The 288,358-nt window shown below is 35.0% G+C and overlaps 1 protein-coding gene and 1 non-coding gene across 3 annotated transcripts; both read left to right on the forward strand.

Moving 5' to 3' along the window:
* The first annotated feature begins 69,001 nt into the window (after nucleotides 1-69,001).
* Nucleotides 69,002-207,554, forward strand: Nectin3 (nectin cell adhesion molecule 3). Of its 2 annotated transcripts, XM_077795338.1 has the most exons (9): nucleotides 69,002-69,161; nucleotides 112,400-112,741; nucleotides 117,944-118,240; nucleotides 121,963-122,080; nucleotides 128,648-128,799; nucleotides 145,643-145,781; nucleotides 148,251-148,335; nucleotides 198,665-198,727; nucleotides 199,555-207,554. In XM_077795338.1, exons 1-9 carry the CDS (start codon nucleotides 69,002-69,004, stop codon nucleotides 199,726-199,728), a joined length of 1,530 nt encoding a protein of 509 aa, XP_077651464.1. In that variant the 3' UTR covers nucleotides 199,729-207,554. The 2 variants fall into 2 exon arrangements, with proteins under 2 accessions (XP_077651464.1, XP_026251887.1); XM_026396102.2 differs by lacking the exons at nucleotides 145,643-145,781; nucleotides 148,251-148,335; nucleotides 198,665-198,727; nucleotides 199,555-207,554 and adding an exon at nucleotides 134,907-135,655.
* Nucleotides 207,555-277,085: 69,531 nt separating this feature from the next.
* Trnaa-ugc (transfer RNA alanine (anticodon UGC)) lies at nucleotides 277,086-277,162 on the forward strand. The gene has a single exon. It is a non-coding gene; the product is annotated as a tRNA-Ala (tRNA).
* The last annotated feature ends 11,196 nt before the right edge of the window (nucleotides 277,163-288,358 follow it).

Raw genomic sequence — 288,358 nt, forward strand, 5'->3', positions numbered from 1 at the left:
ATTTCTTCTACTCCCTTCTACTTTCTATTTAGACAGTACCTTGTACTTTTGCCTGATAACCTGGGTTTTTCTTGATTTCTACTGTTCTGTGTAGCAAAATGGCTGCCTTCAGTGTGGCTAAAAATTTATAGTTAAAAGCAAATTATAGTTGGAATTCTAGGAATGCAAAGGACTTTGTTTGGCACTATAATGGAGTATAGGTCACAGAACTCCAAGAGATAATAATAAAGGAGTAAGAGTAGACCAGATAAGGAAGGATTTTAATATTAACATTAAGAGTTTGTCATTTCTTGGGCTGGAGTAGTAGCTCAGTGGTAGAGTGCTTGCCTAGTATGTGTAAGGCACTGGGTTTCATCCTTAACACCACATAAAAATAAATAAGTAAATAAAGATATCATGTCCATCTACAATTAAAAATATTTTTCACAATAAAAAAAGAGTTTGGCATTTCTCATGTAGACTACTAGGAGTCCTTGGAGATTTTAAGGAAAAACTTAAACCATTAGACTCACATTTTAAATGGATCATTCTGACAGAAAGGTGAAGAACAGATAGCATGAAAATGAGACTAGTGATAAAAAGATTAGTTAGGAGCCTATTGCATAATTCCTGGTAATGTAGTTTTGATAAATGTGGAAGTGTGGTAGTAGTTGTGGGCATATAAAGGAAAGTATACCTTCAGGAGAGTGTTTTGTGAACCATTTGGGTGTATGTGGGTGTGTGTGTATGTGTGTGTCTGTGTATGTATGGTATTTTAATAGATCTTGCAAATACTAGGCACTACTTTTATTACAAAGAATTATTATTCTCTTCTATAAGGAATGATTATCCATAAAATGTTACCAAAAAGAAAACTAGAATATTGATGAAGTTATTCACCAATAAGGGAGCTTGACTCTAAAACAGAAAATAATAATACTTTCATTAGATTCTGTGCTCATAATTTTAAAATCAGCACTTTTTAGTGGATACAACTAGAACAAAAATCTGTCACAGAATTTTGAGAGTCATTAAAACAAAGTTTAAAGGGAAAAAGGAAGAGAAAAGAGAGAAAGGGATAATTTTTATTTGTAATCCTATATCACAGTACTACAAGGAAATCATAAGGAAAGTTTCTTAGTCTGAAGTAGAATGAGACTAGATAAATTTTGACAAAAGAACAAAAACCACTATAAATGGCAAATATTCAGAAAAAACTTTTGTTCCTGTTTCTGAATTTTTAAATTATATTTATTTTTCTGATACCAGGGATTGAAACTAGGGGTGCTGAACTACTGAGCCATATCCTCTGTCCCCCCCCCCCTTTTTTTGAGACAGTCTCTCTAAGTTGCTTAGGGCCTCACTAAGTTGCTGAGGCTGGCTTTGAACTTGCAATTCTCTTACCTCAGCCTTCTAAGCTTCTGGGATTACAGGCATAAGCCTCGGAGCCTAGATGTTTCTGAAATTCTTTAAAAAGTTTACTTTTTTAAAAGAGGCTATATATCATTTTATGATTAAAGAATAAAATATTTAAAAACTATACAAAAATAAATAAAAAATTCCATCTAAAAAAGAAAGTAAATAAATAAAAACAATTTACTTTTTAAAAGAAAACATAATAAAATTAATTGTAGGAAGTATCCTAAATGTATACAAGTAAAATTGATGAAACAAATGGCATAATAATCTGGAAGGGTAAAAATGCAAATATTATATTCTATAGTCTTTGGTTATGCAGTCTATGCTATTATGTAAATTCTTGGTATACTATGATAAGCCAAGGATGCATATAGTAAACCCTGAAAAGAACATTAAAAATAAATAAGTCAGGTTGGGGTTGTGGCTCAGTGTGGTGTAGAGCACTTGCCTAGCACACATGAGGCACTGGTTTCAATCCTCAGCACCACACATAATAAATTTTAAAAAGATATTGTGTCTATCTACAACTAAAAATATTTGTAAAAAATAAGATAAAGAAATAAATAAGTCAAATACATGAAGGAGTTAGTAGTGAAAAAGCCAAAAGAAGAGATACCGTGACTAATAAGCACTAAATTAATCCAAGAAAGAAAGGTGGAGACAATGAAAAATAGACAAAGAACAATTGGAGTAATAGAAAATAAAAAGCAAACAACAGACTTCAAACCCAAAATACCAACAGTTATATTTTATATTAAATATAATAGTACTGAACACACAAGCTTAAAATCAGAGGTTGTCAGCTGATTTTAAAAATAAGATATAAATATATTTCTTTTAAAGAAAAGATCCTTGAAATAAGTAGACAAAGATGGTTTAAAGTAAAAGAATGGGGAAATAAGTACCATGAAAATACAATAAGCTGGCATTGACATAAATTAATAACAGAAAAAATAGACTTTGGGAGGACTGCTTTAAATATAGATGGGCATTTCATAATTTAAAAGGAAAGAATTTACCAAAAAGCTATAACATGTAGATACCTAATTACACAGGATCCCTATGCACGAAATGAAAACTGAAAGAGTGAAATAAAAATACAAATTAGAGTTACATATTCTAAAACTTTTCTTACATTATTGATAGAGCAATTCCATGTGGAAAAAAGTATGTGGAATATTTGAACAATAGTATTGATTAACTTAAACCAAATAATTTCATAGAACACTGTATACCACACGGGGAGAAAATGCATTCTTTCCAAATACACATGGACTGTTCACCAAGGTAGGACTCATGCTGGACTCTAACACAATACCTTTCAAAAATTTATAATGATACACAATATATCCTCTTACCACAGTAGAACTAAATTAGAAGAAACTTTTAAGCTATCTTAAATAGATGTGAATGCTTGGAAACTAAGCAACACAAGTCTTAATAGCCCATAAGGCCAAGAAAAAATTATAAGGGCAATTAACTTTTAAAAAAAAATGATCATGAAAACAATATGTGAAAATTTATGGAATGTAGCTAAAACAAGGCTCAAAGGAAATATTTCAGTCTCTAATACTTATATTAGAAATGGATGGTTTAAAATACACTATTTATGCTTCTATCTTATGGATCTAAAGAACAAATTGAATTTAATAGGAGTAGAAGCAAGGAAATAAAAAAATAGAGAGGTGAAATCAATGAAATAAAAATACATGTATTCGACAAAATCAAATTTGGTTATTTGTGAGGATGACTTAAATTGGTAAATCTCTTATTGGACTTTTGAAGAAAAGAGAAAACATATTAGTTACTTATATAAGATTATTATGAATATATTAGATATATATTGAGGGGCAGTTTATGAGGATATTCATGAATTATATATAAATTGAGAAAGTTTAATTCAAAACCTTCTTACAAAGCAAACTTTATACCCAAATGGCTTCATATGTCAATCTAATAAATAAATCATACCAATCCTCTAAAAATTATTTCCAAATATAGACAAGGGGAACATTCTAACTCATTTAATAAGATCATCATTAATCTATTACTAGAACCAGATAAGCATCCTAATGAAAGTATATACCCTTCATGAGCATAGTCTTAAAAGTCTTTAACAAATTTTCAGCAACCTAGTTCAGCAACATAAGAAAGAGATAGTATATTGTCAGCAGTTTGGATTTATCCCAAGAATGCAAAGTTGGTGTAACATTTGAAAACCAGTTAATCCATCACATTGACAGAAATAAAGAAAATGATAAAATAGATGAAAAGACAAGCATTTAAGAAAATCTGAGTCATTCCTAATTTTGGGAAAATCTCTTAGAAAATTTGGGAATGAAGGAAATTTTCTCAATATAATAAAGAAAGTCCATTAAGGAACTATGTATTTTGGTGGGGTTAGGGGTATCAGGGATTGAAGTCAGAGCCACTCAACCACTGAGCCACATCTCCAGTCCTAGTTTGTATTTTATTTAAATACTGATTTGCTTAGCACCTGACTTTTGCTGTGGCTGGCTTTGAACTCTTGATTCTCCTGCCTCAGCCTCTCAAATCACTGGGATTAGAGGTGTGCGCCACTGCATCTGGCAGGAACTATATATTTAATAGAGAAAAACTTATTTTCATGTAAGGATCAGAAACAGTTCTTTGTTTTCCAATATTAACACTTCTGTTCAACATTGTAATTTGCAATAAGAAAAATAAAAGTATAAATATTTGAAATGATTTGTAAGACTATCTATTTTGCAGATGATATAACAGAAATCCTACAGAATCTAACAATAAACTACTAGAACTGTTAGTTATGTTAGATGGGATATAGAATAGAAAGTAATGCACACATTTAATTTGAATTACTATATATTCACAATGAAGAATTCAAAACATTTTTAAAGTCAATGTGTACAGTAGGATACAACAGCATAAAATATTTAGGGACAAATTTAACTAAATACATTGTATGTAAAATATTATATATATAACACATTATCTGATCTTATGAAGTAAATAAGGCCAGGGAAACAAGACAGTGTGGTTTTCAAGAACCATAAAAGATGTGAGATTTTTGCCACTTACAAACTAACAAGGTAAGCTTTCACAGCTAAATGGATGCCAGCAGAAGACATAATGCTTCTGGGTCAGAGATGAGGGTTTTTTCATTCAAGGAAATAGGTATAGCCTTATGTCAACATTAGTGCCAAATCCAACAAAATGACAGCAAAAAAGTCAGGTGATACCCATATGCATATTGGAGTGCATCATAGGAGAGAAACCCTGAAATTAGGGAACCCAGATCTTTTTTAATAGGCAGTAAGCCTCCCTGATCTTTACCTAGAAGGAAGGCATTATATTCGTTATCTTCATTATACTAGGCTGTAAATAAATTTGGCTTTATTGTGGAAAAAACACTTTATCTTCTAAAGCTATTTACTATATAAAAATACTTGAATAGATATTTCAGAACAAAAGCCATCAGTGCCTCTGTTCTTAAGACAAGTAGAAATACAAGACAGCCATGGAGATTTTTCTTCTAATAGTGGTTTTGCATGAAGATGAGTAAATAGATATATAATACAATATTGCATTTAAAAATAGACACATTTGATCATTCATTTTTTTGTAAAAAATAAAAGTCAAAACAGGTGGAAAAATATTTTAAACAAATGACCCAAAATCATTTGAAATCTACATGAAAAGAAATGGACCTGATTCCCTCCTTCACACAGTGTTTTACAATTAACTAGAGGTGTTGCTAAATGTAAAAGCTACATTTCTAATTAAATATGCAAGAGACTCTTCACGATTATGAAGGAAGAAAAATTTTCTTAGGGTGTAGAAAGCACTAACTATGGATGAAAAGTTTATAAATAGAGTCCATATATGCTCATCAAAAAAAAAAACTGCTGTTTTTTTTAAGAAGAATAATTTGGACACATTGAAAACATATTTGTGACACATATGATAAAAGACTTGTATGAACAGAAAAGCTGGAATGCATGTACACATTCTATATACATAGAATGGGAACTTTTGGAGTAGCTACATTAGAAGGTCAAGAAGCAAGCAAGAAGAGATCAAAGCATAAGTGAAATGTCACCAGGTGTGGAGTAGATCGAAAACAAAATGAAGAAGTGGATGATAAACTGAGAGACAAGAAGTTATTGGACTAGAAGCTATAATGCTTTCTAAAACCAAGAATAGGTTTTAGAAAGCAAAGAATGCAAAGGAGACAAGAAAGAGCATTGCTTGGAATTTAACATTTCAAATGTTGTGCAGAACTGGTAGTGAGATGAATCCAATTTTACTGATTCCAAAGCACAATACTGCCCTGACAATGGGCTAGTAAAAAAAGAGTAAAGGAAAAATGACATTGGGATATTTAATGGTTGATGTCTGGTGCTGAAGAGGAAAAGAAGCCAGGGAACCAGTGCCAAAGCTATGTATAATTATGGAATCATCGGGAATCCCCACTGTCGGTTAGTGGCCACATGTGAGTGAGGCTAACAAATGTCCAATGGCATAATGGACATTTATTGTATACTATCCATAGTTACATATTTTTATGTTCAGTTTTCAGAACACCTCTATGATATTATTACCTAATCCTCATGTCACAGATGATTACATTGGAGTTCATAGAAGTTAACTAATTTCCCAGATTATATAGTTTATTAAGGGCAGGGCTAGATTAAAAACTATATCTATTTGACTCAAAAGTTGATTTACTTTATACTAACCACCAGATGCCTTGGGTAAAAAAAAAAAAAAAGAGAGAAGGAATGTGAATGAAGAGTGCTGACTGAGAAGAGGTTAGGGGTCAGAAATGTGGACAATCCACTTGTAACCCATGGAGACTAGAACAGGACCATAAGTACCCACCACTTGAAAACACTGAGAGAATTTTAAAGAAACCTGTTACCTCTAGAGAAGGATTTCTCTTAACCAAGTTGATAGATTGTTCTACAAAAATTATGCATGTATTAGGAAGGTTTTTGTGATCCTTAAGGTCTACATTATACCAGTCAAGAACCTGTTATTCTAAACCTAAACTAAAATTGTTAAATAATTATGTCTTTAATTATATAGATATTTCTGACTCTTTGTTTTGGAGCTCACAGTTCTTAAATTCTCACAGTTACAACATCTTTGGATGTAGAAGCACCTTTCCCTATTCTAAATATATATCATACATTCATATGTTACAAAAATATAGATGAACTCTAGATAGGACAGAGGGGTGGGAGGGAAAGGGAAGGGCAGGGGATTAGCAATGATGGTGGAAAGTGATAGACATCATTTATCCAAAGTACATGTATAAAGACATGAATTGGTATGGACATACTTTATACAAACAGAAATATGAAAAATTGTGCTCTATATGTGTAATAAGAATTGTAACGCATTCCACTGTCGTGTATTTAAAAAATAAAATCAATTCAATATTTTTTAAAAAGAAGCTTGAAACAGGACAAATATAAAGGTCTTTCGAAACACTAAATAGTAACATTTAAAAAAATAAATAAATAAATCATGGAAAAAACATAGTCTGCATGATTTCAATTTTTTAAAAAAGTAATGGAAATGCTTTTAATTGATTGTATTAGTTACATATATTTCAAAACTGGTCAAATTGCATACTTCAAATATGTGCAACTTTATCTTCAACTTTATCTCAATAAAGCTATGGGGAAAATATTTTATAGATATATAGTTTATATTGGTGTATAGTCATGAAAACAAAAGACCATCCTGGCCCTAAGGTGGACATGAGACAGGCTAAGGATATAATCTCATCAGTGTCTCCTTAGTGAAAGCTGATATCTGAAAGTAGTACAGGAGGAAGGACCCATGGGCTTTCCTTTCTTTTACCTTACTAATTTTACCCTAAAACATTGACAGATCATTATATTCTTGCATCAAAGCTCCAATATAGGTAGTAATTGACTTTATTTTTAGAACCATCATTACCTACAAACAAATATAATTATTAATTTGCTTATTTTAATCCCACTTCCATGTCCTCCATAATATGAGGAAAATTGATTTCAGATTAAGGTAATATTTTTACTTATCATAGAAAAGGATAATGTTACAATTTATACTAAGTTGTACATTGCTTTAAACTCATTACGTAAGTAGGAAACAGTTGTTTGAGGTGGTTGTTTTTTTAAAAAACATCTCCAGGCTTTCAGTGTAATCTTTGAATTCCAAGTTTGAGCCAATAATCAACATATTTTTATTGAAATTCTGCAGAAAAGTATTAGTAAATATTTATTGTTCTCTGTTTCTATCTCTCTGTTTCTCTGTCTCTCTTTCTCTTTCTCTCTTTCCCTCCCTCCTTCCTTCCCTCCCTCCCTCCCTCCCTCCCTCCCTTTTTCCCTCCCTTCCTTCGTCTTTCCCTCCCTCTCTCCCTCTCTCAAATGTGTTATATTTAAATTGGAAGTTGAAATTTTGGGCAACTCATATCGTGAAATGATGAAAATTACATTGTAATCCACATATTTGAGTTTGTGTTTCCTAATTGCACTGTTATGTTTACATGCAAATATCGATGCCCTTCTAAGAGGAAGGCATTACAAGTAAATTTCACCTTGACAAATGAATTGTTGCTTCAATTATTCTCTGGCCTCTTATGAATATTTATACAAAGTATAGAATTGTTTGAAAAATGCACTGGAGTATCTTGGGAAATATTGTTTTTAAAAATAACATTTAACGTTGTCTGTCTTCTTAGAAGTTTTATAAAGCCAAATTGCCTGTACATGTTTTCTGGCATGTAATATTTGAAAAAAATAATCTCATTGGAAATGATAAATGAATTTTCCTATAATTTACACTAAGAGCCATTAGTCTGGTGTAGTAGCATGAATGCAAGGATACAAAATTAAACAACAACCTCATCAATGGGTGGAAGGAGGCACAGGACTCCCCAAATAAGGTTTTTTTCTTCTCATAGAAAGAATAAATATCCACTCACAAACTTTGATTTAGAATAATAGAATTCTAGTTTGTTATAGGACTGAAAACAACAAAAAAAGGTAAGTACAATATGATAATATCTTAATACTTCCTGCTCTATCCCTCTGTTTCATTAGTTACTCTCTTTGGAGAGCCCTCACTGCTTTATGGTTGCCAATTTTGGAGTTACTAAAAATCTCAAACAAAAACACTTACGTTGTTTTATTTTGCTTTGTTTTGTTTCAGATCAAAAACCTTGATCCAGCTGTGAGACAGGAAAGATGGAAAAGATGCACCATCAGATGCATGTTTTCTCAACCCTCCAGCAGCCAATCTATAAACTCCCATTTGAATTTTGGTGTTGCTATCATTTTTCAGATCATCAGTCTTCATATTTCTCCAGTAATGGGTTGGGCTTAGTGTGAGGCCTGGCAGTGCCAGAGAACTTTTCCCAGTGTCTCTGCATCAATCCTTACAGGCTGTTGCCTCTGAGGCTTGTCTTTTCAAGTGTTTGCCCCCTCCCTCAGCGAGTAGACTTTTATTTATTGGTGCTGGGCTTATTCTAGGGACTGGGATAGTTCTTGATTCTCCTGATACAGCCTTCTTATGCACCTGGGACATGGGAACAGGGCCTTCTCAGCATTCCTACCTTTATTTGCACTACAACTAAATCTCCCTTTGTTTCTGGCTCATCTGGTCTCCTGCCCTGACCCAATATTTTGTGTGAGCATCCTGTGTAAGCCCATGGAGAAAAGTTTGCAAATGACTTTGAACTACCTTTATAAGTGGAACTCCCAGTTATTCTAAATTGCTCTGCTACCCCCATACTTAGTCTTTAAGAATTTATTGAAATGTTAGCTGATTTTTTTCTTACCTGCTTCCTTTGAAGTCTCCTCTTTCTCTCATACTCTACTAAAGATGCAACAGTTCCCAGGTCCTGTCACTGCTTAATGGGGACCTGTCACTTAGTTCTCTGAGTCAACAAAAGGAGCAGCAGCGTCTTCAAAGGGCTCTGATTAAAACACATTTTCCCAGATAGACAAGAGTACTATGGTAGGGACTTGCCTTTCCGGTGTCTCTCCTTTGCATGTCTGGAGAGTTTTTTTTAAATCAATTCATTCATTTAACAAATATGTATTGAATATTTGCCACATTTTATATACTGCTCTGGAATGTTACAATCCGAACAGATGAGGACTCTTACCTACAGTGTGGAATTTTCATTCTATTAATAGGAAACATATTAAACAATATATGTGATAAGTAATGAATAACATAGTATGAGAAAAGTTGTAAGTACTTCTGAAAACAAAAACAAGGACAGTCAGAAGTCATAGAGGTAGGGTTGGGGTTGTGGCTCAGTGGTAGAGCGCTTACCTAGCACATGTGAGGCCCTGGGTTCAATCCTCAGCACCACTTAAAAATAAATAAAATAAAGGTATTGTGTCCAACTACAACTAAAAAATAAATATTTTTTAAAAACATTTTAAAAAAAGAAGTCATGGAGGTAGCAATTTTAAATTGTAATTAGGTTAACTAATGTAGACTTCAGTGCAAATGTGACAAGCAACGACTTGGACTTGGAGGAGGCAAGGGAAAGAATGTTATGGGCAAAGGGATCATACCTCAAGTGGGAATGTGTTCTGTGTATTTACCAGAAGGAGAAGAGTAATATAAGTGAATAGAGAGAAGTAAGGGACACAGTGTTAGACTCAGAAAAGTACGAGTAGCAATGTCTTATTTATACATTTTGTTTCCAATCCCTATGCTAAATCTCCCTTCTAGGGTGAATGATCCCCTTCATTTTGCATCTGCCTTTTTTAAAAAAGAAGAAACTTAAAATGTTTATGCTGGGAGTCACCAGACAGAAATTGATTTGAGAAAACATAGTTAAGACCCAGATTTGTAATACAGCAGTTAATAGAATTATTGTTACCAAATACTTGACAGGAGGCCACAATCTAAAAGCCTTTGAATAAAGGTAGGTCAGTAAATTTTGGTGCCAACTATGTAGAAATACATTAAGAACATAAAAAATACAGAAGTACAGATTATTAATAAGCAAAAGGACAAGAAAATTCAGTCTTATGAGTCATAAGATATAATTTTCTGTTATCAACATAGTTTATTTGTATATTATGTAATTTGATAGACCACAAATTTGACATACTGTTATCCTCTGTTTTCAAAGACAGGAAACAAATTCCCCTATAATGTAATTGAAAATATAAATAAGATTAGGGAATTCTCTAGTAGACCACCTTTGGACTTCAAATGCACAATTGACTTTCCTGAGTCTTGAGCTTCCCAATCCACACTAGGTTTTTAAGGTGAGAGGGTGGGGGTACAGGTTAGAAGTAGAATGCTTTATTAGCAAGCTTGAGACCCTGATTTCAATCTCCAGCACTGTGAAAAAATGTTTAAATGTATATTTTTATTACAGATATTTATATATTTTATTATAATATATTACATAGCTATTAACAGGTGACAACTTTACTGGGAAACAATTGTCAACACATTATCAGTTCACTTAACTGGACTCTACCTAGTTTTTAGATTTATTAGCACTCAGAAAGCTCTCTACAAAGTACACTGGCAGAGTCTCTCCACATTCTGAACCCCTGATGCTTCTTTAGGATGCTTCTCTCAAATTCACCTAAGCACTACTGTTTTGTCAAAGGAATTTATGTTTTCCCTAAACTTAACTCATTTTAGTTTTGTTCATTATTGTTATTAATAAATTAAAAATTAGTAATACATCACAATTTATGTTATATATTATAATTATACAATACATAACAAATAACAATTGTATAATATGATCAGATGAAAAGTAATTAATAACACTTATATATGAACATTTTTTGTTTATGTTTAGCATTAATTATATATGAACATTTTTTCATATATTTTTAACCATTCTTATTTCTTCTTCTGTGAAGCACATGTTTAGTTCCCTGGCTCATTTGTTGATTGGGTGGCTTGTCTGGGGGTTTTTGTTTGTTTGTTTGTTTGTTTGAGTTTTTGTATAACCTGGAGATTAATGGTCTATCTGAGGTGCAGGTAGGTAGTAAACATTTTTTCCCATTCTGTATGCTCTCTGTTCACATTCTTGATTGTTTCCTTAGCAGTGAAGAAGTTTTTCAGTTTGATACTATCTCATTTATTGATTCTTGGTTGTACTTCTTGCACTTAAAGAGTCTTGTTGAGGAAATCTCTTCCTAAACCAACACGATACAGGGTTAGGCCTACTTTTTCTTCTAGTAAGCACAGTTATCCCACTCTTCAGTCTATACCCATAGGATTTAAAATCATCATACTCTAGTGACACAGCCACATCAATATTTATAGCAGCTCAATTTACAATAACCAAGCTATGGAACCAACTTATGTGACCTTCAGTGGATGAAATGAATGGATAGAGAAAATATGGTATATGTACACAATGGAATATTACTCAGCCATAAGGAAGAATAAAATTATGGCATTTGCCAGTAAATTGTTGGAACCAGAGAATATCATACAAAGTGAAATAAGCCACTCCTAAAATAAAACCAAAAGCCAAATGTTCTCTCTGATGTGTGGATACTAACTCACAACAAAAGAGAATGGGAAGGGGAAGAATAGAAGTCTGTTGGATTAGACAAAGGGAAACAAAGGGAAAGGAGGGAAAAGAAATAGGAAAGACAATAGAATTAATTGGACATAACTTGTATACATGACTAGGGTAACTTGGCATTAATACAACCACAAGAATAGGATCCTAATTAGACTAACTTATCCTTTGTGTATGTATAATATGTCAAAATACAATTCTACTATTATGTAAAACTAAAAAGAACAAATAAATTTTTTTAAAAAACTTCTGTTCAACATTAAAGTATTGGTGACTGAAGGTACATAAAGCAAATAAAACATATGAAATAGCATTAACCATTTTTAAAGATTTCTGCCTTAAACAACTTTTTAAAAAAATAATCTAACTTTATAACTTACACCAGGCTTTGAATATACATCTCAAAAACCTTAAAACAATATGGTCACATTTCCAGTCTAATTATGAGGAAAACATCAGACAAATACAAATCAAGAAAAATTATACAAAACAGCAAGCTCCTACTCTTCAAAAGTATCAAGGTCATAAAAGATTATTGGAAAAGATTAAGAAAGAATTACGTATATCTGCATAAGATTTGTGACTTCCTAGTAAAGGTACTGGAGCTCAAAAACTTTTTCCCAATACTCAAGAGTACTAAAATTTGTGACAATAGATTGGAATAGCACAAACAGAGGCCCATAGACAAAACAAAGCAAATTGTCATTGGTTGCAATGACAATTCTAATGCTTAGCAAGTAAATAACAAAAATAGTTATGAGGGTAGAAAAAGCAAAGACCAAGCAATATGACTGAAGTGAGTACTTTGGTTCTGCATGGGTGAGGCAGGCCAGGCCTATGCTCAATCAGTCTTATATGGTCTGTCTTGTATCTTCCTAAAGTAACTATGTGCTTATATCTAAAGAGAACATTGGAACCTCAGGATTACCTTACCATACAACATTATTGTCCTAAGAAATCACTGAGGACAGTATTGAGGAGAAAGTTCACTTTTGAAATCTTGAAAAAAATCACTGGACTACGATTGCACTAGCTGATGCTAAATCTTCTGGTGCTTAAAGTCCATTTGAAGTCTAGTCTTCTTGGATACGTTAAAAGAAGAACTTATACAAAGATATCTATTACAGCACAATAAAGAAAACTTCAAGGACTGAGGTTGTGGCTCAGTGGTAGAGCACTTGCCTAGCATGTGTGAGGCCCTGGGTTCGATCCTCAGCACCACATATGAATAAAGTTAAAAATCCATTGGCAACTAAAAAAAAAAGAAAACAAAACAAAACTTCATTTAGGATACCTTTAGGTATAGATACCACTACAATGATGCCTTACAATGGGGGAGACAGATAGGTTCAATTCTGAACACAGCATGGGCAAGTAGGAATATATACCTATATAGTCAAGGTACAAGGTGGAGTCAGGGAAAGTAACTAAGAGGAAACATCAGGGTACAAAGGATTCTACCACATGGATCTAATAGACTGTATCTGAAGACAGGTTTGGGTTCTAAAATAACACTTGGGGGATGGTAGAAGGTAAGGAACCAAATCCGATACCAGGAATGATAAAGTATAGAGGGTGTGGAATTTCTTACTAAACTGATTTACAGATTTTTGCAAAAACTGGGTTTTATAAGGAAGTACACAAATAGGCCTAGGAGAAGATTCAGAAGCCTGAGTAAAGTTTGGCTAAGTAGAAAATCTTAGTCAAACACCGGCCACCCTCATTGACTACTAGACTTTACTCAGACTTTGGTTACAGTTAGCAGCAGCATGGTATTAGAAGAATTAGTGACTTTTGAAAGAGTAACCAATGTATGCTGGCATTTGTAAAGTCCTCCAGCTCAAGGAATTAAAATTACCATGTTTAATAAACAAATATATAAGATGCCCAATTAAATTTGAATTTTAGATAATTTTAGTTAAGGGTACCCCAAATGGCACATGGAATGACAGACATATTAAAAATTATTTATTGTTTGCCTGAAATTCACATTTAAGTAGGTGTCCTCTAACTTTTCTGTCAACCCTATCAAGTGATGAATCCAAATCCCTACTTTACCAGAATAAGCACATATTATTGTTTAGTTTTATAACTTAAAATGTTACTAGTTGTTGTTTGTTTTTGTATGTGTGCCTGGAATTGAACCAAGAACCTTGCACATACTAGGCAGGTATCTATCACAGAGCTACTTTTCCATTATAAAATCTTACAAAAGAAAATAGAAAACATTTGAGTTAGACCCAGTGACAATTCTAATGCTTAGCAAGTAAATCTACAAAGAGGAAAAAATATGAGAGAAGGCAGGTGAGCTAAGACTCTCTTCTAGAAAGAGATACCCTTTTTCCCTTGAGCTAGGAGTTTCTACATATTGGATTTTTTTTTCATTGTTTGTTTTTTGTTTTGTTTTGTTGTCTGTAGTACTGGGAATTTTATCCAGGGGTACACTGAGCTATATCCCCAACCCTTTTAAAATATGTTTTGAAACGAGGTCTTATTCAATTACTGAGGAGAGTCTTGCTAAGTTGTTAAGGTTGACCTCAAATTTGTTATCTTCCTGCGTTAGCCTCCCAAGTTGCTAGTATTACAGGCATGTATCACCACACTCAGCTATATGCTGGTTTTAAAGAAAAACTTTTAATCGTAAGAGTTATTTTAGGCATTGTTTAATTATAAAAACTATAAAAGTAATAGAATTAATAATAAGGAACAAAACAGGACTGATCCTTACAATTCAAAAGGAAGGTTCAGTGAGTGTTAAGAACAAGGATTGTTCAGAAAGAAAGGAAATAAGCTAAGCTTTTAGAAGTAATTCAGGTAAGAAAACAAGAGAAATCAGATAGGTCACTGACGTCAAGGCAAGCAAATCTGGAATCCAGAAAAGCATGTCAAAATCAATGTGTCTGATACTAGAACAGAGAAGAATTTCATAAGCAATGACTTCTTAATATTTTCTGCCAGAGGTGAACAAACTCAGGCTTCCCTGGGATCACAAGTATCTGCAGGGACATTATCATCTTTAACTTTGTGTTCCTAATGTCAAAGCTTTGGCATGTCATATAAATCATTCAAACTGTTTAGCAAGATTTGATATTTCAACTAGAGCACTAACATAGGATATGGATTTAATATGCTTTCTTCAGTAAGAAAGGATACTAATCCATTTTACAGCCATAATTTCCTTTAGTAAGTATTTAACAAATGCTTTTTTTGATATGATTGGAATTTAATGAATAATAATAGAAGGGCCAGAAAGAGACTTAAAAGGGAAAATTGACTGCCACCCATATAGACCAACGTGACAGAAACAGTCAGCTGAGCAAATATTTGACTCACTGTACTTGTCTCTATTTGTCCTTGCTCCAGAAGATTTTAAAAAGGTTTATTTGGGTAAATGTGTTTTTACTTGGTGGTCTAGCAAGGCACAAACATAATGACAATGAGTTATATCTTTCTAATTGTGTGGTATTTTCTTCAGCAAAGGCTTATTTTCTTCTGGAATGGGTAAATCAAATTAAGCAATTACTAAGTCTTCACCTTGCATTCCATATTTAAATATATCCTTCATACTTGTTCCTTAGTACATATTTCCTACATAATATTCAAAAAACTTTAAATCTACATTCAGATTATTAAAATTAATCCACACAAGTATTTCTGAGAGTCTACTATATGTTAAGATTTTCTTAGTGTTAAAAAAAAATAACTTTTTTTCCCCTTGAGGGGACCAAACAATCCCTTTGCTAGGCAACAGTTTAAGGATTTCATGAGCATTATTAATAAGAGCAAAACTGTAAGCAATCCAAAAGTTCATCAATAATACATTAAATAAATAGATTTTAGGTATATTCATGCAATGAAACATTTTATCAATGAAAGTGATGAATTCAACCTGTCTTCAGCAACATGAATGAATCTCAAACTCATCTGGCTGAAATCACAAATTTATACAGTATGACTCAATTTATGTAAAGTTTAAATTTTGGGAAGACTAAAAATATAATAATGTTTAAAGATAGATAATTCGGTGATAAAATTACAAAGAAAACAAGAAGAATCAAAATTTAAGGTAGAGTTTACCTCGGGGGAGAGAATAAAAGGGGGATGCATTTGGCAAGTTGCCTCCAACTGCTGATCATGTCCTATTTCATAGCTTTAGGTGATGGGTAAAGATATATTTATTTTATTATTTAGGCTATATAGAAAAGATATATATAGATTTATATACTTTTATATGCATATTTCAAAATAAATTTAAAGAGGTTTGAAAAGTAATTGGAGGAAAACTACTGGGGGATATTATTTTATTTCTATTTAACTATTTAACAAATATCAAATCTATTAAAAATTTTAATTAACCACTAAGAAAGAAATTTATCTAGGTTTGTAAATATTGAGACATTGGAGTATAAATAAATTAGATGATCACTATTTGTAGGGGGAATGGGGAGAAACGGGGAGTATCCATAAAGAAAATCTGTCCAATATCTTTGACTTTAGGTAATCACAACATGTTAAATTTAAAAAACTGTGTTTCCATTTAGGATAAATTTAAAATAAAATGAATTAAATGACATTGCACAACACATGACTAAAGTATCTATTATCACAAAGTAATCAACTGAATGTCAAAAAAATTAGGACACCAAACCAACTGGATGAATCTGACCCCATTACAAAGATGGTGAGACTTTGTTACAGACCTAGTCTGTATTAAAAGTATAATACTTGAGATTTTTTAAAAATTTAATTAGAGCAGTTAATTCATATACCAGGTCTGTGCATGGGTGGTGAGAAGTAGAAAAATGATTTTTAAAGAGATTTACCAAGGAAACACTAATGGAACTGGGATTACTTGAACAGAAAATTAATACACAATTGATGACTAGCCTCAGACCCTAAAGTATTTATATAGTAGAAGCTTGAGCAGATGTTTCCTGGTCTGGAGAGGAATGAAAAGGGGTCATTGTATTTAATTTGAAATAGGATGGATAGATAGATAGATTGCTTGATATATAGACATTCATACTAATGTAGGGAAATTTTTTACAAATACATACGAAAACTATCCAGAAGGATATGGAACAAAAGCTGACAGGAATTTAATTCTTAGGAATGGCATCAGGAGAATGTGAAACTTGGATTATGCATATTTTACTTTTTGTACAGTATTGTATTATTTTATATAATTTACACTGAAATTTTTCATTTTTTACTTTCTAACTTAAATTATTAATAAAGACAAATTGTATTGGGAAACATGGGTTAAATTGCATCATGGCTCTGATACTTACTCTGTTATTCCTGTTATCCTTTATCCATGATACTGAAATAAAGAACTTTAAATCATAAGCATTATCATAGTCAAGCGTTGTTCAGCTGCAAGAAATAGAAATTCACTTGAGCTAGCTTACAAAAAGATCTTTTAGAAGAGAGGATGTGCAGTAACTGGAAAGCAAGTCAATAGAAATCCTCCAGCCAAAATGTCTTTCCCCTGCTCCTTTGTTTTCATTGGCATAAATCTTCCTTTTTTTCTATGTGCAAATAATTTTTATTTTTCTGTGCACAGAAGATCATATCTGTATTAGTCCATTTTGTGTTGCTATAACAAAATTTCTAAGACTGTGTACTTTGTAAAGTAAAGAGGTTTACTGGGCTCACAGTTCTAGCAGCTGGGAAGTTCAAACAGCATGACACCAATGTCCTAATATGGACCATCTGGCTACATTGTAGCAAAGAAGCATAAAGGGCTGTGTGCAGAAGGGTCCAAGTTGAGGAGGCATTATTCTTAACAACCTGCTCTCCATAAAACTAAGTCACTCTATAAGACCAGCATTAGTTCCTTTCAACTGTGGTACCCCCATACCTAATTACCTTGCACTAGGAGGTTCTACCACATGAATATAGCCACACTAGGGACCAATCTTCCATATGAACCTTTAGGGGATACACTCAATTCATATACAAATCCCCATAGCATTGTCCTTCATTTTTGAATATGCATTATTTTCCAAAACTAGGTCCTATAGTTAACTACATAAAATGTTTGAATTACTATTCAAATCCCAATTTATCCCCTAATGTCAGTCATCTTCACTGGAGTATTAAATTCATTAGTCCATTTTTCCAGTTCACAGGGATTGGAGGAAAAAGATTTCTGAGAATGAGAAATGGACAAATTCTCTTAGATATGGAATGTGGAGACAGGAAGGGAAGAATATTTTGTATCCTCTACAAAAGGGTCCTAAGTTACCATAATGCTCCACTAAGGTCTGACTTTTAGAAATATGCTGTCTGCACCATGTGTTTCGAAGTTTAATATCAAATACATTTATAATACCTATGTTAGCTTTTGTCACTGTGACAAAATATCTGAGAAAAACAATTCAAATGAAGAAATATTCATTTTTTTCTCATGGTTCCAGAGTTTTTAGTCCGTGGTTGTCTAGTGCTGTTGCCTTGGGTCTAAGATGCAGCAGAATACGTGGAGGAAGTCTGCTCAGTTCATGACACCCAGAAAGCAGGTGGTAGGGGCAAGATATAGTCCACAAGGGCATTTCACCAAAGACCTACTTCCTTCAACTACATCCTCCACCTCCCAGTAGTCCATTAACTGTGAATTCATCAAATGGATTAATCCACTGATGATGTTAGAACCATCATGATCCAATCATTTCCCAAAAACCCCACTTCTGAACACAGCAGCGTTAGGGACCAAATCTTCAACACATGATCCTTTGAGGGACTTTCCAGAGTCAAACTATGACAAGTTATATGTGATTTTTAAAAGTAATATAACATTTGAATTTTTATCTATTTTATCCATGGAAACTTTTGTCCATATTATTCCAAAAAATAGTAGGGCCAGGGTTGTGACTTAGTGGTAGAGTGCTTGCCTAGCATGCATGAGGCACTAGGTTTGATCCCCAGCACCACAAAAAAAAAAAAATAAACAAATAAAATAAAGGTATGTTTTTCAAAAAAAAGATATACTTAAAATTATATGAGTTTCTATGTAAATAGAAAATATCTCTTCAAATTGAGAAACCCGGGATAAAGCTTATTAGCATAAAATACCTATGGCCATCAAGAAAGATGAAAATAACAAAAGTCATCCTAGGACTATAAAGGAAGATGGCAAGTTATTAACTCTAGATAACCCTGATGTATCATGTCTAAGGACGTTTTGCCAGTTTCCTGTAGGCAGGGGGAAAATGTGGTATTTTAGTGTTTGGGGTGGTCAGAGATAGGCTGAGAGCAAGAAGCAAAGCATTAGGTGAATCCACTCAGATAATGTATGATAAAATAAGCAATAGACATAATTTTCTAACAAAATCCAAAATTGCAATATTATGTCTAGAAAAGTAAATGCAAATAGGCCAAATTAATGGACAAACCTGTTGAGAGGATAATATCTTTTTTATTGCCATGACAATGGAAGTAAATTTTCAGCTTTTTGTTTCTCATTTTCACTTCGGCAGTACCTTCCATAGCTTTCTACCCGGATACTTAATTAAACAAAACATAGCTGAGATGTGAGGTATTTATTTACAACAGGATTCTATCCATTATGAATTTTATCTGAATAGCTTGGCATTGCATATCTGATCATAAAACCTTTTTTTAAGCTACAGGCGATATTTAAAATTACATTGTAGATTAAGGATTCTTTTGAAGTAATATAGGTTGAAAACTTGAGTCAAGAGTTCCAGAAATTGATGCAGTATGAGTAAAGTATTATCCTGACAATGAGTATAATCCAAACTCGAAGATTTTTGATATATTTTAATATTATCTATAGTTCTCTTGAGTTAAGCAATTTAATTTGTTAAGGCCTGTAAACAAGTCTGGATGGCGCCTGGCATTTTGCCAGAGGGAGTGGTTTGTGAAGTAACGCCAGCGAACCATTAAGTGTGGAGATTCCTTATTGGTTGACTGCTGTATCAAGTTTATGTTAATTAAGATAAGCAGTGTGGAATGTATAAATACCTCTGTTGTCCTACAATAAACGGCTCCCACTCCTGCTGTATCAATCTACACAAGTTGCTTGTCACCCCCCGGTTATTTTGCTGCAGCCCGACTGCGGCATTAATTGGTATTAGGAGATGGAGGTCATGGGCTAATAGCTTTTTAAATATATTCATGCTCTTCAATGGCTTGGACTTCAAGCTATATATAGGCCTCAAATCTTGAAAACAGGTGCTGTAGGTTAGCCCTAGTAATATTTAGTAAGGCACAGCAGAGAGCTCAGATTATTAAAAAATGCACTATCTTTTTGCACTTGGATGACAGATAATATCTTACCAATAAAATATCACAACATAAATTGAAATGATTTGTGGGGTAACCACTTGCCATAATTTAAAGTAGTCATTTGCCACTCTCACACCAGCTGTATAAATGACACCTGGAAACTTGTTGGTGATACAAATTTTTAGGCTCCACCTCAAACCTACTGAATTAGAAACTGGGAGTGGGGCCCAGCAATTTTAACAAGCCTTCCAGAGGCTCAGCTGCACACCAAAATTTGAGAATCAACTCTTTAAACCATTCTAACCTGACGACCTTGATTGGAACAGGAGAAAAATGTAGGTCATTGATAATATGAATTCCTCATCAAAACACCTGCAAATGTATTTTTATGTCTTGATGGATTAATCATTCAGCCTGGAATATGAAGATTAACTAAAATAATTGCAATTCAGCAAGCTTTAAGCATTACATTATTTTAGATAAAAGAAAGCAAGTTTCCATTTTTCAGGTGAAAAGTATTACAATAGTATTACAGTAATTTTTGCTATTCTAATTATGGCATTCTCTCTAATCATAGCACTGCAAAAAATGATACTCTGGTAATGACTGAGAATGCTTGTTTAATGAGGTTGTCTAATTCAAGAACTTAAATTGAAATTTCAGAGCAGGTTTCTCCTGTTATAAGAATTTTATACAGTAGACCCCCCTCATCTGTCTTTTTCCCTTCCATGGTTTCAGTTACCTATAGTCAATCAAAGTCTGAAAATATTAAATAAAAAATTCCATAAATAAACAATGAATAAATTTTTAATCCTATACTATTCTGAATAGTGTGAAGAGATCTCATGCCCTCCAGCCCAAGATGTGAATCACCCAGTTGTCTAGTATATCCATGCTGTATTCACTGCCTGCTTGTTAGTCTCTTAATAGCTAGTCACTTGTCAGATCACCGTGGCAGAATGATAGTTCTTGTGTCCAGATAACACTGTTACATGCCTATACCATTCAGTTCACTTTGTTTCATCACATAGGCATTGTATCCTCTCACATCAGCAGAAGAGTGAGATATTTTGAGAAAGATCATGTTCACATGACCTTTACTGCAGTATATTGCCATAATTGTTCTATTTTGTTATCAGTCATTATTGTTAATCTCTGCCTAATTTATAAACTAATTCTTATCATAGGTATATATTTATAGAAAAAAGCATAGTATATAGTTCCATGTAGCCACTGAGGTTCTTGAATGTATCCCCTGGGGATAAGAGGAGACTAGTATAATAAGTAGTCTATGTTTGAAGACAGCCTCTATTCATAACTCATTTTTCTCATCTTCCTATTTTTTCCAGGAGTGAAACTTCTGTGGACCTAAAAAACTGTTATAAATGAATTGATTACTATCTGTTTTATGACTTAATTCCTCTGCTGTTGTTTTTCTTATATTTCTCAGATCCCCCTTGTTGGTCCATAAGCGTTCTCAGAGGCTAATATTGTCCAGGGCTTATGAAGCCAATTATGGATCAGAAACCAATTTGAGTTACAGAGGACATTAACAAAAGTTTTACAAGACTTTCCATATATTTGTGTTCAGATAGCTGTTCAGGCCTAATCAAACTTTCTGCAGACAAATGACCATTTTAAAAATAGCCTCCTTAAATTATATTATTTTGAAGGAGGGTTTTAAATGCACTGTCACTTACAAAGTAAATAAATTACTACTTTGATTAGAAAGGAGAAAGACATTGCAAGCCAAGGCAGCAAGACATATTCCTACTAAAATAAATCTGTGTATGCTATGTAAAAAAATTAGTGCTCTTTGTGATATTGGGATATATTACCAAGTACATATATTTATGTTCTGCCCTATTTTCTGGTACAAAGCTCTTGGGATCACTGAATTGGTGTCTTTCTGAATACTAATGAGATGACTGATGGCTGGAGTTTCTCAGCCTCTGGATGGTGGCTGGTTGCCAGGGGAACCAATCTTGTGAATAGAGGATTGGAACTTTCATCCTCAACCCCAGCCTCTGGGGAAGAGAAAGAAACTGAGGATTGAGTCGATTGGCTAATGATCTAATCAATCATACCTACATAATGAAGCCCCACAAAAACCCAAGTGGACAGGTTTGAAGAACTTCACAGTTGAGAACAACATGTGGAAGTACAAAGAAGGTGTTGTGCTCAGACTGGGTGTGGAAGCTCCTCACCTCTGTCCCTACACCTTACCCTATGAACGTTTCCCATCTGGCTGTTCCTGAATTGTAGTCTTTTAAAATAAAGAGGTAAAAGTAAAAAAAAAAAAAAAAGAAAAAAAAGAAAGAAAAAGAAAGAAAGAAAAAAGAAAAATGTTGCATTCTGTGAGCCATTCCAGTTACTTGATGGGACCTGAAAAAGGGTGGAAAGAACCTCCCATTGGTGGCCAAATGGGAAGTTATCGGTAACCTGGGGACCTACTATTCTAGACTGGCTTCTGAAGTTGGGGAAGTACTACTTACTTGAACCATTCTCTTGTAAAGTCTGAGTTAATTCATTTGAATTGAAGAACGTACAGCTAGTGTCCGAGAATTGTTTGATGTAAGACAAACCCCTACACATTTGGTGACAAGAGTGAAATACTGGGGCTCAGGTTGTGGCTCAGTTGTAGAGAACCTGCCTCACACATGTGAGGCACTGGGTTGGATCCTCAGCACCACATAAAAATAAATAAATAAATAAATAAATAAAGGTAATTTTTCCATCTACAATTAGAAATTGACTCTTTCTTAAAATATTTTTCTAAGTGTTGTGAATGAGAATAACAGGAGAAGGTAAAAAATGAGATCATTTTTCTCTATTTGTTGTTCATTTACAAATACTGTTCCTTTTTAGGTTTACAAATAGAAAAAGAAATTTTCTTTTTAAAGACCTCTTCTTCAGTGTGTATTCTTAATCTTTCTAACTTTTGACTAACAAGCATAAAAATGTAACTTTTAAGAAAAGTTATTGAATTAATATTAACAGGCAAAAAATTGTTCCTCTGTATGAATTGCATTATGAGTATAATTTAGATATCACATATCCTAAGAGTTTACCCTTAACCCACCCAGAGAGACAGCCAAAACGTACTCAAGTATATGAAGCCATTCATTCAGTACTAAATAAATATTTCTCAAATGCTGGGGGTTAGATTGTTCTCGAACATCATAGTTTGCAGTAATAGTAGGATATAATGCTATTATTACAATACTTAGCCAAAGATCCAGAAACACAAAATTTATCCCAGTAGTCACTCTTCACTATAGCCAGGGTGAAATATTCATGCATTTAGTCAACACATTTATTGAGCACATGATATTTGCCAGCTTTGGGGATATAGGAATGAACAAAACAAATTGCACTACTGCTTTCATAGGACTGACATTCTACTGACATTTGAAGTGACAAAACAAACAAATATAACAAATATTTAACAGATGACAAAAAGTGTTGAGATGAAAAATAAAGTTGATTAAGGGGTTAGAAAAAGAATGTGATTCAGTGGATATGCTTTTAAAAATATGAGATGGTTTGTTAGGGGAGCAGAAAATGAAGTGAGAGAAGCAGCTTTATGAACAGAGGGGTTGGTTGATTGTGGTGGGTGAGCAAGGAGACATGAAAGAAGATGAACTTGTCAGTAGCCAGGAGCTAGATCACCAAAGCTGCTGTGTAACAGGTTTATCCTTTGGGCTTCATGCTGAGGGACAAAGAAAACACTGAAGTGTGTAGAGCAGAAGCATGATATAGATTTTCAAATGACCACTCTAGCTGCTGTATTAGTGGCAATGCTGGAAGAAAGGACATAAGTTAGGAAACCATTATAATAGCCTAGAAGAAGGTGATACTGATTCAGATTAAGTGGTAGAAGTAGCTGGCAGAAACTAGCAAGATTTTTCATATATTTAAAGATATGTTATCAAGAGGGTCTACTTGTACATTAGATGTAGGATGTGAAAGAAGGGGAGGAATCAAGAGGGGTTGAGATTTTAAAACTTGAGCATGGGAAGAATGAAATTCAGCAGAAAATGTACTTAACAGAAACAAGATACTTTTAAAATTTTGATTCTAATTTGTTGTATATGACAGCAGAATGCATTAAAATTCATATTATGCATATAGAGCACAAGTTTTCACATCTCTGTTTGTATACAAAGTATATTCACACAATTTGTGTCTTCATACATATACTTAGGGTAATGATGTCCATCTCATTCCACCCTGTTTTCTACCACCATGCACCTCTCTTCCTCTCCCACCCTTCTGTCCTATCTAGAGTTCATCTAACCTTCCCATGCTTCCCCTCCCAACCCCACTATGAATCAGCCTCCTTATATCAGAGAAAATATTTGGCATTTGGATTTTGGGGATTGGTTAACTTCACTTAGCATTATATTCTCCAACTCCATCCACTTACCTGCAAATTTCATTATTTTATTCTCTTTTATTGCTGAGAAATATTTCATTGCGTATATATACCATTTTCTTTATCAATTTATCTACTGAAGGGCATCTAGGTTGGTCCCACAGTTTAGCTATTGTGAATTATGCTGCAATAAACATTGATGTGGCATGTCCCTGTAGCATGCTGTTATAAAGTCCTTTGGGTGTAGACCAAGGAGTGGGACAGCTGGGTCAAAAGGTGGTTCCATTCCCGGTTTTCCAAGGAATCACCATACTGCTTTCCATATTACCTTCACTAATTTGCAGTCCCACCAGCAATGTAAGAGTGTGCCTTTTTCCCCACATCCCCACCAACACTTATTGTTGTTTGTCTTCATAATAGCTGTGATTCTGACTGGAGTAAGATGAAATCTTAGAGTAGTTTTGATTTGCATTTTTCTAATTGCTAGAGATGTTGAACATTTTTTCATATATTTGTTGATCAATTGTATATCACCTTCTGAGAAGTATCTGTTCATTTCCTTGGCCCATTTTTTGATTAGGTTATTTCTTTTCTTTTTGTTTGTTTGTTTTGGTGTTTAGCTTTTTGAGTTCTTTGTATACCCTAGAGATTAGTGCTCTATCTGATGTGGAAGTGGTAAAAATTTGCTCCCAAGCTGTAGGCTCTCTGTTTACCTTGCTGATTTTTTTTTTTTTTTTTGCCAAGAAGAAGATTGTTAGTTTGAAACCATACCATTTATTAATTCTTGTTTTTAATTCTTGTGCTATAGGAGTCTTACTAAGAAAGTAGGGGGTCTAATCTGATATGATAGAGGTTTGGGCCTACTTTTTCTTCTATTAGACGCAGGGTCTCCTTAATTCCTAGGTCCTTGATCCACTTTGAGTTGAGTTTTTTTGCATGGTAAGAGAGTGGGGTTTAATTTAATTTTGCTGCACATGGTTTTCCAGTTTTCCTAGCACCATTTGTTGAAGAGGCTATCTTTTCTCCAATGTATGTTTTTGATAGCTTTGTCTAATATGAAATAACTGTAAATATATGGGTTAGTCTCTGTGTTCTCTATTCTGTACCATTGGCCCACCAGTCAATTTTGGTGCCAATACTATGCTGGTTTTGTTACTATTTCTCTATAGAATAGTTTAAGGTGTGGTATAATGATGTCACTTGCTTCACTCTTCTTGCTAAGGATTGCTTTAGCTATTCTGGGTCTCTTATTTTTCCAGATGAATTTCATGACTGCTTTTTCTATTTCTATGAGGAATGGCATTGGGTTTTTGATTGGAATTGCATTAAATTTGTATAATGCTTTTGGTAGTATGGTCATTTCCACAATATTAATTCTACCTATCAAAAAACAAGAGAGATCACTCCATCTTCTAAGGTCATGTTTAATTCCTTTCTTTAGTTCTAGCATTCTGTAGTTTTCGTTGTAGAGGTCTTTCACCTTTTTTGTTAGGTTGATTCCTAAGGTTTTATTTTGTTGTTGTTTTTGGTTTTGGTTTTTTGAGGCTATTGTAAATGAGATTTTCTTGTTTCCTCTCAGAGGATTTGTCACTGATATACAGAAATACCTTTGATTTATGGGTGTTGAATTTATATCCTGCTACACTGCTGAATTCATTTACTAGTTCTAGAAGTTTTCTGGTGGAATTTTTTCAGTTTTCTAGGTATACAATCACATCTTTGTCAAAATGGGCTAATTGGAGTTCTTCTTTTCCTATCTGTATCCCTTTAATTTGTTTTTTTCTGTCTAATTCCTCTGGCTAGTGTTTTAAGAACTATGTTAAATAGAAGTGGTGAAAGAGGGCTTCTCTGTCTTGTTCCAGTTTTTAGAGGGAATGCTTTCAATTTTTCTCCATTTAGAATGATGTTGGCCTGGGGTTTAGCATAGATAGTTTTTATAATGTTGAGATATGTTCCTGTTATGCCTAGTTTTTCTAGTGTTTTGAATATGAAGAGGTGCTGTATTTTGTTGAATGCTTTCTCTGCATCTGTTGAGATGATCATATGGTTTTATTATAGTCTATTGATGTGACGAATTACACTTATCGCTTTCTGTTTTTTGAACAAAACTTGCATCCCTAGGATGATTCCCACTTGATCATGGTGCACTATCTTTTTGATATGTTTTTGTATTCGATTTGCAAGAATTTTATTGAGAATTTTTGCATCTATTTAATTAGAGATATTGGCCTGAATTTTTATTTCTTTGATGTGTCTTTGCCTGGTTTTGGAATCAGAGTGATATTAGCCTCATAGAATGAGTTTGGAAGTGCTGCCTCATTTTCTATTTCCTGAAATACATGGAAGAGTATTGGTATTAGTTCTTCTTTAAAGGTCTTGCAGAACTCAGCTGTGTATCCATTCACAGGCTTTTTTTCACAGTCCTAGGCTTTTCTTGGTTGGTAGTCTTCTGATGGTGTCTTCTATTTTGTCACTTGAAATTAATCTGTTTATATTGTGTATATCATTGTGATTCAATTTCAGCAAATCATATGACTCTAGAAATTTGTCAATGTCTTCAGTATTTTCTATTTTATTGGAGTACAAATTTCAAAATAATTTCTAGCTATCTTCTTTATTTCTCTAGTGTCTGTTGTGATATTTTCTTTTTCACCACATATGTTAGTGACTTGAGTCTTCTCTCTCCTTCTCTTTGTTAGCATGGCTAAGGATCTGTTCATTTTATTTATTTTTTCAAAGAACCAACATTTTGTTCTGTCAACTTTTAAATTGTTTCATTTGTTTCAATTTCATTGATTTAAGCTCTAATTTTAATTATTTCCTGTCTTCTACTGATTTTGGTGTTGATTTGTTCTTCTTTTTCTAGGACTTTGAGATGTAATGTTAAGTCATTTATTTGTTGACTTTGTTGACTTTGTCTTCTTTTAAGAAATGAACTCCATACAATGAACTTTCCTCTTAGTACTGCCTTCATAGTGTCTCAGAGATTTCAATATGTTTTATCTGTGTTCTCATTCACCTTTAAGAATTTTTAAAACTCCTCCTTGATGGGTTTTTGCAACCATTTGTTCATTCAATAGCATATTATTTAGACTCCAGATGTTGGAGTAGCTTTTATTTTTTTTTACTTTATCATTAATTTCTAATTTTATTCCATTATGATCTGATAGAATGCAGGTTATTTTCTCTACTTTTTTTAGATTTTCTAAGAGTTGCTTTGTGGCATAATAATGGTCTATTTTAGAGAAGAATCCATGTGCTGCTGAGAAGAAAGTGTATTCATTTTTTGAAGGATAAAATATTCTATATATGTCAGTTAAGTCTAAGTTAGTTATTAATTGTATTATTGAGTTCTATAGTTTCTTTATTCAGCTTTAGTTTGGACGATATATCCAGTGGTGAAAGACATGTATTAAAGTCACCCAGAATTATTATGTTGTGGTCTATTTGACTCTTGAACTTGAGAAGAGTTTGTTTGATGAACATAGATGCTTCATTGTTTGTGGCATATAAAGTTATTATTGTTATGTCTTGTTGATGAATAGTCCCCTTAAGCAGTATGAAATATTCTTCTTTATCCCTTTTTATTAACTTTGGCTTAAAATCTACTTTATTTGATATGAGGTTGGAAACCCCTGCTCACTTCCTTAGTCCATGTGAGTGCTATGTTATTCCCAACCTTCACCTTTAGTCTGTAGATGTCTTTTCTTATTATAAGAGTCTCTTGGAGGAGGTATATTGTTGGGTCTTTTTTTAAATCCAATATGCTAGTCTGTCTTTTGATTGGTGAGGTTAGGCCATTAATATTCATGATTATTACTGAGACATGATATGTATTCTCACACATTTTTATTTATTTTTGGTATTTAACTTCACTGGGTTCTCCTTTGATTAGATTTTCCTTTAGTGTAGTATCTCCCTTTGCTGATTTTCATTGTTTATTTTCAATTCCTCTCCATGTAATATTTTGCTGAGGATGTTCTGTAGTGCAGCTTTCAAGTTGTAAATTCTTTTAACTGTTGTTTATCATGGAAAGTTTTTATTTCATCATCAAATCTAAAGTGTAATTTTGCTGGATATAATATTTTTGGTTGTCATACATTTTCTTCCAGAGCTTGACATATTTTTTTTCAGGATCTTCTAGTTTTCAGGGTCTGGGTTGAAAAATCTGCATGTAACCTAATTGGTTATATGTAATTTGATTCCTTTCTCTCATGGCTTTTAATATTCTCTCCTTATTATGTTAGGCCTTTACATTATAATGTGCTTTGGTGTGGATCTGTTGTGATTTTGTACATTTGTCATTCTTTAAGCCTCTTGAATTTTGTTTTCCAATTCATTCTTCATTTTTGAAAAATTTTCTGATATCATTTTATTGAATAGATTGCTCATTCCTTTGGTTTGGAACTCTATGCCTTCCTCTATCCCAATAACTCTTAAATTTGGTCTTTTTATGCTATCCCACATTCCTTGAATGTTCTGCTCATGTTTTTTTACCATTTTCACTGTGTGGTCTACATTCTTTTCTAGATTATATATTTTTTCTTCATTGTCTGAGGTCCTGTATTCCAATGGCCTAATCTGTTGGTGATACTTTCAGTTGAACTTTTACTTTGGTTTATTGTTTATTTCATTACAAAGATTTCTGGGGTTTTTTAGAACATCTATCTCCCTACTGAAGAAATCTTTTGCTTCCTGTATTTGTTTATGTAGCTCTTTGTCAAAATGATCATTTGCTGCCTATATTTGCTCTCTTATAATATCCTTTAATTCACAGAACATTTTAATTATGTATATCCTGAACTCCTTCTCTGCAATTTCTTCTGTTGTGCTGGCCATGGATTCTAATAATGTACTATCTTGATTTGTTTGGGACACTTTCTTCCCTTGTCTTTTCATATTGCTTGTGTCTTCCCTTCTAGCACTATGAATCTGAGACATTACTGTTTCTACTCTATAGGCTTATAGTGCCCATGTAGGGTTCCAGTACCTCTCCTTTGAGGTGAAGGACAGTGTTAATAGATCCCAATATAAACAATATACTCCCTAAAAACAAATGTTTGCTATTAAGATGTTTACAGTTTGGTCACAATGTACAGAAATGGTGAATTCGATTATCATCTACAATATACTCAGTAGGTTTGTGAAAGGGTTTCAGTTTCTGATGGTGAACAAAGAACCAGGGGTGAGGAATAGGACGATATGCTGAGGAGGTAGGAGGTGAGGATATAAAGTTATTATATCTTAGGAAGTGTGAAAGAGAAATCTAAAGAGGAAGATTAGTTGCAGGATAAGGGAGAGGAAGTAATTTTGTGTAGACAAGTAAGAGGGAAGACAGTAGAGTACATAAAACAAACACACATGTATATTAAGAAAATTTAAAAATGTTAAAATAGTAGAAATTAATGGGAAAAAAGAAAACAAACAAAATAAGAATATACAACACAACTCTAATATACTATTCAGACATCCCAGTCCTCAAAATCCTAATTCATGCAAAGTACTTGGTTTCACATAAGTAGGGGATGTGAGGGCAGGAGAATAGAGAGAGAAAAAAAAAATCTTGAAGGAAGAAACAAGGATTGTTTTGGTTAGATATCAGTATCTAACTGCTTCCCTCCTCATCCAAAAGTTGGGGTCATCTGTTATTAGGTGGTATCTCTGCCCTCAGGATGGTGAAAGTAACCAGGGTGTCAATGTACCCAAGTAGCAGCTGGTGGGGAAAGTGGGTGTGGGGCAGTTAATAACTGGATACCTGGCTAGCGAGAGTTCCAAACTGTCCAAACTGAGAGTTGCCCCACTGAAGATACTGATGAAGGTGCCCCAAGATGGAGGCACCCACTTTCAGTGATGGGAAGTCAGGTCAGGTGGGGGGAGCCAGGCGATGATGATGGATGATTAGTTCATAGATGAGCTCTGTGGCATGTGGCATGCAGTGTGTGTCTGTTGGCTGACTTCAGAGCCTGTGTGAAGTTCCTGGGTGCAGGCAGGATACTGCACATAGGGAACTGGCTTCACTGCTGCAGAACCCCAAGATGGCAGTTACCAGGCGAACTCCACTTTGGTAGCTGGGGGTCCACACGGGAGTGGCGGTCTGAGTTCCTGCGCATGGGAAGGTATCAGGTATCCTGTGTAGGAGTGGTTCTGTGATTTCTGCTCAAGTGGGTAGCTGAAAGTTCTGAGTGCGGGTGCTGATGCTGATGGTCCCACTTGGATACCTGGTAGTCCTTGTGTGGGAGAGAAGTTGAGAGACCTACTCTGATGCTGAGGCCTGGAGCCCTGCACGGGCAAGATGACAGTAATTATTGTGCTGAAGCAGGAATATCACTCACAGAGAAACAAGTCACAGAGTCCCAGGTCACAGAGCAACACAAAATGCTGCCTCCCTCTGGCCCTCCATCTTGGATCAACAGAAGATACTTTTGGGGGGAGAGTTTGATTTTAGAAATTTTTTGTCACATCAGTTGAAAGAGAACTTAGCAGAAGAAGGAAACAACTGGCAAGCCAGACAATGCCCAGGAGTGGGAGTTATTCCTATCAAAGCAGCTTATCCAGGCAGGATATCTGTGGGAGGCAGAGACAGATGTCATGGGGCATCTTCATGTGGCCGAGTAGACAACAGAACCCTCAACATTGGACATCCTCAAATGCAAGTCAGAGTTAAAGGTTAAAAAAAATGGAGATAAAATAAATGGAAGACATCATTTAATAATAGCTTATAAAATTTAGGAATAATAAATTATGAATGATAAGAGGCTTCTCATATCATATCTAGGAATACAATTTCTGAACATTTCAGAAATAACTTTGGGAATGTATGCAGGAGGCTGGAGATTCTACAGTAACAAGTGTGGAAAGAGCAGTGAAAAAAATACTTCATCTAAGTGGGGTGTGGCTCATCTAGAATTTCTTAAATATTTCATTGGTTTCAGAGAGTTTGTAAATGAGATAGGAAATTACTTCCACAATTGCCATTTTTCACTAGTGGAATGTTTTGGAATTATTTTTCTATATTGTGATATGGTGATATGGAAAAATAAGACCTCTCCAGTTGCAAAAAAATAGCATGTAGAATGTCTAAAACCTTTATTTCCATATGGTTTTATCAATTAAATGGTAAATACCATCAATATATATTTAAATAATACTAGGAAAAAAATTTATTTCTATGTGATTTTACTCATTTTAATGTTTCTTTACATGCTTTTTGTTTTCTTTTAGAATCAGATGTATAAAGACAGTCTACCATTTGAAATAGGTATGGTCTAAGATATGTTACATCCTGTGTTTACAGTATACATAGCGCATGCTGCAAATAGTATTTTAAATCACTACAAATATGGTGAAAGAGAGATAAAAGGATTTTCATATCATATTTAGGAATATAAACACTCTTCTCTGAATATATTGCATCAACTGTTAGTAAGAAGTGATGATTATTTACATAATAGAAAAGATGCATTTTAGCTTCTGGGATGCACACAGCTATTTTTCTCAATTATTCATGCCATTTCACCCATCATACTAAGAACTACCTCAGAGATAAGAAACAATGACCATTTTCTTCCAGGAACAAAGTGAGAATTGTTTTGTTTCATGATGTGATTTTTCTTTTACAGTACTGAAAGCCTTGTTGATGTGAATGAGTTATTTATTAAAATCTTCACACTGAAGATAGAGTTAAAAGAAAAAAGAGCCACCTTTATAGAGCTACTTTCATATGGCAAAGGAGCACTGAAGAGAAATTATGATCCAAATATTCAGGAGCAATTTTAAGATAATAACCAGGGAAGTCACACAGGGAAGACTGAGCTTACATGTTAATTCATTCTGGTAAAAAAAAAAAAAGTGAACCCTATGAATTAGATGGGAGAGTGCATGACATATTATAAAGTCTTGTTCTTAAAAACAATCATATGACAATTAGGGACAACTGTATATTAGAAACAACTGCTTATGTATTCATCCTGGATGATATGCTGGTGAACTTGTCATTGAGAAAAGGAGTAGAAAGAATTATTTTTACAAAATCTATAATTAACCCAAGGGACTTTGCACTGAATTTACAGCTCAGCAAGGATTTTAGATGGATTTAAAAGGTAGGCAAATGTAACTACTGCATTTTCATGAATAACTCTCAAGAGCTACAACTGACATGAAATGAGAATCTCAGTTTTCCTCCTTTCCAAGTACTAGCACTACTTCCAGAATGTAGGGAGAATTTCAATGAGATCAAGGTAGCAGATTCCTCAAATGAAACTTGGAGTATCATTTCCATTATAGTAGGCAGTTATCAGTTTTGCTCATCTCTGACACTCTGCACAGTATATAGTCCATAGTAGAAGCTTGACAAATATATTCAACACATTATTGAGCCTATCTGGGAAAATCATACATGATGCCATGACTTCTAGTGCAGGATGTATAACAATCTAGATCTCCAATATATGGGAATGAGCCAAAATATCATATTATCTGGAAGTGTTGAAGTAAATCTCTCCAGTACCAGTTAAAGAACTTCCTACGATTTCATTTAAAAGGTAAAATTAATTATGAGAATGGGTATGTAGAGTTAACTCTTTGAAACTGTAGCATGAACTGTTGTCCCACCTATATTCCCCTGGGTTTTCATAATTGTAATCCATCTAGTCTGTAGCCACCTGCATTTTTTTCTTTTTGCTAGAAGCTTTGTCTGTCTGGCAAAACCAGGGCAGACTTCATGGACCCAGAATTCGGCCCTGTTCTGAGAAGGGACTACCCTATGCTTGGGGTTGAATCCTCTGTGGTTTCTGTATTAAAACCTTAACGTTTATCTTTGAGTTTATATTCTGTAAGTGAAGTCCAATGGAACAATAGAATATGCACAGGAGACTTAGAGCCCCCACTTATACACACTTCCTCTAATCCAGTGACTTCTGCTACCCTGTCCATAAATTTGGATAAGAGTTAAGGTCAAGCTTATGAACCCAGCATACTTCATGTGCCCACCTGTAGGAAAGGATGGAGCAGTGACCAATCAACTGTGAACAGAGACAGAAAAAACTTGCATGTGAGTATTTCCATACCAGAGTGAGTATGACATTAAACTGCAAACTCAAACACGTGCAAGTGAGGAAATGGGGTGGGAGTGGAAGACAGAAGAAAAATGTAAAATTCTTTTTCTAAAAAGGATCTCAACATTCTCATCTTGTCTTTACTAAGCTCCACCAAGCTGTCCCTGGGTAGAATTCTCTCTACCCATAGGCATGGTAGAGCAGCAGTACCAGAAAATGAATCCCCTCTCTTATCACCATGCCCTTAACTATTGACTAATTTTTGAAATTGATGAAAATTCTAATGCATATACATGGTCTACACTGTCTCTAGAGTTCTCCAACAAGATTATGCTCCATTATCCCCAGGGGTAACTTGATTAATAATGCACTCTGTCATGTATGCTTTTCTCCCTGATTTCCTTACTTTCCTACTGAAATGACCTCCCCAACAAGCCCATTGGACTTTAATCCTGATATCAGGATCTGTGTCTGGAGAAACTCAAAGCAGCATAGATTCACCAGGCAACATTTGAAGGCATTATTTATTTTTGGATACAAGGTCTTGCTATGTTGCCCAGGATGGTCTTAAAGTTTTGGACACAGGCCATCCTCCTGCCTCAGCCTCCCAAATGCTGTAACTACAGGCATGTGCCACCCTTGCCAGGCTTTCAAAGGTATTTCCAGTATCCTTGATCGATTAAAAAATAAACACCTCCAGTATACCAAGGTTCTTTCCTCCAGATGCTTCTCTTTCCTTCAAAGTCCTAGGGTTTGTATTTTTGTATACTTTGTAATATCTAGGATGCATGGCTGAGCATAATTTCCTCCATTTATTTTCTCTTTCTTTGATCTGAAGAAAGAGTGTTCCAGTAGAGATCCTCCCTGCTCTCTAATGCTATTAATCTTCTAGCTCTCTTTGAAAGAGAAATGTTGTTCTAAACCTATTACCCTAAAAGCATGCAGTAGATAATAATAATAGATAATTTCTATGGATTTCCAAATTCTTGTATGGTAGTATTTTTGGTAAATATGATCCTCAAATTATGCAATGCATTTTTTGTCCTTTCTGGAAAACAAATATGTTCAAATGAATCTTAAAATGTGACTTCAACATTTTTTTCCAAATTTGAATAAGAAATTGGAAATGGTAGATAGATGATAAAAGCTACGTGTGTATGAGATTCTTTTAAAGACCAAAATATGTTTTGTACTTAAATTTTTCTGTTATGGCATTTTTTAGAATTTTTTTTTGTACCATGAAATTTGATTTAAAAAAAAAATGTTATGGCCTCGAAAACTGCTTCTTACTGCTGATGTGACAGCAAGAGAGAGGTAAGAAGGTGCTCTCGGTACCTTATTCAAACTTCTCATTTGGGGAATTGCCTTAGAGAGAAAAAAAAGAGATGGTCAAAATTAGAAATTAATTTCCACCTGCTTCCTTTTCCCTCCAATGACTAATAGCCTCTTGGATAAAACTAGCTTCAATCCCTGGTTTAAAAAAAAACAAAACTTCAAATTCCTCCATTGCCATATTTTACACCTAATAAATGTGGGATGAATGAAACCAAGCTAAGGCTTAGAAAAGTCATAGATCATTGCCTAATATAAGCACCTGATGCAAACATCAGCTGCTCTGGATATAACACTGACTACTAGGGATCTTAAGTACCACCTAACTGTTCCACTAGTTTCCCTGGTTCTTCAGGACTAACTATCCCCTATACTTATCCCCCTGCTCTATCCCACTCCTTTTTCTTGATCAATAGTTTATTCATTCATTCCTTCATTTGGACACTCCTTGAACAAAAACTGATAACCTATTTGATCTACAATTCAAGTTCAAATGTGGTCTGTGAAATGGTGGAATCAACATCACCGAGGAGCTTGTTAGAAATACAAATTCACGGTCCTTAGTGCATTCCAACTGAATCAGAATCTCTGAGGTATGACCAAGAAATCCTTATTGTAACTAGCTGTTCAGGTGATTTCTGTGCATCTAAAGTTTGAGAAGCATGGATGTCATTCTGGGTCTGGGTCTGGGTCTGGGTCTGAACTAGAGTCCATGAATTTGTATTTTATCAATCCAGAGATCACACTTTGAGAACCACTGATCTTAGGAGATTAATTATTATTCCAGCTACTTAACAAAAACCTGAATACAAATCTCCACAGATTATTATTCAGCTTTAAATTCTGCTTATCCAGTTTTATTGTGAAAGTGTCACCAACTCAAAGCTTTTTTAAACGTTGTAGCAATTTGAGACGTTGGCCATTGTTCCCTGTTGGTATTATCCCTCTTATTTTCTTCACTTTTGTTTCACATGCTTTATCTGAAAGTCTCATGGCATATTGAATTGGGTACAGATTAGGTGCCAAGGATTTAACTACAAATTAACCATATAACCTGTGTAATTTTGAACAAGTCATTTAACATTTCTGAAACTCATTTCCTTGTCTGTGCAATATAAATGAGGTGAATAGGAGGAGATGATGCATCTGAAAGAAGCTAGCAACAGGGTTTGACATACAGTAGATGCTCAACAAATTCCATTTAAATTTCTATATCACAACATTCTTCTCTTTTGTTAATATTGTCAGATACCAGGCAAAGACATGAGATATGCTCAAATCATTTAAATTATTAATATTGTGTTCATTTCAGAGTACATTTTTGTCACATTAAAAATTTGATCTAACTTTATTGCCTGTATTTTATTTCTTCTTAATTATGGTGACCTCTAGGAAGTATTAAATGCTAATTTCCTTTGATTTAAAAAAATCTAACTTTTTAAAAAGCAGACTATAATAGAATGTCACAATGGTAGTTCTAATGTCCACTTTTCTGTGTTTTCTTGTCATTTGATGTCAAGCAGAAGTCATAACTAAATGTACCTTAACATTTCCCATTAGAAAAATAGGTTCAACATTGACTAAGTCTTCCATCCAAGTGGCCAGAAATCACTTTAGAAGTGTTAGCTAACAAAATCTTAAAATAATGCCACCAGAAAGGTAAGAATTAGAACACATGGAATAAAACAATGTAGGTCAGTTTAAAAAATTAGGGCTGAAGAGATTACAGTGCAACCAGTCTGCTCATTTACATCATTTTATTTACTTATGTAGAACTTCAACTTTGAATAGAGGGTTTTTTAAATCATTATTATGTAAAAGTAATATGTGCATATGCTTCAAAAAAACAAATAATACTGAAAGAATTATAATGAATATTAATTATGCCTTACCCTGCATTTCTTCAACCCTAGATCCTCTTCTTCAGTGTCAACCTATTTTTAACTACAGACTTCTGTATTTATAATATGTTTATATTGCTACTTTTGAGTTGCCAACATTAGATGCTATTCATGTTCTTCTCTGATAAATGAGGCTTGAACTCTCATAAAGCCACCACTGTAAGTCCCCCATTCCTTGAAAGATATATATATCTTGTGTGTATAATTTTTTTAGTTTAATAACCTAAACTTGTTTTGTGAATATCTGTGGTATGTATATTTACTGCAGGTCAAGTAGTTTGGACTATCAGTCAAATAGTTATACTATAGTTATATTTCCTTTCTTACACAGATTTTTGGTTTTGTTACTGAAATTCATAATATTGATATTTTATTTTTTTCAGTTTTGCATTATAAACATTCTTAATTTATTTTGCTGAAATGCATCCTATTAAGTGTTTATTCAGGGGAGTCACTCTCTTGCATCCCAACTACAATGTCTCCACTTCAGCTAGCTTCATCTGGAGCCATCACTCTCCAGGCCTGCTGCCTAGCTGTCCTGGGCCTTCGAGGGACTACTGTTCATCTGGGTTGCAGCTACTATTTCCTGGGCTTCTTGTCTTCTCTTCTCTGATTTTACTCCCCTGTATTGCTGGAGGCGAATTTTCTGACTCTTTGATGATTGCAGATATTTTTTCTCTCTCTATTCTCATACTTGATTGTTTGTGTAAGTATAGAATTCTAGTAAAATGACATTTTTCACCAGAATCCTGAAGGGATTTCATTATTGCCTTCTAAGGACAATAGACCATTTGTGAGTATACTTGAGGGTAAGAGATTAAACAGATTGGTTTGACATCCCCATATACTGTATACACATCTTAAGAATTCTTAGAAAGCATGAAAAATTATAGATTTCATAGAAACAAGAATTTGGCTTAAGGTCAGACTGGGCACATAATTGTCAAGACCCACTGTAAAATAAAACTGTGGAATTTTTTGTTAATAAATTATCAAGAATCCTAAAATGTTGACAGTAGAGCATTTAACCAAGCAGAAGGGTCTTTTAAATGCAGGGCTCTATGTAACTGCACAGGGCTTATGACTGTTTAAGATCTGTATCTACAGAATATATATTTAAATTTCAGTCCTCACATAATGCCTGAGGCTTATAGTTCCATTTCTAAAGAAAGAATAATGATATCTGCTCTTCTGACTATCTAGGGTTGTGGTGACTTTTCTATAACATGATAATATATGTGGGAACACTATATAAATCATAGTTTAAAGAAGAGTGACTGTATATAAAATATTTTCCTCTATCCCAAATAAAAAACCATTAGGTGAATGTATGCTTCATTGTATCTTCTTTATGAATGGATTTCATAGCTTCCAATATATATTTATTAAAATATATATCCAATATATATTTTAGAATTACCTCTGTGCTATTGTTTTGTATAGGAGAAGCTGTCACTCATTGTCGATCATCACATCATAAAGTGAAACTCCAAAATAATGGACTTTTCATTGAAGTGTTATACTAATTTCATCTTACAAATATCATTTTAGTCAACACTTAAATCTGCCTTACATTATAAAACTTGAGTGATAACTGAGTATGATTTACCGTTATTGTGTGTGTTTTAAAATTATTGGCATCTATCAGTTTCAAGTAATATGCATCCATAAGTGGTATGCAGATTCTGTTTCAATAGTCAAGTCCTGGATTACTTAGTAACTAACTGAACTATTAGTAAGTAACTAATCTTTCAAGTCTCATAGGTTTTTGTGAGAATGAGACTAAATTATGTAAGATTTTAGAAACAGATATTCAGCAAATGATTACTATCTTATAAAGAAAATAGAAATAATAATTATTTTTAAAATGACTAAGCATGCAAGTTTTTTCATAATAAAATTATATCAAAGATAGTTCAATTCACAAATGCTAATATATAGTTTCATGAGCAGAAATAAGTACTCAGCTTCATGATATAGCATCACAGTATCTTTAGATCAGGGGTCTAAATTATGACACATCGCTTGTTTTTGTACAGTTTGCAAGCTGGGAATAATTTATACACTTTTAAATGATCTAAAAATATTTTTGACATGTAAAAATTTTATAAAATTCAAAGTTCAGTGTCTGTAAATTGTTTTATCATAACACAATCACACTCATTTATACATTGCCTATGGCTACTTTTATAAAACAACAGCATCTAATTAGTTGCATTGGAGACCTTATGGCCTGCAAAGTTAAAATATTTACTCTTTGCATGTTAACAGAAAAGTTTGCTAATAAGATACAGAGAGTAAATTTTCCCATGCCATAACCACCACCCTCAGTCCTGATTTCTTGCTACATAGCCTCAATGCAAAAAGATCATTCTAGTACCCTCACATTATTGTCTGTATGTCTGGAAATGGGTCACTCTAAGTGCCTAGTGTTCCATCTGTCAATCCATCCTGACTCCTGAGTTTCTGGTTCTTTATCTTCTGATATCTCTAGTGGCTCTGACATCAGCATTTTGTCTTAACCACAACTCACCCTTAATTCTAACACTATATCATCTCCTGCTTATCAGAGAGAAGAGGCTACTAGATTGTATTAAGATGTAAAACCCTGCTCCAGCAAGTTAGTCCTACAGGACTGTCCATGGTTTTTTGGAAGAAAACTTATGGGAAATGCAGTGCATTTCTCCACAGGGTTTATTTTTACACACCCACTACTGATATTGAGCATCTTCTACATACCTAATACTGTACTATGTAAGAGGGAGGGCTTTAGGAGGTAGGCAGAAAGATGGATTAAGGAAGAGGTACGGACAAAGGAGAATGATAGGATAAATAATTAAGAAGACAAACCAGATTAGTGTTAGGCACAAAGTGATATAAATTTAAAAAATAAAAGAATGGGTTATGGAGAATAATTAACAGAGACTTGACTGAGAAGATTGGAACTGAGTTCACTAGACCTAACTGTCAACATTTAAAAATTGTGACATTTCTCAAAGAAATCTAAATTTCCTTTCTCTTGAATTATTAAAAGATTTGGCTGACGTCACTGTGTCCACACTCCTACATGGCAGTCATCTGAGGAAGCCAAATTTTAGTAATGTCCTTTTCAGTAAGAGAAGTATTTTTCGATTGGTTATAAGATTCACCCAGTTGGTGTCACTCTACCTTGCCTGCTTGGTCTATGCAGGGACTTAAATTTTCAACTTCAGTTCTCAGATGAGTAAATGAGTTAATATTAGAGTGATGCAGTTGCAAGATGGAGAAAAATGAAGAAAAAGAAAAAGCACCAGGGAAAGAAAGAGAATGAGGAATTACTACATTCCAGCTGGAAAGGACCTGAAAGATCACCTGACTTCACATCCCCATTTCATAGAAACTGAATCCCTGAGTGGTAGAGGCCTGAATTTGAAGTCTCACATATGGTTGATATCGAGGTTAAGATCAGCACTAGATTTGGGGGGTCTTAGTCTAATATAATTAATATTAAATTCATTGTTTTGAGATTACAACATGCAAGCAAGGGTAAAACCGGTTAGATTTAATAACACTCATTTAAGCAGCCATTGCCCCATCGTGCTCTCAGCATATAAAGTAGGTGCTGCTCTGCCTGGTGGCCAGGTTGTGACAAGGACAGAACCAGACACTTGGAGAGAGAAATTTTCTAGGAAAAAGATAAAAATTTTGAGTTTTAAAGATGATTTAAAATGAAACGTAATTAACAATGTGTAGTGGACAGTGGAAAATCTTTGCAAGTAGGCAATTTTATATGACATATGTTTATTGCTGCTGTAAACTAATGTCAGTTTGTTTAGTCAAAGTAGTCTCTTAGAACAGTTATAACAAAAAGAATTGTCATTACATATTTGTCAAAAACCCATTGATTGTATAGCAGAAATCATAGACCCTAATATAAAGTATAAACTTGGATTATTAATAATGAGTTGATATTAGCTCATCTGTTGTAAATACTGTACCAATGCAAGATGTTAATAATAGGGGAGATTTGGGGAAGAATGGAAACTCTGCACTTTCTGCATAGTTTTTCTGAAAACGTAAGATTACTAAAAAAAATCAAAGTCTATTAGTTATTTTTTATAAATTATATTGGTGGGACAATCCACTCACAAACTATTGTGAGGTTATGAAATCATAATGACAATTTTCTCTCTAAATGGAGCTCCACTGGAAATACGTGCTTAAAAAGGCAAAAAATAAATAGATACTAACATGGATTTGGAATGAATATTACTTTTGTTTTTCAAAAAAAAATGGGAATATTTTAAAAATTAATTATAATTCAGTAAAAATAAAAATATAATCAAAGTAAATGGGCTGAAACTGATATATCTAGCTTTTTAGCATTTTTTCCACTGAAATTTGACCTGTTAGTCATGGGAATTATCAGGGGGATAGAGTTTTGTATCTGACAGAGGTTTTGCACTAAAAAATGAATTATAACATGCACTCTAATTCTATAGTAAATTATGGCTGAATCATATATGTATAGGCTTTTCTAAAATGAGCTTTATCGTCACCAACCCAAATATCTCGATTCCCTGGGAAATAGACACTGATTTCTTAAGCTATACTGATTATATGTTGGTCCACTTAGGTCATCATGGTCAGAGTAATTAAATCCAACCAGGTTTAACAATCTGGCATGACATTAAACAAGGAGACTGTTTTGTTTTGTTCTCTGCTGACATGTTTGTTCTCCACTGACACTCCCAAAGTTTCTCCTTTTCTTCCTTCATCTTTATTAAGCTTTTGAAACAAAGTTACTGCAGAACCGCAAAGAAGTAAATGAACACATTTGTAGACACAGGTTTTGTTGTGCCATGAATTTAGAATATTGGATTTTTAGAACATCAAGAATTAGATTTAATTATCTTTTTCCTGAAGGTCTCAACTAGAAAGGTTGTGTTCACCTTCCCTCCCCTCTTTCAGAACAATGGTTGTAATCCAAACTGCATTTTAAATGAAGAGACTGAGGCTCAAATAGTTTGGTTGATTTTCTCAGTCTCCTTAATAACATGTCCTAGACTTTAATTCATTTATCTTACCCTGTACAGCATCCTTTTTTTCACATCAGATTAATAGATTGATTCAGTTCTGTACACCTGTGGCCTTCATCAATGAAAAGGAAACATTTTAAAATGGGACTATCTCTACAGCCCTTTACAGATTATATGTTTCTATTACCTGTTAGTGATATGTGCAGGTATGCAGGCATGAATGTGGGGAGAAGAGGTGGGAATATTTGGCTTCAGTTCTTCTTTCCACTTCCCCTTCAGTATAAAGTAAACAAGGAAACGGTGCATATTTGATCCAGCATGACTTTGGAAATTAGTCTGTGGATAGTGCAAAAGTGACTTCTGGAGTCATCCTAGATAGCACTGTGGGCATCATGAGGCTATTGGGAGATCTTGTGCTTTGTAGGTAAACTTATCTAGACTTTTCACCTTCTACTAACTATTTCTCAGTTAATAAAGTACACACATGGTAGAAATACTGTGGTAAAATTCAACTTACACAGGTTGTAAATAGCTGTTAGAACCATCATTCCTACTTCATGAGACTTCTCTTTGTACAAATGAAATGACTTTTTATGGCTACTTTACCTTTCTTGGTTAGAATGATAAGATCTCATCATCCTTTCTTCCTTATCAGGTCTGGAGAAGTTTTGGGAAGCCTGGTAGATTCCTTTGTACTCGAGTCAACCCTATGACTTATATTCCTCATCATATGAGGAAGAGTCCTTTGCAATATGCTTCTTTCTAATTTTGAGAAAAACAAACTGCCAGTAGCTGAATTGCATCCTGTGACCAATAGGCAACTCCTGGCTTCTCTTTCTACTTCTTTGTGTACATCTTTGAATTGTGGATATCAGTGACACAGTAGGTCACTATGGGCTGTTTTGCTTTGTAAAGAGTCCTTTGAGTACACATACTTTCCTACTTATTCCCTGAGCCAAAGAATATGGCAGAAATTCTTATAAGCAAAATTATGCCTCAAATATCAAGTATTATAATATTTGTGTAACGTAACAGGAAATTCAGTATGCTATGGAACAAATAAAGTTGGAGGTGCAGTCCTCGGGACTATATAGAAACCATGCTTTACATGGGACCCCATTAATGACTAACACTTCCATAACTGTTTTCTTTACAAATATAGAAGAGTAACCCAGAGCTGTGGTTCATATCATTAGAAATCAAATTTGAAAAAGTATTACTAATTCTATTTACTCCAAAAATGATCAAAACACATCCAAAAGCACATGCACCTTAAGAGGAAAAAAGATATTGCTTCAAATATACTGTGTGTGTATGTGTGCATTTCAAGATAATAAATATGACTCTCGGGACAGGATACTTGGGAGCTACAAAAAAAAATCATTAGTTTTATAATTAGCAGCATTGCCTTTCTTTGGGGAACATTTTGTATGAGGTAGAATGCTCCCCTGTTTTCACCAGCTCAAACAAAGGGAGCCAAACAGAGACTGAGAGCCAAGCTTGTCTGATCTGCCTGAGTTCCACCTGAGGGCAGGGAGTGCAGCATGAGCCAGGATTCACTCCCCAGCTGCCTCCTGGATGTCTCTCACTGGTTTGCCTTATTTGCCTTTTCCCTCCTGAACTTTTGCATAAATAGCTAAAAAAGTGTCTGTAATCTTCCCACAAACACTGAACAACAACTAAACTGGATTTTCAAGAACTGCCTGACCCCAGTCCTCTGGACCAGGTTTTCAAGTTTAGGATCTGAAACTTGAAAACAAAATAAAATAAAATAAATCTCAGGACAAGAATGCCTTTTAAATCACTCCTTTCCTCTCTCTTTCTCTTTGTTTACCTGTCTTTTAATGGAAGGTGGGGGAATGTGAGTGAATAGGGAATTTATTCATTAAAAGAATTATCTGTTCTTTGCCTTTACTATTTGCTTGTTTAACAAATATTCATTGAGTGCATCTATGTATTAGCTAAGTGGCGAATATGTACATGAGGGATGACAAAATGCACAATATCTTAATGACACTTATACTCTAATAAGTTAACCAATAAATCAAATGAGCATTTGCTATATGAAGAAATAATCATAACTACATAATTTAGGCGGGAGAGTCAGGGGAGGCTTCTCTGAGGGAATACATGTATGAACATCTGAAAGATTTGAAAATGATTCTAGATATTCTGGAAAGATTGTTCTCCTAAGTCTTCTGATAGAAAAATATCTTTAAGCATATCCATATACCTGCAAAATAAATGTAATGGAAAAGTGTGAGCATTTATTTGTAAGTAGAGATATCCATTTTTCAGCATTAAAACCAATTTCATCCAGGAAACTTGCATTTTCTAGCACAAGGAGAAAAGATCCCAAGTAAAATGTTTCATTATTTGATGTCAATGGGGCATACTAAAGTGACAAAGTAAGACAAAAGCAATGAGCCAGACATACCTTCCTTTAGATGTGTATGAAATAGATTTAATACATCAATATGAATGAAGGAGGTAGTCTGATTAATATGATAAATAGATCCCAACCCTTTTTTGATTACACCTTTGTTGTTAATACAAGTAATGTAGAGGAACACAAAACATAGAAACATAAAGGAGTAATTTTTCTAGACATTTTCTTACTTACACTTTGGAACTTTGTTAAAAATTCATGAAATCTTATCTACTTCAAAAGAGGTATATACTGGATCCACCCTTAATTAAATTAATAATTATCAAGCTAACACATTTATAACTTGTTCTCTCAGTTTCATAGTGCTTACACATAACATTAATATCCCACTTGATTTTCAAACCATGTCTTTGATGTAAGTACTATTATCAACATTTTAAGAAATAGTTTAAAAGATGTGTTCATAGAGCATTAATGAATAGGGAAACTGAGTTTCAAATTTGGTCTTCTGATACCAGAGCCTTGGGTCTTGCTGTTGTACCATACTGCCAGCCCTTGTTGTGAGTCAGAGAGCTCCTGAGGCTGTCCCAACAGCAATGAAGACGAAGATTCCATACAACAAAGTGGTAATTGAACAATCACACTTTCTGTCATGTCATCCCCTGGAGTCCAAGAGATCACAATGACATCCAGGATCTTCAGAAGCAGGAGGATAGATAAATTTTAGCTTTTAATGTGGTTTTGAGGTACTTTGTGACTAGTACCTGCAGAGAAATACTTGACTCAAGTAAAATCCGAGACTTGTAGAAGCAAACATTTCCGCCATGCATATCTTTCAGAAAGAAAGATGCAGAAGAAAGAGGATAGAGGCCCCTGAATAAGGGGAGAGCTTGCAAATTCATGAGATTCAAGACACACTTCCCCAAAACATGGCACCTTGGCATTTGAGAAAACAGCAGAATTGGGAAAGTCTTACTTGCTTCTCTTGCCCTTCTCCCCTGAAACAAGCCATAAAAGATTCTCTGACTTCCTTGAAAATAGGTCATAAGGACTTCATGAGTGAGAGAGACTCTCCCCCTATGTGGAGGAAAGGAAAATACTTATCTGTTAACTCACAGGGACACAAAGAAGAAATTGAACAAACAAGTCTTGCTAAACCCCCCAGTTTATCATCAATCATATATCTTCTGTTTAATTATATTTCTCTATGACTATCTACTTTCCATCAGGCCTAGCATAAAATATATACAGGTTTACCTGTTACTTGGGTCTTCATTTCCTTATGAAGATTTCTATGGCACATAACATTTATATTAAATAAATTTATATGCTTTTCTCTTAATCTGTCTTTTGCTATGGAGGCCTCAATTGTGAACCTAGCAATGAGTGAGAAATCTGCAGGTCTAAGTTTTCTTGTGTACAAAAGAGGAGAAGAGAGTTGAGCCCTTTTAGAACTAAGAATTCTGTGATTCAAAAAGTATATTGGTAGGGAGGGTGCATGGGGGCAGGAATGATGGTGGAATGAGATGGACATCATTACCCTAGATACATGTAAAGTGCACATAGCATATGACGCTATATGGTGTACAGCCAGAGAAATGAAAAGTTGTGCTGCAATTATGTACAATGAATCAAAATGCATTTTCCTGTCATATACATCTAATTAAAGTAAATTTAAAAAAGAAAAAAGAGATTTTTCTTTGATTATAGCAATAATAAACAAGTGCTTTATGTTTCATAAAAACAAAACAAAGCAATAAAAAAGTATATTGGACTCATCATTTAGAAACAAAAAAATACCATCTCATCTCAAGATTCTGTTTTTAATTGTATACAGTGCAATGGTTAGATAAAATGACATATATTTTATTTTAAACATATTTGATGTTGTTTACTATTTAAATGGTTATGTAATTTTAATTAAAAATGTGTTGTTTTCATAATTCTTCACAAGACTGGGTTCTATGCAATCAGACTGTCCTATTGATGGAAAAGCAAAAAAAAAATGGTGTTTTAAGGATGTACAATGAATATCCCCCCACATAAATATATACGGAACTATTGGCCCATCACTGAAGATTATCTATTTTAAAACAGAACTAAAACTTAATTATAAAAGACTTATCAGTCAAGTCCTTTCTCTGAGCCCAGCATAAGGAAAATACCTTTTCCAGTGACAACTCTGAAGATAAAGCCTTTATATTGTTGCTATATAAAGATCACTATGTGAAATGATACTTGGGCATTGACAAGGCACTACCTCAGTATGGAAGTAAGGGCTTTCTAATGCACTTCCTAAGTAGATTGGCAGCAACAGACTTTCAGGAAATGAATATCGCCTTCATTTTAAATCAGAGACTGTGCTATCATAATAAAAGTAAACTATTGTGTCATCTCACATATAATTTTAAGAGTTTTAGCTATGCCTCAAGATTAAACTTCTGAGAAATTGACTTTACTTTCAATCTTAAAAATTAAGATTTTTTCAAAAGCACCTTACAAGAAGAATTAGATTGCTATATTTGAAGGAAAAAGCTTAAAAATAATAATGTGTTATTTTATGAGCTTCAAGTTTTTAACAGCTAAGTTTTCAAGAACAGTAGATACAGCCTTTCTACTCTTTAACATTTTAGTAATTATAAACCACCACGATTCAGGATATAGCTCTACTTCAACATTTGACTTAAATGGTTGAATACTTTAAAAATTCAGTATAATATACTGTTCTTTTTAAAGTTCTCTGAAAAACCTTTTACAACAGGTTCATATTATGCTACATTTAACATGAATGACAAGTAAAAAGAGTCTGTACTAAGCTGACAACTTGTTTATAGTTTTTATAGATGGCGCTTGAACTTTTTGTGAAGATCTAACAAAACTTCTGAAAACCTAAGAAAATCAAACAGTATTTCTGTTGTTTCTGTATAAGCAAACCCTTTTTAAATTTGTTCTTGTCTCTGTGTGACAGATGGGGGAAAACAGTAAAATGGTACTTCTCACTACCAGGGTGGCCTTTCCTTGCAGTTCAATCACCCATTCCGAGGGTATCCTTACAGTATCAGAGATTATTTTATCTTCAGTGCTTCTCTTCAGAGTAAAAACGTAAAATATGGCATGTTCATTTACCTTTATATTGCACCCCAGCTGCTAAGAGTTCATGACGAAATATAAGACAGCTGAGCAGAGAGGACTATCTAACCTCTACTACCAACTGCTATGCAATTTTACATTACTACAATCAGTATTCTTCTGCACTCACTTAATTATTTCAGACTTCATCCTTGCTGTACCTATATTCTCATGACATTGTATTCTCTCTTTAAAAAATAATTAAAGAACATTTCTTCAACCTCCTGAACCAAATCAGTGTTACATCTCCCTCTCTCTTCTTTTTGACCTATAAAAACAGAGAAAACATTTCTTATTATTCAAGGACAATCTCTGCACATATTCTGTAGACTCTATTCACTTGCATATTTGTTCTCAGATTTCAATTATTTTGCTAAAGCAGTGTATAATTGGTTCAAACTTCAAAAATTACAAAAGAGAATATGATTAAAAATCTCTTTTCCATTCCTGGTCCTGGTCACCTGTTCTATTCTAGGGATACTTACGCATAAATAAATGTTTACGCACATTTTTTTCCTTAAGTACTAAAAAAAATGCACACACAGTTTACACAGTTAGGCATCTTGCTTTTCTCATTTAAAGTTTATCTTAGAGACAATATTAATTTATGAAGTATTAGTTCATTCTTATTTTAACTGCATTGCATAAACTATGAACTTCCTCTATTTTAACCTGGTCTGTCTTCCCACTTTTACTATTATAAATGATATTTTAGTTACAAAATTTGTGCATTATTTTGCATATGCAAAAACGTATCTACAGGTTAGTTAGTGTGATTAATTTTGATAGACATTCCAAAAAGTCTGCCACCAAAAAATATGTGAGAGTAATTGTACTCATCTAACATAAAACTATCACAAATATACTTTCTTATACTGTTTACTAAAAGTTGAGTGAAGTGGGCTGGGGATATAGCTCGGTTGGTAGATTGCTTGCCTTGCATGCCCAAGGTCATGGATTCAATCCCCAGCACCACCAAAAAAAAAAAAAAAAAAAAAGAAGAAGAAGAAGAAGAAGTAGTTATTCATAAAAACTAGCTTTTGTAATATGTGTTGCAATTTTTTGGTCATATCAAAATTTAACAGGTATATTGAAGTTTTATTTTTATATATTCTGGCTTTTATGACATACTTAGAAAGTCCTTTCCTCCCCCAAAATTATGGAAAGCAAATTCTTATGGCATCCTCTACCACTTTTGTGATTTCTGTTTTAAATTTTTCTTCATATAAATTTTACATATTTCTATATATTTTATCATTTTTATTGCTATTTAAGTGAATCCTGTCTTTTATTAGATATTCTAATTCATCATTTCAGAATATGAAGACTACTAACTTCTGTGTATTAATTTTGTAGTTACTGATTTCTGACTTTAATTGAGTTTTTAATTATTCATATGTGTAATTATATAACCTGAAAGCAGTAACAACTTAACCTCTTTCTTTCTCACATTTAAACCTCCAAATTCTCTATTTTATTTTCCATGTTTAGTATCCCCTGGAATAATGTTAGACGACACACCACTAGGCATTTTTACCAGATTTTTTTCTGACTTCCTAATATCATCAGCTTCTCCCTATTTGCTATAAATCCTTATCATCTCAAAAACTCTCTGGGGATACCACATTGCCCTTAATCTACTGCTCTCTTATTTTTTTTTTCACAAATACCTTGAAAAGTTACCTATAGTTGTTCTTCTCGTATTCTCACCCTCCATTAATTTCAGTATAATTTCTATATCTTCCACAAGGCAAGTCAGAGGCACTGGTTTAAGAATCATGTGGCACTGAAGCCAGTCTGTTTGGTGATGGGGAGGGAAACTATGCTCCAGAGATGACAATGGCAGCATTTTAAGAAGTGATATCTAATGTACAGTTCGAACCTTCTCCTTGGCAGCTTATGTCTAGTGGCTACATTAATAGTCTCCTTTATTTCTTACTTCTGCAGTGTGATTTTTCGGCATTGTATCTGGCTATTTTATTCAGATCTCTTGGATCACACCTTCTAGAGATTTCATAAACTATCTAATATCTTTTAAGTTCAGTGTCTATTTATATTAGCCAAATTGGTTTCTGTTACTTGTTCTTTTTCTTTTTTTAATTTTTAACTTTTTTAAAGTTGTTGATAGACACAGTATCTTTATTTATTTTTTTATGTGTGCTGAGGATTGAACCCAGTGCCTCACATGTGGAAGGTAAGGGCTCTACCACTGAGCTACAGCCCCAGCCCCTCTGTTACTTACTCTTGCTGAGATTACCAATGCTCTCATTTTATCATAGTAATCAACCTAATTGATCATTCCTGCTTTCTAGAATATTCTTATTTCTCTGTTTCTATAATTCATCATATTTTTAATTTCCCTTTTATTTTTTTTGGCAATCCCTGATCTCCTTTGCTGGCACTGCATTTTCTTTAATATGTCATTTAAATATTCCCACTTCTCATGATAAAGCTTTATCTTTTCATGATGCATTAAACAATCTCATATACTTATATGACTTGAAGTACAATTACTTTGCTGATACTTCTAAATTTATCTCCCCATCGTAGACTTACATTATGAGTTTTCTATCTGCATATAAGCTGTATTTAGCATATTTGCTTGGGTATGTCATGTGCAATGCAAATTCAGTATTATGCTATTTGTTCATAAAAATTAATTGCTTTATCTTAGTCAATGTTATTACCATCAACCTAGAGCTCATGGTAGACACCTCAAAATCATCCTTGACTTTTTTACTGATACCTTCTATATTCAACCAATGTCTAAGTCCTACCTGTTCCTTTTTAGCTTTGTTTATTTTATTTTTATAACTTTAGGACAAACTACCATCATTTCTTATTTGAATTTCTGTATTAACTGATTCATGAATTCAGTTAATTCAATTCTTAGAATTCTTATTCTGACCAATTCATTCTTTCTATTGTGTCAGATTGCTTTTTTTAAAAATCAAAATTGATCATGTCATTACCAGTCATTTCTATACCGAGGATTCTTTAATGGCTTCCCATTACTCTTAGGCTGAAGTCCAAAATAATATGACATATAAGAAGCTGCTTTACCTGTCCCCTTTCTGTCTTGCTAGGCTTTATGGGTTTTTTGTTTGTTTTGTTTTGTAGTTGTAGATGGACAGCATGTTTTTATTTTGTTTATTTTTATGAGGTGCTGAGGATCAAATGCAGTGCCTCTCACATGCAAGGCAAGTGCTCTGCCACTGAGCTACAGCCCCAGCCCACTTGCCTGGCTTCTATGCCACTCTTCTATTGTATTTGTCAATCAGAAAAAAAGAATTGAATCATCATTTCCATGGGTGAGATATAACCTGCAGATGAGGAGCTACTATTCCCCTTGGACTGAAGCCCACTAATCTCAACTTCCCTTAGACATGCTGGAGGCACTGTGCCTGTCCCTGATCCTGTTGGAACTAAATAGGCACCTGCCTTTTCTACAGATGCTGCCAAAATTTTCTGTTGACTATTGGAGTCCAGAACCTACCACTTCCATTGCTGACATTAGAATCCACACTAGAAACAGAAAAGAGAAGGGAGGAGGGGCTTCATTTCCCCTGTTTTCTAGTGTCCTACCAGTATGGCCCAGTGGCAGAAATGAACAACACAAATGTGTTGACAAGAGTGTGTAAAATTTTGTTTTCAGGCATACAGCCCCTGAATTGAGATGAGAACATAGAAAGTCAGTAATGGAGCTGAGAGACACATTATTCCACTTTTTTTTTCCTTTTGGTAGCAGGAATTAAACCCAGGGGTGCTTAACCACTGAGCCCCAGGTCTTTTTATATTTTACTTAGAGACAGAATCTTGCTAATTTGGTGAAGCTGGCTTCAAGCTGCTGGAATTACAGGCATGCAAAACAACTCCCAACCACAATTCCACTTTTACTTCTTAAAATTAACCAAACTCTTGGCTTTTGCAGTCAACCCCTCAAGATGTGCATGCACATACAGAGTTTTTATAAGGTTAATACCAATTTGCCTTTGGGGTCTTAGCTTAAATAACAGTTCATTAGTAAAACTATTTTTGGCCCAACACATTAATTTAGATCTCTCAATATATACTCTCTATCAACATGTCTCTTTCCTCATAATGTTAATAAAATTGAAACTAAATAATTAATTCCATAATTATTCATTTAATATCTACCTTCCATGCTAAAGTGAAAAGCCATTGAAGAACATATGTGTCTTATTCATTGATACATTTCCACCAAATGGAGCATGGAAGATCTGAAATAAATATTTGTTGAATAAATGAAATGTATCATTTATAATAGCATTCCAAAATGTAGTTTCTTCATTCAGGGACAAAACATTTACTAGTTCTAGAAGTTGTAATTAGGCAAAAGGGTCAGTTTCTCAAGAATTTCTCTCATGTTATATATTTTGGGTGAAATGGCATACTTTCTCTGGGTAAATTGCTAGAAGAATAAATGTCTGGGTATTTTTTCAAAAATCTAGTATTTTCACATTAATTTAAGTAACCATGGAGATAGTTATAGAAATAGACAGAAAATGACAAATTTGAAGAGTTAAATAAATGGAATTCTTATGTAATGCATGAAAGAAAAGAATAAAAAAGTCAAGAAAATTAGAAAAGACTCTAATTATAAGGTTCTAGCACATCCAGTTATTGAATCATAGAAAATAAAAATATCTATTTGTTTACCTAAGTATCTCACATATTTTGTTCCAAAATGATATTTTGGAACAAAATGATATTTTCAAACACCAAATGACAGTAGCCAAGCATTAAAGTATTGATCATGAGAGGTTTGGTAAGATGATGGAATAGAGGAGGTCAATTTCCTGGCTGCTCTATGGTGTGAAACCAAGAAAGCAGATAGGCAGCTTCTCAGAAAGGTAGGTAAAAAGAACTGGGGGACATTACTGGGAATTATTAATGGATAGTCAAAGCAGATCAGAGACTCAGGAGATTGGATATAATAAAATAAGAAAATAATACCCAGTACAGCTGCCACCACCACAGCCAATGCCAACCAGAGTGATCTCCCTGCAAGCAAAGTGGAGAGAAGGGGGAATTAAAGGAATCCAAATTTTCAGGAGGCCTATGGCATGTTTGGGTATAGAGAAGTCAGAGATAAAAAGAGACAGCCAACTGACCTGCAAATCATGCTGCTCATTATCCCAGTGCAAGAGAGGTACAGTATCTCTCCAGGCTGCCCATGGAGGACAGAAGAAAGAGCCATTTTTCCAGCTGTGCCATGGGGTCCAGCAGCTACAGGAGCTGATTCTTGGTAAACCCATGCTGGGCTCCAAAGTTTGGGCCTGTCATACCCACACTGCAGGACAAAGAAAGTGTCTATGTGATCAGAGAGAGTCTCAGGAGTTTACATGGGAAGATACAGGTCATGGAAATTGTCTGGAAGCTTCCCTTCCCCTTGAATCCAATGACTTATAGGACCAGCTGAGAGAGATGTGACCAGCAGGGAACTTGAAAGGGGAGGGGTAGGAATGATTGAGTTTGGAAACTGAACTAGCAAGACCAGGAAACAAGGGGTTCATGGGTGATGAAGGGAGCAAAGAATTGGATCCTCTGCCACATGAGCAGAAGCCAAGGGAGATCCCTGGGAAGTAGTTTCCCAGAAGGGCTAGCAACTGCTGGGTCCTGGATGTGCATTGATTTAAAATATTCAGACCAATCACCATTCAACAAAGAACCTGGAGCCTACCTAATCCTAAGTCTCACCTCCCATATCTGTGGGATCTCCTCTCAAACTCCAGCAACCCCACCATGAAGGTGAAACAGACATCACAGTGGAACCCACTCCACCTAACACTGCTGAGAAAGGAAGCTGAAATCTTTTGAACTTTAATGGACACAATTCTTTAACTTTTCATCAAGAACTTTTCTTTCTTTTCTGCTTAATTTTGAGCTTAATGGTTCATGGACACACACACACACACACACACACACACACGTATATATATATATATATATATATATTTATTTTCATTTCTAGCATTTTTTGAAGGCAGTTTTTTTCATAGCTCAGGCTTTTGAGGGCTACAATATTTGATTAGTACATGTCAGTTTTGTTTTTTATTCATTTTTATTTATTTTTTATTTTTTTATTATACACACATACACACACACGTATTTCTCTCATCTATTTCCCTTAATGCTCGTTCTCTCTTTTCTTCTGCTAACAAACTCTATTGTTCACTCTTTCACTCTTCATCTGATTTTTTTACTTCTATTTTCTCTTCCTCCTTCATAACCATCACATCTTACATCTCTTTGTTTCTTTCCCTGTTCACCATTCAAAATTGTAAACCCTTTTGCAAATTTAATGTTTTTACTGTAGGCAATAACTGATCACATCATTTCTGTTCATTGTGACAATTAACATTGTAGATGTCATAACAGGAAATATTTGATTTAATTCTGTATACTGTTTGCATTGGATGTTGTAATACTTGTTTACCCCTAAATTGTGAAGTACTGGAAATTTTCAGGGACATGATAAGTCCACAGATCCAAACTTTTATATGGGTAGACACACAAACAACATGAAAAAAGCAAGGGAAAAACTGCCTCAAGCAAACCAAAAAACTTGTCCATAACAGAATTCATCAACACCATGCTGGAAGAAAGTTCAGAAAAGGAGTTAAAGATGTACATAGTTAAACAGATCGATGAGGGAAAGGATGACAGAAGGAGTGAAATCAGGGAGAAAATACAGAAAGTGAAAGATCACCTCAATAAAGAGCAATTCTGAAAAAAAATCAAGTGGAAATTCTTGAAATGAAGAAATCAAATCAAATTAAAAATTCAATGGAAATTATCAATAGCAGACTAGAACACTTGGAAGATAGAGTTTAAGGCAACAAAGACAAAATATATAATTTTTTTCAAAGGATTGAACCTAGGTGCACTTAACCACTGAGCCACAATGCAGCCATTTTATTTTATATTTTGAGACAGGGTCTCACTAAATTCCTTAGGACCTCACTAAATGACTGAGGCTGGCTTTGAACATTAGGTCCTCCTACCTCACCCGCCTGAGCACTGGGATTAAAGATATGCACCACCACGCCCAACTAAAATATGTAATCTTGAAAATAAAGTTGAACATGGGGAAAAGATGTTAAGAGACCATGAACAGAACTTGTAAGAAATATGAGATAACATGAAAAGACCAAATATAAAATTTATCAGGACACATGAGGTTCAGAGATACAAATTAAAAGAATTTACAAATTTTTCAATGAAATAATATCTGAAAAATCCCAAACCTTAAGAATGAGATGGAAAATCAAATACAGGAGGCTTACAGTACCCCAAATATATAAAATTACCACAGGCCCATACCAAAGCACATTTTTATGAAAATGCCTAATATACATAGTAAGGATATGATTTCAAAGGCTGCTGCAGAAAAAGGACAGGTCACATTCAGAAGGAAACCAATATGGATCTCTGGTGATTTCTCAACTCAGACCCTGAAAGCTAGGAGGTCTTAGAATAACATATACAGAGCTCTGAAAGAAAATGTTTGCCAACCCAGAATATAATACACAGCAAAATTAAGCTTCAGAATTGACAAAGAAATAAAAACTTTTCATGAGAAAAACAGGTTAAAAGAATTCAGAATTAGAAAGCTTGCACTAAAAAACATACTCAATAAATCATTTCATGAGGAAGAAATAAAAAATAGAAGTATAAACTAGAAAAGGAAAGAACTACACTAGAAAAATAGTTAATCAAAGAAGAAATTAATTCAAATTAAAAACCAGAAATTAATCAAATGATAGGAAATAAAAATAATTTGTCAATAATAACATTGAACAGAAATGGCCTAACCTCATCAATCAAAAGACATAAACTGGTAGATTGGAAGAAAAAAAAAAGATACAGCAGTATGCTGTCTCCAAGAGACTTACCTCATAGGCAAAGACATCCTCAGACTGAAGGTAAAAGGATAGGGAAAACATGTCATTCACATGGATCTCATAAACAAGCAGCAGTTTCTATCCTCATATCAGATAATTTGGATGTCAAGCCAAAGTTAATCAGAAGGGACAAAGAAAGTCATTTCATACTGCTTAATGGACTTATACATCAACACAATTGTAAATATTTATGCCCCAAACAATGGTGCATACATATACATCAAAAGAAACCTTTCTTTCTACCTTCAAGAATCAAATAGGTCACAACATAATAATAATAGGTGATTTTAACATGCCTGTCTCATTACTGGATACATCTTCAAAACAGTAACAAAATAAATAAGCTATAGAAATAAAAAATGCAACTAATAATTTAGACTTCACACACATATATGGAATATATCATCCAGCAATGACTGAATACATTTTCTTTTCAGAAAAACACATATCCTTTTCTAAAATAGACCATATCTTAGGCCACAAAGCAACTCTTAGCAAATTAAAAAGCAAACAAACAAAAAAACAGAAAAAGAAAGAAAATATCTTACATTTTATAGCTCATAATATAATGGAATTAGGAATCAATGATAAAATAAAAATAGAAGCTACTCCAACACATGGAGACTAAATTATATGCTATTGAATGTCCAATGGATAGCAGGAAAAAATCAGGGGTAAAAAAAAATGCTTAGAGGTAGATGAGAATAGCAATATAACATATCAAAATTTCTGAGACATTATGAAGGCCATTCTAAAAGGTTCATTGCATTGAATTCTTTCATTGGAAGACTAGAAAGTCACCAGATAAACAACCTAACATTATATCTCCAGGCCCTAGAAAAAAAAAGAACAAAACACATCAACACAAAAAGCAGTAGAATACAGGAAATAAATACAATCAAAGCTGAAATCAATGAAATTACAACAAAAAAATTAAAAATCAACAAAACAAAAAGTTGTTCTTTGAAAAAATAAATAAAATTGATGAACTCTTACCCAAGCTAACCAAGAAAAAATACAGATTACTAAAACTCATGATGAAAATGGAACTACCACCATGCACACCACTGAAATACAGAGGATAATCAGGACATATTTTGAAAATTTATACTCTAATAAAATAGGATATCTTGAAGACATTGACAAATTTCTAGGGACATATGACCTGCCCAAATTGAATTAGGAGGATATAAAAATTTAAACAGCCTGGCACAGTGGCACACACGTGTAATCCCAGCCTCTCAAGAGGCTGAGTCAGGGAAATCACAAGTTCAAAGGAGGATCACAAGTTAAGCAATGGCAAGGCCATAAGAAACTCAGTGAGACCCTGTCTCTAAATAAAATATAAAATAGGGATGGGGATGTGGCTCAGTGGTTGAGTGCCCCTGAGTTTAATACCTGGTACCAAAAGAAAAAAAAATTAAACAGATCAATTTCAAGTAATGAAATTGAAGATGCCATCAAAAGCCTACCAATATAGTAAAGCCCAGGACGAGATGAATTGTCAATCGAGTTGTACCAGCTCTCCAAAGAAGACGTAATACCAGTCCTCCTCAATTTATTCAATAAAAATATAAAAGGAGGAAACTCTTCCAAATTCACTTTATAAAGCTATTATCACCCTGATCTCAAAACCAGACAAAGAAACAACAAAGTAATAAAACTTCAGGCCAATATTCCTGATGAACATAGATGTGAAAAATTATTAATAAAATACTGGCAAATCACATGCAACAACATATTCGAAAGATAGTGCACCATGATTGAGTTGGTTTCAATCTAGAGATTCAAGGTTGGTTCAACATATGGAAATCAATAAACATAATTCACCACATCAACAGACTTAAAGGCAAAACTCACATGATTATCTCAACAGAAGCAGAAAGAGCATTTGAGAAAATACAGCATCCATTCATCCATTCAAACACTAGAAAAACTATGGATAGTAGAACCATACCTCAACATTTAAAATCTCTATATATTGAACCCAATGCCAACATCATTCTAAGTGGGGAAAAATTAAAAGCATTCTTTCTAAAAACTCAAACAAACTCATACAACATATCAAAATTTCTGAGACATTATGAAGGCCATTCTAAAAGGTTCATTACATTGAGTTCCATGCCCTCTTTCAGCACTTCCATTCAAGATATTCCTTGAAACCCTAATCAGAGTAATTAGGCAAAAGAAAGAAATTAAAATGGGCATGAATAGGAAAAGAAGAGCTGAAACTATCCCTATTTGCTGATAATATGATTGGCTATTCAGAACACCCAAAAAATTCCAACAGAAAACTTCTAGAACTCATAAGCAAATTCACAAAGAGGCAGGATATAAAATTAACACCCATCAATCAATTGTGTTCCTATACACCAATAATGAATCAGTTTTGAGAGAGAAATTAGGAAACTAACCCTTTCACAATAGCCTCAAAATTTTTTTGGGGGGGGAATCAATCAAACAAAAGCAGTGAAAACCATCTACAATGAAAGCCACACAATACAAAAATACAAAAGAAAGAAATTGAAAAAGACTTAGAAGATGGAACTATATCGCATGTTCTTAGATAGGTACAATTAATATTATCAAGATGACCATATTGTTACTGGGGTTGTGGGTCAGTGGTAGAGCACTTGCCTAATACATGTGAGGCACTGGGTTGAATCCTAAGCACCATATAAAAATAAATAAATGAAATAAAGGTATTGTGTCCATCTACAACTAAAAAAAAGAAGAATAATTTAAAAAAGGATGGCCATATTACCAAAAGCACTGTATAGGTTTAATACAATTCCTATTAAAATTTCAATGACATCTAGTCTAGTCAGCTATTTTCCTGTTGTGACTAAAGGACCCGAATTTTAGTCACAACTATAGAAGAGGAAAGTTTATTTGAGGGCTCATGATTTCATATGTGTTAGTACATAGAAGGCCGGCTCCATTCCTTGGGGCTCCAGGTGAGGCTGAACACTATGGCAGGAGAGTGTGGCAGAGGGAAGCAGCTCACATTGTGATCAGAGAGCAGAGAGAGAGGTCTCCACTTGTGCGATACAAATATGTACCCAAAGCCACACTCCACTTCCCACTTCCTCCAGCCATATCATACCACTTGAATTACCACTCCGTTAATCCCTATCGGAGGATTAATTCACTGATTGGGTTAAGACTCTTACAACCCAATCATTTCTCTTCTGAACCTTCTTGCATTGTTTCACACACGAGCTTTTGAGGGACACCTCGCATCCAAACTATAACAACGTCCTTCACAGAAATAGAAAAAGCAGTCATGAAATTCATTTGGAAAGACATGAGGACCAGAATAGCCAAAGCAATCCTTAGTGAGAAAAGTGAAGCAGAGAGCATCACAATACCAGATCTTAAATTCTAGTACAGACATATAGTAACAAAAATGGCATAGTATTGGCATAAAAACAGACATGAAGACCAATACAACAAAAGAGAAGACACAGAGACAAACGCACATAAATACATTTATCTCATAGTTGAAGAGGTGCCATAAACATACATTGGAGAAAAGATAGCCTCTTCAACAAACGGTGCTACGAAAACTGGAAATCTATATGTTGCAGAATGAAATGGAAACCCTATCTCTCACCCTGCACAAGACTCAATTTGATGGGGATCAAAGACCTAAATATTAGACCAGAGAGCCTGCAACTATTAGAAGAAAATACAGAGCCAACTCTACATCATGTAGTCTTAGGAACTGACTTCCTCAAAAAAATGCCTAAAGCACAAGAATTAAAATCAAAAATCAATAAATGGGATTTTATCAAACTAAAAAGCTTCTTCAATGCCAAAACCAAAATAAAACAACAACAACAACAACAACAAAAACCCAATCAGGATCATGAAGAGACTGCCTATAGAATGGGAGAAAATTTTCATCACCTGTGTTAGGTGCAGGACAGGCTGAACTTAGTTGTTTGCAGGGCAGGCTGAATGAATGTTAGCTGCAGGATAACCCATGCACTTAAACCCTCCTCTGTCTGGTCCTTTATCACCTGTTTGCATCAAGTCTGAACACTCAACCCCACTCAAGGCTGAACACTTGACCCCCACCCATCTTGTGCAATGGAAACCCAAATCTAGCCCCTGCCCCGCCTGCCTGAAGGCAGAAGATGACATTACTGTATGATCCAATTACTGTATGCCAACAAGGCAGCTTGCAGACCAGAGACCCCATCAGATTTTGGCTATAAAAACTCACTCCTGCCAGGCCCCTCTCTCTTGCTCTTGCTCCCTCTCTCTCTTGCTTCTCTTTCTCCTCCTCCTCCTCCTCCTCCTCCTCCTCCTCCTCCTCCTCCTCCTCCTTCTTCTTCTTCTTCTTCTTCCTCTCTCTCTCTCTCTCTCCCTCTCTCTCTCTCCCCCCCCTCCTCTTTCTCACTGCTGCAATAAAGATCTCTTGGTCACTCCGAATGTTGTGGTCACTTTCCTTTCAACCTGAACCTCAGAGCATTAATCTCTAGGATAGATAAAAGTCAAAAAACAAACAAACAAAAAACAAATAACCCAATCAATAAACATAAAAGGAACTGAACAGCCACTTCACAGAATAAGAAATACAAATGGTCAATAAATATATGAAATAATTTTCAACATTTCTACCAATTAGAGAAATGCAAATGAAATCTACACTGAGATTTCAACTGACTTCAGTCAGAATGGCAACAATTAAAAATACAAGCAACAATAAATGTTGTTGAGGATGTGGGGTGCCTGGTGTGCCTGCAAATTGATGCAAGCAATCTGGAAAGCAGTATTGAGATATGTGAAAAACTAGAAATTGAACCATAATTTGATCTAGTTATACTATTCCTCAGTATATATCCAAAGGACTTAATTTCAGCATATTACTGAACACAACCATACTAGTGATACAACCACATCAATGTTTATAGAAGCGCAATTCACAATAGCTAAGCCCTTCAACAGATGAATGGATAAAGAAAATGTGGTCTACATACAAGATGGAATAGTATTTACCCAGAAAAAATGACTTCATAAATTGGCCAGTAAATGGTTAGATTTGGAGATTATTTGCTAAGTGAAATAAGTCAATCACAAAAATCAAAGGTGAAATATTCTCTCTGATATGTGGATGCTAACACACAACAAAGAGGAGAGGTGGAGGATAGAAGTTAATTGGATTAGACAAAGGGGAATAAAGGGAATGGAGTGGGTACAGGAATAGGAAAGACAGCGGAATTAATCAGATATAACTTTCCTATGTTGATATATAAATACACCACAGTGAAAATACACATCATGTACAACCACAAGAATGGGATCCTAATTAGAATAAGTTATACTCTCTCTATATATGATATGTCATACACTCTATGGTGCCGAAGTCTGTCTGGCTGGGCAAAATAACCAGGGGTGGGGGTGGGGGGGTGTGTGACAAGCAACTTGTGAAGATTGAAACAGCGGGAGCCGCTTTATTGTAGGACAGTAGAGGTATATATACACTTAACTGATTATACACAGCTTGTTTCAATTAACATCATCCAGATACATCAATTGGTCATTAAGGAATCCTCATCATTTTAACAACCACACACAGCTTAACTTAATTAACATCATTAGATACAGCAGTCAGTCATTAAGGAATCTCCATCATCTTAATGGCTCCCTGGCGTTACCTCTCAAACCACTCCCCCTGGCAAAGTGCCAGGTGCCATCTTGACTTGTCTGTGGCCCTCATCACTATGGTCATATATGTCTAAAAAGAATTTTAAAAAATATTTCCTAAAGAGAAAGTATTTGATCATGAAAGAAATAGAACTCATTTCCTTGACCAGCTGACTGTGGCTCCCAATTTAATTCCATAAATTAGGTCAAATCCTTTGGCCTTTTTTATACCATAAAGTCTCTACTGTACAAGAGGACAGCCACACTATTATCAGCAATTTGTTATCTTTGAAGCTGGGTTCCTTGGTCTGAAATTAGATTTTAAGAATTCTAATACTCAAAGTGTTTGATCTATTTTAAGATATAAGTTGTATCTCTGCTCTTCCACACTCAGCTGTGAAAATATAATTACTGCTGTTGAGTTGGGGAGTTGAGGAGGGTTGAGGATGAGTTTACTCCAATTGGTATTTTAAGTCATTGTTGAAAGGAAAGGGTAACAATTTAAATTAGAAAGTGATAGAAGTACTTCATCTAGAAGAGGTTCCTTTTTTTCCCCATGGAAATTGGAAGCTTTGTTAACTAATGAGAGTGCATGGTGAAGGATGAGGATGGAGGCCGAGGAGAAAGGGGAAAATTTGGAACAGTTGTTGCAAAGGCTTCAATAAGGATAACTGTAAGAATTGTTGCATATCTTTGGGAACCTGAGGGTAAGTTTGATACCATGAAATTTCGGGAATTATAGCTGGCATCCTGTTAAGATTTTATCAAGCAATTTTGATGAATGTCATTAGCAAAGGTTTGGAAAACAGATAAGGTCTTGAGAAGTGCATTACTGAAAAGTTTACCATGAAGTTCATTCTGGATAGGAAGACAGAAAAGCCAGAATAGGAATAATGATTTGGAGAGGTGTCAGAAGACAAAACGTGTAAGACAAAGAATTCAACGGTGATGATGATGTAGGAAAACAGGAGCTAGATTAGAAAAAGTGGGGACAACTTTGGAGGGAGGGCATTATTTTACTGACCATTGGAGATAAATGACAGAGGTTTGTAAACCATAAAGTAGAAGGTTGAATTAGTGTACTCTGGCCAATGGAAGGCAGAGTTGATCAAAACTGGCTTTAAGATTTCAACTGGATTGTTAGGAACATTAGCCTTACCAACATTCTATTCCCAGGCTTCTGTGATCCATATGTATTTCTTGAATGTATGCTTAAAATACTACTACTGCTAATACTGATGCAACCATGGTCACAACTACATCTCTTGTGCTTTATGTTTCAGGCCTATTCTAATGTTATTATATGAACTAGTTTAATCCTTAAGCTGTACTGTGATGAAGGAATAATTTCATACTAGGAAACTCAAGAATCCATAACTTGTCCAAGGTCACGAAGTAGAATATTTGCATACCTTTTTGGGTTGGGGGAAATGGAAGGCTGAGGCTATTCTATCTTTTCCCTCTCTTCAATTAAAAAACTGATTATTGAATATTGGCAGTGTAAAGAAACTTGCTGGACATTATATGAACCTGATTAACTGAGATTAAAACTCAGTGGAATAATATTTAGTAGAAGCAATTATAAAATGTGGTAAAATTTTATCTGATATTTTATAACATCATTGATTGCATTATTGCAGCCTATGTCATTTGCTCCTTTTCTAATTTCCTTCTCCATGGTCTCTCTATTACTATCCTTCTACCTCTACTCACATTCTCATTTCCTTTTTGAGTACTTTTCTCTTTATTCTTTTTTATCAGTTTTTTTTTATTTTCCCTTCCTCCTCCTGCTTCTTTCAGTCGCCTAGGTTGTTATCTCCTACCTACCCATACCATAATCAGCTCACTCTGGAAACAGATTTTGTTTTAGAATACTAAAATTCTCTTGAATTCACTTTCTCATTTACATACACATTTCCCCTTTATTCCTTCTACAAATGAAAGTTCAGACCTTCTTACATTCTGCTCCTTACAATTTATAATTCCTAGTTATGATTCTCTCAAATCTCCTGGTAATCCGTTCGCCTTCATGTTTGCACTCTTTCCTGACTTTTCTAATAAATCTAATCTTGTCATTTACCCGCTCAAAATTATTCAACTGTTCTCACAATCTATCAGATAAAATCAAAACTTCTTTACCAGGTTTTTAAAAATCCCAGACTACTCATCTAACTTCACTTTCACCTTTTCCCATTACGACTCTTTGCATGCTACCCTTTGGCAGCACAGAAATGCTTGTATTTTCCAGAACATATGATGCTGTGTCATGCCTCTTTAACCTTCATCTGTCATTTCTCTATTCCCTTGCTGCTTTTCTCCAAAGTGTATGGAAAACTTCTAGTCATTCACTCTCAATCTTCCTGCCTCAGCCTCCTGAGATGCTGGGATTACAGGCATGTACTATAGTATCTGGCTCTAGTCATTCTTTAAGATTGTTCACATGTCTCTTTTGTGAGGGCTTCCCAGTCTTTTTTAGGCAAACCTTGAAATTTTCTATGCTTGCTCCTTTACTTTGCATTCTTCAGTGTTTGCAAGAATATTGTAATTAGTATATGGAGTCAGAACATGAGGTTTTCTGTTCCCAGCACCTAAACAAAATCCAGCATATAGTAGTTTAACCATCTTTTTAAAATTAACCTACCACAATGGTGTAAAATAATTCTCCTTTCAGCCTGAATATCAGTTTTTCAAGTTATATGATTTGGAACCCTAGCACTCCTACAAAAGAGCTATATATTAAAATTAGAGGTAGGTTTTAGATAATTACATAAAATGTATGTTTATTTTCATGTTGGTTTGGGAGAGAAGTCCAATTCTTATATTTCCAAATAATCCTCTTGATTGTTCAGTGTAGTCAAGGTCCATAAACGAATTAAATCACCTAAACCACCTAAAATGAAAACTTTGTATTGATTTTTTACCATGACCTAAATGATAAACATTAACAAAAACAAAGCATATATATGACTACAACATCAACCTAATTACCTCCACTTGTTTCTCACCCAACTCTGCTTACTGTGGATTAGTGCCAAGGAAATGGAAAAAGTTTTGCTCATTTACCTTATTGCTTTTACTTACATTTATTGTTGGAATGGTAGTGTGATTTTAATTTTACACAGTTTGATGTAGAGAAAAATAACTGTTGTAAGGAAAATTTTTAGGAAATAGTCACTAAAAAATAGAGTATCAATTGAGGTTCAGTGAGGAATACAGATACCATATTGTGTATCTGAAGGAACTTATTATAGAGAAATATTACCAGGGTTTGGAGGGAATCTCCAGATCAAAAGGGTAACTTTGAAGTGATGCAAAGATATGAAGTTACCTGCTGGAAAGGAGGATGTTACCACCTTTAGAGCTGGGGGAGCAAAAGGAAAAGGTTGGATTATTAGAACTCAGAAGCTTGGAGGAGAGACCCTGCTGAGCTTAGAATTGGACTTATGAAATGGTTTAGCTGGGGATGGTACCATTTAGGGGTTATGATGATCTTTTTTAGCATGCAAAGGAAGTGAGAGTTTGGAAGCAATGGGCAAAGACAAAGTGACAGGCTATTATTGCTGAGATGCTGATAGGAACAAGAAGAAAATGGAAAGGAAATAGTCCTTTCTCCCATATTCCTGCCTTCACTCTCTCTCTCCTATAGTTCTCCTTTACCAGTTAGCTGTCTAATATATTCTATCAAAGAATATAAAAGACCTCTATTGATAGAATATATTAGACAGCTAACTGGTAAAGGAGAACTGTAGTTTGCACAGTACCAGCCCTAGAATTACAAAGCAGAATGCAGAACAATGAATATGGAACAGAGAAGCAATAGTTTAAAATGCAGCACCAATGGCAATTAAATCAGTCTTAAGCAATGGTCAGTGTAATCATCATCCAGCTTGAAAAAGTTCCAGATGATTAATGATAAACTCAGGATATTAAGCATTAATATATTTCTATTGAGTTTGTTTGCCACTAGACATGCACTTGAATATGCTGTCACTATAGTTATCATTTGATCATTCAATCTGGAATCTATGTAGCAATATTCTAGGTGCTTGGGTTTTAGCAGTGAAAAAAAAATAGATGCCTGAAGTGCTCCTTCACTCTAGTAAAGGAAAAAAAAAACATAATAAATATATACATGTCTGATAGTAAAATGCCATGGAGAAAATAAAATTAAGGAGATAGAGATTGGGGTGGAGGCAGTTCTTTCATATGGGGCAGTCTTAGAGAGCCTCAGCAAGAAAGTGAAACTTGAGTAAGAACTCAAAGAAAATCTGAGGGAGCAGTATAACTATATGGGTGAAGAACTTTTCAATAGGAAAAGCATTGAATCTGATGGATATGAGATTAATGAAAATTTTGACAAGTGTTGGACTTGTTGTGGGATTGTAGTTGCTTTTTAAGTATTTGCTTTATTCTCTTCTAGAATTCTGTAAATCTAGGTAGGTAACATCAGATTATAATCTGTTACCAAGATGAAACATTCTACAAAGTATTGTTCATCTTTTCTATCAACATAAACACTATGCTTCTTCACACAGCAGGTTATAAAAGACTTGCTTACAGTAAGGAGAATTGGCTAAAGTATTTAATGTCCTACCTAAACTATAAGATACTTTGATCCAATCCCTTATGGACTTCTAATGATAGTTTTAATTTGGATGATTTTAATAAATGCAAAATTCTCAGCACTTTAAATAATTATTTATTTTTTAAAGTGAAAACTTTTTATTTTAGTTAAAGAGTTAGTGAACCTTGATAATTTAAAGTCTTTGAGAAAGAAAGTGGGATGGACACCCTTAGTACTTTTAACCTAAAACAATGAAATCATTTCTGGTATTGATCACTTGGCTTTTTGTTCAGATATTATTTTTCTGAGAAGTAAATATATGCATTTAGTATTCATTGGTGTCAGAAATATTAATAAATTAGTAATAATTATTCTTTTAATTAGTTTGCTACATGAACTTATCTATAAAATTGGAAAGTGAAAAATGGGTCTAAAATCCAAGAATACTGTAAAAGATTTTAAAAAAAATCAACAGTAATTCTTGTCCTTGGAAAAATGCGTTTTACTTTGAAATTAAGATCTTTTTTTTTTTTTTTGGTACCCAGTCATAATTTCCAACAGGAAAGCTTGAGGTGGGTATGTCTATGCTTATTTTATCTGATGAAAATATAATTTAAGACTGGACACTTTTTAGGAGGAAGAAATTTGAGTTGCCTTAGTAAATTTGTTTTTAACTTAAAGAAGAATATTAAGTGGTCAGTGGTGCCTATTGGAAGGCAAGAACATGGTTCTGGCTGGAAAAAACACTGCTTATGGTGGCAGTGTTTGCACAGTACTCAACCTCTGTGCCCAGGTTATTCCTGCTGTCAAATAGGGATAATAGTAATTGGTACCTTCCCTGGGAAATGAGCATGAGCTTTGCCATCTCTGGTTGAAGACGGTATATCAACACAAATTATTATTAGAACATAATACATGTAGGTAAAACAACAGCATGGTGCTATTTTAGTACTTATATAACATCTATAAATGCTTTTGTTCCATACTCTTTATACTGTAGGTGGGAGAATATAATCATAGCATGCCATTATTTAATTTCTCAGAACATATAGGAAATATATTTTTAAAGCTCATATATATATTTTTTTTTTTTTGAGAAACACAACACCTGCTAACTCCTCATGGTGTCGGTAGCAAATTGCATGGATAGACCCCATATTAAGCCTTTGGCACATTTTTAAAATGTTGACTGAATTAGTTTTCCTGCAGACTAGAACCATCAGGGAAAAGCTGGGGTTATGAAAATTGGCTAGCGATATTAAGATTTTGGTTGTTTAACATTGAACTGTGTCTCAACAACGTAGTATTACAGTGCTATCTAAACAGATAATTAGCTAGTTTTTGCTCAGTGGGTCTTTCTAAATTTAACAGTAAAATTAGATTTAGGTATGGGACAATAGGAAAAGACATTTTCTCAAGGGAAACTACTGTCAACAGAGCTGAGGAATGTCACAATAGCTACATTCCGTCAATTATGAACATCATCAGGGGATCTCCCTATGCTATGCAGGACAAGGTTTATTCATAAGTGCATCCTGAGGATAGGTGATACAAAGCATTGGCTGCAGGAGACAGGCTTACAGGAGATGACAGTGGCTGGCAGAAAAAGGGAGGGAGAGAGTAGAAAGAAGGGGTGGTGGATAAAAGAGGTATAAGACCAAGCGATGGGAGACTGGATGGGAGGCAGAAGTAAAGAAAATGAGAGGCGGGCAGGGTGTAGAATGATGTGTATCCTCTGAGGTGAGTAAAACACTGTAAGCCAGTGGGTGGAATGTGGGGGGACCGTAGTGACGTGGTCTTGGCCGCAGGCAAGCTTTAGTTTAGCTGTGACAGGCTTATCTCTGGGTGGCTAATTATTGTTCCTCTGACTGGAGCACATTTGTGACTATCTGGTTGAGATGACAAGACTACATAAAATGAATGGTGAAGGCCTTAGGATTGGTACCCTTAGCCTCTCGCAACTCCACCCCCGTGGGCAGTCCAAACTTAATCCTTTCCTCCTCCACAGAACAGCGAGTGTCTGGGGTTTCAAGGTCAAGGCACCCCGGCAGTGTGTGGCGAGTAGATGAGCAGAGCTGGGTGGAGAGCCATCTGGCTGAGGGAGGGTCTTAGTGGACTACAGGCGCTCACTTATGGGCAAACGTTTAATACTTCCCGAGGTCGCTATTCTGCGATTAGTTCAATGAAAAACAAGCAAAAATAAGATTACACGTGCGAACATGCAAATGACCTAAGAAGAACACCAACGCCCTCGAAGCCCCTCCGATGGGGAATATCCACGGCCTCCTGTTGCCAATCGCCCGGCGCCGAAAGTGGACAAGCCGGCAGCACGAGAGAATCAAGAGTGAGAAATCAAACCTTCTGGGGTCCCTCCTCTCGCCAGCTCCGCCGACCCTTCCACCAAACCACCCACCCAGAGAAAGGCGCAAGAAAAACGCCTGTGCAAATATGCCACAGCAAGAGGGCGAGGTGGGAGTGGGGCTAGAGAGAAGGGAGAGAGTCGGAGAGCACAGCTGTCCCGGGGAGCAGGAAGGAGGAGAAAGTCTCTTCTTTCAGTCCCAGCGCCCCGGCAAGGAGGAAGGCGACTAGTCTAGCAGGCTGAGTCCAGCTTCCCAGACATGAACCTTTAGCCTGGGCAACGGAAGGGCAGCCTCATCCTGCTTTCTCCGCGCCACCCTTTCCATGACCCAGGTCCCCACCAGAGGGAGAACGCTGCCCTTGAGAGGCGAGCTGGGAGCGCGATTGTCCCGCAGCACTCCGCCTCCGTCTGCGCCGGGGCCGCTGTGGACCCGCGAGGGGCGGAGTGGGCGATACCATTGGAAAGGCTGGGAAGGGGGGTAAACGAGGCAGGAACGAGGGGCGGGGCCGGCTAACCTATTCCAGATTTTCTTGTCCTTTTTAAAGCTCTGTTTTGAGAGAAACCCCGTTATCAAAGTGGATGAAGAGTTCTTTTTTTCTTTCGAAGGGGGAGGAGCGTGTGTAGGAGGGCGGGGTGGGAGGAGGCAGCACGCACCCCGGGATCAGACGGGAGCCGGAGTTGCGGGGAGGGCAAGCGAATCCGGGTGCCGGCTTTGAGGGTCGGCTTGCTCTCCCCCTCCCGCGAGGGCGGGGTGGTGCGTTCCGAGTTCCCAGGAGTTCGAGGCGGGCGGGTGCCGGGGGGAGGGGAGTGGCGGCGGCGGCGGCGGCGGGCGGCTCCCGCTTCAACCTCAGCAGTGGCGTCGGCGACGGCGGAGTCGAGGCACCCGCGAGCGCTCGGCTGAGTGTCAGCCGGCGGCGACGGCGCAAGAGCTGGGAGTTAGGGACACGCGCGCCGGACCTTCCGCCGCCGCAGCGCCGCGGCCGCTGCTGCCGCCACCCAGAGCCTGAGGCGCCGGGGCCGGGGGAGCCGGGGGGCCGGCGGGAGAGCGGGCCGGGGGGAGGGTGGGGTATGGCGCGGACCCCGGGGCCGGCCCCGCTGTGTCCCGGAGGCGGCAAAGCACAACTTTCCTCCGCTTCTCCCCCCGGAGCCGGGCTCCTGCTGCCGCCCCCGACGCCACCGCCGCTGCTGCTGCTGCTCTTCCCGCTGCTGCTCTTCTCCCGGCTCTGTGGTAGGTGAACCGCGGCGGTCGGCGCGGGGGGAGGGAGGCGCGACCGAGGGTCCCGGCGCGGCGGCCCGGCCCTCGCGGGCCGCTTTCCGGGGCGGCGAGGCGGTTAGGTTCGGCGGTTGGCTGCGCGAGCGTGTGCGGCGGACTTTGGCTGGAAACTTTTCGCCGCGCCCCGGGGCGAGGCCCGGAAAGGGCCGGGCGGGCGATTGCAGCGCCGTCCGTCTTAGCGGCCGCGCGGGTCTCAGTTCTGATGCTCGGGGCCAGCGACGGTGCTTGGTGCGTGGAGCTGTGGGGACCGTTACTTCCTAGCTCTTTCGGGAAGCCAGCGGAGAGCGCGGACTTCTGGGCTGGGGTTAAGATGCCGGGATGCACGTTTTGCCGCCTCCTTGTTTTCCCCCCGGTGAAACTTGAGCTGTGATCCCGGAAACGCTAAGGACCGGAGTCCGACGGAATGAAGCCTTCTGTCCTCCTCTCATGGCCTTCCACCCTGGAGAAGGCACCATCTTAACCCACCCTGCCGCAGCATCCCTTACAGTCAGTTTTCTTAGGTCCTTGGGCCCTATTCTGCCCTGGCAGCCTCTGATCATCTCGGATTGAGCCCGGTCGCTGCCTTCCAGTTTTGGGACGTTTCTGCCCCTGCTTATTTTAGGACATTCTATTTGTCTCCAGGACCGAGACATACATGTTAAATACTTGATTACATCGATCGCCGGCTGGGCTGTCTTAATCAAAACAACTCCATACCTATTCCTAGTGTTAATCTTTCCCTTGTTTTAGTACAGTTTTCCTGGCACATTTGGGTCTAGTCTCTTTGTAAGTTCGGTTCCCAAATATCTCAGACTAGAGGCCTACTTTTTAAGGATTATATAAAAAAATATCTTTTTATGCAAGAAAAATAATCCTAAATAGTAATTAACAGACTACAGTGATTTGGGAAAATAAGACGACAAGTCTTTGGAGATTAGCGCAAAATGCCTTTGGGTAATATCAAAATACTGCAGGGCATTATTCATTCAAGAGCTCTTTCTTGGTGAGGAAGGTAAGGTGATGGGCAGAACTTCCCACTTCATCAAAGACTGGTTTTTAGTGTATCATGAAATCTCGAGCCGAATCTTGGCCAACATTTATTAAAAGGGGGAGAGATGTGTGGGAATTTCTTGGATAGTGTGAAGTGAAAGGAAGAGAAACCTGTTTTGGTTATGTGAGTTAAGGTAGATGGGTATGAGGTAGACAAAGTTATGAGATTTGAGTGCCCCTCATAGGCGGAGAATTTTCATTACCAGTTCACCATCAGTAGTGTAATGAAAGTTTCTGATTTACACAATGTAGTAATGAAAAATGACATGTTATCTCAGTCTAGTGTTCTTGCCACTCCTCAGATGTTTAGTTCCAAGATGCAGATCTTAATGCTGTTACTCCTTTACATTGATATAAGATTCTTGATTGAATTTGTGTGATATTTTTATGTTCCACTAAGCTTACAGTTGAGTTCCAGGATAGTTGAAAAGGACATTAACAGTTTACTGTCTTGACTATTCAGTTTATATTTATGATGGGAAGAATATTTGTACCTCCACAGAAGTACATTTGTTAAGGAAGAATGAGTAATATGTACAGCTGATATAGGAGATATAATTTGCATAATAATTTCACAGTTTTAAAAATGAATTGGTTATTTTTTGAAGGAGCACCTTGGTTTCTTAAAAATATGTTCAATAATATGCTATTAGAGGTCTTGATATTTTGTTTTAGAGCCTAAAAACTTCAGAAGTTAGATTTGTGGACTGTGATTTAGAGGAAGTGTAAATTGAAGTTTTTAAGAGTCATCTCTGCTTGTAGTTGTAGTCATAGACACTAGCTTGGTGTTACTGTGCACTGCTCATTTAAAGAGCTTCCTTTTTTGGCTTATAGTGTTATAACACCCTAATTTGTGAACCCTTGTGACAAGTTTTTTCCATTAAAATCTTATTTTAGAGTTTAGTCTTTGAATAGGACACAGTTGTTGTGACCTGGGGACACTTAATAAGTATGGAAATAGAATTTTATTCTTGTAAGCTATTTGTTGATCTAACAACCTGTTGATCTGACTACTAATGCTAGTAGTGCTAACATGTATAGTACTACTTAGGAGATTTGGCATGTACTTCTGTTTTAGTAGAACTAGTTTTAGAGTTGCTAAGGTTTTTAGGCTTTAAAGAGTTTACTGATTTGTTACTCAGAATGCTTTGTTTTATCGTACTTAGATCTTTCTTTTCCATGCTATTTTTGATACACTGCTTATTTTTAGTATAGCCTTAGTTATGGTTAATGTTATCATGTTAAATTGACTAGGAAAAATGTCCCTCACAACTGGTAAACCTCATATTCTGAAAATATAAAAATTTATGTCAGATATGCTATTTGTTTTGTGTTATACATTATCTTATTTGAAGATTTGAACTTTTAAAATGAGACATTTACAGGTTGACAAATTACCAGATTTCATTTCATTTTATTTTTTTTTTAAGTCTAAGAAAGTCCTAGGTATAAAGTCAGGTGGACTAGGTTTACAACAACATGTCACCGACAGACTTCATTTGTTTAATTCTAAAAGTCTGTTTCATTTTGATGAAAATAATCAATTCATAGGCTGGGCACAGTGGCTCCAGAGGCAGGAGGATCATGAGTTCAAAGCCACCATCAGCAATTTATCGTTGTGCTAAGCAACTCAGTGAGACACCCTGTCTTTAATAAAATATGAAATAGGACTAGGGATGTGGCTCAGTGGTCCAGTGCCCCTGAGTTCAATCCCTGGTACCCAAAGGAAAAGCAAATAATCAATTCATAGATTATCAGATTTATCGGAATTTTCTCTCCTACATTTATCTTAAGAGGTAGAGAATATTAGCAGGGATATGGTATTGATGACTAAGAAGATAGACAGCTTGACCTTTTATAAGGTCCCTTTGACCCTGGGGTTCTATGGTTCTTTGCATTTTTAGCAAGGTTTTGTCTTAAGTTGGATGCTTAGAAGATGATAGAAAGATCCAAGATAATAGGGAACATTTAAAATAATTTAAGTGAAAGGATAAAATAAAACAGAATGTTAATATTTATTACATAGCACATCATAAACAATCTTGTCTGATATTGGTGATTTTTAAAAAAAATTTTTTGGGTACTGGGGATTAAACTCAGGGACACTTGACCACTGAGCCGTATCCCTGGTCCTATTTTGTATTTTATTTAGAGACAGTGTCTCACTGAGTTGCTTAGCGCCTTGTTTTTGCTGAGGCTGGGTTTCAACTCTCAATCCTCCTGCCTCAGCCTCCTGAGCCACTGGGATGACAGGCTTGAGCCAGAGCGCCTGACATGGTATTGGTGATTCTTAATTCTACTCTCTTGTCCTGAATAATTGAGCTTTCACATTAATTGACTACCTGTATTTACACTTTACATCTTTTTATATGGAAATCAGTGGTTTTTAAATATTTGTTAAATTTACTTCAGATAAGTATACTGATGACCAATTTTTAAAATATTAGAATGTAGTCAAATTGATTTTATTGTCTATCTATATGGAAACTATTTGAATCTTCCCTTAATGATGTTGAATGCATTTTCAAGATTTTGGCAGTTCTGTAAAGTCACTTAGAATAATAGGATTATATTGAAAATATGGGATTGAAAAGGGAGTCATAATTTAACTTCTACTTTGTCTATTTTTTGGTAGCATCAGTTTGCAGCCAACAACATTTGTTACCTATATGAATCTTTCCACATCCTAAACATGTATTATTAGAAAGTCAACCAAATTTAGAAGCAAGTAAAAGGAATAAAAGCTTCATTTTAAATTTTTTTTGGGGGTGTTGTAATTAGGTATATGTACCTCAACATAATATAGCGATATGCTTTGATCAGTTTTGTTCCCCTGTACCTCCCCTTTGATCTTCCTTTCTATAGCATTGGAAATGTGTGGGGCATTTTTGTGTGTATTATGTATATACACATACTTGTTAGGCAGGCTGAATACCCCTTACCCTTTATTCCAAATGCTTTGGCCCAGAAGTGTTTTGGATTGTTTAGAGTTTAGAATATTTTCATATGCATAATAAAGTATTTTGGGAATCCAAGGTAAAATATGGAATACATTTATGTTTTTTATATACCTTATACATATAACCTGAAAGTAACTTTGTATAGTATTTTAAATAATTTTCTGTATGAAACAAAGTTTCATAGTGTGGAATCTTCCACTTGTGACATCATGTGTATTCAGGATGTTTTTGATTTTTGGAACAGATTTCAGATTTTTACATTAGGGATGCTCAACCCATTCCTACATATTTACATATTTATAATTTAATGACTCAGAAACTCAGATACATTTTGTATCTATAGAGTTGAGGAATAAAACATCAGTTATTTGCAATTTATTGACAAGAAGCTAGTTATGATATCCTTACCAAAAATAGTATTTTGACATTGTATGATTTACTGTTAAAAATTAGTCAATATTCCTTGACATATTCTGTATTCTATTAAAGCTTTCATAAAAATTGACAATAAACACTAGATGATTTGCAAAAAATGTGACAATTAATATTATTAATATGTAAATGGTGGGATAAAATCAAGTAACCCTCATATCTGTAATGAAATGTTAAAGATGATTTTATGAAGCACACTCATCTATAAATCTGGGTACCATTAATCTGTCATACTTTTGATCTGTCATGCTTTTTTTTTTTTTTGGTTCTGGGGATTGAACTCAGGGGCACTAGACTGCTGAGCCACATCACCAGCCTTGTTTCATATTTTATTTAGAGACAGAGTCTTACTGACTTGCTTTGCACCTCACTTTTAGCTGAGTCCAATTTTGAACTTTACATCCTCCTGCTTCAGCCTTCTGAGCTGCTAGGATTACAGGTGTATGCCACCATATCCAGCTCGTCATGCTTTTGATTACCTTATATATTTAGAAATTCCTTTAAATTCTTGGACACATTCCTTTCCTGAATTTCAGTGAACTTTTTATTTTTATACTAATTTAATCATTTATTTAAGTAAAGTTTGTTGCTAGCCTTTTTCAAGAGTTGACTTTAGGTTTTTTTTTCCCTAAATGGTTCACTTATAATGTAGTAGGTCATCATTAGAATTTTAGAGAAAGTTTGTCCAATGAGTCTAGATGTCTACATATTGTAGTTACTATAGTTTTCTTAGAAATTGTTAATTTATAATAGTTAATTTTATCTGGTCTTTTTAATGCATCATACTGAAGGGTTTTTTTTTTTTTTGGCAAGCCTGTTGATTGCCTACTATTCATTCTGCTAATTAAGAAGGGAAGAGCTGTTAAATTGTGAGTAGATATTCAGAAATTGGAATTTGAGCCTTATAAAAACATACCAGCTCATAATTGGATTAAATAGCTGAAAAATGGCAGTATGTTTTCAACACTTTTGCTTGTGGGTTTAAGTATTTTGTATATGTTATTCTATAGATAAAATTACGATAGTTTTGCATGTTTTTAAACTTTATTTGGCTTCCTTTAACTTCATGGTTTAAAAAAATGTTTTTATTTTAAATGGGTTGACTGTTGCTCCTAGTAGAAGCTCTTTAAGTTCACAGCCTAGGCTTCTTCAGAAGAAATAAAATAGCAACAAAAGTGGGGAGGTGTGGAGCTCTATAAATCATTATTTTTAGATTACCAAGGTTAGAAAAAAAAATAGGGTGTACAGATAGATTTAAATCATAGATATTAGGGAATCTTCCTTAAAATAGCAGTGCCAGGCTTCACTAAGGTTTTATTGGATTAGTAGTTTTTGCAAGACTGTTGAGGAGTGGAGAGGTATTTTGAGATACATTTTCAGATGATTCTTTCCCCCAAACTGTTCTATTTTGACAGCATTTTTATTTAATATTTCACCAGATGTGATCATACTTTTAAAAGAAGTACACTCCACCATTTTATTCACAATTTTGTATCTGCATGTGTTTGCTGTGTAGTTGATACTCAAATTTCTTTGTGAGTTTAGTAGCAAAATCAAGTTTAGTTTATACTAGCATTGTACAATAGAAATACAGTGGGAGCCACATAATTTTGTTTTCCTAATGCCACATTAAAAATGCAAAAAAACCCAATCAAACCTAGTATGCTTAATATGATAACCAAAATATAATTTCAGCATTTAATTGACATTAAAAATTTAGATGTCTTATGTTTTCTTTCATATTAAGGTTTTGGAATCCTGTGGATATTTTACACTTTACAGATCATTTCAATTTGGACTAGCCATATAGTATACCCAGTAGTCAAGTGTATTGTGAATGTTGAATACCACTTTGGTCAGTGTTAAGTATCAAGTATTCATTGTCTTTGAAGTTGATTATGCTCTTTTCCAGTCCTATTCATAAGGCCTGAAATGACATTGCTCTTCCTTCCTAGCTAGTCAAATTTTGAAGCGCATGGCGTAAGATTGATTTCCCTCAGCACATCTTGCACACAGTGAGCATGCATATTCTCTTCATTTTTTTTACTCTTTGAGGTATGGGACAATGTTTGTCAAAGTGCTTCCACAGTACACTAATCTTAGAAAATAAGTTTTTGGAAGAAAGTTCCGTATTTCATCACATAATTGTCACAACCACATTAATGTATATTCTTGAGTGTTCCAAGTATCCTGCCCTTGCACCAGTTTAGTAATAAATGCATTTTAAGTAATACTGGCACAGTTTTGAAAGAGCCTCACATAATAGTCACCACTTTTTCATAAAAAACTGGCATAAAATCTGGAACAATTATGTGGTGAAATATGGTACCATAATTGAATATATTTGGGTTTGGGAAAAATGGGAAAAACTGATCATACACCCCTTAGAAAGTCATAATATGCATTAATTTATTAATAGTATATGAAATTAAGTAAAATATACTATTTTACTTTAATAGAAAATCTTGTGTGTGTGTGTGTGTGTGTGTGTGTGTGTGTGTGTGTAATACCTACTGGCATGTTGCAGAAGCTGTCCTATGTAGAACACTATGGGAAACATTCTTAAGTATGTCCTTTTTTTTTTTTTTTTTCTTTTTTTTTTTGGTACCAGGGGTTGAACTCAGGGACACTCAACCACTGAGCTCTACATCCCCAGCACTATTTTGTATTGTATTTAGAGACAGGATCTCATTGAGTTGCTTAGCGACTTGATTTTGCTAAGGCTGGCTTTTAACTCACAGTCCTCCTGCATCAGCCTCCTGAGCTGCTACCACTGCACCCAGCTAGGTAGGCAGTCTTGATATTATTCCTGTCTTGGAAGCATGCGTATTTTAAATTTTGGTTATAAACTGATAGGCTTCAATATATTACTTGAAATAGCACTATACTGGTTTTTCCTTAAAAAAAAAAAAAAACTATACTGGTTTTTCCTCAAAAAAAAATTCTATCTGCCCTCTTTAATTTCTTCTTCTTTGTTATCATCTTACCCATTTTGAATCTGAAGTGTCTGCAGTATTGACCATTTAGGGAGAATACAAGTTTCTTTAATGTTGCAAAATCAGTTTTGCATTATTTAACCAAGTATGTATATAGTTCACACAACTTCTGTGAGAAGTATTTTATTTATGTATGGCAAATTTCATTCTAGATTTTAGTTTTAGGAATAAAGTGGATACATTTAAGATAACTAGTGATCTTTTAATGGAGATATACCAGTGCTGCTATTAAGAAAGACTTGAAAACACCATTGGGCAAATACAAAAATAGGTGCACAGAGCTATGGCTCCAACTCAGTGTTTGAGAACATTATAATTATGAGTGTGCTTGACTCTTCTAAATTACTTCAGTTAAGAGGGAAAACAAAAATATAAAGAAATGTTAGTATTCATAAATTATGGCAAGATTACTTTCATATAGTAACTATTTCTGTGAGTTATCCATGACAGACAGGATTGTCATTAAAACATTTTAGATGGTTGTATTTGAAGTTTATTAATAACATTTATAATTAAATCATAGCACTGTGAGCCAGATTAGGATTTCACAAATGTCTACTAATTTGATTTAAATTGGCTATAAGTTCAACTTGATACTGACTGTGACAGTAAATAGCCTAGTTTTTAAACATGCTTAGAGTTGTGCTAGCTCTTTTATTTCAAATACAAAATTAGAAAAAATTCTTGTTAACCATTTTTTTTTCTGATGAGATTCAAGTGGGAGAAGGTATATAGTTAGTTAATAGTTCTATCATTGTTAAGTGTGTAGGGCTACAATGTCAGAGCAGCATTTTTTACCAATTCATGAAGTCTGTTTATGTTAAAGGCTGTAGCAGCCATGCTAAATCTTTGCAGTTCTGCTTGTTAAAGGAGATGAAAAACTACTGATGCAAACCTAAGAAACATGCAAATGATGTAGTTGTGTTTAGTATCAACATTTATGATAGCTTCTCCATTCTTATAAACAGTGTTGAAATTGTGAATCTTTGATCATCTAATTATGCATTTTGTCTAGTTCACAAACAGATTGAACTTCAGTATTGAAATAATAGTAAGGAGCCTGACATAGTGGCACATGCCTAAAATCACAGCAACTAGGGACTCTGAGGCAGGAGGATTGTAAGTTTGAGGCCAGTCTTGGCAACTTAGTGAGATCCTGTATCAATAAAAAATTTTTGAAAGTCTGAGATGTAAAGTGCTGAGTCTCCTTACCATTGTTCAGTCCCTAGTAACATACACACACAGAGAACAGTAGGGATCTATGTTTTTTTCAAGTTGTTGCCTTCTATTTTGTTGTTGTATATTAGTATAATGGCAAAGGATTCATTTTTTTTTCTTTTAAAGCTGGTATAGATCCTACAGTTGACTAATTTTTGAATAACTAAAACAAGGTCTATCAAGGTTGGAATTAGCAATGTTAATGAAAACATTAAAATATATATATAATATATATTTTAGTTGTAGGTGAACACAATATCTTTACTTCGTTTTTATGTGGTGCTGAGGATCGAACCCAGGGCCTCACGTGTGCTAGGCAACCACTCTACCAATGAGCCACAACCCCAGCCCAGGACATCTGTTCTTATCATTAAATAACACTGTCTAGTTAGACTATTGACATTATTTTCTGTATTTGAGAAAATAAAATTAGGAAAGTAGATTAATTTTATATTTTTCAATTAGAAAGTATTTTCAATTTTTAGATTTTTAAAGGAGTCATCAATTATGGTGGGTATTTTAAAGCCATACATTGTTTGTCAAACTAATTTTCTATATGAATTTTCATTGTATGTAATAGTTGACAATGAAAATGTTTAAATATATAAGTAGCTGGTGAAATTTGTATACAGCAAAATCTTTTGTCCTCATAAAACTTTAATCCTGACAACATATGTTAAAATATAACTACAAATCTAAAGTTCCCTAAGAAAAAGAAATGTTTTTCTCTGAGAATACTGCTGTTGCTTTGCTGCCCTCTACAGTCATATAAAATAGTAGTTCTGTAGATTTGTCTCCCATGAGATGATTAGAGTTCTGTCATTGACCTCCAAGCTTTAAATTTCAGAAATGAGTTGAGTAATGTTTACTGTAAAAATATGGTGAAGTTTAGTCAGTCACAACAGTTGATCTATTATCCAAAAAATAAAGGACATAAAAAATAGTGCTGGGTATAGATTGAGTTCTACTGATCATTAGTCAAGAAACAGGTGACAGAGTGTGAACCATGTTGCCAGGCAGTATAAAGGATACCATGGTAGAAAAAGGTATAGTAGCTGCTCTGAAGCTGATAAAAAAGCTTTATTATTGGTAAAGCTAATGGCTTGTTAGAAAAAAATGGTGAAGCTAATGGTGTGTTAGAAAAAAATGTGTGTGTATATATGTATAAAGTGTGTGTGTTTATGTGTGTGTGTGTATTTGTAACAGCATACAAGTGGTATGACACAGCTTTTTAAAAGACAGTCAGGTCTTCCAGAACAAAGGAAATCCAATTAGAAGAGAGAAAACTTTGGAACTGTTTTCAAGAATATACAGAATTCAAAAAGGCAAAACAGAGCCATTTCCAAAAGTAGAGAGGTAATATTTAAAACACAAAGCATCTTTTACACAGGAGGACTCTGTTAGGTCTCTTGAAGTATTTGCCCATAAGAAATGTAAAATTCTCAGAGGTGGGGGATATGAATTTAAATCCAGTTACTTCTCTGCCTGTTTCATCCCCTATAAAATTAGCTAAGTAATACTTCTGTCACAGAATTGCTGTGAAAATGCAGTAAAGGACTCTCATAAATACAACTAATAGAAATGTAAGGGAAAATGATCTCATTTATTTTAAAAATATAAGTGTTGTGGGATTATAGAATAAGGAGTAAGGAACAATTTAACTGAGGATGGGAGAAAATTTAAAGAGCAGCTAATCTTGTGACTGAAACTTGAAGAAAGAGTTTAGATTTATATTTTTGAGGTAAGTTCAGTGAAAAGCAAGGAACGCATTACAAATTGAAAAGTTCACTAGGATGAGGACTCCAAGAAATTTAGTGTTCCATGGTTTTTAAGTGTGAGCTTCATGGAAGAAAGTCATGGCTTGCCTTTTTTTTTTTTTTTTTTTGGCTGAGGTGTTTACTCAGGAGGCAGTGAGCATTGAGAAGCTTTTGAAGACAAGTAACTATTGAGGAAATGGTGATTTGAGAATATTGTGTAGCTTTGGCAGCAATGTTAGTTGAGCAACAGGCAAAAAAGGAAAACTATTGCAATGGACCATGGGAATAAAGGATTACACAAATAAGTGGCAATATGGTAGAGAGGGATTTGAAGGTAAGAATGGATCTCAGAGGTTGATTATATGACATTTGGATATTGTTGCGAGTGAGAAGGAGTTAAATTAGGATTAATTTGGGTTTCTCTCTTAAATGATTAGGAAAGGATGGTGAATAAATTGACAAATTAATCTAGTGAAATTTTGGAGGCTTTTTTTTTTTTTTTTGGTATCCAGGATTGAATTCAGGGGTACTTAACTAAGGGCACAGTCACGTTACCAGCCTCCCCCATTTTTGTTTTGCTTTTTTTAATTTAGACACAGGGTCTCACTGACTAGCACCTCTCTAAGTCACTGAGGCTGGCTTTGAACTCTCGGATCCTCTGCTTTAGTCCCCCAAGATGTTGGGATTATAGGCATGTGGCACCGTGCCACACAAACTTTTGGAGGCTTTTAAATTGTGCTTTTGTGACTTGTTTTGGAGCTATAGTTGGAAGCCAGAGTAGGAGTTAGGAAGTGAAATTGGGAATTATCAGGATTGAGGTATTTGGATTGGATGAGGTGTTAGGAGAGGACACAGTAGAGAGAGAAAGAAGAAGAGGAAGAGAAGGAAAGGATAATGAAACCTGGGAAGGGAACATGGTATGGGTATTGGGGGGTGGGGGTTGAGACCTGTATTTTGATTGGAGAAATTATCACAGAGAGGCAGAGAGGAGAGAAATCATCCAAGAAACTTGATAAATAAATTTAGTAGTCAGTAGAAGTTCAACTCATAACAATAAGTTTGTGCTGGTAGCTGTTAATATTTAATCAAGCACTGAGTCTGTGGGACATTATTCTTGGTATTTGTGAAAGGATAAAATATTCATTAATTAGCTGATAAAAAATAACATGTTCCTGGAAATTAATTGTACTTATGTATTAAAGGAAGTACAATATAGAGTCAGTACCGAATGCCTTTTGATGGAGGTTGAAGAAAGAATTAGGTATTGTGGAAGGTTGCATTAGTTTTCTCAGGATGCCAGAACAAAGTACCACAAATAAGGTGGCTTAAAATAACAGAAATGTATTGTCTTATAGTTCTGGAGTCTAGAAGTCAGAAACCAAGTTGTCAGTAGGGCCATGCTCCCTCTAAAACTCTGGATAAAATCTTTTCTTGCCTTTTCATAGATCCTGGTGGCTACTGTCAATGTTTGATTTTTTTTTTAATATTTATTTATTTTAGTTTTCGGCGGACACAACATTTTTGTTTGTATGTAGTGCTGAGGATCGAACCCGGGCCGCACGCATGCCAGGCGAGCGCGCTACCGCTTGAGCCACATCCCCAGCCCTGTTTGATGTTTTTTGCTTGCATTTGCCTTACTACAGTATCTGCCTTTGTTGTCACATGACATTCCCTTTATGTTTATCATGGTATTATCCTCTTATAAGCAAAACAGCCATATTGGATTAGGGTTCATTCACCCTGCAGTTCCATCATCTTAGTTACATATGCAGAAATTCTTATCCCAATAAGGTCATATTCATTGGTAGCAGGAGTCAGGGCTTCAACATGTTTTTGGGTGGACAGAGTTCATTTCATAACAAAAGGGTGATGACTTTATTTTCTCACTGTAAGCTAAGATTTGGGGCTTAATTTAAATCAGAGTACCAGATAAATACAACATTTCAAAAAAAATGATGAGATATAAGCTGGTTTGAATAAGATTTGAGACAGATTCATGAGATATTAAAACTTCTTTATTGACATATACATAATTGTGCAGTTGGGTGAACAAAGAGAATATATCCATCAAATGATGACCCTGGTTAAAAAATAAAACATCAGTTCTCCAGAAGTCCCTCTCACATTCATTTTCCATCATAAATCTTCCTTTGGAATTAACCATAATTCTCTTAACATCACAAATTCGTTTTAATTGTGCTTGAACTTTATACAATACTTTGCTGAAATTATTAGATCCATCCATGTTGCTCAACAGTAGTTCCTTTTTTAATATACAGTATAGTATTTGGTTCCATGAATATTCCATATGATTTATCAGTTTTAATGTTGGACAGACATTTGGAATGTTTTTACTTTTTTTTTTTTTTGTACCAGGAATAAAATCCAGCGGTTTTTACCACTAAGGCATATCCCCAGTGTTTTTTTACACTTTATTGAGAGACAGGTTCTCACTGAGTTGCATAGGGCCTCCCTAAGTTGTTGAGGCTGGCTTTGAACTTGTGATCTTCCTGCTTCAGTCTTCTGAGCTGCTGGGAGTACAGGTGGACGCCACTGTGCCTGCCATTTTGAGACTTTAATGAGTAGTTCTGCTGCAAACTTCATTGTACCTGTCTTGGTAGTGGAATTGTTCATATTTTGTATGTTTTGCTTTTGAAGGTGTTTATAACAATTTATACTTCCACCCATAGGGTATTAAGAATTTCATTTGCTCTATATTCTCACCAGTCCTTTGGGATACCAGTATATTTCTTTTAACCATTCTGGTCAGTTTGTAATGGTGTATCATTTTGGTGTTAATTTGCATTTTCTTAATAATTGAGACCTGAGATTTATTTGAATATTCTCATTTCTGTAGTGTCTGTTCATTGTCTTGTCCTTTTTATTCAGTTGAGTTGTCTTTTGGATTTGTAGAAATTGTTTATGTGTGCCTACGTATGAATCCTTTGTTATATGTATTGCAAATATCTTCCATGTTGGACTTTTCACTCTATTAATTGTGTCCTGATGAACCAGAAGTTCCTTAATATCTTACTCATTTAGTCAAAACTCATGTTTTTCTTTGCAATTGTTTCTTTGTTTCTTGTTTACAAAATTTATATTTAACACACTATCTTGAAACTTTTTTCTTAGAAAGTTTCCTATTTTGTCTTTAGGGTAGGATACTACATTAGAATTAATTATTGTAATTATATGTGGTGGGCTCCAAATTGTTTTATTTACCATCCAGCCAACTATTTCCATTTATGTGAAAAAAAAACCTCTGCTGTGCAATGCTGCCTTTAATAAATCAAGTAGTCCTGTATGTGTGACCTTATTTTTTTTGACTCAGTTCCATTGGATCATTTTTTTTTCTTTCTTCACACAAATATCTTAGTGTTTCATATGGTTTTATATCCTGGTATTGGGTAGATTAAGTCTATTTGGCAAAATTTATTGTGCTTAATATTATTAGTCTTGGTCCCTTTTCATATAAATTTTAGTAGCATTTTATCAATTTGCACAAAAAGTCCACTTGAACTTTTATTGGTAATACATTAAATCTATGTAGTTATGTCAACTGAATTGACATCTTTATAATAAAGCACATCTTCTAATTTGTGAACTTGGTTAATCTCTGTTTACTTAGATTTTCTTAAAAAAACAAATTAGTTTTTTGTGTATTAAAATCTTACATAAGTATAACTGTAGATTAAATTTAGTCATTTGAATTACAGATTTATTTTGTTATTTGATGCTGTTGTAGGCTATATCTATGAAATATTTCTTAATTGTTTGCAGGCAAATAAAAAGATAGTTGATTTTGACATATATCTAAGGATCTTTCTTAAACATGATTTGTTTTTAATTCCTAGTAGATTTTTTTGGATTTTTCCATCTGTACTGTCATACATCTGTGAATAATTAAAGCCTATTTTTCTCCAGTCTTTATACCTTTTTCTTTTACTTAGCCTTTTTGTATGAAGACCTCAAGTATGATACTGACTTCATATAGTGACTGCAAGCATTGTCTCATTTTTATCTCAGATTTAAAAAAATGTTCAACATTTCAGAATGAAATATGATATTTTGCTATTTTTTAATAGAACCGTTTTTATTAGATTGAGGCTGTTTGCATTACTAGTTTTCCTAATTTGCTAAGAATTTTTATCATGAATGTGGATGTTTAATTTTATTAAACACTTTATTTAAAAGATAATCATAAGCTAGTTCTCCTTTTATAATGTGAATTACATTCTTAAAACATATTAAACTATTATTGTATTTCTTGAATAATATTACTGGATTGAATTTGTTATTTTTTTCATTTCTGTTTATAAATTATACTGGCCTAAAATTTTTCTTCCTTAATGCTTTTTGCCAAGTTTTGGTATTAAGGTGATGCAGGACTTGTTAAAAAATTCTATTGTCAAGTGTACCTGAGTTCAATCCCTCAATCCCCAGTAGCGCCCCCCCCCCCAAAAAAAAAAGCATGAACTAGGTTTTAGAAAGGTGAGACACCCACTACATGAAGCCACAAACTCAGAGTTAAATCATACACTCATTTGTGAGGCACAAGTTTCCTTCTGTTAGAACATAGGATTTTTCCACCTACAGATGAAATGATTAAAGTAATACTAAAATCTTCTGTAATGTTTCTCATGCATTTCAAATGGTCTGTCATGCATGAAGCACTGGGTTCAATCCTTAGCACCACATAAAAAAATAAAATAAAGATATTGTGTCCATCTAAAAAAACTAAAAAATAAATATTAAAAAATTCTAGTATCTTTTTCTACTATAATAGTTTGATTGGTTTTATTTATTTATTTTTGTTTAACTGGTAGAATTCATAGGCATTTGGCCTGGATTTTTTTTTTCATTTTTTTCTTTTCTTTTTTTTAAATAGGAAGGCTTTTAGTTGAAGATTCAACTTTTTAATAAATATAATACTAGTCAGGTTTATCATATCAGTTTTGGCACATGGCATTTTTGTAGAAATTTATTAATTTTATAATTTCATATCTGTTGACATGAAATTGTTTATAATAAACTTATTTTTATAGAGCATGTCTTGTTTTGCAGTACTAGGGATTGAACCCAGGGCCCTGAGCATATGCTCTGCCACTGATCTACTTCCCCAGACCTTTTATTATCTTTATAGGAGAATCATAGTCATTCCATAGTTTTTCATTTCTTCTATTGGTATTTTGTGCCTTTTATTGTTTTCTTAGTCAGTCTTTCCCAATTTATTTGTTTCAGACTTTTCAAAGAACCCCTCTTTAACTTGTTGATTCTTATTTTCTGTTTTACATTATTTTCTTTTAATTTTTGTTTTATTTTCTCTACTTTTTTGAGGGGAGGGTACTTCTTACTCTTTTTTTTTTTTTAGTTCTTGAAATATGTGGTTAGATTACTGATTTTCACTTTTTTCTCAATTCAGCCTATATATATATATATATATATATATATATATATGCACACACACACGTATATATATACACACACATATAAATATATACATATATGTGTATATATATATGTATATACACATACACACACTCAGATTTTATGTGTGACTTTGTATACTCCCATGTGTATTCAATTCAAAACATTCTAACCTTTTTCATATGAGTTTTTTTGTTTTAAAATTTATTGCTTAACATGAGGGGAAGATGGGGATAAGTTATTTTTATTTCTAGCTTAATTACATTGTATTGAGGAATTTGCTCTGTGTGTGATTTCAGTCTTGGGGACTCCTGTGCATTCAATTTTGGCAATTTTATGTACACTTGAAAAGAATGGACATTGCTCTTTTTGGGAGCAATGGGACATTGCATTTGTGCTAGTTCATGTGCGTGAACATACTTGCTTTTTCTGTGTGTATACTCCAATTAGATTAAGTTGGTTTTGTTGTTCAAATCTTGTCTAATTTTTATTTTCTGGTATAGTTAATTACTAAGAAGTGTATTAAAATCATTTACCAGAATGTGGGTTTGCGTAATTTTTTCTTGTAATTTTATGAAGTTTGTGGCTTGAGATTAGATTATGAAGTATAATCAAATCTGTTATTTCTTCCTAAGACTTGACTCTTTTATCATTACTGAATTGCCCTCTATCTCTAGCATTACTTTTTGCTGTAAAGATACTTTGATTCTAGTATAGCTACATTTACCATTGTTTTAGTTAATATTTGTAATTTTTTGTTTTCCTGACCTTTCAACTTTTCTTTGTTTTAAACTTAAGGCATGTTTCTTTATAAGCAGAATGTATTTTTTAAAAAAATATTTTTTAGTTGCCAGTGGATTTTTCACTTTATTTATTCGTATGTGGTGATGAGGATTGAACCCAGGGCCTCACACATGCTTAGGCAAGCACTCTACCACTGAGCCACAACTCCAGTCCCCAATTTTCAGACTCTTTTATTAGCAATATTCATTGTTCAAAATTATGTTCTTTCACATGTTATACCTGTTTCTAGATTAATATCAAGTTTGACATTTAATATCCAACTTTACCTAAAAATAATATTAAATTTTTAATTTATTCTTTTTAGTTATGACAGTAGAATGTATTTTGACATATTATACATACATGAAGTATAACTTCCCATTCTTGTGGTCCTACATGATGTGGAGTTACACTGGTCATGTATTCATATATGAACACAGGAAAATAATATCTGATTCATTCTACTGTCTTTCTTATTCCCCTCCCCCTTACCTTCCCTACATTCCCCTTTGTCTAATATAAAGTACTTCTATTCTCTGCCCACCCTTTTTGTGGTTTAGCATCCATATATCAGAGAGAATATTTGGCCTTAGGTTTTTTGAGATTGGCTTATTTCACCCAGCATGATAATCTCTAGTTCCATCTATTTATTGGCAAGTGCCGTAATTTCATTGTAATCTTTATGGCTGAATAATGTTCCATTGTGTATATATACCTCATTTTCTTTATCTGTTCATCGATTGAAAGGCAACTAGGTTGATTCCATAGCTTAGCTATTGTGCATTGAGCTGCTATAAACATTGTTGTAGTTATATCACTGTAGTATGCTTATTTTAAGACCTTTGGATATATACTAAGGAGTGGGATAACTTGAGTCAAATGGTGGTTCCAGTCTGGGTTTTCTGAGGACTCTCCATACTGCTTTCCATAGTAGTTGCACCAGTTTGCAGTCCTAACAGCAATGTATGAGTGAACCTTTTTCCCCACATCCTCTCCAACATTTATTGTTACTTATTTTATTGATAATTGCTATTCTGACTGGAGTGAAAAGCAATCTCAGTATATTTTTAATTTGCATTAGCAGAATGTAGTTTTAGAAATTCCATCTTGTAGGCTTTGTTCTTGTATTTGGTATATAATTATATAATTATATATAAGTATATGAGTTTAACTGTACCATGGGACATTTTGTTTTCCATTTGTCTTTCTTTTTGCTATTCATTCATTCATTCATTCATTCATTCTTTGTTTTCCTTTGTATTATTTTAATTTTCATTCCCTCTTTTAAAATTGTAGGTGTTATATTCTTAATCTGTTCATTTTGTGGCTACTCTAGAGTATAAGATATAATAATTCTAGAGAGAGGGTCTTTGAAATAGAAGAAAGGATACCAGTACTCTATCCCACCCTTCAGAAACTAATATGTGCAAATTCTCATGTTCCTTTTATAAAAAGGCATAGTGTTGGCCTACGTGTACTCACATGCACTTTAATTTTTTTTTTTTTTGAACCTGGGGTGCTTAACCACTGAGTCACATCTATCTATCTATCTATTTATTTATTTATATATATTTTAAAATGGGTCACACTAAGTTGCTTAGGGTTTTGTTAAGTTGCTTAGCCTGGCTTTGAACTTGGGATCCTCCTGCCTCAGATTCCTGAGTTGCTGGGATTACAGGTGTGTGCCACTGTGCCTGACTACTTTTAAATCATCTCTAGATACTTTTATAATTCCTTATATAATATAAATACTTTTTGAATAGTACTTATACTGTTTTTTTTAGGGAATAAAGGCAGAAACAAATGTGTACATTTTTAGTACAGTTTTGTTTCCAAATATTTTCAAATTTCATAGCACTTGGTTGAATCTACAGATATAGAATCCTTGGATCTGGAAGGCTGACTGTACATATATGTTATTTCTCAAAGAATATAGGCACTATGAAACACTTTATCCCTGTTCCATCCTTAGTACTATTGTGTATGTGTATACAGTAAGGCATTTTTATTCTTTTGTATAATAGATGTTTATTTCCTTTATGTATTTCCCTTTTCTGCATCATCGTCATTTCATTGGTTCTTCCTTCTTCATGATAAATTAAAGTTTCCATATGGAATTCATTTTCTTCTTCCTGAAGAGCATTCTTTGTATTGTCTTTAGTACAAATCTGATTTTTGTTGGAAATTTCTCTTTTTCTTTCTTTTAAAATAATAGGGCTGGGGTTATGCTTAGTGGTAGAGCGCTTGACACGTGCTTGCCCCCCCCCCATACACACACGCATATATAACATATATAATTCACATACTGTACAATTCATTGATAAAGTGTATGATTTAGTGGTTTTTAACATATTCACAGTTGTGCAGCTATCACTATAGTCAATTTTATAAATCCTCTAAAAAAAGCATTTACCTTCTACCTTGAGTTTTAACCCTAGGCTGCTACTGATTTAGTATGTCTTTATAGATTTACATATTCTTTTTTTGTTTTAAATGTTTATTTATTTTTTTTAGTTGTAGTTGGACACAATACCTTTATTTTATTTATTTATTTTTATGTGGTACTGAGGATCAAACCCAGGGCCTTGCATGTGCTAGGCGAGCACTTTACCGATAAGCCACAACCCCAGATTTATCTATTCTAATGTTTCATGTAAATGCTCTCATAAAATACAGTCTTTTGTATCTGGTTTTACTTCACACAGTTTAGTGTTTTCAAGTTTCATCCATGTTGTGACATATATCAGTACTTCATTTTTAAAAATTTTAATAATATTGTGTGGCTGAATCACATTTATCTGGGTCATAATATCTAATTATTATGAATAGACATTTGGTTATCTCTGCTTTTGATTATTATAAATAAATGAAGTTCATAAAGATTTCATACTACATGCTATGAACATGCATGTACAAATTTTTTATGTGGCCTTATATTTTTATTTCACTTTGGGATTTACCTTGGGTTCAAATTGCTTAGTTCTTTTCTAACTGTATTAACCTTTTGACGAACTGCTGGACTATTTTTCAAAGGCTTATAGTTTTATATTCCCACCAGCATTGTATAGGATTCTCTACATTCTTCAAAAGTTAATTATTAGTCTGTCTTTTTGATTATAGTCATCACAGTTGGTATAAAGTGATTTGCCTTTCCTTGATAATTTTTATTATTGGCTACATATAATAGTTTCTTTGAAAGCATATTTGTTCACTTTCTCTGCCGATGTTTCAGTTGGGGTTTGTTAATTTTTATAATTGAATTGTAAGAGTTTTTTTTAAACAAAAATATTCTATATAAAATACCTTAGATATGTTATCTGCAAATATTTTATTTCATTCTGTAGGTTGTATTCACTTTCTGATGTCCAGTGTAGCACAAAAGATTTTAATTTTCACTATGTCCAACTTATCTCTTTTTAAATTCTTAGTTTTTTATGCTTCTTATGTCATAGTAAGAAGGCTTTGCCTAACAAAGTTCATAAAGATTTCGTACTATATTTTCTTCTAGGAGCTTTATAGGTTTAGCTCATATAGTTATGTTTGTGATTTATTTTGATTTTTTTATAGAATGAGGAAGGGGGTCCATCTTCATTTTGTTTAATGTGAATATCTAGTTTTTGCTAAATTTATTTGTTGAAATGATTATTCATTCTCTATTGAATTGGCTTGATATTCTTGTTGAAAATCAATTGATCTTAAACACAATGCTTTATTTCTTGACTCTTACTATTCTATTGATTCATATCTTCCTTCTGTAGTTTTGCTGCATGGTAGTTTTATTACCATGATTTTGCAGAGTTTGGAAGTTGGCAAGTGTTAGTCTTCTAACTTTGTTATTTTTTTAAGTGTGTTTTGCTAGTTTAGTCCCTTTACTTTTCATAAGTATTTGAGGTTGAATTTTTTAGAGATTGTTTTGAATCTGTAGATCAATTTGTAGATTATTGACATTTTAATAGTGGTATGTTGTCTCATTTCTGAACATGGGATATCTGGGATATCTTTTCATTTATTTGGGTTTTCTTTAACACTATTTTGTAATTTTTGTACAAGCTTTACTTTGTTGGTGTTATCAGTGGAATTATCTTCTTAATTTTATTTTTCAGATTGTTCATTGCTGGTTTATAGAAATGCAACTCAAATTTATGCATTCATTTGTTTCCTGTAACCCTGTTGAACTCTTAATTCTAATAGCCTTTTTTTTTTTAAAGGGAGAGAGAGACAGAGAGAAGAGAGAGAGAGAATTTTTTTTAATATTTATTATTTAGTTTTTGGCAGACACAACATCTTTGTTTGTATGTGGTGCTGAGGATCGAACCCGGGCCGCATGCGTGCCAGGCGAGCGCGCTACCGCTTGAGCCACATCCCCAGCCCTCTAATAGCCTTTTCTTTTGTTGTCCCTTTTGCACCATCTTCTGAGAAGGCCTAATACTGATCCACATTAAAGGAGAAATACTTAAAGAAATTTCATTTATTGTAGAGCCTATGCAGAAGGGCATATTTGGAGCTCAGAAGCAATAATGCACACATCTTCATAATGTAAAGGAATTTCAAAGATATTCCTGCACAAGGTTAGAATTTAAGTATTATATATTCCATGGGTCTCTTAAACCAGATGAAATGGAAAATGTCTGTTAATGCTATCCTAGAAACTTAGAATTATAAATATTGATTCATGTAAATAAAATGTGTTAAATATTTAGTGCATAGAGTGTAGTGACAGTATAAATAGGTTTTTTCTATTGTTACTCAGTATTTTGAGTAATAACTTGTATTACCTTCTTATTTGTTTTTGATTTATTTCTTTAGAATATCAAATGGTGACAATTACTGCATTTCATCAAATATAAGCTGTCATTGATTAAAACAAGATTATGATTTTATATACTATATAAGAAAGAAAAAACCAACCAAGCTGTGAATAGTTTATCACTTACACTTTATTTTACATATATTTGATTATTTTATAATAGTGGACTTTTATTTTTTCAATATTTTATCCATAGGCATAGTTTTGAAAAATCATCATAACTTGCATACATATATGAAAAGGAAAATACAAGTGGAAGAGGTTTAAGGTTTTCCTAGTTTTTAACATTGAATCTTTTTTGTATTGCTTTTTGCCTGTGTGTGTTATACTTTTCCTCAGTGCTATAAAGAAAGAGCTCTTTGAATGCTCTCTTTGTTTAATGACAGGTTGAAAGGTCTCAAAAATCCTCAGATTCAGTAATTCGTTGGGACTCAGCATATCATAATACTCAATGCTGTGATTTATTACAGCAAAAGGATACAGGCACTATCAGCAAAGAGTCATAAGGCAGTCAGGGGAAAACCGGGCACAAATTTTCAGAGTCCTCTCCCAGAGTCACACAGGATGTAATGAATTTCCCCAGGAACAAGTTGTTACAGTCTTTGTGAAAGTTTCTACCCTGGTTTCTGGTAGCTTTACCTTGACTTGTGACTGCATAACTATGTCCACCCAATTTTTACTGAGAGTCACTTATAAAGGCATTCCCTGCTTAGTATATACCCAAATTTCATACTCCTAGAAGGAAAGTAGATATTTAGCAAAAACCATTTTGTTTTTAAATACTTGACTCAGTGACTCACTTTTACTAGTTAATGATATGAACCTTCCCCAAATCTAAGTTCTCTGAGGCCATTCAAGGCATTAGGCCTTTTCAAAAATAGCATAAATTTAGGCTTGTTATATTGACTCTTGAATACCTAAAAGACTGTCTTCTTTGAGGCATCATATAAGCCTCTGTTATCTATTCCACAAGTTTTTATTCTGGTGTAATCTTGATCTTACCAGAAGGAATTAGTGGAATATTATCAATGTAGACTTAAAGGTCATAGAGTTACACACTATCACTCATACCATCAGGAATAAAAAACAAGTTGACATATGTATAGAGCACCCACATCCCTATATTTTAGAGATGTGGGTGAAAAAATAGTGAAAAATTGACTTTAAAAATAAAAAAGTAATTTTTTATAATACTGTATGCTGTATTCAAGTGTTTAACCAGTTTCAAATTATGATGATCATTTGCTGTTGACATGCTTTGTGGAATTTGTGGTGTAAGAAAATAGTATGGTTGGATGATAGTATAAATTTTCAGGGTCTACTTTGAACCATTTTTGGTCTAGAATGCAGAAGAAACAAATTGCCACATAGTGCTAAAAAGGATTCTAGACATCTAACTTGGTAATTTTCAGCCTCATTCCCCTTTTTCTCCCTTTCTTCAAAACAGTTTTGTGTATAGAAAAGTGAAGCTACTCTGATAGGTGCTTCATGTCATCTCCTTTGAAATCCTCTTATAATCTTTTTGCTCATCAAAGGGTGATCAGTTTATATTATTAGAAGTGTACATGGAGAACAATTTGAAAACCACTTTCTAGTCCTGATTCTTTCTTCTATACATGAAGAATCGGATAGATTCCTATCAATTGAGTTTGTAGTTCTGCTTCTTTGGTCTTAATCCAGAATTTATTCTCTGGATTTGGAGCAGAGAAGATAAAATACTACTAAATTAATAGTGATTCTGGGACTTTTGAGCAGTCTACAAGTCTAAACATCCTAACTATTTTTATTCAAATTGTCCCTTTTCTTGTTTTGGCCAGTAGTTTTCTATATTAGTTTCCTAGGATTTTTGTGACAAACTACCATATGCTTGTTGCCTTAAAGCAAATTTATTCTTTCACATTTCTAGACTGAAGATCTCCAAAATTAAGATATTGGCAGGGCCATCTACATTCCTGCCAGAAATTATAGGGGAAATTTTTCTCTCTTTGTTCTTGTGGTTTCTGGTAGCTTTACGTTGACTTGTGACTGCATAACTTCATTGACTCATTCTGTCTTCACATTGCTTTCTCCTTTTTATGTCTCTTATAAAGACACTTGCCATTGGGTTTAAGCTCACCTGGGTGATCCAGGGTGATATCCTGAGACTCTTAGCTTAATTATAACTGCAAAGATCCTTTTTCCAAATAAGATCACCATCACAGGTTCTTATCTACCAATTTCGTTTTCTGCATTTGTGCTTTTACCCCAGTAGAGGTAGAGTATGCATATGAAATGCTAGATGAATTTTCCTACCATGCTGCAAATTTTTTGACTTCCTGTAATTTCAACCTGCACTATTTCCTATTTCCTTTCTTTCTTATTTATAGTTTCTCTGACTATACTTTAAACCTCCTGATGTATAAGGAGGATGCCTCCTCTCTTGTTATGGTCCCACACAGATGGGTTGTTAAATCAACGTTAGTTGGGGGAAAAACAGTATATCTTTAAAAACTCAAAAATTGCCTTTGTGACATCATCTCTTATTACTTTGTTACCTATACTTGATTTTTTTTTTCTGTTATCTACAAACTGCTTGCCTTTTCTGTTTCTGTGGGCTTCCTCCCCGCCCCCACACACTACCTGCCCTTTAGTGCTCGCTCTTTGCATTGGAAAGACAAAAACAAAACCCAGTCTACTATGATCTAGTTTACACATCACTATTCTCCCACATAAATTACACAGATAAAATTAGAATCACAATTTGTGGCTTAGCTGAAGGAAAATTTCACTTTCAAGATGTAGTTTTTCTTATTCTACACACTTCTCTCATTTCCTCTCCCATTTCTTTTTAATTTTGTATCCTTAGCTTATAAGGTGATATGTCCCAGTTTGCCTTGGAATGTCTAGGACTACAAATCTAATTCCGGCATAATTATTGATAATGTTTTTCTACAATTAGTAATGTTCTTCTAGGCTACTTTCATTCTTAAACTGTTTTGGCTTATAGAACAATTTATACAGTTATTCTGCCTGTAACATATATTTTCTGGTATCTATATTTTCTCTTTTAGATTCTCAGCCTTAGAAGTGTCAGGCTACTATACTATTTTCTACCTTACAGTATATAGTAGTTAATGTTCTATGAATGAAATTCCTTAAATATTTGAGCTCTTAATGTGTGCTGTGTATGTACCCTAATCACTTGCCCTATGGTTTTTCAGTTTTCCCAGCCTTGCAAAATCAACTCTAGACCTGTGAAGCTCTACATATTCTTTGCACATACCTCCCAACTGCTTGTGATGCTGGGGTTGGGCTGGAAGGTTCACATAACCATGCAGTTTGGTGGTACTACAGAATCAGGTTTTAGTATCTGACTTCAAACAATTCTGTTAATTGCTTCTTGTGCTCAGTGCCTGTACCATGTTTGAGTAGTCTCTTTGACTTTTTTATTAAAACTTGCTTAGTTAGGTGATAATAGTTCTAGGCTCAAGTATCAGATTCACACAAGTAATAATTTAAAGATCTGTATTTCTAGAGTACAGGTTGGTCTGGGCTGGAAAGTTCATGCTTTTTTTAAAGTTCTGGTTGGACACAATACCTTTATTTTATTTCTTTATTTTTATGTGGTGCTGAGGCTTGAACACAGGGCCTTGAACATGATAGGTGAGCTCTCTGCCTCTAAGCCACAAACCCAGCTCCAAGTTCATGCTTTTTTATTCCACCCTCTTATTCATCCACAGTTTTAAGTCCCATTCATTTGCCTCCTTTAAACAGCAAGTTTAAGATTTTTTGGTTATTCATGCATGTTGGCATACATGTGCTTGAAAATTTTAACCTGGATAATAGGTTAGTATTTATAAGAATTGATAGTTGCCTAGTTCAAAGCACTAGTTCTTTCTTCACAGTGTCTGCATCTGAGAAGGAAAGTTATCACAGACTCCTGGTTTTTATGTTTCACTTACAATAAGTTTACAGTAAGCTAAAGGATCAGAAATACCTTGGTGGAAAAAACAATTCCTTTGCTTGAAAATAGTTTGCTGTTTATTGTAATGCAATTACTATTGTATTTTGGAATATAAATTTTATCATTATGATTAAAACACCTTTAAATTTTTAAATACTGACTTTGTTAATATTTAAAAATGGCAAGAATTACATAGGATGAAAGGGCAATCCAAAGATATTTTTAGTAATTGTTATGGAAATCTTTGCTCATACAATTTGCCTGTGGTTGAAGAAATACTGACTTGGTAACCACAGTCCCTCCTGCATTTTTATTTTGAAAAACCACTGAGCTTTTGAATACCCTGATTAATAGCCTAGAAGATTTTCTTTCTGTGACAGAGTCAGACTTTTTGTACTTAGCATGATGAAATTGGAAAAATGACTTTTCAAATCCAGGAGGCAGCTTCTTGTCTGTTTTGCCACTAGCTAGCCATATGAAAAGTGCTAATTACTTCACTGGTTCTGTAACATGTACTTGGATCAGATATTCTGTAAATTCCCTTTTTGATCCAAAGTTTTGTGCTTCTATTCTGAAAACATGAAGAAATTATGCTTTTTGGCATAATGTAAATTCCATTAAAGAGAACTTTTATTTATGTTGGTTAAATCAAGATACTGTCCTAGTTTGAAATTATAAGGTAGTAATTGAGAACAGATGGTAAAAACACATTTTACAAACATAATTTTATAGAACCTTAAATTGCAACTTAAAGGTCATTAAAAATACTATGATTTTGTAGTTTTGTCATTGCTTTAATAAAATACCTAAAACAGACTAACTTTAAAGAAAAAATGTTGTATCTTGTAGTTTTCAAAGTTCCAGTGCAGGCTTTGTCATTTGCTCAGCTCTGGTGAGGGCCCTCTTGACTGTGTCACGTTATGATGGGAGTACATGTGTCAGGAAGAGATCACATCTTCAGGAAGCCAGGGAGCAACTGGAGTTCTGTAATTCCTAAGGACTTCTGCTAGGTTCCACCTCTTAAAGATTTTCTTACTACCTAACATTGCCACATGAGGGCCAGGCTCATAGAACATGAACTTTTGGAGAACAAACAATATCCAAACCAGAGCAGCGATAAAGTTGGATGGAATTTATATTTAATTTTGATATATAAAAGATATTTAGGAGAATTTTACTATTTCATACACATGTAATTTACTATGTTGATTACATGTAAGTTGTAATTATAGAAATGTAAACTTTTTTAAGTTAGCTCTTTGAGGATGAATCTTTTTAGCTTTATAGAAAACTCTAGAGCTATAGAAAGGAAGTTAACCTTTATTGAACTATTCTAGAACCATGCTATCTTAACTTTCAGCAGTGATGCAAATGTTATATAGCTATATGCTTTAGTACTGTGGTATTAAACCTACTAGCCATATGTCAAACTTGAGCACTTAAAATTTGGCCAGTGTACCCAAAAGCTTGAATGTGAAATTTAATTTAATTTCAATTAATTTAAATTTAAATAACCACATAAGGCTAGTGGTCTAGACAGTGATTTCTAAGAATGCTAAGCACTGTATCAGATGGTAATTAGAAGACTTTAGTTCTGATTTCCTGTCATTTCTTATTATTGTCCTTCCTTCCATTTGGATTTAGCCTTTCTTTCTAGTCTTATTTGTACTACCCTATTTCGACTTCATGCTAGATCTTTGCTTAGTGTGGAATGAAGTAGTCTTCTCAGCCTATGAAAAGTTTAGCCTTCAAGGTATAGCTTTTATGGTGGTACTTGTAAAGCTTTTGTGAATCTTTTGGATTATGCCAAATAGCATTGTCTCTTATTATTTGTATGACATAGGATAAATCTTGATTCTTAATCTGTCTGGAAAAGAAATTCTTAGCTATGTACCTCCAAAGGTGATTTTTTTTGATCAAATAAAATGGTGTATATAAGAGTTTATTTTTGGCAATTTTTAAGAATGTATAATTTTAAAGTGATTAGACATTCTGTGAAGATTAAATCCCAGAGAAATCAATTTTCCACCATTCAGCCATCATCTCCTACTACATACCTTACTTTACTTGACACTGAATTCTAATAATTCTTTAATATATTGGGTCTATAGTCCTTTGATCATAGTTCCTTTTCTTTCCTTCTTGACCACCTTAAAATCCATAGTGTATCATTAAAATTATTTATTTGCCTGTACAGTTCTCATATAATTGTTTGCTTTATGAGACAGTGTAAATCTTTATTCTTCGCTTTCTTCATAACTCCACAGGTTGCTGAAAGATATCAATGTTAGATATAATTCAATATTAGTAACTTCATGTGATCATTGGAATTATCCTGAAGCCCTGCATTTTCCTAATCAACAGTTTTCAAGCTCTGTAGTCCCAAAACTTTTTTACACTCTGAAAAAATCATTGAGGAGGACTACAATGAATTTTTTTGTTAATGCAGATACTACCTATTTGCTTTGCTAAAAATTAAAGACTAAGAGATTTAAAAATGCTTATTTATTAAAAAGTAGTAGTCAATTATGAGTTAACGTTTTTAGATGACATTAAATAACATTCTTAATGTAACTGTCAAAATAGTTTTTTTTTTTTTAACTTCATTAAATATCTAAGAAGGTCTTGGGGATTCTCAGAGATCCAAACTTGGTGAATTGCAGGTTGAGTCTCCCTAATCTGAAAATCTTATACTGGGAACTTTTTCAGCACCTATTCAAAAAGTTTTAGATTTTTGTATTAAGGATGCTTAATAGGTCAAATTTATGCAAATATTCAAAAATCTGAAAAACACTGGAATCTGAAACACTTTTGGCCCCAAGCATTTCAGATAAGGGATACTTAATCTATATTGCATCATCAATCCATATACTTTTCCTCTACAACTGTTCCACACTTCATTTCCTTTTAAGCCTCTAAAACTTCCTCTTACTCTCAGATGAAAATTTTGCTTACTTTTCCCAAAAGCAAATAGTGGTAAAAAGAGGATGTTTTACTACCATTTATCTGTCTGTGCTTATACCGTTACTCTGCTGTAATAGATACATAAGGAAAGGCCAACAGCATCCTTTTCATCCTAAATTTATCCTATACTATTTCCTCAAGGATCTCCTTTCAGCAATTGGCCTTTCCTTCTTTTGTATCATAAATTATCCTTTTGGGTCATTTCCATCACATGCAAATATATCTCCTCTTTAATAATAAAAATCCCCACAGAATTCCCTCTGCAAAATTTCTCTTCTCTTATTTACCAAAACAATTTTATTGGGGAATAAGTGACATAATAAGCTGTGCATATTTGTGATATATGTGTAATTTGGTAAGTTTTGACAAAAGTATACATCTGTGAAACCATTACTGTAGTCCCAGTGGTGAATGTTATTCATCATCTTCCAAAGTTTTATTGAGCCCTCTAATTCATCCATCACACTTTGTTCAGTTTCTTCTTTTCAAGCATGGACTGACCTGCTTTCTGTCACTATAGTTTGCCTTTTCTAGAGTTTGATGTAAATGGAATCATATTATAAACACTTGTTCTGTCTATTTTCAGCATTATTATTTTAAAATTCATCAGTGTTATGGCATGTATAGATTTATAGTATTGCTACATAGTAATTTGTTGTGCGGACAGGCCATTCCTTTTTAAAAATAGACTTATTTATTTATTTATTTTTTAAATATTTATTTTTTAGTTGTGGTTGGACGCAATATCTTTGTTTTGTTAATTTTTATGTGGTGCTGAAGATCTAACTCAGGGCTTCACACATGCAAGGCGAGTACTCTATTGTTGAGCCACAATATCAGCCCTTAGACTTATTTATTTATTTGAAGAAGTTGTATTTATCTTAGCAAAGTTAAACAGAAGATATTGTGTTCCTATATTACCTCCCCTCCCCTCCACCAGCAGTACAACCATTTCCAACATCAGCCTGTTACAGAGTGTAACATTTGCTCTAATTTGTGAACTCACATTGAGGCATCATTAGTACCCAAAGTACACCATTTAGATTAGGATTGATTTTCATTGATATACATTTTGTGGGTTTTAACAAATGTGATGTGTACCCACCACTATAGTATCCATGTTTCACTGTCCTTAAAGTATTTTCCTATTTCTCCCTGTTCCCTACCCACTGGTGACCGCTGATCTTTTTATTCTTTAAACAGTTTTGTTTTTTTCCCCATAATCTCAATAGAATACAACAGGTGGTCTTTTAGATTGGCTTCTTTTTTAGTTGGCAATATGAATTTAAGATTGCTTCTTGATTCTTATTACTCAATCACTTATTTCTTTCTAACACTGAATAAAACACAGTGTTCTTTGTACCGTAGTTTATCTGTTCACCTATTGAAAGATGTATTGATTGCTTCCTAGTTTTGATAATTATAAATAAAGTTGCTATTTACATCCATGTAAAGGTTACTTTATTGGACATAATTTTTTATCTCATTTGAGTAAATACCAAGAAATATGATTGCAAGATTTTATGGTAAGAACATGTGTAGTTTTGTAAGAAAGTGCTAAATTGTATTCCAAAGTAGACAAGTTCTTTTGTATTCTCATAAACAATGAATGAGAGTGCTATTACTCCATATCCTTGCCAGCATTTGTCAATATTTGAGTTTGGCCATTCTAATAGATGTGTAGAGGTGTTTTTTTTTTTGCAATTCCGTAGTGATGTAGTGATGTAGGCTGTTGGGCATCTTTTCATACGCTTGTTGTCATATGAATATCTTCTTTGGTGGTGTTTTCCTATATTTTGGAAAGTAGCTTTATTACTATATCTTTTACAAACATTTTCTCCCAGTCTCTATCTTGTCTTCTCATTCTCTTGATAGTGCCTTTTTCAGAACAAGAATTTTTAATGAAGTACAGCATGCCACCTACTGCTTTTGTGTATCATATCTTTGGTTTTATCTAAAAACTCATTGCTATATCCAAGGTCATTTAGACTTTTTCAGTGTTAGATTTCCTAAGAGTTCTATAGTTTTGCTTTAATATCTAAGCCTCTGATCCATTTTAACTTTTGTGTAGAGTGTAAGAGAGCTATGTGTAAAGTTTTATCTTTTCATTTGAGTAGTGTCTTGTTCCAGCATCACTTGTTGAATAATTTTACCTATTGTATTTATTATTTTGGTTCCTTTTCCAGAGATTAGTTGATTGTATTTGGTGAATCTATTTCTGGACTTCATTCTATTCCACTAGTCTATTTGTCTGTTCTTATTCCTGTATCTCTTAGACTGTCTTGATTACTGTTTACCAGATTATGCCAGTACTTTATCCTTGCACCTTTCCATCAATACCGTGTTGATTGTTCAGGCTCTTCTGCCTCTCCATATAAGCTTTAAAACCACTTTGTTGGCATCTACAGTATAACTTGTTATGGTTTGGATATGAGGAGTTTCCCCAAAACTCCTATGTGGATGTAGACATGTTTGGAGGTAAAATGATTGGAATGTGAGATTTGTAAACTAATCAGGTCTATCCTAGTTTGATTGGAGTTACTGGGTGGTAACTGTAGGTAGGTGGGGCATGGCTGGAGGAGATGGGTTATTGGGGATGTGCCCTGGAAGTGTTAATCTTCCCTGTGGTCCCTTCCCCCTCTTCCTCTATTTGCTTCCTGTGTATCATGAGGGGACAGCTTCCCTCTACCATGCATCTTCTCCCATGATATTCTGACTCACCTTGGACCTAGAGGAGTCTGCTAATATTTTGATGGAGATTGCATTGAATCTATCAATTGAAGAAGAACTAACATCTTGACAATATCATGTCTTTTTATTCATGGATATAAGATTCCTCTACATTTATTTACTTCTTTGATTTCACATCAGAATTTTATGATTTTCTGCATATGAGCCTTATACAGATATATTTTATTGGGTTTGTACTTGAATATTTCATTTTAGAGGAGATAAGGTGTTACTCTGTTTTAATTTCAAATTTTATTTGTTTATGACTGGTATATAGAAAATTGATTGTCTTGTTTTTTAATCTGTGTCCTGCAACATTGATATAATTGTTTATTAGTTCCATGAGTTTATCCTTTGTGAACAAAGATATTTTTATTTGTTCCTTCCTAACTAATATATGCCTTTTATTTATTTATTTTTGTTGTTGTTATTAGCTAGACTTTCAGTATGATGTTATAAAAGAAGAGGTGGGAGTGGACATCCTTGCCTTGTTCTTGATCTTCAGAGGAAAAATTTCTACTTAGTTATCATTAAGTATGATGGTAGCTGTAGTTTTTCTGCAGATGTTCTTTATCAAATTGAGGAGGTATCTCTCTTCTGGTTGGGTGTTTTTTCTTTTTTACTGCTAAGTAATATTTCATTGTATGATTATAATTATTTTATTCATTCATTTGTTGATGAACTTTTGGATCATTTCCGGTTTTGAGCTGTTATGAATAAAGTTTCTATGAACATTTACGTACAAGTCTTAGTATGTGGACACATACTTTATTGGGTAAGACATAGGACTGGTATGGTTGCTTCATAACAGTGCCTCTTTATTTAACTTTAAGAAACTACCAAGTATCTTCCAAGGTTGTTGTATCATTTTGCAGTCCAACCAGTAATGCAGGAGAAGTTTAGTTAATCAACATTCTCTTCAACATTTGGTATTGCCAATCTTTTTAATTTTATCTATTTTAGTGTGTATGCAGTGATATTTAACTGTGTTCTTAAATTTGCATTTACCTGATATTGAGCATATTATGCTTATTCTTGTATCTTAATTTGGTGACATTTATGTTTAGCTCCTTTACCCATGTTTTTAATATTTTTTAGTTGTAGTTGGACACAATGCCTTCATTTTGTTTATTTATTTTTTATGTGGTGCTGAGGATCGAACCCAGGGCCATGCATATATGTGCTAGGCAAGTGCTCTACTGCTGAGCCACAACCCCAGCCCTCTTTTTTTTTTTTTTAAATTAGTTTGTTTTCTTTCTTAATATGGAGTTTTGTGAGTTTGTTTGTTGTTTGTTTGTTTTGGTCCTTTTCAGATATATGTTATGCAGAGATTTTCTATTCAGTGGCTTGTTTAAGAGCGTCTTTTGAAGAGCAGAAATTTTTAATTCTGATGAAATCTTATGGTAATGCATTTAATGACATTGAATAAATAAGGTTCGCTCTTTTGTATGAATTTTAGAAATGTCAATTTCTATTAAAGCCTAAAAGAATTAATTTTTATTGCATTGAATCTGTAGATCAGTTTGGGGAGAATTAATGTTTTAAGAATGTTGAGTCTTCTCATGAATAAGGTGTATATCTCTCAATTTATTTAGATCTTTAATTTCTTTCACAAATTTTGTTGTTTTGACTATGTTTTCATACCTTTGTTCACATTTATCCTTATTTTATCTTTTTTTTTTGATACTATTCTCCACAGCAGTGTTGTTAATGTTTCATTTTCTAATGTTTCACTGTTAATACATGGTAATACAATTATTTTCTGTATATTGCTTTTAGGACCTACATGAAGACTACTAATGCATTTGCTGACCAATCTCATTATAGTAGCCTTTTTATTTTTTGTAGATTTCACTAAATTTTCTATATAGATATTTGTTTTCTCTTAAATGAAGACATTTCTTTCTTATTGGTCTGGATACCTTTTATTTCTTTTTTTATTGTAGTGTCTGGAATCTTCAGCACAATTTTAGTTATAACTCAGAGTTCTCCGTCACTGTAACTAAAAGATCCAACAAGAATAACTTAGAGGAGGAAAAGTTTATTTGGGGTCAGAGTTTTAGAGGTCTCAGTTTATAGATGATGATTCCATTGTTCTAGGCCCAAGATGAGGCAGAACATCATGGGGGAAGAAGCCCAGCTGAGGGAATCTGCTTAGCTCATGGTAGGATCAGGAATCAGAGAGACAAAGTGGGAAGAAGCCACACAGAAGTTGCATCCTTCTGGGCAAGCCCCTACTGGTGCACCTCCAGTCATACCCCACCTGCCTATAGTTACCACCTTGTCAGTCCATTCATTTGGGATGGACTGATGAAGTTACCACTCTTTCGTAATAAAATCATTTCATTTCTGAATGTTCCCTAATTAACAGGAGCTTTTGGAGAACATCTCAAGTCTAAACCATAATGCTCAGGAGGAGTGCCTGCCTCTATTTAGTTTCTTTGTTTCTATGCTGTGGTTTTGAAATTCTCTTGATGTAGTAAGCTAAGGCCAGTCCCAGGGCTCACTTGGTTTAATTGTTTCTCCGGAATCAGTAGGGTCTCTTGATATCCTCAGGGGATTGGTTCCATAACTACTCTTTCACCTTCTCATGGATACCAGAATCCTTAGATGCTGAGGGCTCATATAAAAAATGGTAGTGTATTTGCATATAATCTACTCATGACTTTTTGTATACATTAATTCATTTTTAGATTATCATCATACCTTATATTGTGTAAATAGTTGTATTGTTTGGGGAATGATGACAAGAAAAATAATCTGTACATGTTTAGTACACATGGAACCATTATAAGACTAACTATATAGTACACAATTGAGAAGCAAGGCCAACAATGACTAATCGGTTCAAGGGAGAGACTGAGGCATCAATGAAGTGGTAGGAGCTACTTCAGGTTATACCTACACATCACTTCACATGGTTTCAGTGTAGTGCTTGGTGCATGATAGTCAAATTTTACTTTTTGTAACCTGGAATTTTTTCCCCCTTGTATATATTTTCTGTCTACAAATGTAGGACCTGTGGATAGAGAAGGGTGTACTTTGTTGCCTGTTGACCATTGTCTTAAATAGTTGTTTCAGACAGGAGGATGAATCTTGTTACTTTTTTTTTGGTCTGAAAGCAAAAGTCCTTAGTCTATTTTAAATCTTTTCCAATCAAGCTTTTGTCTTCACCATTCTACCAACAAACAGTGTCTAAAATCAGTGGTTACTTATCGGTCCTCCTTTTTGACCTGTTAACAGCATTTGTAATAATTTATCACTCCCTCTATTTAGGTTCTTTATTCACTTACTATGCAGGATAATACCTTCTTGGTTCTCTTCCTTCTTCCCTGGCCAATCTTTTCCCATCTTTTTTGATTTTTTTTTTCTACTTCCCAATCTTTAAATGTTTTAGTGCATCTCAGATGCTTTTCTTAATACCTCATTTCTCTTTGCTATTAATACTCTACAGATGAGTTCATCTTGTCTCATGACTTCATAAAATTTTGTCTGTTGATTACTCTAAGTTTATATCTCAAATCCATCACTTTCTCCAAAATGTCATGCTTTCACATATCCCTCTCCTTATTCAGTATATTCTGAGTTCCTCTTCATCGCAACACTTAAACTATTCCACTTGCTAGTTCTCATTCCAATTGCTCAGACCAAAAAAAAAAAAAAAAAAAAAAATTAAAAAAAATCTTGTTTGCTGAGCTTTTGTTACAATTCAAAGGCCTGCCATGAGGTAACACAAGTCCCCTCTTTACCCCAATTCCTGAAATCATGCCAGAAATATTTCAGATTGGAGTTACAGGCACAAGTTTATTAGAAGGGATAATAGAAGGGAAAAGAGGACACTCTGAATGGACAGAATGTGTCCTTTCACAGAGGAGGAAGATGGTCTGCTCTCCACACTCCCAGTAAGTTTCCAGAGAGTCCTGCCTAAGTCTCTCTCTTGATTTTCGATTGATTGAAGGATGACGTCAGACTTTTAAGTCCCTAATGTCACTTTGGCCCATGCTGACTGGTTTAATTGGTACCTGTTCTTACAGATTTTATGGTTAGGGAGGTTATCCGTATTTACCTAAGTTATGGGATCTGATCTGTGTAAGAGTCACCAAAGTCGCCCCATTTCAGAGCAACTTGTGTTCTTTTTATTGGCATTTGGGCCTGCATTTCTCCTGCAGATGACATGTAGTTTGCTGAGGAATGTAACACATCCTTTGGATTTGAGCTAGGCAGAGCTGCAGGAAAATTTCTTTTTAAAGAAAGCATGTGGGGTCTGCACAGTGGGTCAGTTTATAAATTTCCTTTAATTCCTTTAATCTCCCATTTTCCTAACCACTCATATCTGTTTGTTCCATATCGTTTTCAAAATATAATTGTCCCGAATCTGACTTCTTAAGATTATCGTCTTGATTGCCCTATTTCAAACTCCATCTTCTCCTCTGTTAACATAACAGATTCTTAACTGGTATCTGTGGTTTAGTCTTGGCTTTCCTGCTATTTTCCCAACAGAGCTGCAAGGTCATTTTAAAAGATAGGTTAGAATGTCATATTTCTGCAAAAATTTTCTAGTAGTTTTTCATCTTATTCAGGATTAAACCCAGTTCTTAAAACGACCTGCATGATCCTTGCTATCTCTGTGCCCTCATATCCTACCATTGAACCTCTCATTTATTCACTCTAGGGTCACTAAAAGGACCTTTCTTCTCCCTCACTTTTTTTTTTTTTAACTCTTTGCTCCGTTTTCATCTTAAAATGCCTTCTTTTATATCACCCTTGTATTGAAAAACTATTCTATGTCTATCTGAAAGTAATCCCTCTGTTTTAGTTAGCTTTTTCATTGTTGTGATAAATGTATCCAAGAACAACAGAGGAGAAAAAGCTTATTTGGACTCAAGGTCCTTATCAGTCTGTTGACAGATCTATTGCTCTGGACCCAAGGTAAGGGAGGACATCCTGGAAGAAGGGTGTGGGAGAGGGAAGCTGTTCCACTCTTGACAGCAAGGAAACGGGGAGGTGGTGGGGAGAATGGGGAGTTGGAGAGGGATCCCAGAGAAGATGCACCCTTCCAGGGCAAGGCCCCAGTGATCCACCTTTCAGCCTCACCCCATCTGCCTACAGTTACACCTAGCCAGTCCATTCAAACTAGTATGGTCTATTTAGGTCACAAATTCCATAATCCAATCATTTACATCTGAGCATTCTTAGCATTGTTTCACATGTGAGTTTCGGGGGCCACCATACAATCCAAACCAAAACATCCTCTTAACTTGTTTTATTTTTCTCCAGAGTTATATATTTTTACTTTCTTCCTTATTGTTTCCAGTGTTCAATGTAAACTTCTCAATGGCAGAAACATCTATACCATGCTATTCTTAGCACCTGTAATAGGACCTGGCATGAAGTTAAGTGCCTCACACATACTGAATGAATGGTTGGTTTTCTCAACCAAATTTAGCTATTATGACCAGGTTTCTCCTTAGAATATAGAATAGAACATTCTATAATCCCAGAATTATGTTTTGTAGTTAGGACATGAGAAGAGATGTGAGTAGGCAGTTTATAGTTTTTGTAATAAGTTATTTAATTCTCTTGACTATTCCTTTATGCTTATTTCTGTTTTGAGTATTGCTTGGGGATTTTGTTGGAAAGCCTTTTTAAATTTTTGAAGTTGACATGACTTAAACAATTTATAAGTTCAAAATAATTCAAGCTAATTATGCAGTGTTCCAGTGAGAAGTTTGATTAATCTAAAATATGTTGAAGCATGTGGAAGTTGTTGAAGATACTTAGATGTTGTTTTATAACTAGTTTATTGAAAATGTGTGCTTTTTTTTAATAGTTGCTTCAGAAAATTATTCTAAAGGAATCTGAAAGTGTCCATAGCTCAAAGTTGTATTTACTATACGTAGTTGGACACAGATAAAAATATATGTTTAATTTGTAGAATATCTACATATACATATTTTGTAGATCTTAATGATAGGTAACAGACAGACATAGCTATGGGAATTGAGGTTGAGAGAATAATTCTGTAAACTGGGCCCATTGCATTGACCCTCAGCTTTTTTTTTTTTTTAAAGGCAGCTTACCTTTGGCCCTGTCCTGTTGTAAATCGATAGGATATGCTACATTTTTAGTAAAAAACCTATTATCTGAAGGAGAAATGCAGCCCAAAGACTCAAATTACCCTAAATGGGGGAGTATACTTTTATTCCCTTTATACTGAGCAAAGATTCAGGATTCAAGAAAATAAGATTTCACAGGTTCAGCTCTTTCCTAGTCCCTGAAGCCTTCCTTATCACAGCAAAAGGGAGAGAGACATTCTGGTGCTAACATCAGAGCAGGGAGAGAGTTTCCAAATTCAGCTACTTACATTCCCCTTACCCCCACTCCCTGAAAATACACTCACCCCTGGAGATCTCTGAAGTCTGTATTCTGTTGTACTGTGCACTTATCTTTCCTACTAATTTTCCTAGTAACTCATACTTGTTATTGTACAACCCATTTGAAATCTTTCCTTGTAAGTATCTGCAGTATCTAGAACCAATCACCTGCCTTGCTTTCCTGCAGCTGCTTTTCAGAGCCACAGCTCTGTGTGCCTAAAGTGCTGATGGCCTACCATTTCTGGTTCATAGCTGTGGAAATGGGACTGGAAAGGGAACTGCTGCCACTTTATTCATACTTTCATTTCGAGCACTTTAGCACAATCTCCAATATAAATTTGAAGTTTTTATTATTTAAAAATAATCCGTAGTAGTTACAGAATATAAGATTTTATATTTTCTGTCACAAGTTATTTCTTAGATTGATGTTTCCAGATACTTTGTATTCTTTGGACACCCTCTAAATACTGAATGACCATTCAAATATACATGAAGACTTCAGAAGTTATGTTTTTATCAAAATGTTTTCATGGAATTACAGGTAGGGGAAGAAACACTCCCATTCTTCAAAAGAATAATAAGTTAGTTTTATATCATTAGATAATTAATTAAACTAAACTTAAACTTGTAAATCAAGTAAAATATGTTGAAGTATAAAATATGTTGAAGTATGCCGAAGTTGTTGAGGATACTTAGATGTTGTTTTATAAATAGTTTATTGCTTTTATTTATTACATAAATGGCATATTTTGATATGGTTTCCCTTGAATCCTAGCATGAAAGTAGCCTGGAACACCTTATGACATGGTTAGAATTCTTGGCAGATAGAGAATGATCCATTTCTTTGCACTTCCTTAATCTCTTTGGATTCCAGATTTACATCACAACTAATGGTGAACTTCAGGTCTTTTGTAACAAATGTGTCTCTAAGACACTTTGCTCTTTAGTTAAACTTAATTTCAGATTGAAAGCAGAGGAATGAAATAGGCTAAAGATTTTGGGAGTCCCTCAAAAATAAGGCATTCTGATAGCGAGTTTTTTTGGTGGTCAGGTACTGGAGATTGAATCCAGGGGTACTTAACCACTGAGCCACGTACAGAGCCCCTTTTTTATTTTATTTTGAGACAGCATCTCACTGAGTTACTGCAGCTGGCTTTGAACTTGTAGTCCTCCTGTCTCAGCCTCCTGTGCAGCTGGGATTAGAGGCATGCACCACTGTACCCTGAAGGAGTTTGGTTTAAGAATTATAACAAAAGATCTTTTCCTCCAATTTTAAGATTTCATGGAGAAAATCTTATTTACAAGTTGTCTTTAGCTTTTTAGTTTGGGCCTGGAATAGAAATATATTAGACTTTTTTATTTGCAAGCAACAGAGCTCTAACTGACTAAAATGCAAAAGTAATATCATTAGAAATTCACAGAATGTAAGGGAGAACCAAACTATCAATTCTCGAAAAGTAGTACAAAATCTTGCTCAGAGGCTTATGGGTTGAAACAAAGAAACATACACCAAAACTTGCAAAAATTGCTCAGAATATTTTTGTAGAAAAATCAGTTATTATCTCCTATAAATTAAAACAAACTTTTGATAGTTAACATTAGTATTTTTTTTACTAGTAAAACTAAATACATTTTTATGAGTGAATTATGTCTACACATAAGATTCGTTGTGACATATTCATACATGCACGTAACATAATTTGGCGAGTTTTGTCACCCAGTACCTTCCTTTCCTTTGCACCCCTGCCTTCCTCCATACTTTCATGGTCTCCTAGTTTCATGAGACTCCCCTGCTTCTCCTTTTTTTTTTTTCTTTTTGAATTCCACATGAGAGAAAACATGACTTGAATTTCTGAGTCTAGCTTTATTTTGTTTAACTTAATGCAGTCAAGTTTCATCCATTTTCATGCAAATGACATAATTCTTTCTGTCTGAGTAAAACTCTATATATTTATCACATTTTTGATCTGTTGACAGACATGGTGGCTGGTTTCATAACTTAGCCATTGTGAATTGCACATATAAACATGGGTATGCATGTGTCATATGCTGACTTCAATTATTTTAAAACCAAATGCTTTTTAATGAAAATATCAATTAGTAAGTTTTGAAAGATTCTTACATTTTTATCAGAGGATTACTTTTTTGGTCAACTCATGAGCCTTTTTCTTGGTGGGTTTGCTTTTGAATGTGGTAGACACACCATACAGGCACAGACAGACACAGCTTGAAAAGGAAAGGATGGAAATTGATATACCATGCAAATGGAGCCTGAAAACAAACAGGAGTATACCTACTCTTGTTCATGACAAAGCAGATTTCACACCAAATTCAGTCAGAAGAGACAAAGAAGGTATTTGATAAGTTCAGCAAGAAGAAACAACAACAATAAATATTTATGCCCCAAACGTGGGTTCCTCTAACTATGTAAAAGAGGCACTACTCAAATTGAAGTGTCAGACCCCAGTATAATAATATTAGGTGATTTTAGCACACCTTTTTCACCATTAGATAGGTCATCTAGACATAAATTCAGAAGACTTTTTGGACATGAAAAATATTGTTAATCAAATGGACCCAACAGACACTTGTAGAATATTTCATCCAACAATGGCTAAGTATACTTTCTTCTCAGCAGCTCATGGAACCTTCTCCAAAACAGAGCATGTTTTAGGCCACAAAGCAACTTTTAGCAAATAGAAAAAAAATTATATAATCCTTGTCATCAGATCATAATGGAGTGAAATTGGAAATCAACAGGTCAAAACCTTATAGAAACTATATAAACACATGGAGATTGAACAGTAGTTTTTTTTTTGAATGATGAATGGGTGATAGAAGAAATCAAAGGCAAAATGACAAAATTCTTAAACTCAAATGAAAATAGTGACACAATATACTAGAACTTCTGGAACACTATGAAGGCAATTCTAAGTGGAAAGTTTATAGCTCTGTGTTCCTACAGAAGGAAATCAGAAAGATCCCAAATAAACAACCTAATGTGCATTTCAAGACACTTGAAAAAGAACAAACTAATTCTAAAACCTGTAGAAGTAAGGAAATAATTAAGATCAGAGCCAAAATCAATGAACCTGAGAATAATAAAAAAAATACAAAGGATCAATGAAACAAGAGTTGTATACTTTGATTGATAAGTCCTTAGCTAAACTAACCAAAAGAAAAAGAGAGAAGGGAGGAATCAAATACTTAAATTACATTTTATAATTGTAAAAAATTATAATCGTTAAAAAATAGCACTCCAGTTGTTGTGGTTTAGTAAATTTGTTTTGCTTTATTGAAAAAGAATTAAAATTGGTGTGTTAAAATGTTTCTCAAAGCTTAAAACATGATTTTTAAATGTTATTTTTTACTTTTAATTTTGCTTTTGGTACATCCAAATATTCAGCTTGTTTTTTGGTATTATTTTCTGAAAAATCAAAAAATTTTTTTTTCTTTTAAAGAAAAAGAAAAAGAGAGAAAACCCATATAATAAAATTAGAAATGAAAAAGTAGAAATCTCCACAGACACCTCAGAAATTCAGGGGATCATATCAGGGACTAGTTTTGAAATTTATATTCCAATAAATTGGAAGACCTAGAAGAAGTGTGAATGTATTTCTAGACAAAATAGATGCGCCAAAAATGAATCAAGAGAATGTGGAAAACCTAAACAGACCAATAGCTTGTAATAAGATAATATACTTATGGCTTACTAATTAAGCCTTTTGCAAAAAATTATAAAAGTATTATTACTATTTTGGTTATATGATTCATATGTATTTTGTATAGGTTTTATAAACAGCCAGATTACTGGTTTTTATAGCCTATCACTGGACCTTGGTTTTAGATTTTTCAGATAGTAATGCTTTCTGGTTTTTTTTTTTTTTTCTTATCCTTTCTTGTTTCTTTTCTTTTCTTTTTTTTTTTTTTTTTGATGCACTGCTTTGGATTTGTTTTCATTTGAACAATAGCAGTGATAATGGACCATGCTGTCATGATCTTTCTTTTTAATGGCCTTGCCTCTTTTTATACTTTCACTGTGATGATGGCCACTGTTTGAGAAGTCTGCTATGTTATTAACAATCCTTTTCTCAGATGTTTTATAAAACCAGATAGTGAATATTATATTTTATTAAATGCTTTTATTAATATTTGCACAACTTACTTTTTCATGAGTTTGCATATTTTCTGGTTTAATACCAGGCTCATGATAAATTGATGTAATTCCTGATATACTACCACATTTTGTGTGTCTTGGATTAATGATTAATTGTATATACTTGAAAGTTGATAAAGAACGATAGTCAAATCATGAGGACCTCAAATATTTTGGAGCAGTGGTTTAAAAAACCAAAATTCTTTCTTCCATAGCTGTTAACTATAGTTAGTGAAAACTGTCACTTGCTTTCTATAATATCACTTAAATAGTAAAGTTTGTTCTCTAATTTACATTTTTCCCTTCCAAAATGTGTACATGAAAATAATAATATGAAATATTTTAGTTGTTTAGAACTGTTTGAACATGTTTAAATACATTTTTTTATTATCTTGTGATATCTTTTACATTACATATATGTATATATTTTAAAATTCTAATTAGACAAAATTAAGTTTTAAAGGTATTCATTGTTCATAGTTTTCATTTTTTGAATATATATTTTGGTTTGCCTCTTAATTTTGGGGGGAGTAACTGGGGATTGAACTCAGGGGCATTCAGCCACTGAGCCACATCCTCAGCCCTATTTTGTATTTTATTTAGAGACAGGGTCTCACTGAGCTGCCTAGTGTCTTGCTTTTGCTGAGGCTGGCTTTGAACTTGCAGTCCTCCTGCCTCAGCCTCCCAAGCTGTTGGGATACTTTTTAATTTTTGTACTTTTTCTTTTGCTAGGCGACACATGTGAGTGGTAAACTCTTCAAGGACCTACTATTTGTGTTCTAATGTACTTGTTAATGAACTAATATCTTGATTGACTATAGTATTCATGAATGTTAGTCTTCCCTCAAAACAATTTTTTTTTAAGTTTGGCTCCATTGCTTTTAGGAAGGAAATAAATATTATATGGAAAAAGGTTGATGTCATTTCATTTTAAGTTTTGCTTATGGAATTTTTTTTCATCCTGAAAAGGAAAAAAAATAGATTTCACATTTATATAAGCATTTCTTCATTAGTGTTTGTGAAAAATTGGTCTGTCTTGAAAGATCTTTTTTATGTTAATTTTTAATATAGGAATCCTCTAAAAGAAAATAGTTTGTTATATTTGGTTTGAAAGCTCTTATATGAATAAGTTATTTATTGCTGTATAAAAAAATTACCCTAAAACTTAGTAACTTTAAAACAATATCTACTCATTATCTTTCAATGTCTGTGGGTTAGGAATCTAGGCATGGGAGAAGATACATTAGATGGATCTTCAGTTTTAGAGTCTCATGGGGATGTAAAGTGTCAGCCAGGTCTGGAATCTCACATAAGACTGGTTGACTGGGGAAGTCTCTGCTTCCAAGGTTTGTCTTATTCTAGTGCTTTTTTTTCTACAGTAGTATATATTGTCGAGTATTTAGCTTGATTGATATTCACTCTTTGAATCTTACATCCAGGCCAGAGAATATCTTATTCAGTCCTTTTTGATGTTCAGTCCTAAGAATGGGGGTAATGGTGGGGGTGGAAAGAGAAGGAATATGAATCTGAGAAAAGGGGGAAAAGTGGGGAGAGACACCGTATGTTTTGTGTAATTTCTCCATTTTAACAGCTCCATTATGTGTTTTCCCCTCATAGGTGCCTTAGCTGGACCAATTATTGTGGAGCCACATGTCACAGCAGTATGGGGAAAGAATGTTTCATTGAAATGTTTAATTGAAGTAAATGAAACCATAACACAAATTTCATGGGAGAAGATACATGGCAAAAGTTCACAGACTATTGCAGTTCATCATCCTCAATATGGATTCTCTGTTCAAGGAGAATATCAGGGAAGAGTCCTGTTTAAAAACTATTCACTTAATGATGCAACAATTACTCTACATAACATCGGATTCTCTGATTCTGGAAAATACATATGCAAAGCTGTTACGTTCCCACTTGGAAATGCCCAGTCCTCTACAACTGTAACTGTGTTAGGTAGGTGTACTTGAGTTGTGTATTTTGGTGATAGTAGTGAGGGTTATATATTAGCTTGATTATATTTAGCTTGATTTATATTTAGCTTGATTGATATTCACTGTTTGAATCTTATTTTCAAATTTTAAGATGTTTTAAATTTTCTTCAAATTTGGATTTAAAATACAATAATTCAAATGTGATTTTTCAAATTTTGTCTTAAAACTGATTCTAGAATTTTTCTTTTAAATTATTATTAGTATCTATCCATCTGTCTATATAATTCGTCATTGTTTTAGCTTTCTACTTTTTTCATGAAAGATAATGTTTTAATTGTACTAGAAGCTATTTCTGTGACATTTGTTTCCATTACTACCTCTTATATTTTTAACCTCGAAATAAATAATTACCATCTTTATTTAGTTTTTTCTTTATTTATTTTCAGTGATTGATTTTGACTTCTTGGAGCCTTCTGACACTTTTTCCACATCAATTTTTTTTTCACATCAAATTTTATTCACATCAAATTGGCCTTTGTGGATTTGGATAGCTATTTGAATCTTGTGATATTGCTCATAATAAATGATATTCCTCCATTTTTCTATCTGATAACTGTTAAAATTTATGGTGAAATTTTGAATAACCTTATTAGCATTAAGATAACCACCTGCAGAAGGATGTTAAACAATTTTGAAACACTGCAGATTATTTTTGGAATGATGCAATAAGGATCAAGGAGCAATAGTTTATTGCTCACACAGAAATACACTGCTTAGGTCTTTCCTCCAAAAACTGCTCAGCTGGGGCTGGGGCTGGGGCTGTAGCTCAGGCTTAGAGCACTTGCCTAGCATGTGTGAGGCATTGGGTTTGATTCTCAGCACCACATATAAATAAAATAAAAATCCATCAATAACTAAAAAAAAAAAAAACCTTAAAATAAAATAAAATTAAAAACAGACTGCTCAGCTGCTAGGAATTTGGTTACTGATTGTTTTCCCTAAAGCGAATAAGAATTCCTGACATATAACAGTCATATAGTCAATGTTATATAAGTAAGGTATAAGAATGAATTTGGTGAACATGGTAGTTAAGAAATGCTTTATGGACTCGGTAGTTGTGTTAGTCTTTAAATGATGGACAGTTTTTGTGGATAGGTAAAAATTAAAGAATAGGAAAATATTATTCTAAAATTGAGAGCAGGTGAGCCAAGGCAGAGAGGCAGAAAACTATACATTAAGGCAAAATTTTTCTTACTTCCTACTGGTGATTTTTGGGGTCAGAATTCTTCATTTTGGTGAGCTGTCCTATCCAATGTAGCCTATTTAGAAGCATCCATGACCCCTAACTTACTAAATGCCAGTAGCGCTTCCATCATCCCCTTTGAAAACTCTGCATTAGTGGAACACTGAAAAAGTAATGTGTTGATTCTTCACAAAGTATTTATATAGAAAACAAAAATTTTTTAGTCTTGAAAGGTAAAATAAGAGCAAATTAAAGTAATTTGAATGCTAGACTGACATATTACTAGAAATATGACCTTAATATGTATGTGTGTATATACATATATATATATTATATATATAATATATAATATATTTATATAATATATATTATATTATATATATATATATTATATATATATATATATATAATGGTGTGCGTCTTCTTTCCTGCCTCTTTTACTCTCAGATCCTTCCTGGGTCCATGAACCAGCAGCACTTGGAAGCTTATTAGGAGTACAGAATTTCGGACCTCTCTCAGAGTTACTGAACAATAATTTATGTTTTAGCAAGACCCTCTAATGATTTGTGTCCACTACTACTATGTTCTCACCTGACTTAGAGAACTAACTTGATGACTAATTTAAAGTAGATTTCATGTAGTGAAAGTTCTGATTTAGGAAGATTAGTCTAGAATAGATTAAAATTATGAGATCCTAAAATCATACTGTTTTGGCCATGAGGCTGTGAAGTCTTGAAATTAATTTTCTAATTTCTGCCATTTGAGTGAAGAAGGGCAATATTATTAAGGAATAATTAGCAGGATTTTATAACTCTTTGTAAATATAAGAAACAAGGGAAGTTTGAACAGTAACAGGTTTTGAAACTTGCTGATGGAACAAAACAAATTATTGCTATTATTTGAATGGGCTCATCTGAATTTCAGATAGGTGTTAAGAAGCTTGGATAATAGTTCAGCATTAGGTTTATTAAGTTTAAGGATATATAAATGAAAATACCTGTTGGGTAGTTAGAAACGGAGGAGCCAGACTTGTAGTAAAATTGGATAAAGTTTGGGATCATATGGGCAGTATTACTTATTGAAGTTCTAAGATGGATACAGAACAGGCCTGTGACTGATTATTAGAGCAAGAGGTTGGAAGAATTAATGGATGAAGTGTTCAGGGAAAGCTATGAGACAAGGCAGAGTACTATTATTCATAATAGGAGAAGAAAAGTTTTTAAGCATTACTTTAGCAGCCTTTTTCTGCAATGAGAATTAAGCCCTACAGGAAAAGATTTCTCTCTTCAGTTTTTCTACATGTGGAATATAGCTAGTATCATACTAAATGCATAACCTAGAAGTTAACCCATTACTTGTAATACATAGTTTAAGGCATTAGAACTTAATTCTTTTGAACTGATTGGGAAGGACTGTTCAGATCTATCACATTCCAAAAGGTTACTCAAAAGAAATAGGCATGGATAAGTCTATAGATTAGGTGGTCTTTGGTAACAGAGTTTCGGTAGAGTGGTTGCAGCAGAAACCAAATTAAAGGAATGTGATATAACAAAAAGCTTTAGGAACATCTAACAAGTGCCCCACAGTAGAATGATTTTGATATTATTTGGTTACTTCCTCTTGATGGAATTTTATGTAGTTTCTAAAGTTGCAGTTAAGGGAAGTACTTGAAAAAGAAATGAGGCACAACATTATATAAAATGAATCCATCTATATAAAAACTAGAATTAGAAACAAAGAGAAGGAAACAAATATGATAATGATCATTTTTAGGATATTATAGCTGTGGGTAATTCTGCCCTATTTTCAGTATTACTGGTTTTGCAATTGACTTTCATTGATGAATATGATGGCATAACAGGGTTTGAATTCATTTTCTTTACTCTGGAAAAAGAAAATCAGGCAAATAATGAACAGTTTTTAATCATTGGGTAATAAGCAATACAGGATTCTGATCTGTGAAAGGTGTATGAAAATAAGGTGAACCCCCACTATTGCTCTAACTTCCTCTGTAGGCAGTTTCGAGGCCACAGTTCAATGATGAGAAAAGAGGAAGGATGTGGGTAGGTAGGATAGACAGAGAGAGAATGAATGAATGGGAGAAAGGTGGAAAGTTCCCCCTCTTGGTAGCATTTTTTACATGGTCAGAGGAAGCAACAACAAACTGTTGGACAGGGAAGAGTCACTACACAGAGAAGTTAATGTGATAAAACTAACTTTAGAAAACCAGTAAAAACAACTAGGAGATGGATGCCCTTAAGAAAAAATAAATAACAAAATTTAAAATTGACTTTAAAATAACTGTTTTTAGTTACCCAAAGAGAAAAGAAGGATTCTATTAATTATGGCATTAAGGATTCTATTAATTAATTCTATTAATTTATTTCCTTCTGAGAAGGAAAAAAAAACCTTAGAAACTTCAAAGAAATATAGCTAGGGCAGAATTTAATAAAAGGTGAGAAAGTAGAAGTTAGTGCTGAAAACTACATTCCACTTGAAAATGTATAACAGTTTAGAAGAAACATCTGTGATGATAAGATTTTGAGAACATTGAGAATTGAAAGAGACATGTCTGAGTGTAGTGTAATTCTGCTCAATATGGAGTGCCTAATTGTATATCTGATTTTCACTTTTTACCTTAAACACTTATATTCTCAGAATAGTAATAACCTAAAAGTAAGCCAGCCTTCCTTGTAGATCTCTAGAACTGTATATTAACTTAAGAAAATTGTGGCTTGCTTAATGTTTTTAGGAGCTTGTCATAAGAAAACATGGATCTGTTCTGAAGGAAAGATACCTTAATTCTAGGCTTTAAATTATTTTTACAGTAATTATTCAAGCAGAGGTCTATAGTTTGCTTGAATTCCCAGATTTCCAAGAAAATTCCAAAAGTATCTGCCTGCACAAAATAAGACAACAGAAACAGCTGCCAAGAAATAAGATGTTGGAATTATCAGACATAGACTTTTAAACCATAGTACTTATTACATTTAGAGAAATAAGTCAATTTATAAATTTTCTGTAGAGAACAAGAAAACAAAGTCCTATAATTGTTGGCCTCAAAGTACAGAAGTATGGTATTTCTTAGAACATTAAGTAGTTAATTTTCAAAAGTAAATAACAACTGATAAATTTTAGTGTATTGGAATTAAAAACTTCATTGAAACACACCAGATTATATCTTACTCTAATTTAGGTAATTTAGGACCCAATTCTTGTGTATGTACTGTCATGTAACTAAAAAGAACCAGTTAAAAAGAGTGAATACCACCCTCTATATTAAATTTGAAACTCTTACACCCAGAAAAGCTCAGGAACATACACAAAGAAGTGTTGAGAGTGTGTTTAAAGTCTGTCTTACAAACAAAAGTAGTTGAAAAAATTTAGCAACCGTAATCAGTTCATTTAGGTAATATGAGAAGTTAAAGATTGAATGCTTAAAAGCCAGTGTGTTTTAAATGAAATTAATGAGTCACCCTCAGGGCCCAGAAAAGCGTCTGTTGAGTATACTTAAAGGATTTTATTTTACTTTTGCTTAACATTTTATCTATAGTCTCAGTAGTAGTAATTCATTTTAAAAAGTAAAACTTTTGCTACATAATGAAGTATTATATATTAAAACTGCTTCTTATCTCCCTTCAAAAGTAATTACTTTTATCTTGTAAAAGAAATTATGAATAAATTCCCAGAAATTTTTTGTGTGCGCTAATTTGGAGAGAAGTCATCAGTCCTCATACAATAATGTACACCTGTGACAGGGAGGGCTGTCTTTTAATGGTAATATAGAATCTTTGTCTCCTGTTTGTCGTAGCTACAGATCTTTTCTTCTTGTTTCGAAAACTCAGTTGATGTTGGCATTACCTAAAATCCATGTATGTAGATTAGTTGTTCCTAAGCTTGTGAAATATGTCTGGATATGTCTTGGAAGGAAGAAGTATTTTCTTAATTAAAATTTAACTATTTTGTTTTTCATTTGAACAGTTGAACCCACTGTGAGCCTGATAAAGGGGCCAGATTCTTTAATCGATGGAGGAAATGAAACAGTAGCAGCCATTTGTATTGCAGCCACTGGAAAACCAGTTGCACATATTGACTGGGAAGGTGATCTTGGTGAAATGGAATCTATTACAACTACCTTTCCAAATGAAACAGCAACAGTTGTCAGCCAGTACAAGCTGTTTCCAACGAGATTTGCTAGAGGAAGGCGGATTACTTGTGTTGTAAAACATCCAGCCTTGGAAAAGGATATCCGATACTCTTTCATGTTAGATATACAATGTATGTAAAACCTAATATTTGCTTTTCAACTTGAGTCATGTATTTTTAAAAAAATCTGTATTTTCCCTCAACAAATTATTGGAAATTCTTATTTTTATTTGTTCTAACTATACATGACAGTAGAATACATGTTGATACATCCTATAATGGAATATAATTTCTCATTCTTCTGGTTATACATGATGTAGAATCCCATTGGTCCTATAGTTATATATGTGCATAGGTTAATAATGTCTGATTCATTCTACTATCCTTCCTACCCTCATACCCACTTTCCTCTTTATTCCCCTTTACCTAATCTAAAAACTAGTCTAATCTTCCTTAGCATCCCTGCCCTTTATGAATTAGCATCTACATACTGGAGAAAACATTTGTCCTTAAGTTTTGGGTGATTGGCTTATTTTGCTTAGCATGATATTCTCCAGCTCTATCCATGTATTTTATTTTTCTTCTTTTGACATGTTTCGTCAAGCTATTTTTAATCTGAGTATGTAGTATTCAGATAATTCTATAGCTTTTCATGACTGACATTTTTTCTTTTTATTTTTTTATTTATATTTACATAAAATTTTCATTCACTCAGAACATTTTTTCTTTTTCTTTTTTGTATTCATATTTGGGATTGAACTCAGGGGCACATCTCCACTAAGTTATATTGCCAGTCCTTTTCATTTTTTATTTTGAGTCAGGATCTTGCTAAGTTGCTGAGAGCCCTTGCTAAGTTGCTGTGGCTGGTCTTGAGCTTGCAATCCTTCTGCCTCACCCTGCCGAGTCACTGGGATGACAGGTGTGTGCCACTGTGCCTGGCTCCTAATCAGAGCATTTTTTATTATTTTGTGAAAAGGACTTTTATGACCTTAAAAGTAGACTAAATATAAGGGAATTGGAAAATTTGTATCTCAAAATGTACAATACTTAGGGACAGACAGCTCCATTGTGTTTGAATGATTATTTACTTTCATGGAACTTATCCATGCTTGCTGTTTTCAGCAAGAGTCTTATTCCCCTAGGTACATTTTTAACTAGTTTGAAAATTGGTTTTCAATATTATTTCTAATCTGATCTTATTGGTAATGTTCTAAGATTCTTAGGTAAGTAAAACAATATTTTAAAAACACTGGGATAATAATAATTATAGATATGTTTTTAAGCTGGCTTATCTTGTGATTAAATTTTGTTGTTATTAAGGGGTACTTGGGTATGTATATTTTCATATGTATCTACTCTTTTCTTTTCTATAGAGTTTCTAAGTTTGGGGTGTATTGTGATTTGTTTATTTGCATTTTAAAATTTTGAGCAAAAAAAAGGTGATTGAGTGTTGCTTATAATTTATAGCAAAGATAATGAAAATTAAGCAGGTTATAGTGAGAACATTAGTAAAAATATTTAGATTCTGCTGTCATTTCCATTCATGCACAAATTATAAATCTAGATAGGTTTTTGAAGGAGTTACTTCATTTTTTGTTATTATTTTGTTTTTTGAAGTGTCATGCATGGAATTTAAAATTATACATTCATTAAACTTGTAATGGTTTTTAAAGTTAATTGAGTATTTTTTTTCAGTTTTTATGGGCTTAAACTTGAGAGGCTGTACTTATATGAATGTTATTACCATTACATTCTTGAGTACAAATATCATCTTTTCTTCTCAGTTCTTTGGTTTCCTTCCTTTCACAGACTCTTTTTCCTTATAAAATTCAGATCTCAACTGTAAATATTACCATTTCTCATATATATATATATTTATTTACCTGTGTCTAATAATGTGACATTTTCTTCAGTTTTTATTATTAACATCATTATTATTAATTTATTTTCTTGAATATAATCCTAGACATATAAAATTATTTTTTTTAATGTAGTCTTCATAATAATGGTATTTATGTATGTATGTATGTATTTATTTATTTATTTTTAAAGAGAGAGTGAGAGAGGAGAGAGAGAGAGAGAGAATTTTTAATATTTATTTTTTAGTTCTCGGCGGACACAACATCTTTGTTGGTATGTGGTGCTGAGGATCGAACCCGGGCCGCAAGCATGCCAGGCGAGCGCGCCACCGCTTGAGCCACATCCCCAGCCCATTTATGTATTTATTTTAATATTTATTTTTTAGTTGTAGTTGGAAAATAGTACCTTTATTTCACTTATTTATTTTTATGTGGTGCTGAGTATCGAACCCAGGGTCTCTCACGTGCGAGTTGAGTGCTGTACCGCTGAACCACAACCCCAGCCCCAACAGTGGTTTTTATTATTGACTTGCTTCTAAATGTTCTTGGAATACTCATGACTTTTTCCTTTTTGAAAATGGAAAATAAAACGTGAACAAGTTTAAGGGGATAGTCTTGCAGTCCAATTTCATACCTCAAAATTAGCGGGTATTTTTTTTTAGGAATACATTAATTCCTATTCTTTCTTCCTTTTAAAAAGAGATTAAACCCACTCACAGATGTGTACTCTTTCAAGAACATAATTTAGCACAGTTTTAAGTGTTGGCTAATTCTTGGTATTTATAAAAAGCAGGCATTTTTTTTTTTAATTATCAAGGTTAGTTGTGTCTTAGTAAAAGTTTAATTTTTTACAGCTTTTTGGTAAACAGCTTTTCAGTAGACCAGGCTTTCCTAAAAGATTTAAAGACTGACCTGATGTCAATTTAACCTTTCATCTGTTGTTGTTTCCTATTCACTTGTTTTCTATGTTGCTCACAGAATGGTCTCTGTATCATATATAAGAAATGTTTTAAGGAATCCTTTTATGGCTTCTCTCACCTCTAATATAGCCTCAATTTAAATTAGGTCCTTGTTCTTATTCTTTTAACATCTTGCTTTTTTCTTTCTTGATTTTCACAGTAGGTTTTAGCTAAATATTATTAAATGTCATCCTCCTCATTATTAGTAGAATATAAATTTTATGAATAAAGAATCTAAATAAATATATGCCACATACCTAAAATGGAGTCTTTATCTCATTAGAAGTTAAACAAAATGATGTTTGAATGAATGATAGGCATTGAAGTTTATGATTTATAGGCAGACATTTATTTTGGTAGATATGAGTAATTGCTTCTTTAATAGCCACACATATGCTAAGAGATCTTAGGGATCATTGAATGAATAAGGTTTAATTTTTAGTACTATTTAGATAATTTACTTGTAAGTATGTAGTCTCACAAAGTCTGTGTTATAGCTTTCCATGCCCATAGACTATTAGTTAACTATAACATACAGAATTTTTTTCCTCAAATTGACTTGCTATCTCTTAGCAGATATATTTCCTTTTGGATCAAATATGTTTTAAATGATAATTTTATGTGATGATTTGGTTCTACATGATACTTAAATGCCACGTCTCATTATTTAATTAAGTACTACAATGTATTTGATTTTTTTCATGTGTTGTCTACATCTCTCATAATAGGACACTCACACTTTGCTTTTTGTGATTATAGGTTTATGAGTAGTCTTATATTCAGCATCCTTAATAATTAGAACTGTGTGTGCCTATAGTTGTCTAGTGTCTGGGTACTCATTACCCATTCATTGATTCATTCCTTAGGCATCTAAAATTTGAGTATTATCTTCCATATTGATTGATATTTGTTGAGAACAGAAAAAAATAATTGCTGTTCTTATAATGTTTAGTCTGTTGTGTTTATATTTTATCATTGTATATTGCATTTACCTATAACCAAAGATGACTTGTTCTGTCATGTGTTTATTTTATAGATGCCCCTGAAGTTTCAGTAACCGGATATGATGGAAATTGGTTTGTAGGGAGAAGAGGTGTTAATCTCAAGTGCAATGCTGATGCAAATCCACCACCATTCAAATCTGTGTGGAGCAGGTAATGTTAGATTATGCTTCAGAAGAGAAATTATTTAAACTGAAGAACATTCTTTTTTTCCATACTGAGGATTGAACCTAGTAACATTGTATCATTGAACTCTATATTCCCAGAGCTTTTTATTTTTTATTTTGAGACAGCATCTCCTTAAATTGTCCAGGCTGGCTTCAAACTTGATCCTCCTGAGTTGTGATTATAGGTATGGCCACCATGCCTGATTAAATATGAAGAGTAATCTTAAAACTTTTTTATCAGTACATGTATGATTATAATAGCTGAATAATTTATTTAAAGGAATGATTTCTAAATGTTCTGCTGCCTCATTCCTACCTTGTCAGTGGCTCACAGGTTGCGTTAGCAAATTTAGTCATCCTTTCTTGTAGTTGCCCTCTTAGGTTTTAAGCGGCTGCTTCTTGATTTACCAATTTTTAATACTGTTCACTTCTTAGGTAGATGAATTAATTTTATATACAACCCTTCACCCGCAAATACACATTCTTACTCTTCATTGATTCATTGTCTGAATGAATTTAAGTTACTTTTTAGTTTAACTCTGTAATTTTTATTTGCCTCCCTATAACAGGTAAATTTTTTTTTTACCAAGGGTTAAGTAATATACCAGCATCCTGGTTTTTATTGTTGAAAGCTCTCTTTTTTTTCATTGTAACTAATAGTTATCTCTTTTTTACTTATGTAATTTATTATCTATATTTCCTTAATTCTTTTTTCTCTAGTAAAACAGTTTCAAGTTTTCATTTTTATTTCTCAGTATTTGGAACTTATTTCAGTCTTTAGACATATATCTTTGGACAGTTGTCTTTTGTCATTTCACTTTATTCTTTTTGTTCCCTGTTCACTTTTATTGGAACTACTATTTATATTGTATAATAAGTATATTTATTGTTTTTCTAGCAATATTTTCTTAATCAAAAATTTTTCTGTTGACTTAATTTTTTAAAAAATTTACATATTTATAATTTCTTATAAGCACATTCTTATTCCCTGTTGTTTCATAGCATTCTTTTCATATTTTATAAATACAGTGTCTTCTAGTTTCTTTCCAGGGATACTAGAGTATTATTTCCTCCCCAGAGATTTTTTTTTTCTGTCTTCTGCATATTGTCTCATTCTCCCAGATTCTTGGGGTTTGATCTTTCCTTTTTATAGTAATTTCAGAGTGAGACATTAAAATAAAGTGGATGGTGGAAACTTTTTCTTCTGTAGGTTCCACTTTGAATGACCATGTAGAGAGATTATTTTCCTAGGGAAACTTTAGGTTTCACCAATGGACAAGTGGGAATTTTTTCTTCATAAATTATGTTTTCTTCATAAATTATTTATAGAATTTACCTTCATATTTTAGCCTGAGAAGTAAATGCCCGGTATTGGTACCAAGTTGGAAGGAATCTGTTCATTTTTTTTGTAGCTTTGAACTAATCTTATTTTCAGCCCTTTGCCTTATGCTGACCTTCTGTAGAAACAGTGAGTCAAACTCGGCAGATCTTTCTAACCTTGACACTGTGTTCATCTGGGGCTAGATAATTCTTTTTTGTGATAGGTAATCCTGTGAATTATAGTATTTTTAGCACATCCCATGCTTCTATCCTCTAAAGCGAGTAGCACCTTCTACTCCACCATTAGGATAACCCAGAATCACTCTTCATTGAGAAACACTGGCTTAAAGCATATAACTATTTCCTCCATCTATTTTCTGTTTTCTCAATGTTTGTCAAAACTATCTTGTCTGTCCCTTAACTTTTGTTTTTGGTGTGATTTTATAGAAACAAGAAAACATTATATTGATTACTTTGTTTCCTTTAAGAAAGATGGTTTTAAATGGAGAGAAGTGCTTTTTTTCAGTTATTTTTTGAAATGGGAAGTAGTAATGAGTTAAGATATCTATTTGTTAAGGTATTTACAAAAAAACAAGTAAATCTGGGTTCTTTCCAAGTGTCTGTACTTCTAGATATCTTTTTGATTGAGTCATTTAATCTCTCTAATATAAGTATTTCCTTGTAGATAACAGTATTTCAGATAAGAAATACTGAGTCAGATGAATCAGGTACAAGAGCATAGAAGATGCTTAGCATATGCCATTCCTTACATATATAGTGTTATATGTAGATTTTTCTGACGGTGACTTTTCTGAGTAAACTTGTAAACATTATAAGACATTTTTAAAAATTTCTCAGAGAATTAAAAGGAGTAGAGATTGGGGCCCAAGGACTCATACTTGCTAGATAATTGCTCTAACATTGAGCTGCATCCCTAGCCCTTTTATTTTAACACTGTATAACTAAGTTTCTCAGGATGCCCTTTGACTTGGGATCCATTTGCTTTCTTTTCCCTAGAAGCCGGGTTTACAGGAATGTGGCACTCCTTCTGATGATATTTGTTTTTTAAACAATGTAAAAATATTGTCTTTAATCTTCAGTGCTGAATTAAAATTCTGTTCCAAAAATCCAAAATGTGATTTACTCCACAATCTGAGACTTTCTGAATGCTGATGCATTTCAATTTCAGATATTTGGAATAGGGATGTTTAAATAAAAAAGTCTGTGCAAATATTCAGAAATCTTCAAAATCTGAAAACTTTGTGGTCCTAAGCATTCAGATAAGAGATACTTAGTCTCTACTCATAACTACAAAAGATTGTACCCATTGTTTTTTTCACCTACTACCCTTAGAATTGCAAAACAAAATTGTGCCACCTTTGGATAGAACAAAGATCAATTTGTATTAGTATTCTATGATGCTCTACAAATATGCTTTTTCTTTTTTTTTATTTGTACTTTTCAGATATATGTAGCAATAAAATGTATTTTGACATATTATACATACATGGAGTATATTTAGGATCCCATTTTTGGCGTTTGTACATACTGGTGATATATTCATATATGAACGTAGGAAAGTTATGTCCATTGCATTCTACTGTCTTTCTATTTCTACCTCGATTCCCTTCCCTACATTTCCCTTCGTCTAATCCCATGGACTTGTACCCACCTACCTGCCTCCCCCCCACCATTGTGGGTTAGTGCCCACATATCAGAGAGTACATTAAGCTTTTGGTTTGGGGGTTTGGCTTATTTCACTTAGCATGATAGTCTCCAGTTCCATTAATGTACCGACAAATGCAATGATTCCATTCTTTTTATGACTGAGTAATCTTCCATTGTGTATATATGCCACATTTTTTTAATCCACAAATCAATTGAAAGATAATGCTGAATGGTTCCATAGCTTAGCTACTGTAAATTGAATTGCTATAAACATTGTTGTGGCTGTGTCACTGTCATATGCTGATTTAAGTCCTTTGGGCACATATATACCAAGGAGTAGGACAGTTGAGTCAAATAGTGATTCTATTCCAGGTTTTCTGAGGAATCTCCATACTGCTTTCCATAATGGTTGCACCAATTTACAGTCCCACCAGCAATGTATGAGAGTATCTTTTCCCCCATACCCTCAGCAACATTTATTGTTACTTTTATTCTTTATAATTGCCATTCTTACTGGAGTGAGATGGGATCTCAGTGTAGTTTTGAATAGCATTTCTCTAATTGCTAGAAATGTTAAACATTTTTTCATATATTTGTTGACCATTCATGTTTCTTTTTTTCTTTTTTTTTTTTTTTTTGTACTAGGAATTGAACTCAGGGATGCTTTACCACTAAGCCACATCCCCATAACTTTTTTGTATATTATTTAGAGACAGGGTCTCATGAGTTGCTTAGGGCCTCACTAAGTTGCAGAGGTGGGCTTTGACTTCATAATCCCCCATCTCAGCCTCCCATTCATTTCTTCTTATGTGAATTGCCTATTCAGTTTCTTTCCCATTTATTGATTGGGTTATTTGTTGTTTTTGGTGTTAAGTTTTTTTGAGTTATTTGTATATCCTGGAGATAATTGTTCTATTTGAGATGCAGGTGGCAAAGTTTTCTCCCATTTTGTAGGCTCTCTCTTCATGCACTTGATTGTTTCTTTTGCTGGGAAGAAGCTTTTTGCCTTGATACCATTCCATTTATTGATTCTTAATTTTACTTCTTCTTCTTTAGGAGTATTGTTGAGGAATTTGGTTCCCAAGACAACATGATGGAGAGTTGCGCCAAAGTTTCTACTAGTAGGCACAGGATCTCTGTTGTAATGCCTGTGCCCTTGATCCACTTTTGAGAGTTTTGTGCAGAGAGATAGGGGTTTACTTTCTTTCTGCTGCATATGGATTTCCAGTTTTCCCAGCATCATTTGTTGAAGAGGCTGTCTTTTTGCCAATATATGTTTATGGCACCTTTGTCTGGTATGAGATATAACTATATTTATGTGCGTTCGAGTCTGTGACTTCTGTTTTGTACCGTTGGTCTACATGTCTGTTTTTGTGCCAATACCATGCTCTGTGCTGTAACTTAAGGTATGGCATTGTGATGCCTCCTGCTTTGCTTTTCTTGCTGAAGATTGCTTTTGTTATTATGGGCCTCTTATTTTTTCAAATGAATTTCATGACTGTTCTTTGTTCTATGAAGAATATCAATGGAATTTTGATAGGAATTACATTATGACAGTATGGCCATTTTGATAATATTTATTCTGCCTATCTAACAACATGGGACATCTTTCTATCTTCTAAGGTCTTCTTCAATTTCTTTAGTGTTCTTTAGTTTTCTTTGTAGAGAGGTCTTTCACCTCTTTTGTTAGATTGATTTTGAAGTTTTTTGTTGTTGTTGGCTTGTTTTGAGGCTATTGTGAATGGAATAGTTTTCCTAATTTCTCTTTCAGCTGATTCATTATTGGTAAATAGGAACACAATTGATTTATGGGTATTAATTTTATATCCTGCTCATTTGCTGAATTTGTTTGAGTTCTAGAAGTTTTTTGGTGGAGTTTTTGGGTCCTCTAAATATAGAATCATGTGGTTGGCAAATAGGGATAGTTTTGAGTTCTTCTTTTCCTATTTGTATCCCTTCAATTTCTTTCTTTTTTCTAATTGCTTTGGCTAGAGTTTTTAGGACTATAATGAATAGAATAGTGAAGACATCCCTGTCTTTTTCCAGTTTTTTGGTTATGTTTTGTTGATGTATAATGCCCTTATGCAGTATGAAATGACCTAAACTTTGGCTTGAAGTCCACTTTATCTAATATGAAGTTAGAAACCCCTGCTTGTTTAAGAGATCCTTTTGAATCATATTTTTTTCCCATCATTTTACCTTCAGTCTGTGAATGTCTTTGCCAATAAGCTGTGTCTCTTGAAGACAGCACATTATTTGGTCTTGTTTTTTAATCCAGTCTGTGTCTTTAAATTTATGAGTTTAGGCCATTTATATTCAACGCTAATTTTGAGCAATGATTTTTATTTCCTGTCATTTTGATTTATTTCTGGTTTTTAGTTTGAATTAGTTTCTCCTTTGATGGACTGACTATTCTGCTAGTGTAGTTCCTCCCTTTGATGCTTTACTTTTATTTTCCATTTTTTTAAATATTTATTTTCTTTTTAGAAGTAGTTGAACACAAGACCTTTATATTATTTATTTATTTTTATATGTGGTGGTGAGGATTGAACCCAGGGACTCGCACGTGGCAAGCACTCTACCACTGAGTCACAATCCCAGCCCTTATTTTTCATTTCTTAATGAAATATTTATTGAGTATGTTTTTTAGTGTCAGCTTTCTAGTTGTGAATTGTTTTAACTTTTGTTTATCATGGGAAGTTTTTATTTTAATCTCAGTTCTGAAACTTAAGTCTATCTACAGGATATAGTATTCTTTGTTGGCATCCATTTTCTTTCAGAGTGCAGTATATATTTGAAGACTTCGTAGCTTTGAGGGTCTGGGCTGTGAAATCAGATGAGATCCAGATTGGTTTCTCCTAAATGTGACCTATCATTTTTCTCTGGCAGTTTTTATAACAGTCTATCAAAAAGTCTATTTTGTACATAAGGCATGTTATAATAATGTGCCTTGGTGTATGAGTCTGTTTTAATTTTTATATTTTGGGTCCTGTAAGCCTCTCCTGTATTTGATTTTCCATATCATTCTTAAGGTTTGAGAAATTTTCAGATATTATTTCCTTGAATGATTGTTCCTTCCTTTGGTTTGTATCTTTGTGTGCTCTCTATAACTATATTATAGAAGGTGTCAAAACATCTAATATACTTAAATGAGATGGCTTTTCACTGAGAAAATTGTAGTTTGTTTATGTTTATCCATAATTCATGGAGAATTTTAATTGCTTTGAAATTATTGATAATACCATCAAATAATATTTTTCTAATTTGCAGTTTTCTGAATACATATTTTTAAAACCATTTTTTTTCTCTTCCTTCTTCCTGTTCTATTCTGTCCATCTAGGTACACTTACATAGATTAATATTTGGAAAGAATGGGTATACTTAAAAGACTTTTCTCTAATATTTATTAAAATGAAAATTTCTTATGTGCTTTTGTTTCATAGTTAATTGTATCTGAAATATAATGATTATTTTACTAGCATCGAAATTAATGTTTTTTAAAAATAATTGTCAATAAATTCTGTATGAAGATACTCAAAATGATTTTATGCTTTTTAAAATCTAGGTTGGATGGACAATGGCTTGATGGTTTGTTGGCTTCAGACAATACTCTTCATTTTGTCCATCCACTGACTTTCAATTATTCTGGTGTTTATGTCTGTAAAGTGACCAATTCCCTTGGTCAAAGAAGTGATCAAAAGGTCATCTACATTTCAGGTAAGCTACTGTCTACTTGCAAAATACCTTACTTAAAATATTCCTTTGGTAACAATTATATAATAATGTGATACAGTAATAAAGATATAGATTCATCAGTATAAAGTTTTCCAGATAATATAAAAGGCATATGATGACGTAATACCTGTCTGAAATACATATATAAGGTGGTATTCTTAAAGAAATGACAGAATATCTATATAGCTTTATATATATTTTAATATGTACAGTTTTCAGTTAAGTAATATTACTTATTTCTTTTTATTTTTTAATATTTTTTTAGTTGTTGATAGACCTTTATTTTATTTATTTTTATGTGGTGCTGAGAATTGAATCCAGTGCCTCACATATGCTAGGCAAGTGCACTATCACTGAGCCACAGTCCCAGTCCTACTTATTTCTTTTATAGGTATTGTGCCTTTCTAAATTCTTTTGTCTTTAAACAGAGAACAGTGATTATCTATTCCCCCTTTGCTGAATACTCTGCATACATTTGTCTGATAAATAAAATAGGATATTAACTTTGATAACCTGCTTTGTTAAGTAACATTACTTTCTACCCAACTATGTTGGGTTACTGAGAGGTGAAATAGGAATACTCTTGAAAATATTTTAATGAAATAGAATGTACTGTTTTTCTTATGGTCAGTTCTTAAGCTGATAAGAACTTAGATTTTTCACTTATTATTTGTCTCATCAAATGTTAATTTGGCTGAATATGAATTTGGCCATTCACATTGTAGTTATCAATTATTATTGAAATCCTCATTTAGAAACAATTATATAAATTATTTTGAGTAACTGTACTTAACTGTAAGTATATATCAAGCTATATGTTTAACAAATGGAAAATTAAGGGGAAGGTATAATAGAATCTAAAATTGCAGATTTGTATGATACTTGTTGAATTGGTAATTAAGTTTTTATCTCTTTAAATCTAAAAGTAAATAAATTAGAGATATAATATTTTTCATGATTGCTTAAATGTTATATTCTCAGACCTATGTAATCATTCAAGCTGAGCTCATATTATTTTCTCATAGTATTCACCACAATTTATAGTTGTATTCATATTTATTTATTATTGATCCTCAAATTTAAGCACCTTGTATTTACTTTACCACTACTGTATACTCAGCAATTATCTTAGTGCCTAGCACAATGATAGACTCAATTTTTTTTGTATTATACCTGTAAGAAGCTTAGTGCTGTATACATCCCTACCTCTTTCTGCTAGTAACAATGATTTTGTGAAAATCTGAGGGAGATTAACCATTAGTAAATGTCTTTCTTCCATTAGGGGATAAATCATACTAAACACATATTTAAAATGTAATTACCTGAAGTCTGTTTATTTTTGTGCCTATTGTACAGTTTGGTGTGGGATATTATTTGTAAATTTTAGGCTTTCCTGTACTCCTATAAATAAAACTCAATTTGGACACTCTTAATATATGCTAATTCCATTTATGATATCCTAAGTTTATATCTTTTTGGAATTCTGCGTGCACTTCCCAGTATCCCTGATTTGTATTTTCAACTGCGTATTGTTGATCATTAACTATATGTAGCAGTTGAATGGGCATTTACAGTTTAATATGTTAAAAATGAAATTCTGATCTTATACCTGCCTCTTAACACCAATCCTGTTTTTCTACAGGTTTTCTAACTCAATTTTTTGTAGTTCTAATCTTGAAAGTATCGTTAATTTCACTTTTTCTCTGACTCTATGCTGTCCATAAAGAAATCCATGTCAGCTTTCCCATTGCATTACATTGAATTCTATCAGTTATCTACCACTTCCCTGCTACCACAATGGTCCAAGCCATCAGCAACTCTTACATCAGTATTAATATAGTCATTTAATGTCTCCCATTTTTAATCTGTTATCCTTTAATCTGTCATCAGATGAGCAACCAGAGTGATCATTTTAAAACCATTCCAAATCATGTCGTTCCTCTTCTCAGAACCTTCTATGAACTTTCCATTTTATCTACATCGAGAACCAAAATTTTATAGTGACTTACAAGGCTCTGTACTTGTTCTGGTACCAAATTACCTCTTTGACCTCATTCTTTTATACACCCTTTCCTCACTAGGTCAGCCATACTGGCCTCTTTTTTCTTTTGAACACAACAGATATATTTCTGCCCATCAGTCTTTGCATTTTCTGTTTCTACTGCTTGGAGTGCTCTTCCACAAGAGTATTTTCATACCTATTTACCCACATCTTTTAGGTCTTTGATAAAGTATTGCATTTTTGAGTGAGGTCTTTCTGTTCTCATGATTGTAAAATTGAAAATCTTCTCTTCTTACTCTTTCACCACTTTTTGTCCTGCTGTGCCTTACTTTTCTCTCAAATACTTATTGTTGTGTGACATACTGCATATTGTGTTCATATGCTTGTCTAATTTTGCACCCACCAGAACTTAATTCCTAAGAGGGAAGAATTTTTGTCTACTTTAATTTTAATGTTGTATTTCCATCATCTGCAGTTTTATGTAATAGGTATTCAGTACACTTTTGTTTATGTATGTATGTATGAATGAATAAGTTTGAGAAGAGAATAAGCAGGAAAGAATTAAAATTCCAGAATTTGCTTTTATGTAATTTTATTTGCCTTAACTTTATTTGCCTCACTTTACACATTTTTAAAAATCAACATCTAAATCTTTATAAGAATGAAAATCAAATTTTAAGAAAATGTGAAAATCAGTTAATTATTGCTAGATATTTCAGAAGAAGAAAGCAGTATGTGAAATGATTTTCTTCCAAGTGATCAAGAATTAGACTTTCCCTTTCTACCCAAGAGTTTACATAATACAGTATACTATGCCAGGTTTAGTTTACTTTGCTAAGAGTTTCTTGGAGTTTGCCAAGAATCATGGGTATAATATTGCTTTAAAAAAAATTAACTATTTCGTAAAACCTTTTAAATCGGAATAAAAGGCTATAATTAAAAAGAATAAACAGTTAATTTTTTCATTGTAAACTTTAGAAAATTTTACCTCAGTATTGTTGAAATAGACACCTTAAACTTTTAGAAATGATTTTTAAAAATATAAAAGAAATGTATGTTATGATGAGTCTCAAAGTTCTACTTAGAACAGAGTAAACAATACTTTCCCATACTGTTAGATATACAATTTTTAATAAGAGGCCCTTGATTCATGATTGCGATTTTCAACTGTAAATACTAGATTCTACTCTAATATATTTTCACTATCCTGGGGTGCAGTGGCTCTTTATCCCATACTGAATATTAGACATTGTTTTTCTTGTTTGCTTTTTTCCTCCCTGATTTTCTCACTTTTCTTTAAAAATAGAAAAACAAAATTTTAAATGTCAAATAAACTCCCCTATGCCTAAAATTGTATTCCTCTGAAAAAGTTGAATTTCAGATCATACTGATTTGAGGGTCCAGACACAATGTCAAAACTAAAGAATCAACATTTAGCATGCCTTAAGTTTTAAAATGCATGGATTTCTTTATTTAAACAACCCCTAAAAGTCTAAAGAAATAGAAGTAATCCATGTAATTTTTTCATGGATTTTTAATTTATTTATTAGGCAAAAATCTACCTTATAGCTATAGTGACCTTACTAAACTATTTTTCTGTTTGATAGGAGACAGTAGTTAAAAAAGAAACTTAAGAACTTAAGAGAGGTACTCAGGATGTACTAGAATCCATTATATATCTATTATATTCTCATTTATCACACATTCAATAAAAAAATTTTAAAAACGTGTCTGAAAAATATGGAATGATATGGGGAAGAATTTTTATATCATGATAAATAAGTACCTGTTTATGATTATAAAATAGTCTTGAATTATGACTATAAAATAGTCATAAGTACCTGTTTATGATTATAAAATAGTCTTGAATTATGACTATAAAATAGTCTTGAATTATGACTTTCATTCTAAATTTAAAAATAAATAAAATTCTTATACATTTTCATATGTTTAAAATACAAAATGATGAAGTATTAATAATATTCTCTATACAGTGATACTAATAGGATGTCTGTACTGTATTCAACATTGATTAAGGAGAAGGATGGTGGATTGAAACTTATAGGTTCACTAACAAAACTAAATTAAACAAAATTTAATTTTTTTAGTAGATTTTCTGAAATCTGTATTTTGTTGAAAATGAATGAAATGAACATTAGACATCCATCAGTATTCATATAAAGAACTTTGCAAGTAGAAATAAAAGTGTCAATTATTATTTTTAGGATATGTGGCAAAAATGTTCAATTATTTGTGTATACTTCATGCACTCTTCTGAGAAACCCAGTAACATATTAGAAGTTACCAAAAACCAAATTGGAATATGACAGATATATGTATATCATAAATAATTTATGTAGATCTGTACTTAAATGTGCTGATGTCACTTTGTTTTGATAGTTTTCTTTGAGAATCACTAAAGATGGCATTCAGTACTTAAAACTTGACTTCCCTGTTACTCTTTCTCTTTCAAAAACACAAATCATCTTACAAATGATTTAAGTTAGTGTATTTCTTTATTCTTTATTATCTTAATTCTATAAAGTTGGATTGTATGAACTTTTACTCCTTTTATCCTAGAAATAATCTTCCAGTTCCACATTTGTTTGTTCAGCTAGTGAATATGTTCTTAAAAATTATAACTCTTCCTTGATTCTCTTACATATACTATGATAACTAATACTTCAGAGTACTTGACAGGGTTTACTTGTTATATCAGTTTAAAGTCAGGAAATTAGTTATACTGTTATTTGTTAAGTTTTATACTGTACTTGCTAAATTTTTACCACATTCTATACATATGGCATACCGTGATGAAACCTGTTTCAGTAAGTATTTTTCTTTAGCTTGTAATATTAGAATAACTTACCCATGTAGATTTAGTATTTTTCTAACAATCATATTTTAAAAACTCTGTCAATACCACTCATTTAAAAATTAATTGTAGGATATTACCATTTGGGTCATTTATTTTTATCTAAGAAAATATTCAAGATTTTTAAGCTCATCTTTTCTTCAAACTTTAGAATTTTTGTGTAACATGACCTACAAATACTACTTAATTGATAATTAACCAGTCTTTAATTTTTACTATTCATGTTTAGTTGCTTTTTAATATTAATGGCTATTTACTCGTGTAATCTAATGTCTGTATACAGGTTCATTTGCATCTAATATTTAATTATTATTTGAATGTTCTCTCTAAAATATTAGCTCTTTGTGAGACACTATCTTGAAGCAATTATATTAAATTTTGTAGGTATAGCTGAAATTCCTTAATTTTCTAAGTGTTTACCTATATTAATCATGGAGTATTAGATGGTTTTTACTACATTGTAGATTATAATATTTTTACTTTGTTTTATTTATCAGTCTCTTGATAATAGCTATTTGGCTAACACAATTTAAACACATGATTTATGTTTTTTAAATTACTCAGTAATTGTCCTTACTTCGTTTTTCCTTTATAAAAATTTAGAGTACTCTTTATCTAAGAAAGAATATTTTTGAGAGAATTATTAAACCAACAGCTTATACTGTGCCACCTTAACAAGATTCTATAGTTTTTCATTCTTTGAAAAATAAGTTCAGATCTTACCTTTTAGGTAAAGATGGACATCAAGAAAACTTTAGTTTTTTATTCTTTCATTTTATTTATTTGTGCTACTCGCTAAGAAAATATACATTTGATTACTTAATTTATTTTAATGATTTGTACAATAATGCTTGAGCCAGCTCTGTATAAGACACTAAAGTAATAATCTACATTAAAACAAAAACAGCAACTTTTTGTCCCTGAGTGCAGTACACTTTTAAACTTGGAATAAAGTTATTTAGTATTCATTCACACCATAAGTTTCCATTCTTTTCACTGTATTAGTAACTGACTAAGTGTCAGTTTTGCTATTTTTAAAAGTATTTAAAAATACCATTACTGTCTAATCTTAATCAAATTAAGAATGAAAAACTATTGTTACTATGAATATATATTCATTAACTGTGCTGTCTTTTCAACTTGCTGCTGAATTAGCCTACATTGACATTCTTTGCTTTTCTGTGTCTTGTCTATCTTTACTGTTTCCATTAGATCCTCCTACTACTACCACCCTTCAGCCTACAATTCATTGGCATCCCTCAACTGCTGTCACCGAGGATCTAGCAACAGAACCTAAAAAATTGCCTTTCCCATTGTCAACTTTGGCAACAATTAAGGATGACACAATTGGCACAGTCATTGCTAGTGTAGTTGGGGGGGCTCTTTTTATAGTACTTGTGAGTGTTTTGGCTGGAATATTCTGCTATAGGAGAAGACGGACGTTTCGTGGAGACTATTTTGCCAAGAACTACATTCCACCATCAGATATGCAAAAAGAATCACAAATAGATGTTCTTCAACAAGATGAGCTTGATTCTTACCCAGACAGTGTAAAAAAAGAAAACAAAATTCCAGTGAACAATCTTATACGAAAAGACTATTTAGAAGAGCCTGAAAAAACTCAGTGGAACAATGTAGAAAATCTCAATAGGTTTGAAAGACCAATGGATTATTACGAAGATCTAAAAATGGGAATGAAGTTTGTCAGCGATGAACATTATGAGGAAAATGAAGATGACTTAGTTTCACATGTAGATGGTTCCGTAATTTCCAGGAGGGAGTGGTATGTTTAGCGACCACTAAATGTGACTTAACTATGTACAATGTTTCATTCATACTAGTTGATCATTTTCAGATTGTTCATACTTTTTCTTGAGGAAGAATAAGCTTTTTCAAGTTGATTTTCGAGCTTTTTATATTCTAATCTGACAAATGAAAATGTAAAATCTGGGTTCAATGTATCTGAGCTGCTTTACAATTTTTTTCAATGCTGTACTACTGTCTCAAGATTTAAATTTTAATGCAGAGTACTTTATTGGTCTGAGGCACACAGGTAAGAAGAAATGTCAACGTTAAATGTGTGACGTTTTTGGTACAAAAATTAAAAAAAAAACAACAAAAAGAAACTACCTTGGCATTGTGTATTAAATGTTTACCTAAGACTATAATCTCAAGTATAATGTTTGTTAAACATATACCTCTTAAAATTTATCACCACTAAATGATACTACATCAAAATTGACTATAAAGGCAATTCAAAATATGTTTATATATATTTTTAGTATACTAAAAATATTCAGCCTGATGGAACATCTTTCCTTTTCAAACATTATTTTCTAAGTTTCTATACAAATGAAATCTTTACCTCTGCATTTTAATGAGCCTTGCCATAATTACTGTAGAATGGCTTTTCAAAGATATTTTGTTGCACTAAAACTGTGGTAGTAAACTCCATCAACATGATGTGTGAAAGAGTATCATCAGCTGGTCAATTTTTTGTCTCAAATACATAGAAGAGTAATAAAATACATGCCTTCTAAACATGATAATTATTACAGTTTTTGTCATCTCTGTGAGACAGTTCTTAAATTGTCCTGTGAACATGAATTTTGGTACATTAAGCAGTAGCCTTATTTTAATGCTTTATACAAATAGTTTAAATATACAAGTAGTAATGAACATATGGTACATTAAATACAGAACAGAAAGGGCATTTCATTATACCGGCATACCAGTTTTAGAGATGAGGTATTTCAGCCAGGAATCTGTACAAAGGATTTTCTACACCATCTTGTTTAAGTTATTTAATGTTGATGTTGTTCAAACGGGTAAATGTATAGGAAAAAAATTAAACTTGGAAACTTGGAATTTAACTAGAAAATTTTGAATTATAGAACCAATTGGTAATATTTGCTGATGAATATTGGCAGTCCATCCCCTTTTTCCTCTTATTTCCTCCTAAATGAATGTATGTGTTTTTAGATTTTTCTTTCTCCAATTAAAACTGGAAACATCATGAGGGTTTTTTTTGTTTTGTTTTGGTTTGTTTTTTTTGTTTATTTGTTTGTTTTACAGAATTCATTAAGTGTATTCTTTCCAGAATCATGTATCTTTTGAGAAAGAAATGTTATTTAAATCTTGAAATGTGAATCATCTTTGGGAGGTAGTTAAATGACTTCTACAGTGGAATTCTATAAATTTGTAATCATAAAGACAGCTGTTTTGAGGTCCAAAGAATGTGTTTTGATGATTCATTAGGAAAAAAAAAAAAAGACTGTGTAGAATAAATGTTTTACCAGGGCAGTGAAGTAGAAGTAGAATCATTAGGAGAATCACAAATCAAATAAATTTTTTTTTAACAAAAAGGTGAAGTAGGTACTTTATTAACCCTCCCAACCACCCATGCTTCCCAATTCTTATCAAATCAAAAAGTGATATAGAAGGCAAAATTCTTATATGCAAGTAGTGAAAACGTTATTTTAGATAATAATAATAAACCAGTTTTCTTTAGGAGTATTTGCATAAATTAGAAATTCTTCCCTAATACTTATAAGTCTATAATATCAGATTAAGGAATAAAGTTAAGTTCATGGTTACCTTGTTTAAAATGTCTGTGTTTTAGTATAGTTTAACCACTTATATGCAGATACTAAGACTTCTTATTCCAAGTCATTGGAAGGAAATGTTAATAATACAATGTGATTGAAATAACTTTATTTTTAATTTAAATATCAGAGATATCAGTCACAAGAAAGAGGTCTAAAATTTCTTCTCATAAAAATGTAAATTTGTAAATTTGTGGCTTTTCTGATCAAAATTATCTTTATAAATAAGGGTTGGAAATGCTGTATGAATATGAGCTGAATAGTCATGTTTAGAATTTTATGTAAATCTCAATCTGAGTATAATCTGAAAAAAATAGCAATGTATTTCAAGAACTGTTTTTCAAAAATATCTCCTTACTGATTATAACCTTTTTACTTTGTCGTCTTATGGGTTAGTTTTTTTTGTTTTGTTTTTATGGGAGAAGGCAACTTGAAAACATAGAAGTGAGTATTTGATATGTTCTGTATCCTTAATCTGAATCATGTGGCATACCAAAAGGTTTCAGAGTTTTAGGAATCCTATACTGGTGCTTAAGATGTTTTGGAAGCATTGCACTGTTGCTTATTAGAGGTTTATGTGTATATGGTACTGTACATAGGGAATGGTTTGTAAACATAAATAGTTATATGAAATAAACATTTTTGTTAAATTAATTTTTGAATATCAGTTATGTGCCCAGCTAATTATTAGGTATATATGAAACTCTAGTACCTTCTTGGAAAAGATAAAGGAATGATTTCTACTATTCTGGGGCGATATTTACATTTTTTTCTTTTCATATGCTTTCAACGATTTTTCCTTTAGGATTTTTTTTCCTACTGGTTAAAGTATTTCAAAAATACAATGAAAATAAATACAACTCTTTTTTTACTACAATTTTGTTAAAATGCACTGAAACTTTTAGTAGGCTAGGGGCTAACTTTAAAGATGATTTTTGACTCTGTAGTTTTTGTCATATGCCTAACAGAACTTTTTATTTTTGATAATTTTGATATTAAGGAAACCACTAAGATTTTTGGTAGTAAGTCTAGCTTCTGATAGCCATTTGTAGGAAAGTTTAAGGTAATGATGGCTACATGTTTTGCATTAAGGAACCATAGAAAGTACAAAATGGAAGTGCAAAAACAGAAATGTGGCCGTTTCACATGCAAGAAAATGTGATTTGAGTTTCATTTTTATTTTGGTAAATACTGCTAAAACATATATGAACATGTAAGAAGTTGTTATTATGTGGAAGTAATGAATGTACAGTATAAGAAAGGAAGAAATGGTACCCATATTGAAATGTGAATTCTAATAGGGGAATAGAGTATAAATTGAATTTTTTTTCTATTTACTTATCAATTAGAAATGCACTCTCCATGAAAAGGTCCTTTCTCAAATTTTTAAAACCAAGTTACATATCGAGTGTTAGCTCCAATAGTCATGCAACAAACTATTGAAGTTTAAAAATACTCAAGGTACTTTTCCATATTGAGACTGACTCTGTATTACCTTCATCCTGATTTTGCTTACCAGTGGTGTATATGTGTGTGTATGTGATGTATTTTCTTTAATTAACAATCAAAATATAATTTAAGATTTGTGGGAATTAGAATGTGGCTTATTTTTCTTCCCAATAATCAGGTTAAGGACATAGGTAAATAAAGTTTGGGGGGAACATGTAGGTTGCCACGTTAGTCATTAAAATTTGACTTTAACTATTTGATTCCATATATATATGATCTCATGAATAGAATTCAAAAATGTTTGAAAAAATTGTAAAGAACATGTACCATTTTTATTTTCCCTGTAATTACTCCCTAAACAATAGAATATAACAACTATTTACATGTCACTAGTAATAGTAATCTAGATATTATTTAAATTATAAAAGAAGATATATGCAGATACTAAATTACAAGGAATTGAGCATCCCCAGATTTTGGTATCAGAGATCCTTGAACTCATTCTGTGGATACTGAAGGATAACTGTATTGGCTTTCAGTTGAAATTAATATATTTTGAATGGTATTTATGTTGCTATTTAGTGATATTTACATATTGCTTGTGAACAGTTTTGATTAAAAATGTCATTGTTTAGAATTGTTTCTCCCGATTCCTATTTCTGACATTTTAAAGTTATAATATATATATATATATATATATATATATATATATATATATATATATATATATATATATATTTTAAACTTTACATTATGTTAGAACAAGAAGCCATTTTTTGAATAACATACAAATTGGATTGTTGTGTTCCCTCTTGTTATGCCAGTAAAATTTTGTTCATAAGAGTCTTCCGAAAATAGTGTCCACACAATACAAATTTTTATGTTTTAAAAAAAGTCTTCTGATTTCTTCTATCATTTAAAGAAAAGCCATGAAGTGATTTTTATTTTTTTAAAGTACATACCCACTTTGACCTGAGTGGTGATATGTTTCCATCAAAATTTGAAACCAAACATAGTTATACAAAAGCTTTTGATTTTATATATATATATATATATAAAATGTATTATGTATATATAATCTCTCTGTCTTTTTTGTCCTTTTCTTGAGCCTTGGTGATTCATGTTCATTTCATTTTGAAAGGGTAAAATGTGTTTCAATTTTGGAATAATCTTATTTCACATGGCTTTTAGCAATAATGCTATTCCTTCTGGCTGGGCACTTGGATGAAGCCAACCAAGTGAGTTTTAGGAGAATAACTTTTATAATTATATTATAGAAAATTATACAAAAATGAGAATAATTAACTTTTTTTCTAAGTTCAATTATTGTAAAATTTACCATCAGTTTTGTTTCATTTAAACCTTTAGCCATGAACTCCTTGCCATTCCCTCATTGGTATAGTAAATCAGTATGTTGCCCTAGAAAGGTAATGACTGTTGAGAAATTAACCATAGTATCATTATTATATCAAATACTTTAATAGAAAGTAGTGAGTGTTCAAACACTCACTAATCATATTTGTCACCTCATTAGATTGGTATGGTTTTATTTCGCAATTTAATTGATAAAGTTTGTGTCACGAGTAAGGTGTTTGCATTACTTTTTGTTAGGTATACCTGCATATATTGTGGTTGCTAGAAATGTGTTACTTCCCCTCCCTCCCCATATTTTTCCCTTGTAGTTTATTTGTTGGATAAACTGCTTCATTTTCCCTACACTTTCCCAATTTGGGAAAATATGCCTCTCCACATTTTCCATAAATTAGTAGAAATATCTGTAGTTTTTAATTAGATTCAGATTTTATTTTTGGCCAAGATTACTTAAAAGGTGGTGTATATTCTTCCACTAGAAGGCACTTAATGCCAGTTTTTCTATTTTGATATTAGCAGCCGTTTGATAGTCAATGCTTACACAATTAACAGGGAACTTTCTCAATGTCTATATTTGTTAACATACCATGTGCTTTGATATTATGTCCTACCAAATGTTTCTTTTACTTCCATTTTGCACATTGGAAAACCAGTCCATATTCAAAGTCCAGCTCAAATGATAGATTTATGAAAGTTTCTTCTTAGATTTAGTAACGGCTGCCTATATCCTTTGTATCAAGTTCCATTCATCACAACTCACTTCACATTTTATCATTTTATTCTAGTTTTGCTTATCTTTTCTAGATCAGTGGAAACTTTGACTCTCCATTAAAAATTCATATATACTTAAATTATATTTGTGGTACTATAGCAACTTGACTATATACATTATGAAAATGGCAATTTTAACTGATGGAATAATTTTTTTAAGATTAATGTTTTGTCATTAAAGTGATAATAAAGAAAACCTTAATTATTTTGGTAATAACTGTCTTTCATCTTTGAAATTAACCTTTTTTCTTACTAAAAACATTGGAAAAAGCACATGATTGTGCTTCATTTGTTTTTTCTTCTTGGTTTTATACTTTGTGATTCAATGATTTAAAAATAATATATGTTGATACTTGGTTAATTGTGTTAGCCAAAATGCTACCTATGAAACCTAACTCGATTCAAAAAACAGAAGCAATATTATTGGGAACTTCAACAGTATTCATCCCAACTCCTCTTTTTAGACTCTTTATAGAGCTTGTTTTTATGTGCAAGGTTTTTGGATTTTTTTAGTGCTTTGCTAATGACAATCATGTTACCTTGGGCATTAGGTTGTTTCAGCCCAGTATAGGTTTAGTGTGAGGTATATATATATTGTAGTTGGACACAGTGTCTTGCATTTATTTTATTTATTTTTATGTAGTGTGAGGATCGAACCCAGGACTTGCACATGCTAGGTGAGCGCTCTACAGCTGAGCCACATCCCCAGCCCTAGTGTGAGGTTTATTGTTAATGAGTAAATGTAAATTTGTATTTTAGTTGATCTCCTGATGTATTTGATTTTTTTAATTGATTTGTCATCTCATTAGATTGCCATAGTTTTATTTCAAGTTTTATTTCACAATGTAACTGAGAAAGTTTGTGTTAGGAGTAAGGTGTTTGCATTATTTTTTGTTAGGTTTACCTGTATTGGTATTATCTTCATTATATCAATTCTTTTCAGGAATGAATCAGTGCTTACTAGTATATAACAGATTAGCACTGATAACCCCATGTAGTACATGTGTCAGGTGTTTTTCTTTCACATGAAACACCTATACAGTTCCTCCTTTACATTTTTAATTGTTAAATTTAAGTATAAGCTAATTCAGCTGAGCTCTCCTGTCATAAGATGTATGTATATGAGAAGGAAAAACCAAGTCAAGGAATAACTACTGAAAAAAAATTTTTTAACTATCCCATACCATTTCCCCCATACAGTACTGCAGGTGTTTTGTGTGGCAGGTAAAACATCTGCCCCATCCACCAAGTGCTGCTGTCAGAGCCAATTCTTGTGCACTATTGAATATTGAGTTTATTGAATTATTTTTAAATATAAGCAGTGAAATTTCTTTACTTGATTGGATCATGCATATTTCATGCATTCTGTGACCTCACTTTGGGAATTTTTCTTTTTTGAAGACCTAAAGATTCATTCTTGCATTCCTAACCCTTAGCACAATGCTTGAAACATATTAGATTTTTAGTAGTTTGTTGGATAAGAGACTGTGAAGTCTTACCTGATCCAAATAGAACATTTTTAGTAAATATTAGAGATTAGAATTAGTGTAGATATATATCATATTAAGATAAAATTAAAGGGATAGTTTAAGAATGAAGGACTTGTATGTGTAGCTCACTGGCAATAACCTTGCTTAGCATGCAGGAAGCTCCATATTGGATTCCCAACATTTATACATTTAATTGGAGGGAAAAATGGGGGTGGGTATGGGAGCAAATAAAAGATTGTAGGTCATTGCATTAATCTTTGAATCGTGTGATGTGATCACTGAAGTTTTTGCAAAAGAACCAAAGAAACAAGAATATCTTGTCTCACTTTCAGAGATGGATTAGGTGTGCACATAATGCTTGAATAACTTTCACATTTCTATTCATTTTTATTACATTGTTAATAAAGAAAGCCTTAATGTCTGTAATATTTGCCATGTGCATATTTTTTCCAAAAAGTAATGTTCTTTGTGTAAATTTTTTTAGTATGATTTGTAATTGATTTTGAACATTTTTCTTAGAGGCTATATACATGATATCTTTATGGGTGGTATACCTTTGTTGTTATCAGGGAATGCTATTTTCCTTTTTTTTTTTTTGGAGGTGAGTTGTCATTGAATATTGTGGCTACTATTATAGCAACAAGCTACTCTTTTTAGAGAAGTGTGCATCAGTTTTCATGGTCAATGTAACACTTTTGTCCTTTTATTTTCCTTTACTTATAAACATTATTAGACTTTAAGAACATCTTAAGTGGTGGTAATGTTGCTTCTTGTCAGCCATCAGTAAACTAGCTTAGCATTTAATAATGCTAACTTATAAATATGTTTGATTTTTTTCCTTGTCAAGTTTTTTTTTTGGAATTATATATGTGGTATATGTGTGTTTAAGTGGGATGTTGGAGTGGCAGTGTGGTGACTAAGTTGTCAGTTTTCATCAAAATCCTATGATTTGAATGCATGATATTTTTACCTCTTTGCATTTCATACTGTATTTATTGACTGCTGTCCTTCAAATTTTAATATTCTTAAATATACTACATCTTTCCCTTTCTCAGTTAGTAAAAGGAAATATGTAATATATCCCATTATGTATTTAACACAAATTTTACCCCCATTATCTGTTTGATGAATGGATTCTTACCTTAATTTTCTTCCATTTGCTCATTTCAGCACTTAACATCCTGTTATGATATTAAGAAGAGGTATGCAAAAGAGAGGATAAATATGAATAAAGAATAAATGGAACTAGGTGAAAAAAATGCCTAAATTAAGATAGAAGGAAATACAGTAGTATAGTAGTATACATAGAGTCAACTCTCAGCTGTAGATGCCTCGAGTTAGAAATGATAAGACTAATGTGACAGAATTGGATAACAAGGTAATAATTAAAATGTTTAAAAATAATATATATTCGAATATTCAGAATACTAAAATATTGTATCTAGGTTTGGGAATTTGAACATTAAAGTATACATGATTATGTTTTATACTTGCAATGCACTACTAAAGTTCAGATTATTGCTAAGATTAAATGAAAGCCTTTATTGAAGATAACAAAGTTTGATCAAAACTCAATTATGACCTGTAGATTAAGAATCTCAATTTTAGCTATTAAAGATTGGTAGAATCATCTCCTTTACAGTCAATGGTAAAATTGACCAATGGACAAGGCTATAATTTATGTGATGGGAAAAATGAAAATGTAGGATAGATTTTTCATAAATCATCCCAAATCTTTAACATTTATAAGTGCTGAGTAAATTTGTACTGCGTTCCATTTTTTTTCCTCATCCAGTACATAGTGAAATGGAAATACTAGGGATTAATGAGAACAATAGATTTAGAGTGAAGCTAAAAAATGACACATTAGTAAATAAATGCAGAATAGTAAGTATTTATGAAGAAATATTTATGATTGAAAGGAAAGTAAAATGTTCTTTTTGATCATTTAACACACCATGTGGCCACAATAAAATAGAAGATACTTCTAAATACATACTTAAATGGCAAAACTATGACACGATATTAAGTAGATGAAATAGTCAATCCTTACAGTGCTTTAATATTTAAATTTCCCATATCTGGATCCTAACAGTAAATGAAATTGTTTAAGAATATATGTGAATAAATCAAATAGGTAGCCCAAAATGCAAGTCTACATTAGATATTGCAAAAGAAAACATTATTCCCCAAACAAGGACAGGAGAGTGTGAAGACTTGTACCCTTCCCACTCTTTTTTTCTTTGCTACTCATTGACTCAATGATCATAGGTAAATCATTCAACTTTAGAACCACAGTATTTTTCATTTATAAAATCTTATTTTCAATATCTTTTACTGGTTAGAAGGATAAAACAAAATCATGTATATGAAAAAACTTTTGCAACTTATGAATCACCTCACAAATTTAGTTGAATTTAATACGACTGAAATTGTTAAAATAATATACATAGGATTGATGGTTTGGTCATGTCCTTTAATACTTCCTAAATTTGAAAATATAGTTTTTTATAGTAATCTTAGTGGACTCATTTTGTAGTTCAAAAATATAGCAATTTAATTTTTTAAACATTGTGTGAAATGCTAACTGGTAAATACATTTATTATATTCTTTTTTTTACAAAATTTGTGATATAGTCTGGGAAAGAGAAGTTGATATTCAGAAGTGATATGCTGTGTCAATAGCCAGATAGGAAAGAATTTCTCTTGTTTCCATGTTTAGTCCTGTTTTAAAACATTAATATTAAAAAATTTAAAAATGTTTTAGTATTCTGTCACTGTTTATACTGTATTCATTTGATCTGTGGTGTTTTTTGTTATTTTTCTCTTGAAGGTTTTTGGTTTCTTTAATAATAGTTTCTTTTTCATTCTAATAGAATAAAAATGGTGAATGTATGTATTGTTGGTTGACTCTTAAAGAATATTGATTTCTGATCACCTTTTAGAGTAAGAGTATAAAATTATTTTCATATTGTTTTCTCCTCCAGACATTTGACCATAAAGAATAAATTAATTGTTGATATCTATTGGGGATATTCTTTTCATAATTTGAAAAAAGCAAAACTGGGGTGCTTAATAAGGAAGAAAAAAGGATGTTAACCGAATGGTACTCAAACTAATTAATTGAATTTGGGGTCCTATAAACTGACTGTTGGATACCATACTTCAATCAAATAGCATTTGCACAATTTAGAAATTAAGGTATGTAATTTCAAGAACTCTTTAAAATGTTTTGAATAGCCTAATTTTTGTTACTTTACAGATGTTCCATTTAAGCAGACCTCTTCCATAGCTGTAGCTGGAGCTGTCATTGGAGCTGTCCTTGCCCTTTTCATCATTGCAGTCTTTGTGACTGTGCTGCTCACTCCTTGGAAAAAGAGACCATCCTACCTTGAAAAAGTGTAGGTAACTTTTTTTGCCTGTGTTCTACTATCACTATTCATTATGCATTAGTCTTTATATCTGCCTTTACAGCTGCATGTATTTAAAATGTCCAAGGGAGAGAAGTCAGAATAATCTAAGACTTGTTAAATACAGTAGTGGTTTCAAAAGGACATCTTAAAGTATATTTTAGAAAGTGAACAACATCAAGGAATCCCATAAAAATATAAATTAAGGGGCTGGGGATGTGGCTCAAGCGGTTACGCTCTCGCCTGGAATGCGTGGGGCGCTGGATTCGATTCTCAGCACCACATAAAAAGAAAATAAAGATGTTGTGTCCACCGAAAACTATAAATAAATAAATAAATAATTCTCTTCTCTCTCTCTCTCTCAAAAAAAAAAAGAAAAGAAATATAAATTAAATAACATTCTTTACCAAGAGTGTACTAGACATTTTTCCACACTACTACACATTGATACTTTATGTTGCCTATCCTCTGAATAGAAATGCAGGCCTTTGATGAAGTACTAGTTAAAAGTTTAAAAATACCTTAGAAATTTAATTTTTTACTTCTTCAGATTATGTATGTCTGTATTATATAAAGATATAGCTTTAATCTACCAAGAGTCATTGAATACATCAAGTTTTGAAGTTGTTTTTTTTTTTTTAAGGGAAATGCTTGGTTTTGGTGAATTATAAAATATACATGTTTTTATTCAAGGAACAAGCAACATTGTGGGCCAAATCTTTCAGATGGTTTGATAAAATAGAAATTTCACCTTGTTGAAGAATCAAATGACATATGTCTCCATTCTCAGTTCTATCTATCTCAGTTTTGTTGCTTTACCTGTGAACTATGAATAATACTTTTTCTACTTACTTTACATGGTTATAATGGGAATAGAATAAGATAATGTTTTATGAACTGTACAGGTCTATACAAATGGCATTCTCCCCTTCCCTCCAGTGCTGAGGATCAAACCCAGGACTTCATGTATACTAAGCAAGCTCTCTATGTATCTAGCTATACCCTCAGGCCCCCCACCATTTTTCTTTTATTTTGAGGTCCAATTTTACTAAGCTCCCCAGACTGACCTCCAATTTGCAATCATCTTGCCTTAGACTTGCAAGTAGCTAGCATTACACCTGTGCACCATCATACCTGGCTAGCATTAAATCTTCTGCTATTTATTTTTGTTTCTATTAAGGACATAAGACTGTCATTTAAAGGATGAATTCATTTTATCTTTAAAAGTGAATTGTATATTATCTGCTTCTCTAATCTGGCACAATTACCCCTCTTTTCCTTTTGGATTGAAGATACCAGTGTGTCAGTTTCAGCTCTGCCTTGATCAAATTGATGGTCTGACTATGAAAAAGTAACTTTACTTTTGTAGTCCTCAGTTTGACCTTTGATACTTTGGAGCTAAGAATTTGGTGTGATTTTCATTATGTGAAAAATAAAATTACATAAATAACAGTAAAGTGCTCTTTCAGTGTGACACCTTTCATAAAATGATTTCTTTAATAGAGAATGACTAGCATACTGTACCTTTGTTCTCAAATTTTCACAGTCTTCTATAATTTCAAAAACAATATGTTATTAGGTTAATGCATTCACTTAAATATTTTGTTTATTTTTAAAAATTTGTTTATTAAGTATATTATTTTATGCCCATGTGAGAAATTATTAAACCACAGAGAATTTATTACTTCAGTATCTTTCTATAGCTTTTATTCCCTTCATCCTTTAATATAGTCAGTCTTATGTTTTATTTACTAATTACAAGTACTGAAAATATATGATCTTTAAAAGTACGAAGATATATATAAAATTATGTTCTAAAATATAAAGAACTACAAGATATATTTAAATCTGTTTTTAGTTCACAAGTGCATTTCTTAAGCATATATTGGTCCCTTTCTTTGTTTCAGGTGGCAAGATTGATTATGGTCTGTAGACTGAAAAATCTTGATTTGTGTGATGTATATTCTAAGAGTAAGGAGGTCTTTTGAAAGTCGGACTTGGAAGTATTTCCAAAATACAATATAAACTTTTTTCAGTATTATTTTAAAATGAAGTGTTTTAAATCGCTTGTATGATACTCTAGAGGAAAGTGTAATGACATATTTGTTTGATTATCTTTAAAATGCAGATATAGTCAATGTGAAAACAAAAGTTAAGTAAATTGGTCATGTACTAGATTACTTGCATAACTGTAACTTTCAAAAAATGCTTATTCTACTTGAGCTACTTCTTAAATTAAATATGAATAAATTAGTCCTAGACATTAAAATTAATGATTAGTTTTATTTTTTGTTTGGTACGTTAAAGGAAAATAAGAAGTGAGTTAAACACATAAAATGGAATAATAATTTTTTTATAGTATGAGGAAAATATCCCCTAGACTTGTGAGAACTTTGATTTTTTTTCTGCCCCCTTGTTTTGCTAAATATGGCAGTCACATTTTTAACCTTTCTAATGCAGGATTGATCTTCCACCCACACATAAACCACCACCTTTGTATGAAGAACGATCCCCACCTTTGCCTCAAAAAGACCTTGTATATCAGGTATGTTTATGAATACTCAGTCTAAAATACAGTTTAAAAATCCTAAGACATTTCTGTTTTTTTCCCAAATATTGAATAGTAATTATACATGAAAATTGCATAATGATGCATAATCATTTATGTTTATCATATCATTTATGATTATTCATCAGTTTTTATGTTTAATCATTACTCTAAAATATCTGGAGAATCAAATTATGTCTACAAATTAGTAAGAAAAATTATAGCCAATGACAGGCTAGGACTAATCAACAATATATTGAGTGTTTTTTGCTAAAACCTTATGGTAGACTTACTACTAAGTTTTATTGACATACAGATTCATTGTAAAATTGGCATTTTTAAATGGAATAAAAAGTAGAAAAATGGAATGTCTTTGGTAAAGTATGGTGAAGAGCTTCTTCTCTTTGGAGTACTGTATTTTACTTTTGTTTTTTTCAGTATGGTCAAGGTCTAAATTTTAGCTTTCTTTTATTTGGCAATGAAAGGTTTGTATTCCAGTTTAAAATTCTAAGTGTGAATATTGATCCTCAAGCTACATTTGTGATAACTTTTAGCATTTGTTTTGGAATTAGCTTACAGGTAATTCAAATGAAAGTTTAGATTCACAGATTTCATTCATGTATTCTATGGCTGAATTAATCTTTTTTCCTTAGCATTTGGCAAAATTTAACCCAAATATTTGAATTCCTTCATTCTCAGATTTAGGTGTTTTATTATTATTGTTGTTGTTTGTTTCTTTTGTCTTTTTCTCATAGTATATTGGGATTCTAAATCCTTACCAAGTATTTACTTGTGGGAATAGTCTGTAATATCCTTTTAAAATATGACCTATATGTTCATCCTGAATAAAGCAATTAATTTGCTCATCAGTTAGTTTAATTTGGTGGGAAAACTCCAAATAATATACCTGCCAGGATATTTTGAGCCTCTGTTCCTTTGTTGACCATATAGGCAGCCTACTGTCCAATCACGGGACGGAAGGAGCATTAGCAACCATTGTCAATGAGTACATCTTACACTAAGTGTCTTGAGGGTGAAGATACATCATCTTTTCAGATTTCTTTTCTTACCGAAGAGTGTAGCTTCACATCTCTTGACAAATAGATGAAGGTGACAAATAGTTTGAAATGTCAATAAGGTTCTTAACTAGAGCTGTTAAATTGCTGCAGAACAATACTCATCTTCTACCCACAACAAATCTATTCAATAAGTAAATGGAGGGTTTCTAGATTTAGTTTTAGGAATTTATTTTTTCTGGAATATCATTATGAATATTTTAGGAAAATCCTAATTGTATTTTATTTTAATAGTAAAAATAATTGTTTATAAATAAATTGATACTGTCTTCAAATTGGATATTTACAAAAACTTCCAAATCAAGAAAAAATATTTTTAGATCATGTGTCTTCAGTTTTAGTTAAGAAAATAGGTTTTCTATATAGACACTGCTTAATTAAGCACAAAAGGAAGCATATTTATGAATGATGTTCGTTCAAGTCAACTCAGTTGTCAGTGATCCAGATGGCTATTTGGCTATTTTTAGTATTGCTGGAGTCAGAGAAGGCTTCCTGGATGGATCAGTTTTGTAGGAAATTCTGAAATGGGATAAATTACTAATTTGATTACTAGTAAGTTGTATAATAAAAGTTATAAACCTGGGTACAAATGAAGAGTTATATGAGAAAGTAATGAAAATAATTTTTTAGAAAGGAAATTGATGGGTACATACCTGCAGTAGACAAACACTAGACCTAGGGAGTCAGAGTCCCAATTGAGTATCATTGTGATTTTTTTTTTTCTCTTCAACTAAAATTAAACAGTTGAAAACACGATTAAACAATGTTTTCCTCTCTAGATATAAAATTGATTCTATAAAATATTGCCTAACAGAGTGAGAACTTGAATTAGACATGAAATAAATAATTTACTTTTTATTCTTAATTCTACAAAGCATCTAGGAATAAAATTTAGGCTAGTTATCCATTAATAAGATAATTTATCATGACTCATGCATTATAATGCCATATATTGTATTTGTTTCTTAAATAATCTTATAATATCAAAATGCAAAATATGCATAATGTTCTTGGCTACCAAGTAATCAGTAAGTATATAATTATTGTCCAATTAGTTTCATGGAGTGATAGCATGTTACAATAATAAATTCCTTAGTAATGTTCCACTTTACTAGATAACTTGTCCATTTTAAACTCATGAAGTAATTTCTATTTAAAGTTAGCCTATTGACCAAGGTCTCATGCTCCCCAAATGCTACCATGTCTTTGAGGAAGAAACTTTGATTTGTTTGTTTCATCAGTGGTTTCCCTTGGGAAAGTAGAGAAAGAAGCAATTCCTCCCTACCTACATTTGTTCTCTGGTTAACTATTGCTTTTGTAGTGATAATGTCAAAATTCATCCCTGAGAATTTTTTCTCTAAATTTAAGTCAAGAAAATAAAGCCTTTTATTGTGAAGAGGCAATTTTCTTGAGTTGGAACTATTGTCATATTTTAGAAAAGATATCTGGAGTAAAGACATGCATATGCAAGGAAATAGAAACGAAATGCCTTACCTGAAGTAACAGAGTGCTTAGAAATACCACCAGCTTGTCATTTTAATAGTTGATAATCCTATAAAAGTGAACCATCATTTTGAAAACAAATATGAACTCATGACATTAAAAAGTATTTTACCTTTTAATGATGTTTCATTTTTCTAACATATACAGGTCATACATAAGAATATTCTTGGTACAAAAATAAAATCATGTATTTTATAAATCAGATTTATAAAGGCAACTATAGAAGTCCTTTTTTTCATTCCCGCATCCCCAAAGATCTCAATTTTTTGCCCCAAAATCACTACTATTATAAATTTTATCCTCCCAGACATTTTCCCATGAATTTATTTTCATAAATGTATTGTTCATATTTACATATAAAAATATATTTTTTAAAAAACATTAATAAAGTCACAGAATACAACTTGTTGAAATTGCTTTCCTACTTAATATGTCTTACATTAGACATTAGTATTTTTCAAAGATAAATGGAGCCAGCATTATCAAAATTCTCTGGGTTATTAAAAATGTAGAATCATAAGTAGTTTCAGGTTTACTCAATCAGGAACTTTGAGATTGATAACAATGGGCCTTTTACTTACCTAATTAGGTGTATTTTAATGCACTTTCAAGTTTGAGAATTATTTCATTCTTAATGCCTGAAATGATATTCTGTCGCATTAACTACAAATAACCAAAAATAGGCAAATCATTGGGTTACAATTTTTGAAGTACTTTATTATATACTTTATAGTGTACATACATATATTTATAAAACCTAGAAGCCAAGAAACAGAATTACAATTAAAATTGTTTACATTTAAATAGGTGACATATTATCAACAAAACTACCTGTACCAATTTATATATTCTCACTATGATTAGTAATACTCATTTCCCTCATTAATACTGTTTTCAATTTTCCTTTTTATGTTGTAAATTTGATAACTGAAAAAGTAGCTTAATTTAAGTTTTGTGGATTACTGGATGAAGTTGATCATCTTTTATCTTTTCATAATCACCTATTTGTGGTTTGATGAACTACCTATTTGTATCACTTTTTTTCATTTTTCAGTTATATTTTGAACTTTGCTTATTGATTTTTTTAGGGATTCTGATATACATAGGTCTTTTTTCTTCATCTATCTCTTATTTTTTAATTTCATAGTGTCATATATGGAGTCAAAATCTGATTCTCTCTTTCCTGGTATTTTTTGGCAGTTGTATCTTGTCTAAAAAGGCTTCCTTTCAGTCTCCTCTCTCCTCAATCTAAGATACTTAAAAATATCTTACAACGTTCTGAATAGTTTTATTTTTTAAATAATCTGATATTTATTTATGCTTATGATGTGAAGTAAAGACTCAGTTTTCCCCCAATGAGATAGGCTTTTGTTCAAATACCATTGAATTTTTAGTAATTTTTCATGATTTAACACTTTCATCCTAAAGTAAATTACTATCTGTATTCTATTTCTGAATTTTTAATTCTGTTATATTGCTGTTTCTATCTTTTTAAAACAAGGTAGCACTATTTTAATAACTTTTGCTTTATGATACAATTTGATACCAAGTGAAGAAAATTCCTGTATCTGTTTCTGCCTTCCGAGATTTTCTTGGTTTTTCTTCTCCCCATTGATTTTAGAATTGCTTTCACAGGTTTCCTAAGAATAATATTGAATTTATTAATTACTTTAGTAGGATCTACAACTATAATCTACTATATTCTAAGAATTAGTTATCTGTTTTTAAGTTCCTTTATATATTGGACTGAAGTCTTGCTCTCTGTTTCCTCTCTTTTTTATTAGGTTTATTTATAGGCATTTTAAATATTTTGATTGTCAGTGTTATTCCTTCCCATCTCCGTGGCTTTTTCAAATTATTTACATGTAAAAATCCTTTGATTTCTAAATATGAATCTTGTATCTAGCTTTTTTCTCAAATTTCTTTTTTATTCTAATAGTTTTTCAGTTTTTTCTCGAATTTGTTAGTTATATACACTATTTGTTATAAATGAAAGAACTTTTATCACTTGTTTATTGTGAGTGTGATATATTGTTTTGCAGTGATTAGGACCTTTGTAGAGTTCCAAATCCAGCATAAAATAATGAACATTGACACAGAATTTGTATTAACATTTTTGACAACACTGTAAGTTCTGTGAATAATGCTATTTTATAGCTTTGTATGGGAAGAGTTGTATATTCTGCTGTGAAAAATATTTCCCCCCAAATTAAAATGATATGGAATATTTGCAAATAAACATATTTAATGTTTTTAATAAAGTTTGATTTATGATATGGAAAAATTTGTGTAAATGTATGTATGTTTAAACATTCTATATTTCAGGCTAAAATAGCATTTAACCTTGGAAAGTCAGGATTAGTAGATTCCTGGAAATTGGAATCCCTTGATTGTAGATGATACCAGGATTGAAGTCAAGCAAGAATATTATAGGGAATATGACTTTTGAAATTATTTTTACAGTACTGATGTATCAATAAGTGTTTTTTAATCTCTTGAGCTATCATATTTCTTCCCCTGATATTTGCAAAAGTAATTGTATTTCAGATTATTTTTGATTAAATTTTAAAATTTTAAGTCTTCTTGAAAATGTTTTATGAAGTATTTCAGTTAGGAGTGTGCAGATCAGTTTTTGTGATTTCAGACATTTGTTATACACAAATAAGTGGGTAGGCATATCTGTGTAAGTATTCTCTGTGATACAATGGAGTGTATGCATAAAAGTACTTATATGAATGTAAAAATTATGGAGAGTTTATTGATATGTTTTCAGATTCTCCATATCAACAAACTTTCAGAAACTTCTACTTATAGACTTTTGGTATGATATGAAAGGAGAATTTTTCCTGTTCTCTGAAAAAGCTATTGAAATAGTTCTCACTTTTCTGAGTGTAAATCTGTGTGAGACTGTTTTTATCTTCATATACTCCAATTAAACAACATATTGCCACAGATGAATGCCATAGCAGATTTGAAAATCAAGTTTTCTTCTTTCGATCCATATGTTTTTAAAACATCTGAAAAATGGAAGGAAAAAATGGCACTCTTTTCTCTAAAATAACTGTTGTATTGTTATTAACCTGTATTAACATATTAATATAATTGTATTTATATGCCTATTAATAAACTACATTTATATTAATACATAATGGATTTACTACTGTTTTTAAATGAATAAGATTTTTAATTAGTTTTAATGTTTAAGATGATCATCTATTACTCATTTAAATAAAAGTGCTTTGGTACTCAAAATAGAAAAGTATAAAGAGGTCTTAAAAATAAGAACCTCTGCTGTAGTCTGTAAGCAGTTAAAGGGATCGTGTCACCATTATTTAGTACCATGTCTTTACTGGAGAACACAGTGCTTAGTATATTATAGCTACCTTAAAAAAATTTTTAAATTGACATATAAAAATTATATTTGTAGTATGCAACATAATGATTTGATACATGTATCAAATCATTATGTTGCATACTATAAATTGTATATTTGTATATACACACAACGTGGAATAATTAAATCAAGGTAGTTAGTAGATGCATTGCTTCATATATGCCAATAAAAGTTTTTTGGATGAGTGAGTCTAAGTCTTCTTTATATTCTCCTCAGTCTATGATCTGTGAAATTTTCTGCATTGTTCTGTGATATCTATATTCCAGATATTATATTTCAGTACATTTAATATATTATATTTCAGTATGTTTAATATTTGTGTATGTAATATCAGTGTATCTTATCTCTAATATAACTATATCAGATACTAATTTCAGTATATCATGAGAAAGAACACATTGAACCAGAGACTATGGAAATATTCCATAATGTTAGCTATGATTACCTGTATATTAGAATTCTCAGTAAATGTTGTTTTTATGTTATACATTTTTGTAATTTCTGGTTTTCTGGAGGGCCCTTTCTCCCCTTGTCAGCAGATTTTTATCATAGGGAAATAGAGGCCTATTAAAAAACCTAAGTCAGATTACAATGTCAAGTTGGTCATATTGGTGACCAGTGCTTCTGCCGAATTTACTGTCTGAGAAAACTTTAATTTTTTCCCAATAATTTGCTACAATATATTGCATCCTTTTGTAAATGTTCATAAATATTCCTAGCAGAGTGTTTTTCAGGAAGATTATTTCTGTATATTTATTGAGTAGGTAATACATACAAAACAGCATAAATGGGTAGTTTCTGAAGTCTCATTTCCATTTCTAATCACCTTACCCCAACACTTCCTATAAATAACTAATTTATTCTTTTTATTGATGCTGTTTTTATAGACAGGAAAACACAGATACACATAAATTTTAACTCATTTTCCCCTTGTGTAAAAAAAGGAATAACATGTACACTGTTATGTATCTTGTCTTTTCTTCTTGTGATATTCTGGAGAGCTGTCATTATTGGATGCAAATAGCATTCTTACTACTTTTTTATATCTATATGATATTTTAATATGCACATATTGTATAATATGTAATATTAAAAATGTTACTAAAACAGTCATGCTACAATGAATAGCTTTGTATATATGGCATTTGGTATCTATGTAAGTATAACCAGCAGGGTCGGTTTTTATTTTTCATCTTGCACATCGTCTTTCACTTGCATTCATCTTTTACTTGTACATCAAACAGCACAAGTATTTATAGTTTTATAATATACTGATTTGCACTTCTACTCACAAAGTATAAAAGTGGTTGTGTCTCTACAGACTCAACAAAAGTGTGTGTTCTGTTTGATTATTGCTAATCTGCTAAGAGTAGTATATACATATAATTGAAATTCTGCAGTCTTGTTAGTTATGACTAACCAGCAATGTATGAGTGAACTCTTTTCTCTTCAAGAATCTTTTAAAAATATTTTCTTTGCTCTTCTTAGATATGCATGACAGTAGAGTGTGTTTTGACATATTATACATACATGGAGTATAACTTTCATCCTTGTGGTTGTACATCATGTGGAGTTACACTGGTTGTGTATTCTTATATGAACATAGAAAGTTCTGATTTATTCTACTGTCTTTCCTATTTCCCTTCTCCCTCCCTTCATTCCCCTTTGTCTAATCCAGTGTACTTCTATTCTGTTCTTCCTCCCCCCACCCCATTGTGTATTAGCATACACATATCAGAGAGAACATTCGGCCTTTGGGTTTTTTTTTTTGGATTGGCTTATTTCACCTAGCATGATAGTTTCCAGTTTTATCCATTAATGGCAAATGCCATAATTTTATTCTTTTTATGTCTGAATAATACTCCTATGTGTGTGTGTGTGTGTATGTATGTATGTATGTATCACATTTTCATTATCCATTCATCTGGTTGAAGGACATCTAGGTTGGTTCCATAGCTTAGCTATAGTGAATTGAGCTGCTGTGAACATTGATGTTGCCATGTCACTATAGTATGCTGATTTTAAATTCTGGGGGTATTTGCTGAGGAGCAGGATATAATTAGGTCAAATGGTGGTTCCATTCCAAGTTTTCTGATGAATCTCCATACTGCTTTCCATAGTGTTTGCACCAATTTGTAGTCCCACCAGCAATGTATGAGTGAACCTTTTTCCCAACATCCTTGCTAACATTTATTGTTACTTTTTCATCTTGATATAAGTGCCATTCTGACTAGAAACAGATGGAATCTTAGTATAGTATTACTATACATTTCTCTAATTGCTAGAGATGTTAAACATTTTTTCATATATTTATTAACCAATCATATTTCTTCTGTGAAGTGTCTCTTTACTTCCATTGCCCATTTATTGATTGGGTTATTTTTTTTTCTCTTCAAGTATCTTAAGGCCTTTAAAAAAAAAAAAAAGACATTGCCGCAACTTGCATGGCCAAATTTTATAAAACCTGCAAGAGTTGGTGAGGGGTGATGGTGGATTAAGAAAGACAAACAAACACTTAGAGAAAGCTGGGATCAGATGGGACACTGGCCTCTGAAGGAGGAGCAGAGCTAGTACACATGTTTATTATAGAGGTTTGATCATCAAGATTATTTGTGGGAAAGTTTCTGCAAAGCAGACAGACTGAGGCTGGTAGGTTGCAGCACTAGAAATACATTGTGATTATCTTATGCCCAGAACAGCTATTTTTTTTATTCTTCTGTATGTCTGAATGATATTCCTCTGTGTGTGTGTGTGTGTGTGTGTGTGTGTGTGTGTGTGTATCACATTTTCATTATCCATTCATCTGGTTGAAGGACATCTAGGTTGGTTCTTAGCTCAAGGAAAAGACTGATATAGTTTTGTGCCTTTATACAGAGTTTCCTCAGGCAGTGATGTTCACCATAGCAGTCTTGGGTAATCTTGACCTGTACCTTTGCACAGAAAGTTCCCAGCTACACCCAGGAGGCAGTCAGAGACGAGGATCCAAGTCTCTTTTGTCTTTTATTAATGGACAAAATTATGGCAAATACTTAAACATTTCATAGGTAGACATGAAAGTTATTTGTTTAGATTTCAGCATGAATAGTATGTACACTACTACTTGGTATCCAGATGTGTAGTAAAAAAAAAAAAATGTAAGAAGATGAATCATGTATCCCCATTGATTTATTCATAAGAAGATAAAAATGCAAAACTATTAGGACTCAAGCTCAGATGCCCCAAACTACCTGGTTTCAAACAGAAGTTCAAGAGTTAGAGTTATGCCTCCAGTGTGTACGTTTCAGTTGCCAATATTGCCATATTTCATTTAAGCCTTTCTTTTGAACTTGTCCACCCTTCTTCTCTATAAGTTCATAGATCTCCATTATTATCTTTTCAACACTCATCTCTTAATGCATCATTTCTATCTTCCAATAATATTTTTTAGGTAGACTGCTATTTGTTAGTAATCATTAATGGTCTGGTTTCCTGCCAATACATGAATATTTTAATATATTTCCAGAAACTACCAACAATTATAAACTGTGGGATTAGGAGAAGGTGGAAATAGTACATTATTTAATGTTTTGTATATGATTGAATGGATGATGCAAGAAAATAAGCATTCAGCATTTTTGTATGCTTTTTTGCTTGAATAACAAAATATTTTCATCTTGCATGTTCCCTCTGGATAATAAATAATGGGAAGTATTGAAAGTGGTAGTGAAAGAATTGTGGGGTCTTATTCTGGTTTGAGGAGGAGAACTTTATTCACCAAGTCTTAGATGAAATAGCGATGCATTAACTGATTTTATTTGGGAAGGGTCTATCAAAGCAAAGCCATAAAAATAAGATATATATATAAATAAAATATTTGGCAATGTTTAAAATAAAATTTATTGAACTGAGATACAACATATGAAGTATCAAGTCCTTCTTCTATATCAGTTCTTACTAATCAGTCTTAAAAATGAGAAATAAATAAAGAAAACTTATAAGGTTTTATAAAGGGACTAATGTATTAAATATTTTGTATCCTTAAAAATGTGTCACATAGTAAGCACTAAGTATTTTCCCCTATTTTTATTTTAAAAATAAGCCATGGGTACAGTGGTGTATAGCTACAATCCCAGTGATTCAGAAGGCAAAGGCAGGAATATGGATGTTCAAGGCCAGTCTCAGCAACTTTGCAAGGCCCTAAGCAACCTAGTGAGACTCTGTTTCAAAATAGAAAATAAAAAGGATTTGGGGGGGGCTGGAGATGTGGCTCAAGCGGTAATGCGCTCGCATGGCATGCACAGGGTGCTAGGTTCGATCCTCAGCACCACATAAAAATAAAATAAAGATGTTGTGTCCACTGAAAACTAAAAAATAAATATTAAAAACTTCTCTCTCTCTCTCTCTCTCTCTCTCTCTTTAAAAAAAAAATTTAAAAAAGGACTTGGAGCTGTAGCTCAGTTGGAAAGTGTCCCTGGTTTCAAGCTCTGGAACCAAGGGTGGAGTTGGCGGGGGGGGGGGGGGGGGGGGAGAAGAAGAAGCTGTGTAATTCTCTTTTTTAATTAATTATTTATTTGGTGAGGTCCTTTTTGTATGTGTTTTCTTTTTTGGAACTGAGGATGAACGCAAGGCTTTGTCAATGTAATGCAAATGCTTTTCTGCTAAGCTAAATCCCAGTCCAGCTATAAAATTCTTAATAAAAATATTAAAGACTTGAAGCAGTGAAATTATTTCAGTAGAAAAATAAAACTGGTACAACTTTGATTCATTGGTTCATTTAAACTTTGCGTATGGTCCTTTTGGAAGTTATTGATACTTTTATAAGGTTAGTAGTGCTTGAAATGAAATTAAAATGGAATGTGTACTTTTGAATCATAGTTCTGTTTATCTTTCTGTCAAATCTTTAAGTATCAAATATTCATTTGTTAAACAAATAATTATTGGGTATTTAATATGTACCAGTACTGAAAACACATAGTTAATAAAAGAGATGAGAAAAATTCTTTATGGGCCTTACATGACAGTAGAGTGTATTTTGATATATTATTATACATATATGAAGTATAACTTCTCATTCTTGTGGTTGTACATGATGTGGCGTTACACTGGACATGTACATATGTAAACCTAGGAAAGTTATATATGGTTCATTTTACTCTTTCCCATTCTAATTTCCTGTCCTTTTCCCACTTCTACCTGTTGAATCTGATGAATGTTCACTTCTCCCTCCTCCCTGCCTATTTTTTGGGGATTGGCTCTTTCACTTAGCATGATAGTCTCCAGATCCATTCATTTAACTGCAAATGCCATGATTTCATTTTTCTTTAGGGCTGAATAATATTCCATTGTGTATATCTGTATATCCATTTATCTGTTGAAGGGCACCTAGGTCGGATCCATAGCTTAGCTATTGTGAATTGACGGCTATGAACATTGATGTGGCCAGGTCACTATAGTTTGCTGATTTTGAGTTCTTTGGGTTTGTACAGAGGAGTAGTATAACTTGGTTAAATGGTGGTTCCATCCAGGTTTTCTGAGGAATCTCTTTACTACTGTAAAGAGTGGTTGCACCAATTTTCAGTCCCACCGGCAATGTATGGTTTTCCCCATAGCCTTTTTCCCCATAGCCTTGCCTACTTCTTTTCTTGATAATTGCAATGAGATGAAATCTCTATTTAGTTTTAATTTGCATTTCTTTAATTGCTAGTGAGGTTGAACATTTTTCATATATTTGTTGATCATTTGTATTTCTTCATCTGTGACGTTATCTATTCTGTTCCTTTGCCCATTTATTGATTAGATTGTTTGCATTTTTGGTGTTAAGCTTTTTGTGTACTGTGAATATCCTGGAGATTAATACTCTATCTGAGGTGCAGGTGGCAAAGATTTTCTCCCATTCTGTAGGCTCTATCTTCATGTATTTGATTGTTTCCTTTGCTGTGAAGAAGTTTTTTAGTTTGATAAAATCCCATTTGTTGATTCTTGATTTTACTTCTAGCACTCTAGGAGTCTTGTTGGGAAATTTGGTTCCTTAACTGACATGGTGGAGATTTGGACCTGCTTTTTCTTCTAGTAGGCACAAGGTTTTGTGCACGGTGAGAGGGGTACATTTACATTCTTCTACATATGGATTTCCAGTTTTCCCCCACCATTTGTTAAAGAGGCTGTCATTTCTCCATCATTGCCTAGTATGAAATAAGTGTATTTATGTGAGTTAGTCTCTGTGTATTCTATTCTGTACCATTGGTCTTCATGTGTGTTTTGGTGCCAATATTTATGCCTTTTTTTGTTATCATAGCTCTATAGTATAGTTTAAGGTCTGGTATTGTGATGTCTTCCCCTTGACTCTGCTTGCTGAGGATTGCTTTGGCTATTGTGGGCCTCTTATTTTTCTGAATGAATTTCATAACTGCTTTTTCTATTTCTATGAAGAATGTCATTAGAACCTTAATAGGAATTGCATTGAATATGTATAACACTTTTGGTAGTTTGGCCATTTTGATAACATTAATTCTGCCTACCCAAGAACATGGAAGGATCTATTCATCTTCTAAGGTCTTCCTCAATTTCTTTTTTTAATGCTCTTTAGTTTTCATTGTAGGGTTTTTCACCATTTTTGTTAGAATGATTCTCAAATATTTTCTTTCATTTTTTTTTCTTTTTGGTACCAGTGATTGAATCCAGGGTACTTAACCACCAAGCCATAACCCCAGTCCTTTTTCATATTTTATTAGGGCAGCATCTTCCTGAGTTCCTCAGGGCCTCTCTTAAATTGCTGATGTTGGGTTTGAACCCATGATCTTCCTACCTCAGTTTCCTGAGGCACTGAGATTACATGTGTGTGCCACCGTGCCCAGCCAAATATTTTATTTTCTTTGAGGCTATTATGAACAGGATAGTTTTGCCAAGTTCTTCTTCAGTTGATTTATCACTTATGTAGAGGAATGTGATTGATTTATGAGTATTAATTTTTATATCTTGCTACTTTGCCGAATTTATTTATTAGTTCTAGGAGTCTTTTGGTGGATTTTTTTTTATTTTCTAAATACAGAGTCATGTCATCGCAAATAGAGATAGTTTGAGTTCTTTTTTACCTATTTGTATCATCTTTCTTCTGCCTAATTTCTTAGGCTAGTATTTCTCAAGGACAGTGTTGAATAAAAGTGGTGAAAGAGGGCATCCTTGTGTTATTTTTAGAGTGAATGCTTTTCAATTTTTCTCCATTTAGAATGATGCTGGCCTTGGGTTTAGCATATATACCTTTTACGATGTTGAGGTATGTCCTACTATCCCTAATTTTTCTAGTGTTTTGAACATGAAAGTGTGCTATATTTTGTCAAATGCCTTTTCTGCATCTATTAAGATGATCATATAATTCTTGTTTTTAAATCTGTTGATATGATTAATTACATTTATTGATTTCTGTATGTTGAATCAACCTTGCATCCCTGGGATGAACACCACTTGATTGTGGTGTACTATCTTTTAATGTTTTTGTATGTGATTTGTGAGAATTTTATTGAGAATTTTTGCATCTATGTTCCTCGGGGGATATTGGTCTGAAGTTTTCTTTCCTTGATGTGCCTTTTTTCTGGTTTTGATATTAGCGTGATATTAGTCTTCTATAATGAGTTTGGAAGGGTTCCCTCATTTTTTGTTTCATGGACTACTTTAAGAACTGTTGGTGTTAATTCTTCTTTGAAGGTCTTGTAGAACTTGGCTGAGAATCCATCTGGTCCTGAGCTTTTCTTAATTGGTAGGCTTTTGATGGTGTTTTCTATTTCATTACTTGAAATTGGTCTGTTTAAATCCCGTGCGACCTCCTGATTCAGTTTGGGTAGGTCATATATCTCTGGAAATTTGTTGATGTTCGATATTTTTTATATTATTGGAGTATAAATTTTCAGAATAATTTCTAATTATCTTCTGTATTTGAGTCATGTCTGTTGTGATATTTCCTTTTTAGTTATTTATTTTAGTAATTTGACTTTGCTCTCTTTTTCTCTTTGTTCTTTTGCTGGTTCTCACTTTTAATTTTCATCTTCATGAAATTATTGAGTATGTTTTTTAGTGAAGGCTTTTTTTTAAAGAGAGAGAAAGAGAATTTTTAAATATTTCTTATTTTTTTTTTAGTTTTCGGTGGACACAATATCTTTATTTTATTTTTATGTGGTGCTGAGGATCGAACCCAGTGCCCCGAGCATGCCAGGCGAGCGCACTATCACTTGAGCCACATCCCCAGCCCTAGTGCAGGCTTTCTATATGTAAAAACTTTTGTTTATCATGGAAAGCATTTATTCCTTTATCAATTCTGAAGCTTAATTTTGCCATGTATAGTATTCTTGATTGGCATACATTTTATTTCTGAGTGTGGTATATATTATTTCAATACCTGCTAGCTTTGAGGATCTGGGATTAGTAATCAGCTGAGATCTAGATTGGTTTCTCTCTCAATGTGACTTGTCATTTTTCTCAGGCAGCCTTTCAAATTCTATTATTTTGTATGTTAGGCAGGTTCATAATAATGTGCCTTGGTGTGGGTCTGTTATAATTTTGTATATATGGGATCCCATTAGTTTCTTTATTTGATCTTCCATTTCATTCAGACATTATTTCATTTAAAAGATATTTATTCCTTTGGTTTGTATATCCAAGCCTTCATCTATCCTGATAAATCTTAAATTTGGTCTTTTTATGTTATCCCATATTTTTTGAAAGTTCTAATCATGGTCTCTTAATACCTCTTTACACCTTCAACTTTGTTTTCAAGATTATGTTTTGATCTTCATTACCCGAAACATCTTCAAGTGGTCTAGTTAGTTAGTGGTACTTTCTATTGAATTTTTTTTAATTGATTTCTTTGAATTGAGAATTTATCCTTGTTCTCTTTATTGAAGTTTCCCTCTGGAATGTGGATGTGTAGAAAGTTTTATTCATTGTGTTTTTCTTAACCAAAAGAATATGTTTAATTCATTTCATAATGTACTTATCATTATCCTCATTTTTCTTTTTCTTGTAAACTTTATTGCCAGTTAGGGAATTTAACAAATTAGTTTCCTTGGTCATCAGAGTTCCTTCAATGTGTACTATTCTCAGGAGACATAACCGTTAATGGGTAGTTCTTATCTTGGGAAATATGGTAGTTCTTACCTGAGAAAATATGGAAGTTATAAAGATTTAACCTCTCTATATTAGTATTTTGTGGCTACCCAGAAGGTGTTACTATGTTTTTATATGTTCTGTTCATCTCCCTATCAAACATAATAATTAGCCCAAGTGGAAACTCAGGGGCACTTAACCACTGAGCCACATCCCTAACCCTTTCTTGTATTTTACTTAGAGATAGGATCTCAATGAGTTGCTTGGGGCCTCACTAAGTTGCTGATGCTGGCTTTGAACTCAGAATCCTCCTGTCTCAGCCTTCTGAGCCTCTCGGATTGGCATACACCACCATGCCCAGCCTTAATTACAAAAAAAAAAAAAAAAATTAATAGAACACTAGTGTGTGGGACTTGAAGGAAAAATATTTTAGTGTCATGTTGTTAACTCTTAATAGAATCACATAGGACCATCAGTCTAATTATAATTAACTAAAGTGAGATCTAGTTGCTATAATTTATAGAAATATTTTAAGAAACTTTATTAACACTTATCGTATGTATAAAAGCCAGAACTAATGTAAGGAACCTGGAGTGATCATTTCTCAACTAAGATTCTAAATTTATCACCCTTCAATGCTTTTGCTGGCATGAAAGTGTCTGCAAAAATTGCCAGCATCACCACATTAAATATGTGACTTCCCAGGAGTTTAAATGTTTACATTTGCTTTGGTTCTGATGTTAGAGATTTTACCCAGGGTCTTCCACATGCTAAGCCTGCAGTCTACTACTGAGCTATTATTATCCCCAGCCCAGCAGTTGAAATCTCCATTCTTGTTTATATTTCTGATTTGTAACTGAACTGATTCAGAGAGGGAGAATTAGTTATAGTATAAGAAAGAAACCAAAATAAGAAAAACATGAAGATATGGACTAATTCCTTCAGAGCTGTTTCTAATATTGATTAAATTTTTTTAATGCAGATTAAATAATTGAAGAGTTGGCTTCATATCTAGCCACCAAAATTCGGTAACAAAAGTAGATGATTAAAAGAAAATCATTAAATGTTAGACTTTAAGATTTTTCTAAATAATCTGGAGAGTAGAACATCTACCTCATACCTTTTACTGACTTTTTAATATTCTTGGCTCTACTGATATTATAGGCCTCTTATCTTCTTTCTTCCTTTTGAACCCTTAGCACTGAATTATAACAATTGATTTATTATACATATTACACATTCACTATTTGTACTCATATGTCTATTTTTGTTTGTTTTATAATTATATTTTCTTAATCACAAGCTCTTTACAAATAAAAACCATGGCTACTGTTTCCTTTCTGACCTTTCTTGGTGTCTCATAAAATGCCCTAGATAGAGGTTATTCAGCAATTTTTGACTTGCGGTGATAGTGAAATTAACTGATCATAAAATCCTAAGCAGGCTGAGGGTAATGTCAAAAATTTTTCGGAAAAGGGAAGACATGAAAATCCATATATAGTGCCCCTTCATCCTTATGTCTGTGTCAACACCTAGAAACTTGATTTTTAACAACATGGAAATTATATAGTTCTTCATTGTTTTTGGACAAGGTATCAGTTTATATCATATCAAAGTATTATTACTCTCAATTCATAATACTAGAAATGAACCTCAACTTTTTAATATTACCACCAAAAATATTTTATGCTACCTAATAAGCCATAGTAAAGGCTGAAGTAATTGCTTATAAGTAATGCCAAAACTTAAAACAAAATGAAAAAAAATGTTTTAGGAGGTCAATGCTAATTGGGAATTCATATAGAAAGGTATTATCCTAATCATTAATTTATAAAATTGTGTTTTACCTCAATTTTTAAAGAATTTAGTGCATTATTGCTTGAGAAGCAATTAGAAAATTAAATCTTGAGTAGTTTACTTTAGACTTATGTTAAGTTCATATCACCATCAGGGAACTGTAAGTCTTAATTAAGGGTGACTCTCGATTGACTTATGAGTAAGTACAAGTAAAAGAATGATTGAAGTTAAATACAGTAAGCTAAGTAAAGTGAAATTTCAGAGGACCTACTAGTTCCCCTTTTTAAAACCGTTTTTTTTTGTGTGTTTTTTTTTTTTTTTAATTAGGAGCAACTCTTTTTTTTTTTTTTTTAACCAACTCCTTTTTAAATTCACAGAAGTCTGGACACAGAAGTAAGCTATTTTAAAATGTCCAGAATAAAGCAACTAAATTGTTTTTCAGAAAATGAACTTATTCTTTATGAATTAAATTTTACTTAGGTATTATCGATCTAATTTTACCTTGAATTTAGCAATTCAGTCTTGATTTTAGTCTGGACAGATTGTTTTGTTGGAGTTCTTTTGACATGTTAACAATCAAAAATTGGTAAATGTCATATAGGGACTTTTGAAAGAATAATGTAAATCCAGTTTTAGTATACCTTATCAGAAATGTTTGGGACCCAAAAGTGTTTCAGCTTTTGTATTTTTTCCAATTTTGGAATACTGTATTTACTCAGAATTTACTGACGATCATTCTTACACTAAAAACCTGAAATCCACAATGCTTCAAAATCATGGCACTCAAAAAAGAGATTCTGATTTGGGGCATTTTGTATTTCAGAGTTTTGGATTACAAATGCTCATTCTGCAATTTATTATTTAAGATAAATATTTAGTACATGTCTGAACTTAACAATGTTAGTTCATTCAGTAAATTATAGTAAGCATTATTGAGTGTTTTTGTTGTTGTTGTTGTTGTTTAAGATTCTTCTTTTAACATAGATTCAGTCATTTTGGAGTCCTTGACTAAATTTATGCTAACCTAAATATAGTTAGTTGCTTTCAGCAATTACTTTCATATTATAACAAGCAATACCAGTGCCAGTGAGACTCCTATGCCAGCCATAGTACCTGACTTCCAACAAAAAATATCTGTTAATACCTGTAATATGAAAATGCCTGTGGGACATCCAGGATGTTGATTATTATTAAAACTTTCCATATATATTGGTATAGCAATACTTCATACCAGAATTTCCAGAATGTCCTGATTTTTACATATTTATGTCCTAGTGTCAATATGTATTTATGTTCATATACTCTGATTTTGAATTCTTAAGTAAGCATGGTGTCATAGTAATTTCACAGAAAATTTAAACTTCCTACCTTTTAGACATTTTTCTCAGATCACCAGCTCTCACCAGTGCCTAAAGCTAGGTAGAACACTTCCCTAGTGCTCCAGATCCCTCTGTTATGCACATCCTTCTTTCTCAGTTCCATAATATGAATTTTTTTTCCATCTCTGGTCATTCCAGTTCACAACACTCTCCCCTTTAGAATGACTTATATCTTCACTGCCTCTAAAACTTCTCAAGCTAGTAAAAGAAAGTATAATTTAGATAAAATATTCCAAAATGGACTATAGTAAAAGTTCTTATTACTGATAGTTTCTTGCCAAAGTATAATTGTGACATTAATCTTATCAACACATATATAGTAATATTGTGAATTGATACGTATTATGTAGTTTCTAATATTTCAGTTTTATTCTCTGGTTCATAAAATAGTGGAATCACTAAAAAACAGTACAAGACATCTTTAGGAGGAGCTCAAAATGACAGAGATACTGAATAGTTAGCACCCTTTGATTTTTAAAAATATTTTTCAGGTGTCTAAAATTGGAATTAACATTTTCAGTAAAATAAAATCGTATTTAGAAACTTCTTAAATCTGAATAAATCATATCCCGATGAACTAGTTTAAATGTTTCTAAAGACTGTATTGCGTTTTATAAAACAGAACTCAATGATGATCATAAGCCATAATACAGTTGTGCATCAGCATCCAAGGGAAATTGGTTCTGAAACTCCCTCACAGATACTGAAATTCTTGGATAGTCAGATCTCTTCTATGAAATGTCGTAACATTAGTATACAACCCACACATATCCTCCTGTAAGTTTTAAATCATCTCTAGATTACTTAAAATAATACAATGTAAATACTATGTAAATCGTTGTTATATTTATTGTTTAGAGAGTAATAAAAAAATCTGCATATGTTCAGACATGTATGAACATTTTTTGTTTTTTGCACATTTTTTCCTAATGTTTTTTGTCTGTGGTTGTTTGATTCTGTGGATAGGCAACTAGCAGATATACAAGGCTGACTAATATATTTAAATCAGAAACCTTAAAAATGCTGATAATTAAGAAATTGTAAAAGGTAATTGAACAGCTGGACAAACATTAGGAACATTTGTTCCTTCTGTGAGTTGACCATAGTCATTTGACTTACAGGCACTAAATTTTTCCATTTTCTTTATGAGTAAGGGAATTTTTCACCCACTCTGCCTTAGCAACCAAACCTGTCAGATGAGTTTCCATAGTTAAGCTACCATAATATGAATTTCGTGTTACTCCTAGGCATTGTGGTAGTCAACAGTTACCACTGGCTTTCCCCAGAGAAATATTTTTACCATTGGTTAAATTTGTTTATGGCATGCAGCCAATTTTATTTTGTTAATTCTTTGTCATTTATTCTTAAACCAGTCCACTCAGATTCACATCCAGTAATCTCCTTTTGTTGATATTTGTTTAATTGGGAATGTGTTCATGATAAGCAGTTAGCCTTTTGGTAACTTGGTGTTGTTTTGAGAAGGAAAAAGGTCCCACAGATACATATTTATTTACATGGGCATTAAAAAGTCAATCTTAAAATTCAGATTACACAGCATTTTATTATTGAGGAGTTAAGATCCTTTGTTGGGGGGTATTATCTGGATTAGTACTTTAGGTTGAATTATTGATGCTTCCTTACAAATACTTTTCAAAAACCATTAGGTCTATGAAAATCATTTTCAGATTTACCAATTAACCACAACTCACTATCCTTACTTTATGTGCTGATTATTACCAAGTACATAAGTAACACATTTACATTCAGGATTATCCCTTATGATGTTTCCCATGACATCGAATTAAAAAACTTAGAACTTAAAATATATTAAATTCTTGAGGCCTACTTCTGGTTTTCAAGTGATTCAGCTTGAGCTCATTTAGCATTTCTGATTTTTCTACAGAAACAAATTTTGTGATAATTTTTTAATGTTCCATTGATTTGTAGAGTAAAATTTTTTTATAGTTTTAGAAAACAGTTAAGACTAGAAGGTAAAAGTCATAGGAAGATAGATTTGAATATTCAGTATACAAAAGATCTTTCTGATAACTAGGTCTTTCTGATAATGGGACTGATATCTCAGGAAGTAATGTTATTATTTAGAAGACTAAGCTGTTGTCCTTAACTATAGGTTATTGGTGACACTGTGCATTGGGAACAGAAGTGAGCCTTAAGGTACCTTCTTGTCTTACCTCTTGAACACCCCCCCCTTTTTTCTTGAGAAAATAATGTAGATGATAAATTGAAAAGTAACTTCAGTGATACTTGAGAATAAATTTGCTCTTAAATATCATCATGTGATTCTTAGTGTAACATTTAACTATATGATTGATTAATATGGTAACTTTCTATCACTGTAACAGAATACCTGAGATAATTAAATTACAAAAGAGAAAGGTTTATTTTGGCTCATAATTTTGAGGATTTTCCTCCATGATCAGTTGGTCCCAAATGACTTTAGTGCTGTGTTGAGGCAGCACATAATTGTATAAATGTGTGGCAGAGCAAAACCACTTACCTCATGGCCAGGAAACAACAAAGAGAAGAAGAATTAAGGGGTTGATGCCCCATAGTCCCCTCTGGTAACATACCTCCAGTGATCCACTTCATTCCAGTAGGCCCCTCTTCTTACAGGTCCACAATTTCCTACTAGTGCCATCAAAGGGACCAAAGTGTCTTAACACTGGGGCTTGTAGGTAAAATTCAAGATCCAAACTATAACAGTTAGCTAATATGTTATTAAAATTACATCTATTAAAGGTAACCAGCACTGTTGTTTTCATTAAATTTCATTTGAAGAGCTGTTGGCAATTCCAGATATCAATGGGTCTTTTTAAAAGCTAGTTAACATAAGCAAAAATTACTTCAATTTTTTTTCACTTGTCTCAACATTTTCATTTTCGTTTTAAAAATAATATACTATTATTTTGTAGTTGCTTTACAGTTAAGACTGAATGCTCACATAGGTACCAAAAAATTTAAATTCAGTTTGAATGATATTGTTATAGTAGCTTTAAACACATGAATAGTATATGAGAGATAAAACTTGCTAGATCAGGATATTTCTTGTATAATAAGTAACTTTGGAAGAATGAGAATTACTAAAGGTCTTTAAAAGGAAATGCTTAGCTTTATAATGATTCCCATTTTAAACTTATTGGCACTTTACAGAAGGTAATAATCTTAATTTCAGATGTGTAACTGGCAGTAATTATTTAAGCTATCAATTTTGTTTATTAAAAGAAATGGCATGTAAATGTATTGTTTGAAACATTTATTATTGGTGTATGTGTTTCCATGGAAACCACAAATATCCCCTTAGAAGAATGATGTAAAATAGTAGCTTTACTTTTAAGTAGAGGCTGAGAAATTGCAGGCTGTATTCAAGCAAAGGGAGCCACAAAACTGAACATTTTACTAGGGTTATTTCCCACTGAGATATGACTGTATGTAAAACTGCAACATTGTGTGTGCATGCACATACACACTGAACAAATTAATTATACTAAGACATAAAACATGAAATATGAAAAAGTGATAAGTTGGACTTCATTAAAATTAAAAACATGGTCTTTTAAAGGTACCATTAAGAAAACAAAGGCAAACCTCAGACTGGGAAAACATAACACATATTATCAGACAAACGAAATATATCCAGAACACATAAAGAAGTCTTACAACTAATTAGGAAGACAGTGATTCGGTTTTCAAAAAAATGGGCAGAGGATTTATGTAGTCTTTTTATCAAAGTAAATATATTAATGGTAGATTAGTACCTAAAGATATATTCAGCATTGTTAAGTTACCAAATACAAATTAAATCACAGTGAAACACCACTACACATCCATTAGATTGGCTAAGATTAAGACAACTGATTGAACTGTGATATTATAATTAATAACTCAATTTATCTTTTATAAGTTTATATTTATTTATATAAAAGTGATTTATCATTATTTTCCATTTTTGCTGTACTACGTGTATTTATCATTACTAAGTTCTCAGAGTACTTTATACATTAGAAATCCCCACTGCAAAATTGTCCTTAGGGACTATTCCTCATCTCTGCTTCCATTATCATTCTTATATGCAAGGATTTATAATGAATTTGGTATTTTGTCCTATAAAAAGTAACTCAAGTTTAAATTTTTAAGTCCTCAACACCTGAGTAAACCTGTCCTTGGTGGTAGTTTTCCGTAATGAACTGACTGCCTATAATCTACTATACTTAATTTTTTTGAAAATGAGGAATGTTATGTTATGGATTACCTAACTTGTTAACGGAAGGTACTGAAAGGGCCACATATGGCAAGTCTGAGTTATTTCCCTGAAGTCAGATGCCATTTGAAGTCTTAACAGCTCAGACTTCCGCTCAAGAGAATATTTCTTTTAGCACCACCTCGAAAAGGTAGTCATCTGGCCTCAGCCTAAGATACTTCCGTTACATTCTTTTACGTTTTTTATAAAAAAAAATTGCCAGAAAATTTGAAATTTGGTCTTCTTTCAACTTATTTAATTAGACCTGGTTGTGATTGCTAGTTCATAAAATTCTCTTAATCATTTTAAGCTATCATTATGAACACATTTTTAAACTCAGTGATTTTCATGCATTACCTTAAGTGCTTAAAACAATTCCATTAGGAACTGTTTGATAGCTTTTCAAATAGTTATAGTTTGCTAACCTACTCTCACCATATTTTTTAAAACCAGCTTGATTGCCTCCAGTGTTTTTACCCACTTCTTGTATAATTTACCTTCATTCTGTGTGCCCCTCTCCTCTTCCAAACTGAAGCTTAATATTCATGATTCATGTTGTCTTTAACAAAAAATCCTTATGGTTAAAAGTGCCAAGTGAATTTGAATTGCAAACTTCTCTTTCCTAATCCCTATACTTCTGCCAACATGGTGTGCTTCCATTTGTGTGCATATATGTATTTTGACAGCCTTATATTGCATTCTTTCAAACACTTTTCATATAATTGAATTTGTTAGCCTTAATAGGTTTATCTCAATTAAATTTAACCTTTATTTTAAATGAATATCTTCAACCTGTTTTGTTTGTTTAATACAGTTAGGGTTCTGAACTTTTGATTCTTTAGTGCCCTAATCTGGTAAGAGAATCAAGAAAATAAAGGGATACAACTGAAAACAAAAATAAAAGAAGACAGCAAAGTTTTTCTGGGTTATCAGTTACTATAATATTATTTACTATAAAATCACTTACTATAATATCATTTTCTCTCTATTTAAGGGCAATCTGCTACTATTTTAACTACCCCCTTTTTACATGATTTTTAAAAATTTTACTTTGTATACTTTTTACTATGTGTATCTTTTTCTCTTTCTGATCAAAAAAGATATTCACATTCATGTATTTCCTAATTTCAAAAAATATTTCAAATTTAAAATTAGAGCTAATTGGAGGGAAAAATTGGAAAGTAATATAGGAAAGACCCATTTTTGAAAACAGGAATTAGAGAAAGAATGAACTCCTTTCTCCAATAATTTTTAAAGTTAAGAATAAGTACATGGCTTGGGAGGCTAAGGCAGGAAGATTGCAAGTTCAAAGCCAGCCTCAGCAGTTTAGTGAGGCTCTACGCAACTTAGAGCCTGTCTCAAAATAAAAAATATAAAGGGCTGGGGATGTAGCTCAGTGGTTAAGAACCCCTGCATTCAATCCCCAGAACCAAAAAAAAAGAAAAAAAAGTGTGAAGGTATAAAGTTTAAAGTCGGATGAAAAGTAAAATATGTATAGAATTTTAAAGTTTTCCAAATGCTATCTGATGACATAGAGTATGTTATACTAATGAGGTAATTAGTTTCAAAGAAAACTCGGTGTCTAGGGTGTTAGTCTAGTACCACACTAACCATGTTTCTGGTAGTTTAAACGCTGCCGTTTGGCCTCTGTCATCCAGGATATTATTTTCTCTCATTAATTTATCCCACTTAGGTATCAGCAGTACCCACTGTCATGCCTGGGCAAAAGAGAGTAGCCATCAATGAATTCTTCAAGGATGCCAGAGTTCCACTCATGAATGCACTTCATACAGAAGTGGTAAAGGAAAGTTCTCAGAACCCTCTGAAGGACATAGTTAAGGACTGGTTAACATGATAAATCATGTTATCTGCTTACATGATAAATCAGTTATCTACTTAATTTTACCTTCATTTAACATGGGCCTGGATTTTAGTCAACCTGCTACTATCAGAACCATACCAGTTGCTCAAACTAATATTTTGAACCTAGAATCTCAACTTAGTATGTCTATATAAACAGGTTTTAAGTCAGCATTATGTTCTTTTCACCCTGATTCCAGGCTATCAGGAGGCATTTTCACTTACGTTCTTAAGGTTTCTGTCTCTATAAATTGGCAGTATCTTACAATGTATGTAGGTATTACACTTTTTGGTTTACTTTGATTTACTCCCCTGGGGTAAATTAATTTAGAAAGCAAACAGTTCCTTAAAAAATAATATTAAAGGAAACCTCATCTCTATTATATGCAACTTAAAAAAAATGGCAACCCCAGATACAAAAATCTTTTAGTTTTCTGTTGTTGCTGCCCAACTAAACTTAAATGTATAATGTATAGCCATTTTATTACTATCCCTTGTGATTATGGGATTTACTGTATATTACAAAGTAGTTTTGTTCTGGGTTTCTCACATTTGCAGTCAGATGGGAGCTGAGGCTGTAGTCATTTAAAGGCTTACTCATATGGAGTCTGTACTGGAAAGACTCAAGTAGCTAGGGGCTGGAACAGTTGATGTTCTCACTCCCTGAGGATCTCATTCTCTATGGTCAAGTTAGAGATCAGATATCAGCTGAATTACCATCACTTCCACCATACCCTAGATGTTGAACCACCTGAGATAAAAGGCCTACTGAGATAAAAGGCAAGGTGACAAGACTCTACCTCCTAATAGGTAAGTGGCAGTACTCTGGAAGGGCTCATGTGGCTGAAAGTAGTATTGAAGCAATTTTTAGAAAAAATTCAATGTTTCCTCTATTCTCTAGTGTCCAGATTGTCTCGAAGCATGAAAATATGAAATTAAAAGGATGAATAAATATTAAATATTATAAGGGGTGGAATAAATATTAATTTAGGTAGATAAATCTTTGCAAGGTTTGTAATGTCACTTAAAAGTCCATTTACAGTATATTTGCATTGTAGTGCCATGTATCAGTGGATTGCCACATTTGGTGACCAGTGACACACTGAAGAAAAATATTTTAATGCTGATAGAAAGGAATTACTTAAGGAAGATGGGATTTTAGGTGATTTTTTTTCTTCTCCATGCAGTATCAAAGAATCCCATCATGGGAATGGATTCTCAACATGTTAGAAAAATAATATTTTGATAAAAATGATTTCCTAGTTTCATATATGAATGGAAGGGATATATAAAGGAAATTGACTACTCACAGTGATTGACCAAATTGGAAGACAATGTTGAAGAGCCAGGAACAATCTCAAAGTAAATCTTAGAATGAGAAGTCAAATAAGATTAAGGAATTACTATGTGTGAAACAAAAAGAAAATTTACATACATAAAATGAATGATGTGAAAGAGTTGTATTTCAAAATTTTGATAGACATCAAATATTGGAAACTTTTAACCAGAATTAAGATTTGAAAATTAGCAAAATACCATAGTTCCAAGAGCCAGGTTTTGTAAATCTGTACCTTGTATTTGTGCTTACAAGATATCTTCTTATTATTTGTATAAAATTTAAATATTTAATTTCATCTAACATATTAGTTAAATATTTAGGTATTATTCCTTAAAGCCATCTCTCATGTGGAATTTCTTGTCTTTCTCTCATCTGTACAATATCATGTCTATACTTAGTTTTGCATAGTCAGCCTTCAAATGAAGCTTCTTTCTCTGTATTCCTACAACTACAAATAACTGTGGCTGAAATACCAGTACTTGATCATGTGTGTTGGTTTCTTATGGCTGAATCAGCAAAGTAGAACAAACTAGTCATATTCTGTCACAGTTCTAAAGATAGAAGTCCCAAGTCCCAAGTCCAGATGTAAGCAAGGTGTCTGCAGGCATTGAGGAAGGCATCGAAGAAGAATCTGGTTATTGCTGGGAATCCTTGGCATTTCTTGGTTTGTTGTCCTCACATGCCATTTTTACTTTCTATCTGTATCCAGATAGAAAGAGAACATCAGTCATTGGGTTAGGGCCCACACTAATCTGAAATAACCTGATGTTAACATGATTATGTTGGCAAAGACCTTATTTCCAAATAAGGCCATATGCTAAGGTCCTAGGAGCTAAAGCTTGGACATACTTTTTTGGAAGCCATATTTAAATTATTGGACATGTCATGCCTGTTCATCTTTTATTGTCAAAATTTTTACTATTAAAACAGTTATGCTTAACTCTGATCAGGAAGCAGATAATTCTTTCAGAGGGTTCTTTTTATAGCCCACATTGTGGTACCTTTGCCATTGAAGTTCTTCAGTCAAAAGGAGTTGTCCACATAGCATTTTATCTTTAATACCTAGTGAATATGATAACTTTCTTTAAAACTGGTTTTCCTAAAAGAACTAGACTAAGTAAAAATGGACAGGGTCTTTGAAGGAAATGTAAGAAGTTCGAAGCTGGCCACACTGCCATCTCTGGCTATTGGCAAAGAGCTGAGGAAGTCTAAAATTCTGGTTTTCCCAGAGGGCTATCTTGGATGCTTCATACTTGCTTGTAAACTTGAAAGCCTTTACAAATAATCTATTTTGGCTACTTTGCATGAGCATCACTCACCTATAGCTTGTTAGTTGCGCAATAATGAATTAGTGATGATTAAGATATTCTATTTCAAGAACCATATTTGGGAAATTGCCTAGTCTGTTATAGCCAAATGTGTTGAATAAATAATTTTAAAAGCTCTTCTGAGACTAAAATTATATATATATAAAATATTATATATATGTAATTTTACATATTATGTAATTATAAATATATAATATTTGCCTATTTTATCTTCATGTAGGATTTTTTAAACTGAGTATAAACTTTTTAAGTGATCTTATTTCATTTTCATTTATGTTGCAATAACCAGTTCTTAGCTATCCATAAGAAGAGGGATAATATAAAATAGAAGTAGTTGAATTCTACTAGTAAAATTCAGAAACCAGTAACCTGATTTCATCCTCTAAAACAGTTTTTCCAAAGCTACTAAATGTGGCAAAACGTAAGTGCCTCTTGTAGAAATCAGGATAGGATATGAGTGGTTATGTTGCAGGCATCAACAACCCCCAAATTTCAGGGGCATAAAAAAACACACAAAAAAATTATTACATCCCCAGTTCTGCTGCAGGACTTGGCAATATTCCAGAGTAACTTTCCTTCTTTTACTGAATCAGATCTGCAGTTCCACATTAATGCCTGCTTCTACCAAAATAGGGAAAGTGCCAGTTGGAGAATTGAGCCCCTGCAATTAAATACAACTCTAAGTGTATTTAAAGCAAGTCACACAACTACAATGGGGTGGAAAATAAAATCTTCCCAGGTGTTCATAAAGAAAGGAAAATGACATATCAGTGAACAGTACATATCCACTACCCTTCTTTTTAGATCCCTGTCCACTTTCTTATGATAAGATCTACCAACTAAGGAATAAAATGAGCAGCAAGGAAACTGAATAATCTCCAAACTAACAATAAAAATAATCTACTGGTTTTCTTTTTAGAACCTTTAGAAGTCCCTCATCTGACCTAGGATATGACCATAGTATCTATTTCCTGAGTTGGAATTAAGGCTAGGACATCAGTCTACAGAAAGTGACTTTCTTACATTATTTCTGCTCTCTGTGCTTACCTGGTATTCATCTGATTCAGATCCTCTGGAATCCCATCATGGGAATGGATTCTCAACATGTTTGAATACTGGTTTTGACAGTCTTAGAAAAAATGTTACTCACTTGATGGTAATAGTCCAAAGCTTTGTGTTCATTCTCTCTGATTGTATCCCAAGCCTTAGTAATCTTTCTTTTCAGAATTTGCATCAAAGTATATATACTGTATACACATGTGTACACATAATGGAGGAACAATATATAAATAGTACATATATGGGGTTTATAGTATCTAATATATACACATATAGATCAATGTCTATAAATGGCTGAACCAAATGCACACATGGGTGATTCACCCACTTGAGCTAAGGAATTTTGCATTCTGTAATCATGTTCATTTGTAAAATTGAAAGTCAATTATTCTAAAATGAGTCAAAGTGTATTTAAAAAGATTACTCAACATCTGGGAAATATTTTAAGGACTGAAACTATTGGACTAATTGGTGCTATTTTAGGGGTAGTTGAGTCAGAGTTTTCAACTGAAAGGGACCTCAGAAAGCACATTCTCTAACCCCTTTTTGTCTTCTAAGTACATAATTAGTGTCTATAACAACATGTGATTTCCTCTAATACTGAAAATTAAGATAGTAGTTATTCTTTGAATAAAAGGTAGCCATAAAGAGAATGTAAATTTCTTTTAAAAACTGACTTTCTTTTTCATATTTTTGTTATAATTAATAAAGGCTTGAATTTTTATATTGAATATAAAAGCTGGGTACAAAGTAGAAACAAATTAGAACATCGATAAAGAAGTTAAAAATAATCTGTGAACTGTATGAAATTAGAGTTGCTAAGGATTGTTAAGTGGGGATTAGAACCTTTGAAGGTGAGCAGGGGTCCCCTTTCCTTGTGGTGTCTGTGATTCTCCCCTTGTATGGACTTCATAGTCCACTTGAAGGTAGACTATTCTGGACCAAGGGAAAGCCAAACACATCAGTGTTTCTGATCATTAGAAAGAATCCCCCTTCTCACAAGCAACACAGTTAGGTCAGCATTCTAATTTTAGGCACCTCATTTTTATTTGTTGTATATCATATGCAAGCCACTGTGTTAGGTACTTTATAGTAGCCTTCTATGTACAACCAAAGAAGAAAAAGGAAGAAAAAAATGTTTAAATATAAGAACTGTCATAGTCCAGAGGGGAGTTATTAATTCCAAGAAGACATTAAAAGAGAGTCATTTGAAGTTGGTTTTTAAAATAGGAAGAATTCCAATAAGTCGAGAAGAACCTAGAGGATGTTCTTAGAAAGAGCAGATAGGTAAGCAGAAGCAGAGAGGCTAGACATGCTCACACCCAAGAACATGGATACATGCATGCATGTATAAACTTCCCATTCCTTGACCCTTTATTTCTATTTAACACACCAGAAACATATTGTTGTTCTGTCCTATTAGAATGAAAATTCTATTAGGGCAATGATTTTTGTCGGCCTTGCACTATCTTTGGGCCCTATTTCATGTAGTTCCAGGATCTGAGGTAAAGCTGTTACTTCTCCATTAAAACACTCAATGACAGTTACATTTTATTTTCTGTCTTGACTAGCTACAGAAAAGATATCTAAAATTTTGAACAATTATGGTAATAGTTTTACATTCAGTCAAAATGATTAAATTGCAAATACAAATTTTCATACACATGGAAACACATGTATCAGATGAATCCCTTAGAAGTAAAAAGTCATGGATATATGGATTTTAATTTTGATAGTTGTTGCCAGTCAATTTATACTCTATACACATGTACACTGTCACCAATAGAATGTGAGAGGAAAGCATGTCATTTAGTTCATTTATTAGCAGGTTCTGCATTTAACAAGATTATTGTTGTCTCTCTTAAATGGTATATTGATCAATTGAAAGTGTTCTTGTGTGGCCCTTCTGTCTGAAGTGTGAGTTCTTATCCACTGAAATATTGGGGTGAATTTGACTTTTTGCATATTAAATTAAATCCTCTTCAAACTTTTACCCTTCTTACCATATTTAGTGTTAAAGCATAAATCCCCTGCTCTGTTCTTTATTAGACATGGGGATAAAAAAAAAAAAGGTGGAAGGTAGAGGGGGACCATCAGTAAGGGTAAGGTGGAAGTAGGTTGGCGATAAAGAGCTAGAAATTTTTATTGAATTATTATATTGCAAATAATATTTATTATTTACTGAGCTGTACCTATACCAGGCACTGTTGTGAGCACTTTACCTAAACTATCTCATTTAATCCATGCAGTCACCCTCTTATGTAGGAATTACTATTTTCTCCTTTCTGTTGATAAAGAAACTTAATCCTTTAGAGAGTTGTTAAAATTATTCAGTGATACTTGCTAAAATATAATTAGAAAGACTTTATTCAGGACCATCAAAATAGGAATAGTCTGTTTACAATTGGATCTTCTAGTAGGGGAGAGAGATTGAGTTCAACACTCAATGCAGCATGCACAAGTAGGAATTATAGCAAAGGAACAGAATGGTAGTCGGGGAGGGGAGATTACCAAGAGGAAACAGGGAAGGAGGATTCTGGTTGAACTGACCTAATGGGATTCCCTGGGAGGATCAGACATTACTGGTGGGGTGGTGGGAAATGAGGAAGCTGATTATATATTTCTTGCGATCAGATATTGGGGTGGGGATCTTGCCAAACTGACTTTCAGAGATTAATATACTAGATTTTTACAAGTAAGCGCACAGATGGATTTAGGACAGGGCTCAGAAGGCTGACTAAATTTTGGTCAAGCTAGAGTCTGTCAGATAATTTATCCAAGGTCATCTCTAATAGACAGCTTCTAATTTGAGGTAATTCTTTTCCATGCAGTCTACCAAATGAACATATGTTAGTCCTAATATAGCTTGCACTTATTTAGCGTTTTTCAAATCTAAGGCATTGTTTTAAGGGCGTGGTGTGCATTAACTCGTAATTCTCATAACCTACCTTCTGAGCACTAGCTATTACTCTGCTTATTTTTGGATGAGCAAACTCAAGCATTAAGTCAGTCCATAGTATCACCACCTGGAGAGGTGGGAGAAGAACTCTGGTGAGTGTAGTTAAAAAGCCCACTCTATTTTCAGTACAGGAAAGATCACTGGCCTGTGAGTCAAGGAGCATGGACTAGGATTTATGTCCCAACTCCTTCCTGAGTGAACACTTGGGGAAATGTTTTCACCTCCCTGGAACTCTTTGCTCATGGGAAAAGAGGGGATTTGTTTCTGGGTAATTCCGAGAGCCTGTTTACACTGACATTTTAGAATTTCTGAGATGAAAGGGCTGAGCATTTTTGCTCCTTCTGATGCTTCAATTGTTGAGGACAATCTCAGGCTTCAGAGGCTCTGTGCCTCATAGTTGCTGGGATTGTACTCAGAAGATGCTCAGCTGCTGCAATTTAATACATCATCCTTTCCCAGCACATCAGGTGCTTTTGTATCTCTACAGGACAGAACTCTATGAGCCTGTGCATGTTGACATTTTAAAGCTATTTATAAGAAAATATATGAGCCTACTGTTCATATGGGTAGAAGCTAGTAAGAAAACAAATTGAAAACAGAGGGGTGTGTGTGTGTGTGTGTGTGTGTGTGTGTGTGTGAGGGGGGGGTCATCTGATAAGTCAAAAAAGATAGCACTAAAATGTAAGCACATGTGTTTTCTCAGAACAACTCCTTTTGTCATCTGGTTTCCCCTGTTAAAGGTCTGTTGAACAGATTTGTAGCCATGTGCTTGAGGTAGATGATGTATGTTACAGCATTTCACAAAATAAGGAGGCATTCAGTTGTTTTGTTGACATTCATCATCTAAATATTCTTGAGTGAACTGAATGCAGATTCAAATAAAATTATATTTTACATATATGCTAAGAAAGTGCTCTACCACTGAACTACACCCACAGCTCTTTTTATTTTTTATTTTGAGACAGGGTCTTGCTAAGTTGCTTAAACCTCACTAAGTTGCTTTGAACTTGCAGTCTTCCTGCCTCAGCCTCCCAAGCCTCTGGGACTACAGGAGTGCACCACTATTCCTGGTGAAATGCAGTATTCTTTTAAAAAACCAAGCTACAATTGAAAGCAAACAATTATGCCTTTTTCTTTAATACACAGGTGTTGTTCATTTGATGTGTTATCCATCCTGGGTCTATTAGGAAAGCAGAACTCCTTTTGCAAGTGCATGCCACTCTTCTTTAATATGAGACGTTTCATCTCCTTAAACAAGGAAGGTTGATTTCTGAACCTGAAGCTGCTCCTCATCTTCACTTGAGCATCCATCTTCTCCGTGTGCTAACATTTAGGCCTTCCTGTGTTCTTACATCTTGTCACTTTTAGGTCATGAGCAGCTTTCACTTCTGTATTTTTCACCTGTAATGATGCATGATCTTTCTAATCAAGAGCTTCTATAGGAACCACCAAAATCCAGGTATAAGTGCCTGGCAGTCTTATACCTTCTACTTCTTCCTGAACCTCACAATTATTTCAGTGTCTGTAACATGACCTGCTTCTTCCCAACCTTGGGATTTTATATCTTTGTCCTCCCCAAGAACAATGGTTTCCCCCTTAGCTGGCCCCTGTAATACACTCCCTCCTCCAATTGAGCTGGCATTTCTTTCTCCTTCCATTGGGTCTTTGTAAAAATCTCTTTTGTTTTCCTGAATGGAATTTGATCCTTCTCACTCCTAGACTCAATCTACAGTAATCTCATCTGTATCACACACTGTTATTCTTTTCGTAGACAAATAAAACCTTTCGTCTCACAATGAAGTCTATAGCCCTCATTTATTCTTATTTCCTTGTGTTTTGCATATATCCTCAGCTTCTGCACGCTTATTTGGGTCCATTGGTGTTTTGTTTGTTTTCTTTGTTTTCTCTGCCACCTAATAAAATCCTGGATTCTTCTAGTTCCTGGGAACCCTGGTCATTTCTGTTGCCAACATCATCAGCCAAATTAATGTTTTTCAGGTCCAGCACTCACTGTTACCCTAGCCTGAGATCTGGGGCTTGAGCCTCTTAGTCTGGCCCTCCATTATTTGACCTCACCATACTGCCGACATACCCAGTGTGATCAAGTGATTCCTCCCTTTCTACCAGCAAGTTTTGGGTCCCCACTAGACTGCTTGTCCCCCACCTTTTCATAGCTTTTGTTGTTTGCTCTGGCCTCTGAACACCTGTCAATCCTGTGGTCTATATTATAGATCTTCACTCTGCTATCTACCCTAAACACTTTGTGTTTTTCCTAACATATTCTGCACCCATGTTTAACCTGAACAAATGATTTTCACAGTGTTATAGTCATTTTTCCTCACTTAATATGAATATTTATATTTCCCACTGAAGAACTATTTGTGCTTGATTATGGAAATATGTATCAGATCCTGTTAGATGGGGTTTTTTAATATATAGAATATATGATACTTTTCTAAAATCCAAAAAAAAATTAATTTTATCAACTAAGATGTCCATTGATGGGTAAATGGATAAAAAGAATATGTGGTCTGTATACACAATGGAATACTATCAAGCTATACAAAGAATGAAATCCTGTCATTAGTAGCAACATGGATGAAATTGGAGGGCATGTATTAAGTGAAGTAAGCCAGGCACAGAAAGAAAAATATTGTGTTCTTTTTTTTTTTTATATTGTGTTCTTATGTATAGAATCTAAAAAAGTTGATCTCAGAAGTAGTTGGATAATAGGCATCAAAATACAGTTAAGACAGAGAAATTAGTCCTAGCCACCCTATATAGTAAGTAGGGTGACTAGTTTATAGGAATTTATTACATATCTAAAAATAACTAGAAGAGAGGCGTTTGAAGGTTCCCAACACAAATGCTAATTGTCCTGAATTGATCATTACACATTAAATATGTGTATCAAATTATCATGCACACACTATAAATATGTACAATTATTATGTGATTAAAAATTAAAAAATTAAATCTGAATTCCAAGACACATCTGTTTCTAACAGTTGCAGATGAGAGACTGTGGACCTGTAGTGATTTGAGCATATGATAATATATTAGCAAGTGGTTGCATCCCTGTAGTGCTCTGGCAAAGTAAAAGCATAATAGGCATCCCAATCACTTTTAAACTGCCTTTCTGTGTTGTTTAACTATTTGAAAACAAAGTCATATGAAAAGATTATAAATTCCAGCAGGGCCAAAACCCCTAAATTCTTTTTACGTCTCATTATTACTAAGGATGAGGTTATTGTATAGGACTATTATAAGTTCGTTCACTTCTGTGGAGCACAGTTCTTAGAGACAACAGAATCAAAATACCCATCACATCTCAAATGTGATGACAGTTGACATTAACACTGTCTTAACTATTGCATAGGACCAGGGGAAAAGCTATTTTTGCTTCAGGACACCTCCCTAAATATTAAGAGTACAGGCAGGGTCACCCACAGGTTAGGGTTACACTAGTTTATACAGGGGGAAAATGTGCACTTAAAATAATAAGTGAATGTTTCATTAAGTGTTTGGGTGTTGATATTTTAAAAATTTTATGTAGTTCCTCCACTGCCATAACAAAGTGACTGAATCCCCTTTCACTCTCAAGGAATGCCATCTTGCAATAGCATTTACCAGTCCTAGACTTGTAGATGACCTGTTGTTTGTAGTAATTTTTAACCTGTTTTAAGGGCCAATAGGAAAAATCCAAACTCTGTTCAGCCATATAAATTATATGTGTATGAAGAGAAAAGATTTTAACTGTTGTTTACTCTTGAGAAGCAGTGTTTCTTTCCTTATTAGGGTAGCATCTAGTAAGACAGTATCACTATGTAAAAATTAAGACGGATTCTGTAGAGTGAATTAAAGATCAGAAAAAATTTGAAGCCCAGAAAAATGAAAAATAAATACTAATTTCAGTAGCTAGGCAACATAGGTCCACTGGAAGGATTCTCCTACTTTTATATGATCTGCTTCACTTTTCTCTGGACACCACTGGTGCTGTGAACCTTGCAATTACTGATGCCTTCTACTTGTGCTTCTAGCTGTTAAGGGTTGCCCCAACTTTAGTGACTCTGCACAGGACAGTGCCATACTGGTATTAAACTTACTTATTTTCAAACAAAATTGCCTTCTTTGAATTTTATATTTACAAAATTGTTGGCCCTGAAAGTTAAATATTAAGTTTTCATATCTCTCTCTCTCTCTCTCTCTCTCTCTCTCTCTCTCTCTCTCTCTCTCTCACACACACACACACACTCTCTCTCTCTCTCACACACACACACACACACACACACACACACACACCCCTTCTGCTATAGCTTGTATCTCAAGTATCCCCTACAGGCCCATGTATTGAAGCCTTGGTCCCCCATATGTCACCCTTGGGTGGAGGTAGAACCCTTGGGAGGTGGGCCTAGTAGGAGGAAGTTAGGTCATTGGGGCTATCAGGAAAAATGGTGCATGCTTCCTATATTTTGTTTCTTCCAGGAAAATACTGGTCAATTAAATCTAAGATCTCAAGAAAAATATATGTAATTATTAATTAAATGTAAACAAGGGAGAACGTAGATGGTTTACAGTGAGATAGTAACCATTAAGGAAATGAATTGAGCACTTTCTGTATTTAATTTTCTTTTCGTGGCATCCTCATTGGAAAAGACCATTCATAAATGTCTCACCTTTCAAAAGGAAGAAATAACAAGGGAAGTAGTATTCTGCAGTTAGAATATTGCCTATTGTTCCAGGCTCCTCATTATGTTCAATACTGAAGATTTTATGAGGTCCTTTCTAGTTTTGTTTTAAGAATGATGTAAATTTTTTTTTTATTGGTCGTTCATAACATTACATAGTTCTTAATACATCATATTACACGGTTTGATTCAAGTGGATTATGAACTCCCGCTTTTACCCCGTATACAAATTGCTGTATCACATCAGTTACCCTTCCATTGATTGACATATTGCCTTTCTAGTGTCTGATGTATTCTGCTGTCTGTCCTATTGTCTACTATCCCCCCTCCCCTCCCCTCCCCTCCCCTCCCCTTTTCTCTCTCTACCCCTTCTACTGTAAATCATGTCTTCCATTTGTATTCTCTTGACTTACCCCTCCTTACCTCTTATATGACATTTTGTATAACCCTGAGGATCGCCTTCCATTTCCATGCAATTTCCCTTCTCACTCCCTTTCCCTCCCACCTCTCATCCCTGTTTACTGTAAATATTCTTCTCAAGCTCTTCGTCCCTACCCTGTCCTTGTTTACACCCCTTATATCAAAGGAGTCATTTGGTATTTGTTTTTTAAAGATTGACTAGCTTCACTTAGCATAATCTGCTCTAATGCCATCCATTTCCCTCCAAATTCTATAATTTTGTCATTTTTTAATGCAGAGTAATACTCCATAGTGTATAAATGCCACATTTTTTTTATCCAAGAATGATGTAAATTTTTAACCACATAGACGTTTTTAACTGAGTTTCTTTTTACATATCGGAAGTTTAGGGTCGCAGTTTGTTTTGAAATTATTTAGGTTATTTTGAAATGTAATGAAAATTAAGTTTCTAAAAAAAACTAGATATGAAATACAGTTGCATTTTTAGCAAAGTATACATTTATCTACTATACCCTTGCCTTTTAAAGCTAATACCTAATTTTTCTCTATTTGGTATTTATTATAAGTGTAGATCTGGAATACTTGAAACCAAGAAAGAATAGAGATGCTAGATTAAATATGAGACTTGGGAAGGCCTATATTAATGACCTCTGGGGAGGAATTAGATATTTGTTCTTATTTCAGCAGATAAAATTCTACTGTTACATTTAAACCATCAATGAGATTGTTTGGGGCTCATTATCTCTAAGAGTGCATCTTTTAACAAAACAGTATGCTATAGTGTGATGGTTGATATTTCTGCATTTAGAGGCTTGAGATGCCATAACTGTGTCTGATGCAGAAAAGACAGTCTCCATCTTCTTGAGGATTGTTGGGTTTGAGGAAGAAAAACATTAACAGGTGGATCTCTGAACTGAAGTTTATCTTATAGGATAATTTGGAGATAAGTGAGATGAGTGGTATAATAAGGTATAGTATTAGCATGGAGTGGAAGGGCAAAGATAACCATTGTGACACCACCATATTATCCTGATGTTAAAATGTGCATTTTTAATTAATTATGGAAAATAGTGCATAGGAATGCATAACCATTTGATTTTTGCCCTGTAAATGACTAGAATTTATGTGGGGACATCTTAAAATTGTATTATGTGTGTCTAGGTTACTTGTAAATAATTTTCCATCACTTTTATCATCTATTTTAATTATATACTTTGCATACATATTACAATGTAAGTGAAGTATAACTTTCTCATATATTTTAATGTAAGGATTAAGTTGGACTATAAACCAAGATAAAAAAATGTATTAACAGGTGTCATATTGAGGTTCATGTTGAAAAATTAAAATCTAGAATGTTGACTCAGTAGAAACAATAAATTTATTTACCAGTGATAAGAACACTGCCTTCCTTTGAATGAACCATTTTCAACAGTGACTAAGCTATTACACTTATATGATGTCTTGAGAAAAATCCAGTGTTAACTTGTAGGATAATGTATCTATCATTCTTCTACCTAATGATTTAAGGCTACCTTTGAAAAATTTGCCATGAGATCATTTCTTCTTTGACTTGCCACATTATAAACTTCCTTCCCTTTTCTTCTTACTTAACACTAGGCCCTAGTCTTAACAAGATCTTGTGTCAAGGATCTAGTGCTTTTGTTATTCACTCATTTTTCATAAACCATTTCAAACCTATCTCTGCCCTTGTTTTTGCAGGTAGTGGTTCAGGACTCAAGTTTCCTCTCCAGCTAGCACAGGTTTCCCAACTCTCTAGCCCTAAAATCATTGGTGAGGACCCCTGAGTAAAAGTAGGAGTTAGAACAAATTGTGTGTCTCAATAGTACTTCAAGTGTTTTTTGAGCACCTGCTCTGTGATAGAGAAGCCTCCTGTCACATAGAAATGAATCTTAGCCTCTCAGACATTGCAAATAAATCTCATGTCTTAGAGAATAATATTCAGAACAGATTACCTGTTTAACTTGTAGATGTGTGATGGCAACCTGCTTTGATCATGACTGATTGCAAACACTGGAGAACTAAGAATTAACTAAAAAATAACAAGGAAAAAAATTAAATTTTAAAGAAAAAGTTTGATTAATAATATGGCAACTCCCTTGGCATTTATGGAAGGATACTTCACCTACTTTTCAGAAACCCTACATTCCTGAATAACCCTATCTTGTATAAAAATCATACATCAGAGTAAAAATAAAAGACACACTGAGCAATGGATATTGAGTAGTCTCTCAGTGCATTAACTAGCTAAATGATTAGCTTTATCACAAAAACCTCCCAGGTCTTTTTTTTTTTTAAATTTTAATATTTTATTTTTTAGTTCTCTGCGGACACAACATCTTTGTTGGTATGTGGTGCTGAGGATTGAACCCGGGCCGCACGCATGCAAGGCGAGCGCGCTACTGCTTGAGCCACATCCCTAGCCCAACCTCCCAGGTCTTGATTCCAATTTATGTCTCCACAAAATTACAAATTAGTGCCTGTCATAAACCTTTTAAGCTCATTTGTGAATACTTGAAATCAGCCATGTTAAGTCTGTGAATGCTAAGGGTCTACTATAATAATAAGAGAAATTCATGTGACTAGTTTACCCATACGTATAATTACCATGGAGAACATAACAATTAGGTATCACATTAAACAAGTGTCTAATTAATGTTGTTATAAATTCTGCTTGATTAGAATAGTCGTTATAGTTATTGCTCCTACAACATGGGCCTCTCTCCTAATAAAGGGAAATCAACCTTTGGTTACAGTTTTGTTTTGTTTGAGGGTGGGGATTGTTTTGTATTTTGAAATAGGGCCTCCCTGTAGTGTCCAGGCTGACGTCCTACTTCTCAACTCAATGATCCTCCTACCCCAGCCTGCCAGTAACTGGGACAGGCACAAGCTGTAGCACCCAGATAGGTCTATAGTTTTAATAATGGTTTATGAATTGTTTCAGAGAGGTACTGCACAGATAGGCATATAATATCATATAGGCCTTGTAGAATCCATACTTTGTGAATTATGTATGTTAGACATATCTGTATATCTTTACAGATTAGTAACTCAGTTATAAGAATACGAATAAGCAATTGGCTACTGTAGCAGAAAAATTTCTGCATAGGGAACAATTTGTTAAAAATACATAGTAAATTTTATCATAGTGGATTCCAAAATAACTTCTCATTCTGCCTTATCTCTTCGTAAACGGAGTTGCTATAATAAGATAGAAACAGACAGTTTTTTAAAAACTCAATTTTATTGAGATATAATTTGTACAGCACAATGTCATATTTTAAGTGTACAGTTTTGTATTTTTATTAGTGAGAAGTATCCTACTTTATTAGGTATACCATAATTTGTTTTTTACTCATTCAACTGTTGAATGCTATTTCAATGTAAAGTTTGGGGGAATTAATGAAAATCTTTAGCTTTATTTTCTTGTAATATCTCTCTGGTTTTGCTATACAGATAAATAATTTCACTAAAGGAGTTATGTAAGGTGTTTTAATCTCCTCATTTGCTGAAAGAATTTTTAAGAGTAGTATGTGACCTTCTTTAAATTTTTAATAGTATATACTAGGAAGTTCTTTGTGGAAAGGATTTTACTTGTGTCTTTCAAGACTTTTGTCCATTTCCTCTAGGTTCTTGAAATTAATTAGCATCAATTGTTCATACACATTTCTTTTTTTCCTTCTAATTTATATGGGTTCAGCAGTAATGTCACGTTTTTTCATTTTCATATTGATCTGATTTTCTCATTTTTCTTGCTAGGGGTTTTCTAATATTCTGATCTTGTCAAAGAATCAGTTTTACTCTCTTCAGTGTTTGTACATTATTATGGGTTGTTCACTCTTTGTTCTTCCTTTTCCTTTTTCTTTCTTTGGATTTTATTTGTTGTTGTTCTTTGACTTTCTTAAAGAAAAATTTTAGATTATTAAAAAAATTTTGAGACTTTTTTCTTTTTCACCTCATTTAAAGTACCAGTTTTCTAGTACAAGCATTTGAAGTATATGCACTTGTCTTTGAATTCCCAAGAAGTTTGTATTTTAGGATTTTTTTATTATCATTAAATTTAAAATACTTTCTATCTTTTTTGTTATTTCTTTCTTTCTTTATTTATTTTATACATGACAATAGTGGAATGCATTACATTCATAATTATCCATTCATAGCACAATTTTTCATAACTCTAAATAGTATGTTCACACCAAATTATGCCATTATACATGATCTCTCTTATTGATTTTTTTTTGCATTACAATTCTTAATACACCTTTATACTACAATTTATCATATCTCTGTTTGTATATGGTATGTTGACACCAAATTCACATCTTCATACATGTATTTTGTATAATGATGACCATCTCCTTCCACTATCCTTGCTATTCCCCTTCTCCCTCCTTTTTTCTCCCACCCCTATTTACTATCTAGAAGTTTGTTAATTCTTTTTTGGTTGAGTTATTTAGAAATGCATTATTTAATTTATAAATTTTGAAAATTTTTTTTTACTGATTTCTCATAAATTTTTTTTCTGACAATAATGACTAGAAAATAATCTATGGAATTTCAATCTTTTCAAATATATTAAGACTTCTTATATGACACATCATCTGGTTTGAACAATTGAATGTTGCATGTGCACGGATCAAATGGTATTCGGCTGTTGTTACCTGTAGTATTCTATAAATGCCAATTAGATCCTGTTGGTCAATTCAAGCCTTCTGAATAAACACAAGTTTTCCTCTTACAGGAGAAAGGAGTATTAGCTCCAAGTATATTTGTGAATGTTATCTATTTTGCCTTTTAGTTATGTCAGTTATTATGTGTCTCTATAGCGCTCTTTTTGGGTATGTACACCTTCATAAGTGTTGGGTTATGTCTTCTTTATAATTTGATCACTTTATTATTTTATGAAAGATCTCCTTGTATCTTGGATAATTTTCCTTGCTCTGAAGTAATTTTTTCTGATATTACTATAGCCACTCTAGTTTTTAAATCTTTTTTATGATTTTATTGTATTTTTTCATCTCTTTGTTTTTAACCTACCTATATCTATGTAAAATATTTCAAATAAATCACAATGTAGTTGGATATTGATTATTTTATGTAGTCTTAAAATCTGTGCTTTTAATTTCTATATTTACTCCATTCTTATTTATTGCTAAGGCTGGACTTAAAAGTCACCATTTTGTTATTTGTTTTCTATTTCTGTCAATGGTTTTTTGTTCCTTTTTTCTTCTTTTCCTGCCACCTTTTAAATTAGATGAATCATGTGTTTTTATATTCACCTATTGACTTATTATTATTATTATTATTATTATTATTATTATTAGCTGTAGTTGGACACAATACCTTTATTTTACTTATTTATTTTTATGTGGTGCTGAGGATTAAACCCAGGGCATTGCACATGTGAGGCCAGCACTCTACGGCTGAGCCACAACCCCAGCCCTTGACTTATTATTTATACTTATTTGTTTTCACTATTTTAGTGATTTACCTGGAATTTAGCATATACATTTTTAACTTAATCTACTTTAATATAACATTGTACTGTTTTATAAAATCTTTGAAGTTAGTATTTACTTCTGTTTTCTCCTTCCTTTTTCTTTATTCTTACACATTTAATTTTCCCATGTTGCAAAAATGACAACCCATTCCTCTTAGTTTTTTCTTAAATTATAATGTATCTTCTTTAAAAAATGTCAAAATTGAAAATTTTTATTTTTGGAGTCAGTTGTATTCCATGTAAAGAAGTTTCCCAGAAGACTGCTTATGGTACACATCTACTGACCACAAATTCTCTTAGCTTTTGTTTGGACATTTCCTATTTTGCCTTCATTTTTAAAACATTTTTGCGAGACATAAAAATTCTAGCTTGACCTTTTTTTCATTGGGTACTTCAGGGTCCTAGTGGTGCTGTCTTCTGTTTTCATCTTCCATCATCACTGGTGAGATGCCAGGGATAATTCTCAACTGTATTTCTCTACATGTATTCTCTTGTTTTTTTTCTTCTAGATACATCTTTATCTCCTTAAGGTTGGTTTTCAGCAATTTTGATTTGAAACATAGTTAAAGTGGTTTTATTTATGTTTGTCGTTTTGGGGGTATACTGAGTTTAGAATTGTAAATCATCAAATTTGGAAAAATTTGGCAGGTCTTCAGCATTTTTTTTTTGTTTCCTTTCCTTCTATAATTCCAAAAATCATAGAATCCCAGATCACCGAGGGCCTTTTTCCATCTGTTCTTTGTATTGATAGTTTCTGCCCTCAGGTACACTGATCTTTTCTTTGTCATTGTTTGATCTGCTATTAAGATATCTAGTAACTTTTTAAATTTCAGATACTGTATTTTTTTCAGCTTTAGGAGCTCTCTTTTTGTCTTTTTCATCATTGTTAAAATTATCATGTTATTTTGATGCTCTCTTTTATAGATTTAACTGCATTTATTCTAACATTCTTGCCTACTAATTCCATCATATCTATCACTTCTGGGTTCATTTCTGTTGACTTAATTTTTTTTTCCTGCTTTATTTCATGGTCAGAAAATTTTAAATGCATGCTGGACAATTCTAATGTTACAGTGTCATTTTTTTTTAATTTTGCTGTTGTTCATTAATAAAAATTAAGTTATTTTCTGGCTGTCATCTCATTTTCTTGAAGATCAGCTTGATCTTCTCGAACCTTACTTTAATCTGTAGTTTACAATTGCCCGTTCTCCAGAGTGGCTTTAACCTTACTCTAAAGGCAGGACACTGAGTCTCTACTGAGAGTCTCTTCTGGTTTAGATATGGTTTAAGTGTCTGCCAAGATTTTATGTGTTGAAGTTTAATCTCTGTTGGGAGGTAAGAAGAGGGAAGAAATGTACACCAACTATGGTGTTTTGAGGTGGGCTTTTAGGAAGTGATTGAGATTAGATAAGGTCATTAGAGTGGAGCCCTCATGGTGGAATCCTGAGGCCAGTCACACACATGTATACTCCTTGTCTCTTGCCATGTTATGTATGCCCTGGGCTATGGCAACACTCTGCCAATAAAGAGGTCATCACCACATGCAGCCCCTTAACCTTGCAACCCTAGAACCTCAAGTCACCATGAACTAACTTTATTTATAAAGTCTCCTGGCTCTGTTATTTTGTTATAGTAACAAAAAAACATGGGACCTATACAGTCTCACATGTAGAGAGGATTTTCTACTTTGGCTGGCTTGAACTTAAATGTCACCAAATTTTAATCAAGCTTTTATAGTTATTAAGATAACAGCTTTCTAGTACTTTCTCTTTTTCCACTTTTAGTTCTGTATTTTGTCCATGCTTAATATACAGCCAAGGGGATTAGTAGGCAAGAATGTTAGAATAAATGCAGTTAAAGCTATGCAAGTTTCTGGAGCTTTTTCTGTGTGAGGCTCTCACTTTAGTACTATGCCCTACAGATTCCAGCCACCTTAACTTACCTGAATGCTGAATTCTGTGTACTAAGCTCAGCAAGACCCCGTGACCTTCTCATGCCAGCAGAAAAGTCAGAAAAGTGTGTGTGTGTGTGTGTGTGTTTCCTTGAGGTCCCAGTCTTGTGCAGCATGTTGTCCAGTGCCTGAAAACTATCATTTTATTCACTTTGCCCAGTTTTTGCCTTGAGGCAGTTTATGACACAAAGAGACTACTCTTGTCTTAATTCTCCCTCACAACTGGTAGCAGAAGTAAAAAGGCATCACTTGTCAGCACAAGGAAGACATACAGGACAAGGCATGCTGATAGTCAGAAGCCCTACAGATGCCAACAGATAGATAGCATCTTGAACAAAAAAGACCAGAAGAAGGTTTTCTCTAGCTCAGTAATTCCAGAAACTTCTATTTGGAGTCATTTGGAAAGTTATTTGAACATGAACCCTAGGTATGAAACTGTGACCAGGTAGGGGAAAAAAGAGAGGGGGACATGATTCACCTGGTCAGTAATGAAATTGGGAAGCACAAATAAAACTAAAAGGAAAATGTAATATAAAGTGTTGAATTATGAAGGGTTCAGGATTTCTTGACAGGCATAAGAGAGCAGTGTATGGGAATTTGTTCCATTTTTCTAAGAGACCGAACAAGAATTCATACAGAATCAAAGTAATTAAATAACATTCATCATTCATGCATTCTTCATATAACATGTACTCTTTCTGTAAAAAGTAGTTAGTCCACATTAAAATATTTAGTTATGTCTGCTGTGACATAAGTGTCAGTGGAAAATTACCAAGGGATGTGACAGGGAAGCTTAGCAAATGCTTGAAAATGGAAGGCAGCACTGGAGGACCAACCAGTTACACATGGGGTGCAAGACTACACCTTCACTTAGAGCCTTAGGAACTGAAGGGAGATGATGATCCTTGAGCAAGAAGGTGTGAGTTTGTGATATCTTGTAAAGCTGAGGATTAGGAGGTGTGTAAAGGATTTTGGAATTCAATGTTTTAAAATATATTATCCTTTCATTTCTCTTTTAAGATGAGAGAAGCTTGGATAGGTCTGTAAACCAGGAAGAAGGAATTGGTGGCAAGACCAATGAGAGAGTAGAGGCCTAAAGTTTCAGAACATGACAAGAGATTCTTGTTGGTGTGGGAGTGATATGCTCAAGTAGAGACAAAGATCAAAGAATGGGATGGGAGCATAAGATGAGTGATCTCTGTGAACATCAAGGTCACTGAAAGTGATGGCATGAGCAGAGGGAGAAGGCAGTGATCTAGGTACCTGAGTCCACAAAGTGAAGAGTGTGGTGGTCCCAACAGATGGGTAGAAGCAGGAGTTCTGACTGCTCTAGGCTTCAGAAACTCCTGTAAAAGGTGAATGTCAGTTAGGACTGACCAGGAGAGGGTATGTGTTACGGAAAAGCTTAAGAAGACAGGGGAAGTATAGTCCTAACAAAGGAAATATAGAACTTTTAGAGGATGAAATTATGAAAGAAAATTAAAGCTCAGAAAGACTTAAATTCAGCAGTGGGGGCAACAGTCCCAAAAAGACTCTGGTTTGAAGATTTTCCACTTTCAAAGCAAGCGGCACTTCCCGGGTTTTTGTAGGCCCCATAATAATAGCAGCTTGAGAGGTCTGTCATCCCTGAAAATAAAGCTTAACTCTGAAAGCTATGCTTATGGGATTTAAAAACATTATCTATATAGAAGTGGAGTAAAATATAATACAATACTAAAAATGGAAGTTCTAGCATATTTGTTGGGTCAGAGAAAGTAAAATGTTTACTAAGACAGCAAATCAAACACAAAAAGCCAATGTTGCCTTTACAAGCCAGGAATGAGAGTCCACATGACTTCAGTAAATCTGAAGAGTAAATATAGATTGTAGTTCAAAAGAAATAGCTGCAGTCTAGTACATTATGTAGGGAAATCAAAATATGTATTACAGATTCAGAGTAGCCTAAGGCTTTCTAGGAAAAGATACAAGAAAAATAGAATAATATATAGTGTTCAAACATTAGTTTTATTCATATATATTACGTACTAAACATAGGTAAGGTACTATGTAAGACACTTTATAAACTGTGGTCATTAATTTTTTAAAAGCACCAAATAGTGGAGAGAATGTGGAGCAACAGAACTCTCTATTCATGCCTGGTGGATATGCACAATGGTATGCTCACTTTGGAAGAAAATGTCTTATAAAACTAGGGATTCTTTTACTGCACAATCCCTCAACTATGCTCCTTGATTTTCATCCAGATGAATTGAAAACCTGTGTCCATAAAAACTCTGCACATAGATGTTTGTGATAACTTTATTCATTAGTGCCAAATCTTGGAAGCAACCAAGATGCTCTTTAATAGGCAAATGAATAAATGGGTATACCCAGACAATGGAACATTATTTAGTGCTAAAAAGAAGTGAACTATCAGGCCACAAAAAGACATGGAGGAACCTTAAGTATTATAAAGTGAAAGAGGCCAACTTGAAAAGACTGCATATGGAATGATTACAACTACAGGACATTCTGGATAATACAGACAATGGAGACAGCAAAGCATAGTGATTTCCAGGAGTGGGTAGATGGGAAAGGATGCATAAGTGGAGCAAAAGTAACTTTAAGAGTAGTGAAACTATTCTACATGATACTACAGTGGTGGATCCATGTCATTATACATTTGTTAAAGCCTGTGTGAGGTACAACATGAGAGTAAACTCTGTAATCTAAACTTTAAGGGATAATGGTGTGTATAAAAGTTTGTCTTTAATAACAGATGTGCCCCTGTGGTGCCAGATGTTGATGGGGTGGTATGTATGTATGTATGTTGGAGGGACTGTGGGCATGTTGTCAGGATCTGCCCAGCTAGAGCTGGTTATTTACATGCTTATTAAAAAAAAGTTTATTAATTGAAAAAGAAAGTCAGTAGGATTCAATATCTTATTTCTACATTGTAAAATTCGTGGGTTCCTGTGAGTTGTAGGGATTTAATGATGGAGAATTAGAAGGTAAAATGGTGAGGGCTGTGCACATTCACTTACTGTCCAGTCAGTTTGCATGAAGATAGTTTGTAGTGCTCACGCACTGTTTACTCTTGTTCAGAGCTAGAAACTTTCTCATGTCCTTCCTTGTTAAATGCACCACTTCTGGCTAATTTTATATCTCCTACCATGAGGGAAAAAGTAGCAATCCTGTTATTACTCATAAGACCCATGACTCTTTGAAATCTGTATTAAAACAAAGTAAGTCTTTAGCCTCTGTAGTTCCCTAACATCATTATATGTGTTGCTTTGTTACTCAGGATACTTTAAGGTTGTTTTTGTGTTTCACTGATGACCAAATGCAGGTTGTTAACACAGCATATTCAAGAAGAAGTGAATAATTTAGTATATGGTTGTGTTGATTTACCATTTGGAATTTTTTACAGTAAAGAGGGAACAGCGCATCTTTCATCCACATCATGTGTCCCCAGTTCGCTTCTCTTCCACTGTTATCCATATCCCTACTTTCTACACACTGCCACAAATAGGAGGAATAGGCAGGGGCCAGAGTGGAAGATACCTCTTACTGCCATCAAAGGTGGTTGTGTTCAGGATTTATTTTCTATTTTCTTTCACTTTCACATGAGCAGACCATTAAATGAGGAACAAACAAGCACAAGAAATCATTTGTTGCATGCATTTGGTAGATACTCTTATTCCTTTTTGGAAGCAGGGGTTGCTTCGAACATTATTACCTTAGTTGCTTTTCCCTTCTATGAAATTGTGAGATTTAGAAATTGAGTCACACTATTAGACATGAAGAAAAGAGTGAGTAGACTGTGACATGACCTTATGAAAGGTTCCTTGTTGCTGATAAAAGAGATGGCAGGTTATGATGGCTTTTACCAATTTGTTCTTCTAAAACTCAACACAAACATGGTTTGGTTTTATTATTGCAATACAGGGTATACTTGAAGTGGAAGAAGTCAGTTTAAAAATAAGTCAATTTTTAAGACATCCAGCTACCTTTTCAGAAAGAGAACATGAACCCTAGTGGCTTAGAAATTCCACACGTATCCTCTCTGCAGAGAAGCTTCTAATTCCTCTGCCTCTTATCAAATAAAATTCAACTATGAGTGATATAGAATCATTTCTTAATTATCCATATTAAAATGGAAGTGAAACAACTACAGGGATAATCCAAAACAGTGAATAGAAGAAACAAAAGAAAATGCTAATTTTATCTTGAAGTATTTTTTAACAAGTCCGTTTTCCTTGGAGCAGGACTGACCTCATAGTTGTGAGGCCTAGTGTAAATGAAAATGCAAGATACCTTGTTCAAAATTAAGAAATGTCAGGATGGCAATATTAGGTACCTAGATTGGGGATGAGTAGGAGATTTGTTTTCACTGGGATGTGGCCTCCATGTACCTCCATGTACATCTGATCCTAAGCTTCCCTGAACTAGCGCTCTGACCCCTGCTAGGGTGGAGGGCAGCAGTGGTTGGAAGAGGAGGGCTTGGTGAGACCTGGGCACTAGGGTGGGAGAGGAACAGCCAGGACTAGCATCAGGAGGCAAAATGTCTTTGAGCTAAGACTACATGTCCCCAAAGTCTATTATTTAATAGCTCCTTTGTTCTATTAAGTCATTTAAAAATATAAGTTTATAATAAAGTAATTTAAAAATTCTAAGATGACCACTTCAGAGCATTAAATGTCAAGGATTCTGTGTGCCTGGTCACACATTTATGAAGCTGGTCCTGTCTAGTTAGTATCAACTATTCATGTTTTATACATGAATAGCACCCTACAATCGTGCTGAATATGACTGGGGCAACAAAATTGTCATAATTTGTAATGTGGATAACCTTGACATAGGGTATCAAGAATTGATGGTAGATTCCAATCAATTCATTAACTATTCACTTCTTAGTATTTCAGAAGCCTCTGCTACAATGTGGGGTTAGAGGTAACTATCTAAGTCTATTTGGACTGCTATAACAAAATACTATAAGGTAGGTAGCATTTAAAAACAGAGATTTATTTCTTCTAGTTCTGTGGACTGAGAGGTCTAAGATATCAGCAGATTCAGGTCTGAGGACCCTCTTCATGTTATGGCCATCTTCTCACTGTAACCCACATAGTAGAAAGGGAAAATTCTGATCTCTTTGGCCCCTTGTGAGGCACTAATCCCCTTCATGAAGGCCCTTTCCTCATGACCTAATCAACTCCCAGAATTCCTGCCTCCTTAACCATCACTTTGAGATGAGATTTCAGTATGTGAATTTTGGGTGGGTGGTGGGCTGGGGGACACAAACATTCAGACCCTAATAGTCAAGACAGGCTCACTATCTACTGGAGTTGAAAGAGACAGACACTGGGACTGTAAAACAAGGCAGACGATATGTACTATAAAAGGAGCAGACAAGAACAGTTGGAAAATTGGGAGTAAAAAGATTAACAGGGAATGTGAGGAGAGATTGTGGAAAAAGGGATTACTTTTTAGTTGGGCCATGATGGATGGGTAGTATATCAATAGTATATATGGGTATATATGGATAGTATATCAATTGCCAGTGCTTAAGGGGCAAAAGGACAGCATAAGCAAAGATAGTGAAGTACAGACCATGCTAACAGTCTGCCACTGTCACATTCAGACATGCTTTTCATTCATGCATTTTCCAGGCACTGAGCTGGAAGCAGTGGATATAAGACTATGGGGTTTGGAATCAGATAAAACCACGTTTGAATCACAATCTACCATATCCCAGTGGATGGGAAATACCTTACTTAAACACTCTGAGCCTCAGATTTAGTCACCTGTGAAATAAAGATACCGGTTTTGTAGAATTATTGATAAAGATTAGGTGAGATAATGTTTGCAAGATACTACAACCAGAATTCTGTCTAGTAAAGAAGACAAGAAAGCAAATAAATTATTGTGATTATAGATGCCTGAGGATGCTGAGGCTTCACAAAGATATGATATTTGCCAGGCACAGTGGCGCAGGCTTGTAATCCCAGCAGCTTGGGAGGCTGAGGCAGGAGGATCATGAGTTTAAAGCCAGCCTCAGCAATTCAGTGAGGCCCTAAGCATCTTAACAAGATTCTGTCCCCCCCCCCAAAAAAAAATGCTAGGCATGTAGCTTAGTAGTAAAATGCTCCAGGGTTCAATCTCTGGTACAAAAAAAAAAAAAATTGTGGTATTTGAAGTGGGGTCTAACATGTGTAAGGTATGTATTGGGAAGGCAGAGGGAAATTGAGAAAGACCCTCTGAGATTTGAAAGTGATGAACCCCTTCATAATCTGTGGGATTGGGTATGGGGGAGTAATAAGGAAGATGAAAATGACATTTTATATATATATATATATATATATATATATATATATATATATATAATATATGAAATCTTTAATGTTTCATTTCTAACCCCAAACTACTTACTAATGAAAAAATGTCCCTCCTGGGAAAGGGCAGAAAACCTAGCTGAGCTTTCAAGTAAGATATAAAGTTTCTTCAGCAGATGTTCTGTATGTTTTTTTGTAAAACAAGTCTGGAGCCAGGAGGGGAGGCGGGAGAGAGAATGAGTGTGTAGTTGCTTTTTCCATCCTCCTGTGGAACATCATTTTGCTTAATTGGTAGACACTTAAAACACGATTGGCTCTTTTAAAAATTGGAGTCTTCCTGGTATTGGTTGAAATGTTTCACCATGTGTTGGTGCTTTAAAATGCCTGTCTTTTTATTTCTTCTTCCAGACTGAACACTTGCCTTTGCAGACTCAGAAAAAAGAAAGAGAAATTTGCAGTCTCCCACACTCTGTAAGTAGCATGTCCCTGTTGTCAGGATCTGCCCAGCTAGAGCTGGTTACTCACATACTTATTAAAATATCATTGGATGTCCACAAAAGTTCGTTTTATTCATCTATTCTCTATTAGAGTGCCTGTGCTACGATTTGGTAAAGACCATGAGCTTCCTTACTCTTAGAAGTAATCTAAGAACTACTTCTTAGTAATTTCAGAAGTAATCAGATGTTATGAAACTAGTCACCAGGCAGAGGGGTCTGTACCATATACACCACAGAGCATCACGTGGAATTAATTTTACTGTACAAGCCAACTGTGGCTCAAGGTCAAACCTGAAAGGAAGGTCAAGACAAAAGGATATTTTGGGCAGCCTTTTTTATTCTCAGTGTTGTCAGGCATAAGGTCAAGTGCCAGTTCATTTTGCTGTGTCCTCAGTGCTGAATTTTGAGGTTTCTTTTTGTTTTAATTCTCTTTATATATCATATGCCAATTCTAAGCTTGAGCCTTGCTTGAGAGACTCCTGAAGTTCATAACCTTGCTCTTCTGCAGTTGATCTTACCTGATACTAACTCTTAATTTCAAAACCTAAAACCAATCACAGGCCCCTTCAGTTGCAATTTTGTATTTAGGAGCCTGCCACCATTCTTATTCAGGTATTGTAAGCAACAGATGATTGGAAAATGATAAGTTGTTGAACTTTACCTTGCCATTCATTTCCTCATGGGATTATGAATCAGGGACACAGATTTTAATGAATTCTATTTTTGTCTATTTTCCCCCCAAAGTGATAGAAAAATGCAAACAAGCTTCTCTGCTAATGTAAACAATGTTTGAATTTTTAGAATGGACTAAATAGCAAGAGTTTTGATGATGAGAACCCAGCGGGAGAAGATGGGATTCAGCAAATGTACCCCCTTTACAATCAGATGTGCTATCAAGACCGGAGCCCTGGCAAACATCATCAAAACAACGACCCCAAGAGAGTCTACATCAACCCACGAGAACATTATGTGTGATTTTCCTCTTTTACCAATGGTTGTTCTAACAAATGTTTATTATTAGATTGGGGAGAGAAACTGAGGCCAATTGTTATTTTATTTTCTGTAGTATAACCCATCCCAATCTAACTCTATTGGAAGTCTTGATGAATGACTTGGAGCTAATAGCAGATTTCTTTCCTTCATTAAGGGTTTCTTAACCACCAGCTGTGTTTGTGAACTTGACTGTCGCTTTGTGTGGTTCAGTGATGATGGTGTTTAACTACTAACATTTGGCCTACAATGGCATGTTCATTTGGAAGCGCAGCATCTGCCTGTGATGACTATAGTCATTCTCCAGAAAGAAAGGCCCCAGCTGGTAGTATTAAACTCGCCGGGTCTCAGGCAGGCCAGCCTGTTCATCTCTAATTCAAAGGGATGGAAAAATGAGTTCAGAATCCATTTCACTGATTGTTTAGCTGGGATTTAGATTTCCCTGACATGCTTAATGAAATTACAATACCTGTGTAAAAGGCCTGAGGAAAGAGGCAAGATTTGCTCTTTATCCAGAAACAACAATAACAAAAGGCAATTAAACCTTCAGTCCTGTCAGTTGCTTTTAAATAGCCTTGTCACGGTGATATATGTCCCTTCTCTGTCAGTAAGGTCTTGCGGATCCACAGTTCTTGCTATTACCTGCCTACTTGAGACTAGCTGTATGTAACAGAAGTCCGCCTATTGCTCTGTGGAGTTCCCACAGTCCTGTCCTTTTTACCACATTAGCCCATTTTCCACCGATTAATTTCTAAAATCCCTGCCTAAATGGTATACAGCCTTTCTCCTTGTCCCCACTTTTCTCTAGGATTATACTCAGCTTTCACTTCTGGAATTTCAAACTAATATCAGTCCACATGGGTTTTAGCTCTCCTACATACTTCACACTGCTTACCTTCCATGTTTTATCTACCTCAGAAAAGCCTACTGGAAAATCACCTGAAAGAACTCCTGCTCTTAAGAGTCAGGTGAAAAATTCAAAAATTAATTTTTTTAAAAAATAAAACCACTTTAATATAGCATATGTGCTAAACCCAAATGTCCTATATTTTTCCTCCCATACTTTACCTCATTGAGAAGGGTAAAAAAAATGCTAAAAAGAAACAAACAATATAGTGACTTATCTACCAGGGTATCCTTTAAACTTTGATGTCTTGAAATGTCTTCTGGGACTTTCCTCCTCTCCCTTTGCCAACTTTCCATCATGGGGATTAACAGTAGTAATTACAGTGGGTGAGCACAGACAGAAGGATCACAGGTACATATGCAAATGCCCATCACTGACTTCTCACATCTGAAGGAAAGCATAGATTTACTGTGTATTCTGGAAGATTAGAGGTGTGTCACAGGTTTTAAAAAAACACTATAAGCTTGTTATATCTTAGGGAAGAGTATCAGGAGCACTGAAATAAAATAATGCACATTCCCAACCTAACGTAGCAAAGGGAAAGGAGAACATTAACCTAGATTTCTAATGAGATACCAAAGAAACTTTATGATTCATGTTGTACTGGCTTTAGTTTGTGTTTGAGTGTGTTTTCCTCTTTCAGTTCCATGCGTTGTCAGAAAAATGATCTTCATTGTTCCACAGTAGTAATACATTCTCCCTCCATTACCTAGGGACCAATAATTCTGGGGAATAGGAAACTTACCTTCCAACTCAAATCTTTGGCAATTTTAAAGGCAATAGATGTAGAGCATCAAAGGGTAAAACTCCAATGACTCTTATTGCAGAATCACTGTGCTACCTCTGAGTTCGAGTTTACTGCCTCTGTCACAAAGAAGATAATCAACTTTATTGCTTGGAATGCCATAACTGAGTGAGTGTAGCTGAAGGTATAGGAATCCTTGCATTGTTTTTCAAAAATAAGATGACTATTCAGAGCTCTCTGTGACAGCAAAGTGTTTTATAAATACTGGGGGTTGTGGTGGTGCATTACCTCCTTTACAAAGCTTTAAAAATGCCTTAAGTACTGGGAATGGTTTCTAGGGACTTATTGGGGAAACGATTGTTGAATTAACTTCAAAAAAGCACACTGTGAACCCAGACAAAGTACAGATGTCTTCGTTTGTACCACAGAAAGGGATTCAGAAGCACTGGGGCTTCAGGAGTCCTTTGTCCTTTCTTCAGCACCTTCCCAAGAGGGACCACTGTCTACCTTTCACATTCTTCTTGTAGTTATGGAAAAGAAATTTCAGGATGTAGACATCTCTCTTGCAGCCAACTAGCTGAGTATCCTCTTTGCCTTTCAGTCAGCTCTGATATTTCTTGAACAAACTGGTAGATTTTACAGCCATTGACCCTTTGCATGGGTCATATAAGAGGTTATTCTGGTGCCTATCATATTCTCTCTCTGAAAACAACTAAGTTGAGAAGAGTTTTTAAAGGGTTTGATCAACTAGACCCCTGAACTAAAAAAATGCTTTCCAAAATTAGGCTGTTGATCTCCAAATTTAGAGCCTAGACTGCCTGATGATGCCTTTTAAATTTGAAGTTAGACTTTAAATGTCCATGAGTGAGGTTTAGGGATATAATATACAGCTGATATTAGATACCATGACTGGTTTACCAAAATACACTGTGCTAGAAATAAATCTTCAAAGCACTTGGAAAGGGTGTACACTCACCTTAAACACAGCCTTTATTGCCTATTTTATATGTAGCCCATCCCTGAGAGTTTGCATTATTACTGCAAGAGCAAAACACTGGGTTCTGTGCACACCACACTAATAGGAAGAAGCATCTGCATCACCTAGGATCAGCCTAACATGACAGGACAAGAATTAAATGGCAGAGACTTATTCTCTCTTCTGTAATAGTTTTCCCTATTCCTAGGATTTTTATATGTTCTAAATTTGAAGAAGTCCATGCTTTGGGGGGCACATAATAATATGCAATTCTTACCTGTGCTAGGATTTGCTACAACATGCACATAGTAGAGTGTAAAATGGTATACAGCAAACTAAATGCGCTGGCTCCCTTATTGTTTTCTGTGATCTTGTTTACAAGACACAGGACAGTTTCTTTATCCTTTTGAGAAAATTTCCTAAGTCCTCTTTCATGGTAGTTTAAAATGCATTTTTTCCCATCATTGTTCAGTCTCTTCCTGCCCTGATTTCCTGGTGCTATTCATTACATACAGCTAAGACTGCCTTCAAATCTCTTATTCCCTGGAATGTAGAGGCTGAAAAGAACAGGTTCTATTCCCAGCTTTACCCTTTACTATGGAAAATTGGGCAAGTCACTTAACCTGTCTTGGGCATCAGTTGTCTATTCCATAAATTAGATTATAATATCTTCCTGAGAATTAAACAAGGAGATCATGGACAGGAAATTCTAAGGTTCCAAACCAACAAATGCCTATCACTCTATTGTATATTGAACTTCAATGTCTGGCACCCTTACCAGCATTTAGAGAACTCTAATGTCCCCAGAAAGAACCAAGTGGCAACATGAAATTTTACTTTGACTATAATAAGTATTTCCCTGATGGAAAGTCTCATATCTGAATTGTAGATTTTAAGCTTTAGCTAGAATGGAAAAATGCATGTTGCTATAACTAGTGGTGGTTCTTGTTTTACCAGTTACTGCTAACAACTAACATTATTGAGTGCATAGTATGAACTAGGTTCCAGAACAAGCACCTTACATGAATTATCTCATTGGATAGGACCAGACTCTTGTTTTGTCCTCTTTCCAAGAGCCCTCAGGAGGACAGACAGGCTCACATTACACACCAGGCCACCACCATAGGTCATGCTGATCATCAGTCAGCTATTACTTTTTTCCAATCTGCTTTTGGTGTTAGGAAATATAGTTGGCTTGATTTTTTTTTCCCCATTTTTAAGCAGAGGTATAGGAAGGATCATGGAGTCATGGAAGAAAACTGTAAGACATATTAAGGTGAAAACAAGTGGATATGCTCTTTTTTTTAATTAGGTTTTGATGTTCTCTAAATATTCAGAAAGGCTCTCATATCCACAGCTACAAAATGACAACTAAAACTCAAACCCATTCCATCCTACTTGGTTGGGTGTCAGTGGGCACAAACTTCTCTCTGACATCCTTTATCAAGGTAGTTCTTTGATACACTTATTGCTCTGTTTCTTTTTCTCACTTTCATTGAACTCCCAGGGGTGGTAACACTGGTATTGTGGACAGGTGAAAAGAGGTGCCTTTGGTAGAAAACTAGGAGAAGAATGGAAAGGGTGTGAAGTAGAAATGTCAGGGACTCACCTGTGGCTCAGCTCTGTGCTTGTCTCTTTCTGGCTTTTGACTGGCAAGGCATTCATCCGTCATGCTTCGGCAGACCTTATAGAACCATGGACTTTCATTCCTATTAACTAAAAAATAATACTTGCAAGCTTATTAAACTATAGGTTATAACTGGATTAATCTTGTTACCTTTGTTGAAATGCATGGGTTTCTCTCATCAAACCAAGTGATAAGCTGGCCTCTGCCAATTTGGGCATTTACAATTATTGGGTGTTTTAGTAGCCTCTAATAGCTGGTGGTGGGGGGGTTTACCTCTCCTCCAGCCTCACCAGGTGATTTTTTACACTGAACTCAGGTCTTACCTATGTACTGTGTCATGTGTGTTTGTAAGCAAGTAGTCACCAGAACAGCCATCCAACCTGTCCTGTAAGCTTGAAAAGAGTCTATCTCTGTCCTTTAAGGTATTCTAATGACATCCTACCTAAAAGAGTTATTAGAAGTAAATCCAACTATCCCAGCAGTTTCAACCAGGCAGCCAGTAGACCATTTGACTTTTGCACAGGATGAGTTAGGAATCCTAGGTCAGGCTTGTTCATGGAGAGCTGGAGTGCCCTATACTTCTTAGGCCATTCCACATAGCTTTAATGCCACTAATTTGACTTTTGAAAATACTCACTTATTAACAAGGTCTTTGGTGTTAAACTAAAGACAAATAATCTCTAAGTGAACAGTTTTTCAAATGCTAAAGCCCTTGGAGTGTGTAGTCCTGATTGGGATACTTCGAACGTTAACCAACCAACTACCCCCAAGGTATACATAAAGACTGATTAACATTCCCAATTTCAAGACATTATATTAAATGTAACATGATTCTATAAGGATTTCTCAGGTTTTCATACCTCTAATGTCAACTACTTGCTGAAGAAAATTTATCGGCATTTATTTTTAGTGACAGCTTGCCCCTTCTCCCTGCAGGGTGTGTGTGTGTGTGTGTGTGTGTGTGTGTGTGTGTGTGTGTGCGCGCGCGCGCGCGCACGTGAGAGAGAGAGAGAGAGAGAGAGAGAAACAGAGAGAGAGAAACAGAGAGAAAGGAGGAAGGGTATATTTAAATTTTCATTACCAGCTTAAATTTGTAAAATACTATGTTTATTACTACTGTATGACCATTTCTGTATTAATTTATTCTCCTCTACTTAAGTTTCAACTCAATTTTAGAAGTTTGAAACTGAGTAGACTAGAATAAGAGAATGTAAAATAATTCAAAGAAACTATTCATCTTTTTATCATAAATTATCAATTGGAACCATGATATAGAAGTTCCCTCTGAATCTCAGAAAGAAGAGAAACTACTATTGACAAATAAAACATTCTCCATTCTGTTGGTTATGAATAAATCTATTCCATTGTTCCCAATCAGTGTTTGGGACCTAAGGCTATTATCTATATAAAGTGACTAGTTATGTTCTTATCTTCCTGCTGTGAAATTTAGTGTTAAATGCTTGAGTTTCAGAGAACCAGGTTTTCTGAATATCAGTGTCTTGTAAACTTATGGAAAAGAACAACATCTCCATGAATTAATACTGGGCCAGGCCCCGTCTTCTAGGTGTTTCTGTTCTACAGCTATGCTGTTTACAGCTGCCAGAAGCACAGGAGTTACACAGGAGACAGACCAAGTGGAGATACCTTTTTGTACTTTAAGTTATTAGATCAGAGTTGACACCCCATATACTCTTTGATAAACCAAAAGCAGCCTTATAGTCAATCTTTTGCTTCTTCTAAAGATGGATAAACAAACAGTTGCCCTCTTATGGTTTTTCCCAGCGCTACCATTTGAAGTTTCTTTGACCAGTCCCCCATGGCCCAGCAGTATCCTTGGTATCATGACCTACACTGACTGTATTTATTTCCATGGCATGGGATTTAACTGTGAAAGTTGATTAGAGGAGACCTTGAGGGAAAGCCTCCCTGGGAACCCAAAACATCAGATTTGCTACACTGACTTAGAACTGTAGCCTGCCCTACTCCATATGTATCTGACAGCCATGAAGAGGTGTTTTATGTGTCTCCTCCAGAGGTTAATTTCCCTTCATAACTCACAGTGGAGCTATGAAGCCCAGAAGTGCACATGGTTTTCCAAGTGAATGGGCACTGTTGTTTTGGTTTTCAATATCTTCCCAATAATGACCAGTTTTTTTTTTAAATTCACCCTAGCATATTGATCAGGCTAAATTAAATTCCTCGAGTCTTTATTGGTGGATCACTGTTCCTTATATTTTTAATTAGAGGCTGCAGCAGTTTGTCTTAAATGTATTTGTTAGAACTTGCCCACAGTGTTTCATGTATGCCTGTGCTTTTTTCACATAGCCTTATGAGAATTTATTGCATGTGTTTCCTTTAACTGAGAATTTCAATACTCAGATGAGTATTTGTCATCTTAGATTTAATTATATACTTGAAATTCAAAATCCTTCATAAAAAAATTTTTAAAAGTTAAGTAGCTGGTATTGCTACTGGATCCCTGGATTATCCCACTGTCTATCCATAAAAGTTTCTGTTTATCCTCCACCTTCTGTTTCTATTACTAAGCCAATGCTTTAAGACACAACATCTGCTCCAGCCTATCCACTCTTCATGGGTCTTAACCTCTTAACTTCTTTACTTCTCAGTTTTATCCTGTAAGTTAGTGCTCTCTAACTCATAGGGGTTTATGCCATGGGAGAGGATAAGATATATAAGGGTTATCTTCAAGAGAGATCCTTCTCTGAAAGTGCTTTTATAAAAGCCCCTTTGCTTAGAAAAGAGAAACTACAGTTCCTCAGCTATTTTTTTTTCCTATTCTTGTTTTGCTGTTTTTATTTCTGAAAAGTGATCTCTGACTGAAAGGAGTCTTTATTTTCATTTTAACTTTCTCCTCACTAACCTTTTGCCTGTTGAAACCTCTGCCTTATCCATGCTCTGAACTTTTTTACTTATGGAGCCAAAATGAATTCCCCCACAACAAATTCCAGGAATTTTATTCCTGCCATTAAATAAACTAATGTCCTTGACGCAAAGGAGCATCTAGCTTGCTGTTTCCACAAAGAGCAAGAAGCAAATGAGGTCTTGCTCTGGCACTGGCAAAGTCTCCCATGTGCCTTAGTTCTCCCTGTGTAAGCAGAAGTTAATTCACCTGTTTCACTGCAGCTAGGTATTGTGAGTCCTGACTAACAAATGGGGCAAAGGCTTTTTGCAAATGTCCTGTACTGTATAAATTCATAGTGGATGATATGGAGTGTCCTCAAGTAGAAATAAGTATTTGTATAGCTCAAATCAGAACACTAATCCACCCACTGTTTTCAAAAGCAATGTTTTACTAACTTATTTTTCATAGTGAAAATTACTTTCTAGTCACTTGAACTTTTATTTTGGTGTCTAGAAAGTGATCAATGGTATGTATTCTTTCTTGTCCTGAGTTATATTTTTCAGTTTTAGAACTGAAACAGTTGCTTAACAGAGTATACATGGGTAAAGAGGGAGATTCTAGCTCAGATGTTGTAAAATAGAGAAAGTCAAAGATTAGCCTTGAATTTGAGATTGTATTTTAAATAGATGTTAATGTGAGTTTTTTTTAGATATTCTTTATTTTTAAGTTACCAGAAATTGTCTTTTATTTTTGGAGTTTTGAATATATCATTCTTTACATGTTTTGAATAAAGTGTTTTTATCCATTCAGTTTTTTTATTTTACATTATCAATAAATCAATCATTAAAACACATAACCTAATTATATAACTATTAAACTCAAGACTTAAATAACATCTTCTATGTTAACTATTTCTATACTTGAGTCTTTTTTTAAAATAATAACAAGAGCTTTTATGCTTCAAGCAATATAAAAATGCTTTTTAAAACAAGGTAAGTTATATATTGTAGTTTATTTATGAAAATTAATAATATTGTTTTAGTGAAGCTACATTCATTCCAGTTAAAAATTATTCTTCATTACTGATTAAATCTTAGGCATTAAAATTTCCTTTCTTTTATAAACTTTATATTGATAGTAGATGGTCAATACATGTTCTTTTTTACCCAAAACAAACAAGTTAGGTATCTGTGGTATATTCCTAAATTTTGGGGATGCTTTATTGGTATGTGCAATCCCAAGTCTAGGAACCACTTTTTAGAAAGTATTATTTTATTGATATATTATAAAATTCACTTTTTTAAAATGTTAAATTCAGTGTTCTGGTGCATGCATTACCACAATAAATTCTAAAATAATTTTATCACCCTCAAACGAAACCCATGCACATTCAGAGAGTTACTCCTTAATACATCCCTCCCTCAAATCCCTGGCAGCCAACGTTACACTTTCTGTCTCTGTAAAACTTGCCTGTTCTGGACATGTCATATAAAGGAAAACGTACAATTTGTTACCCTTAGTGACAGGCTTCTTTCACTTGGCATAGTATTTCTAAAATTCTTCCATGTTTCAACACATATCATTTCTTCAAATGGTCAAATAATATACCACATTTTATCTGTTCTTCAGCTGGTGGACATTTGAGTTTATTTGCACTTTGGAGAGATTATGATTATGAATAATATTGTTATGAACATTTGTGTCAAGTTTTTTGTTCAAACATAAGTTTTATTTCCCTTGCATATACATCAAGGAATGGGCTTGCTATAGCATATGGCAACTCTATGGTTTAACATGTTAAGGAACTGTACTGTACCAATTTTTGTGTATCCTCACCAACACTTATTATTTTCTCTTTTTTTACTATAGCTATCCTGCTATGAAACAGTATCTCATTGTGTTTGTTATTTTAACTTTTCTGGAGGCTAATGATGTTTGCTTGTTTTATACAACCCTTTAAGAAGGTAAAATCATTCTTAGCTCATAGGCCATGTAAAAAACAAGCAGACAACAGTATTCCACCACAGGTAACCAACCTCTGAGTTAGAAAATAGAATTAGACAATTACTTTAATACAGGTATCATAAATTTACTCCATATTGAAGAACATCGGGAAAATCATGAGTCTATAAAAGATGTAGAAGAGTAATAAAAATAAATGAAATAGAGTGCTGATAAACTAGCTTGCTGGATTGAAAAAAAAACATATTAATCTTTTTTATCATTTGCTGATGGCCATGGTGTACATGCTCCTGCAGTGGCCCACACTGCTGAACCTGAGGTTGAAAAGGGGGATATACATCAACAACATTGGCCAGCTGGTGCCAGCTCATACTAGTGCATCCTAACATAAAACACCTCTCACTATGTTTTATATTGGTTGGCATAGCAGTCAGTAATTATAGCTAATGTCTTGAAAGACCATGGTTGGACTTTTATAAGCATGCAGGGGCAGAGTGAACATTTGCCCCTCACATTGCTTTTTCTTTTCTTAGTCTTCATTATTCTGGAATCATAGCCACATATCCACAAAGTGAAATAAGAAACATGCACACTCCCTATTCCAATTTTTTTTTCTAAAAAAAACATGTTGGAATAAAATCAAAACAAAGGGAACAATGTTTCTGACCTGTCCAGAAAACTTCCTGGAAAATGTGTTTTAGTTGGGCATGGAAAACATGGGATATGGCCATGTATCTGAAGAAATGAATACATTCTATACAGGTAGATGGTTTGTGCAAGAGTTTAAAAGTAAGAGTCAAAATAATTGGGGAAAGATTTGTCTCCATGGTTAGATATGCAATATGTTATCAGATATTTTGCCTGTGAGTTTCTTCTCTCCAGGGGCTCCAAAAATAAATAAATAAGCCTCAACTTTAGATTTCTGTTTCTGCTAAAACAGCACACTGCAAGGGAAAAAAATCTTCTACAAGAATACTCTAGAGAAATTAGAAGGTGAATCATCCAACAAATAAGCAGTTCATATCTGCTTTAAATATCCTTTTGAAATTCTGATCTAATACATTTCCAAGTTGGTATTAGTGTAGGTACTATATTTTAAAAGAATCCAACTGTTTTAGTTAGCTTTCTTATTTCTATGACCAATCTTGTCATAGAAGTAAAGAACAATTAGAGGAATAAAAGTTTATTTGGGGGCTCCAGGTTTCAGAGGTCTCAGTCCATAGAAAGCCAACTCCATTTCTTGGTGCTCAGGGTGAGACCGAACACCATGTGGAAGGGTGTTGTGGAGAAAAGCAGCTTGGACATGGCCACCAAGAAGCAGAGAGAAAGAGCTCTGCTCAAGAAGGACAAAATATACACCCCAACAACACACCTCCAGGTACTCACCTCCTCCAGCAACACTCTACCCACCTACAGTTATCACTCAGTTAATCCCTATGGGGGGATTAATTCACTAATTGGTTTAAGGGTCTCATAACCCAATTATTTCACCTCCAAACCTCCTTTCACTGTTTCATACATGAGGTTTTGAGGAACACCACATATCTAATTCATAACACCAACCTTCATGTCCACAGTCTCTCAGGGTTCCCCTTACCTTTTCTGAACACCAGTAGGAGTATTGGTAAGGCCCAAAGTTAAGTGAGGGATTGATGTGTTTGACCTATGTGTCAACTCAAAGCAAAGAAAGCAGTAGCTTTGCTGAGTAGAAGTGGCCACTAGGTTTCATTGTTCAACATAGCAGGGGTGGTCCTATTAATTGCAGGGAGACATTCACATGGAGTTCAAAATGATTGATTTTCCAAATTTAAGATTTTATGCAAAGGGACTTTAACATTCTGTAACTCCTCTGTGAACTTTCCTGTTCTTTTTTTAGCTATAGACAAAGTAAAGCGTTTTCTAAAATGCAAAGGACATTCTAGCACAGATGACCCAATGCTATAATTCAGCCAGACTTCCTGGATTTCTTAGAATTATCCTGCTTTCCAGAGTCAACCTTGTTAACTCCATGGGAACACCTGTGCATGTTAGAAAGGGTTTGACTATGGTTATACCCTGATCCAGTGCATCACTTACTACTTAAGAAGTAGTGTAATGTAAATATGGGGCCAGAAGAATGTGGCCTCGGTGTGCTTTCATTTTATCCTGAAGTTGAGACTATAGAAATGTCTGCCACTGTCCTATTCTCCATTCTGAATACAAAGAATCCCACTCTCCACAGCTGCTTGTTTCCAAGAAGGCAGTGTGAGATTGTAAAGACAGCAAGACAGGGCTGATTTGCTGGGTACGAAATAGATTGCTAAATAGTCTTTACAGGATACAACCATCAACAGAGGGCAACAGCTGGATTGGTGCTCACCAGATTGGGTTCTCTGAGAGCAAAGAGTGAAAAGGAGTCCTGGTAAAGGGTATGTATTAGGAACCCATGTCTGAGGAAAGGATGGGGAGGAAGCAGGATTGGGCAGAGGGATAATCAAACAATGATGTGGGCCCAACAAACTTCAGCCAGCCCCATGGGAGAGTGTTACAAAATATATGGCTTATCAGAGTTAGGTTAAATAGTCCAGTCCTCCTAATTCTGCCTCATTCAGTCACTGAACATGGGCTACACAGTCTGAATTTCTGAACAGTGTATGTGAAATATCTAGTGAATCTCATGAACATAGACATATATTCACCTCCTTTGCTGTAAAAGGCTCCCCAAATCTTATCTGATGTTATGAGCGTACCAGTAAGTCAAACATTCCTAAGTCCTCCACAAGTGGTTTTGGCTAAAACCTCACAGGATTGAAAGCCAAACTAACATGTAGATGTATCTATTCCTTTCAAAAGAAGTTTCTCTTCCAAATGGAAGGAGCAAAATGTAGTTTACTTGTCACGGACTCATCAATAGACCTGTCAAGGAGCAGTGCCATATTGAAGACTCAACATTGATCTCCAATGCTGGCAGGTTGAGTGTTGGATGGAAGTAGTTCAGAGGTAGTCCTGAAAGTGGGAATGCACGCCGTTGGGCCCAGTCAGCATCCATCTGGCCTTCCAAGAGCCTTTCCACCCACTTGCCTATTATGTCAATGCTAGGGTGGCTGGTGACTAGGGTTGCCCTATGCTAATCTGCTGAGTTACTCATTGACTTGATTGTATTGTGAATCTTCTATTGGGCAAGTTCCTTCTGGTGGTTGTTAGTTGTGACATAAATACCCTTGCCCTTTCTGTTCATTAACATATGTCTGTTCCTGTGCTTCTAGCTCAGATTCCCTTGTCCCAAGTCTTCCTATTTTTGTCCTTCCATATTTCTGGACAAGAAACCTCGTGGTTAACCATTCCCAAAAGAGAGTGTGTGTGTGTGTGTGTGTGTGTGTGTGTGTGTGTGTATACCCACACTAACCACAGCCACTCTTTATACAGTATTTAACCATGTGCACCTCTTGAGGCTCTGCCCATTGGGAAGATTTTTCCTTTTCAACATGTTTCATGACCATTCCTAAGTGGGTCTGCAATGTAGTTGCCATCCATTTTTGTTTTTCATTCACCTCCTGTCTTAATCCAGTTTGCACTGTTTTAACAATATGTGAGGGTGAGTAATTCATTTAAAACTGTTCTAAGACTGGAAACCAAGAAGAAGGGGGGGGAAAGCATCTGGCAATGGACTTCTTGCTGTTCATCCCATGGAAGAAGGCAGAAGGGCAAAGAAAGAAATGAATAACCAAACTTTTATGATAGAACCAATCCCACCAATGATTCTATTACAATGGCAGTTAAATTTCAACATGAGTTTTGAAGAGGACAAGCATTCAAACCATACCTCCCTAAACCAAGCTCCTCAGATAGCTAGTTGCCAAGGAACTTCCATATAAGTATGATCTGAGGGAGAGTAAAATAAGTGTGCACCAAGTGGAGGTGTGCACCAAGTGGAGGTGTGCACCAAGTCTTAGGCCACTTACTTATACCTTCTGGTCCTGCTCATGCTTAGTCCTGAAGTAATAGCTCCATATTAGAATGTATTTTTGCTGGGACTGCCCAACCTTGTGAGTTTATGGGTTCTGAGGGAATTCAGCTCATGATGGGAAGTTCTAGATGCGTAATGTACATGGTTAATTAGTTTTCTATAATGAGGTATTGCATCTCTATCAGGGTCAGATAACTCATAGTCCCTTAGGGATCAAAAAGATGGACAGTTTTTAAACAGTGTATTTTTTTTCTATAGAACATTGAAGAAAGAAATTGAAGAAGAAACAAGATGAAAAGTCCTCCCATGTTCATTGATAGGCAGAATTAATATTGTAAAAATAGACATACTACCAAAAACAATATACAGGTTCAATACATTCCCCATCAAAACACCAATGATATTCTTCACCAAACTAGAAAAAACAGTACTAAAATTTAGTTGGAAGAATAAAATGCCTAGAATAGTCAAAGCAATTCTAAGTCAAAAAAAGCAATGCCAGAGGAATCACCATACCTGACTTCAGATTATACTAGAGCCATAGTAACAAAAATGGCATGAGACTGGCATAAAAACATTCACATAGACCAATAGCACAGAATATGACACACAGACAAATCCACTCAGATACTCATTTGATCCTTGACAAAAGTTCCAAAAACATAAATTGGAGAAAATCTTTTTAACCAATGGGGAAACTGGTTATCCTTATGATGAAAAATGAGAAAAGATCCTCATCTCTCACCCTGCACAAAAGTCAAATCAAAAGACGCAGGAATTAGATCATAAATTAAATGACACAACTCCTAGAAAGAAAAAAAAAAACAGGTTTAACGTTCTGACATATAGGCACAGACAATGCCTTTCCCAGTAGGAACCCTGAAGCTCAGGAAATAATGTCAAGAATTAATAAATGAGATGACATCAAATTAAAGTTTCTTCACTGCAAAGGACCATTAAGAGTGTAAAGAAAGAACATACAGAATGAGAGAAAAATCTTTGCTAGCTACTCTTCTAAGTAGTAGTAATACTGTGATTGCATAAAGAACTGAAAAAAAAACACCAAAAAACTTCCATTAATAAATGAGCAAATGAACTAAGATGATGCTTCTCAAAAGAAGAAATACAGAGCCAGTGCCTGCAAGCTAGGCGAACCTGCAACCCACGGGCGGGTCGGGTCCAGCAACCTGCCAAGTGAGAGATCAGCTGCACGCGCCTGCAGGGAACGCGGACAGGACCCACAAGTAGGACAGGGCTGGCGGCTTGCTGTAGGGCAGGCCCCTCCCCTCCCCCAGTGTCTGCAAGGTAGGCGGGACACTGACCAGCGGCGGATGGCCCCAGCGGCCTGCTGAGGGGTGGAACCGGCCCCTCCCCCAGTGCCTGCAAGCTAGGCGAACCTGCAACCCACGGGCGGGTCAGGTCCAGCAACCTGCCGAGTGAGAGATCAGCTACGCGCGCCTGCAGGGAACGCGGACAGGACCCACAAGTAGGACAGGGCCGGCGGCTTGCTGAAGGGCAGGCCCGTCCCCTCCACCACTGTCTGCAAGGTAGGCGGGACCCTGACCAGCGGCGGATGGCCCCAGCGGCCTGCTGAGGGGTGGAACCGGCCCTCCCCCAGTGCCTGCAAGCTAAGCGAACCTTGGACCCATTGGGAGGTCAGACCCAGCAACCTGCGGAGTGACTGAGGTGCCCCTCGTGCCTGCTGGGTAGGCGGACCTTTGACCGACCAGCAGAGCAGACCTAGGGCCTGCCAGCGTAACAGACGGATCACACAAATTGGAGGAGGATCACAGCCACTACCTGACCTGCAAGGTGATCTTTCAACCATACAAGAGCAATATAAATAAATAGAGGGAAAATTTCAAAAACACAACAGTTTCACCAAGCAGAAAGAAATGCCAGCAGTATGAAAAGACAAGGAAAGAAAGGACCACAGGCAATGCAGGTCAACTCAACTTTAGAAGAGGTAATAGGTGCAACAGATGGAATGTCAGATAGAGAGGTCAGGATATACATGCTTCAGATGATCTGGAGTCTCAAGGAAGACATGAGACAGCAAAATCAGATAATGAAAGACCACATTGACAAACAAATCCAGGAAGTAAAAGATCAATTTCACAGGGAGATAGAGGTAATAAAAAACAAACAAATAGAAATCCTAGAAATGCAGGAAACAATAAACCAACTTAAAAACTCAATTGAGAATACTACCAGCAGAGTAGATCACCTAGAAGAGAGAACATCAGACAATGAAGACAAAGTATTTCAACTGGAAAAGAACATAGACAGCTCAGCAAGTCTGCTAAGAAACCATGAGCAGAACATCCAAGAATTATGGGACAATATCAAAAGACCAAATTTAAGAGTCATTGGGATACAGGAAGGCACAGAGCTCCATACCAAAGGAATAAACAGTCTATTCAGTGAAATAATACGAGAAAACTTCCCAGACTTGAAGAATGAGACAGAATCCCAAATCCTAGAAGCCTACAGGACGCCGAATGTGCAAAATCATAAGAGATCCACACCTAGACACATTATAATGAAGATGTCCAACATACAGAATAAGGAGAGAATTTTTAAAGCTGCAAGAGAAAGAAAGCAGATTACATTTAGGGGTAAACCAATCAGGATAACAGCTGATCTCTCAACACAGACTCTGAAAGCTAGAAGATCCTGGAATAACATATTTCAAACACTGAAAGAAAATGGGTTCCAACCAAGAATCGTGTATCCGGCGAAATTAAGCTTCAGGATAGAAGATGAAATTAAAACCTTCCACGATAAACAAAAGTTAAAAGAATTCGCAGCTAGAAAACCATCTCTTCAAAAAATCCTTGGCAAAACATTACAGGAAGAGGAAATGGAAAATAACATTGAAAACCAACAATGGGAGGTAGGACAGTAAAGGGGGGAAAGTAGTCAAAGAGGATAACAAATCAGGTTTAGTAACATCATTAAACAAATATGGATAGAAGAACAAACCATATCTCAATAATAACCCTAAATGTTAATGGCTTAAACTCACCAATTAAGAGACACAGGCTAGTAGAATGGATCACAAAACAAGACCCAACAATATGCTGCCTACAGGAGACGCATCTGATAGGAAAAGATATTCATAGACTGAAGGTGAAAGGTTGGGAAAAATCATACCACTCATATGGACTTCGGAAACAAGCAGGAGTGTCCATACTCATATCCAATAAAATAGATTTCAAGCCAAAGTTAATCAAAAGGGATAAAGAAGGACACTTCATACTGCTCAAGGGAACCATACACCAACAAGACATAACAATCATAAATATATATGCCCCAAATAATGGTGCAGCTGTGTTCATCAAGCAAACTCTTCTCAAGTTCAAGAGTCTAATAGACCACCATACAATAATCATGGGAGACTTCAACTCACCTCTCTCACCACTCGACAGATCTACCAAACAAAAGTTAAATAAGGAAACTATAGAACTCAACAACACAATCAACAACCTAGACTTAATTGACATATATAGACTATACCACCCAACATCAAGTAGTTACACTTTTTTCTCAGCAGCACATGGAACCTTCTCAAAAATAGACCATATATTATGTCACAGGGCAACTCTTAGACAATATAAAGGGGTAGAGATAATACCATGCATCTTATCTGATCATAATGGAATGAAACTGAAAATCAATGATAAAAGAAGGAAGGAAAAATCAAGCATCACTTGGAGAATGAACAATAGGTTGCTGAATGATCAATGGGTTTTAGAAGACATCAAGGAGGAAATTAAAAACTTCCTAGAGTCAAATGAAAACACAGACACAACATATCGGAATCTATGGGACACATTGAAAGCAGTTCTAAGAGGAAAATTCATTGCTTGGAGTTCATTCCTCAAAAAAAGAAAAAACCAACAAATAAATGATCTCATACTTCATCTCAAAATCCTAGAAAAAGAAGAGCAAAACAATAACAAAAGAAGTAGAAGGCAAGAAATAATTAAAATTAGAGCTGAAATTAATGAAATTGAAACAAAAGAAACAATTGAAAAAATCGACAAAACTAAAAGTTGGTTCTTTGAAAAAATAAATAAAATTGACAGACCCTTAGCCATGCTAACGAAGAGAAGAAGAGAGAGAACCCAAATTACTAGCATACGGGATGAAAAAGGCAATATCACAACAGACACTTCAGAAATACAGAAGATAATTAGAAATTATTTTGAATCCTTATACTCCAATAAAATAGAAGATAGTGAAGGCATAGATAAATTCCTTAAGTCTTATGATCTGCCCAGATTGAGTCAGGAGGATATAGACAACCTAAACAGACCAATAACAATAGAGGAAATAGAAGAAACCATCAAAAGATTACCAACTAAGAAAAGCCCAGGACCGGATGGGTATACAGCAGAGTTTTACAAAACCTTTAAAGAGGAACTAACACCAATACTTTTCAAGCTATTTCAGGAAATAGAAAAAGAGGGAGAACTTCCAAATTCATTCTACGAAGCCAACATCACCCTGATTCCGAAACCAGACAAAGACACTTCAAAGAAAGAAAACTACAGACCAATATCTCTAATGAACCTTGACTCAAAAATCCTCAATAAAATTCTGGCGAATCGGATTCAAATACATATCAAAAAAATTATACACCATGATCAAGTAGGATTCATCCATGGGGTGCAAGGCTGGTTCAATATACGGAAATCAATAAATGTTATTCACCACATCAATAGACTTAAAAATAAGAACCATATGATCATCTCGATAGATGCAGAAAAAGCATTCGACAAAGTACAGCATCCCTTTATGTTCAAAACTCTAGAAAAATTAGGGATAACTGGATCATACCTCAACATTGTAAAAGCAATCTATGATAAGCCACAGGCCAGCATCATTCTGAATGGAGAAAAATTGAAGGCATTCCCTCTAAGATCTGGTACAAGACAGGGATGCCCTCTCTCACCACTTCTGTTCAACATAGTCCTCGAAACACTGGCCAGAGCAATTAGACAGACAAAAGAAATTAAAGGCATAAAAATAGGAAAAGAAGAACTTAAATTATCACTGTTTGCAGATGATATGATTCTATACCTAGCAGACCCAAAAGGGTCTACAAAGAAGCTATTAGAGCTAATAAATGAATTCAGCAAAGTGGCAGGATATAAGATCAACACGCATAAATCAAAGGCATTCCTGTATATCAGCGACAAACCCTCTGAAACGGAAATGAGGACAACTACTCCATTCACAATATCCCCCCAAAAAATAAAATACTTGGGAATCAACCTAACAAAAGAGGTGAAAGATTTATACAATGAAAATTACAGAACCTTAAAGAAAGATATAGAAGAAGACCTTAGAAGATGGAAAAATATACCCTGCTCATGGATAGGCAGAACTAACATCATCAAAATGGCGATATTACCAAAAGTTCTCTATAAGTTCAATGCAATGCCAATCAAAATCCCAACAGCATTTCTTGTAGAAATAGATAAAAGAATCATGAAATTCATATGGAATAATAAAAGACCCAGAATAGCAAAAACAATACTAAGCAGGAAGTGTGAATCAGGCGGTATAGGGATACCAGACTTCAAACTATACTACAGAGCAATAGTAACAAAAACAGCATGGTACTGGTACCAAAACAGGCGGGTGGACCAATGGTACAGAATAGAGGACACAGTAACCAATCCACAAAACTACAACTATCTTATATTTGATAAAGGGGCTAAAAGCATGCAATGGAGGAAGGATAGCATCTTCAACAAACGGTGCTGGGAAAACTGGAAATCCATCTGCATCAAAATGAATCTGAATCCCTATCTCTCGCCATGCACAAAAGTTAACTCAAAATGGATCAAGGAGCTTGATATTAAATCAGAGACACGGCATCTGATAGAAGAAAAAGTTGGCTATGATCTACATACTGTGGGATCGGGCCCCAAATTCCTCAATAGGACACCCATAGCGCAAGAGTTAACAACTAGAATCAACAAATGGGACTTACTCAAACTAAAAAGTTTTTTCTCAGCAAAAGAAACAATAAGAGAGATAAACAGGGAGCCTACATCCTGGGAACAAATCTTTACTCCACACACTTCAGATAGAGCCCTAATAACCAGAATATATAAAGAACTCAAAAAATTAGACAATAAGATAACAAATAACCCAATCAATAAATGGGCAAAGGACCTGAACAGACACTTCTCAGAGGAGGACATACAATCAATCAATAAGTACATGAAAAAATGCTCACCATCGCTAGCAGTCAGAGAAATGCAAATCAAAACCACCCTAAGATACCATCTCACTCCAGTAAGATTGGCAGCCATTAGGAAGTCAGACAACAATAAGTGCTGGAGAGGATGCGGGGAAAAGGGCACTCTTGTTCATTGCTGGTGGGACTGCAAATTGGTGCAGCCAATTTGGAAAGCAGTATGGAGATTTCTTGGAAAGCTGGGAATGGAACCACCATTTGACCCAGCTATTCCCCTTCTCGTTCTATTCCCCAAAGACCTAATAAGAGCATGCTACAGGGACACTGCTACATCAATGTTCATAGCAGCACAATTCACAATAGCAAGACTGTTGAAACAACCTAGATGCCCTTCAATAGATGAGTGGATAAAAAAAATGTGGCATTTATACACAATGGAGTATTACTCTGCATTAAAAAATGACAAAATCATAGAATTTGGAGGGAAATGGATGGCATTAGAGCAGATTATGCTAAGTGAAGCTAGTCAATCTTTAAAAAACAAATACCAAATGACTCCTTTGATATAAGGGGAGGAAATAAGGACAGGGTAGGGATGAAGAGCTTGAGACGAAGATTTACATTAATAGGGTTGAGAGGTGGGAGGGAAAGGAAGTGAGAAGGGAAATCGCATGGTAATGGAAGGCGATCCTCAGGGTTATACAAAATGACATATAAGAGGAAAGGAGGGGTAAGACAAGATAATACAAATGGAAGAAATGATTTACAGTAGAAGGGGTAGAGAGAGAAAAGGGGAGGGGAGGGGAGGGGAGGGGAGGGGAGGGGGGATAGTAGAGAATAGGACAGACAGCCGAATACATCAGACACTAGAAAGGCAATATGTCAATCAATGGAAGGGTAACTGATGTGATACAGCAATCTGTATACAGGGTAAAATTGGGAGTTCATAACCCACTTGAATCAAACTGTGAAATATGATGTATTAAGAACTATGTAATGTTTTGAATGACCAACAATAAAAAAAAAATTTAAAAAAAATTAAAAAAAAAATATGAGAAAAAAAAAAGAAGAAGAAATACAGAAGGACAACAAATATATGAAAAGATTTTCCATATCATTAACAATTAGGGAAACAGATCAAATCTACACTGAGATTTCATCTTACTCTAGTTAGAATAGCAGTCATCAAGAATGCAAACAATAAGAGGCTAGGGTGTGGCTCAGTGGTAGAGCCCTTGCCTGGCATGTATGAGGCACCAGGTTTGATCCTCAACACCACATAAACAATAAATAAAGAAAGGTCCTTCGATAACTAAAAACAATTTTTTTTTAAATTGCAAACAATAATAAATGCTTAAGAGGATGTGGAGAAAAGGGAAGAGTTTTACACTGTTGGGGATTGTAACTTAGTACAATCACTATGGAAATCAGTATGGAGGTTTCTCAAGACTAGACCACCATCTGACCCAGCTATATTTCTCCTCAGTATTTGTTCTAATGAATTAAAGTCATCATACTGCAGCAAGACATGCATACCCATGTTCATACCAGATACAATTCATAATTACCAAAACATGGAGCCAGCCTCGATGTCCATTAATGTATGAATGGATAAAGAAAATGTAGAGTTTTACTCAGCCATAAAGAAAGATGAAGTTATGCCATTTGCAGGAAAAATAGATGGAACTTGAGAAAAATATGTTAATCAAAATAAAGCAAACTTAGAAAGTCAAGGATCATAAGTTTTCTTTCATATGTGGAAGCTAGAGATGAAAAGACTGGAAAATTTGGGGTGAAGGAGTGTCTCATGAAAATTTAAGACCTAGAGAGTATAGGAATAAGACTAAGGAGAGGGAAGAGAGAAGGAAAAGGAGAAGTACTGGGGAATAATATTGGCCAAATTATATTGTTGTGTTATGTGCATGTACAAATATGTAATGATGAATTCCACTATTAAGTACAATGCTAATGCACCAATACAAAATGAGGAAAAATAAAATTATAGTTTTGTAAAAGGTGTATAATTCTCCAATTGAAAGAATATTAGCCTGGTTCTAGAAACTTAGGGGCCTATTTAATGATTTTTCCTTAAAAAACTTGCAAAAGGTTCTTAAAGCATTTTTTCCCATCATGAGCTCTGTCTGAACATGCTACAGACCACTTTTGTGCTACAAGTCTCACTTATATGAAGGTGATGAAAGACTTCTTGGTCACCTAAAAGACAGGCCAGGGCAGTATCCCCAGGTGTGAAATATGCTGTCTTTAGACCCTGAAGCGGTCTCCCGGGCCTTGTATTTCATTTCCATATTGAGGAAGGAACAATGTATAATGAATTATTTTTTACTTTTGAGGAAATATTTCAGTTACTTTCAGCAACTGGATTTTTAGACATTTTATTGACATGTTTAAAATAAACATGCACCAGGCATGGTGGCACACACCTATAATTCCAGCAGATCAGGAAGCTGAGACAGGCAGATCACAAGTTCAAAACTATCTTCAGCAATTTAGTGAGGCCCTAAGCAATTTAGTGAGAACCAATCTTAAAATAAAAAATTAAAAGTGCTGGCAATGTGGCTTAGTGCTTAAGTATCCCTAAGTTCAATTCCTTGTGGAGGGGGGGAAAGAATATATATATATATGTGTGTGTGTGTGTGTGTGTGTGTGTGTGTGTGTATTTTTTTTTTCCCAAAAATCCAATGTCAGGACCTGGTATCTTCATATTTATCTCCCACGCTCTGGAGTTTACAATATTGCCGAGGTCTCTGGCCTACTAGCCATTTCTTGTTTATCTAGCTCTATAAGCATAATATTACTAATTAGCATATGAGACATTCAAAGAGATGTTTAAAGGGTACAGATCTCTTTGGATTATCTTATGACAGAGGGCAGGGGTGTTAATATAATCCAGAGTCAAAATTATGTGTGTATACTGTCACCCATTCAACATGAATGTAAACTCCTTCTGATCTTTTCAGATCACAATAGAAAATAGCACATTCACCAAATTAATGGCCACATATATCATAACTTGGAGACCTTTTTATTCTGCTCTAGAGAAGATACCACTACTCAATTGAATTTGTGGAAGTTTACTATCATCTACCAGGGTGTACATCATTATGTTAAGGGCCAGATTGGTGAATTGCGTGGAAATATAGGAACTATTATCCCTTAAATCCTTACATGTGGCACATTTTCTGCCCTATCTCTGGGAAGGAATATTCTATTATTATTCTGTTACTATTTGGCTCGGATGGAAAGGCAGTTTTAGGGATTTCTACTTGGTCTTCCCCACTGTGATAGCTGTTAACCACAAGATAAGGACCTAATGTGGAGCTTGTGCCAAGTATCAAGTATTTCAACGTCTTACACTGGCTAAGTGACCTTTAGGTGGGTCCATAGAACTTGGCCAGAGCTCCATCAGTTACCCAGTCTCTATGTGTGCCCACTCTAATGAAAGGAAAGCATAATGATACTCAAGGACTCTGGGTATTAAAGTCAACTTGGACCCAGGGGTCATGAAATGTATTATTTCTGTAGCTTACATTTGCCCTAGTAAACGGCCATAGCTTTCTTTGGTCAAGAACTAGACGAGTTGTCATGAGTACTTTACTTACTGTGCTTCTTCAGGGTCCTTCATCATGGGGGCCTGTAGCCTTTAGTCAACCGTGGTTCTGAAAACTCTCAAGTCCAGAAATTGACTTGCTATGAGCATCCTCATTATCATTCCTCATTTCTTCTGATAGTACAAAATAAGTACTTTTCTTATCTGTAAAATCTTTGAGAGGCTGTGATCCATTAATTCTGTGGATCTCAAACTCACCTTGTACTGGCCTCACTTGAAGAATTTTTATACCACAGATACCTGGGGCCCATTTCCAGAGTTTTTGATTCAGTAGCTCTGCAGAAGGCCTGAGAATTTGCATTTCGAAGAAGTTCCTTGATGCTGCTGGTACTTCTGCTGGTCTAGGAACCACTGTCATCATCTCCCCAACTCTCTGCAGGTCAGGCCCCTTGGCTGCTCCTCCCACCCTATTGCTTATAAGATAATTGATGTCACTGACTTACTTTGAGCAATTGCACATCCTTACCTGGTCTTTGTTATTATGAGTCATATCACCATTCTTATCACCATTTGGGGATCTTTTATCATTCTGGAACATTTTAGTAATGCTGGAGCCCCAGTCTCCAGCATATTCCTGGTGGTCTTGGCAAATGGTGTTTCCTCTGGGGCTTTTGGTGGAACATAATCCTTTGGTGGGCTTTCAGGGCCCACATAACATATAATATATTTAGTACATTCCACTTCCCTGTGTTATTTAATCCCTTCTTCCTCTATCTGCCAGGGAAATTGGCATTCCAGTTTTGCACAGTATGGGTCATTGCTTTTTCCATGCTTCTAGGAGCCATCCTAGAAACAAAGTTACACCATCTCCTGGGGGCATTGCAAAGATGAAAATTCTGAATCTCTAGAGAATGCTCCCAAGTCAATAAACTCTCTTTTATCCAATCTTATGGTCCAACTCCCCTTAGTCAAGCAATCTCAGAATCCAGCCCCACTGGTACTTCCCTGCCATCTGCCAGTGCACATTGGCTAGGACTCACAGCTTCTTTGGAGTAGAGTTCCTTTTCGCCCTTATCAGGCCCAGCATGTTCCTAGATGATTCGGACTTAATCCTAGTTACAAGCCTGGAAGGCAAGAAGAGAAATCTGGATAGGTCTTAAAGGGCATTCTGTCTTGAAAGGGAGAGATGCATTATTTTCTAGCAAGCACAAAGTGCTAGCTCTGAGTAATTCCTTCTGCAGGTTCAGAGAAATCAGAGAACTTATAGAGTGAATAGCAGCTCTCGTTGCTATCTAGGTGTTAGCACTAAAAGTTCTGTATCCTAGGAACCACCTTAATCCTTGGCAAAATGAGATAGTCATGCTGAGATTCTGGTAATTCAATATTTTCAAGGACATCTTCTCAGATGTTCTCATTCCAAGTGTCAGGGTTCCATTTTTCCCCCAGCCTCGTAGGTATAACAAGTCTGCCTTGTTTAGGTATTTAGCTGTCTTGGAAAATCAACACAAAGTTTTTGTTCTGGACTTGGACCTCACCTCTGCTTTCTTGGGCAAGATATGAAAGTCTTTTCCTTAACTTCCAGGCAATTTCTCTGGTTTTCCTATTTGACTTTTAGTTGTCTATTAATTTTCTACAGCTACTCATTATCATTTCGCAAATTTATTTAAGAAAAAAATTTATTCACCTCATTCTTATTTTTTTATCCTCAGTTTTTCTCATTCTCACATTCCTTCATATCCCTTGCCTCATATCTTTTTCTTATTTTCAATTTCCGTATCTATGAGGTTCTGCAAGATTTCTAATAGCCAAACAATGGATTATAATTTCTCATAAAAAACCTTAAATGCCACTTTAAAAATGAGCTCTTGAAGGGAATAGAACTTATCAATATTGATTTTAGAATTTAACCAGTATTATCATTACTCAAATAATGAGCAGCTGTGCATAATAATAGAAAACTGACTGGATGGTAACTGTAGGCAGGTGGGATGTAGCTGGAGGAGGTAGGTCTCAGGGTGGGAGACAGTCTTGGAAGGGTGCATTTTCCTGGGACCCCTTCACCCACTCCTTCCTCACTTCAACATGAGCTGTGAGCAGCTTTCTCCCCTGGGCCTCTCCCTGATGATGTGCAGCCTCACCTTGGTTCCAGAGAAATGGAGTCTGCCGTCTGGACTGTGCCCTCTAAAACTGTGAGCTCCAAATAAACTTTTCCTCCTCTGAGTTGTTCTTGTCAGGTATTTTATTCAGTGATGCAAAAGTAAAACAGTCTCCCTATATTTTTCCCATTCAAGGGGGTAGTAGACTTTTATGTTTCTTCATCTCAAGGGAAATTGTTCTGTTGCTTTCTGGATTTTTCCCGAAGGCCTGAAATTATTGTTCCGAGAATAGAGTTTGAAGAGGAGGCAATTCCTCTCAAACTAAAAAAGATGTTCCAGAATGAAACATCCTTCAAGAAATATAGACAAACGTGTGGTTGCAAGTATTTCCTGTGTGTGCAGGAGCAACTCAGAGGGAGAGATTACTGAATAACCATGGAAGGCTGGACTGTCTTGTGTCCTAGTCCTGACCAAGGGCTGCACAGTGTGGACCTGAAGAGATGACACATGGCCTGCCATAGCAGGATCTGAGCAGTACTTTCCAATAGCTACCCTATCACCATCACCCTGGCGCTTTGTAGGGCAACAACTTTGACACAACCCTGAACTAAAGAAGGTAAACAGAACACTTGAAAGAACAGCTATAGATTTCCAGCTCGCCTGCTGGGATGGAGGTATAGCTTTAGAAGAAGTTGAGGAGAAGAAATAGAGATGCAGTATTTCTTATACACTTAAATATATGGACTGATGGAAACCAGCTTCACATATCGAAGTTCTATCCTTCCCCCTTTCTTAATCCCTCAAGTCTTGAAAGCCTCCCAGTTCCATCCACACATACCTTCCCTGTCTCTAACCTCATATTCCAGATGGATGCTCAGAGGACGTTAAGCCTTTTCTGCAGAGCCTCCGTCCGGCTTCTCTCTTGTCCATCGCAGGATGATCAGGCTCATACCTTCCCCCACCCCCATCCCAACTACTCTTTCTTTCTTGATCTAAAACACTATAGGCCTGCCCATGTTTATTTATAACAGCACTTTAAGAAAAAGTTTGGTCTACCTCATTCTTGGTTTTTTTCCCTTAATTTTTCACATATTTCTTTATATCACTTACCTCATATCTTTTTTCTTCTTTATTTTCAATTTCCATATCCAAGAGATTCTTAGAATTTCTAATATAGCAAAACAATGAATTATAATATTTGTCATAAGGAATCTTGGATGCCCTTTTAAAAAAGAGTTCTTAAAGGGAATAGATCATATTAATATTGATTTTAGAATTATGACTAGTATTAAAACAGATCCTTTTGCAGTAATATCAAGCAGAATTAAAGATAGAAGAGGGAAAAGTACATGTTTCAAAACCTCATTAGAAACATCATGGAAATAAAAAGTTGAGATTTATTCATGGAGCAGGTCATTGAAGGACTCTAATTCAGATGTTTATTATACTTCAAAGATTATTTCCCTTCAAAAATATCTGGCCTTATCAGTACGTGGATTCAGAATTGCTGAGTAACTGGTATTTCTGCTCAGAGGACATTTCCTTAATTCTCCTGCAGTCAGCTGATGGATTTGCCATTTTCATAGTCATTAACTTTTTCTGTTCTTGCAGCTTGCATCTACTTTGCAACCTCAACCTCTCTCACCTGTGATATTCATTCATTCATTCATTCATTCATTCATTCTTCTATCCACTCAATAAATATGATTCTGTGCCTATAACAATCTGCTATAGGTGCTGAGAACATAGCAATAAACTAAAACAAAACAAAACCTTTGCCTCAGAGATAAAGAGTTAAAGAGACAGAAAATAATTCAAATAAATTGTATGTTTCAGTGTAATAAGTGTGAATGAAAAACAAAGTTGGGAAGGTGGGTAGAAAATGGTGGGAGGGTTGTGCTGGGGATGTGGCTCAAGTGGTAGCGTGCTCACCTGGCATGCGTGCGGCCCGGGTTCGATCCTCAGCACCACATACAAACAAAGATGTTGTGTCTGCTGAAAACTAAAAAATAAATATTAAAATTCTCTCTCTCTCTCTCTCTATTTACAAAAAAGAAAGAAAATGGTGGGAGGGTTCATAATTTTAGAAAGGGTTCCAGAGAAGGTCTCAGTGAAAAGTAATATTTAAATAGAGATCTCAAGGAGAAGGATGATGCACCTGGGGAAAGAATTATCTAGGCAGAGAGTAGCAGGTGGAGAGATCCTGTAGTAGGACTGTCGTTCAACCATATTCAATGAACATCAATAAATGAAGGACAAAGAAAATGAAGTCTAAGAGGAATATAAAGTGAGAGCTGGAACAGGCACTGCTTTTTATGATGTGGCATGAACTTGGGCTTCTCCTTGAGATAGGAGCCACTGAAAGGTTCTCAACCGAGTGGTGACCTGATCTGCTTATGCTTTAACAGAACCTCTCTGGCTGCCCTGTCAAAATTATCCAAAGGTGGTAAGGACAGCAGCAGGAAGTCCAGTTGAGAGGCTAATTCAGTCATCTAGCAGAGAGTTTGTGGGAGCTTAAATCACACTGGCAGCAGGAAAGTGATGAGCTGATTTTGAAGGCCCATCCTCCTAACAATCCATTTCCTATCCCTTCTGCGTTCTCAATGCCGAACAAACCTGTCTTCCTAGAAAGTCCCTCTCCTCTTGTCACTCCCTTACTCTTCAAAGCTCACCCAGAACTCCTTGCTGACCAAATTGGGCTCTGCTCCTTTCTTCCTGTATTCTAAACGTTTGCAGCTCGGCATCTTTCCTACCTGCTTTATTCCTTCCTCTTCCCGTTCTGCCTTCTCCATACCAATCAACCTATTTACCATCTTCCCCACCCCATGCACCCTAACTGCTATTCTAACCTCTGTAAGGAAAGCAATACTCTTCTTTGCCTAGATCTTTCCATCTTTACAGCCTATTCCAAGTGCCACTTTCCTGAGGTCTTTCTTCCTCATGTTCAAAGTCTGTGTGAGCACTGTGTTCTCTGGCTTGACCCTCAGAGCCTGTACCAACAATTTAGCTTACACTATTTTACAACTTATTTTTGCTGCTTCCATAAGTTCATAAACACTACAAAGACAGGGACTGGATAAAGATACTTTTTCAACTTGCATCCCCAACCCAACACAGGTGAAATACGTAATATGTGTTCAGGTGTCTGTCAGACTGAACAAAACCCAACATATTCTCTTCAAATTAGCTATCTCATGATGAACTGACAACCTGTCCTGACCATGTTAAAGACATGAGGCACTGGCCCTGGCGGTGCAAGCCTGTAATTCCAGCTACTTGGGAGGCTGAGACAGGAGGATCACAAGTTCCAGGTCAGCCTGGGAAACTCAGCAAGACTCTGACTCAAACTCTGGGGTTGTAGCTCAGTGGTAGAGCACCCCTGGGTTCAATCCCCAGTACCTCAAAAAATTTTTTTAATGTGGGAAAGCATTTGATGCTACCCATTATTCACAACTCCCTACTGATTTTTCTTAACAACATATCCTGAAATATATTTCCTGGAGTGTGTGCTTCCTAGGACTGTAATGAAAATGGCTCACATATGTCATGTGTAAAGTCTGCTGTATAGCACATTGAATGGCACTCAGTAGGTACTCAGTAGGTACTCAATAGCAGGCTGCATTCTCTCATTCTTGCCCCCTCCTGCTGGCTCCTCACTCTGCCTACCTGTTTCCTGCATTATATGGATTATTTGTAGACATCATTTTTTAAGGATGAATGTCATCAAGACCTGCTGAGCTGAATATTTATACAGGCTCCAGGTTTTTCTTACCAGCTGTGGATGTTTTTGCAAACTCTACATTACCACTTAATTGAAACGACTGCTTGGTTCCATTTCTCTTATTAAAGACAGATTAAGGAAATCAGTTCAATCCCTTAGCCATTTTAAAGTCATCATTAATCTCATGCTCTTGATTTACTAGCAGCCTTTGAGAAGAATATGTCCCTATGATCCTCTCTCCTGCTTTCCAGTCCCCCATGCCAGTATCAAAGCACACTTCACTTGGCCTGCTCATTTCATTTCCTATTTCCCTACTTTAATGGATGCAGTTTTTGCTCATTCCCTACTGAACCTTTTGTAATACTTATTTCTTTTCCTTACCCATAAATCTCTTGCAATTTATCATGTGAAGTTTCCACTTTTTTGTGAGCTTGGATGGTGAGAATGAAATGTGATACTCTGGGTTTCATTTAGGGTGTCCTTGAGAGCAGCTTCCTTGTCTGCTTTCATGATGGTTGGCTCCTTGTCACATCAGTCTCCCCATACCATGGCCAAGATCTCTCAGCCCCACCCAGAGGCAGGCTCCAGACAATATCAAGCCTTTTTAGAGGACTGGATGGAATTGGGGTCATAGGTCTCTAGTATATCCTCATCTACCTGCAAGACAACTCTAGTAACTGACCTCACGTTTAGATATCTAGGTCCACAGACCTGACCAATAACTTGTCCAGATCCTCAAAGCATGCAAAGTTCTATTCCCCTTTACTGGTCCTTCCTCAGAAACACAGCTAAGAGCCCAGAGTCTGTCTCTGTATGTTGAAACACACTGACCTGGCCTCATGCTAGGGTAGACAATGTATTTAGCTCTCTGTACTCAATGGGGAGTCAAGGACACCCACCAGGGGTCACTCAAGGAACTCCTCAATACCAAGTGCCTTCTGCCTGTTTCAGAGTGGACACCTTGTCCCCCAGATGGCATGTTCTGCAATTCTTAGGTGGTCATCCTTTCACCACCACCTGCTGCTTGACAGGAGGCTGACTCACCAGATTGTCTGACCTGTGTCATTTCTAGCATCTCACTCTGGCATCTTCTGTTTTAAGAGAGCATAATGATTTCTTCCCACTTTAGCATCTCTCCAGGCTTTCTTCTCATTAAAAACATCTCAGCCAAATGAGCTGTTAGACAGTGTTTGTTTCAGTCCCTTCCACATCCTCTGAGACTCTTTTGTATCTTCCAACAACTTATTTCCCAGCGTCCTGTGTCCTGAATGGGACCTGCCCGTCTTTTTTTGAAGCCAGGATTCTTCAACATACTGATTTTGCAAAGCATACCCTCATGGGCTGATGAGTTTCTCTTGAAGAGCTACACTAAAAAAACCCCACAGTTACCAAAAAATGGTTCTGTTTAATGATAGTTCAGGGAGACCCTCTGGGTAGATTCAGAGATGGTTTATAGAAAATATGCTATATACTTAACTGTGTTTCATATTTTTTTCTAGAAAAATGAGACCTTTTAAATGTTATGAGACTTTAAACAACAATGAAATGACCATTTTCCAATCTTTATACTAAGAAAGAATTTTTGAATTATATTCAGTATTAAAAATGAGATAATAAATCAATGCTCTCATTCACTGTTTCTAGAGAAGTAAATTAATAATACATCTTTCTATAAAGAAAGTCTATATTCTATGATTCAGTAATTTCCCATTTAGCAATCTACCTTGAAGATATAGAAAAAATAATCAAAGATACATGTATCAATGTTTATTAAGTTATCACAGTCATTTCTTATACCTACTGGGGATGGGTTCTACCTTGCAGATACTCAAATCTGCAGATTCTCAAGTCTTTTGGATTATATGGCATGTATTTGCATGTATGTAATGTATGCCCATCCTCCCATATACCTCAGATCACCTCTAGATTATTACATTGAAGACACTGTAAATGCCAGGTAAATAGTTGTCACAATGTAACGTTCAGGGAATGATGACATGGGAAAAAATCTGTATGTGATCACTACAGACAGATTGCTTTTCCTAATGTCTTTTAAGTCTTAAAATTTGTTGAACCTGTACAAGTGGAATCCATAGACACCAGGGCTGACTGCATTTAAAACAGCAAATATAGGAAAATGAAACATCACCAATAGAGAAACATTTGTATATGATGATATTTTTATACTGTGAGGTGTTATATAGCCACTGAAACACTTTCAGACTATTTTGATATATGGAAAATATTAATAATATTGAGGAAAAACAGTAAAATTCAAAATACTGTATTGTCATGCCATTTACATCACATTGGTACAGGAGGTACATGGGTTATATTTATGTCTCTCTCTCTGTGTGTGTGTGTGTGTGAGTGTGTGTGTTGTATAAATATGTCTGAGATACATATATTACAGTGTTAGCAGCACAGCTCCTTGAGATTAAAATAGATTTTTATTTTATTTTTATGTTTCTGTGTCTTTTCAGATTTTTCTGTAATCAACATGTGTTACTTTTATAGCCTCAAAAATAGCATTAAAAACACAGAAGTCGTTAGACTAGAGTTCAATGTAAATATGTTTTAGCAACTGGATTTGTTGAGGGATGGAGAGCCCCCAAGGGTTAACAGGAGGAGATTGAAATAGTGTCCATCTCTCAATGAATTTTCCTCTTACACTACTTGAGAGGTTATACCCTGTCAGCTTCTTATGTGTGTAACTCACATTTTCTCATGTTCAAGGGAAACAATCAAGGGTTTGAGCATGACAATCTTAATGGTATAAACTGTCTTTTTTGAGATGAACCCCATGCAACAAAATACGCTGGAACTGAACTAAGTAATTGACCTTAACCTTGGAGTTCTCTGAATTCTTGTCAGAATTCCAGAGTGTGCAGATGAGGCCCACTGCACCAGGTCCTCCCCAGATTCAACCATGTCCACAGGAATGTGGAAGCTCTCACTAAAGGAATTGCAAACAAACACAGGGCAGGTCTAGGAAAACTGAAAGCCAATTTGAACTCTGAGAATGATTTGAACTCTCTTTTAAAAATCGTTTTATTTTTCTTGAAACTTTTTTTGGGGAACTTCCTAGAGGAACTGCCCTGAAGACTTTTGTGTGAGGACAAAGAGAATGATAGCTGGATGGAATAATCAGGCAGGCAAATGAGGAGGGAGGCAAACCTCAGGCGCCTTCTCGGGCCAGGCCCACATGTGGTTTTGATTTTTTGAGCCCTAGTGCAGCTACAGTGTAAACCATTGCTTTGGGATCTTACCTTCCTCCCTGTTCCAGCTGACCTGCTGCAATTGGAAGGCCACTTGGCAGGCTCTCCCAACTTCTTGCCTCTCTTTCCTGGGGTTGCAGTGGGCAAGGGATGCTCTGCCCCCAGGGCTCCTGCATGGTCTCTGCTCAGAAGCTCAGCAACACTTCTCTTCCCTAAGCATCCAGCTTTGAGTTGCTCTGACTTATGCATTCCTTACTGTAAAGGCTATGTTTCCCTAACCTCAAACCAGAACATGTGGGATAAGGACACTTTTCCCTAATTTGTCTTTGAAAAAAACTTTTCAATATAAAAATTAGATCATATTTAGTTATATTTAGTCAAAATGTTTCTTTTGAGGAAAAAATGCATGAAATTAAGCTGGCCCAGTATATCTGGCTCTTATGGTTACCGCATTCATGGCTGACTATCCTGAGAAAGCCCTGGAGAACCCGTGAGGGCTTTCCCGGGATTCCTTCCCACTCAGGTCACAGTATTCTAAACTAAATTTGGCAGCAGTTCTATCCCCTCCCACTCTTTCTCCCAAGGGAACTTGGCGCCTAAAGACTTTGCCACCTATGAATCAAGAAACAGCTTTCAGATATCTCCAAGTTTACTCCCAAAGGAACATATTTCCACTTCCAAGCTTTTACTACACTATGTATTTGATGAGCAGGAAAAGAATTGGAGATATATACTCCTGTTTTTCACTGATAATTTCATTTATTCAGAGGTCCACTAAAGACAGAAAAAAATTTATCTCAAGTTAAAAATTACTTGTGGCACAATAAAGTGGGGGAAGGGAAGCAGAGAAGTTCAGTAGATTAGACAAAAGGGAATGAAGGGAAGGGAAGGAGGGGAGAGGGGTAGGAATAGGAAAGGCAGTGGAATAATTCAACATATTTTTCCTGTGTACATATATGAAAATACCTAAGTGAATCCCACCATCATAGGCACCCACAAGAATGGGGTCCTAATTAGAGTAAGATAGATTCCATATTTGTGTAATTTTATCAAAATGATTATATTGTCCTGTATAACTAAAAAGAGCCAATAAAAAATAAATATTCTTCAATATAATTTTAATGGCTACCTACTGTGACTTTAGATGAGTAAAACATAATTTTATATTTTACTAAAGCAAGGCTAATATTATTAATTAAATTTACTATCAAAGAAATATATGTTTATGTTGAAACCATAATATATTAACTAACCCTTTTATCAATTAGGGATTTTTTTTGTAGGGGGAGGGGAGGCAATACTTTTTTAAACTTTAAAATTTATTTTATCATTCTTATAACTTTGTCCTTATTACAAGCACATAATCATTAAAAATTACTTCTGGAAAATATCTAAATAGTCAATTCTAATGAGAGTGTGGGCAATGGAGGGAATTCAGGGTTCTCCCATATCCTCTTGTGCCTCATTGGGTGTGAGACCCCCTCTTCTATATAAGGCCAGCTCAACCTCTAAAATCTGTCTTTGAGTGTAAACTATTTTTTCATAAACTTCAGGAGGGTTCAGCTACCTCACGGATGTTGAAATGTGAGTCAGAATCTGAAATAGCCTGAGAATTCAGGAATTTTTTCTTTTTTTTATATTTATTTTTTAGTTATTGGCGGACACAACATCTCTGTTTGTATGTGGTGCTGGGGATCGAACCCGGGCCGCACGCATGCCAGGCGAGCGCGCTACCGCTTGAGCCACATACCCAGCCCTCAGGAATTTTTTCTTAGGGAAAAAAGGAAAAGTTCCAGGATACTCTTTTAAAGGTAGTTCCTTATTCTAGTTTCCTTGCTTTGGAAGAGAATCTAAAGAGATATGTTCTTAGCCAAACTGGGTGGGACGAACCCTTCTTTGACCCCTTTGCCTGATGCTGTTTTTGAGCTGGACAATGAAGCCCAGAATGGTCATCACCAATTCCAGGTCTTGGAGGAGGGGGTTGGAGGCTTTGCTTTGTAAGAAGGTGATGGAGAGCACCTATGCTCCATGCCTGAGGCAGCTGAAGGGAGACTGAGCACAGGGAGCTCAGGAGAAGCTCAAGTCCATCCCTCAGTGTAAACTTCACCCAGGGTCCTTGTTCTGCTTTGGGAGAACAGTTTGCCACCTTTCTCTGTACAAAAAACACTGCTGTCCTGCTGGGATTCAGATTTTTTTAAAAAATACCATTAAAGATACTGTTTTGTAAAATAGAAAGCCAAAAGGAAATTTCTTTTAAAAAAAATCTGTTATGACAAAAATGGAAGAATTGATGAGTTCCCAGTTAAAGAAGAGGAGGGAGACTATCTTAATACCTTTCTTGTCATTCTTTTTCTATGGAGATGTACATAAACTAGTTTCTCTCCTTAATCATCTTTATAACAGAAAAGGAGCCTGCGTCCCCCCACCCCTGCCTGAATTTTAATGCAGCAACAACTCTAGAGAATATCAAGCCTGAGGGTAGATTTACCAGGAAAAAGCAGCAACACCATTTTCCTGACATTGATAAAACCCTTGGAACTTGCTTGCCTGCCTTTCCTGAGAAGGTCTCATGAAGGTCATCAGTACCCTCATTTGAAGCATAATCACCCAGGAAGGCTGATGAAGCAAGAAGGGAGAGAGCCAGGATCACCCAGGCATGCTTAATGTAAAACAGTCGAAGAAGAAGAAATAGTTTCATTAGACAACTGATAGGAAATAAATTGAAATCAGGTATTTGAAAATAACTTGCTAGTGACAGACACAGACTATGAAATATAAGGTTTCAAACAATGCACAGTAATACAGTAATAATAATTCTGAGAGCTAACACTTATTTAGTGCCTGCTACATGTCAGGCATTGCCCAAAGAGCTTTTTTTTTTTTTCTGTTTCTACTTTTCTTGAGACGAGGTCTCCCTATATTGTCTAGGCTGATTGCCTAAACTCAAGTGATCCTCCCCCTCCCTTAGCTCCTGAGTCCTGGGATTACAGCCTTAAGACTGTTCATTTAATTCTTTTTGTTTGCCTGTTTCTTTTGCTGTGCTGGGGATTGAACCTACGGCCTTTGCCAGCAAGCGCTGTACCACGCACGGAGCCATACTCCCAATCCAACAAATTTAATTCTTATAAAGTAGGTGTAGTATTATTATCAGTGTTTTATAGGTGAGGACACTGGTGCATTGAGAGACGCAATTCTTGTCCACAATTATATAAGTAGAAAGTGGTAGAACTGCATTTGTGGTTGTTAAGGTCTCAAATTAGTTCCCCTGTCCCTGCATGGACACTATTCTACACTAAGACATGCAGGTGAATGATGTAATATCTGCATCGCATTTGCTTTCTAGATTTTTAGTTTAAAATTATGTTTATTGTCAAGGCCATTAAGATATTTACTGGACAGCATAATAACAGTCAGTTAACACTGACTATTCTTTTTTTAAAATAGCATTTAAAAAATGTTTTTTAGTTGTTGCTTGACCTTTATTTATTTATATATTTATATGCAGTGCTGAGAATCGAACCCAGTGCCTCACACATGCTAGGCAAGTGCTCTACCACTCACCAATTCTCTTTTGAACTAAGATCTTAAACACCTTGGCTTTGAAAGCAAGAACATGAAAACTAGCTGATGGTATAACCAAATTAACAAAGATCTCCACACAATACCCAGTTGGCTTATAGAAGCTTTAGAGACACATGTTCAATGTGTATTGAATCTAACTTGAAGAATTCAAGGAGTAGAACCCAGGGCTGGCGGCTTGCAAACAGCCATTTGCCCTTCCTTCTGTTAGGCCTTCTTGCTTGACCAGTGATGAGCAGAAGCTGAATTACAGACTTGGCCTTCTCTGTAGGCCCCTCGTATGCCAAAAAGCAGCTGATTTATCCTTCAGATCTGTGTACTAAATGAAATCATCCAGACAAACAGATGGCCTGGTCAGGGTGGTATTTCACAGCAACATGTGTTTGTTTGAATAACATGGCCATAAACCTTTCGATCTGGGTCTAAAACTAAGTTTGGCTTTTGAATGTTACATGGAACTACAAAGGAGAGAACATTCAAATGTGAAATTTTGTTTCATCAGTGAATTCTACATATAGGAAAACTTAAAATAGGTACTCTTTGGATGTATATGCATGTGATGGTCATTATATATAAAAATCCAATCTTCACAATTCTTATTTACAACCTAACAGATTAGTGCATGAGTTTGTACTTTAGCAAATGAATAATATATTTCTCTGCTATTCTGAAACTAAAAATTTATATTCCAACACAAAAGATAGACCAGAACTTTAGGATTCACTCTGCTGTTGATACACTCTACTGTAAGTGACAACCTGATGTCATTGCTATGAATCTTCTTTTTTAAATTTATTTATTATTTATTGTTGGTCGTTCAAAACATTACATAGTTCTTAATACATCATATTTCACAGTTTGATTCAGGTGGGTTATGAACTCCCAATTTTACCCCGTATACAGATTGCTGTATCACATCAGTTACCCTTCCTTTGATTGACATATTGCCTTTCTCGTGTCTGATGTATTCTGCTGTCTGTCCTATTCTCTACTATCCCCCCTCCCCTCCCCTCCCCCCCTTTTCTCTCTCTACCCCTTCTACTGTAAATCATTTCTTCCATTTGTATTATCTTGTCTTGCCCCTCCTTTCCCCTTATATGTCATTTTGTATAACCCTGAGGATCACCTTCCATTTCCATGCGATTTCCCTTCTCACTCCCTTTCCCTCCCACCTCTCATCCCTGTTTAATGTAAATCTTCTTCTCAAGCTCTTCGTCCCTACCCTGTCCTTGTTTACTCCCCTTATATCAAAGGAGTCATTTGGAATTTGTTTTTTAAAGATTGACTGGCTTCACTTAGCATAATCTGCTCTAATGCCATCCATTTCCCTCCAAATTCTATGATTTTGTCATTTTTTAATGCAGAATAATACTCCATTGTGTATAAATGCCACATTTTTTTTATCCACTCATCTCTTGAAGGGCATCTAGGCTGATTCCACAATCTTGCTATCGGGAATTGTGCTGCTATGAACATCGAAGTAGCAGTGTCCCTGTAGCATGCTCTTTTTAGGTCTTTTGGGAATAGACCTAGAAGGGGAATAGCTGGGTCAAATGGTGGTTCCAGTCCCAGCTTTCCAAGAAATCTCCATACTGCTTTCCAAATTGGCTGCACCAATTTGCAGTCCCACCAGCAATGTACAAGAGTGCCCTTTTCCCCACATCCTCGCCAGCACTTATTGTTGTCGGACTTCCTAATGGCTGCCAATCTTACTGGAGTGAGATGGTGTCTTAGGGTAGTTTTGATTTGCATTTCTCTGACTGCTAGTGATGGTGAGCATTTTTTCATGTACTTATTGATTGATTGTATGTCCTCCTCTGAGAAGTGTCTGTTCAGGTCCTTGGCCCATTTACTGATTGGGTTATTTGTTATCTTATTGTCTAATTTTTTGAGTTCTTTGTATATTCTGGTTATTAGGGCTCTATCTGAAGTGTGTGGAGTAAAGATTTGTTCCCAGGATGTAGGCTCCCTGTTTATCTCTCTTATTGTTTCTTTTGCTGAGAAAAAACTTTTTAGTTTGAGTAAGTCCCATTTGTTGATTCTAGTTGTTAACTCTTGCGCTATGGGTGTCCTATTGAGGAATTTGGAGCCTGATCCCACAGTATGTAGATCATAACCAACTTTTTCTTCTATCAGATGCCGTGTCTCTGATTTAATATCAAGCTCCTTGATCCATTTTGAGTTAACTTTTGTGCATGGCGAGAGATAGGGATTCAGATTCATTTTGATGCAAATGGATTTCCAGTTTTCCCAGCACCATTTGTTGAAGATGCTATCCTTCCTCCATTGCATGCTTTTAGCCCCTTTATCAAATATAAGATAGTTGTAGTTTTGTGGATTGGTTACTGTGTCCTCTATTCTGTACCATTGGTCCACCCGCCTGTTTTGATACCAGTATCATGCTGTTTTTGTTACTATTGCTCTGTAGTATAGTTTGAAGTCTGGTATCGCTATACCGCCTGATTCACACTTCCTGCTTAGCATTGTTTTTGCTATTCTGGGTCTTTTATTATTCCATATGAATTTCATGATTCTCTTTTCTATTTCTACAAGAAATGCTGTTGGGATTTTGATTGGCATTTCATTGAACTTATAGAGAACTTTTGGTAATATTGCCATTTTGATGATGTTAGTTCTGCCTATCCATGAGCAGGGTATATTTTTCCATCTTCTAAGGTCTTCTTCTATATCTTTATTTAGGGTTCTGTAATTTTCATTGTATAAATCTTTCACCTCTTTTGTTAGGTTGATTCCCAAGTATTTTATTTTTTGGGGGGATATTGTGAATGGAGTAGTTTTCCTCATTTCCATTTCAGAGGATTTGTCGCTGATATACAGGAATGCCTTTGATTTATGCGTGTTGATCTTATATCCTGCCACTTTGCTGAATTCATTTATTAGCTCTAATAGCTTCTTTGTAGACCCTTTTGGGTCTGCTAGGTATAGAATCATATCATCTGCAAACAGTGATAATTTAAGTTCTTCTTTTCCTATTTTTATGCCTTTAATTTCTTTTGTCTGTCTAATTGCTCTGGCCAGTGTTTCGAGGACTATGTTAAACAGAAGTGGTGAGAGAGGGCATCCCTGTCTTGTACCCGATCTTAGTGGGAATGCCTTCAATTTTTCTCCATTCAGAATGATGCTGGCCTGTGGCTTATCATAGATTGCTTTTACAATGTTGAGGTATGATCCAGTTATCCCTAATTTTTCTAGAGTTTTGAACATAAAGGGATGCTGTACTTTGTTGAATGCTTTTTCTGCATCTATCGAGATGATCATATGGTTCTTATTTTTAAGTCTATTGATGTGGTGAATAACATTTATTGATTTCCGTATATTGAACCAGCCTTGCATCCCAGGGATGAATCCTACTTGATCATGGTGTATAATTTTTTTGATATGTATTTGAATCCGATTCACTAGAATTTTGTTGAGGATTTTTGCGTCAAGGTTCATTAGAGATATTGGTCTGTAGTTTTCTTTCTTTGAAGTGTCTTTGTCTGGTTTCGGAATCAGGGTGATGTTGGCCTCGTAGAATGAATTTGGAAGTTCTCCCTCTTTTTCTATTTCCTGAAATAGCTTGAAAAGTATTGGTGTTAGTTCCTCTTTAAAGGTTTTGTAAAACTCTGTTGTATACCCATCCGGTCCTGGGCTTTTCTTAGTTGGTAATCTTTTGATGGTTTCTTCTATTTCCTCTATTGTTATTGGTCTGTTTAGGTTGTCTATATCCTCCTGACTCAATCTGGGCAGATCATAAGACTTAAGGAATTTATGTATGCCTTCACTATCTTCTATTTTATTGGAGTATAAGGATTCAAAATAATTTCTAATTATCTTCTGTATTTCTGAAGTGTCTGTTGTGATATTGCCTTTTTCATCCCGTATGCTAGTAATTTGGGTTCTCTCTCTTCTTCTCTTCGTTAGCATGGCTAAGGGTCTGTCAATTTTATTTATTTTTTCAAAGAACCAACTTTTAGTTTTGTCGATTTTTTCAATTGTTTCTTTTGTTTCAATTTCATTAATTTCAGCTCTAATTTTAATTATTTCTTGCCTTCTACTTCTTTTGCTATTGTTTTGCTCTTCTTTTTCTAGGATTTTGAGATGAAGTATGAGATCATTTATTTGTTGGTTTTTTCTTTTTTTGAGGAATGAACTCCAAGCAATGAATTTTCCTCTTAGAACTGCTTTCAATGTGTCCCATAGATTCGGATATGTTGTGTCTGTGTTTTCATTTGACTCTAGGAAGTTTTTAATTTCCTCCTTAATGTCTTCTAGAACCCATTGATCATTTAGCAACCTATTGTTCATTCTCCAGGTGATGCTTGATTTTTTCTTCCTTCTTTTATCATTGATTTTCAGTTTCATTCCATTATGATCAGATAAGATGCATGGTATTATCTCTACCCCTTTATATTGTCTAAGAGTTGCCCTGTGACATAATATATGGTCTATTTTTGAGAAGGTTCCATGTGCTGCTGAGAAAAAAGTGTAACTACTTGATGTTGGGTGGTATAGTCTATATATGTCAATTAAGTCTAGGTTATTAATTGTGTTATTGAGTTCTATAGTTTCCTTATTTAACTTTTGTTTGGAAGATCTGTCCAGTGGTGAGAGAGGTGTATTGAAGTCTCCCATGATTATTGTATGGTGGTCTATTAGACTTTGAACTTCAGAAGAGTTTGCTTGATGAACATAGCAGCACCGTTGTTTGGGGAATATATATTTATGATTGTTATGTCTTGTTGGTGTATGGTTCCCTTGAGCAGTATGAAGTGTCCTTCTTTATCTCTTTTGATTAACTTTGGCTTGAAATCTATTTTATTAGATATGAGTATGGACACTCCTGCTTGTTTCCGCAGTCCATATGAGTGGTATGATTTTTCCCAACCTTTCACCTTCAGTCTATGAATATATTTTCCTATCAGATGCGTCTCCTGTAGGCAGCATATTGTTGGGTCTTGTTTTGTGATCCATTCTACTAGCCTGTGTCTCTTAATTGGTGAGTTTAAGCCATTAACATTTAGGGTTATTATTGAGATATGGTTTGTTCTTCCAGCCATATTTGTTTAATGATGTTACTAAACCTGATTTGTTATCCTCTTTGACTACTTTCCCCCCTTTACTGTCCTACCTCCCATTGTTGGTTTTCAATGTTATTTTCCATTTCCTCTTCCTGTAATGTTTTGCCAAGGATTTTTTGAAGAGATGGTTTTCTAGCTGCGAATTCTTTTAACTTTTGTTTATCGTGGAAGGTTTTAATTTCATCTTCTATCCTGAAGCTTAATTTCGCCGGATACACGATTCTTGGTTGGAACCCATTTTCTTTCAGTGTTTGAAATATGTTATTCCAGGATCTTCTAGCTTTCAGAGTCTGTGTTGAGAGATCAGCTGTTATCCTGATTGGTTTACCCCTAAATGTAATCTGCTTTCTTTCTCTTGCAGCTTTAAAAATTCTCTCCTTATTCTGTATGTTGGACATCTTCATTATAATGTGTCTAGGTGTGGATCTCTTATGATTTTGCACATTCGGCGTCCTGTAGGCTTCTAGGATTTGGGATTCTGTCTCATTCTTCAAGTCTGGGAAGTTTTCTCCTATTATTTCACTGAATAGACTGTTTATTCCTTTGGTATGGAGCTCTGTGCCTTCCTGTATCCCAATGACTCTTAATTTGGTCTTTTGATATTGTCCCATAATTCTTGGATGTTCTGCTCATGGTTTCTTAGCAGACTTGCTGAGCTGTCTATGTTCTTTTCCAGTTGAAATACTTTGTCTTCATTGTCTGATGTTCTCTCTTCTAGGTGATCTACTCTGCTGGTAGTATTCTCAATTGAGTTTTTAAGTTGGTTTATTGTTTCCTGCATTTCTAGGATTTCTATTTGTTTGTTTTTTATTACCTCTATCTCCCTGTGAAATTGATCTTTTACTTCCTGGATTTGTTTGTCAATGTGATCTTTCATTATCTGATTTTGCTGTCTCATGTCTTCCTTGAGACTCCAGATCATCTGAAGCATATATATCCTGAACTCTTTATCTGATATTCCATCTGTTGCACCTATTACCTCTTCTAAAGTTGAGTTGACCTGTATTGCTTGTGATCCTTTCTTTCCTTGTCTTTTCATACTGCACACGCTTCTTACTGCTTGGTGCAACTGTTGTGTTTTTGAAATTTACCCCCTATTTATTTATATTGCTCTTGTATAGTTGGGAAGCCTCCCTTGCAGGGCGGGTAGTGGCTGTGCTCCTCCTCTAATTAGGGTGGTCTGTCTACCATGCTGATCGGTCGCAGGTCTGCCCCCCCTGCAGGCACGGGTGGCAGCTCTGCTCTGCCCCCACTCCAATTGTGGTAACGTAACTACCACGCCCTGGGGTCGTTGGTCCTGATCTGGATGTGGGTGGCAGCTCTGCTGGGTCCCCACTCCAATTGTTGTGATGAGTCTACCATGCTGGCAGACCTCTAGGCCGGTGGGTCGCAGTTCTGCACAGCCCCCACTCCCAATGGGGGTACCTGACTGCCTCTCCAACGGGTCGCTGGGCCCCCTCTGGACCCGGGCGGCAACCCTGCTCCGCCCCCACTCCAACCAGTGTGACGCGACTGCCTCGGTGTTACGTGTCCACCACGCTGGCAAGCTACCTGGCCTGTCTTGCCAGTGGGCCGCAGGTCTGCCTGCCCTGCTTGCTCAGATGGCAGCTCTGCACATCCCCTACTCCAAATGAGGTTACTTGGCTACCGCGCCGCGGGGTCGCTGGTCCTATTCTAGGCGTGGGTGGCTACTCTCTTCAGCCCCAGGTGCCTTTGGTGTGTCATGATACCATGCCGGTAGGTCACTTGGCCTGCTCTGGGCGCAGGTGGAAGCTCCACTCTGCCCCCACAGCACCCAGCAGGAGCCTGACTGAGAAGCAGTCACCGCTGGTTCCCTAGCTTTGGGCCGAAGCAGCTTCGGTAGCCAGAACCCCGCCTCTCGGATCCCGTTACTCTTTCCGCTGGGAGCTGGCTCCAGCGAGCGACCCCCATGGGTTCCCCAGCCCCAGGCCAAAACTGTTCCGGGAGTCAGAACCCAGTCGCCCCAAGCTCAGTGCACGCTCCACTTGGAGCTGGCCTCCACTGGCAGTCTCCGCAGTTTCCTCAGACCTGGGCCAGGTTAGCCCCGGGAACCAGAATCCAGCTGCTCAGTGCCCGGCGCATGCCTTGCCAGGCACGAGCCTCTAGGAGTATTCTCCACAAGATCCCCAGTCCCGAGCCTGAGCAATAGATCTGTCTGCTAGATGCAGGCAAATACCAGCCTGAAATCACCTGTTCCGTAGCTGAATGAGCTGAGATCAGTAGAACATGGGGATGATTACATCATCTCTCCGAAATGGCGGCTGCTGTCCTCCTCGGTGGTCCGACCGGTGTCTGGAACCAAACTGGACCGCTTCTCTCCTCTGTCTCAAAGCTGGAACTCAGCCCTAAGCGCTGCCAAAGTCCTAGCGCCAAACCGCTAGAGGCAGTTCATGGGGCCCAGTCTAGCCGCCTCCGCGGCCGGCGGGATTGTGTTCCTGCTCCACGTTGCTCCGAATCGGCTGGGGGTGGGGTGGGGTGGTAGGAGTGTGGATCATAGCGCTGAACCGCCAGAGGCAGTTCGCAGACTCAGCCCTGCGGGGCCCAGTCCAGCCGCCGCCGTGACCAGCGGGATTGTGTCCCTGATCCGCGTTGCCGAGATTCACTCACCTGGGACAAACTGACCCCTCACACAGACTTACTAGTTATCGGCAGGTCTCCTTTCAGTGAAATATTGTTAGAAGATCCTCAGCAGGTCCCATGCAAGTGTATTTATGTGTCTCTCTGATCCCATTACTACGGAGGTATAGAAAATGCTGCTTGCTCGCCGGCCGCCATGTTGGATCCCCGTTGCTATGAATCTTGAGGCTATTCTTCTCAGCAGAGCCAAGGATGATGTAGGCGAAATGGAGCACTCATCAAACGTGGAACAAGTAAGAACAGAGATGGAGTCAGTGATGTGATTCTGGACAATTTTCTTTTCACATTTTCAGAAAATAAGATTGAAATTTTTGTCTTACTAGAAGCACATACTATTATTTGAGACATTCTAATGAGCCCCATTCTATTTTCTGTGTTTATGCAACTACCTCCTATACCAGTAAAAGGAATGGCCATGTTGTAATGGCTAATGCAGGCATTATGGAGCTCATTTTCTCTTTCCTGTTTACTATTATATTGGGATTTTTGTAGATGTTTTATTTTGAGATCACTGTAGATTCATATGCAATTGGAATAGATGAAATGGGATTCCTTACCTGCCTTTTATCCAGTTTTCCCAATGGTAGCATCTTGAAAAGCAGTGGTACAAAGTTACACAGAAGAAATTGACAAATGAGTGCTTCGCTTGCACTGATTTGTGTGTGTGTTTGGGTTTTAATCAATTTTATTACATTTATAGATTCATGTGACTGCCACAGTCAAACGCAAAACCATTTCTCATAAGGATCCCTGTGTTATCCTGCTAAGAGCTGCAGCCACTCCTCCCTTACCCATCCTTACCCCCAAAGAACCATGTGACGGTTCTCTGCACTGTACTTCTGCTATTTTGAGAATGCTACAAAAATGGGCTCATTTTTATAGTATGTAATCTGTAAAATTACAGAATACAATATGTAATACTTTGAGCTTGCCTTTTCTACAACTCAGCCCAATTCCCTGAGATCTAACCACGTTATATTCATGGTGTAGCAGTGCCACTTAGCTGTTTGCTTCAGGGAAGGGTAAGTGACTAAGCGAACTGTGGCTTGTTTATCAAAAAGGCCACCATCAACAACTGTGTACAGGGTTTTGGCAAATGTATGTTTTTACTTGTCTGGAATAAATGCCCAAGAGTACAATTGTTGGGTTTTATGGCAAGGGTATATTTAGTTTTGTGAGTAACTTCTATACTCTCTCCAGATTGGCTACAGTAGCAATGCGTTATACTGTTTTTATAATAATCAACTTAAATTGTACACATCGTTGATAACCCAGCTCATTTCAACCCCTCAGTGAGGTCTACTTTCCCTCAGCTTTTTTATCTACATGGACTACATTTTTATCTACAATTTACCCCCTAACTCGCAGCCTTTCAATATTTAAATAATTCTTTTTTATTGTATTTTTTAAAATATACAACAGTGGAATGCATTACAATAATTATTACACATATAGAGCACAATTTTTCATATCTCTGTATATAAAGTATGTTCACATCAATTTATACCATTACACATGTACTTTTTTGCATTACAATTCTTAATACACATATATTTTTCACATCTCTGTTTGTATATAAGGTGTGTTGACACCCAATTCAAGTCTTAATACATGTACTTTGTATAATGATGATCATCACATTCCACTGTCCTTGCTAATCCCCTTCCCCCCTCCCTTTCCCTCCCACATCTTTTCCTTCTCTAGAATTAATCTATATTTCTTAATTTAAAATCTCATTCCAACTAAATTAAAAACAGTTGCAACTCTTGTACATTGTCAGTAGGACTGCAAATTAGGGTAACCACTCTGGAAAGCAGTATGGGGGTTCCTCAAAAAAGTAGGAATGGAAACACTGTATAACCCAGCTATCCCACTCCTTGGTATTTATCCAAAAGATCTAAAAATAGCATACTGTAGGGACGGAGCCACATTAATATGTATAGCAGTACATCTCACAATAGCCAAACTATGGAACCAGTCCAGGTGTTTGTCAACAGATGAATGCATAAATAAAATGTGACACACACACACACACACACACACACACACACCTATATCTAATGGAATGTTATGCAGACATAAGAAAAAAGAAATTATGGCATTTGCTGGTAAATGGATGAAACTGGAGAATATCAGGTTAAGTCAAACAAGCCAGACAGTTGAATGTTTTCTCTGATATGTGGAGGTGAGAGCAAGTGGCAAATAAGGGGAAAAAAGGAAATAAAAGAAAAAGAAAGAGAAAAAAGAATAAAAGTGGGTGGGGGGAGGAAATCCTATGAAAAGAGAAGAGAGATCAGTGGGATAGAGGAAGATTGTTGAGGGGGAAGGAAGAGAGATGAGAAAAGAGAAGAATAGTGGAATGAACCTAAATTTTCTTTTGTGTATACATATATGAATATACAATAGTGAATCTCACCTCCATGTCTATTGATAATGCAGAAAAAAGAAAAAAAAGCTGAGGTGTAAGATTGCTATTTTTCTTTGGTGTGTTTTATACAGAGCTTGGCACAATAATTATAATCTCTAATCAGCAAATAGTTTTGAATGATTAAAGTTGAATATTTAAAAAGTAATACAAATCAATGAAATGTGATGCGATTTTAAAGAGTTGCCAACTTTACCTTCCTAAGTAATATTATCAGTCTTGGGTAAATCGTGGGACCATTGTTATTAAGCCAATTATTATAGATACAACAAACTGTGATATTCTATTTCATTCCCAAAATAACCTTGATGCTTTCTCTAGAAAGATGTTAACCCACTAAATAAATGATACAAAATATTGCACCAAATTTAAAGCAAAATTGCTTAATTTAACTTCTAATTTTTATTGCTTTTTTCTAGTCGTTTGCCACATAACTCTCCTGGCATTAGTTAAGAGCAGTGCTGTGCTGGTAAATGTTTAACAGCCAGCTCTGTGGCTTTTGTTGATTTCCATATAGAAAATACCCAAACTTTTCCCAACTTTAAGTCACCATATTGAAAATGCTGAATGCGCAGCTGGGGAGATGAGTCCCTAGGCTCTGGTGAGGCAGTATGAGATGGCTCCAGCATATGAGCACTAGGGAACATATTAAGCTTGACCAAAGTTAGCTGGGGTTGTAGCTCAACATAGAGCCTGTGCTGAGCATGCTCAAGGCCTTGAGTTTCACCCTTGCACCAAAACAAAACAAAACTGAACTATGGGGGAATGTTCCACAGAATACAGCAAAATTTAAATGAGTCACCTGCATGAGGAGACTGGATTTTTTTTAGTGATTCAATCTCCAAAATCTCTTTTGTTGCCAGTTATGTCTTATGGTTCATTGCTTTCCCCCAGTTATGGTCTATTCATCCTTTTTTGTGTGGGGGGGACTGGGAATTGAACTCAGGGACACTCGACCACCGAGTGACCACACTCAACCACCACATCCCCAACCATATTTGGTACTTTATTTAGAGATAGAGTCACTGACTTGTTTAGCATCTCACTTTTGTTGAGGCTAGTTTTGAACTCATGATTCTCCTGCCTCAGCCTTCCTAACGGCAAGGGTTACAGGCGTGTGCCACCACACTTGGCTCTATTCATCCTTCTTTTCTGTGCACAAATGTATCTTGTACCCTCTGCCTCCTGCCTCACCCCAATTATACTCAGGTCGGTATCATAACTACTCATCAGTGTTTTCTTTTGAGGTTCTATATATGATTTGTGGATATATATTTATTTTTGTTTTTATTTAATGTTCACAACCCTTCCAGAATAGAAACTACATGAGGGCAAGAACCATGTGTATTTTATTTATCTCTAGCCCCAGTTGCACAATAAGTAAAAATGGATGAGTCAATTTCCTTGGCTGGGAATTTCTGCTCAGCTCCAGCTCCATTTCAGTGCTGCCAACTCCTGTCTGCAGTGGGGTGACCTTGACTCTGCTCACTTGCCCTTTTTGGTGGATGTGGAAGTTCTCACCTCTTGAGCCCCTATCACAGCAAGCCATGCCCACATCAGCAAGATATCCTGCACCATCTCCAGTGGGGTTGGGGGCATGGTAGGGCAAATCACTTCCTTCACTAATATTGACCAACACTTTTCCTCCATTGTTTATCATGTCCTTACCATAAAGTCACTTATGTTCTTTCAGCCTTGCAAATTGTGCCTTTCTCTTCATGTAATCTTTATTTTACAATCAAGTTATACTTGCTTTATCATTACTGAAGTAAAATGGGTTTTGTTTGTATCTTTGTTCATTTTTGCATTATCCATACAAATTGCACAACAGGATTCTCTGGGCTCATTTTTTTAAATTATTCTTCACTAGAATATAAATTCTGTGAAAGTGTGTTGGGGGGGTTGTGTGTGTATGTGCGCGAGTGTGTGTAAATGTAAGGTATTGAATTTTCTATCATCTGGGATCTGGAACAGTACCCACTACATGGTAGGCATTCCATAGACATGCATCAAGTGAGTGAATAAATGAATTTATGTTTGAGCCATTTTAAGAAGTAAGGAGAATTGTGCAGTACATTCTAGAAAGAAATCCCCAAGGTCAGAGGTTTTACACAAACATAATACTTAAATGTTTTAAAAAGAAAAATAGTCTTTTTCTAAAACTTTACAAATATTAGCAACCAAATAAATCTGAAACAAATAATTTAGCAGAGAAGTCAATATATAATAAGACTGATCTAGGTCTTTTTGTGTACCCCTTTCTGATGCTAAGTGTTCAAAGTACCAATTTCCTGAATTACCAGCTAATTGAAATTTTTAATTTTCAACACAATACTTTACATTCACGTGGCACTTTTTGGATTACAAAGCTCTTTCTGTTATTGTCATAATTATTATACAAGCTAAAGAGAGTGTTTTATGTGCTTGGAGGCAGGTTATATCCTACTGAATACAAAGGAGACGAAGGTACTGTGTCTGAGCGTGCTACTTACAAGATATAGTCCTTTTTCTTCCTTAAAAACAATAATACTAATTTTGAGATGGACACAGACCACATAGCAAAAAGTCTATTTTCTCTAGCACCCTTGCAACTCAATGTGAATATGTGATAAATTTGGTCAATGCTTTTTAAGTGATAGCATAGATAGTTCTTCCCTTTAAGGTAGGAGACATTGACTTCTTTGTGTCTCCTAATATCTTGCTGTCTGGAGTGTATATGTTACAGGTAGAGCTCTAATAGTCATTTTAGACCATGAGTAAAGTGCTACTTGAATGCCTATTTTATCCCCTACTCTACTACTATCACTTAGCATAAGACATGGCATGTAGTATGTATATAATACCTACTGATTAAGTAAATGAATAAACATGATTTCCTTTATCATTTTCTCTTCTGCCTCTCGTTATTTTCTTAGAAGGCTTGGACAACTCTTCTAGGGAAACAATTATGATTATAGTGATTTAAGGGTCTGCATTTACTATACCACAAATCACCTCTAGACATTTATACAATTAACTCATTTTTAAAGCTGTAAAATTATTTTGATGTCCCCATTTGTTGTTCTTGGGAGAGGCAGTGAGTGTGAGTTTTCATGATAGTGCAAAGAACTCATTTAATGGATTTTTTAATTAGTAAAAGGATACCAGATAAAGGGTATGTAAAGACTAGATTTGTACAAACTCCAGTAATGTAAGTAGGCTAAGTTGGGAAAAGGAAGCAGAAGACCTAAGGAGATACCAAGTATGACTGGTCCAGAAGGCAATGGAAGATGAATCTTAGGAGGGAGCCAAGGTCTGCATTGGGATGAGATGCAAGTTCCAGGAACCAGCTGGGGAGGGGGTGTAGGGTGCATGGTCTGGGCTGCCGCATAAGTGGTAGCTTATACCCTTGAGGTTTTATAAGAACCTCTGGATGCCATTTTGTTACTGGCAATTCCTGTGATTTCATGCCTGATTTTACTTAAAATATCTTTTTTTGGTGGTCTACACATTGCCTCAAGGTATAAAATATACTAAAGCTTTTAAGAACATATAGAAATACATCCTATAACTACACAGCTATATTCTACAAGATCAGTCAGAATATCTTAACTCACAGACTTCCAAAATACCTTAACAAATTGCTCAGGAGAAATAACATTAGTGAAGTATCTAAAAGGTTTTGGAGGCACTTTAAACCAAGTAATAGTGTAGTAATATTGCCAGCTGGCCAGGCTGGTGACCTGAGCTGGGTTCACAAGAGCTGGATGCACCAATAACTTTAGAAAACGGCGAAAAAAGCATGCAACACACAGAAATACCTCTTGCTTGCAGGAATCAAGGATGGCTCTCGAGCTTAAGGGTCCATTGGAAAGAGACTGAGCCATCTGAAAATCCTCTATTTATTGGGGAGAATGACATTGAAGAAATTTCAACCCAAATGAGACAAGGGATTGGGTTTCAGGGGGGGTGTAGCCCAGTTTCATCGGGTGACGCCCACTCCCACAGCATCATTCTCCTGTGGAGGGGAGGTGGGGTCCACCTGCTCTGGGCTGAAACTGGCAGCCAGTCCCATACACTTCCATCGCTCAAGGCTAAGGGTCCATGCTCATGCCTGTGTGGCAGCTCCCGACAATATTGTTCCTATCTTGTTGCTTTGAAATATAATGTTCATCCATGACTAATAAAATATCTTGAAATATTATGCGTACTCAGTCTTATTGGATCCCAGATGGACTTGTTGGCTAATATTTATAAAAGATGTTTGTGTGTGTGTGTTTAATGGTGGTGTTTTTTACAATAGCTAATGCTGAGATTTCAGGAAGAGAAATTTGGTGCTAGAAATATTTACTATAGTGCTGGCACATAAGCCAAGAGCTATTAGACTTTAATGCTTTTGTCCCTAAACTTTTTATAGCCTTTCATTTTTAATCGCTGCCAATCTGCTGATTTTATTTTAAGTAGAGACTTCAAGACTACGCTTTGTCAAAACAGACAGATGTATCATTAAATTCCCTCCCAAATTACATATTAGGCAATGTCATTGTTTCATATGCTACGGAGGTAGTTGAATTTGTTATAATCTGGAGTTAAAAAAAAAAAAAGAAAAAACAAAAAAAAAAAAAAAGAGAGAGAGGCCAGAGAGCTGATTTTCAGAGTGAAAGGCACTATAATTTAGAATTGATTGTTCTGATTGCATATGGCTTTGTGAAATGCACTTTGGCCAAAGTAAAGGTGGCCACGGTTCTTTGTGCTCATTCTTGGGGGCCACCGTGGCATGGTTTTGTTACAGGTCCAGTGAAAGAGGCACTGGGGTTGCTTTTCTCATCTATTAATCATCTCTTTAAAGAAAGGGTTGAGCAATAAATTCATTGGATAATTATTAAATATTTCTTTTCATTTTCAGTTATTAGTAGCTTCCAATTACTGCTGTAACAAATTACTACAAACTTACTGGCTTCCATTAACACTGATTTAGCATTTGATAGTTCTAGAGGTCAGAAGTCTGAAATGGGTCTTACTGGGCTCCACTTAAGGCATCAGCAGGTCTGCCTGTGTTCTGGTGGCTCAAGGAAAATTCCACTTCCTAACCTTTTCCAGCTTCCAAAGGCTGCCTGAGGATCTTGGCTCGGTCTTCATTCCCAAAGCCAGCAGGGCAACATTGTCATACCTTCTCTTAATCTGACTTTGCTCCATCTTTTATTTATAAGAACTCTTGTGATTACATTGAAGTAACCCAGAAAATACAGGATCATGTCCCCTTTGCAATAGCCTTAACTTATTGGGTCTTTTTTGCTATGCAAGATGATATTTTCAAGGGTAACAGGGGTTAGGACATGGATATCTTTAAGGGAGGGAGTTGCTATTCTGGATTTCACAGGTTATTTATACAGTGAATGTATATTAAGCAATTTCTGTGTTTTAGTCAGACTATTTCATTGTTGTGACCTAACAAGAACAATGTAGAGGAAGAAAAGACTATTTGGAGCTCATGGTTTCAGAGCTCTCATTCAACAGATGGCTGACTTCACCGCTCTGGGCCAAGGTAAGGCAGCACATCTTGGTAGAAGGTTGTGAGGGAGGAAAGCAGCTCAGCATGTGGTAACAAGCAGACACAGAGAAAAAGCCCTGCTCACTAGGCACAAAATTGAGGCCCAAAGGCACAGCCCCAATGACTTCTCCTCCAATCACACCCTTCCTGCCAATAGTCACCACCCAGTTCATCCATATCAGTGGATTAGTGCACCAATTAAATTACAACTCTCATCATCATCTGTCCTCTAAACTTTCTTGCATTGTCTCACACAAGAGCTTTGGGAGGACACCTCCTGTCTAAACCATAACAAGGACCATACTAGATTTCATTTAGGCTCAGACATCTTTGTCTGGAAAGCCATCTATTAAATGATCAAGTCTAGTAAGTGATTTCAATATGTGAAAAAAAAAAATGAAGGCTATCTTGAGAAGAGGAGCTCACCTGTCTCCCAGCAAAGAAGACAACCAGTAACTGGAAGCCTTAAAAGAGCTAAGAGCTGTGTGTATGTCATTGCCCACTGTATGACCCCACAAGGCCCAGGACAATGATGTGAGTGTTCTTTTGCCTTTCCATTCTATAAGGAAAGCTAACGCACATAATCTCAAAATTGGGAGAGAAAAAGTTCAAAAATGGAAAGCATCATATGCTGTGATGGTCATGTTTGGGTTACTGCTTTCCAGGGTCAAAAATTGAGGCTAAAATACTGTCTTTAAAAGACAAATTGAGCCAGGCATGGTGGTGGATGCCTGTAATTCCAGCAGCTCTGAAGGCTAAGACAGGAGGACCACAAGTTCAAGGCTAGCCTTAGCAACTTAGCAAGACTCTAAGCAACTTATAATAAAAAGGGTTGTCTCAAAATAAAAAAGGTTGATATGGCTCAGTGGTTAAGCATTCTTGGGTCCAATCCCCCTTTTGAACAGGATGTCACCATAGCAACTGGGCAATCTTTGATTGGCACCTTTGCACCAAGAAATTCCCAAGAGAGGTAGTGCCTCTGTCTCTGAGCAGATCAAGGACCATAATTCACTCACCCACTCCCAACAGTTGTCCTGATCTGGGAGTGGTGAGAAGGCTGCTGCATGGAGGAGGAGCCAGTTAGTTTGAACCATAGACAAGAAGCAAGTTCTGTATCTCTGTAGAACCTGTCATTCAAGAAGCCAGTGCAACATTATTAGTAAATCTTACTAAATCCTGAAAGCATTTCTTTAGTTCTAAAACTGTTCCTACTTTTGAGTGCCTTAAAATCTCCCTCCACCATCTGAAGTTCAGCATGTGTTGGCCATTTTGGTTTTTTGCTGAGTGTAGCAATGTCCTTTGTATTCTTGGGATTCTTTGATTGATTCCTTGCAGGAGGTCCCTTATGGCCACAGAAAATAGTTTTCTCTTCACTCACCAGGAAGAGAGAGACACTTTCACATTTCCTCCAAGTTCTTTGTACTCTTTAAACCGGTGAAGGATCAGTGAAGGTCTCCCATGCACCTTTATCTTCACAGGTGCCTTGCCTGCCTTTAAAAACAGGCTCTGGCACTGGCCACTACCATGTGCCCCGCACAGTGGCAGACTTTCTACTTCAAAGGTCGATTTGTCTCTGCCTTTCCTTTCTCTTATTAATAGAAGAAATTGATATTTATTTCCTGATCTGCTTTTTCAATATGTAGTGATCATTGACATTCAAAACTTTTTAAGCTAATTTATCTGTGCATACATTATTCATTTACTAAGAGTCTACTAAATACAAGTCAGTGAGCTTGGCATTCTTTTAGTGTTCTGTTTCTGAGTTGGAAGAAAAAGCAACATGAATAAGTAGGAAGGAAAGAGCCCAGGTTCCAGCTGGGATTCTAAACCTGCGTTAGATGTGAACACCACAGTGTAGCCGTGAGCAAGGCTCGTCCTCTCTCCTCTCTTTCTCTGTTCTCTCTGCTGTGAAAAAGGATGGTACTAGTTGGTCCCTAAGGTCCACTCCAGCTCTAGATTCAAATGAGTGCAAGTCCAGGGTTCACAGTTCCACACCTGCCTGGTTCAACTAGCAGTGGGGAATCACAGAGGAGGGTGGGTGGAAATGTTCCTTCTAAGTGGAGGTACACTTCAGGACAGCTCTCCTTTATTTCTCACAAATGAATATCTTCCCCTTCTTTTGGATATGAGGCAGGAATAAGAGATGGAGCCTGTTTCACATAAACCCCATGCAAACAAACAAGACACTTAGGTATTATAAATATAGAATGGTAGACATTTTTAGAAAATTAACAAAATTTATTTTTAAGTGAATAGTCCATTCTCACTATACAAAATGTTGAAAATAATGAGAAGGGGGAAGGATAAACTTTCATAATAATCCCATTATTCAGAAAGATCCACTGTTAACATTTCAGCTTTATTTTCAACTAAAATTGAGAATACTCTATTTTTTCTATTATGTAACTCCATGTCATCCATAATTATTGCACAGTATGTACTTGCGTTATAAGTCTAGAATCTACTTAAAAATGTAAAGAGGAAAATAAGAATCAAATTTAACTCTTTACCTTAATTCTGAGATTGAGGTGAGTTTTTGTCTTACTTTATTAAAAAAACTTTTTATTTGTTTTAATTAGTCATACATGGCAGTAGAATACATTAATGCATTTTGATATATAGTAGATGGGATATAATTTCTCATTTTTCTGAGTGTACATGTTGAGGAATCGTATTGGTCATGTAGTCACATATATACATACAGTAATAATGTCTGTTTCATTCTATTATCTTTCCTATCCCCACATCCTTTCCCTTCCCCTCCCATTACTTCCCTTAAGGTAATGCATTCTTCCTTAGTGTCCCCTGCCTTATTGTGAATTAGCATCTGCATATTAGAGAGAACATTCGGCCTTTGGTTTTGTGGAATTGGCTTATTTTGCTTAGCATGATATTCTCCAAACCACCCATTTACTGGCAAATGCCATAATTTCACTCTTCTTTAAAGCTGAGTAATATTTCATTGAGTATATATACCGTATTTTCTTTATCCATTCATGTATTGAGGGACACCCAGGTTGGTTCCATAGTTTAGCTACTATGAATTGAGCTGCTATAAACATTGAAGTGTCTGCATTATTGTAGCATGCTGATTTTAAGTCATTTGGGAGTGGGATATCTGGGATACCTGGGTCAAATGGTGGTAAAATTACCAGTTTTTTGAGGAATCTCCATAATGCTTTCCAATAGTGGTTTTATCAATTTGCAGTCCCACCAGCAATATATGAGGATACCTTTTCCCCCACATCCTCACCAACATTTATTTTTGCCTGTATTCTTGATGATTGCTATTCTGACAGGAGTCAGATGAAATCTTAGTATAGTTTTGACTTGCATTTCTCTAATTGTTAGAGATGTTGAACACTTTTTCATATATTTTTTAATTGATTGTATTTCTTCTTCTGTGAAATGTCTGTTTAGTTTCTTTGCCCATTTATTGATGGGGTTATTTGTTTTTTTGGTGTTAATTTTTTTGAGTTCTTTATATATCCCAGAGATTAATGCTTTATCAGAGGTGCATGTGGTAAAGATGTATAGGAATGTGTTTGATTTATGGGTGTTGATTTTATATCCTGCTATCTTGCTGAATTCATTTATGAGTTCTAGAAGTTTTCTGGTGGAAGTTTTTGGATCTTCTAGACATAGAATTATGTCATCAGCAAATAATGAAGTTTGAGTTCTTCTTTACCTATGTGTATCTCTTTAATTTCTTTCTTTTGTCTAATTGCTCTGGCTAGAGTTTTCTGGACGATGTTGAATAGAAGTGGTGAAAGAGCTGAAGTTTTTGTCTTTCTTATTTTGTGTTTCTTGCTTTATTTTTCTCAAAGATTCCATTTGAGATTCAGTGCTATGTCTCAGACAGGGTTGTTTCTTTGGAGACGCATGACATTTTCCTCTTTAAGCACAGGTAAAGCAGCATGTGGTTCCTGCCCTGTGGACACTTCCTGGGCTGGCACAGCAATTGACCTAGCATCAATTACACTAAGTGCTATTTAAGGACAGGGGACGTGCAACTCAGAAATTAAACCATTAACACTAAATTAAGGCCATTGCCAAGCAACGAAGAGACATTTCAGACACAAATCCTCTGCTCTGATTTCACACTGAGATTTGGTGGCTTTCTCCAAGTTAAGCTGAGCTGGTCAGGTGGACACCTGAACAAGTGTGTTCCCCAGGCCATCTCCCTTCCAGGTCAAGTTTCTAGTCCTTTGTGCAAAGGCAGTGGGTGCCTTGCTATGTGTGGTGATTCACAGAGAATTCATTCTCCCAAAGGAGACATTTATAGTACATGTCATTTACATGCTTTATTAGGGTCTATAAATGTCCATTCCTGTGTGTGTGTGTGTGTGTGTGTGTGTGTGTGTGTGTGCATGTGTGCTTGTGCTATATGTGAGGCATTTGCAAATGCCTGGGCATTATTTAAGTATTTCAGCTCAATTTATAAACATCCTAGAAGGAAATTATGAGGGGATGCAAAGTCAGATACACTTTCTCTTTGTAGCTAATATGTGAATCAATATCTGCTTGAGAGAGACAATAAAGTAGGGAAGAGGGATCATGAGTTTGTGCAGAGGTGGGTAGGTATTGGTACAGTGGGATCAGAGGATGGCTATTTTAGTGTAGTCAGGAAAGGCCTGAACATACATGTGCATATAACATATGTTATAAACATGAGTGCTGCAGAGACCTCTAAGTAGAGAACCACAGGATGTGAGGGATGGAGTTGTGCAAGTGTCTGGAGGGAGAAGTGTCTCAGGCAGAGGGGTCTGCACATTCAAAGGTCCAGGGGCAGTATATGCCTTTGAGGAAAGGCAGGGGTGCCAGCATGACAAATTAGATCAGGTCCACCAGGATTACCTTTCTTTCACCTGAGTAAATAGTAGATGTGCAAGGAGATCAGAAGAAGGAGGATCCACAGAGGGAGAGTACAGTTTAAGGGAGAAAGAACATAGAGTTATGTGGACCATTATAAGTAGCCAGATTCTAAGTAGCATGGACAATAGGTTTCATGCTCATTGACAGTGGACTAGAGCAAATGAGGAAAGTGAGAATAACATCTGAGGAGAGGTACAGCTGGATGTCATCCCAGATCTTTCTAAAATTTCTGGCAGGTCCAGTAAAGCCTTGTTACTCAAAGTAGGGTGCATTCATTGACAGTGTCAGTACTTCCTGGGAGCTTCATAGACATGAGAATTGCAGGCCTCACCTCAGACCTACCTGCTGAATCAGCAGTGTAACAAGGTCCCCAGGTGATTCATATGCATGCAAAGATTGGGAATCATTGCCACATCCTACTGCCCACAAGCATGAGACTGGGCTTCTCAGTGTTCTGGCAAAAGTTATATATTTCAGGAAGCCTCAGAGACCTGAGCACACCAGGACAGTTGATCATGCTATCATCCAAGGTACAGTTTGTGACAATTTAAACACCTGCAAGACATCACCTGTCTGTCTGCATGCAATGCCCTCAGTGCCTCCACTGTCCACCCCAGGGATGGTATCATTCCTAGTTGAAGCATTTTGTGAGGTGAAAGGACTTTATATAAACATTCAACCAGAATTAGACCAGTGTCGTCATAACCCCACAGAGTGCATGATGACGTGAGATTCAGTCTGCCCAGGTCCATCAAGCAGACAGGCACTCCTGCAGCAGCACAACTCTGTGAGGGAGGCCCCATGGGTACCAGCTGAACTGGAAGAAGCCATCAATCTCATGAGTTGCTTCTCTAACTCTTCAGAAATAATGAGTGTTTCCAGCAGAATGTCTCTAAATGGCTAGGAGTTAAAAAGCCAAGTGCCAACTGAGGGCCCATCCCTACTAAACAAGTCTGCCAACAACCTCACATGAAAACCCAAACCAGATGGATGGCCAGGCTGCTCTGGAACCAAAAAATCTCCTCCTTCTCACAAGACAGTGCATTAGGCATCTGTTGAGCTGAGATGATGGTAAAAAGCAGTCACAATCCAGAAGGCAGACCTCAGCCAGGCCAGGGCTGAGTGATGACTGTACTCACTCCTAGAAGCCTCCAACTGTTCTAGAAGCAACTTGGTTCACTATGGGAAAACGGGGACTCAAAAGGAGGACAACTTAGGAAGGAACAGTACCAACATTCTCATCAGGCTCTCTCCAAACCCATGTTCTTAACATGATTTTAATCTGTATTGGCCTTCTTCCTCCTCTCTATACCCTTTGTAAAAACAATCTATGGTGGGATGCATTCTCCAACAGGGGGCTGCCATCTCTTCTGAAGGGTAGCTAGCTGTTCTGAGCTAGAAGAGGCAAGGAGCAAGAATTAAATTTAAAAATTTGAAATTCCTGTAATTATCCATGTTCTTAGTACCCAATCAACAGTTATGTGAGGATGTGCTAAGTTTGATAAATTCAAGAATGACAATATCCAGTGCTTTATAACATGGTATATTTTACTTGTACCATGACATATTTGTCTGTCTTCACGACAACTTTGTGTTGTACATACAATCCATACGATTTTTCTTTTTACAGATAAGGAAACTGAGGCTGTCCAGTGAAAGTGAACTTTCCCAGAGTCACACAGCAAGGATATGGTCAAGAAGTCAACCCAGTGCATTCTGATTACACAGTTTGTGCTCTTTCCAGGAGACCACAACTGTGGCATCAAAATTCAGGGCACACAGCAAGGTCCAGCTCCCTGCTCCCTGCCATGGAGGAAACCACCATGATTAATGGAGCCCATGACGGCTGGCATAATATATGACAGACAAGTGCTCCTTGGAATTGTGACTACTAATTGTGACAGCATTTTAGTACCTATAATGTATGTTCACAAGAATCCTCTCATTACACACAGCAGTACTGGACAAGATGGTAGCCACTAGCCACAGATAGTGGTTGAGCCCCTGAAATATGGCCAGCTGAAAATAAGATCTGGTGTTTTAGGCACAGGGTTTTCAGTGCTTCTCAAATCATGCCATGAGAAGAACTACTGAGGCAGAAGACAGGCCCCAAGGCTGAACAGCCGCATTCGACATGTGTCCAGCATTAGAATGGATGAGGAGTTGTGGACGTGCAAATATGTGACAGGTAATATGAGTGGGAATAATAACTGAGGTATGGTGTGTGGTGCGGGGGGAGAGGGGGAGAGAGAGAGAGAGAGAGAGAGAGAGAGAGAGAGAGAGAGAGAGAGAGAGAGAGAGAGAGGCTCAACAAGGTGAGCTATTGGAGCCAGAAGTGCCTTTTTAAAACTTTGGTCATTATTATGTAAACAGCTGTTTGAATTCTGGTCATGTATTTGATGTTTTAAATTATTCTCAAAGCCCACAGGGCTGGGTGATTTTTTTGTTGTTACAATGGCTGTGTTATTTTCCCAAATGGGGCTTTGGATGAGAAGCTTGTTGGGGAAAGGGCTCGACTTAGCCGAAGAACACAGAGATGCTTCTGATCACCTCTTTCACTGAGAGTGTCTCTAGCTGGGTGCAGGGGTCACACTTGGGGTCCCCACTGCTAAGGAGGCTGAGACCACAGGACTGCTTGAGCTAAAGAGTCTGAGGCCAGTGCAGTGAGACCCGGTCTCAAAAATAATGTCTCTAAAGCAAAACTAGAATTCTTTGTGTTTGTTCTAGTTCAGATTAGTTAATGAAACTCAGCTGTTTTCCTCTCCTTTGTCTCCAGTGTTTTGTTGGGGCCCCCCTGAGTATCCTAGGATAACCTGAATTCCCTTCCACTCTCTTTTCTTCTTCTCTTCTTTCCCTCCCCATCTTCTCATCTCTCCTCCCCTCTCCTCCCCTCTCCTCCCCTCTGTCATTTGTTCGCCTTCTTGATTGATTTTGCAGGAGGCTCATTCAGCCTTTATGAGTTTGGTAAGTCTTGGTATCATATACCTCTGTAAAACAGAAATGAGCTCCTGGGAGGAAAGAGTGCCTCTCTACCTTGAGTCTTCTTCAACACAGAGGCATGTGAAGCGCAGCTAGAGGGACATTCCCAGTGCTGTTGTGCAGGGTCCTCCTCTAGTTACACACTCTTACGTCATGCGCCACTCTTCCCAGGGAGGTCATCTCAAGCCACATGCACTTCTCTCTTGGCATCAGGTTATTTTTGTTATGTTTAGCCTCTGGCCTTTTCTTAAATCCCACATTATTTTGTAGCCATCCAGGGAACTCAGCCTCTATTTGCAATTTCCAGAAATCATTATGGGAAGAATTTGATATGGAATTCCTTTACAATCATTTTATAAGCCAAAATATTAGGGTGACAAAAACTGGGGGTTTTCAAACAAAAACCCAGTGGCTGATAGGTTGTTGGAGGGACTGTTGACCAGCAGGAAACGTGGTAGTGTGGCTTTTGAGAACAGAATGGTGGGTCTATGTTTTTTCAAACTGCCTTCCCCCTGCATATATATTTTCTTTCCTTCTTAATACAAAAGCAACCCATGCTTGAAATCATCTGGTGATATCATTTCCCTTCTCACTCAGAGTATAAGCCATATGCTTTCCAGAGTCTATAACACTGGATGTATCATGGAGCCCTGTCTCTTTTATAACCCAATCTCTTTCTCTTTTGTCATTACTTACTCTGCTCCAGGAATTTATTGTTCCTTCACTCAGGCCAGGTATGCCTTGACACTGGGAGAAAGCTCTTCCTGATACCTCCATGCCTATCCTTTTCATATCTCTGCTCAAATATCACCTAATCAATGAATCCTTCATGATTGCCATGTATTAAAGATCATCCTTATCCCACAGTACCCTGTCTCCTTTACTCTCTTCTCTTCTTTTAATCCATAATACTAAGCAACATCTGATACATTGTTTTTTGTTGTTGTTGTTGGTGGTGGTGACCTTTCTTCTCTTTCTACCATGAGAGTTCCTTATACTGCTGAACATTGGTGGATACTTGAAAATATTCCGTAAATATATTTGCATGGATGAAGGAAGGTTGTTCACGGATTCCTGGGCATGGATTGTGCTTCTTCAATCCAGATAAAAATGAATCTTGCTGTCATTTAATTTGGGTCAAGAACCAGATACCTTGATACTTTTAAACATTTAAAAGTAAGGAGCATGTAAATTGTCTGTCAATAAGCATTTGGTTAGTAAACAAGTGTGTAGTCTAGGTATTTGAAATAATATGAAACTTCAAAAAGGAAATTAGAGTGTGGCACTATTGGAGTTTTATGTTGTTAGGAAGCCATAGGAGTAAAAGTAAGCTAGGTTGCTTTTGGGAAACCTGGAAGGACATGCTTACAGGAAGCCATCACCATGATCTCAGCTGACCTCTGCATGGAGAAGTGGGAGACTCTCAGGAGGATGTCTGAAAGCCTCCAGTAAAACCCCTACCTGCCATGTCTGCCACCTGCTGATGCCCACATCCTGGTTCACAAGTGCCATCTAAGGGGAAGACAGTCTCTTCTATCAAAAAAAAAAAAAAACCCTCAAAAAAGTGCTTCCCATTAGTTGAATTTAGCTGAGCCCTACTGGCAAGAGAATCTGGGAAGAGTGGTTTCTGAGCTTCTCTACTATGCTTTACAGAAGAGAGTTCGGAAGGGTGAAATGATTCTGATTTCAACAAAAAGTATCTGGCACATTATTCATTCATTGATTACGTAACTACTCTAATTTTGTGCTTGGTGTAATCTATTCTTTCCAACTGTTAGCCAGCTAAAAGGCTGCCATGGTGGATTTTAAGATTTCAAACTAGGCACTATAAGGATGTCCTAATTAACATCATTAGATCCATTCAATTTTCTTTCTCCTTGCCCAAGTAATACTTCTAAATGTACCTTTGGAAATGGTTGTCTAGGAGCATGCCAGACTGATGAATTCTCATCTCTCCAAAGAGAGAGAGAGTATATTTGTATTTCTTTCACTTGAAACCGAAGAGATGCTTCCCTCCAGTCCCTCGCATACTCCCATTCACTAAGTACGCTGTTCCCACCTGACAGGTGTTCTGGAAATAAACCTACACTTCCATTGCCTGCAGGTGAGACTGGAGCCAATGGGCTGGTAACACTCTGCATCTGGGTCTCAACTTTCCAATGAAAATCTGCAAATAGCTGGAGCAGGAGTGGGGGTGAGTACGAAGGGGTAATGCACATGAGAAAGTCTGCATAATACCTCACTGAGGTCATAACAGGCAAAGTAAACATTGTCCTGATTTTTCATTAGAGAGGAAATGAGGCAGAAGGACTTGGTGGGTGATGATGGCATGATCATTCTCAGGCTCACTGTCTCTCCTGGAGAGTCAGCATCAGCCCTGTTGAAAATAGATCTCATTCTGTTTTGCTCCGAGACATTGGTCTCCTCTGGTCTGGGATATATCACTACAAACCAGTATTCAAAAAATAGAACCAACGTTATCATGAATTGCATGTAGGCATTTTCCATAATCTCACTGTGTCATTTTAAAGGGCCTCCTGAGGTACCTTCATACATTGGGCTGGAGATATTGTGAGACAGTCCAACTGAAGGCAAACTCATGAACTTCTGGGTAACAGAAAGAACGAGGAGGCCTTGTTCTAGTTAGCCTGGAGTGGCCCAGCAACAGCCAGCAGCATCAGTTCATCCAGCTTCTCTTCCAGCACACCCACACATGGATTTCTTCCTGTAGAAACCCCCTTGATTTTTCTCCATTTGACATCCCCAACAGTCACTTAGAAATATCCCGACAGGAGGATCTAAGATGGCGAGCTAGAGGGAGGCTGCATTCCTTGTCACTCTGTGACCTGGGATTCAAGCAGTGGGAATACTATTAAAATGAGAGTTATTATAGGAGCCCCCACAGCTGCTCCTGGGCAGGAATCCCAGCTGTTGTGTCTGCATAGGTCCCCTGGCCTCAATGTCTGCTCAGTACCCCCAGCCACCCATCTGCACAGGACCTTAGCCGCCACTCCGTGTGGACCCCCATCTACCAGCATGGGGCTCCCTTGGTTGCTCCACCTCCATCTTGGGATACTGCAACCACTGCCATAGTTGCCCACACCTTGGAATATCAGACAGGGTCTAGAGACAGCTGCCAGCTACAACACTGCATGCCACAGAGCTGCATCTCTGAACACGCCCCTTAATGCCATTGCCTGGCCTGACCCAAGACCCCCATGTCGGAAAGCAGCTGCCTCCATCTTGAGACACCTTTGTTGCCATCTTTAGTTGGAGCAACTCCCAGCTTGGGACACTGGATGGGGCCTAGAAGTAATATCAAGGTATTTAGTCTCCAATTCCTCCCTCTCCCCCGCAGCCACTAACCCAGCACAGCACTTGCAGCTATGTGGCCAGCCCATAGCTCACAAAGCCTGGCGCTGATCTGCCCGATACAAAACAGTTCTCTGCAACAGCTGTGCAGGCCCCAGAGCACAGCCCATAAGACCTCCAGAGAGAGGTTCCTGGCTGGGAAGTAGAAAGGGAGGGGGTGAGTGAGATACAGTTTAGAGACTAAATTAGAAACCAGGAATTGTGAAGTCTACAAGTGATATAAGGAGATAAGATCAGGTGCTCACATCACACAGCGGGCCACAAAGGAGATCCTTGGGGTGCAGTCTTCCATGGGGACCAGCAAGTGCTATACCCCACCTCCACGAATTCTGTATCCAAGACCAACCCTCCACCCTAATAACCTTCACCATCTTGAGGGGGAGATATCTGCAAACAACAGACTACCCACCCATTGGATGAGAAGGGAAGCAAGAAAGATACTGAACTCCAACCAAAATAATCCTTGAATTTTCCTTTGAGATTTTTCTCTTTTCTCTCTCTCTCTCTCTCTCTCTCTCTCTCTCTCTCTCTCTCTCTCTCTCTTCTTTTCTCTTTCTCTCTTCTCCACCTTCACACCCCCAACATTTGTGAAACCAAGTACTTTTCATGGATTAGGCTACTGAGGACTGGGTTGTCTGGATAGTATATTACAGACATGTTTTACATTCTTTTAACTCTTATTTTTACGTTTTTTAATTTTTCTTAAATTTTATGTTTCTTTCTTTTCTCCTTCTACTAGCCAACTTCTTTTTATTCCTCTTTCATGCTTCCTAAGATCTAATAACTCTATATCCTCACCTCCTACCCTCTCAACATCTCATCCTACACCTCACCCCCTGTTCTCTCTTTGTTCATCATCAGAAAGTCTAGCCTCCTTTGCAAACCTACTGTTTATATGGTAGATAATAATTGAAATCATCATTTCCATATATTGTGACAAAACTGTAAACTTCTTAATAGGAGCTATTTGGTTTAATGTTGTATATTGTTTGTATTGGGAATCTGTTTATATTGTTCTGCCCCTTAAAAGAGAGTTATTGAAACCCTGCAGGGACACTATAAGCCTATAAGGCAGAAACTATAGCACCTCAGATCCGCAGGGCTAGAAGGGAAGACACATGAACAACATGAAAATACAAGGGAAGAAAGTGCCCAAAACAAATCAAGATACTGCATTATTAGAATCCATGGTGAGCACAGCAGAAGAAATTAACAGAGAAGGAGTTCAGGAAGTACATAGTTAAAATGTTGTGTGCATTAATGGATGATATAAGAGAACAAATACAGACAGCAAAAGATAATTTTGATAAGGAGCCACATAAGCAAATACAGGAAGCAAAAGTTACTTCAATAAGGAGATAGAGATTCTGAAACAAAACAAAACAAAACAAAACTAACAACAACAAAATCACCAGAAATCCTTGAAATGAAGAAAACAATAAACCAAATTAAAAACTCAATAGAAAGTATCACCAAGATCACTTGGAAAATAGAACCTTAAACAATGAAGACAAAATATATAATCTTGAAAATAAAGTTGAACACACAGTAAAGATGATAAGAAACCATGAGCAGAATGTTCAAGAATTATGGGATATCATGAAAAAACCAAATTTAAGAATTATTGGGATAAAAAAAGACATAGAGGTACAAACCAAAGAAATGAACAATTTATTCAATAAAATAATTACATAAAAATTTCAAAACCTGAAGAATGAATTGGAAAATCAAATACAAGAGCTTCTAGGACACCAAATGTACAAAATCACAACAGATCTACACCAAGGCACATTATAATGAAAATACCTAGCATATAGAATGAAGAAAGAATTTTAAACATCACAAGAGAAAGGAATCAAGCTAAATATAGAGGGAAACTGATTAGGATCTCTGAAGATTTCTCAACCCAGACCCTCAAAGCTAGAAGAGCTTGGAATAACATATACCAAGCTCTGAAAGAAAATAGATGCCAACCAAGAATCTTAAATCCACCAAATTTAGCTTTAGATTTGATGATGAAATAAAAACTTTCCATGATAAACAAAAGTTAAATAATTTACAAGTAGAAAGCCTGCACTACAGAATATCCTTGGCAAAATATTCCATGAGGAGGAAATGAAAAACAACAATGAAATCAGCAAAGGGCGGTATTACAGTAAAGAAGAACCAATCAGAGGACAAACCAAGTCAAGTTAAAAGCCAAAATAAACAAAAATGACTGCAAATACAAATTGTGTCTCAATAATAACTCTGAATGTTAATGGCCTAAACGAATCAATCAAAAGACATAGACTAGCAAGTGGAATTAAAAAAAAAAAGACCCAACAATATGCTACCTCCAAGAAACTCATCTCATAGGAAAATATATCCAGAGACTGAAGGTGAAAGGTTGGGAAAAAATATACCACTCACATGGACTGCGTGAACAAGCAGGAGTTTCCATCCTCATATCAAATAAAGTAGACTTCAAGCTAAAGTTAATCAAAAGAGATAAAGAAGGATATTTCATAGTGCTCAAGGCAACAATACATCAACAAGGCATAACAATTATAAATATATATGCCCCAAACAATGGAGCAGCTATGTTCATCAAACTCTTCTCAATTCCAAGAGTCAAATAAACCACAGCACAATAATAATGGATGACTTTAACACATCTCTTTCACTACTGATAGATCTTCCAAACATAAACTAAACAAAGAAATTATAGAACTCAATAATACAATCAATAATTTAGACTTAACAGACATACATATAATATTTCATCCATCAACAAGTGAATACACTTTTTTTTTCTCAGCAGCACATGGATCCTTCTCTAAAGTAGACCATATATTACAACATATATTACACTCTTAGAAAATACAAAATAGTAGAGATAAATTCCCTGTATTTTATAATACAGAATGAAATTAGAAATAATATAATGAAATTAGAAATCAATAATAAAATAAAAAATAGAAGCTACTCAAACAACTGGAGACTAAATAGTATGCTATTGAATGAATAATGGATTGCAGAAGACATCAAAGAGGAGATTAAAAAATTCTAAGAGGTGAATGAGAACACTGATACAACATATCAAAATCTCTGAGTCACTATGAAGGCAGTACTAAGAAGAAAGTTCATTGCATGGAGTTCATTTCTTAAAAGAAGAAAAAATCAACAAATAAATGATCTAAGATTACATCTCAAAGCGTAGGAAAATAAGAACCAAGCAGCACCAAAAGTAGTAGAAGACAGAAAATAATTAAAATCAGAGCTTAAATCAATGAAATTGAAACAAAAGAAACAACTGAAAATTTTGACAAAACAAAAAGTTGGTTCTTTAAAAAATTAATGAATTGATAAATCCTTAGCTGTAAAAATATTAATAAATTGATAAACCTTTAGCCATGCTAATGAAGAGAAGGAGAGAGAAAACTCAAATTAGTAAAATCTGTGATAAAAAAGGAAATATCATGACGCACACTACAGAAATACAGAAGATAACTAGAAATTATTTTGAAAAGTTATACTCCCAATAAAATAGAAAATATCAAACACATCAACAAATTTCTGTAGTCATGATTTACCCAAACTGAATCAGGATGATATACACAAGTTAAACAGATCAATTTCAAGCAATGAAATACAAGATGCCATCAATAGCCTATCAACCAGACTGGGGATAGTGCTTTTGTCAGATTAGGCCCTGACATCCTTAACAAGACTCCTATAGCACAAGAAACAAAATCAAGAATCAATAAATGTGATGGATTCAAATTGAAAAGCTTCTTCTCAGCAAAAGAAACAATCTGTAAGGTGAAGAGAGAGCCTACAGAATGGGAGCAAATTTTTACTACATGCACTCCAGATAAAGCACCTAAACTTCAGGATATATAAAGAACTCAAAAAACCTATCACCAAAAACAAATAACCCAATGAATAAATGGGCTAAGGAACTGCACAGACACTTCTCAGAAGATGATAAACAATCAATGAACAAATATATGATAAAATGTTCAGCATCTCCAGCAATTAGAGAAATGCAAATCAAAACTACTCTAAGATTTTATCTCACTCTAATCAGAATGGCAGCTATTAAGACTACAAACAACAGTAAGTGTTGACAAGAATGTGGGGAAAAAGGTACACTCATCCATTGCTGGTGGGACAGCAATCTGGAAAGCAGCATGGAGATTCCTTGGAAAACTGGGAATGGAACCACCATTTGACCCAGCTATCCCACACCTCGATTTATACCCAAAGGAATTAAAAACAGCATAGTGTGACAGTGATGCAGCCACATCAATGTTTATAGCAGCACAACTCACAATAGCTAAATCATGGAAGCTACCTAGATGCCCTTCAATAGATGAATGAATAAAGAAACTATGGTATATACACAATGGAATATTACTCACATTAAAAGAAAATTAAATCGTGGCATTTGCAGGTAAATAAATGGAGTTGGAGAATATCATGCTAAGTGAAGTAAGCCAATCCCCCCAAATTAAAGCCTGTATGTTTTCTCTGATATGTGGATGCTGATCCATAATGGGGATGGGTGGGAGCAGGGTGGAATGGGGGAACTATGGATAGGGCAAAGTGGAAGGAGGGGAAAGGAGGGGTATGGGGATAGGAAAGATGGTGAAATAAGATGGACCTCATTACCCTAGGTACATGTATGAAGACACGAATGGTGTGACTCTACTCTGTGTGCACCAGAGAAATGAAAAATTGTGTTCCATATATGTACTATGAATTGAAATGCATTCTGCTCTAGTGTATAACAAATTAGAATAAATAAATAATTTTTTAAGAAAGAAATACCCTGACAGAGTCAAAGACATGGACTTGGATTTATGTGGAATGTCAAATTCTTTATCTTGTCACAAAAATTGTATTACAACTCTTTTGATATATCTCTTGATAATAAATCTGCCTTTTCAGAGCTCATTTCAACATAAAGAGAACAGAAATTTCAGAGACAAGTATATACTATTCTTTTAATTTCCACATCAGTGATCTACACAATCTGGGAACTCTATTTAAAAAAAATACCTCCTTCATGAAATTTGTTCTCTCTGGACTCTGCATGGTTTCAATTCTTCCATTATGGTCCTTTGGGGATTGTAAGGGTCAGCTTGTTGTGCTCTGTCTATTCCCAGCTGATTTCTGGAGACCCTTTCCTTTATACCACCAGCAGCCTCCCTAAGCCCTCCACTCCACCCCACAGACTCCTTCTTAAGCTTCACATGCGCAATACACTTGCATTGGGATATGATGCTGACTGTCGTCCTGTCTATTATAACTCTTAGGCTTCTCAATTATGTGATCTCTTGGATCCTTCTGCTATGCTTCATTCCTCGAAACAGAATTTTTGCAGTTGCCACTTGACTGAAACATCACCATTGATACTGTAGCGACTACTGTATTTCCAAATGCAATCGGCTTTCCTCCTTTCCCTTCTGACATATTTCCAAAAGCCAGCTATCCTGATCTTTAGCATAACTACACAACATACCAACTTAAAACTCAATGATGTAAAGTGTATATTGTTGCTTAGTTCTTTGGTAGGTTGTTTGGAATTTGGTTGTTACAGGATGGATTTGCTGGGTGGCTCTTGCTTCAGGCTGGGGTGTTTTGTTTATGCTGAGGTCAGCCACATAGGTTTTCTTTATATTCCTCTCTTTCTTTTCCTATGATAAGGAAGTAAGCTGGGGCATTTTTTCCTCATGGAAATGACAGAGACTCAAGAAACAAAGTGGAAGTATGGCACTAAATTTCCTGTCTGAAATTTCAAGCCAGAATTCAATAGACAATTGAAAATGATAGCAATTACTTATATTTAGTCATTGTCAGGCTCCAGTATAGCATGTTACATAGACATATACATATTTAATCTCACAAAATGATTAGTCAAATATTATAGTTATTTCTATTTTAGAGACTGCAGCTCTGACAGTCTGTTGCCCAAATTCATGCAGCTAATTAAGGGCAGAGTTGGAATATTGAATCCAGTCATTCTAGTACCAATCTGTCTCTAAAATTCAGTCAAGGTAAGTTTTCCATAAGTAAGTTCTTAGTTGTCTTTCATCTCTATGTCTTTTTCATAGAGATAGTTGTTATTATATGAGTAATAGTTAAACATCTACCGATCCACTGTGTTTTGGCTAGTTTTATAGGCTTATTTGAATCCTTTGTATTTTAAGTAATATCTAGTTGTAGAACACAAATAATATAAAAATTAGGGCATACAATTATTTCATTGTTCTTGGCAAGTGGTTGTACATCCAAAGTATATTATGATAATATACATTACTTCCCTCTAGAATCACACAATAAACCTTGGAGTTCTTTCTGAATGTGAACTACAGACTTGTTCTAAATAAGTCAGAAGGAAAGAAAAGAAACGCCAGTATTTGCTAAACATTTTCTTGATGACAGGAATATACTTCTAGATGAATTAGATGAATATGTATACTGTCTAAATTAACAAGCTACTAGACTAGACAGTATTACCATTTTACAGATGAGTAAACCAACTACTCACTAATACTCCTAATGAGCAGCAGAGGCTACTTTTGAAGCTTCAGTTAAAATGTTAATATATTAACAAGCCATTAGCTAGTTAACCAAGTAGCCATCACTGTGGAAGGCAGAAAAGATGGGCAAATTGTGTGTGTGTGGGGGGAGTCTTTCCTTATACTAAGAGAAGGGCAGAGGGGGTTGGGGGATGGAGAGCTACTCTGTTCACTGTCTTTGCAAACGTCAGCTACTGCTCTGCATACGTGGTGTCTGGGCAGAAATGGGGAAAAAAGCAGGTGCTGTGTCTCACTGCTGGTTAATTAAATGTTGATTCCAAGGCAGCTGGTAGAATATGTGCACTATATATTATCCTCAGTTTGGTTTTTCTCCTTTTTCCTAAATCACACATTTTAATTAACCTTCAAGCCCTTGCTGGAGCTTTGAAAGAACTTAATTGGCCTGCAGGGATTGGAACACACAACAGCCAGAAAAGGCTACATCTCAGTTGTTTTCACTCTGAAGACTTATAAAATTGGAATTATTGTTTTATTTCATTCTTTGAAGCCCAGAGATACATGTGGATTCATATTTGTAACTGGCAGAAGCATCCCTGAATGCTTAAGTAAGGGTTGCAAAAAAGGTATTTAAGCAGCAGTGAATATTTAATATGTGAATCTTTCATTCATTTGGTGCCTTTGAGTTTGCAACAGGAGTTGAACATTCCAATTGTTTTTGCCTTTCTCATTGAATATGGGAAATACTGTGAACAGAATTTAATATGCATACTTTTACAGTCAGGTGGAAAATCTCTTGATATTAGAACCTCTTAAGGGATTTTCAGATATTTTTTATTTTGTCAAACAATGCTGAGAGTCACAGTCAATGTGTACATTTCATTTTCCATCTGAAAATTAACTCACAGGTATTTACTGAAAACCAATGATACAGAGAGACTGGAGCTATAGATAAACCCTTGTATTTCCTCTGCATAGAGATACACATTCTTAGGAAAAAGTCATAAAAATGGGTGAATTCACCAAAAGAGTGATGGGCCAGAGCAGAGGGGCAATAACTCATATGTTGAAAGTAAGAGACGAAAATGTTAACAAATGAGATTGAGACTGTAAGGTAGAAATTCTGTTCATAGTATTTCCCATATTCAATGAGGAAGGCCAAAAAAGAAAAAGAAAAAAAAAAAAGAAACTGGAATGCTAAACTGCTATTGCAAACTCAAAGACACCAAATGAATGAAAGATTCACATATTAAATACCAGGAAAGAGTCATGAAGAAATCCAAGTGGGGGGGCAGGTATTTCGAAAATAAAATGGTCAAAAATGTTAAGAGTTGCAAAAATGCCAAGGCAAAAATGGATGGAGAAAAAGGCACCTCAATATAATACACACATAAGGTGTGGGTGACAAATTTTCTGCACTTTCTTTTTATTTTGTATCAAAAGTTTACCAAGTCACAAATTGCTGAGTAAAAAAACCAATCCAGAATTAGTGGCTTAAAACTATACCTGTGTATTTGCTCACAATTTTGTGGATTAGAAATTTGGGCTGGACTCAACTGGGAAATTCTTTTGCTCCCCCTGTGTGGGGCTCCTGTGCATACTCTCAAACAGTTGTTTGATCAGCTGGGGGCTGGCTGGTCCTGGATGATCTCACTTAGCATCTGGTGGTTGTCATCTCTTTCCACAGGGCCTCTCATGTTCTAGTACAGTAGACCAAGCCTCTTTACATGATGGCCAAAGTGTTCTAAATGTCAGAGTAGAAGCTGCCGGCATCTTCACACGAAATCAGTTAACCGTGATTACTTTAGCACATTGTATTGGTCAAAAAAAGTCAAACACCAGCCCAACCTCAAATGATGAGAAAATAAACTCCACTTCTTGATAGGAAGGAGGACAAGTGACATTGCATGTGGTGTGGACACAGGGAGATGTCATTCATTGGAAGACATTATTTTGAGAATCTACCCTAGGATGGATAAAAAGAAACTTATAAAATTATCTTCTAACTGCATGTTTTCATGCACACTACCAATATTTAGTAACATATCAGAACAGTGGAAATAACATCGCTTCCATTCAATTAGGAAAATAATAATACAAAAGTGAGGGCATAATGGGTAAGTTATCCACAGAGTCTTGGACCTTGGCTTAAATACAGATGCCCAATTCTTGACCTGTAGCTCTATACTGCCTTCATTCAAGGAAATAATTACATTATCACCATCAATATTCTGAATTTTTGGTGTTGGAAATGAGTAAAAGTAGACCTTTTCTTCCTTTGTCAGGAACCTTTGTTTAAGGTTATATAAGGCACCATTTACTTTACAAAATTTGGGAAATGAAAAAATTGATCTATGAAGGGCCTCCTGTCAATGGATATAACCTCTTTTCTAACCTCCATTCTCTTTACCTATCTCTCTTTTTCTTCTTATTCCAAAGAATGAATATATTCTGTGCATGGTGGCACATATCTGCAATCCCAGTTACTTGGGAGGCTAAGGCAGGAGGATCACAAGGTCAGCTTCTGCAAGTGAACAAGGTCCTTCTGTCTCAAAAAACAAGAAATAAAGGGTTGGGGATGTAACTTGGTGAAAGAGTAGCCCCAGTACTGGAAAAAAAAAGAAAAAAAAGGAATGAACATTATGCACGTTTGGTATGTATGGGTGGCATTTGATTCAAGATTTATTTGTCAATAATAATTGGATACTAGATCCAGCTTGACAAGCATTAAATCTTTCTAAAGCGTTGCCATGAAAAGTCAGTGCTCAGTCCTTGAGCCTGCAAAATCTCACAATCAAAACCAGAGGGAAAATTGGGGAAAATAAAGAGCCACATGATAAGAGAAATAAAACACATAAGGGCAAAAAAGGAAAGGATCTAGCACCATCCTTAGCTCCAGCTGTGAGCTGGGCACTAAAGAAGTATGTAATCCATGTGATCTCTCTTGATGCCATGGCTACCAGCAAGACAACTATTTAACCACAATCCTACTGATGTAGAAACTACTGGTCAAAGATGTTAGAAATTTATCTAAAGTCACATGGCAGGAAGTGAAAAAGTTTTGGTTTTGATTAAAGTTTGTCTGATTTTAATGTATATATTCTTTCCATTTCACCAGGGTAGTAGATTCATCTTCACAAACGGCAAATTCTTACTTTTTAAAAATATTTATTTTTGAGTTGTAGTTGGACACAATACCTTTATTTCACTTATTTATTTTTATGTGGTGCTGAGGATCGAACCCAGGGTCTCGCATATATGAGGCGAGCACTCTACTGCTGAGCCACAACCCCAGCCCAGGAAATTTTTATTAGGAAAATCATATTCTTCATATTATGCAGGGCTTTTAAAAAATTTTTTGTTGTTGTTGATGGTCATAATACCATTATTTTATCTATTTATTTTTATGTGGTGCTGAGAATCAAACCCAGTGCTTCACACATGCTAGGCAAGTGCTCTACCACTGAGACACAACCCCATCCCCCAGGGCATTTTTTTATCTTGTAATTTATACTTTAATTCTTGTATCCATGATGATTTAGTACAGACTTTCAATATATTTCAGACTCTATAGCCATGTTTAAGTTTTTCTTCAACTGGAGGATTTTTTTTAACTCCCTTTTTATTAATCTGTGATCAGGGTAGTATAAGCACACAAATATGACCAGTCCTTCTGCTGGATGGTTAGCAGCTTGATAGGCAGGGAGATAAAAACAACTTTTAAAACAATAAGGACTTCAGTTGCTTCTTGACTGCCCATCCACAACTGTTTTGAACAAGAGATGGTCTACCTGCCCTTAATGCTAATTTTGGAAAGAATTCTCCTTAAATAAAGATAACACAAAAAACCCAGCTAATTCAATTCCTATAAACATTTCAGAAATTTCTTTCCAAAGAAGAAAAAAGATCATTTCAGGAAAACTTTGATTTTGCTAATAATTGTTTGCAATTTGGAAAACAAGCAAGGAATTATCTTTATCACTTTTGGGCCTGTTTAATGCTCATTCAGCCTTCTACTCTAGCTGTTTAATTGGCTCTCTATTTTATTTCCAAAAAAAAAAAAAAGTACATAAACCTGGGTAGTGATTTTGTTTCTAGTTCATAAAATTGCTTAGTTTAACTGTAAAAGCATTGATGTCTCATTATAATGTATGTATCTGAGATAGTCTACCTCAGTCTTTGCACAATCTTTATTTTTCATTCTTGTTATTTTTCCTTTACCCCTATAATGAGGTTCACTGACTATGGGCGATACTGAGAAAGTATGTGTGTGTCATAGGACACAAGACTGATTCTTGGACAAGTTTTCTTATGCCTCAATTCTGTTCTCTCTACTTCTTCAAAAGTCACTGGTATTCAATCTTGGGATCTCCATGATTATGGTAATATCTAATCTAATTACCTCCTGAAGCTCTATTTTTAAAGTCATAGTCAAATTAAGTTTCCACCTTCTTAACACCTCACCGTTGAGGTTGAATTTCAATACATGAGCCCTTGGTGAACACATTTAAACCATATACAAATTATAGTATAAGGGAATTCCCATAAAATTTTCAGTGGGTTTCTTGGAGAAACCTTGCAAACCACAAGAAAATGGGATGATATAATCAAAGTACTGGAAGGGGAAAAAAAACCAAGTCAAGTAAGATTGCTATAACCAACAAAACTGTCCTTCCAATAATCAAAAGCTGAGGGAGATCATCAGGACTAGGCCTATCTTTATAAGAAATGAAACAGGGAGTCCTTCAAATTGAAACAAAAGGTTGTTAGCAGCATGATAGCATATGAAAATGCAAAGCTGGGATATTATTATGTAGATATTTTGGTTTTTGTCAATGGTTTCTGGCCCATAATTTCCCAGGGCAGGCCCCAAACTGGAACTTTTCTTCCCCAATGGGGTTCATAGAAACCCTAATCTTCTCCTATTTTTCTTTCTTGGAGCTGGCCCTAAAGAAATTCTTTTACCTATGAATATATAAATCACTTTTAATTCTAGTGTGGAATTTAAAATGCAAGCCCTCAATCTGTGCATCTAACACTATCTTTTGGTACACAGTGTAAGAATTGAATTGGATTAAAGGATGCCCAGCTGATGTGTGCTGCTATAGAACTGAAGGCTTCTTCCTGGGAAGGAGAATGTATACTTATCTTGGAATCAGGTGAATTTTCTGTGTTGAATGTGATGTGAGAACAAAGGGAAAAATAGGCACTTTTTTTTTTCTAAACACACAAACTGTCTGGCAAAGGTAAACATACAGACAATTATAAAATTCTATAGTGTTGTAATGTGGATGCATAAATCACTTTTAATTCTGGTATAGAATTTAAAATGCAATAACAAAAATAATATAAATGTATGTTAATGAATACGAAATATAAAAATATGTAATTTGTAACATCAGTAACATTAAGTCGGTGTGGGAAGTGTAAGGAAGTGTTTTTGCATGTACTTGAAGTTGTTATTAGTTTAAAATAAATAGTTACAATTTTTAAATATTTTACATAATTATGGAAAACACAAAGAAAATATCACTACATGATATACAAAAGGAAACAAGGAGTCAAAGCTTGCCACCACGCACACACACACACACACACACACACACACACACAAAAGCCCAGTAAGATACAAATAAAAATAGCATAAGAGAAAAATAAAAACATAGCTGCAAGATATACAGAAAACAACAAATTGACATTAGAAAATCCCTACCTTTAAGTAATTAAGTGCAACTGGATTAAACTGTGATCAAAATGCATATATAGGCTGAATGGATAAAAAAATATTAGTCTATATTCTGTCTATAGGAGACTCATTTTCAATTTAAGGATGCAAGTAGGCTGAAAATGAAGAGATGGAAAAAGGTATGCATTCAAAGTTTAGCCAAAAGAGCATGGGTAGCCATATTTAAACTAGACAAATAGACTGTAAATCAAAAGTAATTAAAATTGACAAAGAAGAAATTATATAATGATAAAGATCAATTTATCAGGAAAATATGACAATTACAAATATATATGCATATATATATGGGATGATATAATCAAAGTACTGTATATATATATATATATATATATATATATATATATACAGCTTGATAAAGTTAACACTGATCAACTTGAAGGGAGGGATAGACAACAGAACAACAATAGTAGGAGAGCCAATACCTCACTTTTAATAATGGATAGAACAATGAAACAGGAAATAAATAAGAAAATAGAATTTGAACAATACCATAGACCAAGTGGACTTGAAAGACATGTGTAGATCACTCTATCCAACAATGAAAGATCATTCTTCTTAAATGCACACGGAGTAGTCTGGCAATAGACCACATGGTAAGCCACAATAAAGGTCTGAACAAATTTAAGATTGGAAATGTACCAAGTTTTTTTTTTTTTAACCATGAAGAAAAATTATAAATCAGTAGCAGAAGTAAAGCTGAAAAATTCACAAATATGTGGAAATTAAAAGCATACTCATAGTAATCAGTTGAAGAAACCATAAAATAAACTAGAAAACAAGAGCCAAATGAAAATAAAAACACAGCATACCAAAATTATGGAATAAAGTAAAATCCACACAAAGAGGTAAGTTTATATTGGTATAGGTTTACATTAAATAAGATTTAAAATCTGTAGCTTACCTGTACATGTCAAGGATAGGATGAATGAAATAACAAGGTTATAGAAGAAATAAATGAAATAGAAAATTGAAAGACAGTTGGAAAAATCAATAAAGTCAGGATTTTTTTTAAGGATAAACAAAATTTAAAAACCATTAGCTATACTAAGAAGAGAGAAGAATCCTAAATGAAAAAAAAATTACAACTGATATCACAGAAATAAAAACAATTGGAAGAGATTAGAATACACAATCACATGCAACATGATGGACAACTTAGAAGAAATGGATAAATTTTTAGAAATGTGCAACTTACCAAGACTGAATTTTGGAGGAACACTAACAACCCTGTAACCACTGAGGTGATTGAACTGGTAATCAAAACCATCCCAACAAAAGAAATTCCCAGTGTTGGGTGGCTTCATGGTAGATTGTGCCAAACATTTAAAGAATTAACAGTAATCCTCTCCCAAAAAACTAAAAAGGCGGGAACACTTTCAAATTAATTTTATTACACCAACATTATCCTAATTCCCAAAAACAGATTAAAGGTACTTTTAGAAAATAAAGGTGATGACTATTCATGGAAAAATCCTAGCAGACCAAATTCCACAGAAGAGTGAAACATTTATACACCATATAGTCAAGTGGGATTTTTTTCTATATTTCAAGTTACATGAAAATCAATAAAAACATTTGCACATAGTGATGGATGCCTGTGATCCCAGTGACTCAGGAGGCTGGATCAGGAGGATCACAAAGTTCAATACCAGCCTGGGCAATTTAGCAATACCCTGCCTAGAAATAGAAATAATTAAGTAAGTAGATAAATCAATCAATAAATAAAAGACTGGGGATGTAGATTAGTGGTAGAGCACCTCTCGGTTTAATCCCCAGTGCAAGAGGGAAAAAAAATGAAGAAAAGAAAAAAGGGGGGGATGAAGAAAAGAGAAAAGAAAGAAAGGACATTCATTTTGGGAAGTAAGAAGTTAAATTATATTTGCAGAGGACATAATATTCTATGTAGAAAACCAAGTACAGAAAATGCTGTTAAAATAATTGGAGTAGCAGAGCTGTGACAAATCAATAATCAAATTTCAGTTGCATTTCTATAAATAATAATAAATAAGCTGAAAGGAAATTAAAAGACCAATTTTATTTATAATAATACCAAAAAGAAAAAAATAGCAATAAACTTAAGCAAGGAGGTGAGAGACTTCTGTATTTAAAAATAATAAAACATCACTTAAATAAATTGAAGAAGACACAAATAAATGGAAAGCTATCCCATGTCCCATAAATCATAAGACTTAGTATTATGAAAAGATTTGTTGTGGTTTGGATATATAAGGACCCCCAAAGGCCGTGTGCTAAAGGCTTGGTTGCTGGCCTGTGGTGCTATTGGGAAGTGACAGAAACTTTGAGAGGTGGAGCCTGGTTGGAGGAGGTGGGTCACTGAGAGTGTGTCCTTAAAGAGCATATCTTGTCCTTGGCCACTTCCCCCCACCCCTCTCTTTCCTCTCCACCTGAGGTGAACAATTTTAGTCCAACATGCCCTTCCATCATGACACATCATCTTATCTCCAGCTCCAAATAATAGGGTCAGATGGCCATGGAATGAACCCTCTGTAACCATGGACCAAAATAAATTTACCTCCTTTAAGTTGTTTTTCTCAGGTATTTTGTCAAAGCAACAAAAAGTTGACAAACAGAAAGAAAATTGGTACTGAAAAGTGGGGTCATTGCTGTGATTATATCTGATGATGTGGTTCAGAAGCCTTTGGAACTGGATTGTGGAGAAGTTTTGAAAGATTTGGAGAGGTAGGGTATAAAAACCCTAAATGTTGCTGGGGATGTAGCTCAGTTGGTAGAGTGCTTGCCTTGCATGCACAAGGCCCTGGGTTCAATCCCCAGCCCCACAAACAAACAAACAACAACAACAAAAATCATAGAAGTTGTAAGCAGCACTTAATGGGTGATTCTAGTGTGAGCTCAAAATACCAGAAAGCTGATAATGCATACATTAAAGATTGTGTTCATGAGATTTCAAATGGGAATGAGGGCTCTATTGGGAAAAGGAGTAGAGACCATTCAGTTTTGGCAGATAACTTGTCTACATTTTGCCCATTCCCTTAGAATTTTGTGTGAAGCTGAATTTAGAGGATGGACTAATTAATTGGGCAGAGGAAATTCAAGATAGCAAAACATTCAAGCAGTGGTGTAGGTATTACTGACTGCTTTTAACCAGGTTTGTAGTGAGATTCAAGAGCAAGAAGCAGAGCAGAATGATTTGAAAAACTTGAAGTTTGACCAGGAAAGGAGCATATTTAAAGTCACAGTGCAGGAAGATGTGGTTGCTGATGAGATTAGCACCATTAAAAAGAAGACAAGCACTTTACATTTAGGCAGTAGTAAGAAAGACTTGAGGACACCTCAGGAACTAGCCAGAACCAACTCACTGCATGTTCAAGGATATAAAAGTGTATTATTTTGAAAGATGTTGCTTTGAGAAGAGAGCATTTGGATGTCCTGTTCCTAGAGGGAAGCCTATAAAATTGTTTCCTTAGGATACTTTTCTCTGTGTTCAGTCATCGAGGCACTCAAAGATCCAAGAAGGTCTGGCTGTTGCTCAAGCTGGTGGTAAATGCTAGCATTGTCCACATGATTCTGATTTTGCAAACATATAAAATTTAAGAGTTGTGGGCTCATGGAAGCTTCCACCTAAATTTCATATAAATGCCTTGCGTTTCAACAATGTGTAGATTTAGGCCAAACAACATTTTTATTTTCTGAGTCAACTGATATCCTTAGAAAATTTAATATAGTTTTGTTCAAGATCAGAATATTTAGAAACCTACATAGAAATGAAAATTGGGTTTTGACAACTTTTTTTCTGTTTGCAAACTTTAACCCATTAAGCCAAATCCCCTTCCCCTAATTTGAATCAGATTATTTTAAATTTTCATGCTTGTTAGCTTTATTGCTTCCCGTTGGCTCTTTAGTAACATTTTGAGGAGCTCCAACTCAGGATAGTTGACAAATCCTTGTGATGGGGAAAAAAATAAGTGTTTTTTTTAAATTTATTTTTTATTTTTTTAATTAGTTATACATGGCAGTACAATGATCTTGATATATCATACATTTGAATCAGATGGGGTATAATTTCTCATTTTTCTGAGTGTACAGGTTGCAGAATCACATTGTTCATGCAGTCACGTATATACACACAATAATAATAATGTCTGTTTCATTCTGCTGTCCTTCCTTTCACCCCTTCCCCTCCCATCCCCTCCCATCACTTCTCTCTACCCAATCTAATGTGACACACTTCTTTTTCCTAATATTGTCATATATGTATTCTGTATAATGATGAGGGTCTTCTTCCATCTTCCATGCAATTCCCCTTCTCCCTCCCTTTCCCTCAAAAATAAGTGGTTTTAAGAGTGACTTGTTGGAGAACACATGCCTACCATTGGCATTTTACTCACAGAATCTCAGCAATGGGAGTCCAACTGGGATTAAGAGAGACAATGTAGTAAATATTCTAGGTTAATCAGTATTGGCCTGCCATGCTTACACACTTCTTCCTAGTAGAATTAGCCTTCTAGTGCTAACAGAGGCTTTACCTGTGTCTTAATGCGATGGATGTAATCATGTTTGGAGAGAGAAATTAGCTAAACAACTTTTCAGAATTTTTCCTAGGTATATAAATCCATGATGCTTTTTACTCATTGAATAGAAATATGCTATGATTTAAAAAATATTTTCCTAAACTGACATTTAATATTTCTTAGCAGTTTAACAGTTACATCAAGCCCCTAATTACCAAGCAGTGATTATTAACTTCCTCTTCATAAACAGATACCCTACACCCAGGGCCATTTGCTTTAAAAAAAAATCCTTTCCACTCTTCTTCCTTCCTTCCTTCCTCCCTCCCTCCCTTCCTTCCTTCCCTTCCTCCTTCCCTCCCTCCCTTCCTTCCTTCCTTTCTTATTTTTCTACCTCAACTAACATTGAGCAAGCACTAATAACCAGAACAGCAAAGAAGAATCCATGGGTGAAATATAGGGTACAAGACTTATTTATAATACCACTTTTAAGGATTCATATTCTATGATAAAGACATTTATTCACAAAATAAAAAGATAAAACCCACAAAATCTCAGCACCATAAAAGGGACAGGCCTGTTTCCTTAGATCTACAGGACCATAATATGCTACTTAATCTACTAGACAAGTCGCCACATTATCTCCCTTATTCCCCATGATTGCCCTATGAGGAAGTATTATTAGATCCATGTACAGCAAAGAAACATGAAGTAGTGTGGCCATACTCACACAACTAATCATTGAAAGAATTGGTATGTGAAACTAGGTCTGTCTGACTACAAAACTTGAGTCATTGCTGATACATTGTGCTACCTTGGTACTAACTCAGAGATGGGACAATCAGAACCATTTATTGGGACAATCAGAACCATTTATTAGGAACCATGGAAGTATTCATAGAAGGGGTAATATATGCCTCAGCCCATGAAAGAAGGCTGGGATTATAGACAGGTGGAAGGAGCAAAATAAAGAGTGGAATCATAAATATGCATTTAAGAAAAACAATAAAAAGGAAATACTTCTGGACATGGCATGCAAATATGTTTTCAAGTTGATGCATGTGACTGTTTTTGCTATTTCAACTTTTTTTTGTGGAACCCAGTATGATATCAAAAGGAAAGGTGATTTGGAACTAGAATATACAAAGCTATGAATGCTGGGCAGAGTAGTTTGTGGTTTATACTGAATCTCAAATATAAGTCTTGGTAGATTGTCATATTAATAACCTGAATGAATTATGACTCCTGGTATCCATACTCCTGTGTGGTTTTCCTCTCACATTGATTCTGGCCACGTGATTTGCCGTGCAACTTTGGCCAATGAAATATTAGCCAACATGACACAAGTAGAGGCTTACTGACCACTTCAGTATTGGGGTTTACCTTCTTGGATGCCTATTGCCTCCATGAAAGAAACATGAATAGGCCATGAGGAAAGGAATGCAGGTCCCTCATTAGGATATCTAGGTAAGTAAGCCCTTGGGATCACCTGCCCCTAGTCAAACTGCCCTGAGTGATCGCAGGAAAGATCAGCAGAGGACTCCCAGCTGAGCCTACTTCAAACTGTAGAATCTTGAATCAGCAAGTTATTATTTTTTTTAAGTCTCTAGAATTTGCAGTATTTTGATAACCAGCAAATGATTCCTGAGTTGCAAGTATGAAAACTCATTTAGGACAGTACTTGCTTTCTGTGCACCCAGATAAGTAACCTTGTAGCTTAATCAGAGCCACAGTTACCTGGAAAAAAGGTAAAAATATTTAGAGAGTCAGGGGTTGTCTATGAAGGATATACAGGACACTCTTAGCAAGCCCTTGAATTATAATGATGGGTTACGGAGAGAAAAGCTTACATTGCCCCAAACTATAGATTGTTGGCTAATTCAAAATCTCTCAGCTCTATGATCATTCAGATGTAGATATTTCATCTTGCATATTACATCTTAATTTAAAAGTACATTTTCATTGAGAGAATGTAGCATTCAAATGAGCAACTTTATGATCCATTTCATTTTGCTCCTTTGCAGTCTGGTTAACAATCCATTTTAATAAGCAAGTGACTGTGGAACTACTGTCCGCTCATGTAAATGAGGAGGTGCACTCATCTTTATTCTTCACTGTGATTACATTTTATTTATTTTTGAAAGCTTCCTGGATTTCAGCTCATTGTTCAATTGGGAATCATATCTGTTCTTTTCAGAGCAGTTATTTTAATTTCCAGATTCTGAACAGACATTATTTCTGTGATTCATTTCACTCTGTCTTTTTGCTTTGCTTTGACTGAATGTATTTTTTGCCATTTTTTTTCTTGTGCCTTCTAGAAATCACTTAAATTGTGAGATTTTTATCTTTCTTCTCTCATTTCCTGCTCCCACCCTGATTCCCATTAAAATGTTTTTTTGATATATATATAAATTGGGAATTTCATGGGGTAAATTTAGCTTTCTAATGATTTTATTTCATACATAATTACATTGAGGCTTCAGCAACAGTACACTTTACACACACCCCCACAAAAAAGAAATGTTATAAACCAAATGAAATTACTAGTAGATCATGGGAATATGAAGTTCTGAAAGAGCATTTTATTCCATACTCTTTTTCAACATAACTGTCATTCAAAATAATGCAATATATATCAACAATGGCTCATAGAAAGTCTATAGGAGAACCAAGTCTGTAGGAGAACAGAAGAACTCGAAAATGAATAGGTACCACATGGTGTAATTTGTGTGCTATGAGGTCCATTTTGAAAAATGTTAGGAAGCATGTTCCAGACCAGTAGTTCTCAAATGTCACTCACATCTTCCCCTCACAGCCATTCTGACTTATTCTGTCCTTCATTTCCCCTCTCCCTCTCAATCATGCAGTCTAACCTTCTAGAATTCTGGTGTATGCAAAGGTGAAAGTTATATGAGGAGTCCCCAAGTAGATTTGCAAAACTTCCATAATCTGTGCAACAGTGATGCTTCCTCAGATCAGTCTGAGTCCCTGGTTATCAGGAGCATGAAACTGGGAGAAGTTAACATATGGGATGAGCATCTTACCATGAAACCTAGCCTAGCCCCTGGTGATGTGCACACTAAATGCACTTAATGCTTTATATACACACACACACACACACACACACACACACACACACACATTGGGGATTGGATCCAGGGCCACTGAACTACATTATTCAGCTCTTTTTTTTTTTTTTCAGATTTGTGGTATTGGGTTTTGGTTCACAGCCCTTTTGGTTTCATTTTGAGATAGGGTCTCACTAAATTGCTCATGCTGGTTTCAAACTTATGATCCTTCTGCTTCAGCCTTCAGAGTAACTGGGATTATAGGCATGAGTCATGGAGCACTTAATTCTTTATATGTAAATATTTGCACCCTGATCCACATAAGCTGCATGGAATCATGGTTAAACTCTTTTAACCAGCTACTTTCCCTTTTTTGTATATATATGTATAAAGCAATGTATGTCATTGAAATTCATCAATATAAAATGGAACTTAGCTGGGAGGATTTCAATTGCTAATGCACCTTATGACTAACAGTGTCTTTAACACACTGAGAATGTCATTCTGTAGCTTAGAACCTCCATCTGTAACTGGGAATATATATTCATTTCTCTTCAGGAAGGAGTATCTCATTTTTAAGAAACAAAAATCCAATCAAATCAGATTGATAGGGAACCAGGGATTGGAACACTTTTTTTTAAACCCCATTTTCTTCTTGTGGAAACAAAATGTCACCAGAAATGAAAGTTGTTATCTCCTTTATTCAGAGCTTGATATCTATTTCTCAGACCTTCTATGTACATACTCTTTGTCCTTCTTTCTTTGAATATTCACTTTATTTCATCCATTAACTGCATAGAGCCCTCCCCATCCCCAAATTGCTAAGACATCCTCCATTTTTTATGATTTTTCTAGTCTAACATTTGTACCAACAAACAATATATTTCATGCTTTATCTTGGAGTCTTAGGAGAGACAATTTTATGGGGCCAACTCCTCTACTTTTACCGGGGAATACAGGTCATGGATTGGTTGCATTAGTCAGGATATCCATCTATATTCTGACCAGGCATAACCTGGGATGGGTGAGGGCAGTAGTGCATAGCACTGAACTTTAGAAGCCAGGGAAATGAAGATTCATATAACAGATGGATTAGGTCCCATCTAAGGAGAAGAAGGAGACAAGTGTTAAGTCCATAGAGAAAAATACCATAATCACATTATTGATACCATAAAAAGCAATAGTGTTACAAGCTCTCTGTGTTGAAGCAATGTAGGTGCATTAGACTTCGCATGGGCAAAGACAAAATTCTGACCAGTGACATAGTTAAAATTTTGAAATTGGAGTGGCTTGAAATGGATGTTCTCTCTTTATTATGCATATTCTGCATGAGACAGAGAGTAAAAGAGATTGTAGCTAGAGGGTAGGCAGAAGTAATTGTTACAGAACGTTGTATAGAAGAGCATTCTTCTATTTAGAGTGCTTTGATTAGATAGGATATCTCATTTAGGTATCTGTCACTAGGGTGTTCGAATCATATAATAGCTTGGAAGGAACATCTTCTAACTTTAAGATCCCAATTCTTCGACAGTATCTTGGAGCTCATTGGTCTTTTGAAAATAAATGAGTTCTTAATGATGACTTGATGCAGAACACATACATTGCTTACGCCAAAATTGGGATTTTTTTTTCCCTTCATAGTGTCTGATGTAGTGAATGAACTGAATTACTCTCTTGAATAGAACAACTCATTCTGATTATGGTACCATAAGGAACTGTCAAAGTTAGCAACCCATAATAAACATTAGGGAATCTCACCTATATTTTTCTTATCAAAGTCAACCTCAAAAAAAGTTCACATCAAAAACTCAGGACTATTATCAATCAGCTGCACAGAAAATCAGAATTTTAGTCATATTTAAAAGAGATTGCTCTTGACGTGGTCCCTATAATGTATCTACTCAAAGTACAGCTGACAAATCGTGGATGAAAGAAACAAACTGAAAGCCATCTTCATTTCTAAGTTCTTTAAACCCTTTATATGAAGTTAAGATCATCAAGATTTTACACACCAGGACTACTTTCTTAACTTCCCACAAAACTATTTTCATGTCAAATTTTAACTTTATGATATGGATTTTTACTTGATATAAGGAAGGTCTATTTTAAGACTATTTCAGTGGCATCTACAAAAGCTATTATTTTTCATTTTTCATACTCTGTTGCTTACTGTTTTATTTTTAATAAAGAAGATGGAAAACAGTCATTCAGGATTTTTTAGCACAAAAATGATTTTACAAGCGAAGTTTTAGTTTTATATAATATTATTGTTTAAGTTTTATATAATATTATTGTTTTAAATTAAACAATAATATTATATAATTTTTTAAAATAAAAATTATATAATATTATTGTTTAATTTTGCCTTGGCCTCTAGGAAGCTGGGAGCCAAAATAATGTTTAATTGTAGTAATTGTGTCATCCTGGGTAGGGATAGAATTGTTCTTTCTTCCCTAAATTTTTTAAACCTCAATTTTAGGTATAGGAGAGCACTGAACTTTGTATTGAAATCATATAAGATTCCTTTTAGCAATAAATAAAATTTAAATTAATAAAAATGAAGGAATAAAGGACACAGCTTCTGGGCCACATGTTCTATCAAATAAGTTAATATGATAAGGAATTCAAGTGAAGCCTTGATGTTGGGAATATGTGTTTCTCTGTGTGACTTAATCCCATCTTCCTTTGCTTTGGCAAATGTGCTTCAGTAAGTTACCAGCAATAAACTTCAAAAAGAATATAACTTGGAAAAAAAAATCTCTATTCATCCTAGAGTTATTATTGATCAGAGATCAATGTATTTAGCTACCATCCAGACAAAAGAATAATCTATTGACAAAAACGAAAACTTTAATAGGCATTCTATGATGCATTTGCTAAAAAGCCTGAAGTTGCCTACTGAAGTAAATTCCTGCTTTATTATAATTTAAGATTTTATAAGACTCCATATCTTACACTTTATTACATATAATTAGGGTTGCTAAGTGATTAGTCTTGCCAGATTTGGCACTTCAAGCTTTGACCCCTCTGGCTGAGGGTGAGGAATGGGAAACTGCTTATGGAGAGTCAGCAAAGCCTCTTATTGACTTTGGGGCATACCCATCTCCAGATGGATAAACAAAACAAAACAAAAAGCCTACACAACTTTCACTGATAGTAGCGACTTTATACAGAACATATACATTTTCCTCCATTCTTATAGTAAATTCAATCAGTTTTGATACCTTGGTCATTCTTGCACCCTTGATGTCTAACACACATCTGGGGATTCTGAATAAATGTTGTAATAGGTGAGCCAACCGAAGTACTGATGAAAAGCTAGACAGCAGTTTACTACAATGGAAGCAGAGTGAGATGAAGCAGTGGTTTAGGACGCATGAGGGGGGAGTTCAGTCATGGTGAAGAGGCTTCCTGATTGGTGAGAGGGAAGATGTTCCAATGAGGCCTACGCTCATTCTTGTGGAAAGCTGTTAGTTATCTAATTTTCATGGACATCAGAATGGAACATATAAAAAAAATATTACAACTGCTTTCTTCCCTATTTATCAAGAAAACTATGCAATAATATGTTTAACTAGGGTGGGCACAAGTTAGAAAACACTAGTATGTTGTCTAAAGTTTTAAGAAGATTTCATCCACTAAAATGTGAACCTAATTACTTTGATTTGTGAAACCAGGGGATCTGTCCTGACTTCTTTCCCTCCCTCCATCAATTTGCAAATGAGGATACCAAGTCTTTCTGAAAAAGCAGATAATTATTCTGTTGGTAGTAATCTGCAATCTCATTATTCTTTGAGTTTATAACCCAGGCCAGGAGATTCACCCACAGCTACATTCCTTACTGATCTTGTCCAGATAAAGGATTATTCTTCTTATTATTATCCATTGTGCAGTCTAAAATGCTGTTTTTCAGAGCAACTTCATGGGTCTTGTTCAGCCAAGGGCAAAAAATGAGGAAACTTGAATTGCTGGGCCACATCCCCTCCATACTGAGCATGCAGTCTTGGGCAAGCCACTTATTATCTCTGAGTCTTTCTTCATTTAGAGAGAGCAAAAGGGCTAGAAGTTCAAATGAGTTAATATATGTGCATGCACATTGAGAATTGAAAGGATCTATTAAAGATAAATATGTAGCTATTGAGGTGTGCAAGCCATGCACCTGCTCACCTTGGTGATTCTAAGGAGGATACAGAAGAGAGATCTTCTCCACTCAAGGGCTATGAGGTGCAGTGTTGCTCTTTTCTTGGGTAAAGAGGCAGAATATGTTTGAGTTTGGTGAGCCATTGTCTGAATTACTCAGCAGCCTGAGTAATTGCGTTATTGCTTCTTCCCTAATCCTACGTCTGTGATTAAAATTTTGTTGCTGCTGACAAACTAGTATTGATCATCTGATTATTTTCTGCATCCATTATGGGCTGACTATCATGGTGGGACAAAAGTAAATTAAGAGGGCGATAGATTAATGTTTCTCAAAGGGAAAAGATGGCAGCAGCCTATGAGAATGTTACCAGGATAGGTCTGGGCTGCCTGCCAGTGGAGGCCAATATTGGGGAGAGAAAGTTGGTTGAAATGAATCAGGTTTATTCAAGATCTGGCAATCTTGAAAAGATAGAGGAGCTACTTTCTTAAAGATCCATTTTGGGGGACTCAAGGCTGCAACCTAAAGATTTAGTAGTTCACATTTAACCATTTAGGTGGGGCTTCTCTTTAGAATTTACAATACAGGGCAAAGGGGAGAGGATATAAACCTTGCAAAGGGATTAAGTAAGGGCAAAGGTAAGGGGAGACAGAATGAGGAGAAACTCCAAAGAAGCAGCCCTGTTACAACAGAGCTTCCAGGAGTCATAGGCTATCATTTCTATTTTTCAAAGATTTTTGTAGTTTATAAATACTTCTCAAAAGAAGTGAGTCTCGCAGAGTGACTTAGTAGAGTTGTGATCACACCCACCACATTGTTATTTCATGCCCCCTCCCTCCACCAAGGTTGAATTGCACCTTCCCACGCTATGGTTTTCTGTGCACTTACTTTGCAACTTAAATAATGAATGATGCATGCTTGCATGATTTAAGATGACAATTATTCTTTGAGTGCAAATCTCAAGAATAAAGGGTGATAATTATCCATAAGAAGAGGTTTAGCAGAACATACCAGGAGAATGATGTTCTTTTTATGCCATTTTCTGTCTTGCTGCTGCTCTGTGTGTATTTTGTATTTTTTTCCCAGATTTATAACTTCTTTATGTAGAGGAGTGTAACCTTTGAGAGCCACCAAAAGTCATAGAACCTCAAAATATCCATGATTCAGGTGAGTTTTTCTGTGGGTATACAGGAGAGAAACAGATTAGGGGATTCAGTCTTAAGACAATTTGTAAGAAATAGTAATAATTAAACAATCCCTCAAACTAAAAAAAGTCTAGCCACTGACTTTGTAAGGGTAAAATTTCTAAGCTGATTCTAAACTGCAAAATTAAAATGTAAAAGACCCGGGCAGAGTTCCTCTGCTACACCCAGATTCCTGAGATAGTTAAGACAACGCCCTACTGGCCATCTAGCCTAGGGCCCTGTGCAGTTTGTCACAGGGCCCGAACCAATCAGTTTGAATGTGTAACCCGCTTAGGAATGACCAATCACCCCCACCCGACCTGTTCCCGCCAATGAATGTGCTGATCATGTCTCAGAGTTGTTGTTCAATTTTCCCGTGCCTCATGATGATTTGTTCTGATGTATGCAAAGCCCACTGCCCTCTCCAGAAAGTGTACTTAAGCTCTGCTTGACCTCTGCTCTGGGCTCCGGGCTGCTCTCCCTTCTTGAGTGAGCATGGGGCCCCAGCGCGCTGGAATGGATCCCCAATAAATCCCCTTTTGCCAATTGCATGGAGTCAGTCTCTTGTGTGGTCTCTTTCTCGGATGCTCCGCCAGACCCTTACAACTTAACTCAATTTTGTCCCTCTCTGGGTTCATTTTGACTTCTTTAACTTCTTTTCCTCCCGTCTGAGTTATCCTGAGTCATTTATTTCTTTAGTTACTTGAATTCCAAGAATAAACAGGTCTGATTGCAAAACATTTTCATGACTTGGGACCAGAACAACCTTGAGGCAACAGCAAGCCTTACAGACAGATCCCCTGAGATAAGATAGCCCCTCCAGGAGAAGGCAATTACCCCATGCAAGGAACCAGGGCTTTCCTCCCAGCAGAAGCAATCATCTCTGGATAAGAATCCCATCAGCCCCTCAAGCAATGATGACTTTCCTGGAACTTCCAGCACCAGTTCTGAGATAATGGTCAACCAGACCATGGCATGACCAAGATTACCTGCTTGACCAACTATGTCAACTCCCCAGCCATACAAACCCAGGACTCTGGCCTTTGTTCTCCTTTCTATAAAACCTTAAAGTTCTCATCAGCCCTTAAAGACAGATCCTGGTTCACTAGACCTTTCCTGT

The sequence above is a fragment of the Urocitellus parryii genome, chromosome 2 (assembly GCF_045843805.1).
Source record: "Urocitellus parryii isolate mUroPar1 chromosome 2, mUroPar1.hap1, whole genome shotgun sequence".
NCBI lineage: Eukaryota > Metazoa > Chordata > Mammalia > Rodentia > Sciuridae > Urocitellus > Urocitellus parryii.

Excerpts from the sequence above, each read along its gene's own strand:
- Nectin3 (XM_026396102.2), top strand. The coding sequence starts at position 69,002 with ATGGCGCGGACCCCGGGGCCGGCCCCGCTGTGTCCCGGAGGCGGCAAA. Across the intron at positions 122,081-128,647 it reads TTCAAATCTGTGTGGAGCAG|GTTGGATGGACAATGGCTTG; the intron begins GTAATGTTAGAT and ends TTTAAAATCTAG. Across the intron at positions 128,800-134,906 it reads AAAGGTCATCTACATTTCAG|ATCCTCCTACTACTACCACC; the intron begins GTAAGCTACTGT and ends TGTTTCCATTAG.